Below are 288,358 nucleotides of genomic sequence, written 5' to 3'. Positions count from 1 at the left end.
TATTGGAACATGTCTGCTGCACAACCTGTATTTATACGCTCGTACATCACATGCCATTATTCACTACAGTGACTAGTGGGCAGGAAGGGGTGCTTCACATGGCAATTCGTGGGAACTTGAATGTGAGTTGCGTCAATATGGCGACTTACAGTACTTTCACAAAGTTCACAATTTTGCGCTTAATTCGCAATTTGTCATTTTTTTTCTATGACATCAATGAATTGATTTTGTTACCGAGATTTATTAACTGGTCTGAGAAATTGGGGATGCAGTTGCCCTTTAACTATTCTGGCTTCAGCAGACTCTGTCTGGCCCTGCTTTGTATGCTAATGGGCTGTTGAAAGGAATCGCTGGATTTGGAGCATTTCCTGGGGCAGGAGCCTGGGACACAGCATTGCAAACTAGGCTGTCCTGTTGCTTTCTGTGCTGGAGGGCCCTGCTCAGTGTAACTCCCCCTTACTGGCTAGTCTCAGCCATTTTAAATTTACTGCATGTGTGGATGTTTAATTCATTAAGAGCACGAAGTCTACTGCATTGGGTGTTTCTTCTCTTTAGAAAACACAGAGTTCATGTTTATTCCCATATTTGTGATTGGGGAGAGAGGCACTGGATCCATTCTCCTCTTAGGGCACTGAAGTAATAAGAATGGGATACAAATGGGTGACTTCTCAATAATAGTGCCATATGAAATATAATCCATTGTCAGTCTGCAAGGTATGTTTTCGGCTGCTTTGTTTTTGTCACAAGTCCTTCCTTTGCTTTGCGATGGATTGGTTAATCTCACACTTCACTCTTCCTCCCAGTGTCTCACAATGCATGGATTGTGATTTCACTGTGCTTTACTACACTTCACTGTGCCTTTACCAAGGTACCTTTGGTGCTTCTCTACCACCCCAACACACTTTCTATCCCCAGGACTATTAACAACAACTTTTCCATCCTACAGGAGGATCCCTCCTTTGGGCCCCTCTTTTCTGATCACCCCATCATCTCATATCGCCAACCCCCTAATCTGTGTAACCTTCTTGTTCACAGCTCCCTTGACCGCCCTCAATCATCATCCACACCAGGTACTTTCCCTTGCAACAGAGTTCGCTGCATCAGCTGCAAGTACACATCTAACACCACATCATTTTCAAGGCCCCTCAGAACAATTACAGATAACCCAGATGGCATCTTGTACCTCCAGCAACCTTATTTACTGTAGCTCTTGCAGTAAATGCCCAGCCATCTACATTGGAGAAACAGGAAGGAGACTCGGGAGACCGCTTCAGAGAACATGTTAGGGCTGTGAAGATTAAAGATTTCTCCAAGCCAGATGTTTCTCATTTCACCTCTGATGGCCATGACCACTCTAATCTCTCCATCTGTGTTCTCAAAAACGGTTTTCCAAACTCATACATCAGAAAGACTACAGAAACCACAATTATCCTGCAGCTAGGATCACACCTTCCCCCTTCTCTTAACGACAGACTACTTTTCTTCTAAATTCTCTCTATTCATTGTAGGTTTCATTTCACACCTCTCTTCACCTATCCTGACTTCACACCTCCTGATTGGCCTCTCTTTCTATCCCCTGCTATCACCTCTTGCTCCTCTTCTCTCCCAGCTTTTGTTCTCCTGCTACATTACCTTTGCTTACTGCCCTGTCTTTCTCACACCTGAAGAAGGCTCCACGGCCGAAACGTTGTGTTTTCATTCTTCTCTTTTCAGCATGAAATAAACCTATTACTTGTTCCTTTGCAACTAATTGAGTAGTAATTTCCTTACAAAGAATAAGAAATTACCTTCTTTCTTCTTCATTAGGTAGGTGGTGGCAGATGATGAGGTGCTTGAATAAAACGTAAATGGAATCTGCCACAGGAACCTCAAAGCAAAGGTGAAAAATAAATTACGATTTAGAAGGAAAATAAAGAATCCGAGTGTGGTCTCTGACCGCAGCTGACTGTAGAGGAGATTCTTCAGGTATAAATGCCCAGCAGGATGAGCACGGCTGGGACCGGGTGAGTTTGTGTTGATCACAGTGAATGAGGACTGCAGCAGCACCTCAGAGATGACTAACAAGTAGTGACTATAAACAGGGGACTTCCACGCACAGTAATTAGTGATTACTGAATCAAATAATCAAAGAAATGAAAATCATAGTGGAGAGGAGAAGGGGAGGAGACATGGACAGTTCAGACAGGGACAGACACAATGTGGAAAGGAGAAGAAAGTGAAATGGAGACACAGAGTTTTTTTTCACCCTTACCCTGTTCCATTCTGGGGATATAGAGTGAAAATATCCTGCTGCAGTTTCACTTTCTGTCCGGAGACTTGCACAGACACCACAGGGTAGCCTTTTTGTTTCGTCCAGGTATCCATTATAGCTTTTACATCCACTCTCCTGTTGTGCTCCAGAGCGCTCTGAAAAAAGACTTCCCTGCGTTTGACTGCTGTTCTAGACACAATCTGCTAGCCCTGGTGTGTGAATACCTGCCCAGGACTTGTTTCAACTACTGTATAGTATAGCAGATCTGACCAAAGTGAACAGAAATGTGTTCCACCAAAATGAACATATTAACAGAATGATCTAATAATTACTACTTATGATCTGTGACAGGTAACGGCCTATACTAAGTATATGTTTTTTTTCATTGCATTTTCAGAAAAAAGATCCTACTGCAATATTCCACAAAGATAGAAGGAAAAGTGAGAGTGAAAAGATGCAACCATGAAGGCATCTACTGTATGTCAGTGAACATTTGCTGAACTGGTACCCGGTACACTACTGGATTAGTAGTCTGTAATTTACGGGTACAGTTATTGTGCCATTAAGAGTGGTAGAGCTGGAGCACGCCTGCAGTGAAGGATTACCAGAATGATTAGAAAGTACCAGGTTTCGCCTCCCCAGCCCATGTAGAGGGCTGTCTATACCTTTGTCAGTGCGCTCCAGAGGTCATCCTGCTGTGCATTGCTGTAACTGTGCTGCTTCAAATAGGCTCGAATCCCAGCAGTAAATACCGTCTCATTCAGATAGCTCTGGATCATTCTCAAAATACTGGCACCCTGCAGAGACAGTAGAGAGGGTGTTTACTCTAGTGAGATATACACAATGCAGGAAATACAAGAAGATGCACTGTATCACACTGGGCAGGTGGCACTGTACAGTATGTAGTAGGCTAGATGATGCAGTGGTCAGAGATAAGGACTGTTACTGGGACATTCCCAATTTAAAATGGGCTCCAACATTGATTCACACAGTATCACTACCATGTATGAGTTATTTAACTCTCTTGTGCTCTGGATGTTAAAGTTTTGTAGGTATTGTTTGTGATTCTACAGTAGAACCGATGAGGTATAAGTCTCTGTAGGTTAGTCTGGATAATTAAATATATGTTGCATGATTTTCACAAAGATATGATTATTGCCAGTTTTAGACTGCATATTTAAGCGTTAGCTGTGCTATATTCATTGTCAGTAAATTTACTATGAATAAATACAATTAGAGGAATTACATTAATATCAGATTTCAGGTTTCAGAGAACCAAAGAGCAACAAAGAACAACAAGAATATACTGCAGGAATCCAGGGACCCTTCTTTCAGGTAACCACAGCAGTGATTAGTATACACATGTAAGAAATGTTTCTAGAAATGTTCCATTTTTTTATCACATCAAATTTGTTCTCATTTCTCCTAACCTTGCAGTAGGAGACAATATCAAACATCTGCCTAATCTGCTGGGAGTTCTTCACTGGCAGAGAGATGGGGTGAGAGGAGCTAAAGGAGTCCCTCTCCAGAGCTCTGTAGACGTTCACAATGAGCAGCTGGTCTTCCTGAAACACACAGCACACATTTGGATCTGGCAAATATCACAGAACTATATTTTCATCTCGGTGTTACCACCATTAAGTGGAGATATGCTCAGATTAAAGAGCACGACAACATCCCATCTAAAATAAATAGGATTCTGTCTTAACCCAAATGTATAGGTAGTTTAACCAATAATGTCACAAGATATCAAACATAATAATGTACTGTAGGTTAAGAAATAGTTTGCTTAGAAACATGAACACAGCTGGAAGTAAAGGGGTTATGTTGTGTATGTACAAGGCATGTATCTATTTCATAGTCCTTTGTAAAAAATCAACAGGATGCAAAAAAAATGATTACTGTAGTATTTATTTATTGCAAGTATTCAATATTGCAAACTCCATGCATGGATTCTTTTTTCATGGAAAGCAGAAACAGAAGAATACTTTTTGAGCCACCAATTCTCAAGATGTTCCTCACTCACCACACACCAGCTTGGCTCCAGTTTGTCTGCAGCGATGAACTGCATATAATTTCCAAAACCTTCATTCAGCCACAAGTCATTCCACCACTGCATGGTGACCAGATTTCCAAACCACTGGAAACAAGTGTTTTAACAAAATCAGCTCTCAGTTAATAGCAGGAGCCACGATGCATCTGCATGGTTTTCTACTGAAACAGTTTCTCAAAAGTGATTAAGACATCCAGACAAAACAGAACCAATGGCGTCTTATTTTTCTTTTGCAGTGGTACTTAAGTAAATTTAGTTCATTCCGGTTCTTTCAAGATCCACCATAAATTCCAGACAATTGCTGAGATCCAACACATAATGGCAATATTACCAAACGAATCTGGTGTTCTCAGTTCATCATGCTAGAGATGACTACTGATGGTTCATCTGAGGACTACTCAAGATGACTGCTAGAGATGACTACTGATGCTTCGTCTGAGGACTACTAAAGATGACTACTGATGCTTCATCTGAGGACTACTCAAGATGACTGCTAGAGATGACTACTGATGGTAGGCAGCTGCGTCAGCATGCATAGGCTGCAAAGGAGACCAGGTAAAGGATCATTCCATAATAATAATAATAATGTTTCTTTATTAGCCCTATACAATTTCTTGCATTAGGAATGCGTCTTTTCGCATACCCCAGCTTTTCTCCAGGGAGACACAGACACACAGACAGAGAGAGAGAAGCTGGGGGTCAGAGCGCAGGGTCAGCCATTGTACGGCGCCCCTGGAGCAGTTGGGGTTAAGGGCCTTGCTCAGGGGCCCAACGGAGTAGGATTCCTCTGCCGGCCGCGGGATTTGAACCGGCAACCTTCCGGTCACAGGCGCAGATCCTTAGCCACAGAGCCACCGCTCCGCCCCAATGCTGTGGTACCATGCTGTGGTAAAGAAAAGAAACACTAGGTTTCAGCACTGTGACACTTCAAGAAGGCTTCACAGCCGAAATAGCATGGAGTGAGACTTTACTTGCTGCTTTTCACTTCGTGTCGTGTGTGGAAAGAGAGACGCGAGACACCTGCCTGGTGAGCGAACTCGTGGGCCGTGACCAGCATGATCCACAGCCTGTTCTTCTCGCTGGAGGTCATGGGGTCATACAGCAGGCTGGTCTCGCGGAAGGTGACCAGACCCCAGTTCTCCATGGCTCCAGATTCAAATTCAGGAATGGCCACCAAGTCTGAACACAGGGAAGAGCAAGGAACAGAGTAAAACATCTTTCCATTTAACATGACAGAGACAGATTTCCACAGGGGTGAGAGAAGCAATCCACAAATTAATCTGAACAAATCAGGTATTCCTTTGTGTATCTGTTTTTTTTTGAGAATGCTAAGTAACTCCATACCAATTTTGGGAAGAGGGTATCGAATCTGGAAGTATTCTTCAAAAAATTCCAGGATCTTCACCGCAACATCGAGAGCATAGGAGGTCTGGTCAATCTGATTGGGGGGGGCGTAGACGGACACCTGGCAAACACAGCACAGCTAAACATCGGCCCTGAGCATCATCGGTTAACACCGACACTCTGCAGCAAGCACAGCGTGTGGTATCCAAACTTGATTGTACATGATTTTACATGAGTAAAAACTTCCATGCTTGCCAGTTTTCAACAAAACAATGTCACATTTGCCCTTTTGAAACATGGTAAAATTATAGAATTACCATCAGATTTATGGGACACAAGGAATTAGTGTTGCAAATATTTGTGAGGTTCGGATCAGGTATGAAGCCAAGACCACGTCATTCTCCACCTTTCCCCATCACCGAAGGTCTGTTTTTCTCCACTATCTTATAAGTGGATGTCCTAAGCACCAGTTTAAGGTGGCTCCTGGTTTTACAGGGCATCTTAAGCACTGATACTGGTTTTCCAATGACATTGATTCAATATGTTAAACTGAATTGTCCAACACCTCCAAATTCATAGAGCACTTAAAGAAAAGAAAGAAAAAGTTCAGCTTCAGTTGCTTTGTGCAGCTGGTTACAGACAACCACTGCCCATGTTACACATCTGGAAATATTTGATTAGACGCATTTTTATATGTTAAATAGTAATTTGATTGAAGAATTTACCCTAGTGCCATATTTTGATTTTGTGCTGTTGGATGTAAAGTCACTGATGACGAAGGCGACCAAATAGCTGCTCATCCTCACACTGTGGAGGAAATGATCTTCAAGCAGTCCATCAGCCCTCGGCTTTGTCTTCACCTAAATAAACATAAACCATATATAAAAATGAATTGAATTGAAGCTAAAATGGTTTAGTTAGCTATTTTTTCTCATATAAATTGTTTAAATCTGCTATCGCGTCTCACAGATATAGTACAGTACGTGCTTTCACAAATGGCACTTTCCCTTTTCATCTGCCAGTTTGAGCGACCGGAGAAAGGCCCTGGCTTCTCCTGTATGGGTCTGTCATCTAGAGTTCATGAGAAATATGACATTTGTTTTAGAAATCAAGTTTTGTTTTTGATTGCCCTCCTCACTTGCCATTGCCAGCTGCTCATGAGCTGGGCTTACCTGCAACTCACGGGCAGAAGGAGGCCCTGTGTGCTGTCCTTCTTTCAGTGCCATCCATCACTAGAACACCACTTGGAGATGAAGTGCGTCTTTTACTGTGTCTCTCAAGTGCAAGCTGCCTGGCAACTTTGAGGATGGCTCAGAACCAGCCAATCCTGGTGGAACTCAGAGTCCAAGCTGGCTAAGGGCGTTACCTTGCCACGGACGGACTATGGAACTCTGAGCACGGAGCCAGGACTTTTACTGGGACCAAAAAAGTGTATTTTACCAAACGCAAACCAAATAATTTCAGGAAAGGCAGGAGAACCCATGAAATGGAACCACTAAAGTCTCATAATCACAGATATGTGGACAATGAATCAGGAGACCTTCCTTACCTTGGGCATGTTGGAGATGGCCTTGTTATTATAGTCCCGCACAACGACAATCGAAAACACAGCCTTCATGCTGGGGTCATCAAAGCAGGGGAAAGCCTTCCGGGCAGAGGTGGGCTCAAATTGAGTGGCAGCTAAAATCCTAACGATAAAACACACAACTGCAGTACTTCACTAGGCTTCTCTGTGATGGATATTCCTTTAGGCTCCTTTTCCAGGAACTGCAGAATTGTTCATATCTACCACTGCTGCTACTGTTGTAACTGAACTGATACTACACACATGCAAATAAAGAAAAAACGATGCATTGCTAATCCCACACCTAAGGAGCACCTACCTTGGGATTGTGTTGTCCGTCCAGTAGGAGGCTTTGTAGAGCCCAGAGAAGCCGGTGGAGATTGTGGTGTTGTATGCGATAGACAGCTGGTATTTCCTCCCTGCTGCCAGGGGTATCTCGGAGATAAACGCCAGCTGCTCATTGGGGACAGACTCCAGCACGCGGACTGAGATGCTTTCCTGGCCGTGGTGTGGGGTCAGCTCTTTCAGAAAGGCCTCCGTTATGGACAGATTTTTGCCATTCAGCACAACAGAGCTCGTGCTATTCAAAGCCGTCATCAGGATATGCACCCGACCAGTGACGGTGTTCGTATTGAGGTCTGGGTGGATGTAGATGTAGTACTGCTCAGGTACCAGGGTGCGTGGAAGACGGTACTGATGCCATGGAAACGAGGCCCCCTGCTCCTGACTGCTGCCGACGGCCGTAGCAGCAGCACTCATCTCCAGAGCTTCCCAAATTCCAGCCACCCACAAGACCAAGACAACACAAGCTGAAGCCATGGATGTTGTCTGCCTTCAGCGGGTTTATTCTATATTATAGTCTTTCCTATATTGCTCTTCTCAACCCCTGCTTTTACCAATCTCAGAGGAATCCTAAAATACAAAAGAAAGGAGTGATGTAAAAATATTGTGTAAGCCACATCATTGATCTGTCCATATTCAGAGTACCAAGATATTAGTCTCTTTTTGTGTTTACCCATGTTCAATATTTCAGGAACAATATCTATGTAACGCCAGAGAGGGACAGATGGCGTTCAATGCGGTTTCTGTTTTGAGATTTTACAGATGTTTTCCTTCCTATTTAACTGGAATACCTGCTATCAAGAGTCCAGGTGCCATAAAAAACCTCTCAATATGTACATTGACACAGTGTCTTCAGTACAATTTCTGTTAACACTAAAGAAGAAAAGTTGATTTTTAGATTCAAAGGATCATAAAGCATCCAGTCTTTCACTTTTTATAAAAAGAGCTAGAAATTGCTAGAAATGCTACAAGAAGTAACTCATTATTAAACATATCATTTTTATAATCACATCAAATATCTCAATGGATGATCAGCTTTAATACTACACTGGAGTTTCTGTTCAATATGTTTTTAAAGCTTTGATATCAGAAAGGTAGAAAATAATTGTCAACAACCTCTTGCCAATCAAGAATTCAAATAATAATAGTGGACATGGAAAAGGAGAATATCTTACCAATGGAAATTTACATGAAAAAATATTTTGCAGACTTTCAATTACAAAATGTATCCAACACTTTCAAGAATGGGAAAATATGTTTTAGCAAACTGTCCCAGAAATCCAAGCAAGAGAGTTTTGCCAGTAGGCTTGTAGCTTTCTAAAGAGACTTAAAAGAAAGTGGATCTTCCCAAGACAGAAATGAACTGAACACTTCTGTGCAACTCATTGTAAAATCTAGTGTCAAACTAGGCTTTAACAACAACACTGACAAAAAGGTTGCACACATTATACTAGAACCAGTTTATGTTGATAATTAATAAAAGTCACTTTGTGTAAAGCATTTCTTAAACTGTTTAAATTACCTGCAGTTTCCAGTAATGTCCTTCTGAGGTGTGTCCACTGCCTACTGTTCTGAGGTCCACAGACACGAATGCTGTCAGCTCACTGTTTGCATATCTATTGATATCACACACCCAATCAATAACGATGTAGAACAGCCTTCCAGTTCTCTTGAATAAGGAGATATGCATCATATGCATCATAGATACCAGGGAGAGTAAGAGCTTGTATGCTGTGAGTTTGTATGCTGTCTGCTTGTTTGGAACTCTGCTAATTGCTTTTTCTGTTTGGACCTTCAGTTTGGACTCCTTTCTCAATCAATCAAGTTAGCTTGTTTTACTAGAGGGGAGTGAGATAGACTTGACTGACTGCAGAATACAATATAAAAGTGAGCCTTATAGACCATTATTAAAATCACCCCAGAGACCTTTAAGGTTTGCTTTAAAATTATACTGTATAGCTAGATGCGTCTATTCACTCGGGGTTTATAATCCTTTTCTCTTTTTTAAATAAGAATTCAAAAACACTGGCCACTTTATTCCTTTACTGTTCCAGGCAAATGAGTGATTTGCATAGCAAATGTGGATCAATTCAATTTCATCATGACTTTCTGGAGATAGCGGCCTCTGGCATTCTGGGATATTCTAGCAGACCGAGTTCAGGAATATTCCTGGTTCAGAGTGTATGATTACACAGTCAGGCCTTTGTCTAAAATTACATTGCAAATCCCACTCAACAGGAATCACCACTTTAAAATTTAGTTTTCTTACCACTACCGGTAGGGAAAACAAATATTGTGACAAAAGAATAGAACTAACATAACAGCTTCCAAACAGTTTCTTTCATTTTTTATTACAAAAATTAAAATAAAGTGCATTTATCTATTTACAATATGCCAATAACTTTAACAATAATAGTTAGCAACGGTAATATAAAAAAACATACATAATTCACAATGTGTTTGTACAGCACAGGCCACTTTACAAAAACAGCTGGACATAGTGGCTTTGTGGCAAGACAGCTGAAGTTCTTAACAGTGGATCCAGGAAGCGTGCTGCATTGGGGTGACGAGGCGGCTCTGCTGGAGTGCTTTCCTGTTAAAAACCCCCATTGGTTTGTAACTAGAGTCCTGCCTGCAGACCCACTTCGTTCTGATACTCCAGACCCCTTTGCCCACCAGGACCAAGTGGTCAGGGGACAGAGAACAGCAGGTCACTCCCCATTGCCTTTGAGGAACGCAGGTCAGGCAAGAGTCTGAAGGTGCTGCCCTTTCACGCACTGTAAAAGTATAACCGTGGGTATTTCTTTGCTTGAAAGCCAGACCCTGGTCCTGCTTGGGTGGACCACTCTATGTAGCATCAAAAAAGCCTGATGCCGTCTTCTGAATTTCCTCTTCTTTAATGAGGTTTTGTTTTTGAAAAATAAAATAGAAATGTTGTGTGGGTTTTTTTTAATCATGTGCCCATCCCACTTTGAATGACCAATTGTGTTATTACAATAAACTGGTCATTACCCAGTGAAGGCCGCTGTTCCCACTAGGCGAGTCCCCCCTTAGACATGCTACAAGCTACATACAGCAGGGTCAGCAGGAACTGAAGGAGAGGCCTCCGTAAGTCCGCAGTCACCTGAGAAGTCACAGGTTGCCTGTTTACCAAGGGAGCCCTGGCTTACAATTCCCATCTGATGGTGCTGAACCAGCTCTGAGCTGCTGCTTGGCGAATGAAGGTCACAGCTGGCTATGAACCACTCATGAAGCAGGACTATAGAGCTCAGCCTGCACACCGAGTCAGTGCCTCTACTGTCCGAGCCATGTGGGGGTCCCCTCTGTTAAGGTTCAACTGCTGCCTCCTCAGAGCCAGTATTCTGGAAGGCTTTCAGCAGATACCAATGCATCAGGTCTTGGCTGACATAACAGTCAACCAATTCATAATCTGCACACATATATATAAAATCTTTCATTTATTTTGTGCTCAGTGGTTCAAAGGTTTTACAAAGAAGGACATTGAGAATTCTAATTTTTACAAATAAATGCAGTCCTTTTTTGGTATGTCATAATGCAACTCCATTTGTCTGGTATTTAGGTTCAGGGTATCACATGCAGAGCTCCAGCTGTGTTCTTGTTTGTTCATTTCTTAGATCAACCAGTAGCACTTTTGCAGTAATAAGTTAATAAAAAGTCACAAGTTGAGTTACAGAGATAAGGAGGTGAACAACTATAGAGCCAATTACAACAAGACCTCTATTTTATTTCTTTATTTCTGGGACGGAGTATGAAGTCAGTGACAAAGCTGGGAGTTAAACTAGGAACCAGATGCTAACAGTCCTTTTCTTAACTGGACCATCTTGGTCTCTGGGTTATATATTACAAGATTACCACCACCTCAGTACACAAGAATATCACTTGATCTTTACCCCTTCTTATGGAACTATAAGACTTAGAAAGAACAAACAATTTAGTTTCCCACTATGGGCCCCCACTGTTGCCCCTTGGAGGACAGCAGGGATTGAAATGCCAAAGTGCTATTTAACTTCCTGGTTAGAGAGTTCGTGACAAGTGCTACTGGTTGCTTCTGACTTGTTCCAGCTTTGCTGATGTGCCTGTGAATTCACTCTTCTCTGAAGCTCCAGATAATTTAAGAAAGACTTTAGGCTGGAAGCAAATAATTGACTTTCTCAGCAACACGACACTGATTAACAACATATTTCTTACAGGCATTTCACAAAGTATTGTCCAGAACATCTTACAGAATCTACAACAAACACCCCCACTCCAAACTAAGGCTTGTACAGTATATTGTGCAAAAATAAAGTGTTGTGAAAAAAAGCAGCAATGTGTAGTTTCTAGTTCCACAAGTTTCTACAACAACACATTTTGCATCGGTTCTCTCAAATACAATACAAATGTACATATATACATGTGACCGCTCTTAATTGTTAGTAATGCAGTATGCTCATTGCTCAGCTACTGTACTTTGTCATCGTTCTTGAAATTAACACCCTTCAGTAAATTTCTAGATGGAAAGGTATTACGTACAATACGAATAGTATTGGTGTACTTTGGAGTAATTACATTTCACAACATATGCTTGTCTCAAAATCTGTGAGATGTAGTGGAGGAGCCTCACACTGCATTACACACGAAAGACAAATTGGTGGGAAACACGTTTCAAATTGCAATAACAATACAATGTCAGGGATTAGTGGTTCTGCAACATACCCAAGTCATTTACTGATCAAAAATGCATTGTCATGACCATAGTCAAAAACCAGCAATCTATCAAATATATCATAGCAGTCCCACTCTCTTTTAATTTCTCTGCTCTTCTTGTTGTCTTTTTCTGCTTTCAATTTCCAGGAATGTGCAACAAGCACCTACCATATGCTGAAAACACCTAGCTTTTTATTGAGTAGGTCTAAAGGACTGTTTAGTTGAAAATCTTAAGTGTCCAAAGTATTTCAATGGTTTCCTTTGAACCCATCTCTCACCAAGTTAGTGCTCTAAAGAGAGTTTTGTAACTCTGGCTGTTTGAAAGTCAATTACATGAGCTCTTTTGTTGTCACATCTTCACAAATCTAGTCCAAGGCAGTGTTGAACATCTCTGAGACAACTCCAAAGAAAATGGAGAAAGAGATGAGGGCTTTCACATTCTTAAAAGCAGCTACATTGTGAACTTGAAATACCTGTTGCGTATAAAGTACATTTCATAGTTGTCATTCAATGATAGTTAAGTTACACAAAAGAAAGGCAGATCAGATCAGCTGCGCTGATGGTGAGAAATGTCAGAATTCACAAAAACAACAAAATGTAAAAAAAAAAAACAACAACACGCAAGTCATTTTTTGGCACAGCGTACAATAATTTTGGTTGTGTTACAAACATTAAGATGATGTTATTTTCCATTTTGCTGCCTGGGTTTGTCACAATCCAAGTGAACACTGCCACCGTGCTGAGACTTCCCTTCCCAACCCTAAGTCCTTTTCCATTGTGATGGGAGAGAACACTCCCATTAGGGTCACTTGGCATTTCTGCTAGGAATCCTGTGCTTTTTCCAAGCTCACTTAACGCTCAAGCTTGACACCGGTGTGTAATAATGTGGTCCAAAGATATTAAGTAAGATTATTATCTGTGCTTCTTTAATTCCAAAATGACTAAAGCTTAATTGCATACATTGTTTTGTTTCTCATGAATGTCTCTGGGGATTAATACTTAGAGAGCATAATGAAGCCCAGTAAGGTAGCCCATTCAACACCTGGATCCTATGCTAGATGCTCTTTCAATTCCATAGATATAACCCTTGTATTTCCTCACAGGTAAGAAACCGCTTTTTTGCATAGTGTGCATTTAATGCTCTGTTGGTTCTGTCTTTTGAGAAGATGGCGGCAGGCTTCTGTGTTTGGTCTGGGTTTGTGGTCAAAACACGCTGCACACCCTCCCCGTCCTTGGCTGTTCTACTCTTACTCCTCCCTCTTGTGTTTGTGCTGGATAACGTCAGCAGGCTTCGAGAGAGAAGGTGTTAGCACCTCCGCTGAGAATACTGAGTTTCTCGGAAAAAACACTCTTCGTTTTTCTCCATTTGGAAGTAGGCACAACTTTTGTTTTTTCCCCATCTTGCCACAATCTCAGCTTCACCCTCCCCGAGCTCAGAGGGATGCAGGAGAGTCTTAAGCGGAGATGGACTCCCTTTTTGTTGGTTGGGGAAAAGGATGAAAGACATGCTAATTCTGCTGCGCAAATTCTATATCATTTGGAAGTTTAGAAACCACTGAAGTTGAACTTGTTCTCAGTTTTGCAGTATCCTACCAGAATGGGGTGATCTGTTCAAGCAAAAGGTGTAGTTCAAGTGTGGCTCATTGCGGCCAGGTCTGGAAGTGATTTTTTGTTGCGGTGATATGTTGAGAACATGGGGACGGAGCAATTAGTCTAAAAAGACCTTAATGCTTACAGAGCAGTCAGAGACTGATTGATTCCACAGTGGATGGAGCAAAATGGCTGCTGCAGGTACAGTCTCTGTTTGCCTAACAACATCGCACCACACTGTCACAAAGATAAAAAGTAAAGGAATTTGCTCCCCTTTGTCGCTTCACTTGGAAGATTGCTTTCTGTAAAAGTTCTTGAGGAGATTTTACCTTTTCTTCTGTCGGCCAAGCCAGACATGCTCTCGCTTCTTGCAAAACAAGTCATTGTCATCTGGGTGACGTTTAGTTCAGAAAAAGAAATGAGCCTCAGACTTCACCCCCCATGGAAACCAAGATGGAATCAGTGAAAATAAAAGGCCGGGGCAAGAGGACTGACAAATGAAAGGCCCCGTTTGTGATGTGGTGCCAGCGCTCCCCTTGTTGGACTGTGGATTGGAAGGAGGACAATGCTAAGCACAAGTCCTGTCCCATTCACAGATGCCTCACACGATGGAGTCTTTGATTTCAGACCCCAGCCGGACTCTGGGGCGGGGGCAGGTGGGTGAGATCTCCACGTGGCTCTCCTTGAAGTCCAGCGGCCGTTTCTCCGACTCCGTGAAGCCCTTGCCGTGGTCGGGGGACTCGTGCGTGGGCGTGCTGCAGATGTAGTTGTCATTGAGGGTCTGGTAGCCCTTGTGGTCAGACGTGGACGCCGGCACGGCGCTCCCGTTGAGCGGGAGGCTCTCCGCCGGCTTCCCCCCCATCCTGGGCTTCTTCTGCTGCATGTTGGGACACTCGCCCTGCTTCAGCACGGACTTCATGTGATCCCGGTTGCGGTAGACCACGAACAGGGAGAAGACGAGGAAGGAGAAGCCCAGGAGGGCGCAGACAATGAGCAGCTCATTCCAGTAGGTCTTAGGGCTGAGCTGGGGAGACCGGCTCTCCCCAGGGAGGATAAGGGACCCATCCACCTGGACCCGGGGCGTCCTGGACCGGGCAGTAGAGGCGGTGGTGGTGGTTGTATCCGGGAGCTTCTCTGCTCTCACGCAATAGTTAGCCACCAGCTGCCGGAAGCCCTCCTCCAATGACCAGCACTCGTACGTCTCCGGCATGTCTGCCTGCGCCACCACCACCAGGCCCCCGTCCGGACTGGCGTACACGAACTGGCTGGCACTGTCACTGTACACCCAGCGCCGCTGGGCCAGGTTCGAATGCAGCTTGCAGGGGAGGACTTTGAAGGTGTTGGCCGGTAAAACGAAAGCCTGGCACTCAAACCCACCTGCTAGCCAGAGTGAAAGGAAAAATTAGTTCATGATTCTTACATTGTTTTAGTTAACGCGTAGATTGGTGCTTTCATTTTGTTTAACATCATGTGAAACGCGTGTGTGCTGTAAGGGCGATAGGAGGCTCTTACTCTTGCCTGATGGATTGAAAGACCGCGGGCCAGGCAGTGCAATGCTACAGGCGGCCGAAGTGTTGGCTTCCTCAACGTCCTGCTTCCACAATCTGAAAACGCAACAGGGTGGCAAAGGTTAGTCTCTCAGAGAACTGAGCAGAAGCCACAGCACTGACTCCTCACTCATGTTGTGCTGCTCAGTGTGGAGGGGTAGTTAGGGTTCTGGGCTCTGGACTACAAGGTCCATTGTTCTTGTGACTTATGTTTGCCACTTTCTACTCAGCGCTGGTCCTCACGAGCCCAAAAGGAAAATGCCCCCTGCCTCCATATACCCCCCTATATAGAAAAGGTTTGTCTTCTTTGGGCAGATTTTAAATCTACTGTTTGTCATGTGTCAATACAAGGTGAAGATGTAGAAGTGAAATACGTGATAAGGCACAGGAAAGGACAACTATATTCTGCTATCTGTGAAGTTTGGTGGACACTTCATGAAGATCAACCACAATTACAGTGCCTGATGCAGCACAATGTTTCCTCACCAAGCAGATGTTTCCTCACCAACGGTCTTATTTTCATCGGCGCTTGGTACAAAACCCTGGCATAGTGAAATAAGCTCTGCAACTTGCTGTGGTGCACTTGCCCATGGCTGATCACCGCCCAACTGGGACGGGCAGCACCACTCATCAGGTGTCTTGCAGGTTTTAGTGTCTTAGATTACCAACTCTTTAAACACCTGAAAAGGGGCGGAAGTGACTTCTGACCCACATAACTGTTTCAATTAAATACTTTAGAGGTTTGAGGAAAACCAGCACTGACAGCAAGTCTTGAAGTTGCCTCTCTGTGGCTCAGTACGCTCAGAGAGTTTGACTGCAGTGCTGGACCCAGCTGATTTGACTCACCGGTCTGGTGAAGCCTGCCTGACATCTCGGCAATGCCTCCCGCTCCAGGCGCAGTACGGATCTCTGGACAGGATGCACTCTCCACAGCTCTGGTAGTTACTGCAGTTTGCTACAGGGACCTCCACCAGCCCCGAGTGAGAGGACACAAACAGGACGCCCTGAGGGGACAACAGGCCCAGGCAACCTTAGACTCTACTGTTAAGACCGCAGTAACTCCAGCACAGATCTCCCCTCACATGTGTAGTACATGGTACTTCTTTTTTCCCATACTTATCTTACATATCTATTATGCCTTGAAATGTCTTATAAAGCATTCTGTCTTGCTGCATATCTGTAGGCTTATCTACTATTTACTGCTGCTTCTCTTGACCATAAGCAAACTACAGGAAACTAGAATTGCCTGTATAATAACCATGGTGGGATGCATATGTAAAGTATAGATTCTGAGTAACTTTATGGTTCCTAATCATCTAATTGAGACTATTCTCAAATTAAAGTTCAACATTATATAAAAATGATAAATGTTATAGTGGAACAAAGTTCGGATTCTGCGCAGAACAAAATAGAATATAAAGAGGTATTTAAGTTCTACCTGACGGCAAATCTGGAAAGTAGATAATCTGGAATATTCCAACAATCTAGGGTCCAAATAATCCCATACCTGGAAAAACATTCCTTCTGGTTCCCTCTCAAAGGGATTTGTCTCAACTGATTTGAATTCCAAGTGACACAATCTGCACTACAAATATCTTGCTTTAAGCTATGAATTTAAAAGCTCCCCTACCTTTTCTAAGTCCAGAATGATGTTTTGCACAGGCTGGGGCTCAGCAAAGAGAGAGATCTCTTCAATGATGTACATCCTGTGGTCAGTGTTAATTGCTTTGTGAAGTTTTCCATCATCTGTCAAGGACAAAGGAAATTACAGTCATTTCTTTGGATTTTGGGGTCTCTTTTTCACTTTTTCTAAATGTTTGAAATCGCCAATTACTGTTCGGTGCATTTCCATCCAACTTTCAAATGATTGTTGTTTAAGACTCTGCTTTATTTTTGTCACACCATTTGCTTTGCCCGGGGACAACAGATAAGGAACCAGCTGCCAATACAAAGCACATTCCACAGCTCCTTACAGGAGAGAAAGCGCTGATTGGACGAGCAGCACTGATGTCACCGCAAGCTTGCAGTCACCGAAACCAATCATTGGCATCTAATCTTCTTTGAAATCTGTGAAGACCTTGACTGACTAATGATGACCTTACTGCAGTGACCACTTGTACACCACCGGTTACAGCTGGATAGTGACAAGGTGAAAGTCTTTAACTGAAATAACAGATCTTTTACTTGGATGTTATTTCTGTTTAACGACAAGCACATACCTGTACCCATGAAGAGGACATCGTAGGTTCTGGAAATGGCCTGAACTCTGTGCACGGCAATCTGAGTGTATCTCACATTGCGCTTCAGGAGAATAGGCTGACTGCGGATCACACTGTCCATCAGGAAATGATCCTTCACAAAGTTCAGAACCTTGTCAGGCATGTGAAGTGAGGAATGTATGTTCATCTGCCTCGCTGCATTCGTGATGCACTGTTGAAGACAGACAGGATGTGTTTAAAAACACAGTGTACTACATAAAAAGCAGGGCAATGTATTGCTTTAGTCTGTTTTGAATTTTTTAGAACACAGTGATAAGACTTTGTTTTCTTAGAAGTTCCTGATAATCATCACTTCTTCTGGGAAATAGACTGAATAATCATTAAGCCAATGGTGTTGAGTGCAATCTGCTAGTATAGGTATCTACAGACATTGGGAGGGATGTTCATACGTGACGGGGAAAGTTGTGGTCAATCCTTGTGAAAAAAACAGTAATACTGTCGGTTCAGCAGGACTTAGTACAAATATTTTAAGATTATCTTCTCTGTTCATTTTTGCAGTTAAATGAATTAGATCAACTACTTTTTATTTTTTAGCTCAATTCTTCCACTACTAAGTAAAACATTTTAACAGGTTGCTTCTATGAAAAAGATGGAAAATAATTAAACATAGTCTTTTTTAGGAACTAAATGTAAGCAGTGCTTCGTTGTTTAGGTTTCAGCTGACCTGCCAGTAGGGGGCGTTAAGGCCTCTATATTTTGTGCACAGGTTCACACGTAGTGAATTAACGGATTAATAAGTGAGCTGAGAGCCCCATTCTGGCAGGACAGTAATTTAGACTAGCGGGTGTATAAAGGGACACAGTGGTGCTGGGGTTGAGTTGTTTCAGATTAGGTCTGTGTGTTGGATATAAAGTACAATCTCCCTGTGTGGGATCTCCGCGTCCATCATGATTTCCCATGTGCTGGGTAATAAATGCGTTTGGCCAAGCCCTGGCGGGACCGGTACAGCACTCACCGCTCCAGGTCGCGGCTCGGGCACAGGGTGGTTGTAGGTGTACCACTGCTGGGTCTCCCGGTTCACCTCACGGTAGCGCCCGTTGAAGGCGCGCTCCACCTGTTCCATGGAGAAGGCGCACACCGCCGAGCTCCCCGATGCACCTCTGTACCTGCGGGAGCAGCACACACGGGGCTCATGCCACAGCTCTGAGCACACCGGGCCCCGGGGGAGGCCTGCGGCCGACCGCATCCAGACGGCGCGGCCACAATCCGCACACACCAGTACCACATCTGTGGCAAGACTGGTTTCACACAGGTCACTCCATATGCTTGTGATTCTACTTGCTCTTTAGTTAGGATGGTATCGGTTATACCCTGAGGAGTTGTGACGGAATTACCAGTATGCACACTCTAAACAAAAATCATGTCGAATGGGAGAAGCTGGACAACATGCTCTTTGGAAAGATATGGGGGTCAGTGTTACAGACAACTCATCAGGGTGCAAGCAGGCTCAAATCAGTTGGCAAAGCATTCAAAAACTAGAGCACAGCACATCAAGGTTGCTAATAGCTTTGGGATTGCATTCAGAATAGTCTAATCTAAACATTTTACTATGCAAATTATTGAAGTGTGTTCCCCCCAAAATTTTAAGATGTTCAGTAATAATTGTGTACCACATTAACATCAAGCATACAAGACTAATACTCAACTTTCAGTGTGCATTTTTTGGTTCAGAGATAAAGGTAGCCGAATACATCCGGGATGCACAGTACATAGTTCAGAAATAATGTGAATAATGTAAACGAATAATCTTACTAATTTCTAATTAGTTTACATTATTTAAATGCTTAAAAGTTTAGAAAGATTTATATGAAAAAATCTGTCCAGTTTCTTTTCCATCCACTTTGTTTTCCTTGTCTTCTTAAGAGCAGCGAACTGGAGATCACAGTGAGCAAAATGGCTGGCTGCCACTGCTCCTGTCCAAACCCTACCCCGTGTGGCTGAGAATTCCTGTGCACTCGGAGCTGGTAAATAACACTGCCCCCATTCTGAGAATGCATGCAAGATGAATGACAGGTATCGACTTGCTATCCCTCACCACCGAACGACAAGATGCAAATCACCTGCGGCTTTCACGGAAAAGTGCACAGGCAAATCCTTTCAGCCGCCAGCCCCTGAAACCACACTTCAGCGCGCTGCTTGCACAAACACTCCTTCATTCAAGGTGATGAGAATGATAAGTTACCTCCTGTGTGGCGTTTTCATGCATCTTAATGTGATTCACTGCAACGGCACCTTATTAAGGCAGAACCGCACACAGTGGGGACTTGGCAGGATGGGGTAGCGTTAATGTTCTGTTATAGACTGGCAGTAAAGCGTTCAGTCTGAAATGCCTGTGTTTGTGTGCAGCCCTGCAGGCTAGTTATGTAGGAGGTCCTCACAAGGTGGGCTTCTGCTTCAAGGAATGGCTGGATGAGATCCAGGGTTCAACGGCTTCCTGTCTGTCTTGCCATCTCTCGGATGTTAACTAATGGTGCTTTTGTTTCTAAAACAAATTATTGAACTCTAGATGTTCCAAAGCTGCGTTTTAGGTCTGCTCTCACCCCGTGTCCAGTCTCATTTCGGTGGAGTTCAGCACAGAAGACAGCAACAGTATGAGAGCGAGAGGGGAGTCCTCACAGGCGCAGTGAGCAATGATTACTATCTACGTGAGAACACGATCTGAACACACAGTAACTCCCGATCAGTGATGTACAGTAGTTAGGTCAGCATGACGTAAACAACTGCCTTTTTTGTAATAAAGCAAATGGCACCTTTTCTTTAAATCAAAGAGTTCCAAAAACCTTTATTTGAGTTCAATAACCTCCCCGCCAAGTGGATTTTTGAACAGTAAATAAAAATTTCAATGTAAAGATCCCCCAGACACGGAAAAACAAAGAAGCGCGTGTCTGCTTCAAGGCAGGCAGGAAAGCCCATCAATAAACAATTTCCTCGTCTGTGGCTGCATATATGCCTTTCAGCATTTTGGTTGCAGTTGGTGATTTTAGTCCTTTTAGAGTGAATCCTTTGGTTTCCTGAGATGAATGACAAAAGCTCTGATAGTAACACCAGAAAGGTAGTTATCAAGAAGAGGACACTCAGCCCTTCCAGGCTGTTTGGTAGTTAGTAGCTAACGGAGCGAGGATCTCCTCCAGCTGCTTCTTGAAAGAAACCAGGGCATCACCCTCAACCATATGGCAGGGTAGTTTGTTCCAGACCTCCATAAAGAAGTGCCTCCTGTTCTCAGTTTTAAATGTATTTCCCTTTGGGTCGTGGATCAACACTTATTGCAGTCAAGTGACTTCACTGAATAAAGTGGCGCCTCTGTCTACAGAAATCTACAGAAAGCTCTACAGAAACCCACCCTCCGACGGCCCTGCTCACCACTGCGAGGTGAAGAGGCCGTAGAAGGTGGTGTTCTTCCAGTGCTGCCGGCCCGGCGTCAGGACAAACATGTCCTGGATGACGTTGAAAGGGAAGCCATCGTCCGGGAGGGAGCACAGGAGGTGCGCCTTGAGGAACGTGGTCCATTTCTTCTGCAGCACACGCTCCCCTCCCATGTCCCCCTGAGGAGAGACCGAGAGCGAAAGTGAGTAACAGACTGAGGAGGTCAGGAACACACAGTTATTGCACACAAATAACAGCAGGGGGCGCTGTCGTGCCACAGAAAAACCAGGAGTGATGCCCTTGAGCTACATTTACATTTGATTAATTGCTTTTGTTTGCCCTTTTCATCCCAAAGGTTACAAAGGTGCTTTGCATTATTGGAGGGGACCCACTTCAAGTGCCACTGCAGTGCAGACCCATGTGGGTGACAAACAGCAGTGATTCTGTGCCAGCTGCCTCAGTGCATGAAGAAGTGCTTCACTAGCTCATTTATGGTGGACCTTAGGTGAGACTGTGCAAGCTATGAGTGGACCAGAACACTGTGGTCAGCACCCCTGCTACTACTAACATACTTATGGGATTTTTAATGATTAAAAAAAATCAGGACCTTGGTTTAACATCTCCTCAAACAGATGGCACCTCCCACAGCATAATGTCCCCAATCGTGGGGCACTGGTTTACAAATTCTGGTCCAGAGGGAAGAACATCACTCGTCCGCCAACACCTCTTACAACAGCCACCTACCTAGCTGGCTTTAAGGTCTCCATCCCTGTACTGACCAGACACAGCCTTGCTTAGCTTTTGAGATCTGATAAGATCAGGCTACAAGATGGAAATGTTACTTAACAAAGGGAAAATAAAAAGAGAGAGTAGCAAAAGCTAATCTAATGTCTAATGTCTAATGTCTAATGTCTAATGTCTAATGTCTAATGTCTAATGTCTAATCTGGAAAGCCCAGACCTGCTCAATAACCCCCCTCCATAAAGTAATAAGCAAACCCTAACACGTATTAGTCATCCTCACCCCGTCTCCAGGCCGAGAAATTCAATGAATCAGAAATCTAAGTACGAACTTTGCAGTGTAAATCTAACTCTTAAGAGAACTCTGAAGGGAGTTAGGACCGGTGTAGAAACACAAACTTCAAAAAACAGTGAGGAGGCACAGCAATAATAGATAAAAAGGAAAGGTTCAGCATTTCTTTTTCTGTTTATGTCAAAGGGAAAATGAATTCTAGATTGACATGACCTATGCAGACATCAAAAGTATATGCGCTCTCCTAAATCAAAAACCCTCCCAGAATAAAAATAATAAAAAAACACCAACAGTAAGGCAAAAACGAACAAAGAACACTTTTTTTTTCTCTTTGCTATCGTAATACAAAAAAAAAAGTTCTAAGAAAACAAGAGCCTAAGAAAATTTACAAAAAAGAAGGCCACTTGACACATCTAGACCGTTTGGTAAGAAGTAGCTAATTGATCCTAGGATCTCGTTCAGCGTTTTTTTTTTCCAGAGAAGTCAGGGTTCTGAAACATAGTTGGTAGCTTGTTCCAGACTCCTGTAACCTGTTGGAGGGTAAATTAGTGCCTCCATCACAGTACCGACAGACCTGTGTGCACCTGTGTTAACTGCTTCTTTCCTCTGAGAAGAAACGCGTACCTGTGTCTGAAAACCCCCGCTTTGTGTGTAATACATTTAAGTCACAACCACAACAAATGGTATGAAAGCGAAATAAAAAATTGTATTAAAAAAGACTGCGTTCACTATTTCAATGATCAAACTCACATGGTGACCTACTATGAGTCTGGAAAGGCCTCTCTCTCAGATAATGGAGCACTTATGATTAGACCCATAACGCAGAGGCTCCAGGTCGGCTTTGATGCACTCTCCAGTGCAATTACTTAAATTCCTCATCCAGGCACTGATCTGAAAACCTTCAACAGCCTACAATATTTCATATGTCATCTTCCTCCAAGAGCCAAACGATGCAAAAGAAACCACAAACAGCATCTTCTCCTGAAAAATAGCATCTGCAGCCCACAGCTATTAAACCTGTCGCTTCATCAGCAGGCAAGGAGGTAACTCATTAATCATACACAACAAGCTGGAATGAAAAGTGAAGCGACACATGATGAATGCAGAAACTCTGAAGCAATTATTTACTGCAGTTGCCCATTGGCTAACAAACCACATTTGTTCCAGCCTCCACATTTTCACTTTTCTTCTGATGCCCATGCCTGTCTCTGCATGGTATCTGAAAGGCCAGCAGTCACATGGAAGGCACTGCCGAAATCTACCCCTTCAGATCTGGTGTGGTTTCTGGCTTGTATGTTCAGACAGGTCTGGCCCAGGAAGGGACAGACCCTGAGGGAGACTACTCTGCAACTGCAGCTGGGCCTGAAAAACTTTCTTCTTTTGAAATCCATCATACATCCAGTTTTGTTAAAAAAAATCTATTTTTGCTGAATTTCAAAGGCATTTCTAAAAACAGATGCAAGTAGGAGGAAGCAGTTGAAAGCAGGTGAGAGAATCTTTATCCTCTCATCTCCTCTGGGCTGTTGTAGGAGCTGGTTCCTTATCATCCTGAATTCACAAAGGCCATTTCTTTACCAAAGTAAGACTAATGGTTATTTAAAAAAAAAAGACTATGAAGTTGAAATTAAAAACTCTTCTGTTTCTGAGAACCTCACCCTCCATCCACTCTTTTCTGTTATGCAAATGCTATAAGCAAAACAGAAATCAAACAATTCCAACCTGAATAACATGTCTCCATTACCCTCTCTCTCTATACAGACACAGAAAGTCAAATTTGCTTCATTATAGCCACAGAGGAAAACAGGAACTAAGCTTGGCCCAAAAATCAGTTGTTTCTTGTTTTCAGAGCCCTGGATATTCTTTTATAACAGGACTAGTGGCTGTGGACCAAACCTCAAACTGGGCACCTGAATAAACAGTGACTAAAGAGATAGCAGGAGAAAGACATTAATAACACTGATGGGTGTACTGTATGTAGGAGGAATATGGGTGTGTTATTAAAGCACCATGCAAGTGAAGCAATATTTTGCTAACTGGGTACATTTTGTGACTCTGTGTTTGTAATGTTGTAATGTATTTTAACCCCGCCTAGACAGGTTACAACATTAAACTTCTGAAAGCCAGTATGAATTATTTGATGTGTAGAAATGGTCTGTTTTGCAGTTTTTGCAATACAAATGCACCTCTGAAACACTAAGAATGTGTGTTTTGAAGTAATCAGCTTGCCTGATACACTCATTGTGCACTGCAGTCTCAATGGACAGCAAGACATGAAGAACGTGGATAATGAAGTATTCATTATCATCAGTGGTCTTGCAGTCCAATTCAGATCGGTGCCCTGGAGTGATTCCCAACCCTGGTCCTGGTGGAACACTGCATCTTCACGTTTTTGCTCCAGCCAAGTTCTTAATTACAGACTCATTGACTTAAGCTTTCTATTTGGGGCAGCTTTGTTCATTTGCTTTCAGCTCTTAAAAGATAAAATGGGATTTGTTGGTGGTATCAGCCCTTCAAAAATACATTCTTTCAGGTGAGCAGCCTGAAATGCAACCAAGTGGACCTCGGCTGAAGGAAAGTTCTTGTGACGGGCGTGTCCTGCACAGTACCACCCCCACTGTGGGCGTGTCCTGCACAGTACCACCCCCACTGTGGGCGTGTCCTGCACAGTGTCATTCTCCCCTGTATCTGTCCATCAACTGCACCAACTGATCAGTAATTAATTAGTAAGAGTTGTCTGAACAGAATGGAGGAGAGCCTGTGTACAATTCTGTGTGCTGAAGTTGCCGGGAACAGTACTCAGGACTGACCGAAGAAATGAGCTGGTGGGTTAAGCCATCGATCGGCACTGGAGCTGTAGAGCCCAGCTGGAATTATAACCAGCAGATAGTGTTTCTCCAGGACCAGGGCTGGATCCACTGCCTTAGGGCAGAGTTTCCCACTATCTATCCTGGAGTACCTCTGGCCCTTTTAGTGTTCATTCCAGATGGACTGTGTTGGTTTGGCTCATCAAGCAATATTTCAGCTATTGAAACTTATTCAGGTGTATTAAGTCTCAATATTTCTGTTCTATTTTCCTGCGTGGAATTCATATTCACATGTTCCTTTGCAGCCAACGCACTCAAATCTCTTGGATTTGACTTGCAACCAAAAGAATTACCCATGTACTTTTTGTATTTATATTGCAAACATTATTAAATTGCAACAAAACCAGAGCAGCAAAAAAATAAATAACAGCCAGCAAACTCCATTCTCCCAGTGACCAAAATCAATTGGCCTTGGTCTGCAAAATATATTATAACACAAAGTCTAGCATTATAAGTTGCACGAAAGCAAGTTTTTGTGCAAACTATGCTGAGCTGAGGTACATTTTAGGTTAGCAATGTACACTGTGTTGGTGTAGGAGCTGTATACTATAGTGTGATTGAGTACCTTGTTTTATTTCTTTATATTCTACACACCTTTATGTCTTGATTGACAAGTTAAATGTCTATTAGTGTATGAAGGAAAAAAGGAATGTGATCTCTACACAACATACTGGCACTACTCTGTATCTTTAGGATAGATTTTTGTGTATTTACATGTTCATGCTAATCTGTGCCAACCATGAGCATCAAACAGCAGCAGGGTACTCCAAGGATCTGCAACAAACAAATGAAAAGGATTTGGGGTGCCTAGAAGCTGCATTGCCTGCAAACAAGGTGATCCAAAGCTCTTAACACTATATACTTTGCAAAGCTGTGATGCAATTCCTAAGAGCAAAATACAGCTAAACTAGAATTCAATCAAAGCAGAACAAGCACCTCGGACTGAAGAATTGTAGCTAATGAAAGATCTCATACGCATGCACTTACTGCTATTCATGAACACCCCACTTACCTTGATTACTGAATGAAGCCTAATGAGACAATTGAAAATGGCTTGTAAGCTTGTGCCATGAATAGATCTATTTCAAGTCCCATCGAAGCTAATATTTTTTAATTAGCCAAATAATGGGCTTTGGGGGAGTTATTACATTTGTTTGCTCACTGCAGTAGATATGAAATCTGCAGCAGCCTCATTTTTGTGAGGCTTTCATTTTTCCCCCTGCATTGCTATTCCCCCTTCAAGTCTGGCATGGCTGCGGAGAATTATTTCCATATATAGCATAAAAAGCAGCCAATTTACTGGGAAGTGTCACTGCTCAGTGTGCCAAGATAAAAACTCTGAGGTAGTCTGTATTAAGCTGTCACTCAACATTACATGCTGTCCTAAAGATTATTCTCATTGCCAGCACTGTAAACAAGAGACTGTCTCATTTTGAGCAGCCTTTGCATTTCTGAGACTTCATCTTATTGCCTTTCCTTAAATCTGCATGACGCTTGTGAGAAAGGCAGCCAAACGCAGCTTAAAATGAGACAACTGTTTTGGCAGCGTTACTCTGAACCCTGTGTAACAGCACCATGTACTGTAACTGCATGGGGGTGTGGATGATGGGATGGAAAAGGCGTCAGCGAAGCCAGACAGCTCAAAGCTCTGCACCACCTAAGCGTTTGAACATCCTTTCTTTATCAAAACACTCTGCGGTTCCACTGCCACGTATAGTTTTTTTTTAGGCCTTCTTCCTTATCCAGCTAAGGTACTGCCTGCCTGGAAAAAAAAACTTCACCAAACGGGAACAAACCGCCCCATGTGACAGGGAAGATGGGCTGAAATGGGGTGGCTGTCAGAGAGAGCAGGAGAGCTGGAAAGGAAGACAGGGGAAAGTCTATAATGTGAGCACTGCTCTGAAGCCCTCAACTTCTTTCAAACTCAAGTACCCCCATCACTGCCCCCGTTGTCGGCTTTGAGAGCTCAACACGCACAATGAGTTCAGCCCTGTGCTCGGAGAGCACGGCTTCCCTTTCCTCTGCCCGCTTTCTCACCTTACAAACACGGGCGATCCTCGACACAATGGTGTTGTCAAAGAAATCAAACTCCTTTCCCGCTTCACTGAAGAAGAAGTAGATTTTATCGTCGTCGCCGACTGAATTGCCTCTTGGTAGACTCTCTTGGATATAGGCTGACCCCACGAATGCTGGGTCTAATGGAAAAAAGAATTGAGAGTAAAAAAAAGACCGCAAGTGAGAATTGATACGCAAAGGATCTTCAGATACTTCTTTTAAAATGTGGTCTTTGCTATAAGACCAGAACAGGTTTAATTGTATTTATTAAGGAGAATAAACTCATTGGGGAGAATTTGCTATAAAGTCCGGAAATCTTTTCATTCGATTTCAAAATCTTTTTAGACTCATATCCAGATCCAAGTTTACCAATATTAAACGTGTATCTATGTTGATGAGGGTTACTGTAAATGTCCAAAACTCCCATCTGTTTGCTTAAAAGCCCTGAGTGAAGATACAGCCTGTGTTTCCCTGACAGAAAAAAAAGGGTTATGTGTAAATTCAGGGACAGATTATCCTAATGAGTCTTGCAATAACAGCAAAAAAGCCCAGAAGAGCCTCCAGTAGAAGTTTATTTTTGTAGTCGTGTTCAGTTATTAGCACAGGCATATTACATACATCAGGCAGGCTCTAATGGGATCAAAAAACAGGAGTTTTTCATTTAATTGTATGCGAAATGCAGCATGTTTTTACAAAACTGCAGAGAGCGGCTTGTCTGTTTGATCTACATGTGTTATAACTGATAGCCCTGGCCATTCCAGTTTTCTTTTATCCCTTTGGGCTTCTCTCTCCCCTCCCTCTCCTGGGATATTGAGAGTTAAACAGAACATTTTGCAAAGACCAGAGTGCTGTGTTTACCTTGAAGCCAGTTCAGGGAGTTCTCGGTTTTTAAGGGGGTCCCCTGACCGAGGCTCTTGTAAATGATCGGTTCATTTCCCTGGAAGTTACTGACCGTGCCAGCATACAGTTCACCGTCTAATGCAGAAGAGGAGAAAGAAAAAAAGTGAAACAGATCTCAATTAAGAAAAAGAAAGACAAATCAGCCAGTATCAAACAGACCAACACTGAAGTATTGAACAAAAGTTCATGAGATGTTCATGAACAGGACGCACCAACCATGATGGCAGTGGATTTATATTCGGGATCAAACGGGCATCGGCTTCGACCGTCCTCGGTAACAATGTCCCCCTTTTCACTCTTCACCAACGAAAAGTCTGAGATGCGCTGGAAAACAAAGTACATGCCCGCACTGAGAAATCCGCTAAAATGTTAAAGAAGGAGGAACACATACACGTCCAGGTCCGACTCAGCATGACACTTGTGGCCTCTGTTAAAAGACCTCTGTTATTTGTATCTACAGACTCCAAACCATAAATGTTCAATTCATTTTGTAGCATTTGTGGTTAATAGAGAAATAATTAATGATTAACTGAAGAAACGATGGACAGCATACAGAATTAAACATCTGCTTGACATTCAGAATGGACTCATTTTATGTTATTCTGTATAAATCGGGAGGGCTAGGTCAACTGAAGTGATGAGAAACAAAAACACCAATTATACGTTTGGAGGCCTGCTGAGCTGTTGAATATAGCCCAAGGGGGCAGTTTCGAAATGTTCCTAAGTACTGAGATCGTCTTAAGTCTGACATCGGTGCTGCTGGATACAGAAAGAAACCTCAATACAACAATATCCTAAATTTAATAAAGACAACAAGGTTTACAAGGATGTATTTCAGTGCCCAAGCACTAACAGGGGCTCTTAACAGGGTAAAACAAAACAAAAAAATAACATTGAAGAGACAAAGAAATAAAGATAGTGGTAAAAATGCTAAAAAAGGAGAAAAGGAAAACACTTATTAAAAGCCTAACTAAACAAACAAGTTTTTGTGCTCTTCTTTTAAGGTAGTTTAAACGAAATCTCTGCTCACGCAGAAACACTGCCCTACAAAATTAAATAAAATCTTACAAGTCTAGAATGAATGCAGGGATAGGAAGGAAAATATTTATTTGATAACATTAAATGGATAAGTACAGTAGGCTCCCCAAAACAAAGAAGGGTTGGATTCTTAATCTAAGCACTGAAGGAATTAAATGAAACTTACTATATATGCACAGATGGGGCTGAAGGCATATGTTCCACATACATAGAGATGTGTGCTGTTCAGCCGGAGCAAGATCTTGATGTAATTGAAGCAATCAGTCTAAACCAAAAGAGAACACAACTGAAAACAAAACAGTAATGTATTTCAATGTCAGATACAATCTTCCACATTTCATTAGTGTCTTTTCTCTGCCACATCTAGACGCTAATCGAACTGACACGCAAAACACAGGCTCAGGCTGAAACTGGCTCAAAAAGCTAATTTCCACTGAGGTACGCCCACTTTAAGTTTGAAAGAGATATTCCGTTTGCCAGGGATGCTGTTTCAGCTCTCGTCCCAACAGTCTCCATATGCAGATCTGGTTGAAAACGTCATAAATTTCAAAGCGGAGCCGTGCTGTCAAGTCAATGAATATCAGGCCATGTCAGACCAAATGGAATTGATGATGTTAGCAGAAACATTTGTAATTGAAAAATATGCTTCAGGATCAGTCTATTTCAGCTTAAGCCTCTGTGGAAAAGCACCATGCACACACTGGCACGTAGTACTTCTGCCAGACCAATATCTGTGGCGTCTCAGTTTCCAATGTCTGGAATTGTCATGTCAGGGTGTCCCTTTTCAAAAGCACACTATCCCAGCCCTGGTGCTGGAGGTGTCTACACATTTTCACTCCCACTGTGATCTGCATCTCTACTGATAATCCATTAATTTAATTGATCTGATCGCTCGTTTAGACTTTTAACGCGTTTCCTCAGTCAGTCCTGATTTTCAAAAATACCAGATTTCAAAGGGCACTGTTCCCAACATCTTCAGCGAAAAGAACTTTGCGCAGACTCTGCTCAATGTGCTTGCCATTACTTCTGATTAAACAGCTCTCACTAATTGATCAGCTGAGGAGTTGAAACCAATTACAAATACCATTTGAACTAATTTGCTGAAAGCAAATTTACAGACATGCTTCAAATGGAAAACTGAAATCAATGAGCCTGTGATTAAGAACTCAGTTGGAGAAAAATAAAATTAGTGGTGGGAAGCACTGCACCAAACTATAAGAAATCTTTCAATTGCCAAATAAAATGGAAAGGTGCGGTATCCTGTGCTGAAGTGGGAATACCTCAGTTGCTTTCAGTAATCGGTAGTTATTTTCAGAAAATGTAACACTGTCATTAGCCTAACCAGACAGCCTCTCACTGTTTGACTTTCACATTGGGCACCCAAATTTAATTTCTGAGAAGATCTGTAAAATAAAAGGTAGGCAGAGACATTTCTTACTTGCAGGTTCTTCCCTTTAAAACTGCATTCGTGTCTCTTCTTTTCCGGAGTGCTCCACGTCAGCTGCAAAGCAGGAGTCAAAATCCGATTAACAAAAACTCTCAATACGTGCGCTATACTAAAAAAGGATTGCAAAACACATCTACCCTGAAGGCCATGGGCAACTTATTGAAAATAGCACACCTTGTTACTAGCTTGCCTGCATAAAAAATGTTAATAGGAAAATTACAAGAAGTGAATATTAAAAACGTACTGAAAATGATCCTAACCCAGATGCTCTCAAGCAGTGAGACACACCAGCCAGCATGGGGGAGTGTCATGTGTCCTGGGGAGGGGATGGTGGTTTGCCAGAAACATAAGGGGAAAAATGTTTGTTTCTCTCACTGCTGTACTTATTCCACAGCAATGAATATGTTAAAACAGATTAAGAGCTCATATGACTCATGAGCCTTATGAGCCCCTCTTATAAGCCCCTAGTGCTCATAAGATACATTCATAAGATTCACACCTGATGAAGGCTCCAAAACCTAAATGTTGTGTCTCTTTTCTTTTCCTTTCAGCATGGAAAGGAAACCAGGCCAAATAGCGGAAAAAGGATGCAATGTACAATCAAACTGTGGATAATTTGGTTCCCAACATTAAGTGCTCAGTTCTCACGCCAGAGTTCCTGAAACGTCACTGACATGATAAAAGGAGGGTGACCGGGTCCTGCCTCTGTGTTTAATCAGCTCAGTGACAATCGCTGCTGTACAACTAGCAAGCGCAATACTGGCCGGTTAAACAACACTGAGAACTAACAGAAAACGGGTCAGTCTGTAGCCATTAAATCCCTTCTAATTGTACTGCAGGGAAGGGTATATTGGAAGACCAGTAGGTGGTGCTCTTTCTCTTTCAATCACAATGGCCCAGTGTCATGACCGGGCTACGCATGTGTTATAAAAATATAACAAAGCTCTCTGCATTCCCCTTCCCTCTGAAAGGAAGGTACCAGGTACTGAAAGGAAGACTAATCTGAACACCTATTCCACTATCTTCTGAATGAAGAAAGGACAGGCACTGATTCCCGTACAGTACCCTTAAAAAAAGAAATGTATATATACATACAAGACCTATTATTTTGTTTAAAATGAGTTCAAGTTCCTGTAAGTTTGATAATTCAGTAGTTAGTAGTTTGAAAAAGAGGAAAGGTTGAAAAAGACTTGTTGTATGTCCTTCAACCAGCATGTGAAAGGTACTGTATGTGTGGATTAGAGTGCTGGGCAGTGACAGAAATCTGTGAGGCCAGCGTCACTCAGGTGATGGGCGGCCTGACTGCGCGGCAACCACAGATAAATCCCAAGCAGATCTGGGACCCCTCACGTTCTTGTGGAGCTTTCCGTTGCTGATGTCGGAGAGGTTGAGGGCGAAGAGCGCCTCCCTGCCGCCCACGAAGAGAACGTCCTCCTCGCTGCTCAAGAGGAGGGAGCTATAATTGAACACCCCTTCGGCCGAGAACCTCCTGGCTGGCCTTTCCTTCGCATCTGGAAGAAATAAACCAAGAGAAAAATCCTGATTAGAGGCGGAAAGCTCATCCTGTGCAACCTTCTTCTGCAAAACCACCTTTCGCCATGCTTTCAGCACAAACACAAGCATGTTTTAAAGAGCCAGGAATCTCATGTTCAGCTTTATTTCTTTCCAAACAGTATGCCTGATCCTACATTTATTTCCTATACCGTTCATGCAAAATACTATCCTGTATAGGGTGCTTAATACTCTCCGTTTATTTTTTTTCTCAGGTTTAACTTTCTCATTTCAATTTTTCACATTTTGTGAAACTGCAGTGAAAAATGCTGAGCGTGTGAAAGATTCCTGATCCTGAGAAATCACATCGGACCTCAGCCCACACTGCCTGTGCCCCACTATAAGGGCAGAGCTGCTACACATCCAGGTACTTTGTACGTCATTATCCCTTCAGCAGTTTCCAAAACCATCCATGTTTTCTCCACACATTGCACCAGAGGAGGTGATTCATCATGCTAACTTATTTGTTGTCTAAACCCTGCTTTAGTTGACAAGTTAAACTGATAGGATGAACCTATCTTTTATTACACAGTTTAATGCGGCTTAACCAGGAGAGCTGTATTCACTGTAAATATGAGCAGTGGAACCAGAATATTCCATTCAAACACATGGGTGTATATTTTTAACTATGGTTCACATCAAATTTGCCCATCAAAGGCTGGGCTAAATGGAGTGGAATGCACAGAGAATTTAAACATCTTTTTTCTGCACAACATAAGGCCCAGGAAGACCTATACCAGAAACGTTAAAACAAGTACAGGCTGGACACAGCTGGTCCGACCTGCAAGGAAAATCTTTGGCTCTTAGTCCGTACAGACAGCTAGCACAGACATTCTCAGATGTTGGCACTCCAAAAAACAAAAGTCAAAAACAAGAACCTACAAGTAATGTAAGACATGCATACCTTTTTCATACCATTAGATCAAAAACCACAAGAGATTTGGCTTACACTGATAGTATGTTTATCAGTGCATTGACCCTCTTGTGGTGTTAGAAAGTCATAAAGATTCAGAAACCATGCCAACATGTACCATTACACCAGAGGTACTCTAAACAAACAAGGGTGAGTGAAGAGACTAGGGAGTCCTGACATCTCCTATCATCGCTTTGGGGGTGAGGTCAAAGGCTGCAGTAATGCCAAGTCAGACCTTAAATCTCTGGTTCCATTTTGCTGCCTTTTCCACGTGCTAAAGCAGTGAGGTTTCTTAGCCCTGTCCTCTGTGTTCACTCCCAGACTCGGAAAGTCACCAGTGTAGCTAGAGGAGTGGAGGCAATGCCCTGTGTCTCACCATTGCTGAGCTATGAGCAGAGCCCATCTAGATAGATCCACCAATAAGCCACCAGTGGAAGGAGAGCATGTACCATACAGACATATTTTGAGAAAAGTCAATGACAGGGCTTGGAACAAAACAGTGGGTGTTTTTGCCTCAATAATGCCCATGAAAGCTGACTGCCCATTTACTGCTTCTGTCTACCATGCTTTCCTATGGTTGTAATACACCCTCATTTTGCTTGACTACACTTGGCCATGGGAATATTGATTATTTCGCTCAGGGCCCAGTGTTGTAAAACCCAGTGCAGGCATATTATAAGCACAGCAAAAGTGATGCAAAAGTGAGGCAAAACATCAAAAATAGAACTATGTATGACAAGTACCACATACAAACAACCTCTCATAACACATATTCAGTGGTGAATTCTGTGAAATACAGCTGAGCAGATCATCCTTTATTGCACATAGTACATCAGGCACATACTGTATATATTTCGGATATGAGTGCAGGATGGATAGAAAAAACAAATTATTTACACGAATTGACCCCTTTAAACAGGTATGTCTATTTAACAAAGACAAAACAAAACACTAAAGTGGGATAAAAAAAAACATTAAATAAATTTTCAGAACAGCAATCACAGTGTTTTGTGTTTTAAAAGAAATGATCAGGCACTGTCCTGCAGCTCCTGTAGATACCACAGGTCTGGCACCAGTGGGAGCTGTACAAATGTGATTTAGTGATGAAGGGCACAGAGAAATCTCCAAGCCAGCAATCTCACATCTAAAAGATCAAGGGGCAGTAGGTTTGTGGAACAAGTTTCTAGCCACAGGGGAGGCCGGAATAATAATAACAGGGAATCATCTGAGCAGCTGGAGACTTTATTACTATGAAATCTGCTTCCAAAACTGGAAGACTGTACTTTAACTCACAACGCACAGCTGAGCTGAATCTATGGTTTAAATAACAATGAAAAGACACATGTGATAAAAGGAATCTTTTCCAGATAAAACCATGAGGTAAAGGAAGATGCTGCTATCTTACATTTGGAGTTGCTGGGAAACCATGCTTTTCCATACAGAACAAGAACAGTGATGACTGCTCTGATGACCTTTTCCCCTGCTCTTCCCCACCTGTGAGCCTCCAGCTTCTCTGGCATTTTTGAAACTAAAAAAAGTTTGACAGCACACACATCTAGAACAACAAGGCATATGACAGAGTCATAAGCGCGGAACTATGGCAGGAGACATGAAACCACTGTTTCAAGAATCAAGTGTGATCCACGTACCAGGTTTTGCTCCAATACTGACATGAGAAACACTTGCAGGGGCTAATTCACCACGACCGCCAAATTAACACACTCAGGCTGTTTGCTCAGCTGCCCTCAAAGAAATTTCTCTGGCTCATATCTGCAGTTATTAACAAGAGCGTGTGTCTGAGCAGAAAATGTTCATCAGCCTTGACATAAAAACACATAATAATGCTTGGAGCTTCTAGTCATGTTGCTACAAACAGTTTTGAAGATGCCCACCCACTTCAAACACAATTCTTTCTACTTTACTGCTTGGGTTGAATAGAACTCATAAACTTCTATTATTGTTTATCATCACACATTTAAGTTCATCGGTGCGTCTTGAGGGAAAAAAAAGAACTTGTGGCTTTTGGCAGCTGGGGTATTTTACTGAGAAAACTGAGCGCAGCTGTGTGGCAAGCTGCATCTTGTCCAGCATCTCCCGAAACGTTACAGAACACGGTGCTCCCTCTAAAGAACCACTCTTCCATGTGGAGTCAATGACAGAAACAGAGGAAGAAAAAAGAGACGCGCACAAATTCCAAACGTGTCTCAGAGTAATAATTACTGGATTATTTTGAATGAACGTGGATCTTTAAGCAGAGAAAGGGAGTACATTTTATAGCACCCGAAAACGGATTCTAACCCCTAATCTTAAAGAGTCAGTCAGTCTGTGATACAAAGGCACCGGATTACATGTAACGCTTTGTGAATGTTTTTATGTAAAGAAAAGAACATGGCCCAGAGGAAACCCAGAAGGTCCCAGCAGTGAGTTTCCCATCATTAAGAAACAAATGAGTCTACTTTTCTTAATGTATCAAACAAAAAAAACAACAACAACAACAGTAAATGAATTTCTTTGTTTATTTCAAGAAATTAAGCAATGCCATTCACACCCCCTCCCACTGCCATCACAGCATACAGTAGCAACCTTAGTAAAAACCTATGGATTTATTGGGGAGGAATCAGTTTAACTCTGCAATAACAGAATTTATTGACAGTGGATTCTTGTCCCATGGACACAACTGCGAATCTTATTTTAGATTCTGTGGTGTGCTGGGTCTCGGGTCAGCTCCCTGGAGCAATCCTGAGATGTCTGCAGCTGTCCTAGCCCTTAAAAAGGTGTGACCTGTTGTGGGAAGGCTCTGTGTGAAAGCCTGTAAAGGGCCAAAGAAGGAGGGGAGTTCACTGAAAAGCCTGGTGCTTCCTCCCTGGAATCTCTCACTCCCAGGCCACACCGCAGAGAACCTGCTTCCCAGATTCTGTTGCTATCAGCGGAGAGAACGGAAGTGAACAGCTATAGAGGGCACGTTCAAATACGTGATCTTACACACGCAGTGCAACACGCAACTCTATAGCCTGCGGCAGGCCTGTGAAAGTACGAGCTCCTTCTAGAAAGGCAATTGCCCCCTGTCACAATTGGGAGGAAAAAAGCTATTTCATTTTAGTAGACAGAATTCAAGCTCGGTCCTGAGAAGAGTTGGAACTTTCAGAACTGGTCTGTCCCTTTAAGGCAACACACATTGAAACACACGCACCAGCAGCGCCAACTCTAACTTGTCTTTTGCACCACAGCATGACACAGCACAGGCACCTTTTTGAAATGGATTCATTGTTTTAATATTGGCATAAGACAGCAGAAACTCTATCGAAGTGCTTTTAAGATGTCGTAGGTGCATGACCCAATTTAAATGGCGTGTGATCTCTGTTCTGGAATCCTGGCAGGATTTTTTCCCTTTTCGAATTAGTATCTTGCTCTACAAAATCACAGCAATGTGAAATAATCACACGCCTTCAATTGCTGCCTCAATGTACAGTGAAATATCAGTTGCTTTTTTTCTTCATAGGTACGACAGAGAAATTAACTGAATTCATGTGAATACTGTACTAAGAAATTATCGGTGAGCTTTCCTATTCCTTTTCCCCAGACTGTGCAGTTTAGAAGAGTACCTGTGGTTGAGTGCAAGACAATCAATGAGGCTTTTAACCATTACAGCGGAGGGCTTTCACTTTGCACCGAGGCCAACAGCTACAGCGTCGAGCAGTCGTGCTCCTGTTTAATCAGGCGGCTGTCCTCAAGCAGAACAGTGAACTGCTGCTGGCTCTTGTCTCACCTATGCTTTTGGTCCTGGGCAGCTTTCACGGCCAGGATACAGGACACCCCCATCTCGATTCAGGATAAACAGAGAGGCGCCCCATAGGCTTCAGTGTTTCCTGCACAAGACCCCTGCCTTTATGGCCATACAGTGTGGATGAGTGCCGGCCACACACAGCATGTAATTCACATAGCATGCACTGAAACATGATTCTTATGGTGAAGTTAGTAAGTAAACCGTTGTATCTGCGCAGCACTGCTCACTAATCCATTTAGGGAAAATTAATTTTCTTGCCTCAGGGGAAAAGTGTTGATTTTGCTGCTCCGCTGTTCCACTAAGAGCTGAGTCTAATGTTACAGCAGGATGGGATCAAAGACCCTTCTGTAGAGCACTCTTCAGCAATCTGGGCTTTAAAGCAGATCACAGAAGCAATGCGCAGTCTGTGCCGGTTCTGTAGATACCAACACACACCTTGTTTGAGTAAGTAGCTTTTCTTCCCCATCAAAAACTGTGCAACAGCTTGTTTGTCAATGAAACCTGCGTGTTCACATGGGATTAATTAAATGTATTGGAAACCTGAGAATGCAAGAGTTTGAGAGTTACTTCTCTTCTCCTACACACGCATTCCCATTGTAAACTTACATCATATAGACCCTGGATTAAAGAGAGAGGATAATAAATTATACAGAGCTTTCTGATCACATTCCTCTTGGTTGCTTCTGAATAGTACTCTTCTGGAGAGTGGAAAAACAGCTTTCATGGTTGCATGTAAATTTTGCAATCTTTAAAATCTTGGGCGTGTTTCCTTAAGCCCCCACGCTAAAACTGATATCACACGCTACAGAACGTCAAATAAACTTCTGTTCTTTTTCTTTGCTGGGGAATAAAATTTAGCTGTGTCTGTTAATGCAGCTCTTAATCCAATTTCTTTTTGCAGAAAGAGAAGAAACCTAATGGTGAGCCTGGGTCCTCAGCAGGCTGTTTTCAGAGAAGGCCACGATCCCCTCCACCCCCCTTGATTACATCTGAGAAGTCGAGGTTTCAGACAGCAAGAGGCCGCCTTTCACCAACAGCCTGGCAGGAGAAGGGGGAGGAACTGGCTAACTGTCTTAAAAACAGCAGCAGTGTAGGAGTTCAAGTGAGCTGAGTACAGCCTTGTACAGCAATGCCTCATTTCTCACTGGACTCTGTGCTTATCTGCCAACACAACCAACTCACATTTATCTTTAAAACTAACAGCGTACATTCACACACCCCTTACCTCAAAACCAGGTGGGGCCAGGTCGTTAAACATAATCTCTTTACACTATCCCATCCCCTTTTCAATTGATTACTCCAGGTCTTATGGTTTCTCTTTTATTTGCAGAGGTCAAAGGTCTGAATGCAGTGTTGACGTCAGTTTGGGTGGCAGTTCTTTAGTTTATTAACTCTGCTAGCAGTTCTGGAAGCCCCTAAGGCAGCAGTTGCCAATCCAGGAGGCCCTGCTTGTTTTTGTTCCAGCTGAGCCTTCACTTACCCAGTCGAATCCTTAACTGACCTAATAACAGAATTCATTTAAACTACTTAATTCTCTTAAACATGTTGGAAACTGCTCGCCTAAGTGACTTCAAGTCTCTGAAGTTTGAATGGAAACAAACCTGCACAGGACTGAATCAAGAACAGTCAGTGCAGTTAGGGAAGTTTCCAGACAATCAGGCATCAGGTTTAAGGGTTCCCAGGATAATGCCAGGGCAGGTCAAGCCCTTCAGACCCTGTCACGTTACAATGAACACCTCACCAACATTGAGGAGTCCAGACTGCAGATTGTCCACACCACTGTTGTAACTTTTTGTCTAAGCGTCTGCATCAGGCCACTCATTCCTCACAAGGCCAAGCTAACAGCTGCTCTGCTTGTGTCGCATTTTTCAGTGGCGAATGTCATCTCAAACCCATGTTGGCGACTTGGCAGAAATGTCTGTTTTAATGTGGCAGTGCCACGCGCTCATTGCTAAACACACACGACGCTAGGGAGAAAAATCCGGAACAAAATCAGCAAAACTGAATACTGCTGCATAAGACTTCAACTGGAGTCCATAAAGTGCTCAGCGCCAGCCAAGATCAGCAGCTTTTTGTCCATGCAGTCTTTCACACTGACCGTGGCTCAGGGAAATGAGCAGAGCAGATACAGCTCAGCAGCACTGAACAGTTCTAAGTCCATTTAAAAGACATTTAAAAGCCAAGTGCATCAAGAAATGCCTACACTTCAATTCCACATGAAACTAGAATTGCAGCTACAAGTACGGAACATACAGTGGTGTGAAAAAGTGTTTGCCCCCTTCCGGATTTCTTATTTTTTTGCATGTTTGTCACACTGAAATGTTTCAGATCAAACAAATTGAAATATTAGACAAAGATAATACAAGTAAACACAAAATGCAGTTTTTAAATGAAGGTTTTTATTATTAAGGCAAAAAAAAAATCCAAACCTACATGGCCCTGTGTGAAAAAGTGATTGTCCCCTAAACCTAATAACTGGTCGGGCCACCCTTAGCAGCAACAACTGCAATCAAGCGGTTGCGATAACTGGCAATGAGTCTTTTACAGCGTTGTGGAGGATTTTTGGCCCACTCATCTTTGCAGAATTGTTGTAATTCAGCCACATTGGAGGGTTTTCGAACCTTAACCGTTTTTCTAAGGTCATGCCACAACATCTCAATTGGATTCAGGTTAGGACTTTGACTAGGCCACTCCAAAGTATTCATTTTGTTTTTAAGCCATTCAGAGGTGGACTTGCTGGTGTTTTGGATCATTGTCCTGCTGCAGAACCCAAGTGTGCTTCAGCTTGAGGTCACGAACAGATGGCCGGACATTCTCCTTCAGGATTTTTTGGTAGACAGCAGAATTCATGGTTCCATTTACCACAGCAAGTCTTCCAGGTCCTGAAGCACCAAAACAGCCCCAGACCATCACACTACCACCACCATATTTTACTGTTGGTATGATGTTCCTTTTCTGAAATGCTGTGTTACTTTTACGCCAGATGTAATGGGACATACACCTTCCAAAAAGTTCAACTTTTGTCTCTTCAGTCCACAGAGTATTTTCCCAAAAGTCTTGGGGATCATCAAGATATTTTCTGGCAAAATTGAGACGAGCCTTTATGTTCTTTTTGCTCAGCAGTGGTTTTCGTCTTGGAACTCTGCCATGCAGGCCATTTTTGCCCAGTCTCTTTCTTATGGTGGAGTCATGAACACTGACCTTAACTGAGGCAAGTGAAGCCTGCAGTTCTTTGGATGTTGTTGTGGGGTTTTTTGTGACCTCTCGGATGAGTCGTCGCTGCGCTCTTGGGGTAATTTTGGTCGGCCGGCCACTCCTGGGAAGGTTCACCACTGTTCCATGTTTTCGCCATTTGTGGATAATGGCTCTCACTGTGGTTCGCTGGAGTCCCAAAGCTTTAGAAATGGCTTTATAACCTTTTCCAGACTGATAAATCTCAATTACTCTGTTTCTCATTTGTTCCTGAATTTCTATGGATCGCAGCATGATGTGTAGCTTTTGAGGATCTTTTGGTCTACTTCACTTTGTCAGGCAGGTCCTATTTAAGTGATTTCTTGATTGAGAACAGGTGTGGCAGTAATAAGGCCTGGGTGTGGCTAGTTAAATTGAACTCAGCTTTCCAAAGATGCGATAAACCACATTGATTGATTTATGTTTTACCAGGGGGGGCAATCACTTTTTCACACAGGGGCATGTAGGTTTGGATTTTTTTTCCCTTAATAATAAAAACCTTCATTTAAAAACTGCATTTTGTGTTTACTTGTGTTATCTTTGTCTAATATTTCAATTTGTTTGATGATCTGAAACATTTCAGTGTGACAAACATGCAAAAAAATAAGAAATCAGGAAGGGGACAAACACTCTTTCACACCACTGTACATTACTATAGAAAACGAATGAGTCAAGGTGGTGGTGGAGGGTGGAGTCCCCATTACCTGTAAAGCGCTTTGAGTTGAGTGTCCAGAAAAGCGCTATATAAGTGTAAGCAATTATTATTATAAGGTGGATTAAGTCAGTAACTGTAATTCTTTTAGCTAGAAAAGGTAGTTACTAATTTAGTAATTCAACACATTTCCCAAAAGAGGAGTTGAATTTCTGAACACTGTGTGCATGAGCAGCACACTGACTTTAAACATTGGCACGCGTTACATCCATTAGGAATAGCAGTGATGTTAACCATAACTTATGAGATTTGGGACGACACCCTGATAAGTGCTTTCGATCAGCTGCCATCAAATGACAGAAGCACAGATATATCCCTAAATGCCCACCGGGATAGAGGAAACAAAAGAAATTAAGGACTGTTGGGTCATTAGTGAGGCTGCCAGCCCGCAAGTGCAAGAGCAGGCAGGCTGGTTGCGTGGGAGGTAGAGGAAGCTTAAAACCAGAGAGGAGAGAGGCGAGGAAAGAGTGACTATCATTACAGATCAGGTGCTGTTTGACGCTGGGATATCATGGTCTTTCCACCTGCGCTGTGAGGTCAGTCCCAGATGGGTTCTCTCTTCTCTCCCCTCAGGGAGGCCGCCTGATGCACATCTGCAACCAGATGTTAGTTGGAAACAAGGTTATTGCCCAGACACAAGCAGATAGGAGTGATGAATATACACACAATTCCCAAATGTTTTCTTCTTCAAAAACTAAACATTTGCCAAGTTCCCCATTGTGTCCTGGAAGTGGATAAAACAAAAAGAAAATTGCCTTTGACCTTTTTATTGGCCATTCTGCGGTTTGATGTCTTTCAGGCGCCATGTTCCGTACAGAAGCTAACCCTGAGCTGCGCAGCACCCTCCCTTATTCAGAAATGCAGAGCCAAACCTGGGCGGTGGCAGCACAGCGATGAGAAGACATACCAAACAGCAGCAGCAGAGAAGCAACTGCTTTGCCTCTCGGGGACCTGCAGTAGCTCAACTGCTTTATCTTTATAGAGTAAACTCCCAAACAACAGGGGCGAGATGTCAGCCAGGTCAGATCACTGCCCATCCATAGCGTAATGGAAAAGAGAGAAGGAAAGCAAAAGCAATTATCAGATGAGCCGTTTGCACATGCTCCCATACACCCTCCAGAAAAATGAATTATACAGACGGTTATTATCCTCCTACGGACCGGTTCTGTGACTGCTGTAGCCCTCAAGATGTAAAATGATTGAGTGCTGGATAACAAACGCGCCCTGCAAAAGGAGGGCCGGGCTCAGGCAGCCCAGCCCAGGAGAAAGCAGAGTACTGGGCATCTGGGTTGTGTTATGACATCAAGGCTAGAGGACTGAAAAAGGAGATTCTTTAAACTGTTAGGGCTTCTTCTAGATTGCCAGATGCTCGAGAATCTGCTTGGAGGTCTCCTGGAATGTAATGGAATACAGATGACCACGTGCAGTTTCACTTAACATATGGCCGCAGAGTCAGTAAAACCAACTCTGTCTCTGGCAGCACTGGAGAGTGGGAGAATGAATATCAAAAAGTTATAAAAAAGGTACTCATAGAGTTAGAACCGCAAAAGGTATAAGAGCACTCATTACTCTAGCATTGCTATCAGAAGGATTATAGTTAATATGGAGCCACGACAATCAGCTAAGCCAAGAGCTTTTGAAAAAAATAATTAAAAATGAGAACAATGAACTCCAAGGCGAAAGCATTTCCAAATATTTCAGGTTCGGAAAAACTGAAAATTGCAGCTGTAATTATATTACATAATTTCCATCTAAGACAAATTTGACAGTGGCATGATCGGTTCTTGGCAGAGGTTCTTTAATCATTGGAAATACATTTAAAACCTAGAGTAGGAGGCGCTTCCTGATGCAAAGGATTGTGTAAGTCTGAAACTACCTACCCAGACACGTTGCTGAAATCGATACCCTGGCTGCTGTCATGAAACAGCTGTATGAGATCAACTTTAGCAAGTACCAAAGATGGGCTGAACAGCCTCTTCTCGTTTGTGACATTTGATATGATCTTATATTCAAGATGAGCAAGGCTTTTTATTAGCCATCTAAAGATGCCTGTACATTAAAAGCCAGATAAACTCACTTACTTCAGTAATTTTATTTCCCATCTATCCTCTTCTGCTCTCAAGTGTTGGGCTGTCTTCCTTGATGTCCACTTCTTACAACATTAAAAAGCTGCAGTTTAACAAAACAGAACCCATTCCACAAATTTCAGCATGAACTCATCCAAATGATTGGAAAAGGCTTTTTTTATAAGCATTGGTTCAATGATGGAACCTGTATATGATGAAGGTCAGTAAATAAGGCCTATCATAAATGACCATTTGTTTGGGCAGCGGGAAGTGGGTCACTTCTCAGACAGTTGCAGGTCACATGAAAACCAGGATATGCGCAATTTAAGCCGTGCTTTCATCACACTAGAAAAAACGTGCAGCCACAAATTAAAACAACATACAACTCCTGCTGTCCTACTGCCAAGTGGTGTGTCACTCCTATAAACTCTGTCTGAACATGAACTACTACTGAGAAGCTGCTGCGTGAGTGCAAGGGAATAAACAGGTTCATTTCATGCCAGAAAGCACAAAGAAAGAAGAAAAAACAGAACAGCTGAAGGCTCCACAGGCAAGGTATCTTCTTCTTTTAGTGCTCTTATTTAGCCTCTGCTTGTTTTTTTACTGCTAAGAAAACTGAACAAATATATAATTACTATTATGGAAACTGCATAACTACAGAATATGAGAACTATACTAATTCTATAACAGTTTATACTTCTGAAAAACACTGAAATACATATTACTCTATATTAAAGTCAGTCTATAGAATACTTTGTGGCTCTTTTAGTGTCTTTTTAGAGAAATTAGAAATAGAAAACCTAACAAATTAATACAAAAGAAGAGCTTAATTCAGTGTAAAGCAGTCCGTTTCCTTTCTTGGTGTCTCTGGCTTGTCTTATACACCTTTTTTCATGCAAGTTTCCTTACGATACATGTAATATTGAATGCAATACCCTTGTTTTAAAGGGTCTACAATTTCTTAGACTTTGCGCAGGTTCAGCACAATTGGAAAGAAAAGTTTCCAAAGCTTTTTAGGAAGTATATTCTACTCTATGATACTTTTCTACACTTTGTCTAAGGGGGCCTGGCAGGTTTTCAAAGGCAGCACGCGTGCTGTCCCAAGTTCTTTGACAGGCAACAGTGCGTGTCTAAACCTCTGTCATGACCCAGTGCTCCATGCCGACAGGAGTGTTAGAGGGTCAGGGCATAGAGAATACACACTGACACTTCATTTAAGACTATTGTTTTCCATTAACTTCCATTTTTGATTATATAATCCACTGTTACACAGATAGATCATGATTCTATATGTTAAGCATAAAACTGAAACTCATTGATAGCAGGTGCATTATGAGTGAAATAATCACTTCATTTCTTTAGGGTTTCAAACCATAGGACCCCAAGTACGCCCCATACAGGAGGGGACTCCCTTCTTTCCCCACTGAGGTGCAGCAACAGCCTGGGTGACACACAGCAGCCGCTCTGCACCAGTAGCCTCACTGCACAGACGATCAATGAGACATGCTCCACCAATTGAATTTAGGGGAAACATTAGGGTAGGCTTCAGGTGCACAAGCACATTAAGGCAGGATAATGGGCTTAACACCCCTACTCTTTTGAAAAATGCCTTTGGATCTTTAATAATCATGTAGCCATGACTTAAATATCTGAGGATCTGAAAGACAATACTTCCTACAGCCCAGTGTTCCCTGGTACCATACTGGAGCACTGATGTGGAGATTCTGGTCCAAAGCGGAAAGGGATGCCTACTGGTCCACCGGTACCATTAGCAATAGGAACCTGTTTTTTCTTGGAGGGCTCTAGCCCCAGTACTGACATGGCCCAACCTTGCTTAACTCCTGATGTCTGATTTTATCTGATACCTCTGTTTAAATAATAATAGCAAAAAGCAGAATGTAGAAAGAAGAAAAAGAATTGGTGGTATTGACTATAGAATCAGTAGCATTGTCATTTGAACTGCACTTTAAATTAAAGTATTTGTTTTCATCTATTAAAAACCCTTTAAATGGCCCATTAAAAGGTTAAATACGCAGACAGGTCAAAGGGCAGAAGGATAAAAACTGCCATCAGTGTGTGGACAGTGTGAAGTCCCTTGAGTCTCATCTGATAGGCACATCAATATAACCCCTCTAAATCTCCATTAATTATACAAGAAAGATTAGCTCTTTCATTGGGAGCGGGAGTCCTCACAAGGAAGGTGATATTGCTTCCTATAGAGGCTCACCAATACTGCTCTTTCAGGTGATCAGGAGCAGCAGGACACGCGACCTGATAACACAGTGTCTTCCTCACTTCCACATGTGGCCTGTCCATAGTCCTGGTGCTGGGGTAAATCAGAGAGGGTGGGAAACACGTTTTAGTTGTTTCATAGCACGAAAGTGATCTGCTGAATTACTGGGGCCCTGGGGTCCTGGGGTCCTGTCCCCCAGGACCAGCAAGTGATTGGCTGCATGTTGTACCTTCAGAATAAAGGGCATGCTCGCTGAAAAGTCTAGGCTGTGCTACAATAAACACTGTGTTAGCAAGTCACATTTTTGTCATTCACCCTGCAAACCCCACCTTCTGCCCATCTTGTCATTCTGACAGCCTCATCACATCCCCTGCCATGTCTTGCTGTGCAGCATATCCGCAGTGCCACAGTGAGATTCACGCTGCAGTTGAGGATTACAGAACTAATCTCAGGCTGGTTAGAATAAATATGTTTTCTGAAGAAACATCACAAAAATAAACAGAGTTGACATCTTATCTCTGATTGATCCTATTTTAAGGTACCTGCCGATATGTATTTCTGTATTGATGTTAGCAGTTCCATTCTGCTTTGCATTAATTTCATGTAGAAGAAGATGTACTGTAGGCCCCAGCCTAATGCAAATATTTATGTCAGCCATTTAATGTAGACACAAAGTTCAGGCTTATGGGTCTTCTTGTAATGGACGGCTTGTATTTTCTCTGAAGTGCTTAATCAAGACGGTGTTGTAGGCTCCTTGTGTAGGCTGGCAGGTGAGTGAGATTGTGATTAAGAAACATCTTCAAGGAGGACGCAATCATGCTCAGACAGGCTGTGCTACCTGAAATGCGGTGACGGGTTTAAAATCTTGCAGGCTCAGAAAGAAAGAAATGATCACCACACATTGAGCTCACTCCACTCCGCAGCTCCTTTAGCAGGTCAGACACAGCACATGTGGTTCTATATTTGCTGAGCTTTGAGATTTACATGGTTACTGCAAATCTACAAGCAAAATCAGCAACAGCCCTGAAGAATGGACAACCTTTTTCATGAAGAAGAATTACCTTGACAACGTACACACACACTTGCTGAATGATTTAATTATCGCAAATTAGCCGTAATTTACAGCCATACGTCACTACCTGTCTCCAATTACATGAGTATCAAGTCCCACAATGCATCTACAGTATCAATTAACAGGACTTTCAAATGCTGTAACTGTGCTTCCATATAATGGAAAATGCTGTGTTGACACCTCTGTGAACTTTCTGCATATGATAATACTGATGATAATAAGTCACGCGTGTTTCAGAATGACAGTCAAAGTGAACTATAGATGGTGGTGGAGGGAGATATCAGGCCTTTTTTAGTCTTTTTTAAAAGATTACATTAGTCGATCTAGAGAGAAAAGATTCCACATAATTTAAAACCCTGTAAACACAACGCCGGCAGTCAGAGACATAACATGGTGTTCTTGTGCAAGACCGACCGATGTTTACAATTACTGCTCCCCATTGTTTTCAATTACTCAGAAAACAATTCTCCTAATACCTTTGGCATTAACAACCACCCGTTAAAACCTGAAAACAAACCACATCTGTCAGCCAGCCAAGAAAAACAGAGGTTCTCTTGGCTCAGCACCAAGTGTTGTTCTACACCAAGGTAACACACCTAAATGGAAAGAGTGAGTTATAAATAAATAAAACAAGATTTTTCACTTTACTCAAGCTGGCATGAACCCGGTCTTGGGAATCGATTTGACAGTGCTGGGAGGTGATTTAATAGAGCATATGTGCCAGTATCCCAACATAGCACTGCTGTTTTTAAATGGTTGCTGCACATCCCAAAACACCTGCCTGGCTGCGCCCATTTGCGTGGGTGAAACCAGTGACACAAGCAACCTGTTAACACATGGTGACACGCTGTCACGCACATGGAAAACCCAAAGAGATTAAAAAAAGAGCACCAACTGCACTGGTGACACCGACTGAGGGTTATAAATAACTTACTCAAGACAAAACTGGATGTGTCTTAATGCAGCACTAGTTTCTACTTGTAGCAGCTTTCACTTATTTCCTGATGATCAACTGAAAAGGAAGCCATAGGACCCTGAGCTGTGACAGGGACCTGTGGTGTTTTTAGAAGGTCAAATTTAATTCAATTTATTTCCAGTTTAATAAGCATCGCAGATTAATCACTGGATAAAAGAATCTAGGACTTCAAGTTAAGACACAGCCACGAGTCCAACTACTGAAAAACCAGAAACAACTTTCTCCTGGGGCTTTCCTGCTACAGCCCAAGGATCGTTTTACCGTTTATCAACACCCAGCAAGCGGTAGGGCTTTGGAAAATCACTGAGCCTTGTATAAGCCTCAGGCAAGACGAGAGCTTCCATCACCTCAGACAGCTAGGGTCAACTCAAGCTGCTTTTATTTGTAGATCAAAAAACAAAAGAAAACAGCCAAACCAAGTGGCATTATGGAGCGTCCAGTAAATTGATAACCAGCACGCCAAGGTCAGCAGCAACTGCAGACTCTAAAAGACAACAAAGATGTTCTTGTGGTTCCTTGTGTACATTTCTAAAGTTATTTCTCCCTTTCCTGCACACACGCAATTGCAGGCGACTGCTGTGTTTCTGATTTATATTATAACATTCACCCCAGCTGGCAGGCCTCTGGGGCTATTAAGAGTCTTTCCATGTAAACAAAGTTGCAGAAAGTGGCATCAAAAAAATAAATAAATGGTAGAGTAGAGGTTCCAACTCATAGAATCCTTACAGCACGTGGTGTGCTCTGATCAGGAAAGCAGGGCTCTCTCCGCCTCGTTAGGGTACAAGTGGGACTTTTACTTACTGTACAGAAAGCTGATGCGAGGGGTGATGTCCAGATCTGTTGCAGCAGCTGCATGGACGACTGCAAATAGTGCTGTGGCACACAGAATGAACGGATGGGCACCGATAATCCGCATGGCTACTCAAGAGCAGAGCTGCAGATGTGTCAATCTCCCCAGATATGGGAGCTCGTTCCCAGAAATAATTAAATCTCGGTACTGCTCAGCACTGGGCTTGGATCCCCAAGCGGCACTTTGTTCTGAGGCAAAAGGGTCTTCACGGGCTTCTTTTAACACAAACACGCATGGCAGGCTTCTGGGCTTCCTCTCCTTCAATCACATCTGTGGAGACAAGACAGAAATCACGATCATTCACTTTGTGGCAAAAACGGCGTCGCTAAAAATGAAACAAAAAGAAAACTAATTTACTAAGAAAGTTTTGCTTTGTCTGACTGATTGTGCTTTCATTGCTGTTGCCCGATTCCACCCCCCAGGCAATGACAATAAAAGCGACTATAGCAAAGCAAAAATTTAAAAGGTTAAATTCAAACCCATGAGATCCACAACACAAGCCAGACTAAATTCTAAATGATCAATAGATCCTGCCTGCATTTACAATCATGTGGCAAAGTCTCTTGCAGGCACATTGTTTCACAGGATCTGCTTTCTGAAGAAAGACATCAGATCTACCTGACAGCACAGGAAGAAGAAAGAGTTATTGGCATCATAATCCATCTTTCTGTTCTGTTTGCCATTCGCTGTCCTTCACTAGCCTTCTCAGGAGAAGTTAAACCACACCACTGCTTCGTGCCAGCAATATGCAATGATCAGAGAGTTTTGCGATGAGATTATGCTGATTACAATGGAAACCACTGAGAATTCCACAGAAACAATAAATGAGAACTGTTTCAGTGGAGTGCAAAGTGTGATCAATACCTTGAGCAGTGTTAAAGTCTGTGCTGTTTTCACAGAAGTATTAACCTACTCAAAGCCCCAAAGACACACAATTAATCATTTTGTTCTCTTATTTTGTTACAATATATAATAATGTAGCAGATATAAACAATCTTGATGTAAATCACATATGTTTGGTTCATACAAAAACCATTATTTTGCATTGTAAAAAACACGCATTGCTGAGCCTGAGCAGAAATGAAGATCAGACACTGAAGGGGGAATGTTGATTCCCAAATTAGTGGGCACTGTTTAATGTTTAGGAGGAACATCAGGAGAACTCATGCAAACAAAAGGTAACTTGGAGGTCAAGCATACTAATAGTGTTCTTTTACCAAAAACCTCATGTCTGTCTTCAATTACTATCCTATTCCTTTCCCTTTATCGTAAGTACCAGGAATTGCCAGAAACAAAAGCAAAAGACAGCAGCCCACACTTTCGAGGATGAAAAATAATTAACTCTTAACTTCCTGTGCAGATATACTAACAAACTTGTGACTCAAAAAGAAACTGAGACAACAAAGAACTTTCGTTCTCTCTCCTGCTAGCTCTTAATGCTGATGCCAAAATGAACCTGCAGGGCTTTTCAGTGAACAACACAAACAAGCCTGCCATTCCTTTTAGTCCTGGTGAGAAGCTGCTCTACCAACTTTGTGGGGTGCCTGTATATGAAGGAAGGAAGACAAGGGAGTCTTTTCTGGGAAACCCTAAATGTCAGTTGCTTATGCTCACTCCTATCCTCAGACAAGACACGTTAAATTAGGGCAGCAGATGCATCAGGTGCATCTGAGATTGGCATGAGTGACCAACCACCTGTCCCAAGCTCAAACTTCTTCACTAACACTTTGGCTCAGCCTGCATGCAAATTGGATGATACATGAAAGACAAGGTGACTGTTTTACATGACCAAGGATCGCAGGTCTGTGTGAATGGATAGGCAATATATACCGACTACAGCAGTTATTGTACACATTTCTTCAGGTAACAGGTTTATTCCGTGCTGAAAAGAAAAGAAGGGAAACACGTTTCGGCTGTGGAGCCTTCCTTTTTAATGCTTGTACCATGTGCTGCGATTTGCATTGCATTTGCTCACTGATCTACCACTTTCCTAACACCCGTAACAGACCAGAGCCACTTATCTTAATTTGTCATGCATGTCCTGAGGTTTAATGGCTTTCTGGTAAAAGACTTCATTTTCAACACCCAGAACCTGTTTTGAATTAGACTCTTAATAAGCCACACGCTACTTTGGAGGTAGCCAAAATTATCCGATGTCAGGAAGGAGCCGTGCTTTCGTTTTGTGGCAATGTACAAAGAAAACTGACAGAGCCAAATACACATTGGACAATCCAAGGTAATGAAACCTACAGAAGAAACATTGCTGCTTAATATCTTTATAATATGGTATTTTAGTAAATTACCCCAATATAACAAAATAAATGCAGAAAATGTTTTCCATACTTGGAGACTGTTTACAGTAGATCTGCACACAGAAACTCTTTATCTGCTTTAATTTTCCTTGTAAGTAAACATACAGAATCACTGGTAATCTGTGGGATCCAAAGCTCATAGGTTGACAGACTGATAATCTTTTTAAAGTCTCTTCGGAGACTAATTCTAAGGGAGCAGAATCACACCACCACAAATTAACCAAATACCCGATTCACCTGCTGTAGATAAAAATCACTCAGATAAACTTAAAACAAAGTCAAGCCACCTCATGCTGAGGAGTCACACTTCTCAGAGTAAATGGAAAATGGTTTGACCCTCACATTCCACGGGTACAGTAATCTGGCCAGATGAAAACCTACTGACTAAAACACTGGATTTATGCACCCTGCATGCATCGAGACTTTTTTTCTAACCGGATTCCCAAGATTATCCTCAATAAGAGTTTCCCTTTGCTCAGTTGAAAAACACAAAATTTCTTTGAAACCACAAATAAGTATGCGATGAGTCTGGTGAGCAACTGGAAAAATGTGAAAATCCAACACAATATCAGGCCAAAGTAGATCTGGGTTAACTGAAAGGAATCTGACTAGCATGTCCATCAGTTCATATCTTTTGTACATAGTACACATAAGTGGTTTTCCATTGAATTGCATTTGCAGAGTGAGATTTAAATACACTCATTAGGGAATCTGTTCCCTTAATGGTTTTTAAATCACTATTAAAAAGTCAATGATGTAATTGTGTATTCTTATACCCAGGTATCAGACAAAGCCTCCCTGTCTCTCACAGATCAATCACATTATTTATTCTGAAAACAGCAATTTCCAACTTAGTTTGCTATATCAAGCAAATTGGAAAAGAGAAAACATAATTGTAAAAACATCTGTAACATGTAAACATTACACGGTTTTCAAGGACATTTTTAAATTCTACATTTTTAATCTAAACCACGCTTTAAGATATTGGATGAGAGCTTCTGCAACAGAAACCAAAAATCGACATTAGGACCAAGAAAAAAAAGTAGGGCCATCAAGACTGACCTTACAAATCTGAAGTGAAGCAGAGCATTAACAAAGATAATATTTCCCCTTTTTTATAGTCTATAAAACATAACAAATAACAAGATTGATTTTTTGTCCTCTCTAATTCAACAGAGGAAGCCTCATTGTACCTTGTAACATCCAAAAACTTTGGTGTTATTAGTGGGATTGGAGATTTGTTACTCATACAGTGTTTCACTGCTCAACTTCTGCCCTGTAATCATTCTGCCACAAGCAAAACCCTTCTCTCAGACTTTCAACAGCATTACTGCACAAGTCATTGACCTGGCTTCCTGTATCAAGAGCGACATAAGTGCAAATGTATTGATGCATTTGATAGTTTTAACATTTTTCTTAAGCACATTCTATCTCAGTGTCTGAGAGATATGTTCAGGTAACCTACATGACCCCTAAGACTGGAATAATGAAACGCAGGAAAGGTCTCTAATTAGTACAGCATCCTGATCTTTCCGAGGTCATCTTGCATGTATCTTAAAAAGGACTCCATACAGCTTTCCCTCACCAACCACAGAACTCATTCTTACATGGTTTATATGTCCAGTCATCGCGGTCTTGGACAAACCCTCTCTCACACATGGTTTCCATATTAAGGTCTTCCAGACCATGGGACAACCCTTGCTCATGCATTGTTTCCTTATTGAGGTCCAGTCTTCCCAACCATGGGAAAGCCTTTGCACTTACCTGGTTCTGCCCACTGAAACGTCTGAAAAGCATGCGTCTCCACCCTCTCGTGACCCTGTGTTACTTTCTTGCCTTACTCATGCACCGGCGACCCTCCACCCAGCTAGGGGCTCACCTGTGCACCTCTCTGTGTTCTCTTAAGCATGTTTATTCCCTTTGCTATTTTCAATCATTTGTCCTTAAATAATTCAATTACAACATATTACTTTCATAATAATGTATCTGTCATTTTCTCTTGAGAAATCTGTGTGTTACGTTAGTCTTTGATGCAAGTAACGTGGACTGTGGGAACCTAACCCTTATTTCCCATATACTCAAGTATTTACCAGCTGAGGTTTTGCCAACTGCATGAGAGATGTGGTTGACGATGGACAGCTGTACTTTATTATAAATTCTCCTACCCTTCTATCTGCAGTCAGTAGTTTTTTCTGTACTTTTGTGTAAGCCACCCTCAGGAACTAGATCACCTTGACAGACTGAGCTCATTCAATAATGACAAGAAATAAGGAAGTAAGCTTCTCCATCTGCCCCATGACAGATTTTCAGACGCCCGTGGATAATTAATTCTTTAACTATAAAACTTCACAAAGTGCAAAGTCTAGTCCTTCGGAAAATAGCACTTGCCAAGGGATATTGAGTTAACTAATGCCTTCAGAAATAAAAGTGATCTCCAGAACGTCTGTTGAAATTGGTACGTGTTTTCCTGCAAGGGATCCTGATATTTGGATTCTCTGCGTCAAAAACCTCTTGTCGTTTTATGAGACACGGAAAGGGCAAATGACTCATTATAATGATAGATGTAGTATTAAGCAATAGCATCTGCAATGCTTTGAAACGTTATACAGAGAACTGATGATTAACACTGAAAATGTGATGAATGGGAAATGATACAATATAAAAAAAGCTGAGTCATAAAGCACAAGACTTAAAATCCAGTATGGGGTAACACAACCCATGTGTTAATAAAGCACAGTGAGAAGATCAGAAAAAGGGCCATCTATATCATTTGTTTGCTAGTGGCTATTTTCACAAAGAAGGCAGGGTTTCAGCTTTGATGACAAGACTGCGTTGCCTGCCCGAGACAACTATAACTGTCTGTGTAAAATACGTGTTGCCTGTTCTTAAGGCTTATATGAGGCATACCAGTCCTATACATCCATGCTAGTGCTATACAAATCATGGGTTCTGTGCATTTCGCTTGCACTTATGACACAAGAAAGCAAGGATGCTACACTCTCACTTAAAGATATTGCTGGCAGAACATATACTGTAATAAATGGCATTAGTCAGCTTCTCCATTTACCATTGCTTGGTATTGAATTATTTATTGGAATAGGTCGCACATTCACGGCAAGCTCTTTTTTGTGTGACAAAATTCCTAGGATGGAAAAAAAAAAGAGAATTCTGCTGCTTTTGGACAGGCTCTCCTCCTAATGCCCATCTGTTCAATACAGAATTTGTCATGCTCTGCCAAAGGTCCTACACCACGCCACACTGCCTCAGGGAAGAACGATAAGCATCATTAGTCAGTTTTGCCATGAGCAAATTGGAGTCTTCTCCCTCAGCTCCAGATGTAATCAGCTGATAAACTACTTTGCTGGAACGTTTTCTCCTGCTGCTACAGGACAACAAGGCAGAGAGATGGACAGGTTAAAACAAACTTTCAAGTGCAAGCAGTTCATTTGATTAATAAGACAGCACTGCCTGACAATGACAAAGAGATTTATTTGCTAATAAGGCTCTTCATATACCTCATATTGGAGGAAATTAATAGTATGGCTATGAGTCAACCTGTTAAGAGTATTGCTCCACTTCAGCATCTATGAGGACAACACATACTGCACCCCTTCTAAAATTTCGTAACGCCCTTTTTACTGAAAAAACAGAAAATTAAAGATTTCATAACAGATTGAATTACGTTCTCAGAGTCCTGTTTTCTTTGCTTTTTGAGCAGGGAGGTTTGGATCTTTGGATCTGTCCAGATGTTCGAGTTCCTTTGCAGCCTGCGTTTCAGAACAATGTGCGTGCTTTTGGCCGCCAACGTCAGGCTTATCTCTGAATCTAGTGAGTGTTTGCTTTCTTTTCGGTGTTGCGTTACATCTCTGGAGGGCCTCCCTGGGGACTTTTGCCGTAGTCAAAATTATAAGATCAAGTGTAAAAAAAAAGATCAGTTTTATGTTCTTATTAGACAGGACATAAAGGAAGTAAGGAAGACGGTACTTACTCGAGAATCTTCTCAGGCTGAAACCAAAACAACCAGCTCTGACGTCTGTCTGCTTTAATAAAGCATGGTTCCATTAACTAAGTTAAGTTTTTATCTTGATTTTTAGATTAAGTGCTATGACATATGGATAAAAGCCAAGCGACATTTTTTTGACCAAAGAACAGTGTCCTCAGAAACTCAACCCCCTGAAGGAAGCAGAGCTCTAAGTTTATTTTGTCATGATGCGATTTCACGGAAAGGCATTTCTTAGAAGCCGGTGCTCCAGAGTTTATCCCAAACGCATGAGAGGCTCTCTAAAACTAACAAATCATGTTCAGGAGTCAGCCCTGACAGAGCCGATTTCCACCGAGCCAGCATAGCTCAGCCACTCGCTCACACAGTCATCTGAAGAATCGCGCTGCACAGCCCAGCCAGGAGAAGAGAACGGCAGGCATGTAAAGCTTGCTGAATGATTCAACCCTGGGACAAAAATAAACTGGGTACCACAATATGTTCGCAGGAGCCTAGGCGCAGAGCTGAAACAGCTGAAACATGGCTAATGTGTTTCTGAGGGTCATGATTTTCATTTCAGGCTCATCAGTGCAAGGCCATTAAATGATCGCCTGGAAAAGCACACTGTAAATCAGCCAAGAAACTAAGAGTTTGGAATTAATGCGTTTCTGTCCTGCAAAGCAAAGAAACACTAACAGCCTGTAAATGGTTTTACGAGATCAGAAGAAAACCAAAGAAACAGAACAAGTGAGAGGGGAGGGCCAGCCACAGCAATTCTGCAAAGGACTGAAATTCTTCGGGAGCTCTGAGATACGCTGTAGTGAATCCACCTTCAGAAACACATTTACCATTCTACAGGCTGCAGTGTTAGCAGTCACATGCCCCAGTGAGCCCTCAATGCTTTACGGTTATTAAATTTTAACTGTATGAGCATTTGCATCTTTTCAGTGTATTTGACCACGTTATGGAGCATCAAAGTGGTATGATCGCCCTTTAATAGTAGGAAGAAGCTGTTTTAAACGCATAATGAAAATGGAGTTCATTTAGAAAATGCCTTTCTGTACACACTGACCTACAGTTTACATTGGATTATGTCTCTTGAGGAGGCTTACCTCCTTCAATTTTCACAGCAAGTGCTGGAAATGGCCGTTTTCAAAAATGCACCATGGCTTTTGCTTCTTTATCATGTTTTCTGCACCCTCGTAGGAGGGGTAGTATTACAGTGTACCCTGGGTTTTAGTTAGCACACAAATAAATTCCCTCCCTTTATTAGATTACAATGGCAAAAATACCCTTGGGAAGAAAGGAACAAATACGATTCTTAATAGCACATTCCTAATTCATGGCTCAGTTGTGTGTTCTTGTATCACAGTAAGTCTTCCACACCCTAATTGCTGCAAAGGCCATACTATATTTTATGTAAATAAATACACTCTGGCTCCTGTATTCTAAGAGTTTGTACGTCATCCACCCCCTATAAAATCTCTTCCCATCTTCTCATAATAATTCCTGGGATTTGTACTGTAACCTCTTTGTTCTAACCTAGTATTAAGAGAATAGTTCCTCAGCTGTTGGACATGACACGACAAACATGCTATTAAATTCCTTGTAAAACACAGATGAGAGTGTGGGGAGACACACTGCGAGTCCTTATCACTGTTGTGTTAATACCAGCCTGATGCGCTCTGAGTCACCAGATTTCTCACACCACACTGGCCAACATGTCAGGAACTCCCAGTCAGAAGAATCCACGCCAGGGACAAGCAATGCGTGTTTGGCGCCAAAAGCACGAGATGAGACTTCTGTCAGGTTTTTAATGGCCACAAAAATCCTCGAAATTTAAATCCTACTAACGAAGGGGGGAAATGTGCACTCCAGTCCCACGTACAACCATCTTCATTACAAACTCCTCCAGTGATCCAGAACAACGGGCTAAGATTGGGATGCAGATATCCCAGAGCCCTTGGCAATACAAACATGCCCTATTCAAGCGGTTCTTTCAGCCTTCAAAGGTCCAGCAGGTGATTTGTGGGGGATTCAAATATATGGGCTAGTGAGAGATTGCGCTTGTTTCCTGAGACTCAACGCCTCGGCCTCTAACTGCTCACACAGTCAGGTGACCAAGGTATCTCTCATACAAGAGAGCCTTCTAAAGAATTCCTTTCTTTGGACGCCATTAGATGAAACTCAAAACAAGTGGCATGAAAACAGCAGTGATAACCTTGTACAAAACATATCTCGGTAATCAGCACTTGAACCACCTGAGAATTGCGTCATAAAGGTAATCAGTACCATCCCATATACAGTACTTAAGCGGGAAGACAATTCATAGTTAGTCAGAAATCTGCAGGAGATAAGATATCATTTGTGTTTTATTCCCCTACTCTGTGTGCTTCCTCAACAAAATAATCAGTTAACCCAGCAATGTTTCCTAAAAAAAAGAGCAAAGGGCACACTTTTATCGAGTTTCTATCCTAGCAATGCAGCATTTCACAGCACACGTATCAAACGATCTGTTTCCTTATGTAAAAGTCCAGTTGGCCATACTACTTCACAAAGTCACACACTTTTTCTCTGTTCATTTAATTAGTTAATGGGACACTGGAAAACAACAAAAAATCTCAGGACCCCCCCACCCCACACCCCCACCCACAACAGCTCCATGAGAAACTCCAAAATGACAGAGTGTACTGGTTTACTATAATTAATGACGTTTCTTTTCAAGCAAATTCCTTGGTGAGCAGTTTTGCTGTGATTGCTTCCATATGCCACTTCAGAGATCATTTGCTTTACAAATTAAAGCTGGGGATCTCAAGTGACAGTGCTGAGTGTTGCTGTTAAAACTACAGCATCTTATTCAGGACAAGAAGATTTATTCAGCCAATGAAGCTGTATCATAAGAGGTGTAATGAGATGCCCTGTTTACTGAAATCACTGCTTCCTGTTTGACAGAAAAGGGTTTTGGTATGACACATACAGTACCAGTCTTTGAGATCTAAATTCCAGGTTCTGTTTACAAGTGCCTTACTATCAAAGACTACTTGTAGTATGGAAGCTATGTCCACATGCGAGCTGAAAAAGAGTAAGCAGAGGTTCATTCACACTGAAAAGTAGAAAAAGATAAAGCCACAGCACAATGTGTAGACAAATGAAGAAAGCTACAGAGTCATAATGTACACACAAGAATGTTTTTCACTTTTCAGCGTGGAATTAACCTCTTCTTACTCCTTATTACCATCAACGCTTTCAACTTAGGTATACACCTTCAGATCACAGCTGGAATCAAAGTGTTCTGTGAATGGTACCAAAAATCCCGACTGAGTGGGAATCTCAGTTATTAGGAGCTGCATGTGTCCACAGCAGAACTTTTATAGATGGAATTAACCTCCAAACCTTTCCCACAAAGTAGTATAAAAATACTTTGCTGTATAAGCTGTGCACAGAGAAAAGGAGAATACGATAATAGTATCCTTGGGCCAAAAGCCACATTCTAGTTTCATTCAGACAACAGTCTAGTAAAGAATGAGACAACAGAGTGCAATGCAGGACATTAAGAGGAGTCAAATCATGCACTGCACGACATACTTCATGGTCAGTAAGATGCACCAGAAACCTTCACTTTTCCCAATGCTCTGAGTATGCCAAGCCCTGGAGAATTATGGCTGCAAGTACGCACAGGTATAATACAGTTAATATTCTTATTGTTATCCACCAACACATTCTCACCAGCTACCTGGCCACCTTTCAGATAGGAAAACCAATATTTAAAGTCACATTAAATAAGGTGTGGGACATGGAACAGAGCAGTTAACCGCACTGTTTATCAGCTTCACCTTGGTAACACTGTTTAGAAAACCTTGCATCTCTGTGACACTATCAAGAAAAGAAATCAGACCTATGTTTCAGACAAAAGCTACTAATAGTATAGCAGACAGTGTCTTACATATCTATACATTCAAAATAAAAGTTGAAGGTACTCAGGACTTTTTAACATTTAAGCACGGTTTTCCCAGGCAAGCAGTAAATTACTTTTTATTACATTAAGCTTGGTCCCACTGAGAAAGCACCACATTCTGTGTGCGAAACAGCCACACGTGGGCGTTAATGTTGTTTGGAGGCCATGGGTACTGAAAAATGAGGTTGTATCACATGGCAGGTGTACAGTGACAAGCCCAAGTGATTCATCACGCGAGTCGGTCAGGATCCAGAAGCCACATCACCGGAATGGTGACACCAGGATGATGCCAGAAGCAATGACACCAGGATCACGTAATCTGGTCTTGTGATCTACATGGTTTCACCCTGCTGGCTGCAATTACACATTTTCCCTGACCTCACTGCAAATTTACATGATCAAAATACTGTAGATCGTGGAGGGTATAAATTATGACTTTTTTCAGGAACATAACTTCATAATAAAGTGCAACAAAGCAAGAAAAAGAGCATATGTTCCTTGGAAGAGATGAGTGCTTCTGCCACTTACTCTAACTTTTTGCTACTTGATCTAACTTGGAGAGGCTTTCCACTGTTTTGCAGTAAGCAAACAGATTTCCCTTGCTTTACAGCCAGTATTGACTCCAAACCTGCTGTCTACGGATAAAGACCAGGAAAGATTTAAATCTATGCAAATTGTGACTTCCACAACAGATGTAATTTTTGAAAGAGAGTCTAGATGACAGTTATCACGAATGACTTCTATTTAAATTTCACACTCCACAAAATAGTGCATTCCTGAGATTAAAACTTGTTGTCTGGTCTTATAGAAGGACAGGTTTTCTCATTTCCAGGCACTGAATTTAACCAGAAAAGTATTTATAATAAGACATTCACATCTGAAAAATATACTGTACAGTATAGCTTGTATATATATATATTTACACTGATATTGGCATTTAAGCAGGTAATGTAAGTCAAGAAGTCTTATTTTTTGCAAAAATCCCAAGGGGCTGGTAAATACGGCCAACATTTTGACATTTTGGAACATACAGAAGAACTTCAATACACAAGATTTACGAATAAGAAATCTGCACCTTAACAATGTTTCAGCAATTCTTTTTTTAAAGCTTGCATAACAACCCTGCATACAGCTTCTCTTACCATTAAGCAATTGTGTAATTCATGCTGGCATCCACTTTGATATCTCATACTGTAAGAACTGAATTCAGTTATACTTTATAACACAATGTGAGTAGCTCCTGGAAGAGGGAATCAGAAAAGAGTCACACGCTGAAAGTTCTGGCACAGCTAGCAATACTACTGACAAACTCAGATGTCTTTCAGCTCTGCTGTTAATACAATGGATCTCCCACTGGCTTAACATTCCGGCTGTGCTACTGGGAAATTCACATCAGTGCAAGACCTTAGCCTTTCACCTGTTATATAACACTTAAAGACTATTATATGATAGAGGTGATACAACAATTTTGGGTTAAACTACAGCCATACACTAAACATCTTAAATACAGAGCTAAATTCTCAACAGAGTGTTTCTTTACTGAATGAAATACTTTCCTACTAGAAGCTACTGCATTTTATTTTTAATAACGTCCTATGACACCCGTCTAGTATTGAGCAAGACAATGGAGTGGAAGCTCATTCTCACATTTAACCAGGAACAAAAGAACGCCTCATTCGACACATGACATTTTTCTAGGAAATGAAGTCTAACTAGATATCCTTAACCGATAACCTGTGTTTTTTAAAACGTCATAAACCAACGAGAACCAAACCACTGTTCCTGTTGTCTGACAGCTTCCTCATTCTCTTCATCACAAAACAGTACTGATGCCAGAAACGACATGGATAGAAAAGCCTGCCTGAGTACGGGGCATAACAATAATAATTGTAAATGGATGATATTTTTAAAAACAGCTTTTTAAGAGTTACAATCGCCTAGGGAACATAGATACAACAACGCACAGCCTGCAAAAATAAGGTGTGGAAGAATAAATAATATACAGTAGCCCAACAGCCAACACAAAATATTTTTTTCAAGTGCATGCATAAGACTTGCTGTAAGTCAAGTTACTGTACAAGTCAAGCACAACTCCAGTTTAGAATTCCAAGCCACTGCCTTCGGAGCATCATTCAGGAGTCCTCCGTTTCCAGGACACTTCTGCTGTCAGTATTGATTCTGTGCTCAAAAGAATGAGGATACTGTCAGAGAACAGGTATAGCCACTGGGTTCTTGTCGTCTTTGATATCTGAGACATAATCAGATGGACTTTTGCTCATGAAACGTTCGAAAACATGGATAATCAGTCAAGACTCACTGCAAAGACTGGGATGTAAATGAAAACAGTACTTCTCTATGGAGTATGACAAGCAGCAGAGAAGCAGGTCTGACACGATGCGAAGAAAACTGAAGCCCCATGTATAATTGATGAATGTGTACTTTTTTGTTCTGGAGATTTAAAATTAAATCGAGATTAAATAGTGATCATGACATGCTGTAGTACCTCGTCAAATCGCACGCGAGTTAAGTTCATCTCTGCCTCTGTTTTCATCAGGATTTGCAGGAATCAACCTCTGTAAATATTCATCGCAAGTCTTGTTGCCCTTTTTTAAATAGACCGGTGATCTCCTTTTATTGTGAATCACCTCATTCTCAATGAACATTTAAATGTATGCTGCGTCATCATTGACCGAACAGATTAGTGACCTCCCTGACTTCAGCTTGCACAAGACTTCTTTAATATGAGGTCTGGGCAATGTCATCTAAACCTTCAATGCAGCATTGACGTTAAGAGGTAAGTGCCTCTTGAAAAGTTTGCTATCTAAGGAAAAATTTCAAGCCTAATTAAGCACAGTGGGAGACCGTGTCTAAGCAATTATGAATTGGCTGGCCAATGGAACAATGTATGGCATCTTCTGTTTAACTCCAGGGTTGTATCTTTTGTGCCACCTAACTCAAGAAATCTTAAATAAAGGTGAAGTAATAAACTCTGATGAGGTAGGACAAGCAACAACTAAAGAAAAATTAAATAAAACACGAATTTAATTGATTTGCTTCTGTTCAATATCTGAACAAATCGTGAAGCTGGTAATTCATTTTATTCTAAAAAAAATACTGAAAAAAATTGGCATGAAGTCTAGTTGTCTTGCAAAAAAAACCCATGAGATCAGCATCCCAGTTAAAAAAATAAAATAATTAATTTAATTAATTTCCAGAATTCTATAGCTCAAGGTCCTTGCAACACTTGGCATGTGTCACCTATCTACAGGGCCAGCTTACCACCTGACAAATCCAGGGAATTCAGCTTTCAGTTATTATAACATTACTCTTTAAGATATCCATTAAGCTTTACAAAGTTTTTTTTAGTATTTCATGAACTTGTTTGAGAATATGACACATCTCCATTGAGAAGCGCTTTCTATTGTCTGTCTGTTCATGAAAACACTGCCTGAAGAGATTTTTGAGTCCTGGTTGCTGTAATTGAGCATTTTCAATTGTTGGAAAATGTGCTGCCACAGTTGCACGTTTACAGCAGTGATCTGATTAGTCCTTAAATGGTAACAAAGCTGGATATGTTCTGTGAAAGCCAAGAGTGTTTTCGGGTTGCAGCTGTACTTATTAGTTTAAGTGCAGGATGTGCTGTTCTGCACTAAATTGCTCATCTGCCAAAGGCAAGTCCCCCATTCCTGAAGGCCTGCCTCCTCATTCAACCTGTGCTGCTACAGGATGCCCACTTCAGTTAATTAAGATTTCAGGTCCCCTGGAATGGCAGGAGAGCTAAGTCACACACTGGGGCTGACAGGCCCTGAGCTCTCAGACAGTCCTACTCTCTCAAAGATGAGCCGACAGTTTGTTTATAAAAGCAGAGACTTTTTGCTTATCTTGTTTTCTTCCTCTCTGTCATTGCTGCTCACAGACAGGCAGCCAGTACTGGACACATCCGTCGACAGAATCCAGGCATCTGCGCGGAGGCCTTCTCCGGCGGATATTGGAAATAGAATTTCATTAACCCTGGAGGCATTGTTCAGTCATCTCCAGACTCATAGATCTACAGCCCAAATCAAACACAAGCTCCTATTAGAAAACTGGAGAGAATGGAGTGTGCTTTCAGAATAGGATAAAACCATGAAACCACCGCTCCCCAAGAGAAACACATTTGTGAAGAAGAAAATACATGTTTACATAGGCGGGGAGTTCTTTTCTTAAGCTCTTAAAATAATAAGCTCTTAAAATAAAAGGAATAATTACAAGAGGCTGAATGGTCTCTGAGCATTACTATCCCCTTCTTATGACAGCAGATTTTGAATTTGATTGTTTTCCAGTGACTAAGAATGCAAAATTGCATTCCTTAATACGAGACCCACAAGACAAATGCAGGGAGTACCTTGGAGCCTGCTGAGGACATCCATCACTGCTGCAGGCTGAAGATAGAGGAGTACAACACGGCTGTTTGTCTTTCTCAACCAAAAGAACTAAGGTTCAGATGTACTGCGCCAGAAGCAAAGGCATTATCTTCTCTTCTTCCAAGATTAGTAGTCCGATGGCGTAAAAATAACTAAGTTTGTAGAAAAAAAAGTATGTCCCTGAATCAAATGGAGAACTTGCAGAAAAGCCTTAAAACCTAAAAACTAACAAAGCACTGGGATGAAAAGAAATAGGCTCAGCTAAGTAACGCTGCTTATAATTAAGACTATTGTTGTAATTAAGAAATGTGTCTAAATGTAACCAAAGTTTTAATATACACATTGATCATGGAGGGAACATTCATATGCTATATCATCTCCTTCTTTGGCTAGAACTTTAATTGACCTTAATGTATATAACCTTTCTGTACTGTGCCTGCAGCTCAGAAATCCCACCACCTACACAAAGTACAATGCTTTGGATCCAATTTGAAACAAGTTCTATTACTGTACAGTGTCACTCTTAAGGAAATGACATACTCAACCATCTAAGTTCAAAGTTCTCCAATCACCAACTTTTATGAAGTAATAAAAACAGCAACAAAGGTGGATTCTTTTAGACCGATAGCATTCACAAACCTTACTTTGAAACATTAGAAACATGCACACAAAGGGTTGAGATTAAAGCTTTAAAAAGAGAACAAACACAATGACAGCTTTGTAAGGATAATCACTCTTTAACTAAGATTTCATGCGATTATGTTATTTTCAATTAACAACCTTAATTGGTTACGGCAGCATCAGCATTTACAGCTTACCATGTAATTTAGGACTAAATCACAATTGCTTTCAAAACAGGCTGCTTCTCACAGAGATTAATCTGTACTTTGTTTTTTTTATACAAGTACAGTACACAGCAAAGCACAGATAGTAAGTTTTCAAAAGGCCTTAAAACACCAGAGGCCTTTATTACAAGAGACATGGCTTTTCAAGTTACTCATCTGCTTTGCGTCCAATCTCTTACAATGGGGGAAAAACACTGATGATTTCTGGAGCCAATGTTGGAGCAGACTGAAGAATTAACTCTGCTTCCGCAGCTCAGCAGCATGGTGACAGGCCTCTATCGCAGGGCTAAAGATATACTGCAACGTTTGGCAAGCATTTAAAAGATAAAATAAAATTACACTTCATCATCAGCTTGTAGCCATGGGATCATTTCATATTACTAACAAAGCAATTTTTATATGCAATGTTATGCAAAATGCAGTTCTCTGAACTGAAACGTCAACAAATGCTTTTTTTCTCTCTAATCTAGCCTGAAAAAAAAACATCTGATTACGTCAATGTTTTCCCTTGCAAAGCTTAAAGAGAACCGTCTCTGGACTCTCTTCCAACAGTTGCTCATCTCTTTTCAAAACAGGAAGAAATAAACGAGATGTCATTATCGTTAGCAACGCACACTGTATTGTATCATCCTGGCACTACAGCACATGATAGGAGACTGGCCATGTGGCAGGCTAGATCAAACAAGAGAGATGGATGCATAATCAGATGAAGATGCCAAACCCTTGGCACTATGACTACAAAAACCACTGATTACCTTGATCTCTTTGATGCTTTTTAACCAATGGCTTTGTTCCCATGAAGATGTACAGAAATGGTGTTTATTACTCTCTGCTAAATCTCAGCAGTCAATAATTCGCCATTTAAGTAAGTCACAGAATGGATTCTTGCCTTGAGATAGAGAGATTTTTTAGAAATTGTAAGTGACAGCACCCTAGATATGTCCTGCCAAACATACTCCATTGCCTGAACTCCACTGAGGGTTTTAGGCCAAAAATTCAACAATGAAAGTCCTGAAAGTCTATCCATGCAGTCCATGCCACACTGAGTCTTTTATGAAAGTTAGTCTACACCTTTCAACCCAGTGCCAGCGATGTCACGTATAAATCACTGTTCAAGGCTGTGAATAAAAGCAGGGATCAAATTTTGCCATAAAATAAAAAGGTTTGGACTTCCAATGGCTTGATTTCAATAGCTTAAATACAATGTCTACGATATCAGATGACAATTTTGCGGAGCAAGCGTAGAAGAAAAATGCAGGCTTGTTTCTATCTTGTTAGAATCGTTCAGTTAACAAGTTGCTTTGTTAAGAGTATTTGTGGTGCTTGCTGTTCAAAAGATCAGCTTTAATCGCTGAAAACCATTTCTCTCTCAAAACTGGCAACTGGGCCTATGAGCCTGACTGAGCGAAATTACTTGGTCTAGAATGAAATCCACTTTAGCAAAAGCAGCATAGGTTTGTTTTCTGCCTTACTTTACCTCCACCGCACAGCCCGCCGGTCACAGCGGTGTCGTCACACGGTAAGGCACGCACACTTCAAAGGGCGCCTGACATGCCTGAACCCTCTGTTTACTTTTGAGAGTGCCGTGCGTTTTGTCGGCGGAGGCCATCAGTACAGCCGAACAAGCCGAAACAAGACTTCTTAAAGAGCCGTGAGCTCTACATGCAGGTAAGTGCTGACGTGAACGCGAGACAATGTGAAATTATCTGTTGCAGGAGTGCTCAGCTTTCCAGCGTGACAGTATGGCCGATATTAATTTGCAGCGTCCTTCAGTTGCCCCCGATTTCACAACCGTGTGTTATCTGTAATCAGATCCGACCCTCAGCCCTCACCTTCTCGGCATCTCACGAACAGGACGCGCCACGCTGAGGCCAGCTCTCTTGAAAACAAATCGCCAATCCAGAGGAGGGGGTGGAATTTTTTTTTTTAACAATCCCACTGTGGTGTTTCATACATAATCAAGAAGTAGTTGTAACACGGCTCATACCGCCAACACCTGCAAAGATTGATGTAATCAAAGTGTTCTTCACTGTCCCCAAAACTTATACGTGCTTACTAGAGCCCATCCTTCCTTTGTGCGAGAGCAGAGAATAGTCATGCAAGCTGGCCATGTCTGAGGAGATGTTTCATCCTGTTTTGTGGCAGTAGGCCTTCATGTTATTCTGCCCGTTTTGTATCTGGAAGGTTAAAATGTCAAGTGGATTAGGCTACTGGTTCACCTGGCGATGATTACATGGTGGCAAGGCCATTATCAGGTTTTACAAGGGCTCAGAGGCGCTGCTAGACTGAAGACACGCCTGAGGTGAGGTTTGACATTATTGTTAGGCCCTTTCTTTCAGAGATCCAAGCGGAGACAACAGTACTTAGCTGTGAAAAGGGCAGCGCCCTTCTGCAGTAGGATGACAAAGGTTTCCAATTTAATATAAACCATGAACCTGGATATCTAGATTTTCCATCTACCGCACCCTCATCCTCAAGCTCCCCGTGGTTCAGTCAGTGATAAAGCACCCTAAAGACAGGTAGCAGAAAGTACAGTTGTAAGTGCTGCAGTCTTGCCTCATAAAGTGTTTCAACAAATCTATTATTTTCTTGCTGAAAGGCATTTTTCTTCCCTGCTCTCTGCCCCTAACATAAATCAACACCAGACATTCAGGACCTTATACACAACATGACAACAGAGATGCGTTTGTGCAAAAACACGGTCACTCTCAAGCGTTCCTGTGTGCTGAAGGAACAGGAGCTGCAAAGTTCTAGTTGCGCGACTAAAGATTGTCTCTCTTGCACAACAAATTTCACACTTAATCATTCAGAGAATAAATCACACCAGTTAATTACATGGCTTTTGAAATCCCTCAATGTGGTTTTGGGTCTTGTTCATTCATCCTGTCTAAAAGCTCAAGTGATGCACTCAGTCTGTGTCTCACATGCTGTAGTTACGCAAAAGTGGCCAGAGCTCATTTCATGTGTCAGTTTTGTGGGACACTTTATTTCACACTTCCTTAGAATTCTGGAAAGTTCCCACAGCTTGCAGACATATTTTGCAATATAGGTGAACCAATTTATTTTTCATTTAACCTAAAGCTTTTGGATGCCTGAAAGATTAAAAGAACTGGGGTTCAGGCCTGAAGAAATTATTGGACACGTATTGAAAAAGTGTTTTATTAACTCTGATCTTTTCGTCTTGATATATGACAACTGTCAATGCTTATAAAAGAAGTGTTTTTCTGAGCACAACAGATGAGATGTACTTCAGCCCTACCAAAAAAACCATTAAATGTCAGCCTGCACTTTCAACAAGACTCTTTCATTGACGTAAGAAATTAAAACATAAAGAACTGTGTGAGTGCAGCTTCCACTATGAAATAATGGTACACAGATGGTAATGGCTCGTTTCCAGACGGATCTGAGGAACCTTCTTTTACATTTTCATGAAAAAACTCAGAAGCCAGCAGAGAGCATTCCAACAGAGTATCACAACCGTTAGTCACAAGCACCTCATGATGGGGAGACACTGCTTACATGCAAAACAACGTTCCTAGTCTTCACGTGTCAAACCAAAGTTAACCAAAGCTAACCGTTGTCGTCACTCCCTCTGTAAAAGAATCCCAAACTAGCTCTCTTCTCCAGCTGAATCACCCAAATTGCAAGGCACCAAACTATCTACTATATATTTGTTCAGTAAGATGGACTTTGTAGAACTGTAACTTTGTCAAACGCTAATTAAATGGGATAACACTACTTTTAACCATGTTCCTATATATATACCTAAATACACCTCAGCTCATCTCTCCTGATATCATACTCATTTTCATGCCCTGAAATGAATTTTTACTTCAAAAGGTTTCATGTGGCATTTTCAGCAAACTTAGCCGATCTCGCCAAGTTCTGGTTCAATGAAAATTATTTTAAAATGGGAACCACACATTGCTCGTTAAGAAAAAATAACAAGCCACTGAGTGGAGCAAGCTAAAGGCAAGAATGTTTAAAAGATTTGGATGGTGTCAGAAGATTTTAGAGGGTGAAAGCAAACTTGCATTTAGTAGTTTTAAGTTGGGAGCCCGTATTTTTAAAGTTGTATTAAATTTATACATGAAGAATAGCACAAAAACAAATCTTTCCCATGCTAAAGAAAACTCTGGGCGAGCAAAGGTTTGGGGAAGTGTAAGAATTTGCCTTCCCAGCTGCGGAAACTGCCCATGGGATAAGCAAGGCAAGGAGTTCATGTGGAGCCATCTCAGCTCAGGCTCTGTCTGAAGAGAAGCCGTGCTGAGGCCAGAGAGTGAACATGCTCATATTTTGGGAATTCCAGTCCTGCGGGAAGAAAACAGTTTGTTCTCCCAACACAATCCAGCCCTCCCTGTCTTCATCTCCACAGCATGTCTCCCCATCTCTGTTATACAGAAGCAGGGGCCGTAAAAAACAAGTTGTTCTTTCCTGGCCACAAATCACACTGAGGCTTGACATTCAAACACTGGCCAGAAAAACTCAAGGGTTCGCAGTCCAGGAACACGTATTGCATGAGATAAGGACCCAACAGGCTGTTAATTAACATTGCGAATATATTATGTACTAGTATCTTCTAGGATCTGGGTTGCATTCATCCTCATCTACAGATAGATGCAAAAAAAAAGTATTCTTTTCGCCTAGAGTTTTCTTTTGCATAGACTTTACAGAGATATTAAATTCAGACTTGTGAAGAAGCATCTTATTTTCAAAGGTACTGTAAAAAGAGCTCAGCAAAGTGTCAGGAGTGATTTTTAGATATATGCAGTTCTGTAATGTCTTCAGGGGCTTGGGAGAAAAAAAATTAAATTAAAAAAAGAGAACACAAACAGGTCTGTCACCAATGGCTTTCTAAGGAATGCCTAGGAGGGTCAATAGTGCTCCATTAGCTCAGCAAAGGGCGAAAACTGGAATGTCCTCACGTGTTAGGACTCACTGGCCACATGAGGGAGGTTCAAAGTGTGCCTGGACATCCTAATCCCTCAGCAAAAGTATTTTCAAATTAATATCAGTGCAGCATAAGGATGTGCTACAGTTTGCAGAAATCTCACATGCGATGTAAAATACCAAAAGCAACTAACTGGAGCTGATAAAAAAAAATCTATAACTGTGTTTGACAACACTCTCTTTAAAGCGCTGGCAGTTGAATGCTGGACTTTGCTGCACATTCCTGTGCGCCATTTTGTACAAACAACTCTGCTGTGATAATAATCTTATAAAGAAGGAAGTCAGATTAACCAAGAGTTAATCATACAGTTAAGCTGTTGTTCAAGCCAGAATTGTGTTATGGTATAGACTGGAATGAGCAGCAACTGCCACCACTTACTTTAGCAAATCATCTTTAAAAAAAAACAACACAAGTCATAAGACAAGATAAGATCACTTTTTTGGCCATATTTCTTGCATTAGGAATTTGTCTTTTCACATACCCCAGCTTGCTCTCCACGAGACACACAGACAGGGAGAGAAGCTGGGGGTCAGAGCGCAGAGTCAGCCATTTATACAGCGCCCCTGGAGCAGCTGGGGTTAAGGGCCTTGCTCAGGGGCCCAACGGAGTAGGATTCCTCTGCTGGCGGAGGATTTGAAGCAGCAACCTTCCAGCCACAGGGGCAGATCCTTAGCTCATTGGGACAAGAACACTCATATTACTTATCATAATATGCTACGTCATATTACTATTGATTTATTATATTAGACACTTATTTAAACAATATAATATTACAGATTTCAGAAAATATAGGGCTGAACATATATAGTAAATACACACAACAAAGCATGCAATGTGAGCTGCAATGGTCGAAATATCTGTGTCAATTCAGATTTGTACAGGGTTTCGATGTCAGAGCCGAAGGTCCCTTTCAAACTGTTACCAGTCAAAGACAAAAAAAAAATCTGGCCAGCATCCAGGGCAAAAGCCATTTCCCACACCATGGCATTGCGGTGGACTGGGAATATGAAGGAGGCTGCACTTTTTACAAAAGGATGTGCTTGCAAAGTTCCCATCAGCAAGTATACAGTAAGTTTCTCCCCCAGGGTCCCTACTTAACCTTTGAGGTTACAAGTGACACACTGTGTCAGTGCATGTGTGTAGGGGGTCTTTCTCATCAATCCCCTTTCCATCGCCCCATCATAACACGAGTCTTCTCGTGAAGAACTGCACGTTTGCCATGTCCCAGCGAGGACGACACGACGCTGTAACAGTATGCCAATCTCATCTCTTTTCAGAAGGGAAAAAAAAGTTTGCAGCTCTCGCAGGTCAGAGGACCAGGATCAGATAGCAGAGGTAAAGTCTTCAAGGAAAACAAAACCCTGGATCTGTTGAATCTCAGGAGCTGATAAGCTACACCTGGCTTGTGCTGGAGAAGCACAGATAGGGATCTAACGTACAGCCCGGGGTCTAGTCTGCATGTGTGCCGTGATCTGGGCAACTGTGCGATCAAATCTTAGGTTCTTCACGCATTTCGTACTTTACCAGCAGACAGACACCCCATTGACATGTCTTTTTTGGTGCAAATGCAATGCTTAAATTGAGGAATGGCAAAAACATGAAAAAATCCCCTGAGGAACGCTTGAATAACACCTCAAGGACCAGATGATTGTGATAGAAAACATGTGGTTGTAAAAAAAAAAGATAAAAGCACCTGATGCCATGTGAGATATCACCCAGCAATGTTCTTTATTTTCTCTAAATCAGGAACAGGTTGCACAATTAATTTGCTTTTCAAACCTGGACTCCACAGTAGCCCTGTTTTCTTACTGCACTCCAGAAGAACAGCTGTATAGCACGCACGGTTTTACTTAGCACCTCCAAGCTCCGTAAATCACAAAGTGGCAGTAAAAGTACAAGCATAGAGGTAAACCATTTCCCACAAACACAAACCATCACCTGAAACACTGTGGCAGCTACGCTGTTTTACAAGGGATGATCCCCCTCACAGACACTTTTGGAACAACAAGCCAAGCATTTTCAGACTGTGTCAACAGCTCATTGTCAAGGCTGCTGTACACAGGCGTCTGCAGCCAGCTGTTGCCTTAAAGGGACCAGACTGAAAGAAACACAAAGCAAGTCTATCAGCAGGCTTTTCTCCAACCACAACCTTGACATCAGCCAAGGCACATGCATGTAATCTGTTACGTGTTCCTGTTACAGAATGAACTGTTACAGATTATTAAGATTACGGCTGCTGTGTGCAAGTGATTTACAATGCAATGGATATATTCGGTCCATCTGTTTGTCAATTGTGTACTTTACAGTTGTAAAATTGTTATACAACTTACAGTGTATCCTCAGCCAGCTGCCCCGTTCAAGATTACTACACCGGTATGCCCGAGCTGCCTGTTGACTTTGATGCTGACTAACAAACAAAGCAGAACCCCCCAAAAAAAACCTTTCACTTCTCACAAAACTCCAAGTCAAAACCACCCTTAAGAAAATTCACCGCGGCAAATGTGTATGATGTTCTACATGCCACACGACTTTACCGTATTTACCCAAATCTGAGAACCCAAACACATCTTCGCACTCGCACTCGCACTCGATCTCATCACCGTTCTACAGCCTTCAGTGTGCAAAGCAGCGACACTGCTGTTTCCTACGCCTGGAGCCGAGCAAAAGCGCTTTTTTCCCCCAACAGCGCTCTCCAGTCTCTCCTGCTCTCGCACGGCGCACCAATCCACACTCCGCAGGCTGGCGGTTCGTGACCTCGCCTCGCCACAGCGTGAGACCTGGACTGCTGACCCGCTTGTAAACACGGCTGCACCTGCTTCGCTCAGGGGAAGCCCCGGGTCGTTCAGAAACCGCCCACAAATTCGTGGTGAAGCCCGCTAGTGCGCAAGGGGAGGAGGTAGACTAAATTTAAAGAGCTAACTTAAGACTTTATTCAGCACTGTTAAACTAGATATAACCTCCCTGGGCTGTATTACTAACACTGTACAGTACTTCGCAAGTCTAACCACTCTCCAGTCACCCGGACTCTCGCCCAGGGACAGAGCTAAGGTGTGAGGAATTATTTTGATACTGCACTACGTGCATTTCAGTTCCACGTTTAAATACAAATACAGTTGCAGCTAAATAACCCAACACCCTAACTCTAATTCAGGAAAGTGGCCAAAGTGTGCCAAAGTTCACAATTGTGCAAGGTTGCACAGCTTACAATGAAGCTCTCTTAATTCCTCTCCTTTAAAAACACGCACACACCACAAGAGTTGAAGGTCGTAAATAATTGCCAAGCACACATCATAACTCAGTACATTATGTACTGTATACTAGGCTCATTCACTCTTATCTCGCTATCGGGGTCACGGTTAAGAGTTAAGAGGTTCACGTCGTTGCTCAGTCCGGCTCAACACAAAGTCTGCAACTCTCCAGTCAGAAAGCTGCTAATGTGCTCCTGGCTTTCCAATGATCCCTCTTTCCCTAGCTACCACTGACAGATAAGACTGGGGAACTGCCGAGTGTCAGCATACACGTTCACTCCTTTTCCACACAACGACAACAACAAAGCCAAAAACACCGAGGACACGCTATAAATAAGAAGCAGGACGAGGCAGGCAGTGAATGGAGAGAGCCAGGGCTGCAGAAACGGACTCCAAAAACGCTCAAAGTGTCGTCGCTAAGCTCAGGCAAGCAAAACCCCCCAGAGGCTAACAGCAATGGTTAACCGAGGCAGCGTGCAGTTACACACAGTTAATGGACACATGCAGAATCGCCTTCTCCAGCTCCGCACTTACGTTCAAACAGCAGACCACCTCCTTAAGGACGAGACCGCGTCCCCTGGCACGACACACAACAGAGGAAAACGTCCTTAACGAACGAGGAATATCCAGAGATCAACACCGCCTGAGACACCCCGGCGATACGAGTAGCGATCGGTGCAGTTGGGATCCGCCAGCTGCGCTTCGCCTCTTACTCTGTGCTCCGTCCTCCTCGCCACGCCTCCGAGCGAGTGATAACTCGGATTGCTGATACACGAACTCCCGATATAAGCAGCTTCCCTTTAAATATCGCGTAAAGGAATTTCGGGTGAAATCGCTTCCATTTTGTACCCTTTTCACAGGGTTCAGTCTTCAGACCCACAGCAATTTGTTTTCTCACGGGGTACGCTGTGGGGTTTTGCCACGCAGTTTGTGGTTTTCAGATAAATTAAAACGCGAATTTGCATTAGAAAGAGGGGTTTTACTCAGTACTTCATTTTTTTAGCTAAATCAACTACCCAAAGGATATATAGTTTTCAAAAGCAGGTTCTAATTAAAACGTTTTTTTCTTCGTATTGATCTTTGATTTGTATTTAGGATTATACAAAAATTATCTTAAACATTTCAATTCAATACTGAATTGGAGTATGGAGCCATTTAATTTTTTTTTTCGAATCCTTGTCACTCTGGATTTGTTTACAAATTTCTTTCCTTTAATCAGTTTGTTCTGTAAGAAAGACTTTAGGGAATTCATTAGATAAATAGCTACTGTATAAAATGTTATTTTAATATAGGTTCCTGATATACACAATACACAATCATGTCTAATATTTATTAAACAAAAAGTTTAATGTTTTTTAATAGTGACAAATCACTCTTCATCACTCTTTAGTCAGCATGCCCATGTCTGTATATCTGTCTTGACATCAATGCAACACTTCCTCCTGTATTCTTAAAGGAAGCCGTCTTTCAAATCGCCTAAAAACGAAAATGAAGTTGCCAAACTGAAGAATAAGTGTTCTTTCATTGCACCTTGGTCTCTCCTGTTCTTCAGGTTGCTCCAGACAGTGTAATTGAGTAAAAACAAAACTATAACAAAACGACTAGAGCAAGCTTGTCAACCTGAAAATGCAAGTGCTATAGAAGAAGCATGAATAACAATAAATGCCTTCAGTAGCTGAATGAGTGTAAAATCCAATTACCCCTTCCAACAGCACACAATCACTGGCCACACTATTCTCCTTCAACACGCAGCATTTGAATTGTTTTAGGAATTTTTTTCACTCAGTCCTTTTAATAGATTTGTTGTATATTTGTGAATACCAGACTGTCTCTTTGTGTTTCTATACGATAAAATGGTGTCCTATCCAGGGTGTGCCCTGCCTTGCACCTGTTGCTTGCTGTGATAGGCTCTGGCTCCGCCACAACCCTGTAATGGATAAATGGATCTCTCTTTGGGTATTATTCCAAATGTCAAATTTCCATACGTGCACTCTCATGTACAAGAACCTTCCAAAGCCGTTTAATCTTTGGAAAGGGTCATAGGAGTGGAAATAGGTGAGATACATAAAGCAGATATTCTCTCAGGCAGGCAGTAACCACAGTGATGTATAGTAACTGAAACTGATCAAGCAGAATTAATTACAGAATAAATAATGGAATCATTTTAATAGACAATTTAAATTATGTTAAAAGCGCTAGTTTGGTGATTGACCATACAAGACTTTGACTATAACCTGCACATACAATAAGAACACAGAGATTATTATCATTTAGTTTTATATTTTTTGCATTCTTTAGCCATTTTATCTGGTAATTCTGTGTTCTTGGCCAGAATCCCAAATATTGACAAATCTATATTAATGATAGACTTTACCAGAGCACTGTTGTGTGCAGGTTAGTTTAAAAAAAAATCAGGCACACTTTTCCAGTATACAGATTTCCTGTCAAATCTGATTTCCCTTTAAAAGAAATTCTTTCTGTTGAAAGAGCAGAAAATCTGGTTTGAAAGAAACAAAAAGCACAATGCATTTCAGAGATGATAATTGCTTCTTCCACGATTCTTCCTTGTCAGAAAACAAAATCAGCAATCAATAACAACAGAAACGCATATCAGAAACTTTAATCACTTCTTTTACATACAGGTTTAATCTTATTTCAGAACCTTGAGGTGTGTCAAATTGTTTCAGTTCATTCACCACTCTTTCATAAATACAGTGGTGCTTTGTACTATATACTGTATCTCCTTGCCATTTAATAGTTAATTTACAGAACAAAACCATTTAGTAAGCACAGTGTGTATAATCCACATTCATTCATATTTCAGTTAATCAGATTCACTTTTAAGCCTGTTTTTATAGCTGTTTGCAACTAAAAAGAGCAGGGAAATCTATATACTGTATTCAGATACAATAGGTCATACTTTTTATAACAACCTCTAAATTTCTTGCATTAGGTTAATGTTGGAAGGCTTGTACCAAATATTTTGATTGGATTGGAATGACCTCATAAAGAAAGAGTTACTCTCTCATGCTTCACAGACCTCTGGTTGGATTCTTCCACCCGAGACTTAAAAGTGTAAAAAAGAAGCTGAAAAAAATTCATTGCGTTTAAGGGACACATGTTGGAAAAGCATGTTGGACATCCTTTGGAAAAAAACGTCTGAATATAGAAAGGACAGTTTTAGGCAAGCAGAAGGAAGGCTAGGTTAAGGAATGTCTGTAATAAGGATGCCATTCTGATAGTTCACATTGCTTTGGGTCAGGACTCACACAGGTCAGAGCAGGGACAGCCAGCACACATCTCACTTCCTGACCCCCGTGACATGGCGCCCTGCAGCCCATCACAGGCCTGTATCTGCAGGTTACAGTGATACACCCATCCCGTCCTGTGGGCTGAGCTCAGTCGTTAACCAGCCAAAGAACTGCGAACAAAGGAAAGCTCAAGCACAAAGGGTGTCAAGCAGGATTACAAGCCACGCAGTAGTTAATTGAGACATTGAACGTTCAAGTCTCATGTAATCTTCTTTTAAACTTTCAGCTCATTGTACCCTAAAACAGACAGACTTGCGAAGCTGCTGCAGAGACTGGGCAGGAATGGAATAACCAAAAACTGCACATTAACAAGCAATAAGTTTATTCCATGCTGAAAAGAGAAGAGAGAAAACACAAACACCCGTTTCAGTTGTGAGGCCTTCTTCAGCCTTCTTCAACCAAAAACTGAATTACACCAACAAGACCAGTTGCAATACTGTAAATGCCTGACAAAGATCCTTGCAAGAAGCATTAGAAAATGAATCTGGAGATATCTCAGGACAAATGTTCATAATTCCTTTCATTGGAACCTGGAAGAAAGAAGTTTGCTAAAAGAAGTGGAATCCCACCATAAAAGAAGATATTCTAAAGTTTATAATCTTGCAGTTCAAAGCGTTTGAATGTATACTTTTGACCTATACTTGTATTTTATGTCACTTTCTCCAGCAACGCCAGTACAACCTGGTAATTAAGGACTACGGTCCTGCTTCAGACATCTGAATCTCCAGATTCTGGACAGTCAAACATCAGCTGATACAATCTAGACACTCTACTTGTGCCGATGGGAATCCTCACCTTTAAAAACACATTCTTATGTTGTCAGATAATCAGTGTTAAAAAGAATGCTAATGTTAAAATAGAATCTTAGATGGTTTATTAATGGCACTGTTCTCAGGAGAAACCCAGCCTTATGAAGCAATTCTTTTCACCTGGCCAAGCTCTATGTGTCTTTTATCATTTTAGGAAAGTTATTTAATAATGTCTTGAGAATAAGGTCTCTTTTTCTCTGGTGAACACCATACAGGAGCAGAAAAAGTGAATAACTGCAAAATATTCAGAAGAGATTCTGAAAGATTCTGAGTCTCAAACCATTTTAAACAAAAGGCTCAGTCCTGTTCTTCTCTACTGAAACACGAAAAATTGCTGGTCCTTAGAAAGCTATCGCACATATTGTGGGAAAGTAACTTTTCAAGGCTAATGTATTCCAGTTACAACTGACTTGTGCTAGAGGATGTTTTAAATGAAAAAAAAGGTTTCAGGTGAAGATTAAAAAGCAAGCCTTTATATTCATCTCTACAGTGTGTATAAAGTGACAAAAAGACAAATGCAATTTAAATAACCTATCAGTAATTAAAAACGAACAACCTCATACCTAATTTAATATCATGATGCACTGCTTTACCCAACATTATCACAATCCTTCTTTCATCCTCAGACCTATTCCACTGAACTTCATCTGAAACCCAAAAGTATGCTATACTATTTTTACCTTCCACTCTCCTGGCTTTATGATGATGTACAGTAGAATCACTCTTTTATAGATGGGTTGACAGAAGACATTATACTTTTTCGGTGTCGATCTGTTATTTGGAAGGGTTAAACAAGGGGGAGATTTAATGCACACAGACTTCTCTAGAGGACACCTCAGATAAAAGCTTTTATCTGCTAGTGCCCATAATCCCTTAAACTTCAGAAATGTATTAATTCTGCCCAGATTAGATTCAAATCCACCTCTCAAAAGTTAGACCTGCATACAGTACCTGACAGGCTCGTGATAGGTTTTCTATAACAAGGCAATTTCACAGGAATAAATGAAGGTCAAAATCATGGAAACACCTCAGTTTTCTGTACTTTCTTCCTTGCCTTATTCTTTTGAACTTTACTCTGTTTCAGCTGTTTACAAAACACAGATAATACCAATTACGTAAGAACTCTGAAAACATACTACTTATTATCTGCGGCATCAAAGATGAAAGATATGATGTCTTGACTGGATTAAAGGGATGGTCTGTAAAGTTTAGACTCTCTCAGATCTCACTGAAAGAGTTAAGTATCACCTTATAAATGTTTGCCGTTACTAATGTTACTAAATATGCGTCATTCTTTCAAAAATCCTCATCTTACACCAAATATATCGGTACACTTTACATTATAATTTATATGTCATTTTGGAATAAAGTGGGCATATCAAAATTTGGTTCACAGCTGTGGGGCTTTTAGAGCACTACAGTAATTTTTACTGTAGAACATTAGGCTGTTATTGTGCCATTCTGTTGTTCCTACAGCTGCTACCCAAGAGTATTTAAATCAGTTAACTCTAACAGCTTTCTAAAAGATCGACATCTTTCACCAATCCATCTAAAGGGTTAGTCCAGTGGATTATTTATTCATAATCTATTAAAATGCAAATTGAGTCACAACAGAAACAATTCTCCAATGAGTTGTTAATTAGCTACATGGTGTTAATGGGGGATACTTTTTGAATACATTTCTTTCTTTTCTCTTTTAATTGTTTTAATTGAGATGGATTGCAAATTGAAAACATGTATAAATTTAAAAGGGAAGCATACTTGTAAACGAGAAATTCCTAAAACTTTGCCATTCATTAGAACTTTGGATATGGACATGTTAAAGGTTCTTTCCTTGGTCTTAAGAAGTTGGAGAGTTAAAAAGATGTAAAAAAACCTTCTGGAATGACCCCCTTAAGGACTAGATCTCTACTCCCTTGGTATACAAAAAGCTGATTTATAATAAGCTTTATGGTTTTACTGTATCTTGAAGAGCAGAAGGATGCCTTGTTGGTGTGTGTAATGGATTTAGTGGCATCTGCAGAAAAACGTAATCTGATAGAATAACGCAGTGCACATTTTTGAAAATAAGGATTCGTTAATCACCTTGTCCAAGCATAGACCTGATTTCCAGAGCAAAGACATTACAGCTGTCAGATTGCCGGTTTTATTATTCATACTAGATAAACATAAATCCACAGTATCAGTCCGCATGCCGAATTACGAGTGAAAGTACTCACTTGTAATTTACAGTACTTGTATTACAGGTTTTGTCTCAGGGGAAAAAAAATTGCACATCAAACAGCATACAGTACAGCCAAGAACATGACACAAAAAGAGAAAAGAACACAAAGGCAACACCCCTTTGTACTTTTGTTATATAGAACAAATACTGATTTTTGTATTCACTGAATTATATTTCAAGGTCAGGAAGTGAAATTCATGTCTCCCTACAATGTTATAGCACTTTATGGCAATTGGCAATAAGTTTAGAAGAAAGTACATTGAAATACAAACTGCTAAAACTGCTGCTTTATATAAAAGAGCACAGGCAGCACCAGTGTATATAATGTTTTCTACCTATTCTTCTTATATACCTTGAATGCCATGGGATCTGATTTTTTTTTTCTGATTTGTTTGTGTAGTGTGATGTCCTACGACCATAGCAGAACTGCAGGAATAAGCTAGGAGGAGTTGCCACGTTCTAATTAATTTGCGATTTTCTCCAAAGACCCCGTGGCTCTGAGGGGTATAAACTAAAATAAATTTTAGTCTATATGTGGAATTATGTTGTGCATGGAAACCTTACTACGCATTATTGATTGATGCTCTGTTTTTCTTAGATTAGTATTTCATATAGACAAATAAGGTACTGCATCTCTATTACTGAATCTGTATCACATCCTCCTGTCCATTATAGATGGCAGGCAGAGTGACTAACTGCATTCAAAAGGCCAGGCAGATGCTGTGCCTCTCTTACTGTATGTGCAATAATGATGAAATAATCCCAGAGAGCAAGACCAAAGCAGTAACCCTCCAGCCACTACAGCACTTATCATATAATTGTTTTCATTTGAGCACAATATCCTTTGACAGGTATGAACCTGAAGTATCCCACCCTATAACTTCAGTGGAAGGATTTGTTCCTTAAAATGCTTGTGACTCATTTCCCAACCTAGGAACATGTAACGGTTAATTTCACACCGAAAAGTGGAAACAAGAAACACACAAAAAAATATTAAACATGAAATTAGCCTTTACTTGTTCCTTTGCAGCCAACGCATGCTGACGCAGCTCTCTGCTTGAACTTCATTCCCACTCTATGCCTCTCTGGCTTTATTACATAGTTACAAAAGAGCCAGCTTCCCCATCAACCCTTGTCTCTACAGAATCACCCTAGGTGGCTTTTAAGACAAAGCAGAAGTTGCTATGCATTATGGGTTACATGAATATGAGTTAGACATGACCATTTCACGACATTGTAAAGCAGAGCCATTTAAATTGACTTCGAATTCTCCTAGGAATATTTCTTCAAACAGCCACTCCTTACGAGAGCTCATAAGAAAGGTGTGGCTGTACTTTGGCCAGTGATACAGTCTTGATATACAAATTGTAAGAAACACCCTCAAGATTTATACATTTTTAAGAGCAAGCAGATGTTACTATGAATTGTGGAATAAATTAACATAAATTAGCTGTGAACCTTTTCACAGTGTTCATACACCAACTCTGTACAGTACTGTGTGCATTCTATAGAACTGTAAATATAATTTACTGATATTTACTTTTGTCTTTTGACAGTTTACTTGTTTATTTCTTTAAAAGGGAAACATTTAAAAAGAACTGCAAAGAGTAATCTTAACTACACACTAGTACAGTAGAATTATTTCACTTCCAACCGACATTTGAAAAGACTCAAGCCCAGCAATTCTGATGAACCTTTAACCAGCCGTGGTTGGAACAGGCTTGTTCAGCAGGAAGTCAGGGTAGTAGAAAAGAAGGCACAGACAGTAGACACAGTGCTAACAAACCACATACAGTACCACACAGTCCTATTCACCAGAAAGGTGACTTAAAATGACTGTGGGGGTCTATGGATTTTGTGCTGCATGTGTTTAAATATTTATGAGTGCATTTCATACTTACACAGCATGCTGAGAGGTAGATAATTAGGCTTCTGCTCCACGGATGACACTTAATGTCCATTTCAAAGCTAACGGATGCTGCCTTTTGTATCTCTCCTTTCACACTCCCCAGACGGCATGCAACAGATTGCTCGTTTCTTGCTACAGCGAAAATAATTAAGCAGACAATACAGTTGTCAACCCAAATTTTCTTTTTCACAGCAGAGGATGACAAACATCACAGGATTTAGTGTAATTAATGTTCCCTGTCTCCAGTCATAAAGCAAACACAGTAAATCCTTTACCATTTGTTCATTGCTGGAATTAACTGCAATTATAAGTAGTATTGCTTTTAAAATATATACAGTGCCTTGCGAAAGTATTCGGCCCCCATGAACTTTTCAACCTTTTGCCACATTTCAGGCTTCAAACATAAAGATATAATTTTTTTATTTTATGTGAAGAATCACCAACAAGTGGGACACAATTGTGAAGTGGAACGAAATCTATTGGATTTTTGAAACTTTTTTAACTAATAAAAAAATGAAAAGTGGGGCGTGCAAAATTATTCGGCCCCTTTACTTTCAGTGCAGCAAACTCACTCCAGAAGTTCAGCGAGGATCTCTGAATGATCCAATGTTGTCCTAAATGACTGATGGTGATAAATAGAATCCACCTGTGTGTAATCAAGTCTCTGTATAAATGCACCTGCTCTGTGATAGTCTCAAGGTTCTGTTGAAAGCGCAGAGAGCATCATGAAGACCAAGGAACACACCAGGCAGGTCCGTAATACTGTTGTGGAGAAGTTTAAAGCCGGATTTGGATACAAAAAGATTTCCCAAGCTTCAAACATCCCAAGGAGCACTGTGCAAGCGATCATCTTGAAATGGAAGGAGTATCAGACCACTGCAAATCGACCAAGACCTGGCCGTCCCTCTAAACTTTCAGCTCAGACAAGGAGAAGACTGATCAGAGATGCAGCCAAGAGGCCCATGATCACTCTGGATGAACTGCAGAGAACTACAGCTGAGGTGGGAGAGTCTGTCCATAGGACAACAATCAGTCTTACACTGCACAAATCTGGCCTTTATGGAAGAGTGGCAAGATATCCATAAAAAGTCTCGTCTAAAGTTTGCCACAAGCCACCTGGGAGACACCCCAAACATGTGGAAGAAGGTGCTCTGGTCAGATGAAACCAAAATCAAACTTTTTGGCCACAATGCAAAACGATATGTTTGGCGTAAAAGCAACACAGCTCATCACCCTCAACACACCATCCCCACTGTCAAACATGGTGGTGGCAGCATCATGGTTTGGGCCTGCTTTTCTTCAGCAGGGACAGGGAAGATGGTTAAAATTGAGGGGAAGATGGATGCAGCCAAATACAGGACCATTCTGGATGAAAACCTGTTGGAGTCTGCAAAAGACCTGAAACTGGGACGGAGATTTATCTTCCAACAAGACAATGATCCCAAACATACAGCAAAATCTACAAAGGAATGGTTCACAAATAAACGTATCCAGGTGTTTGAATGGCCAAGTCAAAGTCCAGACCTGAATCCAATCGAGAATCTGTGGAAAGAGCTGAAAACTGCTGTTCACAAACGCTCTCCATCCAACCTCACTGAGCTCGAGCTGTTTTGCAAGGAAGAATGGGCAAGAATTTCAGTCTCTCGATGTGCAAAACTGATAGAGACATACCCCAAGCGACTTGCAGCTGTAATCGCAGCAAAAGGTGGCTCTACAAAGTATTAACGCAAGGGGGCCGAATAATTTTGCACGCCCCACTTTTCATTTTTTTATTAGTTAAAAAAGTTTCAAAAATCCAATAGATTTCGTTCCACTTCACAATTGTGTCCCACTTGTTGGTGATTCTTCACATAAAATAAAAAATTTATATCTTTATGTTTGAAGCCTGAAATGTGGCAAAAGGTTGAAAAGTTCAAGGGGGCCGAATACTTTCGCAAGGCACTGTATATATATATGATGTGGAGGCACATGTTAATTTCTTTCTTTCATTAAAGTTTATGGTGCGATGCAGAATCACAACAGAACACAATTCTGGGTCCAATGATCCTTTTTCTTTCTTCTTTTATGAAGTACTTAAACTGTTGAGTTTAACAAACAAGAAATGCATTAGACTACTGAAATGAGAAGGGTCAGTAAAGGAAAGCCCATGTGTATTTGCAGTTGTACACAGAGCAACAGAGCAATCTGACATTATTTAATACAACAAAGCCCTCCCAGAAATAAATTACTATTCACTTCCTTTTTACTACACTGAGCTCTTTTGAATTATTTAGAAGGTCAAAGGCAGCATAATGGATAACCAAACTTTCAAAACAAATATGGGAAGATCTGCAAGACAATAACTTCTCATAGGAAAACATGGTGAAACACAAAATGAACTGCAATGGTGGGAGATTATTGTTGTGAAACTCCTCTTTTTAACTTATCTATTTCTCCTTTTTCTCCTTTTGAAAGACTGAGAAATGCTGAGCTTTCTGTATGCAATCACCCACAAATAGTAAATTCACACCAACCACTAATCCAGCCACAGTAAAAAAGCACACGCAAGCATGCATAAACGTAGATAATGCAAGAAATTGCCAGAGATAGGCACGAATACAGGACTGTGTCTGAGTTTTTAAGAACAATTTAAAGATCTGGGGATTTAAACATTGTGCGTTTGCTCGTTTTAAAGAAGACAATTTAAATAAGAAGAAATCAGGGATCTTGGACTGGCACTAGAACTTTCATGTTCCCAGAGAGAGGTGGACAATCACCACCACCTTGATGCCCATGGATGCCAGGGAATTTGCGCTGACACAGACAGAGAAATCTGTGAGATGCTCTGACACAAAATGCTGGTCCTTCAACATTTTAACCACTGAGAGTAAAAAGCTAAATCATTTAAGATGTCAAGTAGTCTTAAGGCCAGAAGCCTCCTCCAGGCTTGGCTCATGCAAAATCAAGTCTCAGACCTCCTTCACTTCCTTATTCCACAGAAAACTGTGTGTTCTAAAAGTGACCGATTGTTCACGGAAAACGTCTTCATATCAGCTTTCTTCATATTACCAGTCTTCAATAATTCCAATTCCAAACTCACACAGATACACTGACTCCTAATTTTCTCTTGCAAGAAGCTGTTACCCTATATCACTATGACTGCACTGCAGTGATTCTGAATGTGGCCGCTTGTGCTGGTGCTGTCTCTGCAGTCACATATAGCACGTACAGCACTGAGGTGCAGCCCCACATGGGTGACATGTGGCAGCTATTCTGCACCTGCAGCCCCACTATACAGCAGGTCAGGTGAAGTAAGAAATTCACCAGCTCAGTTAAAGGGTGTCACGATTAGAATGAAAGATGTTAGAACCTCTTTTTAGCATTTCATCTAAAAGAACAGCACCTCCTGTAGCAGGGTCACTGGTCACTACACTATGGCCACTATGGCATTAATTCTGGTCCAGAGGGAAGACGGCCACCTACTGGTCCACCAAATTCTGTTTACAACAGTACCAGAATTTCTGAACCCTATTCCGACTAAGGCCAGCCTTGTTAAACTTCTTAGATCTGATAAGATCAGACTCTAATCAGACTGCTACTACATTCAAAATCTTGATGATCCTTTATACGGGCAGTGTCAGTAGCATTTATTCTCAATTGGATTTTGGTGACAAAGCACTTTCATAATAAGGGTAGCATCTACAGTATAGCTGCTAACTCCTACCATGTGCTACAAGAGGGAAAAGTCCTTCACTCTTTCTCTCTCAGAGGCAAAGCCTGGCAGGAGCCTGGCTTGCTCTCTGCCACAGCCCAGCAAGCTCAGATCTTAGCTCTTAAAATAAGTTTTTATTCGGGATCAAACCAGCTGCCTGCTTAGTAAGTGTTATACGAACGTGCAAATCATACGAGATGCCCGCGCAGGCTTCTCCGTATTGATCTACGCAGTTAGGGGTTTCCTTGGCGAGTATAACATCTCTGATAAGTCTGGATAAACAAAGAGTGATTTAACTAACAACAGGGACGACAGTTCTGATTCCACACTGCTCCATTCCACAGATCTGAAGAATTTTACATTTACCTTTAGAAGAATTACAGTAGGAAGTGTCTGCAACAGTGAGTTTAACAAAGAAAGAGGTGGGAAGGGTAGGGGGGATAGAGAGAATCACATCATTTGGCCCAGTGCTTTAATTTTTCTATAAGCTATTGATTTGATCTGAGATCCAGGGGCAACCTGGATTTAATTCCCCATGGCTGCTCTTGCAGTCGGGGTGCTGTTTGGGAGAGCAAGGTCATGCCTTTGATTGGTCGCTCAAAATCAAGTGGCACAGCAAAGGTCACCGTGGGGTCATTGTGAGCTAACAGCACCAGGGCTTTGTCTGGGGGAGAGAAATCACCATTTAGTTTTTTTGGTCTGGCTTCTTTCTGAACCAGTTACATTAAATCATTTCGGTGCAAACCACTGTCAATAAACACTACCAAAAAAGATATAAAAATCTAAGGCGAGAGCTGTTTTGTTGCCCCTGATCACTGAGAGAAATGAATGTCATCTCTTTCGCCGTATTGCAGTCGCCCCTGGAGATGGTACAGTGCAATTTCTCATTCCACACCTTCATGAACAACAGCAAAGTGTTAAACATACGTGTTGTAACAGCAAGGTTTTTATGCAAGGCTCTTCTTGGAAATGAGTAACACTGAATTCAAATGTCTTTTGAAAAAAAAAACCAAGTGTCATACCAGAGCTTGATTCCAATTAAAAATATAACAAGGCAAGACTTGCTTGCCTGTCATAGTGGAATTCCCAGCTTAAAGTGTAAAAGAAGGATGGATGTAAAGAGAAAACAGGCTAAACTAGCTGGTTAAGCTAGTTCAGTCTCAAATGATGTCAGACAGATGTTGCAAAATTATTACAAGCACAGTACTACTGGTATAGCCAAATGATTTCCAGAATAGACATTATCTTACAAATTGAGTGTGTAGTCAAGGTTTTATGGCATTAAGGAATAAGTAAATCATGCATACATTTCCCTTTTAACCTACTGTTTTACTTGATAAGTGTTTAAAATGAATAAATTCCTAAAAAAAGCAAATAATTCCTACTGTATGTCCATACATAGTATAATACGTATGCTGATGTTGGGCTCCAGACATAGAAAAAAAATATTTAAATCCCCTAAAATAAATTATCGGAATTTTAAAAATCATGTTAAAAATACATCACAGATATTGAGATTTCTTATAATATTCCCATCATTAAAAGATATGTGTAATTGTTCACTGGTACTATATTACTATGTACTGAACTATTTTTAAATGTATATATTGCTATTTCAATTTTTATATAACACTGATACATCTTTTAGACAGGCTTGCTATAAATTATAACATCAAGACAGAAAGTACTGACTTACCACAACTAACCACACAGACTCTCTCTTGTTGCAAAATATCCAAATGGTAATCAATATTATTAGCAATTGCATAAATCATTGAGGATTAAATACTCTAGTCTCAGTATTTTTTTCCTACTGCATAAAAAAAGAAAATGTTACTAAATAAATTAGTCATGACATCCACATGTGGAGTAGACAAGACATAAAATATTTACAGTTTAACAGACTAACTAAAAAAAGAGGTTAGGCAGAGATACAGCTAGAAATTCACATAAATCTTTCAATTAAGCAACCTTGTAAGGAAATATTCATCAGTAATAAAATAAACATGTTGGAAGTGCATAAAAAAATGACGCTTGCTTTACAGTAAACCTGTGAAAACAGCTGCCTAAACAAATCTGCCTAAAATGTTAGAAGGTTAAACACTGTGAAATATCATGAAGAACACATTCAATAGGTCAGTGGCATTCAAGCATAAAACACACAAAGCCCACTGCTGCCTCTCCCCCCATTCACACACCCTGTTCCTATAAATCAGAACAATACCTGTGCCAAAAACTCACAAAGAAATCTGCTGCCTGTCTAACTAGGTTTCAATTAGCAACACCACTATTAAAAACATCAACGGAAAAAAAAACCCATGCTTTGAACTTCATTTCCAGGAGATGAATGTTTTTTTTATTAGCATAAATTAATCGAACCTGCTTACAGCAGTCTCTTTTTACTGAATCAATAAAACTTTAAAAACGAATTACGAATATTGTCAAAAAGGGAATTATGAATATATTGTAAAAAACCTATTTGCTCTGGGCAGGGGGATCACCTCATGAAAAGACAGCAGTCCAAGTGTGACACCCCAATCAATCAGGGAGCCAGTGCAGGAATCCATCCCTGCCTCACCATGGTTACCGACACCTTACTACAAGCAGAGGGATAGAGAGACAGTGGCCGCCACGGCAACAGAATTCAATCTATTGCCATGGCACCCAGCGCTGGAGCAAGAAGAATCCCAACCTGAGAAAGCCCTCAGGCAAGCAGACCTTTTCATCTCCTCAGATCGGAGCCGCAACCCCAGATCCTTTTGTTTTACCTTAAGATTTGTTTTTTACTGGTGAATAATTCCAGTTATATGAAGAGAAAGAGATCTTACCGAAGCGTTCCAGCAGTTCCAAGTACAGTAAGTACCGAGCTGAAGCAGCACACAGCAGCACTGGAGGAATCCCCAGAGGAAGCCCGGCTTTCGCTCAAGAAACACCTGCAGCAGACAGCGCAAGGAAGGCAAAAGAAAATCCAAAAGCAGCAGAAGGCTGGTTTTCTGAGGCAGGGCACATTACATCATGGGCTGCTCCTGCTAAATGGCTGATGAGTGGTGGGCTGGGGAGAGGAGGGGGTCTTCAGAGTGAAGCCTGCGATTGCACGCTTTGACACAAGTGGGCTCTCCCATGCGTGCTGCTGGAGTTGTAATAGCAGGCAGCCTGTATAGCCTCTCCAGCACGTTAGCCAAGAGCTACTGTATGTGTGGCCGCGCTGTCCATTCATTTACATGTGTACGTGCGCCTGCAAAGTCATTGAGTCGTGCAGTTCTATGGATGTATGCTAATTAGTACAGCGCACTGTTAGCGGTTACTAGGAGCAGCTACCAAATCATGTGTCAGTCTTCGTTCCTAAGAAAAAAGAAGCCCGTTTAGAAAACCAAGCCTCTGAGTCTGAAAAGGTTTCTGGAAGAAAGTCCAATTTGCCCATCTGATTGCTGACTCACTTCCACTACAGTTAAGACTCTGCCCTGCTCCAGCGTCTCACTCTCGGAGCAGACACATGGTAGCTGCTGACCCAGAAGGCCAGAGTCAGCTACGGTATATCCAGCACGGCAGTCAGCATGGGGTATTGTATAATAGCTCACATCTCTCTTATACAAGCCACCGTATCGGGGAAGCCATGCTCCTTAAAAACACTCTGGGTCTCTTCACACAGCGCGGGCTCGACAGCTCTGACATCACCACTGTTAGCGCCAGACACTTAGACATCCCTCTGAGACAGCGGTAATGGTTTTTGCTTGGAGGGTGGGGGAGCCATTGTTTTCTTAAAAAATGGCAAAAAAAAAACCCCACAAAATGCCATGAGAAGGGAATGACGCAAAAACCCAGCGGATAACAGCCTGCACCCCTGTCCTGCTCGCGGCGAGCTCAGTTCTTCTAGAGAGCAGCCCACCAAGCTCTAACCACATCTGCTTCTTGAGATTTTTTTTTTTAACTCAGCACCCTTGTGGAAAGGTGTGATCCTGACTGCAGATTGCCCCAGAGACTGAGCCACGGGTTTTATGAGAATGAGCGTTTCTGTCTCGTCCCTGAGCGCAGGAACATTCAAGTGGCACTGTCAGCATGGACATCTTCATCCTTTTCCCCCCTCAGAGGTGCAGGGGACGGAGGCCAGTGCTCAAAACAGGCCACAACAGTGTCCTTCTTTCCAAACGGCGGAAAGTCTTAGTATTTCTTTCACATCTCAAAAGGCCTGTGTTCTATTACAAGAACACACTGGTGCTCCAAACACCCCTGTTATTATCGGTAAAATTGCAGAAGAACATCTGACACGACATATCTTTCTCAGTTTTTCTTCTATACCGTATCGATTGGGACCTACCGCTATGTTTTCAGATGAAATCAATAGCGTTTTTTTAAAAAAGGGAAGGAAGAATGGGAACAGATCCCTTTCTCTTCCTCATTAATTTTCAACCGGGAGAAGTAAGTAGCTTTCTGCCTCCCAGCAGGACCACTTTTATCAGGTCGGCGTATTAGCTCTTATCACACGGCTTAGTGCTAAAATCAGGCATTGTCGGTTCAGAAGGAGATTTCTAATGAGAATGTGACTCTCTTGCAACGCCAAAGAAAAGCAGGTGCCTTCTGAATGGGCTCTAGCGGGTTTAAAGTATACGCATGATTACGATACATTATCTGCCTCATTTTTAATTATCTTTCTAATACAATTACAGCAAGAAGCATGGAGCGGTGAATAACAGTGAATTACTGTGCTAACCTATTAATGGCCATGCTTCACTGCTGTTGGAAGACTTTAACCCTTTGGGTTCTGCTACTGTTCTCATGTCTATGCAAGCATTTCCACAGAGGGCAAATTCTTACTGAGTCAACGGCCTTTTTTAAGAACTGTACTTCTAACAGTGCTCACTGTCTTAGACAATGCAACATTCAGGTCCTTTAGTCTTCCATTCGGGAGCCTAAACCAAATATCAGTCTTTGTCTAGAATATGCTGACCTCATCAGAGATCATTCCAGCATTCCTTATCCATCTTCCCCTTGGGCTGGGGCTGTGGGATCTTCCTTCTGTGAGTGACGGCACAACTCTGTATGGCGGCTGTCAGCAAAGCTCCTCGGTATGTGATAATGATCATGGGAGAGCAGAGGAAGAACAATGAGGCTCACAGCCTAGGTACAGTAGTCCACATTCGGCTTCCAGACGTCTGTCCTTCTTGACAATCCCTCTTTCATGGCAAACTCTGGGCTGATTGAACTCCCAGCACCTCTTCAGAAACCAAGAGTGACGGACTGCCGGGCCGCCCATCATTGCAGATCAGCAGTAAAGCTCGTAAAGTAAAGCATTTGAAAGCATCTGTATTCACACTCAAAGTAAACAAGACTTGCACTTAAAGACTCTCAAAGTGTGTCTTAATTACATAGCAAGAAAAGAATGATAAGATGAGCTTAAAGCGAGGTTATTTATATGTATGCCGTTACTATAGGATACTCCTAACTATTGGGAAAAAAATAACTTAGCTTGGATTTTGAAAAAAAAGTTAATGAAAAGGTTATAAATTATTAAAGAAAAAGTGCTGTTTAAGGTATGTTATCTTGCAAATGTATCATGCTTTTCCTACTATAGCTGCTCGTGTAATAAAATGTGTCACTTTCTCGAACCATCCCCATATAAAACGGTACAAAACAAAAGGTCCTTGTGCAGTATGTATGAGATATCACGAAATATGACAGAAAAGGGGCTGAAAAATCATGATCAGTTTCTGGATTGAAAAATATTCTGAAGAGCACTTATGGCCCACTTTACCTCCTGTGTACTGAAGGACATGCTGATACAGAACTGGTGACGTTGAAAGCTGCTCTTAATAAAATAGCTTGAGATATGAAGAAGGGGAATAAGGAAAGAGTAAAGCATAAAAGAAGGGGCGGCAAAGCACTGAGAAAGCTGGACTCTTGAGCGTCAAGTGACTTTGCCACTGCACTGACATCAGCTCATGGCTTGGTATTTATCATTTCCCTGTGCTGATATTTTCCTAAAAGGCATGGGTGACAGTGATGTCATATAGGGACTCCATTGTCAAAAGGAGAGGGGAAATCTTTAGTGACAGAAAAGTGCGTGGGCAGTTAATGGACAGAACTTTACTGCTACAGCTTTAAATCACCAAAATTCTTTCAAGAGATTTATTATTCCTCTTTCATTTAGAGAATACAAATCACCGTAAAATATGATTCCCCGGAAAGCTGCTAATAATGTGAAAAGCAGCTGGATCCATGCTGTATGTAACACTGACTATACAGTAGATTGTGTTATAATCTAGTGATTAATAATCTCTGAGCTGATTTGCACATGACTTTCTAGGTATTTTCAGATTTTATTGTTACTCTATAATTATATTATTACCTTATTTTTTTTCAAATTCCAGTCTTGCATAACCAGTGGCATCTTACCATTTTCAGAGCATCACACGAATGACTTTAGTCTCATCTGCCCTGATGATAACACTGCTGGGTATTATATATACCTCTGCTCCTGCTCAGACGCTGCTGTTTCCTTAAGCAAAGCCATTAAAATGAATTATTAACAAGCTCTAAAAGGAATACATTGGATTCCCTCAACTTAAACAATTTAAGTGGATGCCATGGCAACAGAGCCAACGCTTTAGTCACATGACACCCAGGTGCCGGCTGTTACTCTGGGAATCGTTGTCTCTCTTGCTACACACCCCACCCCAACACTTTTGCAAAGGGGCCGAACGCCCTTCCAGCAACTCACAGGAGCACAACATGGACCATTTTGTACATTGGCTCAGTTGTTTGCCAGACAAAAAGACAGACAGTGACGCTGGCATTTTCAGATCCTGTTTTCTTCACATGTGGTGTCTGAGGTTATGGAGGCTTTTCGCGTTGGTGTGTGACCAGGTGCAGCACAGGAAAAGCTACCCCGGCAGAGGGGACATGAGCACTAGCAATTATCATTCCCACATTACAGAGCTGCCTTGCAGACGGTCAGTCCCCTGGACAGAACGATTAATAAGGGAGATGGTTTTGCTGTACTCTCCCCGAATGCATCTTGTAATTCAGTCAACTGAAATTGCATCAAGCTTCTTTCTAAATGTTGATCTGTTTCGTGCAGCTGCAGTAATTACTGAGGAGCATGCTAGCTCAAAACAAACACAATGAAAACAGATTAGACTTAAAACACGGTAGCAATTACCAGCCTTGGCACATCTATAACTCTAAAAATATCTGCCTCTGCACTTTCAGCAAGTTATTATGGAAAAAAGCTGAAAGCAAAGGGGTTTGATTGGAAAAAGCTCTACTGTTGTCCATGAATTGCTGGACTTTAACTTGGGGAAGTGATGAGTCAGAGAGCTGGGATAGGGTTAAAAATGATGAAAAGAACCAGGATTTGCCAGGGGCGTAATCCTATTTCATTCAGAGGTGTTTTTTGAAACAAGGATAAGATTATTTCTGTCACTTTTTTCAAATTCTCCAGTGAACTAAGAATTTAATAAAAACAAAGCAGTTTTTGCTACTTATGGTTACAAAATAACTGTTTCTAATCTTCTTAATCTTTCTTTTCCTAAACTCACACATGGGATCTTAGAACTTTCATTTCTTCCAGCAGTAGTCTTGACAAGGGTCTTGCTGTGTAAAATAACATCACAAAAGCCTTAGCAAGAGCAGAATCATGTATATTTCAATGGGAAATAGCAGATCCTTAGTCAACACAAACTTCAGTTCCCAGGTCCCAAAAAACATAAAGCAATTAATAGTGTATATGAATAACAGAAACAGATTGATGACAAAAAGAGATTATTGTACAAACAGCAGACAGCAATAAGTACATTGAGTTGTCAATCACTAAGAAGACAATTTGACAGGTCAAAATAAAACAAGACAAATTAAACCTCTGGTGCTCTTCAGGACTGATTCCAACCGCTGACTTTAATGACAGAGTAATAAAGAATTGATTAAATCATGTTTTCTCAAAGATGTGTGCATTTGGAATGGCCAATGTATGAGTCCGTATTTATAAACCTTGATGCTGCAGGCCCTTACATTTTTAAAGACACGTGAACTAATCTTGTTTTCCGGCGATTACTGTAGGGTGCTCTCAAAATGATGAGAGTGTCGACTTGGCTGTGCTGTCAGAATGTTCCGCAATAACTCCCTGTGATTTGAAAGAAAGAGCAAGAAGACACAAAAAGAGAAATTCTCCCAAACATGGAACGCCTGAATAAGAACATCCTTTTCCAGTCCAGTCATCTAGCTTCAATCCAGGGAAGTAAGAGTCCTGACACTCAAAGAGGAATATCGGGTCTGGGAAAATGAGTATGCATGAGGCTCACTGCCATGCCTAGCTGTGCATATTTAATAATCCGAATAAACACAAGGGTAGGACATTCAAGTATTTCAGCTTGTTTTCTCAGTGTGCTAACAGACCTGGGTGCAGTTGCCACTACCACAGAAGGGCAGCGGTCAAAGGCTTTGAATGGGGCTAAAGCTGGGCTGACTCCCAGACACAGGGAGCAGCTGTCAGGACCACACCTCTTGTGCCATGTTCAATAAACCCGCGCCAGTGCCCCGCTCAGAGCGGGAGCAAGTGTTGAGAGCCAGTAGCGTCTGGGAGGGGCTGTGCATGTTCCTGCTCCCTGAGAGGAGGCGTCACATTCCTGAACTTCATCAGAGCGGCGACCCTCATGCACAACACCGTCTGGGCCCGTCCGGTCTCCTCCCTGGCACAGTCTCACAGTCAGCACTGCCACGCACTGTACGGAGACCCCCTGGGCAGCTATCTTCTTTTAAAATAGCCAGAATTCCTGATAGATCACAGTCATTCTGGCGCACACTTTAGACACTCATAGGAGCTGCAGAGTTGAGCCCAGCCCCACACTCACAAACAGCTCGCAGTACACAGTCTGTGCCAGGTTTAATGTGCTGCATACCAGAAAGAAATCCGCCTATTTTTGTCAGTGGGAAAATTAAACCTGTTCAAGCCACAATATGCATGCAGGGTTAATTATATGCAGAAGCTGAGATAATGCATTGATATAAAGTTTTTAATTGTTTGTTCTTGGTTTTGAGAATAAAGGTTTTTATTTCCTTTTCAAGACTGTAATTTTCTCTGAATATCTTCACAATGTAAGATGGGGCACATTAGCCATCTTTAATAATGTTGTTGCTTGCAAAATGCTTTCTGTTTCAGTTATATCACATTAGTGCTAAAGTGTTTTATGCAACTATTATTAACTAATTATTGTATTTTTATTGTGCTTATCAACCCAAACGGCCCCAAAGCACTTTACACATCGAAGGGGACATGACTTTATCCACCACTGAAATGCATCACCTGAGTGAGACACAGCAATCGATTTGCAGCCCTAATGCACAGCAGATCAGACAGAAAAGTGACAAACCCTGTTGAATTAAGGAGGAATTTTAGGGAGATTAGATTGTGCAAGACCAGAGTGCAATTTAGTCAGGACACCAAGGCTAACACCCCTCTTCTTTTAAAGGTGCCATGGGAGCTTTCATGACCAAAAGTGAGGACCTACAATATCCACGGTCACAATACTGGAGATTTGGTTTGGAAATTCAGAGAGAAGAGCGCCACTTACTGGTAAGCTAACATCACAACATCACATTAAGCTCCAGACTGATTTTTCTTAGAGGTCTCCTGTTCCAGTAATGTCCAGGCACAACCTCATTTAGCTTCTGAGATCTGATGAAACCAGGCTACAAGGTGCTAGTGCTGCTGTCGATTTGGTTATTTTGCCCATAGGTCTTGCGAGATTCAAGAATGATGAATTGAAGGTTCTGCATTCATTGCGTTTAAGCACTTGCACTGTGTTTGTATAATTAAATGGCACACCTTTACATGACCTCTTGGTGCCATAAAACTTTCATAGAAAGTTCTCCGCCTCTGTTAGCTCTCTTATTTCAATGCCACCAGAACCAAACAGTTGGCTTCCTTACTTGAAGTTTATGCAAAATTCCATTTCGCAGTTGATGCAATTCTCGGCTGACTTACCAAAAAGAAATGTTTGTATATTTACTTGGAATCAATATTTATTTAGGCCTTATAATCAATATTTCAACAGAGAATGAAAATTGTCGCAACAAATCTCCCACATTCCACACATACATCAACAATTATGGAAACAAGAAGCTGAAAGGCAGAATCAAGCAGCTGGACAAAGTCTCAGTATTCCAGCATTTCACCTCTGGAAGAAATGAATCGCAGAACCAGAGGGCATCAAGCAACAGGTGGATTTTTATTTGCCTCTCAGAGCTTTTCAAGCCCTATAGAGGGAAGATATGGCTTTTTATCTCTAGCCTTTGAAAAAGATAACGAAAGTGACCTCTCTCGAGATACAATGGGCTATACTTTAAGTGGAAGAGGTGCCCAACGTGCTCTCCTTCCATTACCCATCTGACCTTTCACCTTTCACAGCAGTATAATATTCCACGTTACCTTAGCAACCCTTGACATTGTTCTTCTCCGAATTCACTCCATATTTAATCTCACCCCAGAGCAGGGCCGCACCTCTCGATACTCAGACTACTATAAAAAAAAGGGAGCCCGCATGTCTTTCTTTAACACACCTGTTGTGCCACAGCACGCGATTACCCGTGCTTAAGTTTCAGCCGAACATGAAACTCATTGTCCGTTACGGTTCAAAACCAGAGCGCAGCCTTCTTCAAGGAGATTATTTTACATAGCGGGGATTTTTTTTCTCGCTCCACTCTGTCTCATAAATGATTCCATTCTGCTTCACGTTATTGTGCATTATGCCCCTGGCTCCAAAAGAGTAACAGAAAGCATCTCTTTCCTTGAGTCTTTAATGCCCATTTTCCTATGCATGATTTATCATACTGCTCTGGTAACTAAATCAATGGAGTATCAATGGAGTGCAGTGAAGACAATATTTTTGTCCTGTACTATGTATTAGCCATCATCTTAGAAAAGGATCTAAGCTAGTCTCATCAATCTTACAGTCTCCTAGGGATTAATTATACAAAATTAAAATAGGATCCTGTCTGATCCAGAGACCCCAGAGGAATAATGGCACTGTTCTGGAGACAGATCTAAAGATCATCAACACAAATGTGCTCACTGTTTTCTGCCTCCTGCCTCACCCTATAATGTAATCAAGATGCTACATCATAAAGAAACTTCTCAATCTTTGAAACAGAGCAGCACAACATGATTTGTCAGTTATTTTTCACTTTGGTTTTTTGGGAAAGAGGAACAGAATAATGCTGAGTGACGTGGATCATGGTTAAGAGATGGGCATTAATAACATTTACTCTATTATTAAGGAACCAGCACCTTTTGGAAAGAAACTATTTTCACTTGGAAGAGGAGGAAAGGCATTAATCAAGAATACTTGTGTTCTCAGGTTTCATTAGGTGGTTCTCAACCGTTATTTGATTTCAAATAAATTAATTGTTTCTAATTTTAATAGACAATTGGAGAAACGTGAAAATGCTAAATATCAAACATCAGCCATCAAATGTCCCTGTGTGGCTAAGCTTCAAATTCATTGTGTACAAGTGTGAATAATTTGAGTCAGTGCTTCATCTTGTTTCATCTGTCCTTCCTCATAAGTGTGTGTCAATGTGTTTGGTTGTGCGCTGGTGCTTCTGTGGGGAACAGGAGTCATTTGGGACTGTTATGGTGACGTAATCACCCAAGAACCTGGCTCCTGCCGAATACTCCGGCGGCACTGACTGAGATGAGGTTGTGAGAGCTGAGATGTTCCAAAGAACTGTGATTGAATCCCAGCAGGGGCAGAGTTACACACATTAAATACAGACAGTAGTGATGTCCAAGATGAAATGTTCCCAATTTACCAGTTGTAACCTCACAGTTCTCCACTTCAGAGATTAACAAGCAGAAGTTCACTCACTGTTTTTTGGCTGCCACACGAGAGGTAATGCATTTATAATTTCTGAACAACACCACTTTTGTCCTCAATAGTTTCACCCAATAACGTACACTTACACAAACTCTTGGTACAATAAATACAATTTTTCTTAACCATTTCTTAATGTTTGGTATCTTTGGGTCTTTTATTTATAGAGCCACCAGTAATCAGAGTCTCCAGTTGACTCATACATTTTTCTGCAATGCTCAAATGGCACACAGCCCTTACATTTATTCACCTGGTTTAAATGCCCAGCTGTTTATTTAGCATTGTAATCAATACATCAGCACAGAGACAAAAATGCACACCGCGATAAAATAGTTCTTTTTGCCACAAATTATCAACATTCCATAATTCAGTGAACAATAAAATAAATAAAAAATCCAAACAAAGAGTCACCCGATTCAAAATTCCAGGATTTAACCTCGTGTCTGAATTAAATATTTTCCAACATGACACATTTGCGGTCTACATTCCCCGGCCTGCTCAAAGGATTCCAAGGTAAATTGTGCAGAGATGAAGATCTGGTTACAGAGAATCTAGAGGAGGGTACTATAAAGGGGCACCACCTCAGACTGGACTGAGGTTATTAGTGGGGTACCACAGGGGTTAGTTTCAGGACAGCAGCTGTTCCTAATTTCAAATGATTGAGGCACAGGTACAGTCGTTTAATCTATCAAATCCTTAGGTGATATCACAAGAGGTGGGATTGTAGATAGTGTATCAGAGGTGCAAGGAATACAAAAGGGGCTTAAACAAAAATTAAGATGCAGGCAAATACGTGATAAATTAAATGTCTTGTGGAATATAATATTATGCAAGGTACAAAAGTTGAAATGTGAAAAAGTTGTTTTGTAGATAGCACCTAGAAGAATCAATGGGTGATAAAGACTTAGGTCTATATGTTGACTCATCACTTTCTTCATTATGGCACTGTGGAATAGATAAATAACAAAATGCTAGGTCTTAAATAATCTTAATAATTACAATCTGTATATAATTTAAAAATATTTATATTTCTATATTTATATAATCATCTTATAATCTATTTTGATAATCATAACCTTCTACAATGCACAGATAAAACTTCAGTTCAAGTTTTGTTTTGGTCAACACGCTACAAGATCAATATTGTTGTTCTTGAAATGACAGAAAAGAGAACAACTAGTCCAGCTCCTGGTCTGACAGCCCTCATCCTCAGGCTGATTAAGGCAGCTGAATCTTTTTAACTTGGAACAGAGACCTGACCCTTATATTCATATATACTGTATGCGGTGGAAGTCTTTGGTCAATTCACCTCAGGGATCTTTATCAAAATTGGAAACAATACAAGGGCCTGAGGCTGCCGTTCTCAGTCCTAGTCCTGGGACTACCTATCTTTTTTGGTTTTTGCTCCAGTTAAGCCTTACTTTCAAATTTGCTCTCATCTCTGAAATAGCGAATTGAGGAAAGACTGCATGAAGATGTGCATGCTGACGCTGTTGGAAATAATTCACTTTAGTTACAGAATCAAGTGTGGCAAAACAGCCTATAGCACCTAAGCAAGCAGTCTAATTACAGGTACTCATTAGCAGCAGGGATTTAGATATGAGTTGGAAGGGCTCAGACCAGAGTGGAGAACCAATGACCTAAAGGATAAAAGTAGAAAATACAACTTAGGAACATTCAGGACATAGGAGGCACATCTCGACACAGAGTGTGATAGAAATTCAGGACCAACTCCCCATACATGTACATTTTGTTGACGCAAAGTGTGGGATCTTTCATGAGAATCTTGGGCTCTTGAAGTATTTAGCTACTGGCAGTCAAATAAGAACAAGACTGGCAAAATGGATTATAACCATTCACCAGGTAACCAGGGTCACCACTGCAGATTTGAATGAGAATGATCTTGGCAGAGGCACTTTGAGACTTTATGGGATTTATGGGATTGGGCTCAACTCGGGGGAAAAAAAAGTGTTTCAGAGAAGTCAGCAGTATGTACTGTGTCATTTTGTTGTTTTTTTACTGTCTGCCAGCTGATCACAGGTTGTACACAATGTGGGAGAACAAATTAGCTATCATTTGCTGATTACAGAGTGTGTGGAATAACTGTACATGGGATTCTTGTGACTGGTGTACTGAATATATGCAACTTTGCTAACTGTGACAGCCTCATTGGAATGTAGGATGCAGATTTTTGCTGTATCAGATCTTTCAGAAGAGCAACACTGTTACTCTTATTTTAAAGCCACATGATCTCTCCGTCTTCCCACGGATCTGCAATCAATGTTTTTGTATTTGTTACACACGTTTTCACATTTTACTGGAAAGGAGTGCCCATCCCAGTAAAGATGTGGAAATCAGAGAGTAATTTCATTCACAAGTCCGTTCTTTATCCATGCCGCATGGTCAGACAAGGCTGAGCTGCCATAGCAGGTATAAACCATGCTGAGTTTCTCATATCTAAAGTATGTCCATTATTCGACTTTTTAGCATCTGCATCTGAACTATGCAAACACAGTGCATGATTCTTTACTGCTCTTTGTGGATAGGGTGGCTCAGGTATACAGAACTCCTGCCAGAGTCTGAGGCTTAGCCTCAGTCTGGTCCCTTGTTGTCTCTTCTCATACGTATGTATGTGCTCAAGAGCAGAGGTCATCTCCCCAGTAACCAAGTAGTACACTGCTGCAGAAACAACAGTTTGTGCTAAAAAGGAAGTTTTATAGAGAACACCCATTTGCATAATACGCTAAAAACCTCCCCTCTGTCCCTTCCTTTTCCAGTCATTTTAGAAGCGAATTATATTGGAAAGGCTAGCTAGCAAGATGAACAATACAGGTATAGATATACAAGAGATATACACATAATAGAAATGAAGACCAAATTGTACTCAATAGAATTTACAAGACAGACAGAAATCATTGAAAAAAGTAAAGTGCAAATTCTCTCTAGAAATGTGCAATAAATCCCATACTGAAAAATAAGTAATAATCATAGAAAGAGCATTATCTAACAGCAAGATATTAAAATGCAATAAAAAAGCCACGGTGACCCTGAATTTGATAAATGGCCCCTTCTAATGGTTTTTGTGGCTTTGTCAGATGCATTGGGCATCCACTGTAACAACTCCCAAATTCCTTTCTTCAAACAAAATGAGAATTTCAAAAGGGAAAGTCCTGTATCCCTGCATAAAGTGGTTTGGACAAATTGCCCTGTCAAGAGCAAGCGATCAGCTTGGGGTCCCGTGAACTGGCAAAGTCCGTGACAGTCCCACTCATTATAACAGCCGCTGTTGCGGGTTCAGTTTGACACCCAGCCTAAAACGCACAGCTACTCATTCGCTTGTCAAGCCCGGTGAAAAGTATGAGGTGGGGGAGAGCAGATATATAGGTATGCAACATTCCAAGGGAAACAGAAGAGGGAACATGAGTTGAAAATTCCTAATCCAACTTAACTGTTGGACATAGTTCCATGAGGCCACTAGTTTGGCTGTGGTAGACCACAGGTGCCCACCGGCAGTCCCTCTGTGTTCTGTTTATTTCTCTTCCAATGGATACTCTTTGGAAAAGGGCAGGATGGTCACCAGCATCAAGCACTACTTGCCCATCTTTAATGCATCAAGGATGTTGCCAGGGTGGCATCCAGCTGCACACAGCAAGCAGGAGTGTCCAGAACACCACACTGTTTGCTGGGATCTGAGGGCTTTAATAGACTCACACAGCCCAAGCTTGCAAGACAGTCTCATACTTCTGTTAGTCATGGTCAAACCAAAAGTGGAGTCTTGCTCTCCCACTGGACTAAATCAATTATCAGACACAGGAGCCAAACCTGCCCACAATATCTGAAATGCTCTGTAATTACCGGAGGTTTTCAATTGTTTTCGGAAGAAGGGGGGGATGCAGATTGGGGAGACTCCTGGAGGTTTCAAAAGATCGGGGCTGTCTGCAAATGTTTTTCACAAGCTTCTGATTTTTTAAAATGCTTTTATTCGGTGACCTCTGGGAAGGCTACACCCACTCCATGTCTGCATTAGCTTGAGTTGGAAGTGAAAAAACATCGAAACCTCCAGAAAACACATTTTAGTAGCATGCTGGGGGAACTGTGCACAAGTCATAGTAAAAAAAGCCCTCCCATGCAGACTGAGTAGGAGCGATGTTCACAAAAAGCATACTGTATTCCTTTATTACCTCCACTTAACTGCAGTGTGGATAATGCACTCTGTATTCTGTCCTCTCTGCACTTCAGGTGGGACTCTTTGACAACTTCACTCACCTGAATTTCATTAAACAGTTTCCACTCTCTTTCAGAGAATCCAGCTCTGTGTTCAAGTCACCAGCCCATCCCAAGCAACTGTATTCATGTGTTCCATTTCACTTTCTGTGTGCATTTGATTAGAAATTAGAATGTCCAGACAAAGTTTAAACTACTGACCCAGGCTTCAGGTGCAAATAACTAATCCAGAATGTGATGGTGACTTTGCAATGTGTAGCAGTGAAAAATCTCAGGCGAACAAAAACCTGTCATCAAACACCAGTTTTGCAATTTACAACTGACAAGTGAGTTGAGGTTTTGAGTTAAACTGGGCCTAAGGTAAATGGCAAATGTCGATAAGGAGGCTCTCATTAAACAGCACTGTCACCCTAGTCACTCTATACAATTTATTATTTCCTCTCATGGTTCAGCAGTCCTTTATTTTGATTGATTGTGCAGTCTAGGCAGTGAGCTTAGCTTTAATGAGGATTCACTCTCTAGCGCAAAGGATCTGTTTTTGGAACTAACATCTATTATTCCTTCCTGAGCTACGGGCACTCCCAGATTTGATTATGAGATATTCTCACTATGCTTCACTCAGCACAGCTGAAAAAGTGTGATTTCCCATCAATAGACTCCTGACAGCATTGCACCACACTGGCCAGGTAGAGCACAGCATACCTCCAATATACTGTATATAATTACAAGCAACAAGGCATGTTCATTTTATTTTTCCAGCCTTGAGGTCAAAGCAGAAGCTTGTTCAGCCACAGATGTGATGATGCATCAGCAAAGATGATGCATCAGTGGCTGGAATTGAGATCTCCAATGCTGAATAACTTTTTTTTAACGTTTTACAATTTCGGTGTCTTTTGCTTAAGTCACCCCACACCTCAAAGTCATGGCGATGTATCAGTAAGAGCATCATCTCCATTAAGGAGTTTCATCATCTCCCTCAGTACCTATCAGCAGTGCAGGAGACATCCAGAAGAGAAACAGATGTGTCTTTAATGCCCCAGGAGCACAGACTGTTCCCCTGTCATTAGACACAATTTCGCAACCATCAGCAGGCAACACAAATGTTGACTTTTTTGTGTTGAAAAGCCATGAAAAGCCACCCCAGTTCTTCCCTTTCTTTTATCACAGGGATATTTCCAACTGCTGTGCACAAGTCACTATATATACATTGATCTACTAAAAAGGAAAAGGAAAACAAAAATATTTTTTCCTGAAGTAGTCTCAGCAGCCAAAACTGTGTGTTCACTTTTAAGCATGGAATTAACCCCTGCTTGTTCCTTTGCAACATGCACACTCTTGGACTGACACAGTTGCACAGTAGAATTGCAATAAAGTTGTCTCTTTTTATTTCCTCCATAGTAAGAACTCTACAGTAGACATTTACGTTCTCAAGGTTCTGGGTTCACGGACAATTTACTATTTCATCAGCTGTGTCATTGCGTTACCAGCTGGTGATTAACTACTGTGTCATTTCCTTACTAAGTCAAGGGGTGTATTTGCAAATGAGAGACTAACTGCTTCTTGCAGGAACCTGAATATCAGACTCAGAAATTACTTTTCTGTTGTTGTTATTTCTTTCCATTTAAATCAAATTAATATAACATTAAGTATACGATACAAAAAAATTGCAGAATTGTGTAACAAATAAACTTAATTCATTCACTCTTATTTCTAAACAGAATTTTAAAAATAACATAAGCCTTGTACAGTAAGTATTAATACTTTGTTTTAACTGACACATCAAATACTCTTCTTTAATGATCTAACCACCCAGTACCCAGAATAGCAAACCAATGGTGAAACAAATCTCTTTGCCTCATTTGTCAGCTGTAATCTGAGTCAAAGTGAAAATCCCAGTCCTAAAGTCCTTCTGAGGGGAAAAAAGGGGCAATGGTAAAACAGGAGAATATTTTAATCTGCTGTGGTCTACGTTAGAAGAAACGCTTTGCCTAGACATTGCACACAATAAGAGATGCTTTTAACCCTGGTACTGTAAGTCCTAAATGAACCAGAATTTACCCTTTTGATATCCCCTTTGTAAAAAAAAATACACCCTGGCAATTCATGTGCCTCCTCCTGAAATATTTTCAGGGCATTCTACACTTACTGCATCTAAACTTAGAGCTCAAAGTTCAGCCAAAAGCCACGAGGAACCAGAGGATCTCTGCTTTGCGGTGAGGCACATGGACAGCTTTCAAAGAACACAAGCGAAGAGACAACTGCTTGTGTTCAGAGGTCAAACCATGGACAGTTGTCTCTCTCTTTCTGTGTTGCTTCAATGTTGTTAACTGCTGTGGGTCTATTTGGATTTTAACATTAATAAGAATCCAAAACCTGAGGGAAGTTTGACTGAAATCTGAACTGCTCACCAATCTCAATTTCCAAATAAGCTGCTTGGTAGATAGTTTCTATTTGTCAAAGGTTTGTCAAACTGAAACAATACCACTGAACTTAAATACCACCTGTACTGTATGTATATTATCTGCTATTCATGGGTGTGTAGTTTTTTTTTCATAAAGTGATTTGAGTAGTCAGTATTTACAGTGTAAAACATTCCAAACATTACGAAGCAATTCCCGCAAGATCTTTAAAACACGTTTCATGTTTTTCTGTCTTTACCTCCTCTGGTTCAATGCTCACAATTCACATAGTGCTCTTAAAACTGTAATATCATCCTGAAAGATGTTCTTTGGAAGACATATGCAGAGTGTACAGGTTAGGGTATAGCTATGCCCTGCTGATGAACTGTGACAAGTGTAAAACCTCTATCCATGGCTGCTAATTTTGTATTTATAATCCTAGATTTATCATTTCTAATCTTGGATGGTTCTGCTTTTCAGGATTATGAAATGAAGAGAGATGGTTTATTGTCATAATTCATAACAGCTTTAATTTCTGTAATTCATTTAGGGAAATACCATAGACCTGAAAGTTGCTTAATGTAGGATACATATGTATAACTGATTTTAAGAAAACAACATTGCCCTTTAACACCTAATATGTACAATCAACTCTCATCTTTGAGGAAATAAACACAAACTATTTTCTTTGTAAAAAATAAAGCTAAAGCACAGATTTTTATAACATCAAATCAAACATTATGATATTGTTATGCCCAGTATTATCTTTCTCCAAAAAAGGGTATCAGCATGTAAATTAGGGTAACACTAATATTTGTTTTACTGTACACTTACCAGATTGCTACTGACTGCAAATTTTGAGCCACGACTGATTACTTACAGTATTTACTGTTTAACCGTACCAGTGGTAAAGCTGTCTCGGTAAAACTTATCTCTAAATGAATTTACGGAAATATGCAGTATCACTACAATGGGCTGAAAGCTCTATTGAAATAAAAACACACGACTCTACGTGCCTTCAGGGGATTTCTAGAGCAAAGTCTAAAACTAAGCCCTGAGCATTATTCAGTTCAGTTGCTCCAGCCCCCAGCCAGACTCCACTCTTTTCAGGTTCAACAGATGAAGAGATTACAGTTTATCAGCTCCACCGCATGTACTCTGCTAACATCTTTGAAGAACAGTCATCTGACAGTCACCTGGAACAAGAATACCTAAAAAAGATTTGGGGTTAAATGCCAGCTAGGACTTATCACACCCCGATATCTCTAATGGATGTGAAGAGATAGCATTGTGCTGAATTTAAGAGGACTTAAACATTCTGATGAGACTGAATGTTTTTCCTGAGGGAAAGCCAAATAAGCATCTGAGGAGACTGCATTTGAGCAATTCACTCCACAAGAGGAGTTTCACAAGGACTAACCCTTGAAGAATGTGGCGCTCTGCATTATCGAGCCATTGGACGTCTTAAATTTTTTTTTAATACTAAAAAGAGACCTATATACTGCCCCCATGTAATGGGGTCAGCGACGCTTAGCCCCTGATGGATCAGCCCCTTTCCCAGAGTCACCCAGCCTCACTCCCCAGTCAGTGGAGAACTCCAAGGTGTCTAAAGATCAGGTCTTCTGCTGCTGGACAAGTCATCACTTTTGACCCTTTTCAAGGGGGTGATATCATTTTCTGTAACATGCTTAGTGCCGCTGAGACTTGTGACACATACTTCAAGGAAATCTATACTGTAGTAAAGGTGTCTTACTTTTACTATGCAGGTAGACTAATAGACTCGGTAAAAATTATCTCCTTTTATTTTTGCTTTTGTTCTGTCCCCTGCAACTACCTTTACAAGCAATACACCTCCATAACTGATATTTGGTTAAAGTATATGGGACAGAAGGCTTTAAAAACAGGTGCTACAACAAAAAAGATGAGACAGAAAATTTGTCTGAAATCAGTCTGTCACGAAGCGTTTTCCAGGACCCTATGCAGACGGCAGAATCCGGAGGGGAGTGAGACAAACACGGGGAAAAAGACTAGGATCAGGGCTGGAAGAAGTACAGGGGGTGTGTCCAAGGTGCACTGGTGTTCGGGGGGGCGTGGTCCAGGCAAACAAGTCCGACGGGAGTCCACGAGAATATCCTGAAAAAGCCAATGTCTAAAGCCAGGTGATCCATCCTGACAGACAAGACAAGAGTTAAAAGCCGGAGCGGGATCTGGCGAAGGGTCGGGGGAATTAAAGAGGTGACGGGGGCAGGCGCTCCCACCCCCGGACCCAGATGGTCACGACGCTGTTGAGAAGCCTATGCCGTCGAGCCCCTCCTAGACTCACTGGTAGGCGGCCTTCTGGGCGTCCATCTTCCAAAGCTGAGCCAGGATTGGTGGGAGCGTCTGGCTTTTGTAGGAAATTGGCTGGAGCCGGAGGCAGGTGCAGGAAATCAGGTAAACAATAATAATAATTGCTTACACTTATATAGCGCTTTTCTGGACACTCCACTCAAAGCACTTTACAGGTAATGGGGATCCCCTCCACCACTACCAATGTGCAGCCCCACCTGGATGATGCGATGGCAGTCTTAGTGTGCCAGAACACTCACCACACATCAGCTATCAGTGGGGTAGGAGAACAGAGTGATGAAGCCGGTTCATAGAGGGGGATTATTAGGAGGCCATGATTGATAAGGGCCAATGGGAAATTTGAGAGAGTCAGGACCTCGCTTTTACGTCTCATCTGATGGACGGCGCCTGTTTACAGTATAGTGTCCCTGTCACTATACTGGGGCATTAGGACCCACATGGACTGCAGGGTATGGAGGAAGGGCTGGAGCGTCCTTAAGAGGAGGGGCTTACGATCGTGACACAGTCCACCTGTCAGATCTGCAGAAATATTTATATGAGCTGCTTAGAAGCTGAACTGTATGTTATCACTGCAAGGCAGGCCCTAGTTATCCTTTGTGCCCATTACTGTGAGGCTGGAAACTGACGTTTTTGTATGCATTAAGCGATCTGCACACTTCTTAAAAAGAACAGAAAATAACATCACCACAGATCCGAAAATTAAATTTACTGTTATTTTAAATGCCAAGTGCCACAACCACCAGAGTTACACTGAGCATAACTGACAAGGATTTAGATATCTATTGAAGCCGCATGTGGTTTATTAAAGTGATGTGGGTGACCTTTTCCTTTAAGATACAGTGCAGGAAAAGAGTCTTTCATGTACTACTCTCTTTCAACAATCAAAAGCCATTAGATGGCAGATTATTGTTTTTATAAGTAATGTATAATGCCTACACACGCACCTTAATCACTGACCAGTCAGAATTGCTTCATAGAGGCTGGTTCCTAGAAAGCTTCTTGACAGGACTTGAACAGCTAATCTCGAATACAAAGTCCAACACCAGCACAGGACCATTCAGTAACTAGCATGCAGTGTGGCCTTGCATGATCTTTAACACTCAGAATACCCTAGGGAAAACGTGGAAATATGACAGACAAAATTCCATGATTTCTACTGTTTGTCTCTCACATATCCATACAGTAAGAAATTATTCCAGTTTGTGACTGATGGAAACCAGTGATAAATATTCAACAGAGTGGGTTCAAAAGCAATAGTGTTAAACACCCAGCTTGCTGTTGCAGACGTTGAAGTGATTCTGGCATTTCTCTTTACAGTGTTCATATCCTGACAATTTTTTAAAATTTCTTAATCACACAGGATACCAAACTCACTTTAACCAGACATACGTTTCCATTTCCTGCACAAGGGGTTGTGTTCACAAGACTGCCTGACATAATCAACTCCTACTACTCACTGTACATACTATACTCAAAACTTTGGTTCTTATTAATCTATTTTGGCAATGTTTTGCTTAAAAACACATTTATGCCCATTACTAAAGTTTTCTGAAGCAATCTGAGCGAAGTACCCTGCTAACATTAGCTATCCAGATGTTTTGTTGAAACCCATGTCTTGGTCTCTTGCAGCCAGCATAAAAATGGGCTAATAATAATAATAATAATAATAATAATAATAATAATAATAATAATAATAATAATAATTAAGAATTCCTAACACTCATATAGCTCTTTCCTGACTCCACTCAAAACGCTTTACAAGTAAGGGGGACTCCCCTGCACACCTGGATGATGCGACAGCAGCCAGAGTGCACCAGTATGCACACCACACACACCAGCTCTCAGTGGGGAGGAGAACACAGTGATGAAGACAATACATAGATGAGGTTTATTAGGAGGCCATGATTGGTAAATCCTAATGGGAAATTTGGCCAGGATGTCAGGGTAACACACCTACTCTTTTCAAGATACAACCCGGGATTTTTAATGACCATAAAGAGTCAGGACCTTGGTTTTACATCTCAGCCAAAGGACGGCGCACCATTTTACAGTAGCGTGTCTCAGTCACTATAATGGGGCATTAGCACCCACATAGACTGCAGGGATAGATGGGCCCTCTCCTTGTTTATAACCTTCCTATGTTAACTGTGCAATAGCAGTTCCCCGCCTACTACTGGAACCCACATTTGAGTGCCTGTAGCTCTTTATCCAGATCCACTACTCCACACTGCCACCCTAGAGGAAGTTACCACACCACTGGGGCAATTGACATTGGTGACCCCGGCAACCCAACAGAATGGAAGATGAGCACACTGCTTTTTAGAGCTTAGAAATTAAGTTTACATACTTGCCAGGACAATGAACAGAATTCATGACAGGAAAGTCACTGTGAGAACATGGGACCTTGCCTCCCTAGATTTTTTCAGAACTCCATCAATTATTCTCAGGTGCTATCCTCTGTGTCTCTTCATGCTCACTTTCCAAAGGTGACCCCTCCTGTGCCCGAATTCTCCTAAATGGAGATTTGAAGGACACAGCACCCTGCATACACAGCACCTCTGTCAACAGAAATGGAGCAGGTTCTCCTTCATTGAAAGCCATAGTGAAAAATTGTGAGCAATTGATTTCTGCATTTTAATTAATGTTGATTTGAATGGTGCCTAAGGCATGGTTTTTTTGAGAGCGTCGATGGTGCTCTGTGTACTACAGTATGCCTTCTGTGTGGCTGGAAAAGCATCCTCTTAGTGTCCTTTCACAGGATCTAAGCAGCACATTACAACCCAAAGGAAATCCGTGCAAACCACTGCCTTTGATGTAGTTTGCTCTGGTCCTCTGACGGAGAGCACAGCCTAATGAAAAGTCCTTCTGCGTCATCGTGGACATCTACCAGGAATTATATGGTACAGAGGTGGTAGGGAAAGATGAAACTCTGTTTGAGATAATAATGGCGGAGCTAGTGCTGGTGATTAAACAACCTCATCACCGGCTGAGGTTATTCTTCAGCAGAAATAATTATTACACAAAGGCTCCTGTATCCTAATAATCCTAACGTGAAATCCTGATGCTGTGCTTTGCAGTGGGGAGGGAAGTTAGATAATCTGCTGGCCTGTGACGGCCTGCTTTGACTGTGATTTTCCGGATCTGCAAAGAAAGTTTAAGCAGGCTGCCGTCTATTTACTCTGTCTGCGAGCTCCCCCGTTCAGAGCTGCACGGCGGCGCCCAGACTGCAGCAACAGGTCAGCCTGCGAGGACGCGTCCTGTCCCCCCGTGTTCGCACCGGCAGCCCGCTCTTCCTGGTAAACTCCGTTTTCGTGCCTGAACAAAACCGTCTGGAGAAAAGAAAAAAAAGGTAGACAGCGGTAAGGACCTTCACGTACAGAAAGCAAGCAGGGTCGTGACAGGAGAACTGAATGTGTTGGGAAAGCACAACTCCCCTGGGGAGGAGGGGGCTCTTATTTACTGTACATAACCAAGGCAAAAGGACCGTGCATCATGACTTTGACTTTGAATTTCTTGACATAATTCCACATGAATCAGGGATATCCGGGACACAACATCAGATCTCCTGCTGTGTCTTACACTGATATACTGAAGGTAGTAATAAATATGTTTGGCTAAACTGTGCTTATTTAACTGTAGTCCCTGGTTGCACTGAGCACTCATTTATTCAACCAACAAGTGGTTACTCCAGAAATGAATGGTGCAACTTAATGTGAGTTTGTATTTCCACATAGCGTGAGAGATCGTATCTTCTTCTATCAATATTTATAACAATTAGCAAATCACTGATTATTTTGGGACATCCAGTGTGCCAATAGCTATACCTGTGACTGTATCTAGTCAATGTTTATGGAGTTTCAAGGCTTATTAAAAAGGTGTTCTTAAAAACTCATAATTATGCAGATTCAAGCAAGAGCCATGCTTGAATCTGCAAGAGCTCTTGAAGTACTTCCACACAGGCAGGAGAGATACTGTACAGAAAACTAGAGGTGAAGGAAACAGCTGTCCGTTTTGCACATTGGGTACAGAGAAAAAGATATGACCATGTCTTATCGCCTGTTAGAAGCAGGCACCTATGTTTTGTTATCAGTTTAGTTGAAATAAGGCTGTGGTGCATGAACTGACATAATGGAACAGGATGCTGTGGAGTACTACACTGGAGAAAACGGGTAACAGAGATAAAATGATAGGGAGAGACTGGGAAGAAAAAGAAGAATGCAAGGAAGTATGATTCCCAGTGTTCTTCCAAAACAAGCACAGCAAAGGAAACTAAGAGGTCTCCCTCGCTGAGCAATCAAGTTTGAAGATTAGTGAGACTGAAATATCTGCAGAAAAAATACAAGCAACTTTCCTTCATACAAATACACAGAAGTGATCTCGACTTTCACTCACCTCCGAACTCCCGTTTAACTTCTGTACATTTTTCACTGTGCTTGCCAACCATCACAAGAGTCCTCCTTGAATAACACACTGAGGTGACCTCAAAACAGCTGAGGCCCATTGAGGCCTGGCTGACCGTGAGACTGGCGACAGTGCCTATCCACTGTTAGCACTACAGCCCTGTCTCAGCATCGCCCACAGACCTCAGCCCTGCTGGGGTTCAGATGACTCTAGTTTTCACCCGCTGTCTGTAGGCAATGACATCATTGACACGCGTTAAGTGCAAGTTTGATCAACTGGCCCATTGACTTACAGTATTACAGCACTGGCTAGCATGACAACAGCAAGTTACAAGCTGAGCTAGATGACAGATTTAGTCTCGATAAACCCCACCACAACAGCCTGCATTTCTCTTTTTTTACTGATGCCACAGAATTTGCTTTCTTTTTTCATAAAACAGAAGACCAATTTGTATCATCAGAGATGTGTCCTCAAAGAAAATTTGTTTGTCTAACAACATGCAGAAAAACAGTGGGCTTGTAAATAAATTACCATACCTTCTTTCAGCTTCTCTTTCTAATGTATGCGGCAACTGAACCTAACCTCTTTTTGAAGTTGAGGCTTAATGATGTCTCGTTAGAGACAGAGGTTACCATGCAACAGAAGAGGTTGATCACAGAACTGGATGGGCCTGATTGGTAAGCAAATGAATAGAAGCTCGTTTCACTCAGGCAGGGACTCAAACCCACAAAAACATTCTAAACCCGGAGCACAGCGCAGGGCTGGAAACACTCTTCAAAAAAACATATTAAAATTCTTCAACGGTGCCATGATGATTTCTACAGGAACACGGTGCAAATATCTCACAAGACATTTTAAAAAAATACTCTGGAATACCCTGAAACTCAGTGGCCTTTTTTATACACATATTTTATATTTTATACACACTGCCTTGTAGAAGTTTTAGACATTTTGAATTGTTCTCCTATTTTCTCTTAGCGTTTTTTCTTCTATATATTATAATTATATGTATAATTCTTCCAGTGAAATTGTATTGTTTTTAAGTAACAGTTAATTCTGATAATAAATCTGGATTTCGGATCGCAGAGGTATTTTTTTAGCTATATAAATGTGTGGAGTGAACAAATCATGCTGATGATGAGGAACATTTAACAATGGGATTTGAATGGGAAATGTGATGGGGCATCTACAGTACAACACTGCATACTGTATTGTGTGCTCAGGAATAGGTAACCTTGATCTGTTGTGATCACATTTTTGAAGACTCGTGACGACTGATTGATGTGGATTCATGATTTATAAGTGACACGCTTTGAATCTTCTCACCCACAATTAAAATTGTTATAACAGTACAATTAACAAGTGCAGACTTTGAGCAAATCGGTGATGCTCATACTATACAGTACATATGCAGACCATAATAAATTTGTTATCATACACTAGCCAGCTAAAGATGGTCTGTAATAGGTTGCATTAAGCATGAAGACTCTTAATTTATTACAAAAGAAAGATAAGATTTTGACAAAGGGTGAAAGAAATCAGTCAAAACCCAGCTTCCACCAGTTTGTTTGAGGTTGATCTGTTTTGACGATGCCATACCTGATCTGCACTAATCATTTCTGATACTCCTGACAAGAACCTTGCCTTGATCATTCCTGAACGGCCCCTGCCACAGTATTTCCACAGCCAGCTCGAAATTCTTTTACCTCTCCAGGCTCTACAATTCCACTGCTCACTGTAATTACCCTTTCATGCCTAATTACCTTTGCCAGCCCTATTTCAAATCCTTATTGTATCCCAGTTCTGGGAACCACTGCTCTCATGTTTCTGTCACCTTGTTCTTTCAGTTCCTTACAAGGAGTCTTAAATTAGAAAGAACTGCATCCCACACAGGCAAACAGAAAAGCCATTGATTGCTAATAAAACAGCAATATCCGAGGAGTGTTTCAGATGTCTTAATTAACAATCAGGGGGCAAGGAAGTCCGGCAGGGAAAATAAGTGTCTTATTACTAAGAGTTTCCACACTTCATGCTCTGGCTCAGATGCTGACTCACTGTGAGTTACCTTAAGCAAATACGGTGTGGTGTTATTTAGATGCGGTGTCCTTCAGATCTAAAAGGGAGAGCCTATTGTGAGTGGTTCCGCAGCAGCATGTCGGTGTACTCTACAGCTCTTCCACTAGTCTCTGAAAGTCACCTTTAATAAAAGCACCAGCTAAATGACAAATTGTTAGTTGGATTACATAGAGCAGGAATAATGTGACCAACAGATTGACAGTGTTCAGGGGTGTTGATGCCGTATTTCTCATAGTCAAGCATATCAGAAGTACTTTGCACAACATATACTTTTTTAGTTACAAAGCAATGCAGGAGTCGGTCTCTCAACTCAACCGTCAGTGATAACAAACCTTTAAAGATCGACACTGGCTGAGAAATTACACAGAAGCACAGCTCTGTACACATTTCTTTACACTGTGCAATGTGTTGACTGTGTTAAGCTGCTGTTGCACTGCAATTTCCCTCACGGGATCAATAAAGATCTATCTCATTCGTATTTTCTGTTTGCGTAGTAACCTGTTTTTGCAGCTGCTTCTACATTCTGAACAGAAGAATTGAAACCGCTGGCAGCAATGCAGTATTTCTTAGTATGTGAAGGGGGAATGGGTCCCCTGCTGTAGGAAGCAGTACAGCCATTGCATCATCACGCTCTGTACAGAACAACCAAATGAACACACAGGAAAACAAGTCGACTCATCCCCTCACATCTGGGCAAACACGCCAGCTGCTTCATCCCGCCTAGTCCCTGCAGATGCATCCCAGTGTCCCACCCGATCCCCTGGGACGAATGTTCTTGGAAAACAGTAAAACAACAAAGCGAAGGAGGAAAAATAAATGAAAGAAACGCACGCGCCGGCAGCTCGTTCGTTACACATTTGAAGGCGAGAGCTGATAAATGACTTCAGCTTAACTTTTGCAATGCCTCCTTCCAGCCACAAGATTGTCCAACTGCGCATTTCCCAAACAAAGGTGCCAGGCATGTCCATGTCTGCTGCTGAGGAAAGAGGACTGGTGGGATTCACTTTTAAAACCTTTCCATTAACTGCGTAATTGCCTGGTGCGTTTTATTTTTGTTACAGTTTCAGGTGGGTAACCGGAAAAGGAAGGCAGGTCAAATTTTTAATGTCTCCGCATAGACATTCAAACAGCAGACATTAAGAACTAGACCACTGCAGAGACACTGCTTAGTGACAAAAAGAAGATGATTCAGAAGTTAAAGGTTAAAAAGTGCGGTCCAGTAAGAAAACTTTCAACACTAGACCTTTGAGAGACCAGGAAGTATAGTGAGACATGAGCATGAGTCACTCTCTGTGTCCTCTCCCCACCCAGTGTTGGTAGTTAGATCTAAATATCCCAGCAGGTACAGTGTGGGTGTCTCTAGGGAATGACCAAGCATTCAGGACAAGTTATTGTGAGTTATCGACAATGGGGTTCATCCCCACGAGAATACAGTGATCTCTTTGAAATTATCCAAGAAATGATTCAGAGCCCTTTGAAAAGATTCACAAAGAGCTCCCTCCCTCTTGGCTGAAGCACACCTGGATGACTCAAGGCCAAGAACTGCTGCAGAGGGGCGAAACTGAGAAGAGGTGTGATCCGTCCCCGCACAAACAACTGCTCCAGTAAACCCAATACCTGAAGAAAGTCATACATCACTGTTCAAAGAACACTGTACAGTTCAAGCTTGTCAAAAGATATGCAAAACAAGAAGAAAGAAGAGCTTGATTGAGGACGGCCTGGTTTGCTTATGTTACTAGTTAACTTCTGCAGCAATTCCCACTAGAGCAGTGTCCAGGTCACCTGGGGCAGTGCATCTCAAATAAGGCTTTTCTGGTGCCACTTCAAGAGCTGAGGCTCCTCTGATGTTGTTGCACCCACACAATGGAGCAGACTGAAAGTCACACAAAAAACACAAAGTGAACGGAGCAGTTACCTTCAGCCACGCCAAGAAATTGTTTCATGGTTCTGCAGGGGTCACTTCAGTCAACAGCTCTGATTCGCACACACTCAAACAAGTTCCACTCCCTTTATTCTCAGGTATCCTTATAGCCCATGACTTTCAGATCAGTATAAGAACTAAGCTGAAAGACACTCTTCAGTTTACTGAAAGTAACACGCCGCCTTCAGAACATCAATGCCTAACCCTCTCAACACACACACAAGACAACCCTCGGTTCTTGAATTGGCCCTTAGGAAACTGACCTAAATTCATGGGAATTCAACCTGCAGCACTTGGCATGGTGTATCCTTTTTAACAGCATGTAAATGAATGGGTGCTCTATCTGTATACAACCGTACACACAGTCATGCATGACACCTTTGGGCAAGTCAAATGCAATTCACAAGTACTGTACACTGTCACTCACCCTAAACTGCTGAGGCTACACAAAGGACAGATTTGGCCAGACCGCCACAGATCCAGCACTTCAGCAGAGAAAAAGGAACTCTCACGCAGCCTAGCTCAGCTATGCAAAGCCACTTGCTGACCAGTGGGAAGTGGATCATTAGCTTTGTCAGCTCGGCTCTGGATTTCTCCACCCAAAATGCAAAGCTTCTCAAATCTGCCTCAGACAGAAAGACGGAATGGTTTACTCATATTCGTAAGTAGTGCTGATCAACACTCTCCAAAGGAAAACAGGCCAGGGGCGGTCGATTACTGTGAGCTCACAGACAGCGCTGCACTTTGGGTTACTGATGTATAATTTGCAATAACAATGGGGCTCTTACAGGCACTGTGAGTCATTCTAGCGAACTAAGTATTTCAGTAGGGCAGTCAAGCCTAAGCCTAGTCTCTCTCTATGGAAAAAGATTGTGGAGCCTTGTTACTGTGGATAATAAGGCTGCATGATTTTGTTTTCTTTTTCCACAATTTGTTAGGAGTAACCCCTCATTGGACAAAAAAGATTGTGAGGGGGCTTGATATAAGTATTTAAATCCTCGAGGGAATTTCAGAAAGTTATCACAGTGGACGCCTTCAGAATCTACAGTGTGAAACATGAGCCAGAGGATACAGTTGCAAAGTATGTGAAGGTGCACTTTAAAAGAAGGATTGTTGAAAAAGCTACCCAGAGATGCCCCGGCTTCTTTCAACAAATAGCTGAATGAGTACCTTGGATCAATGAGAAAAAAGGCTAAAAAGGCCGTATGTGCTGAATGGCCTCTTTTCATTTGTAACTGTTCCTACAGTACAGTATGTTCTCATTGGTTGTTATAGCATCGATCAAGTTATGGTCTCTTCTGCACTAGTCTGTTGGTGTGTTTTCCAAATATTTCCATGTCTTTACCACACCAGGGAGCCAAGCCTTTTCGGAGGCTGTTTTTCTTTCACTGGCCCAGCACGTTTCCCCACTATAGTTAACAACATTGTGCTGTCGCTGGAAATAAAAACAGGTTTTTGTGCGTTAAAGCAGTGGCGGGAAGCAGAGGGGAGGGAAGGCCTCAAATTGGAATCAGCTGATCTGCTTGGTATTCCAATTCTTGGAATGTTTTGATAGCAAGTGCAGCTGTTGAAGATTAAAACGGGAGTTGACGCACTTTTCAACTGGAACTCAGATCCCTCTGGACAAGAAATAGTCCAGGCTCACAGTGAGGTTTGATCCCAAATCATTAGATATGGGCCCGGGCTTTTGTGTTTTGAGCCATGACAATTCTGTACAGCGTGTCTGCATTCTAATACAGACTCTGCAGCATCAGAAATTTTCTGAAAATGTCAACATTTATCTACTTCTGAGCATGGATAGTGGGCACTTTGATTCAGTGCCAGAAAGGTTTCTGAATAACACATCCCTCTGGTCCAAGGCATGCTGCACGCCCTTTGAAAGTCTTGCATAATATTTTAACAACCCTTAAATGAGCTTACATAGGAAAGTGCTGATAGTTTTATAATGGAAACCTAAAAAATTACCACTCCTCTTCTATGTTTTCAGACTGAGTGCCTTCAGGGGCCTGCTTCAGTATCTCAAGTTTTATATCTTTTTAAAAATAGGTTCCTCTGAAGCAAATTAGGTAAAGTTGACAAACCTGTAAAATTTTATATCCTCCAATGATAACAAAGCTTCATCACAGGAGCATTACAGCTAAATTCAGCTTATATGCATTTTAATTTCTTTTACAAGTATCTGTAAAATACATGCATTTTGCAATTATTGCTTTAAAGAATCTTCACATGTGTCACTATCACAGAAAGAAAGCTACCACCTACTGTAGCTATCATAAACTGGTTTGTTTAAAAGGTGAAATTGTTAGCTTCAGAACTATTAAAGGATACTGTGTAGTTTAGTTCTGTTCACAGTTAACAGAGTCACACGCTGCACAAATACCATCAGTTTAATGAAAAGAAGTCGACTAAATGCACACTCACACTAAAACCCCAAATCTCTTTTCCATGCGCCTGCTGGGAGCATAATCTGCCTCCATTACAACAGACAAAAAGAACTTCGCTGTGGGTTTCACAAAATCAGCTCGCACTTTGGCTGCTTTAGGCTGTAATGAAGAATATAATCATGGCTGAATATAATGGCAACAGATTACTGAAAAACAAAAAAGACACAGCTCATTAATACAATTTGAATCACCTCTCATTAGCAATAATGGGATCCTGCATAACTCCTGGTGCTATACAACAATTTAATAATTGTTAGTCCATTGTTCTGGGCTTCAGTTCCTCTGCTGCATCACAATAGCAGCAGGACAGAACAATAAGTCTTTCCTCCTCACCTGTCCTGTGTGTCCTCTAACCACAGCCGGGCTTGCACTAACGATTCTTTACCACTCTTTTCTTGTGTCAGTGGAGTGAGGGCAGAGAAGGTAAAGACACAACCCCAACACACTGGACTGGGACAGTGTAGTCCACAGTTATGTGACAAGCTGAAAGAAATGAGACTCAGAATTGCTGACACTAATAGTTGTTATCAGGCAATAAAAGAAAATAATAAAATAAATCAGACTTTATAAAGAGTAAATGAACAAACAACAAGAAGTTTTAAGCACATGAGGTTAACTTTAATTGCAGGTAACTTAATGTACATTTTAGACAATCTCTTTAATGTTAATCTTTTTTCGGGAGGGAAGGCACTATAGATTACTGTTAATGTGTCAGTTGAAAAGGAGTGATCAGAACTGAATTAATTTGCTTCAACTACCCCACTTACAATTGAACCTTTCAGGGAAACATTAATACAAATGAATCAGTAAATGGCTGGTAAACACAGCTGTGTTCAAAAGCATGGAACCACAGAATTAAACGTTCACAGGCATTTAACATCCTTAGGACTTTGGCTTAGAACAATGGTTGGATTGCTCTGTAAGATCAGAGTGAGATCAGAGTTGTATCACCGTCACCAGTAGGATCATCTTACCCAACAGAATATCAGTGGCCAAAAACCAAAAGTTGAAAAGCAAAGATCTCTGTGTCTTTAAAATATAACTGACTGAAACAAGTTGTTGTCCGAGGTTGTTGGCCACCTATAACAGAGTGAGTCACTGTCTCTCTAAAGGGGCTCCAGTTCCTGTTTTAAAACAGTGTGGTATTTCCAGTTGGAAGAGATCTAAAAGTGACAGATCCCACACAACGCAGAAGAGCTGTTTACACCTGGCAGGCGTGCACTCTTATATCAGAAGGAGAATAGCACTGTTCCAGAAGACCCCCTCCCCCCTGCCCCCAACAGTCTCCACAGTGTCTTCAAAAGGCATTACGGAAACATGAGATGCCATTGGAGGAGAATGGATGAAGTGCTGTTATTGTTCTAATAACAATAATTCCCCTTGTGCAACACATGCCTGGATTTTTCCATTCCTCTCCCCAGCACACCAGGTGTGTCTGGAAGGCCAGGCCTGCACCTGACCTGGCAAAGCATGACTGTATCTTCAAGCCTCACAGCACACCTTCAGCCTATCAGGTAACAGATACAAACAACTCCAGCATTTCCACTACATCTTGAGCACTGTGAAGGAAAGTGTCCTCAGCTACATTTCAGACAGACAGTGAAGGGATAGAGTGAGTCATGCAAACCTTGCAAGAATTCTAATGTAATGACCCGTGCCTGATGCAGTGTGGATGAAGAGTCTAATAAATGTTCAGTTTTGTGATCCATTACAAGGGCCTCTGCTTCTCTCTGTGCCATGTTGAGAGCACATTGTTTTTTGTACTTCCATTGGGTCCAAGTTTCTCTTCAAATGGCATTAGCTGATAGTCACGAGTAACTGAGCATACAAAATGCAGTAAGCTGTAAGAATGGCGGAGTGGTGGCTCAGTGGCTAAGGATCTGCGCCTGTAGCTGGAAGGTTGCCGGTTCAAATCCTGCAGTCGGCAGAGGAATCCTACTCCGTTGGGCTCCTGAGCAAGGCCCTTAACCCCAGCTGCTCCAGGGGTGCTGTACAATGACAGACCCTGCGCTCTGACCCCAGGCTCTCTCCCTGTCTGTGTGTCTTGTGGAGAGCAAGCTTGGGTCTGTGAAAAGACAATTCCTAATACAAGAAATTATAGAAATTCATTGGTTTAGCTCTGTGACACTGGATCTGGCCTGACGCTGAGTGATTTCATTTGAAATGTATTTATGACGCCTATTTGAGTCACAGATGCTAACTGTGAAGTGTGTGCCACGTGTATGTGTCACGTATGTCAGTTACTCCGTCACACTCACAGAGGAAGAGTGCAGCTCCACACAGGTACACAGAGAAGGGCATCCGCTTCCTCTGCCACTGAACTGCAGCACCCACCCGGGTGACACATGGCACTCGTTCTGTACCAGCAGCCTCACAGCATACAGCATGGTGCAGGAGGTGCTGTAGTCAGTTGCTGACGTTGCTTAGAGGTCTCCTGACCCAGAACTGAGTAGACACAGCTCTGCCTAGCACCTGAGATCTGATAAGATCAGGACAAGTCACACAACATGGTAACACCACTGTTGAGAAACCCCGCCATCAATCACTGATAATTAAAGCCCATTTAGGACTTCCAGACATCAATTTTAACCTTTAAAAGATAAAGACAGAAATTCAGCCGTTAAACAAGTAAACCTGCCGTGCCTGTTGTACTAATTTGTTCTGGCTCTTATTTGAATACTGCAAAAAGCTTGATGCGTACGATCTCCAGACCTGGTCTGGCAAATTAAAATAAAGGTGTCACTTCCTTTGTTGGCTTGGGTCTGTGCCTTTCTTACCTGTCAGAAGAAAAACGACTGAACACACTGATGCAAGATGGAAATTCAAACAATTCTTTCATCTCGTGCCAGTTCTATTAATTTATCTGTCAAGAGTTCAATTAGGTTCGTTGTGGGGCTGGAACAAAAGAACATTGTAGAAAGAAAATCAATTTACTTTTTTAAGTCATAGCTAAGCACTGCGTGCCAAGTTTCTCATCACCTACAAAAACTATATAGGACTTTTTCCAGCAATCTCTCGACAAATTGACTACAAATTCACCTGCTAAAAAAGTAGCCTGCGTTATAGTTTTTATTGACTAAGGAGGTAAGATGTCTTCTTGATACACACACAGTCTATCCGTGCTATTCTTTCCAGCGCCGTTAGCAAACAATTAATATAGTTGCACTTCAGAGATTGGATGTGACAATGGAGATTGAATTATTTTAATTTACATTATCATGCCTTGTCACAGTGCTCTGTGTGAATCCTCCTCCCTGTGCAGAGCCAGACAGCAACTCCATGGCTTTCAGGATGCATGGCGCAGTTATAAAAATTCAGCCAGAGGCAGACACAGTGCTCGGCCCACCTTCTGGACATGACCTTGCATTATCTAATGACAGAGTGCCTAATCCTAGCTGAAGAGTGGAGACGACTAGACTTGCTTGAAATTCAAAACATGGAAAAAACACGCAAGCAAAACAACCTCTTAAGTCATGAGGCTGATTCCCTAAAAAAGAACCATCCATGTTCTTACGTTAACCTGGGAGTAGTTAGCCACAGTGATTTAATCTATTCTGGAGTTTGCTTTTGTAGCAGTTATCTCTGGATCCACTAATGTAGGTGGGGAGGGGTGGTTTAAGCCCCCAAGGCTAATGGCAGAATTACCCCTTACATCTATATAGTTGGCTGTACAACAGACAGTTCATAAGACGCTGCACTTTGTTTTTCTCTCTAAAATTCTGTGCTTTAGAAGGGTCACAACCTTGCAGCCGGCTTCTTCAGAAGACTAGTTCCCTTCCGCAGGGCAAAGTCCCACAGCAGTAAAATGTAATGACTCTATAGGAGATTAGAGCAGAATCTCTCAATTTGATCGAAGCCACTATAAAAGCACAAGGATGACAATCAAACCCAGCAGCAGCGCATGGCTGACAGCAAAATGAAAATTGACCTTTCATCATTTAGAGATAGTTTAGGGGTTCTATTTGGAGTGAGAAAATGCCAGACAATTATTGCACTGGAGCAAAGTACTTTGAACGTTCCCTAAGTTAGTGTGGCTCCGCACTGAACAAGCTTTTTAAAACCAATTAAAAATATACTTGAATTCTCATGTAATTACTGATAAATGATTATGTGTTTCAGTGAGCTCTTTTAAACTCTTAATTCTGAACTTAAATAAACCCTAGCAATTAAATATGGCTCTCAGTGTACCAGCTATGACTAAGTCAGTGACTTGCTAAGACATAAAAGAAAGTCCTCTTGATATCAGGCACTTAATTCCACAACAAATTTAAATTCGAACAAGGACACGAGTAAGTGTTTTGTTTTCTTCTTTGTGAAAGAAATTAAGTGATCTGAGTTATAAGTGACATCTCCTGCGGTGCACAAATTAACTTAAACACAGGTTTTCTCTTTGCTTCATGGGGGAATGACGCCTTGGTAATTGTGGACTGCTCTGGATGCTGTCTGTGTAGGACTGTACACAGAGCAGCCTAAATACACTTATCAGGGAGGAAGATTGAAGTGCAGCAGAAACAGAGACAACAGGGGGTGACATCACCCCAAACCGCAAAGGAACACTGATTCATCTTCCATTAAAATGTTTATATACTGATTCACAAAACAAATGCAACACTGAGGTCTAATAGGTTAAATTAAATTGTACATTGATAACACGAGAAATCAGAGAAAATGTGAACAAAAATGCAGACCTGAGATTTATGACAAGTTTTCATTAGGAAATAGGACACACTGGGGTAAACAGCTACAAACTCAGTAACAGGTATAACCTCCCTCCACAGTCTCTCTGGCCAGACTGATGCACAGACTCGATCAGCCTTGGGATAGACTGCTGTGGGAGGCTCTGCCACTTTTCTTGTGCTTCTGCAGCCAGCAAGTGGAGATGTGCCAATCTCAGATTCTCCTGTCAATGACATGAAGGTAATTCTAGAGATATTCTGTTGGACGCAGATTAGGTTAGAAATCTGGCTATGGGAAGACCTCAAAACTGTCTTCATGAAATTGTGTCATTGTAATCCTAGCATCATGTGATTTTGCATTGTCATGCTAGAAACTCACCACTTTCAGGACCGGATAAATAATAATAATAATTGCTTACACTTATATAGTGCTTTTATGGACACTCCATTCAAAGCGCTTTACAAGTAATGGGGACTCCCCTCCACTACCACCAATATACAACATCCACCTGGATGATGCGACGGCGCCAGAACGCTCACCACACATCAGCTATCAGTGGGGAGGAGAGCAGAGAGTAATGAAGCCAATTTATAGATGGTAATTATTAGAAGGCCATGATTGGTAAGGGCCAATGGTAAATTTGCCCAAAATGCCAGGGTTGCACCCCTACTCTTTACGAGAAATGCCTTGGGATTTTTAATGACCACAGAGAGTCAGGACCTCGATTTTATGGCTCATCCTGAAGGATAGTGCCTGTTTACAGTATAGTGTCCCCGTCACTATACTGGGGCATTAGGACCCACATGGACCGCAGGGTGAGCACCCCCTGCTGGCCCCACTAACACCTCTTCCAGCAGCAACCGTAGTTTTTCCCAGGAGGTCTCCCATCCAGGTACTGGCCAGGCTCACACCTGCTTAGCTTCAGTGAGTTATCAGTTGTGAGTTGCAGAGTGTAGCGGCAAGGCTTATTAATAAGAAAGAATTAAGTGTTCTGAGCTTCCCAAATGAGGCCCCAATTCTCTGTTCATCTCTGTGGTGCAGCCACAGAGAAACTATTCATGCAGGCTGATTTAAGGTTTCCTTTGATAAGGTTTCCTAGGACAGCTCCCAAAGGGGGATGCACTTAGCTAAGCCTGGCTATCATGATCAATGGTCATCCATTGGCGCCTATCTGTCTAGGAAGTGCCAGATGGACATCTGGACTGCATTCCTAAGTGTCAGGAGTAAGTGACTCATATCTCACCTTGATCAACCAATCAGGGACTGGTAGGGCCGAGTAACCCACGTGGGACTCTGATGTCCATGGAACTTTCAGCCAATGAATGAGCTGAAGTTCCTCCAGGTAAAAACAGGCAACACAGAGAGCCTGGAGATTCAGTAGATTCAGAGGGAATTCTGAGACTTTTCTAAAGGGAATTCAAAGGAGAATTCCAGGGCAGAACGGCCCAGGAGCAGAAGGCTCCCAAGGGCAGGACATTCTCGCAGCGCGCCTCCTGACCATCCTGAGACTCAGCCCGGACAACCACGGAACGGCCAGTGTGTCCGAGTGCCAGAACTTTCCTTTGTTCTAAGAGTCTAGAGCGGAGGTTGCCAGAGAGTAACCAGAGGATCCACCCGAGGTTAGCACCAGCAGCAAGCCTCGTGAACAGGTCAGAACTGTGGACAGCTGAATCACTATTCAGAACTAGCGCTTCATCAGGAACGAACCGGTCCTCTTCCTGACTTGCTGGGACCCACAGTCATCTTTTCTCCTGTGCACAAACTTTGCTAGTTAAAGCCAACACTAACTAGCTGGTCAGTGAGCATCTGCAGTGCACCGTCGCAAGCCGCACAGCACAGCCTGGCACCGAGCCAGAGAGCGCGGATTGGACAGCAACAGCCTGCAACTGTTTCTTTGTGCCCGCAGGAGATCTGAATCCCCAAAGATTGGATGAGTATTCAACTTCACTGCATTACTGCTCGAGAATTCAATTGTTATCCCAACCAGTTGATATCAATTTAATTCCTAAGAGTTATGTACTTGTTTTGAGTATCTAATGTAGAAGTTATAACGAAACGGTCTAAATGAATGATATACTGAACGTATGTCCTCTTGATATGTGTAACACTTTGTAACTGATTGAATATATACCTTTTGTATTCCGATAACCCTCTCGATAAGATCTGTTAGTTTTATATGCATATTCTATGTATTAATAAATGTATCCTCGTGTATTAGTACCTGTGTGTGTACGTTGTTTGAGTTATGTCGCATGGTTGGATTCTAAAGCCATCAAAAGAATCAATTTTGTGATTTACTGCTACAATTAATAATTGTCCCAGTAAATGCCCAAACCCTACAGAACTGGTACCTTCAGAGAGCCACTACATTTACATTTTGGCTATGGCAACGTTACAAGAGTGATATGGCTGCTGGCTAAACTAATATAGATAAAGTGTTGACTCTGTCAATGTATCTCTGAGTAGGAGGCTTGTTCACAGTCTGCACCAAAGAGATTCTTGTGTTACAGGATATCCAGCCCCACACTGCATTGCATTTTCCCTTTTCCACCAGCTAGCTTGCACAACACAACAGTCACCATGACACTCACCATCTCCACTTATGTTGTCTTTCACTGGGTCTGTCAAGGTCAAACATCATAAATCGCTGAATAAAACCCTTCATCACTCTTCCACCACCTCAGTTATTCTCTGATGGGCCTTATAGAGTCATCAGGACCACTGTAACCATTACCCCTGGACTGCCTCTGAATAAGCTTTTTAATGGAGACAATGAGCTACAGTTATTCTGCTCATGCGGGGGTTATTTCTTCCAAAAACGTATTGTATTGTAGCCACTGCATTCTTACAACACTCAAGCAATATACCTCTCTTATGTAAATGTAATTAACATCATGTACAGTACGTGTGCAATGAGATACTGTTGTAAAACCTAGACGCTTACATTTTCATTGTGCACTGCCAAAGGAGAATAAAACATTATTTTCAGAGCACATTCGTGAAGCTGTTAATTCTAAATAACAGATGCTTATATAAAGTCTGTCTGTGCGGTGATCAAACCGATGGCACAATCGCAGCTGGTGGGGTCCAAGTGAACAGTGACCCAATTCAAGTACCTAGGCTCATGTGTCAACTCTAACTGCACTACCCTCCAAGACGCCAAGATGCAAATCAGCGCCGCTTGGATGAAATGGCGGCAGGTCAGTGGAGTACTGTGCAACAAGAAGATCCCTTTGCACCAAAAATCCAAAGTCTACCGCTCAGTGGTCAGACCAGTGGCCCTATACGGAACTGAATGCTGGCCAACGACAAAGAAACATGAACAGGCAATCCATACGACGGAAATGAAGATGCTGCGATGGACCCTCGGCTTGACAAGACTAGACCATGTCATGAATGAAGAGGTGCGAAAAACAGTCAAAGTCGCCCCAATCACTGAGAAAATGAGGGAATTGTGCCTGCGATGGTATGGACACGTGCTCCGCAGCAATGACACATCAATGGCAAAGACCGCCCTCGAATTGAATGAGGAAGGCCGCCGGCCCCGTGGACGACCATTTACGCGCTGACTGGACCGGCTGAAAGACGACATGAGCCTCCCGAAAGTCACCTGCCGAGACGCCGCAGACCGTACAAAGTGGAAAAATCGGTGCAAACAAGCAGACCCCACATAAGTGGGAAAATGCAAAGAAGAAGAAGATATAAAGTCTGTCTGTCAGTGAACCACAAATCACAGGCAATCCTACTAGTTCAGCATTTTAATCCTTCAATGCACTGACACAGAACGCAGCACACTGGAAACTCAGGTGCTGCAGCTATTCACTATAACAAACCTTAAATAAAAATTTAAATTATTTTCAGTCCCAATATACTATCTTTACAAACCAGCAAAACAGGTCTGCTTGGTCAATGAAGTTCAACAAGCATATTGCTCACATGCTAGCCTGTAAGGTTAGTACTTTTTCAGCTACCATTTCAGAGTAGAATATTCCATTAAACGTGGACACTTGTTGAATTAATAACACTGCAGATAATTCCTGGTGCAGGGAATGTTTGGTGGATTAAAAAAAGTCTTTACACAGTTCCGACGGTCCTTTTGGTTTCATGATGACATTACTCAACGACCACATTGTCTACATTGCAAACAACAGCAAAACAAATTGTACTTTAAATCACAGTTGTGGATGTCAATGAGCTTTAGAAGATTGTCCCAGCTGATTCAATTATCTTTAATCAAATAATAATAATAATATCATCAAAAGGCGTTTCTGTCAAAAATACACATGGCACCCCAATCACAAATCTTAAGTCCTGCTTTACAGATAAGTATGAATACTGGAAGATGGAATTCTCTGGACCCCCTGTTGCTGTAACATGATGATATACAGTACATTGTTCCATTTATAACCCATATTGGCCAGTTTTCCTTTCAGTAATTGCTTTGACTCCTGTTACCCCTGGACCCTGTGGTTAAATGCCTCATATACAAGCACAACATACAGCACAGACTGCACAAACTACTCTCCCTCAAAACAAAAAATGTTGTTCGCATTGCAGTCTGGCTTGATTTCAGCACAGTGTGACGGACGCCTCTTGATCTGAAGCAGGATTATTGTTACCCAGCTGTCTGTTGGTTAGGATCTGGCTGGGAGCCAGGAAAGGTGTTCACGACATGATCTGCTTCTGTGCAGCACGTATCGAATTCTGAAATACATGCGTGCTGCACGAACAGTTACCCTTTTCAGGGAAATTGTGGGTGCACCTTTCCTGTAAATTTCAGCAATGTGGGAGTTTTCTTCACCTACAGTACCCTCTGAGCCATGTGCCGGCAGGAAAAAAGGGCGCTCATGGAACTGAACCTGTGTTTGCCTGACTGCATCCAAAACCCGCCCGATGAGGTCTGCCAGTTGCTTTTGTGTTCTCATCGCAGTTCCCGGAACATTTTAAATAAAACAAGGGCGTAGGCATCACAATGAGAAATCAGAGATGTGGTATTAGATGGCAAGGATACAATATCAGCAGCAGGGTGACAGCTTCCTCTGTAGTGCCAGTGTGTTTGTAGATGGAGTGCCTCCACTCTACCAGCTTTACCCACCTGGGCAACATAAGTTTATGCTGTGCTTTCTGCCACCTACTGGTCAGGTTAGATCATTGCTACTGTATGGAGTGGTGTATAGTACCACAGTTCTGTATTGCTGTATTATACTTTGTAATTAACACTGTTCAACAAACTCAAAACACTTTCAATATACATATTACTCAATGGATACTAAAAACAATGAGGAAACAAATCTCAACAAATTGGCGTTGCAAAAAACGAGAAGTAAAATGAAATTAGACGTTAAAAGACTTGGTGAAAAGACAGGTCTTTAGTGATTTAAAAATGTCACCATTAGTAGAGTGTGCAATGGACTTGGGCTCCCACGGGTTCTAGGAGATTCAGATTTCCCACAGATTCGGTCAGCCACTGCATCGAGCCTGGCCTTCGGCAGAGAGAGAAGGCTTTAAACAGATTGCCGATTAACATCTCAATAACACTTATGCAACACCTCCTTTAAAAACATTACTGCTCAACAATGTTCTCAGCTAAGAGATCTGAATGATACTTTTTGACTTTGCAAACAGGTAGTTCCAAAACCTGTGGAATAATTCAGAAAAGGTGGTTATTTTTTATCATAGTGTTGCTTGAAGTATATACCGCTGGGCAAAAGTTCTAGACATCCTGCACTGTTCTGCTCTTCTTACTCAGTGTTTTTTTTTTCTTTACGCAGTAACATGATTCTATGGTTATTTACTGAGATTTTTAAGCCATTTTCTTCTAATGTAATATTAAAAGACCAGTATTTTGTAGTATCATAAATAGCCTTTTAGCTTTATATATTTATGTAGACAGGAAGGCTTGATGTTAATGGTGATTAACACTCGACAAGGAGTCAGTTAAGTGCATACTGGCAGCAATTATACTGTATTTGTTTTTTATTACCATCAAACATTTTCCATAAGCTGCTCAACTATGGTTTACCTTGAGTTGTTGCATCCACGTTTTAAAGATTCAGATCTGTTTGAATTAAAGGTTTCCTAAATGACAAGTTTGTTTTTCCCCACACAAACAAAGCTGTATTAATAACAGGCAAAGCTGTGATATAAGTACAAATCAATAGTGGAGGCTTTAAGTAAATTGTTGATGCTCATAATATACAGCACAGATATTGCAAATTTCAGTTTTGGATGTGATTGTGTCACTTTTACACACAGTATACACAGTATTTGTCACTGATTTAATCACGTTTTCTGGCTGCCCTCTCAGTTTCATATTTCAGAGACAGGCCTCTTATCCATAATATCTGCACAGCCACCCAATGCATGAGAATGCTGGTCAGTGTTCAAGAATTGCCCCTCCCAGTCCTGCTTTGTCTCTGCAGGCTCTGTTGTAGTGCTATTCTTGAACATTCCTGCAAGTCTGAAACACACCAAGAGCTTGGTAGATAACTTTGAATGAGTGAGCTGCTCTACTGAACACACTTGTTCTGTCCATCACACAGGCACAGGATAAGAATGCTTCCCTGAGTCCTATATTTAGGACAATCATTTAGGACAAGAGTGCCATTCTGTTTTTGGCAGCTATTTGTTTGCGTAAGGTGCAAATTGAGCTGCCTGCTGGTAAAAATGTAAGAAGGGCTACAAAAATGTGGAGACCTGTAGCGATACGTGATGCAGGACCCTATGCAGACGATAGAATCCGGAAGTAAGTGAAACGTTCACGGGGAGGAGACGACGAGGAACTGGGCAGGTTGACAAAGTGGGGGGCGTGACGACAGTGAACTGGTGCTCGGAGGTTTGTGGCCATGGCGAACAAGTCCAGAGGTGTCCAGGGGGTAATCCAGGGAGAAGTCCAAAAGTCCAGTACCGGGTGATCCATCCAAGACAAAACAAGATGAGGTTAAAAACCGAAACGGCACCCAGTGCAGGGACGGGGAATAAAAAACCGGGATTAAGGGGCCAGGCGCTCTGAACCCCGGACTGAGCTGGGTCAGGACGCCTATAGGAGGCCTATGCCCTCGAGCCGCGGACATAGGGCGACTTGATGGTAGGTGGGCCTCCGGGCCTCCATCTTCCAATGCAGAGCCACGAGTTGCGAGAGTGCCCGGCTCAAATAAGGAGGGGCTGGATAGGAGGCAGGTGCACACAATCAACTTAAATGTGGAAGAGCCGGAGCGCCCTTAAAAGGAGGGATTACGATCAAGACAGAGACCATTTAGCTCAATCTACTTGTTTGATTGCTCACTGCGAAAATCTCAACCAGCTACTTCTTGAGGGTTCCTACAGTATGGGCTTCAGCACACTTGATGGAAATCTGTTCCAGACCCCACAGCTCCTTGTTGAAAGAGGCACCTCCTTGTTTCAGGTCTCAAAGCATTACGTGTGAAGAAGAAACTGCCATCAGGGTTTCTGTCTTGACATCCATGCAGATTTTAGATAGATGGTACAATATAATGTTTCCTTGGTCAAGGGCTTCTGCTAAGCAAATAACAATAATCATAGTAAACATAATTAGGCAAGGCCACGGCGGTAATAGAGTGGAGATGGGGTCATGAATTATGCTGAGATAAAAGCATTAGATACATTCCTTTTTATTTCCCTTTTCTTTATAAACATATTCTGCCCATGGAGGGCTGCCATGACCTGGTTTTGCATTGCACTGTGGAATCTTAATGATTTTAATTGAATGGATCTTTTGCTTAATTAGTCTTTATTACCACCGTTTCCAGGTCTTTTACTCATTTAGGTCTATAAGCTCATAAATCCTGGTGGACTGCAGTCCTTCAGGGCCAGGAGTGGATATCATTGGCTTAGACAGTGAAGATCATATCACTGACTGTGAGCAGGACACGGGTCTCAGGTCTCAAGTGTTATTGTTACCTTACATGAACTATGAGCTCTGTGGTCTTCAGTGCTACTGCAACTTATTTGTTCCACCATCGGGGTTTATTATGTCCCTGTACTTCAACATAGTTGGTAAAAGAAATACAATAACAATCCAAAAAATGTGCTTCCTCTAACCAGACTGTCAGTATCATAACTGTACTGTGCAAACTGGATGCCCTGGAACAGTGGAATTTGGTCCAAACAAGACCAATGAGGAAGATGTTCCAATGGAAAATGACAGAACAATTGAGAGTGTAATTGATCTGGTGACACCTTTGATGTTAAAGCCCTCTGGAGTATATCACCTTTGGCACAGGGATGGGTTTCCAGTGGTACCATTTGTGTGAGCAAACGCTGGACTTTTAATGTGTGCAGTACAATGATGACCTTATTCTCTAGAACTTTCACTGAATCTGTTTTAGCATTCACGGTGGTAACTTGAACACATGCAATAGAAACAGACAGCTTAGTGACGCAGGATAGTGAAGTTAGCCAGCAAAGTTATCAGCCCACCACAGCTACAGTTGGCAGACAGCTATACCAAATAGTGTGGAAGGCCTATAGTATGTAATCTTTGACTGTCATTACCACCCTGTGAGCAGTGCCTGAGTAAGGTATCTTTTATTCCCATGGCTATTAACCTGCTCAATCTGCACAAGTAATTGATTAACAGTTATATTTTATTTTCATCAAACAGTATATGTATCTTAGCTATCTATTGCACTCACTGACAACCCAACGTTTTATTTATTTTGGATGGTGAAGATTATTTAAAGCCTTTGACTTCTTTTCAGTTTTTTAAGATGTTTGTTTTTGATTTGCCAATAGATTCATGTTGTGTTGTGTTAAATGTGTTGTGTTAAATGTATTATGTGTTGTGTATGTCTTAAAATTTATCATCTGTGACAAGAAAGAAAACAAATACACAGTAAGAAAGCAAGCGAATTACTGAATTTCAAAACTTCCTGTATGGAGTTTAAGGTGGCATGCAGAACTACGATACACAAGTCCATAACAACAGCACGTTTGCAACTTCAAGTCATGTCATAATTAATGCTAGTTGTTTACAGATATTCACCTTTCTGTCCATAGAAGATGCAATGAAGCTGCAAGCTCTGAACACAACAGGCTGATTATTAATCAGATGGTTTTAAGTAAATTAACGGTCATGTATTTGTACGGTACAAATCATTTGATAATATTGTGACTAGAAAAACAAACCAGAGCGAGTAGACAGTGAGATCATTAGCAGACAAGACTACATCATCAGGGTCTTGTCAACAAAGTCACTGGGTCACTCCTTGGAGACAATTAAAATTGAAGCAAACAGATTTCTAGTGCATGAACACAAGAAAAATCAAAAACATTTTGAAAATAAATAACTGTACAGTAAAAATCATTATAAATGACAAAAAAGATACACAGTTTGGGATTTTATAGAAAATAATATCAACTAATTAGCTGAGGCCTTCTGTTTTCCTTAAAGATAAACAAAAGCTTATTAGAGTAACTTCATTTGAAATATCTCATTTTTCAAGAACAAAACATTGCAGTCGGGTTGCTTTTCTTTGATTTCTGTTTACAGATTAATAGAGGTCTTTCATGACCACTTTTCAATTTCCCTCACGGGATCAATAAAGTATCTATCTATCTTTTTAATTCCTCTTTTTCAATTTTAATTCACTCTCATGACAAAATCAGTAGTCCACCTATTTGTAAACAATGAATTTGACAGTACAAGAAAGCAACAGGGAGGGTCACAGTGTCGAACAGAAGTTGCAGTGGCATACCGATTCACCACATTGTTAAACATGCTTCAGAAGAATATTTTGAGGATGTTTTTTTGGGGGGGTTTCCAAAACGGTACCAACAATTTACCCTGACTAAATATGATGTAGCTGGCCTTCTAATTTTCCCTCATCCAACTTCAAAACATCACAGAAGAGTGGGCCTCTCCGTCCCAATCTAGACAGCGGTCCTCATGGATTTAGTCCCAGGGCTGAGCTGTTTTGTAGGGATATAAGCAGAGCACAGCAGTCGGCTCAAAGTGCATGTCTTTGTCTGCGACCCCATTCTGAGCACCCGTGAGGCAGCCATCACGCCATGTTGGTAAAGATAAAAAATAAACCGCAGCTTCACACCCATTCTCCCTTCACATGGCCTGCAGACAGACTGTTGGAGTGGAGACATAGGAGCCCCTGCAAGAAAGCCTCATGCTACAGTGTCTGAACCAATGCTCAGACCTCACCTGAGCTGAGGCCCTGGCCTTTGAATGCCTCTTCACCTGATTCCCCAACACCTGCCTGAGCGGTATGAGGGACAAGTCACCGAACTTTAAAATAAGATCACTTTATTGGCCATATACAATTTCTTGCATTAGGAATTTGTCTTTTTGCAGACCCCAGCTTGGTCTCTATGAGACACACAGACAGGGACAGAAGCTTGGGGTCAGAGCGCAGGGTCAGACATTGTACAGTGCCCCTGGAGCAGCTGGGGTTAAGGGCCTTGCTCAGGGGCCCAACAAAGCAGGATTTCTCTGCCAGCTACAGGATTTGAATCGGCAACCTTCTAGCCACAGGCACAGATCCTTGGCCACAGTGCCACCACTCCACCCCCCTTTATTGTCTGACCAGCCTGCTGCTGAAAAACACGGCCTTTTAAATGACCTTAATGCTGAGACGTGTTTGTTTACAACAAACAAATGTACAAAAAGAAACCAATCGGTGACTGATAAAAAACAAACACTGAAATAATGTCTCCTATTTTATTTGAATACTATTTTTTAGTAATGAAGAAATTAAATAAATTAAGGTTGCAGCGATTGCTGTATATGCTCTCCTTTCTTCAATGCAAGCACACGCCTCAACCTGGCCTCGGCAGTCCCACTACCTTACACGCTCTGCAGGGAGCTGAGGAGGAGGTATTCTTGGGATATGTTTATGTATAGTAAATACTATCAGACGTGTCCCAGAATGTATCCTCTTCTTATCTTCTTAGAAATCAAGGTCATGTTGCAGCACAACTGGAATATTTGCTAAACACACTGAGGAAATTCCAAGTGGGTAGCACATCCCAACTAAGAACCTGTCCCAAAAATACTTTTCTTATTATTATACTATGTAACATATATTGTACTATAATAATGCTAATAATATTGTAACTGTACTGTGCAAACTGGATGCCCTGGAACAGTGGAATTTGGACCATAATTGGTCCAGTGGAATATAATAATAATATTAGCATTATTATAGTGCTGTGTCACGTTCGTAAACCCCTCCTCTTAAGGACACTCCAGTCCTTCCCTGTCATCTCCCGCATCTGCTCCCTGTTCTAGCCCCCTTTTCAGTTTCCCTTATAAGCCAGACACCTACTCTGTTCCGGGCTCTGCATTGGTTTCCGTACCAGGCGAGTCTGGGACCTGGAAACATCTGGTCCCGTCAAGCTTTTAAGTTCCTGTTCCTGCCGGTTCCGACCCGGTTCCCGTTTTTATTCTGTTCATCTTGGATGGACCTTCTGGTTTGGGATTTTCACCTTCCCTTGGATTCCCCCTTGGACTTATTTCTGGATTGTTTGCCTCGGCCAGACCTTCCCCGAACACCAGTGCACCATGGACATGCTCCCCGCTTTCATTCCCCACTCCCGCATGCTTTTTCCCCGTGTTTTCCTCACTCAACCCCGGATTGTGTCGTCTGCATAGGGTCCTGAAAGAACGATTCCGTTATATGCTGAATGCTACAAAACTTATTCTCAAATCCTAAAGAAAATATTATTTTTTTTACCACAACATAAACTTGTCTTCCAATTCCGCTTGCATCAGTGCTGTTTTTTTTTTAATTCCTTGTCTCCCAGTGTTTTATCTGATTGAATGAGAGGTTTTAATAAATAGCCAGTTTAGAGATCTGTCTGCCAGCTTGCTGGGATCCATGAGTCACAGTATCAAACCTCTGTCACAATATTGAGAAATCCTGGAACTGTCCTACAATCACGCTTCTGTCACAATATTAAGAAATGCAGGAACTGTCTTACATTCTGCAAGTCACCAAGGTCATCTTGTTAATATTTGAACATCATATATTCTTTTTTTCTTTTTAATATAAGGCACTTGTACAATTCCTTTCTTTTTTAATATCAATTTTCTGAATGACAGGTCCTCTTTGAATCCTCACTGAACCACTGAATGTGTTTGTAGCTTCACAGTTCTGGATTATAAACCCAAGCTATAAAGAGTAAACTTAATTACAAAAATGTCATTCTTCCTTCTGCTCTTTGTCATCAGATATTTACACTGTGCAGTGGAATAGTATCCGCCTATTGTATTTTCCATGATGACTAATTGTTTCTCTTACTGTATGTCATGGTTATTCTTTATTGTCATTTTCCATACTGGGATAGTAACAATGTTTTTCCAATCTAATAGTAAATCATATCAGACTGTATTTTAAAAACAGCCTTCAGTATTATCAGTAATAATTATATGAACAATAATAATGATAATTTAAAAAAGAGACTTAAAAGAGGATTTTTGACAACTGGTTGTTAAATATCATGTAATTATATATAGAAGCTTCTCTTTGCAAATTATTAAAAAGGCTAAGCCATTAAAACAAACTTGGAAGAAAATCCTATTTGAAAGCATATCTGGCTGCTTGCCTGAAATTTCACTGTAATGCTCCTTGGGCATGACTCTGTAAGCTCTGTAAATGTACTTTAAACTGTGTTTCAAAAGCCAGCCATGGATTTAAAAAGGTAATACCTGTAGACCATATTATTTCAGCACATTTTTTTAATTCAGTCATTTGGCTCTTTTTTTCATTCAGTGCATAGCTGTTCATAGTGATGCTGTCAGACTGTTTCCATAATGAGGGTCAGAAAAACTAAGAGTTCTTTGCACACGCTGAAAACCTGGAAAGTGATTTTAACAAAACGTTATTCAACCAAAGCAACGATGAGCCATAAATTGAACCTGGTGTTTATTGCAGACACAGACTGTTGAAACTGGGTATGTAAGGTGGCCTTTCAGAGCTGTCATGGCCGTCACATCTCCATGGAAACAGGCTCAGGAATTCTACCTCCAACATTTTGATTTATGGTCTCCTGTTCTGTTCTGGGTCGCTTTTGAGCCTGAAGTGATGTGTTTTTTTTTCATATTGTTAACCAGAGCATCTCTAAGATGCTGGGTTTTGGTAGGAATCCTGTCTTTCTACATGGCTATAAACAGGGGAGCACTGTCACAAATTATGTTTTTCCATTACCACACAAGTACGATATTTCCTTTCTGTTCACTCAAACCAGATCAGCCATGTGATGGATACCAACCTCAGTCAATTTTGGTTTGATCTTTTTTGTCTCTAGGATTCTAAGTGAGTTACGTATTTTAAACTTGATCGTTTTTAGTAAATGAAAACACTGTGGGAGTCCGTCTATCAGCAATACAGATTAGACAATTGGGTATCTAATGCCGGATGGTGCATGTTTGAACGGAGAGAGGATTAAAACACTACCCTTTGCATCAGACAGTCAGAGAATTCATACTTTTGGAGGCTTTTGGTGAAGAAACAGGTGCAAGATTAGCCGAGAGACAAGTGAGGTAAAATAGCTGTTGGGGGGAGGGGGAAATGGAAAGATTTCTGAGATTTTGTACTTTAGATTAAATCCAGTCCACTCCGGTCGGCAATGCAGCAGCTGCACAGGCTTAAACATCTATAAATTAAATAATATTGTAACCAGCAAGTCCTCAGAAGATTTCCATATTGCTGATAGCACAAAGATTCTTTCATTTAAAGTTTAAAAGAAGATCACACATCTTAATCAGAGCATTCTGTGTGTTTTCTGATATAAGGATTTAGTGTGCCATGAAGCAGATGATATTGTAGAAGAAATGTTTCATTTTCTAGATAAATGACTCTCACTGGAAAAGAAAAGCATGTGGAAGTACTCTAAACATCTTTTAATACATGAATATCAGAGCTGCATGTTACTATCAGATCACCAATTGAGTCTCCATGGATCTGAAAGTTTCCTGGCTCAGGGCCATCTTTAAAGATGTTGCTTCAATTTCCTAATTAAATAAACCGAGATGGCATTGTGAACATGTCTTTGAAGTCTGTTGCACTCAGCTTGACAACATTCTGCGTGAAACCGTGTATTCCCAAGCGGTCAAAACAACTTCTTCAGGTTATCCATGAAGATACAGCTACACTTGGTCCTGAATATAAACTGCTTGTGCTGCTTTCAGGAAAAAGCAACTCAACAGTGTCGGGAGAGCCTTTCAGCTATCACAAGACCGCCTCATCTTAATTTACAGCGCCAATTGCGTAAATACGAAAAGAGCTGAAAGGCAGTTCATCCAAACCGGTGTATTTTTAAGGGCCAGAAAAACAACAGGTACAAATCAGTATAAATCACTGAGGTGTGTTTAGAGTCAGTGTGGGTGGACTTGCCCTTAACTGTTCACACACGCCCGTGACTCACAAGTAAGACGGGGAATGAAAGAGCATCTTAGTGGAATAAGAAGGCAACAAGGTTAAACTTTCTTTAAAAGTGCTATTATGGCCACTATTCAAGTAACTTATGGATTGAAACTTATCTAGTGTAGTGAACCAACATAAGTCACATAATTTTGAACACATTGTTGGGGCCTTTTTTATATGGATGGGGAACTCAACACACACAGAAAAAACTGCAAAAATCCCAATACTTTTGTCTGTGCTGAACAGCTGTTAGTGGATATAAGTCGACAGGAGTTGACAGCAGAATGAAATAAGAGCTCAGATTAAAAAAAGATCTGGTTTAACAGGAGGTTGTAAAGAGATCAGGAAATTAAATGAAATCAGTTTCTGACTGCCCCCTGCATGTTTTATTTGCAAATGGGAGCTCAATCGGAGATTCTGAGAGAGGCATTTAAAGATGCATTTGTCTTTACATTTAACATATAATTGGCCTGTATTAGAATGAGCACTTAAGACAAAGCTATAATTTCTTTCTCCATAATTGTACCTGCTGTTTATTCTCCTTTTACATGAACAGTTAAGTGTCTTTTAGCTTCGTGAAACAAGATTGTTTTTACATGATTGTTTGGTCCATTTAAGTAATTTAAATGGACATTGGCAGCAGCATTTTGTGCAGGGAAATGACCTGGGGGGAGGTTATAATGTATCATTAGTGTGCCTGCTGTCTTCAGCCCAGACCTGGAGAACATTCACCTCTAATCTGCTTCCCCATTCGAAGGATTAGATTAAGAGGGAAATGAATACTTCTAAATGAAACAAAGCAAACAGAAATCTACATCCCGTCCACTTCAAATTCAGCAAAAAATCAGAGAATTTTTGCTTTTTGACATTTATTTATGTTACCAATGCCTCACATCAGCACTTCAAGATGTTTGTAAAATGCAAAACATATTTCCATCTGGCAAACACAACACTCCAGAGGAATAACCCTTCAAGTACAGGAATTGATCAAATAATTGGCTGTGTTTGGTGCTTTTCCCTGGACTGTGCCAAGCTGAAATTGGACTCTGCAGCTGTAGCACAAATGCCATACGGTATGTGGTAGGAGGCCCACTGACAGTGATTAAAACGCATGCAATAACCATCTGATTCCTGAAATATAGAGAAATATCTAAAAATAAACATTGAAAGGCCTGCTCTGATTTGCATGGGGAGTGGGATTTGAAGTTCAGTTTAAAATGGAATCAATACAGGGTGTGATGTGCTGCCCTTATTGTTTCCCTCATTTTTAAATAACCTCCTTCAGCGCAGCTCGTCTGCATGAAAACATAATCGATTTTATTTCAACACCATGGTGGAGTCAAGTGACCATCCAGGCACAAGGGGAATGCATTCACAGCTTGAGGACTGTTGTCCCTGGCTGAAAATCAGCCTACGAGGATAAACAGAACGTGCAAAGGGAATAAGGACTCACAAACTTTTAACTTGAAACCAGCAGGGAAAAGCAGCTGAAAAAGTCAGGTTTGAGGACGGGTGCTGTTCCGTCTAGTTAGTCCTGGTGCTGGTTCTGAAGCTCACGTTTATACTTATGCGGCCCGACTTCTAATTCGTGTCTCACTGCACACTCTCCATGAAGACATGACTCCTTTGTCCTATGAGTCAAGTGGGAGAAAAAGGCAGACCTGCAACTAAAATCGTTCCATTTCTACAGCTTTGATTTCTTCTACACGACTGAGTACTTGGAGATACCAACAGGTATCCTGCTCTGCTACTCTGTCAGTCAATTTTCTCTATTTCGAGTTACCTTTGCCTCTGGGTGAACACACATGCATTTACCTCTATCCACACCGTGAGTGTCTACATGTTAAGAAGTATTTTTTATTGCGTATATTGCATACTAATACTAGAATAATAGCTTCCAGAATAATCATAAATAATTAAGGTATCTGGTTGAGCCGATAAAACTTGAAGGCAAATCAATCTTTCTTCCACAGTGCAAGTTTACAGAGCAGTAAATCCCACAGCGCTTCAGATACACAAACAGCACAGGCACATCTGTACAGGTTATCTTCTGAGCTGCGAGCCCAGACAGCAAACAGCACTTGTTTAGTTTGCCCCAAGGCTCTTTAATACAAGGCTTACTCACAGGTTCATTAACCACTCTGAAAAATTAATACACAGCAAAATAATTATTTATGAAATAAAATGGTTGCGTTAATTGATAACTGATTCTTCAATTATAATAGTAGCACGCCCCCACACACAAATACTCATCTGCAATTACAATAAGTGCTGGGCTTCTTTGACTTTTCTTTTAAAGCTTGCCAGTGTTAGGAAATGTGACTACAAGGTCGGATTAATGCAAAAGTCAAAGGTGGAATAGTGTAATAGTGCACAGTACACACAGAATCTTCAGCTGGAAACTGCACGCTCATACATGATGAAAGCAAACCTGTGCTATTCCACACTAAGCAGAAGAGTTTGGCAAATATTGAAAGGTGAGCTATGGTGTCTCAAAGGGAGCACCTACAGATGATTCCCAGCAGTCCTGCAGCTCCAGCAGTCAGTGTAAACACCCTCCGCTGGCCTGCCAGGGGCAGATAGAGCTCTCAGCACAGTGCTCAGATGCAGCCCTTGCTGAATAGTGCGCGCTGTTAACAGACACTTCTCTCATCCAGCTGTCATGCAGGCTGATGACAGCGCTCTGTCCTCGGCCCAGCAGCGCCTCACCTGTGCCTGGACGGACATGGTTTAAACTCCTGCCAGAGCCTCCGTGCTTACTCATGTGGATTTCATTTCCATCTCTCCCATAAATCCCCACCTCCACTTTGAAGATACAGTCTCACCCAGTGTTATTTCCAAAATGGCAGTCAGATGAAACAGTTCATTACTTTCTTGTGCGCCTTGCCTGTTCAAAAACAAACTGCACACTGTAGGGCTTTGAACTGACAAAAAGACACATTAGGGGAGCACTGACAGATGACCCATTGTATTAACTGTTTGATGTGGCAGGAGCTTTGGCGGAGTAGCTAAAGCATTGGGCTTTAATGTATTGTGTTTCATTTATTTAGACATTCCTGGATTGCAAAGGAGAACAGATGGGTGAGGGTTTTCTCCCTGATAATTTTGCACGCCCCGAGCCGGGAGATCCTTGTCCTCTGATATGTGTAAACAGAAGACACCTTCTCAGTTTTCCTCTTTATGAAATCTTAATTTGGCATAATAGCTTTGTGACAATGTTTGTGCAAAGAGAATTGAGGCATTGCGAACAGTAAATAATTGTTTGTTGTTGCACGGGCTCTGTTTTCTGTAATACAGACCGAATACCTCTGCACTAGTGCCAACCTGCTGATGGAGAAGCTGGTGATGGAGGAGCAATAAACTTTTAGATTTGACTCCACCTGTCACGTCATTGATGGCCTTGAGAGTCAATAAGATAAAGGCAGTTCTGAGCCTGAATAGACTGAGACCCTAACAGTTGACAGAAGGACACTTTTAAAATGTAAAGCTCTTCATTTTGAAAGGGGAGCCAACTAGACGATATTGCTAGGATGATTCCCAGCATCTACAATGCAAGAAAAAGGAAATTAAAGGTAACGTATTATTGATAGTGGGCATGCCTGAATTGAAATAGACATACTGTCAACAGCAATAAACAGTAGAATCAGAAAAGTTCAGAGTTCAGAGATGAGCCTGACCAAGACGAAATTTTAAGGGGTTGAAATTATGGAAATAAATGTCTTGAGTCTTTTATGTTTCCTTTGCTGCCACATAAACAACATGGTAAAGAATCTGAGTGGAATTAGCTGGTTGCAGCTGTGGGTCCATAAAGAATCCTATTACAAATATCAGTAAAAGCAATATCTTCACCGGGCTGAACTGCTGTTGCAAGAGGACTTTACTCTCTCTACTTCAGGCGTGTGTGCTAAAGGCGTGTCAGCTTTCATGACACAACAAAGCTCAGCAGAATGACATCTGCTATTACCAGGTAGCTTACCCCTGTGGTGTAAGGGGTCAAACTTTCTAAACTGACTGGCATACATACAATTTGATGACATTGCCGAATAGGAACATCTTTTTCCTGCAGTAATTTACAGTGGGATCTTCTGCACAGTGAACCCACAGAAGGCAAAGAAGAAATAAACATCTCAAATTAAAGTCACACATACTGTAATAACACTATTATATATCACATTATATACCATCATTAAGCATTAATAATAAACTTATTGAATGTCAGTGAGGCATTCCAACTAAAAATACATTTATTTTGCAGACATGACACTGAAAGTTTCCAAACACCTTATATTTTCATACAGTATATTCGGGGTACTGCATACAGTATGTCCTTTTACCATTTGTTTAGGGAGCTGTTAGCAAGCTTTTAGGTGAAAACCAAAACGAAGTTTTACTGAAGGGCACCCCTGGGAGTGTACTGGTTAATTCATTCAGTCAGACTAAGGGCCCTATTTCTCAGGCCTTAAGCCTTCCCATTTTAATTGTTGTCCTGTAAAATAGACCTCTGTTTTTCATAATAGCCTCTCATTTCAATAACAAGTGAACTTCTCTGTAAGCATTTCCGCACAGAGGAATGAAGGAACAGCCCATTCTGTGCCGATCAGGCTGGGAGATTCGAGTTTTCCTCTTTATTACTTCATGACATCTGCCCAACTCTTCTGTCCTGCGGGTGAAGTTTGAATTCCTCCGAGCTCTCGAAGGGGGCCTGAAAGTCACATGCATGTGGTAAGAGCAAACTGTGCCCCCATCCTCTGAGAAGAAATAATGCTCAATGCTACTGAGCAGAATGGAATTTCCTGCTTGGCACAGTCACGACCATAAACAACAGCTTTCCATCATTTTGTTATGTGACAGCTGAGTGAACAAGTCCACTACAAGTGAAACCCCTGACCTCTAAATCATACTGACAGAGACAAAGATAATTAATGAACCTAAAGACCCTTTTGGAAGTAGCACACCCAACAAAAACTCCTACAAAACCCATTGTTTCAAAAACACTAGTAAACATCATATGACATGGTATTGCACACTATGGCAACATTTTGGTGCTAAGTTAGGGGTTTCTGGGGTGGCTCAATCAGTTAAGGGTTGTGGCTGGAACCTTATGTTCCTATGATGACTGGTTTGAAATTGAGCAACACCACCATCTGACTGTGAGTGGACTCTCCTGTGGGAATGTTTCTGACTGTTTGAGCATGGACAGTGCTGGCTAGGCTTGAAATAAGCAAAACCTGCCCTTCAGCTCACAGGTCTGCAGTGGTCTCTGTGGTCGGCCTGCTATCGATGGGCTCCCAGAAGTTATAATCATACAAGAGCTCCGTCCACAGCCCCAATGCGCTTGTGTGAGGGCTGTGGCAGTAAGCTGATTGGAAAATGATAAATACAGAAACAAAACACAAATAAAGAAAAGATTTTCCGTTCTATTTTATTGAACAAAAATATTCACATGGACTTTTTTAAGCAAAGAGCGTAATTCACTACTTCACGTTTATGCTTCATGTTGGATCCAGAAGAATATGAGCTATTTCTTCTTCATATCAAGAGCCTCTAATATTTGTAAGTATAGACACCACGTGGTTTAGCATACCAAGTGCCTAAGGCTTGAATCGTGGGTGAATTGAGGAATTCGCCCACATTGTAAAATGAGAACCCTTGATCATTAAACCTGCAGATTCCCACTAAACAGAAATGATCAATCAAATATTTTACCATATGTTAATGACTGGATAAATCAGTATCTTTACCTTGTCTTGTTTACTTTGGGATCTGAGATCACAGATTATATGCTTTTATAAATAAATTCCTATAAAATACTGTAAATCCTGGAAGACTCCCAAACAGACAAACAACAACAGGGAAAACTGCCACAATATCCAGCCGCTCTCTGAAATGGCGAATGCCCTGGAGAGGGATCTCCAGTTTAGAAGCTCAAGCCAGAGGTTCCCAGGACACCAACATCATGGGCCATGGAGCTTCGACACCAGACACAACTTGGCAGACATGTTAGTGTAGCAGGGCAGCTGAACTGGGAGTGGAAAAACGGGACAGAGCCGCCACGGGGCGATGGGCGATAACGAGACACTCCCAGGGGCGGAGAATCTTATATTCTCACAAGGAAATCAAGGCACTGGCTGCATCTGTGAACAACTCAATAGATTGCTTCTCTCAATCTATATTGATTTGCCAGCCAATTAATCAAACTTCCACAACAAGCAGCGGAAACAAAGTGGCAGGGAAAGTCAATAGGATTTAGACAATAGTCAATATTGGACAAAAACCAGGCAAGCTACTACTAATTTAGGAATAAGCAAAGGTTTATTCCACGCTGTAAAGAGAAAAGGAAGCACAACGTTTCAGCTGTGTCACACCTGAAGAAGGCTCCACAGCCGAACCACACAGAAAGGTTCCACACCGGAGTGGTGTGACACCTGAAAAAGGTTCCACTGTCCAAACGTTGTGTTTCTTTTCTTCTCTTTTCAGCATGGAATGAACCTTTACTTGATCCTTTGCAGCCTATGTATGCTGACGCAGCTCCCTCCTCAAATAACATTTTCTTTAGTCCAGTACAGTTACAGTAGTAGTGGCAGAAACTAAAGTACAGAACTATCCAAACTACAAAATGTAAGATGGTAAAGGCTAAGCTTGAAACATTTTTTTTTTCATTTGACAACGTTGGGAAGAAGAGAATCTTAGGACACATAATTAAAAGTGTAAAACTTAAAACAAAGATTGTCATATTAAAAGAGTAAATTCACTTGCAAGACCTCATTTTGAATACTGTGTACAATTTTTGGTCTGCTCATTACAAAAATATATTACTGCTTTTAAAACAGTCCAGAGAAGTGTGATCAGATTTAACGTATGTCCTATGATGACAGACTAAAGGAACTGAATGTTTTCAGCTTTGAACATACAAGAATAATTCACTATTGTCAGAAGTATTGTGAAACTCAACCCAATTCACATTTTGAGAACAGTGAAAAATATATTGGTATTAGAAATGGAAACTAAGGGTTAGTGCATTTGAAATTGAATGTTGAGGATATCTGGAGCACTCTACCCATCCATTCTGTTAAAGATGATACCCCAGCATCTTTCAATAAATGATTGAATGAGATCATAGGATCAGTCAGCTACCTACCAACCTGTTTATATGGGCTGAATAGCCTCCAGAAGGTAGGAACAAGCTTGTAATTATCTAAAGAGCCCCAACAATAGGTCTGAGGTCACAGTGATGAGAAAAGCCTGAATCAATTAAATTTAACTAATCTCAGGAGTGAACACAGCTGGAGAGAACAGAACCGTTATCGTCGTCTCCAATCTCTTAACCACGACTCTGATTCAAGGCCAATAATTAAATTAAATAAGAACAAGACACAGATTAATTTCCTCTGCTCTTCTCCTAAACCAGCTTCCACATTATGATTTGGGGAAGGTCTTTGAAAGCAGTCGCCACCTTTGATCATGGGAAAGGAACCAAAGAAAATATCAACACCCTCCCGAGTGGGCTCAGAATTCCAGACTGTTTGATTCTAGATTACCAACCATGTTGCCATTCTTTCAGTTCCCAGAAATCCCTGGGCATTGCAAAGACTCCCGCACCTAGCATTTCAACATGACAGTCCATCATTGCGATACCCCATTCAGTTCCCAAACTCAAATGATCCTTTCCCTCTGCAGTACCTGAATCTGATTCAAGATTCCCATCTGAAGCCTCAATTTCACAACCTTTGCAATTTTGCCTAGCTGCTTTCAAACAGCAGATTCGCTATCCCCATCTGCACTTTACCTTTGTGTGTGCAAGAAACAAAAGCAGCCAGGAATCACGAAAGATAGCAGCTTACAACAACCACCCATGCTGTATATTTACAATTCTGAATATAGTTTTGGGGCTTTTCTGCTTTGTCAGCTGGCCTGCCAAATACTGTGTATTTTATAATGGAAATGTCTGTGCTTCACAAGCTATCATTATAGCAAAACAAAGTTCTATACTAATAAAATGCACAATTTATTGCCCACTGAAACTGCAGTGAAGTGTCCAGAAAGAAATGACTAGAAAGTACAGACATTACACGGTTGGTCTCCAGAAGCAGAGCAATTCTGCAAATTCTCAAAATTGCTCTGGAGAGAGCAGTGCGTTTAGCTCATAATTCCACACAGGTTCTGATAATGTTCTTTGCAATATGAACCAGAAATCAAATGTGGATTTCCAGCGTAGATTCTCTTTCCTTTAGTACAATATGTCATGGTCTCCATTCCTGCTTTGGATCTCAATTCCCAATGTAGAATGAAACACTTTGTTGTGGTGTTAGCACGTTCACCAATGGGCTACAACAGAGAAGCAGAAAAAAGGTTTTCTTTGCATTATTCCAAAGCCCTCTGCATATCCTCGGCTTTTCACTGACTTCGACAATTACAGGATTCCCAATTGTGGCTCTACACACAGGCTCAGTATTGAACATGGGTTTGAAAGATTTTGCACACTGTTCTTGGAACAGTCTTTTCTTCCTGTTGTCTTGAACTCACAAAGAGTGTCCATTGACAGAAGCATTCAGAGCAATGGCTTATGCCACAGTAAGCAGAAAATCTATAAAATAAAACGTTACTGTTAGAGCGAAACTATAACACTGGCAGTGAGCTTCAAGATATTGAGTGGCTAAGGCTGACTGAATAGCAGAGGTGCAGTGAAGAAAGCACTGTGTCAAGGTACAGCGTTAACTCATAAATGTATTAACTGTGTGTAATGCATGGTGACCAACTGTAAACTTCTGAGATTCATTCAGACCCAAAAGCCTTCAGATTTAATACACAGGAAAGCCGTTGCAGGGTCAGTGGAAAACCTCTATGGCTGGTATTTAATACACGGTGCCCAAAATCCTTGTCGTCATGGCAACTGGACTCTCCAATTGCTGCTGATGGCACAGCTTACACTCACTAGGAGCAATTGCTGTAGATGTATATGCATCTGCATGTGCAGAATTCTGACATCTGTTCCTCTGCTTCCTCATTACCTTCTGCCACATACTGTATCTGTATCCCAGGCACTCAAAGACTATTGATAACTCTAATTATGATCTACTCTCCAGGGTTCAGCAGGCTCTTCTAACAGGAAATGTATATCCGGTTAATGGTGAAAACAGCAGCACACACACATACTGTATATATACAAGAACCCCTGCTGATACACAGGGAGAAATGATGTCCTACCATGCAGCACTCCAAGTGCTCGATGCTCCTCTTAGAAACCAAACAGGACCAGACGAGTACAGTACACACCAGAACATGTTATTCTGCTTTGCCAGGATTTTGAGAATAAACAACTTGATTTATCTTTATCTACACACAAAAATAAAACTGAAGGCAGCTAGGGAAGATTTGGCAGTTGTGAAATCACAGACCAGTCTAGAGCTTCGCTTCACATGTTTAACCCCGTATGCCAGCCCTGTAATCAAAATATGAGAACTGGGCTGCGAAGCAAGTGTGTCACTGCCTTCCCTTTTATGAGATCTGCACTAAAGAAAGGATATCACTTGCAAGACTAAGGTTCTTTTAAAAAGTCTTTAGAAATTACACACTTGAAACTACAAAAACCTCTAACATATGTTGCTTGCAGTTAATTATGAGGTTGACTTTAAATGTTATATTCTCACAGCCACTGAGTTCTAAAGTATTCTCCAAACTCCAGAGCTGTGGGACAATAAATAAAGGAAAAACAAGTTTTTGCTTTAAATGCCAAAAGCAAGACTACAGATTGAACCCATTTACCAAATCTGAAAGAGTTTGTTGTTTTTTTTTGCTGCAGAAATTCAATCAAACTTCTGGTGATTGAATTTCTGGAGCTTTGCAATAATCAGCAATCTGCCTTTTCATGGGGGGAGTAAGGGAGGGTCTGTAAGTAAAGCCCACAGTGTCCATGAGCACAGCACAGTGTGCTATTCTGACAGAGACTGAGTGTCTTCAATCTGTTCCCATCAGAACAAGCTGCTCCTCCTCGCTTTAACACAGAGTGACCCCAGATTAAGACCGCTCAACGTGTCTTCTGCTTCCAGTAAAGTGCAAATGAAGCCGAACTTGGAAACAGGATCATTTTTCAGCTGTAGGGCTGCACTGAAATGATGTTTCTTGGCAGCCACACTGTGAGTGCGGGGCTTTGGCAGGGATTTCATCAGTCAGTATTGTGAAAGCTACAAGCACAGCAACTTCTTTGATACAAGGCTCTGGATATACAAAATGAACAGAGCTTGACACTATCCCAGAAGTCAAAACAACACACACAGCAACGTTTTTAACAATCATCTTTTAGTAACAACAATTCCCCTTAATGGATTAATATTCTTACTCTTGTTTTGAGTCCTCTTTAAGGTACTTACTTACCTTAAGATCCCTGACAGTTTCTTTCTGTTGTTGTTGTTGTTTTCTGCATGGTTTTAAGAAAATGAATAAGAAACCATAGTGAAACATACGATTATAACACAGACATAAGACAAAGTCACAAAAAAATAGCAAGAAAAGGCAATACTGTTTACCTTTGGACTGTACAAAAGACAACAAAGCTTATAACACCGCATTCTTCTAAAAAGTCAAAGAATGGGAGGTTACTTCTCTCTCCAATGATCAGTTGAGGATGTTTAAACATACCAATTTTCCTAAGACTTACAAAGGCATAAGACAGGCTTGTGGGCACAGAAGTCAGCAAAACGGTTTCATGCTGCAGCAGAGCTGTGATTAGCCAAGACACGCACATCAAACAACACCACTCCTGCCAACAGCAGTTATCCAGTAGATGTGGACTTTGCCCAGGCCAAGACCTTTGGGTTACAGGTTACGGTCGGGTGAATGGGTACTTCAGCCTTGGTCATGACATTGACCAAACATCTGGAATGGAAACAGAACTGACTGCTCTAGCACAGCCTAGGCAAACTCTCAGTCGCCCTGACAGTAAACAGTCTCGAACCTGGCTCTTCTTGCATGATGGGAGCAATTCCATCTATCCTTTCAACCACCTGTCAGGGAATGTGGGGGCAGGGCACTAGAATGGAGAGCAGGAATTGAACTCTTGGGAAACAAATTTCGCTTTTCACTATTTTTGGCCATGTGTTTTTGGTCACTTCTGTACCATTACAATATCGCAACTGTAATCAACTGTAATTCTTAAGCAAACTGGTTCATTTAAACATCTTCAGCTGGTTGCTTGAAATAGATATTTAACCCCCTTTCTTTAAACTTTAAAAACCTACACCGTTAAATACTTAGTTATCTTTTGTACCACGTTTTGAACAGTCCAACACATGATAAAAAGGCATTTCAGTTCTGGATCTTTTCATGCAATTTTTATCTCACACGTGAACGTGTACACACTCGCTACTGCTACAACGCAATCGCACTTCATACGAACAGAAACACAATGCAAAGCAGAGTCAGTAAGAAGGTGGGAATTTAATGCATAAAGTAATAGATAAAAAGACTTTCTTTAAAGGGCTCAGTACAATTTCTTATTCTAACACAAATACCACATAAAGGTCAAGCTAGAAAAAGGGTGGAATTGAAGAGAAACTTTCAAGCAATAACAACCCTTTTAAGGACCAGAGATTTAATAAGACATTAAAAAACCAAGCTGTTGTCCACAACCATGCCCTAAATATTGTGAAAAGGTCAGTGAGTAGAGAATATGCGCAGGAACAAACTGAGCCATCAATTTTAAATTCAAATCTTTACCAATCCTTGATGGATTAGACATTTTAATAAAATAGTCCACTCTGTTCCTGGAAACGCACTGTTTAGCAAAGCAAAAAAGACTTCCTGAGACGTACTTCCCAGCCACAAGGGGTCTGAAGTGAAGTCTGAAGATCATGGGAGAAGACAAAGAGAAAATGGGCTGTTTCCTGTGGGGGGGTAGCGGTACTGTGACGACTCACATGGAATTTGTTGTTTACGATAAAATGTAAAATAAAATAAAATGTAACTGAAAGCTTTTAGCAGGTAGCCTACAGCAAGTGCACCTTCAATCAATGGTGCTTCTGCACATTTCCAAATGGTGATGTAATAAAATGCCAAATGTCAAGAAAAGCCTGTGGGTCTGAAATCAGAATTTGCATTTGAAACAGGCTCTTTGGCACAAAGACTGTCAAGGCCAACCAAACCACACAGTTAAAAAATAAAGAAATAAACCAACAATTCCTTCTGCTAGATACTCAACATATGGAGCTAAATATGCTGAATAAGAAAGATTCAGATTTGAATGCAATTCCAGTTCCAGCCAGCAATCAGACCCACAAACAAACGTGTGTGTGGGATTTGGGAAAATAGTTTATCCCACACACACATGCCCCCCCCCCCCCCGTCCAGGGAACAGTCAGTCAGTAATGACGAAACGAAATAATATTTATTTGTAACCCTTCTAACAGATGTCCACCGTGTGTTAAAGAAAAGAGAACCATGTGAAACATACCATAACCAGAAAACATACATCTGGCATAAGCAGCCTAATTAAAAAACAAATAAAAAAAAAAGCCCAGCTGATCGAAAACCATTTAAATGGTATTGCTCACATTTGTAAATGAGCTGCACTTTAAAATTAGCATCTAGACTCCATTTTAACCTCCTTTTCCAAAAACAAATGTTGTATTGAACATTTAAAATGAAAGACTACAGTACCGTCCTTTAACAAGCTGTAAATTAGGCCAGTAAGTCAACCTTAACTTTAAATAGGTTCAAATTTGTAATTGTCTAAACTTTTGGTTGCCAAGAACTGAGGTAATTATACCCATTGTGAACTGAATAGGGATAGCTCACCTATTGCTAAGGCAGACTTTAAACACAGTCTAGACAACAGTAGTCTACAGTCCTTGACTGGAGCTGACACACTGACCAGGAATATCAGTGGTCCGCAATTACACACCTACAGGCACTGGACTTGTCTACCATTTATTTTTATTACTGTAGAAAAAGCAGACTGTATTAAGCAGAAAAGCTACTTGAAAAGAGCTCTAACGCTATAAATAACTAACACAGAGTGGAGAAGAAATAGAAAAAGAGGCACATAATTTACTATAATGTCTTAGTTTCTTAGTTTTGTATTTTTTTGTTGGGTGATTTTATTGATCAGTAAACAGAAAACATGCACAATACAAAGCTAAAGTTAAAAAGCTACAGGAAAAATGAAAAACATGGTATGTCACATACTCTTGGCTTCAAATAATACATGCAATTATTTATGAGGAGTTACTGATGAGAAAATAGTGTGTGGCTTATCGATACTGTAATTTAAAAAACAAAAGATATAAGATTTGCCTTGGCTACAGGCTGTTCTTGAGATACTTGCACTGAATATGAGGAGAATGAATCTGGTGAAAAGTTATTCACCTGCACTTAAATAAACCTCCAAAGTTTATTCTGGTAGCAAAATATAATTATTTACAAATTGATTTTATACGTCCAATCTGAAGATTTACTCTGCAAAAACTGCCTTTAAAACTGACACTACTGTGACAAATAAGGACCAACTGGGTAAACCAAAAAAAGCATAAAACTTCCAGGACTTCCATGCAAATCAACCTAAGACTCAGCTCAGTACCCTGAGTGTACATGTTTAAAATTTAACACCTGCTCTTGATCCGCATAAAAATCAAAACCATGCAAGCATAAATCACTGTTTGCCAAAAAGTCTCATGAATATCTGGGCCCAGGCAGTGCAAATGAGCTTTGGTCTTCACATCTGTTTCACTCCAGGAGATAAATGAAGCCTTCCCCTCTGAAACTTCCCTTTGGACTGCCATCGGGATTGCCAATCCAGCGGAAGTAGTGGTTGGTTTGGACTCAGAGCTCACCCATAAAAACAGCAAAGACTCTGCTCCCGATGGAAACTGATTTACAGCCTTCGAAAGTGACTGAGTGTTGTACAAGCCTATCGATTACTCTGAAGAAGCCACAGAGCCAGTCCCTGCAATCACCTAGAAAAAGGAACAAGTCTCTAAACTGTGAAAATCAGGTTTTCTTTGGCAGTGTAAGACTGAACACACACTATGTATTAATAACAAGAAAAGACTAAACTAATGCTGCTCACCAACAAGTTCTGGTAACCTAAAATAAATCTCAAGTCATCTAGAGAGACATTTTAGTCGTTCTTCCAGTACTTCTTCCATGCAGTATACCTATTACTGGTATCAGTAGCACCCCTGTTGCCTTAAGCAAGCACCAGATGCAAGTGCCTCTCTGTGAGGTCATAAACATCAGCATGGTACATTCAAGTAAAAGGCCTGGTCTGCTGCTACCAGACCACAGGACAAAACACATGCTGGATTATTCTCACTACTGTGGACAGGATGAGTCTCTCCTATGGGACATGTGATCCTCTATTATTTTTGGAAGGCACAATAATTAAATAATACAAAAGCTTAATTTTTCCTGACAAACTTTGCAGTTATCAATTAAATACTCCTCCATCATTGTTGACTGCTCTCATTCCAGCAGATGTGACTTTGCCTGCCCCCAGCACTCTCTGTGTTAACTCCTACCTGTGTGTTTGGAGGAGTGGAAGGTCAGCTTCAATAGACTCCCCAGATGCTCCCTTTTCTCCCAGGACAGCAATGTTTATGTGCTGACGTCTCTTCATAATTAATGTTCTCCACAGTCACCCTGACAGCACAGTGACTCCCAAGGGGAACAGACTGTGACCCCATCTCAATTAAAACACAATTCTGCTGAGTAGGCTGTCAATTACTCTTAATTAGTCCTTAAGCTCACTTCAGTGCCTTGATGCTTTTCATGAAGCTATTGATTTTCTGACACCCCTTCCTCTCCCCCACCAGATTCAAGAGATCAGCCTCTTCTTCATGGGGTATGTTGTACTTTCAGTCTGCAGGTAAAAACTGGGAATTTGAGCTTGACGTGAAAAGGCAACACAGTTAAAAACAAAAGCTTGAACTGAGGGCTGGCAAAATAAATTACAACCAAAGATACGCAGTGTGTCTGCGCAGCCTGAATTCCCTTGAAGATATCCCTCTGTCAAAAGGCGCCCCAGGAACTCCGAGCAGCACTTTAAATTCACTGATTTGTGCAGATCTTCAAATATTTCTTACAAAAAATCTGGCTTGCCCTGTCTGGATTAACAATTACAATACCATCTGTGCTTTGCCTGATTAAGGGTAATATGGCCAAAAAAATCAAAAAGAGTGGATGTTCTTCCCCTGCAAGCAGTTTTCGATTGAGCTTCTCAATCTTTGTTTCATTCGCAATCGGTTCACACTGTTTTTAAATCAAGAGGAATCCCATGACTTCAGATATAACAGGAGACGGCTCTCCTACTAGCTATAAAAGTCTCCTCACCTTCATGCTCACACACTAAAAAAGGCACAATCTCTTCTCCTTCCTGCCCCCGGCACCCCGTACACGACCTAATCAACACCCTGACTGGCAGACCGCAGTGTGAGCTCCACTGTGCTAATTGCAAGAAACTCCAATGTGCCAAACCTGTCAGGAGATGAAGTCAGTCCTGATGGAGGGAGATTTTCTACCTGAATGAGGAGGCAAAAAACAGCAGGAAAATGATAGGTACTCAAAGGCAATGAGGCAAGTGCACTAGTAATCCCACTTTCATGAGCCTCCTCAGTCTGTATAAATGTATAATTTGTATAATTTCCAGGATAAAAATAATAACTCATTATTATGGACAATTAACCTCAAATAACCTGGTTGTCACAGAACAGGCTGGATTAGATAGATGAGTTACCTTGTAGTGGTTTGGTTTTTAAAACAGCTCTATGTGAGTAAGAAACTGCAAGACAGGCATACAAAACACATCAAAAGGCTGGTGAGACTTGAAAAGGAACTTCTATAAAGCTGCCACACCTCAGATGACATGGGACTCCTGCTGTATGTGATAACCAGATGTCAGTCAGGCTGATGGCCGCTGCACAGGGCCTTGAGAGAGACCACACACCCCATGACGTGTCAGTGTTTTCATGTTGGCGTGTCCAATCCAGACCTGCTTCTGAAACCATGACCAGGAGCGCCACAGTAAAGGAAACTTCCCACGGTAACGCCGGACAGACAGCACACCAGGGAGGCCCCTTGCTCTGAGCCAGAGAGCCGGGCTGCTGGAGAATTCCTCACATTGCCGCCATACCAGCAGCTCGGCTGGCCGAGGCCACAGGGGCCAACTGCTGACGACAGTCAAGACTTCCTGTCCACAGCTGCCCTTCCCATCAGGCCTGTCCACCCCCTGGCCACAGCGCAGACTACTAACAACCCCAGGAGCCCCTTCCAGGCCGCTGTCAGGGCATTTCAAAGAGCAGGAGCTGGGAACGCAAAGCACTTGAAGGAAGTGAGCATCATCAAAATGAAACCTCAAACTAATTAAAAGGCCATTACTGTGACTGATCATCACTGGAGCAGTAACCTATAAAGTCTACTCTTTGGTCACAAGCAAGCATTTAAGAGAAATGTGTTCGATGCTTTATAAATTTATAGAGCAATAAAAGTAGCTCTGATTGACTTCTACTAATCCTAAATGCTTAGCTTCTCTGGAGATTAGTTAAAATGATTAAAATTATAGAAAGAATGTTGTTCTCCAATGTACTAACTGACACACAGGTAAGACACATTATAATTCATAACACACAAACCATATAAAAGCTGATTTTCAGGCAGAGACAGTTCTTCTGATCCCCAATTCCATGTTGCAAAGCCAAGAGACACCATTTTATCTGTTACAGCAAATCTGGTATTATTTCAGATGCAGTTCAGGAACAATCAAGGGGACTGCATGAGACCACATTTCAGGAAGACAAACCATTGACTTTTCAAAGTCCATTAGAAACTCTTGACAGTCTTTCGGGCATTATTGATCACATCAGATTTAGCACCATGGCTACAAGAGGTGAGAAGACCATGATGTAAGTCACTGAGTCACATAAACCTTCCTTAAAGAATTCTTAATAAAATGTAAGCCTAGAAGCAAGAGATTCAACAGTTGTCTTAGTCAAAGGATTACTAATTAAACAATGATTAAGGCTGAATCAATTCTCTCCAGACTGCTTTCAGGCAATATAAAGGGTCAGGAGTGGCTCAGCATATCATAAGCAGATTCATGGTCTTCTGTCTACACCCTTTGATGCAAAAACAGGGGATTTTATTGTAATGAACTTTTTTTCTCTGATTCTGCCAGCTTCACTGGAAACTTTTTCTTCATCCAGCTTTTCTAATCCATGCTTTACAGTTTTTTCATCATAAACCTTCAATAAGATTTCATATTTCTAAAATAAATAGACAATAGTCCAACAGAATGACAATGAAATGACTCTTCAGTACAGTGTCCATATTAGTGCACTGTTCGCCCTCTTCTATTAAATTGAAACTTCAATTAATCTTCATTATGGTAGTACTACGTAAAAATCACAGAAGTCATGATCTGAAGTGCTGTATTTATTAAACACGTTGGATGCCTGTTTGTTTTTGTCTTACCTGCACTGAACATCCAAACTAAAGCAATATGTTCTCATGTTATGAACACAAATACGTGCAATATGTACAAAAATCATGCTTAAGGATGTGGCTTTGGAAAATGTTTTTTTGTGAAAGTTTCATTGCTACGATCCAGATGTTGAGGTTAAGCTCTGAAGAAGGCCAACAAAAGGTAAGAGCACAATGGTGGTAAAGTGTAAGACTTACAGTATGTCATATTAGAATTACACTGTGTACTTGTAGAACCTCATTCAGAATGCTGACTACAATTTTTGCCAAATTAAACAATTGACTGACAGCAATCAGTCCAAAGAAGGGCAACATGGTTAATTCCATAAGAAAGCCCTTGTACTGACAACAACAAACTGAAGTGGCTGGAGTTTGCCAAACGACATTTGGACTTGGATTGGAACGGGTGGTCAGTTGAGACAAAAATGGAACTCTTTGTCCACTCATACCATCAGTACATGTGGCGTCAGAAGAGGGATGTGTTCAAAGAAAAGAAACTCATACCCGCTGTGAAATATGGCCTAGATCGTTGATGTAGGGCTGTTTTGCTACCCCTGGCTCTGGGGCTCTTGTTGAGATCAATGGCATCATGAACTCTACAAAGTATCGGGATATTCTGTCCAAAAAGCTGTGGCTTGGCAGCAGGTGAATCTTTCAGCATGACAATGATCCTAAACACACCTAAAAATGAGCACAGAAGAGGTCTACTGAAAACAAAATCTATATTTTACAATAGCCATCGCAATTTCCATACTTAAACCCAATTGAAAACCTGTGGTCTGGATTGAAGAGCCCACAAGCGTAGAGTTAAGAACATCAAGGATCTGCAAAAGTTTCTGCATAGACGAATGCTCCAACATTATCCCAGTGTGTTCTCCAACCTTACTAAACTGTACAGGCAAAGGCTTTGTGCTGTTATGCGTCCAAGGGGGGGTTGCACCAAGCACTAGAAACAAGGTATACAAAAATCGTGACACCTATGAGTAATATAGTATTACTCATTTGAAAACATTTGTTTTGGAATAATTGTATGACAACAAAATCCTGTCGTTTTCCCAATCTGGGGGCATTCAGAGGAGCTCATTATCTCATTACCGTTTATTTTATACAGCTTTTTTGTTCATCTTTATCAAGGGTGCCAATAGTTCCTGAGCCCACTGTATATGGAACGTGTTTTATGTCTGTCTTATGAAACAGAACCCCGCTACGTGGTCCAGTTCTCCTGCAGTGTATGCTCGATTACTGGATGGACACGCACCCTTGCAAGTTACCCTTCAGTCCAGCACCCTTCCTTCTCCTGCTTTACATACTGTTCGTCCAGGACAGTCTGCACCACATGCTTTCCTCTGGCCTTCCCAGATGTTTATAAGGCAGGCGTGCTCCTTGTGATGCCGGCCCGCGTGGAAAACCTGTGAGCTCCGGCGTGCACGTGGAGGGGGTAGCTGTGGGGCCCTGGCCAAGAGAGCAGAGAAACAGGAGTTTGCTTATCATCTGGCTTGAGCACAGGGACCCTAACCTTCCATGAGAACAAAAAACGAGCAGCAGATGAAGATCTCTGTCCCTGGCAGCAGAGCAGGGTTACTGTGGACTAGCAAAACGTTTCGTCATCTTATTCCCCCCTAGGTAGTGAAGTCAGTTTCTGCACTAATTTTACACTTCCTTTAGCTCACTGAGTGATTACTGAGCATTGTTCCTCCTCTTCTGCCACAGGATTGGGACTCTTACCCTCTTCGCCCTGTGTCCTCTGTGGAGAAATATGGCAAGCGCTCGGCACACCAGAAACTTTGACTTAAATCACTGCGAACTCCAGGATCTTGGAAACTGCTGCATGACAGGGATACAAACAGCTGCTGAGCAGCCAAATTAAGAAACTGACTCCCCTCACTCTAGGCCAGCTGTCCCCCTCGTTACCTAGCATGAAGGAGACAGCACTGTCCTTTCTATACAGCGCCAAAACTCACCAGGTCTCACTAAGTCTCGCTGCAGAGTCCCTGTTCTATAGAACAGCAGTGAGCTGCTGCTGACAGACAAGCCACTGTGCTCTGAATGCCGAAGGATTGAATAGCTGGGAGGAAAAAAAAGTCCCTCTTTGTGACTCTCTGCACAGCTCTCATTAATTGATTTATTCTTTTTCTCAGTCTGCCTGTTGCCTGTTTCACATCACACATTCCTGAGCGAACTAGAACTGGAAACGGAACTCTAACCGAGCACTGTAATGTCACCGCTGCATAACGAAGTTCATTCAAGCAATCTTCTGCAGCGCAAAGTGTGCTGTGCGATGGGCTCCCTCTGCAGTCCTGCAGAAGCCTCCTTAATTGTGATGATTACTACGTAAACAAGAGTGCTGTAGTTCTCCCATACAAGGTTCAGCCCAACACAGGATCTATAGACTGTTGGAAACACGCCACTCAAGGGGAAAGACCTTTAGACTGAAGACTACGAAAACAAACCATGGGAGTAACAGTAAACATTACAGCACCATCAGCTGCAGTGTAGTGTTCTGCTTACCACCAATGACATGATAAAGCAACATAATGTAGTATTTGTACTGTGTGTGGTGATTAATTCATGGTCCAAGGTATACTATAATAAACTGTAGCAGGGTGATATATATATACCCTGCATCTCACAACTGGGAGCCCACTGAAGCTAAGCAAGTGTGAACCAGTACCTGCAGCAGCCTGTACCTGGATCGGAGGCCTCCTGGGAAAGCTAAGGTTGCTGCCGGGAGAGAAATGTTAAAGTATAAGAATAAGGCATCACACCAGGAGCCTTCATCAACATCAACATCAGAGCTTTGCAAGATAGCCTCTGGCAGAGCTTCAGACAGGCATATACGGGCCGGGCAGGCAATTAACGAATTAGTGTCAGAACTACTCACATGTCTTGGCACCCACTGGAATGCAAGACCCTAGCTGGCAGAATTCTGAATCTGCTTCTCAGATTTTCAGTTAACGAGGGTTTGCGTTTTTAAAGAGGCGATCCATTCTCGGGTGACAATGCAGTCTAACAACTTTCCACGATTCCAGCGCTGTATTGTTCAATCAGGCACAAAAGTCACCGACCCGAATTAAAAAAGACTTCGAGCGCCCCCTGGTGAACAATGCAACCATTGCACAAAGCAAAGTTATTTCATTTCGCCTTCATTTAATATTTTAACAAATTCAACGCATTATTCAACGCATTATTCAGTTATTTTGGTACTACCGGTTGCTGGTACAATGCACGTAGATCCACTTATAGATTTTTTAAATTAAGTTTATTATTTCTATTCATCCCTTATGCAGTTGTCTGCATTTTAAGCGTGGCAGCAATAGACTGTGATTTACTCATTTAAAATTGAGATGTATCTTCTGAAAAACGGATATTTGTAGAACATTTGTAGATGGTATTGACTACAAGCACTTGGAGTAATAACAATAGCTGCATTACTGTTCTAGTTGTGCCACAAGATGTCGCTTAGTATGCTTTAACTAATGTTGGTTGCCGCAATATTTTTTTATTTTGTCCAATATTATCAATAGACGTCACATTGTAGGCTATACATTTCTGCGTTGAAAGCATGTGTTATGCATGAGTAGTGTCATTTCTAATTTTCATTCTCAATTCATGCATAAACAGAAATGATCTCTTAACACATTGCTGATTTTAAATATGTAAAATGCTTTGTTCCCGGAAGAGGTCTCAGTTGCAGTACCAGTCCTGGGCTCTAGAGGGGGTGACACCGTGGGATAAGTGCGACAGGTGACTTCCCGCTCACCGGAAAGAGGTTAAAAAAATCTGATTGGTCTTTTCACTGAAACTGCTTATTCGTGACTTATCAGTTTAAATATTATAATTCCAAACTAAAGGGAGTTGTACTGTAATTCTCTGTCAGTAAGGATTGCAAAAAATATACATGGGTTTCCTCTGGGTGCTCCACAGTCCAAAGACATACTGGGAGGTTAATTGGCTTCTGGGATAACTGGCCCTGGCATAAGTGAGTGTGTGTGATGGACTGGTGTCCCATGCAGGGTATACCCGGCCTTGTGTCCACTGCCTGCTGGGATAGGATCTGGCTCGCCCCTCCAACCCCGTACTGTGGCGAACACATTTAGCCATCCCCCTCGGACCACACCTACACCATCTCCATCTACCTCTTTATGATTTCTTATCTATTGCACATCTCCAGTCATTGTTTACACGTCTGTATTGTTTACATTCAAACTGTCTACATGTTTACTTGCACATTGTCTATTGTTTGTTTGTACATTGTCTTGATGCACTGTTTGCACTTTGTCTTGTTTTGTTTGCACTTTGTCTTTGTCTTGTTTGTACATTGTCTTGATGCACTGTTTGCACTTTGTCTTGTTTTTTACACTTGTTTTACAATCGAGAGACTTTCTGTAAGTAAGAATTCCATTGTACCAGTACCGGTTACATATGGTAATAAAGTTCAAGTTCAAGTTACTGGATAAAGCAGTTAGAAGATGGATGGATGTAGTACTGTATATTATGGTACGTGTTATTTTCCAGCAGTCACTCTCAGCCAGGGATGTCAACAGTCCTGTGTTCACTTCGTATCTTCAATCGAATATAATGTACTGTAAACTGGCCCCTCACACAGGGGCTATTTAAAAGCGGTATATTGGTGGGCAGCAACTTGATCAGAGCTTCCACACTGCTGACATTAAGGGTGTGTTGAGACTAGCTGTTAGAGCTTCCTCTGACCCCGTACATGTTCTGCATGAAGAATACCAGCTGATGCCTTCAAACAGATGTTTCAGCGTCCCTCAATACAGACGCAGCAAAAAGAGGAATTCCTTTATCCCACGATCAACACAACTTCTAAACACAGGAGTTCACGTCAAAGCAGCACTGGTTTCTGGGCAAGTGCAATCAGTGGTTGTGTGCTAAAATGAAGGGGTGTTGTGCAATTATAGGGGCTTAGAGTGACTGTAGGAAAGTATATTTACAGGTTTGGTAACCTGTATGGATTCCCGTAGGAGTGGTGTGTAATGACTTTGTATGGGTGTTATGTTATTTTAATGTAATGTACTTACAGTATGTACTGTTTGTAAGTTTTTGTGTAAAACATAGTAGCTGCTTGGAGGAAGAACATTTCTGAAAAATCAGACAATGAACTATTATTGGATTGTATGGGATTGTATGTTGACTTCAAAGTGATTTTGTTGTTTAGAATCAAGGGTTCTTACTGATAGGTTTAATCACTGAGCCGTACCCCTTAATGAAAGACATAAGCTGGAGCACTGAATGTACCCCCTTACTGTAACAGAGAAACTTGACCTCTGAGTTGTACCCCCTTACTGAGAGAGAAACCTGACCTCTGAGCTGTACCCCCTTACTGAGAGAGAAACCTGACCTCTGAGCTGTACCCCCTTACTGAGAGAGAAGTTCTAAGTGAGGTGGTCTAGCTCTTGGTTTGACAGCAGACCACAAGGTTCCAGCTTCAAGTTCATGTGCCCCCTTTAAAAATAGTGTTTTTTTTATTATAATGTGTTTGCAATGAGCTATGGCATGCAAAACACTATATTGTACAAATGCAATTAAAAGGGAACAGGATCAACCAACAAAGGTTTGGAAATCCATGTTCGGTGGGTAGGGATTGCCAGAAACCCACTGTGATGCATCCTGGCATTAAGGAATTCCAGTCTTTCCTGCAGCCTGTCTGGGGCTGTCTCTCTGTTTTCATTTCTGTACAGTTCACCCCCGGAGACCTCCTGCTTTGTCAAAACACAGGCCCTGTCTACACCTCTCAACTTGTCACAGTCACAGTCAAACGGAGGTCTCCTGAGAGCTCCAGCTAACAGACAAGCATGATGGGTAAAGTGGCCCCTTCTATCACTTGTAACTTCTCTAGTTAACTTGTCCCTTGAATCCCAGTACAGTAAATCTGTGCACCGAGTCACTAGAGATTAACTGTTGCTTACAAGTTCTTGCGTGTCTTAAATTTGTGTGGTAACTATACAGTTCGGCACTGGTTTTGACTTTCATGGACTTACTTCTCTTTCCCACAATTTGTTTCCCATGCTTGCGTATGAAATACGAACGAGTGCCTCGCATATTTTGAGAACACCGGGCGAACACGCCATAATAGTCCAGCCGCCGGGAGGCTCTGGGATGACGTTTGTTTTTGGTCAGAAGTGAAAACAGGTATCGCAAACTGGGTAAATAATGAGGTACAAAGAGAATATAACGAAACGGCCCCCCTGACGGCAGCCTGAGACATTGTGTTTTAACCCACAGATCCCGTTTTTACGCCCGAAGGGTTCCGCCTGGTTGAACAGAAGGACATAGAAGAAGACGGGGACTGATTATTTAAAAGAGTCTACATTCGCAACACAAAGTTGTGTAAGGATTTTTAAATATATATATATTTTACCCGACGCAGCGTTGTCTTCCCCGTGTGTAGAGTTCACCGGTCCGCGGCAATGTGACCCCATGTATCTTGGGGTGCACTTGGGGTGGGAAAGGTAACCGGCCCAGGACAGGAGTGTCCCCGGATTACGTGGACCACACGGCATCTTGAACTTTTCTTATACATAAAACATTTTATCGCATTTGTTCTGTGTTTGTTGACTGAAAGGTAAAAAAACAAACCAACTCAAACCACATCTGTGAAACTTACACAAGTTTACGCAGAGTGTGGTTGAAATTATATATTTGAGAGGGCATGTTGACACGAATGTGCACGTTATTTTGAAGTTTTTTTTCTTTTTGTGAATCATTTTTATTCTAAACTTTTTTTTTGTTCACTTCCCTCCAGCTGTGGGATACCTCCTTATTTCTTCACACAACATTACCTCTGCAAGCACTCTAGCGTGTGGAAAAACTGCTTTCCCTCACCAAGGTGTAACCAGGCAAAAGTCCCCCCACACGGGCATAGGGCATGCCAATAAAGCTGTCTGAATTTGAATTTGATAGGGGTAACATCATAAAATCTCGAAGAAAGTTGTGGGTTGCGATTAAAGAAGTGTCGCTTGACGGGAACTGAGAAGGGCCGGACTGCACACCTGACGCGACGTTTACAACGGGACGAAAAACAAACCCTGACTTGACAGGACGTTTCCTATAAAGCCAGCTTTTCTCTCCGTTCATTTTTTTCCCTGCTGGCGGTGAGGAGGAGCTGTTGTTTACTCGTTCACGTCACCCTCTATCTCGTTCCCTTCTTCCTTCCTGCAACAGACGAGAGAGGGGGGACCCAGCGCTGAAGTACGAACTGTTTTCCCTCCCGCGACCGGCCGCTGAGGGGGGGGAACCTGCCTCACGAACCCCGGGTCTGGGGGAGCGGGGGAGCCCGAGCACCGTGGGCGATTGCCGACTTGCACGGCCAAGAACGACAACAAGAAGATAAAAGATGAACGGACGGAAACAATGAAACGACACAAGCGGGCTGCTCGGATTTATTTTCGGGACGAAACCGCTTCTGATTCCGTTCATCCCTTCTTCTCCTCTCCAGCGTTTTGAAAACAAAAAAGGGGGGAGAGAGCGACCGTTAACGGGCGGCGGAGGTTCCGTCCAGAGTTCGGGGGTCCGTTCGGACTCCGACCTGCGCCTTCCCGTTCCCCTCCACGGCAACGACAAAGACGAAATAGGTTAGTACCTCCGGCCAACATGTCCGTCTCTCTCCCTCTCTTTTCTTTCTTTCTTTCACTTCCACATTCCCTCATGCCACAAACAGATGGCGTCTGAGGTGAGGTGGGGAAGGGGGCGGGGGAATGGAGAGAAACAGCCGCAGAGGCGAGTGCAGCCCCGCAGTCGCCCGGCTCCGGCCACCCGTCAGCGGACTGAGCCCTGAGCCGGTGACCGGTGATCCGAGTCCCCCGGGCATAACAGCTCCAGCCGACTGGGGGGGCTGAGTAGCTCGAAGTTGGCTGCCTCCCCCCCCAAGTTTCGTGCGTGTGCGGCAGGGAAGTACTGAAGAGTCCGGGAGAGTGTGAGACTACAGTAGCAGGAAGTGCGCAAAGTTGGTTGTTGTCTTGACGTGGTAAATGAGATAGCACCCGTCTGAGGAGGTACGGTACGACCTGTGCGTGGCTCTGTGAGCGATATCATGCTGGCAGCGTGGTGGTACGGACCTGGATCCGATGTTGCGCTGGGAGCAATGGTCAGGGTTGAAGTTGTAAAAAATGGCAGATATGGGCTAATCGGACATCAGATATTTCACAGGAACGCGCGGAGTTTCTGCTTGTTTCTGCATGTTTAGAGTGATCTAATGGTTCACGTTTACTGTAGTACTGTACCAGGGGTTGTCAGTTATTACTTGGGAAATTAATAATTTACTTACCCAACACATTATCCATGACTTTCTACTTTAGAAACAATTGCTCATTATTTGGATTCAGTATAATTGCATTGATCTGTCTTGTGGGCACTGAATAGATCCATCATCCTGCCCCTAGCTTAGGCAATCATTGAATTCCCTTTTAAGCATAACTTACCAAGTGTAGAATTAATGAACTCCTTCCTGTTAATAAATAACTACCTTGTCCAGTCTCCCTTACTCCCAGGGTTCCGTTTTTGCGACTGTCCTTGATGTCACTCGATGCAGAATTTTTTTTTCTATAGAATATAATTCAGAAGATGTCAACGCTGCTTCAGTTCTTACTTTATTCACAGTAGCCTGGATTTGATAGACATGATTCATTCCAAAACCTAAGTCAAATAATACAAACAAAAGGGAAAGGGATCAGTTAAGATACTGTATGTCCATCCACCCATTTCCTAAAGCTTAATCCAACACAGGCTTGCGGGGGGGAGCTGGAGCCTATCCCAGCAAGCAAGCAACAGGCATGGAGCAGGATACACCCTGGAAGGGGTGCCAGCCCATAACGGGGCAGCCACAGACACAGACGGACACACACTCGCACCAGGGCGAGCTGTCACAGAAGTCAGTGAACCTGCAAGTATGTCTTTGGGTTGTGGGAGGAAGCCGGAGCACCCAGAGAAAACCCACACAAACGCGTGCAAATGAACTCCACACAGACCCCACTCCTGGCCCGAAACTGCGCTGTGAGGCAGCAGTGCTAACCTGTGTGCCCCTGTGCTGGCCTTGCTTGAGAGGTGTACCTGAGGTAGTTTAAGTCCTACAGTGCTGTGTTGCTTCTTATAGTCCTGAGAGAGAAACACCTTTGGTCTTGACCGTCCAGAAGTCACTCTAGGATGCCTCCCACCACAGAGCGCTTTGAGTTCAATGCTATCCTCTTCAGTGACTGACTGTGCTAATCAAATTGTGCAATGTTTACAGACTTTAAGGTACTGCACTGTTTGCACTATGTGCTGTCTTGGCTGTATTATATCATCATTTGTGCCTATTTTTTCCTCTCTCTAATGTTACTGGGTACAGCTGAACGAGTAAGCATTCCAATACACTTGTTGTATATGGCAAATAAAAAAAAAATGAATCTGAACAGTTGAAGGGATTTTTTTTTATAGGTGTTTGTTGTGAATTCTTGAGGAATTTTAGGCAATGTTTGATCTGACTTTTTAAAAAATAAAATAGTAATTGAAGCTCTTATGGTGTAATGACTGTGATTGAAGTGTTGAGCATCCTGTGTTATTTAGTTTCCTGTTAGGCTCTGGGGGACTTCATCAGTCAGCAGTGTGTGAAACCGCAGGCTTGGTTATGTAGAGGGGTGAAACGGCACAATAAGGGCCCAAGGGTGTATTCCCAGAGCCGGCCCCACTGCACCATACAGAGTAAGCTGGTACCTTTTCCCTGATGCTTAAAGAAATTATACATCTGAAGGTCTGTGAGACTGCGGCGTGTGCATCACTAAGGTTTGAGGTCCAGTGCTCTACATTATATATGAGGTTTGCTATTTCTCAAGTGGTAATGTAAAAAAAAAACAACAAAAGGTTGGAGATGGTGTGCCAAAAAACCACAGTCCTTTGGAACCGACTTGCTGTGTTGACATCCGTGTTGGCCGACAGACTCGCACGACTCTTGCTTCTCACACGCCTACTGTAGTAGGAAGCAGGGGTCGGAGATTTGGGAGCTGCCAGTTTTGGATGCTGCATGAATTTGAGTGCCACAGTGTCATCAGTCTTCCCAGGGAGCCTGGCTGACCGTCCCTGTGCCCCAGCGCTCCGGGGAGGCCTGGCTGAGAGCAGTGGCTCTGACCTACTTCCCTGTGGGTGTTCTGTGGTTTGGAGGCCAGCAGCGATTGAGGTCACTGAGTGGAAGGCAGATCTTTGAGATCAGAACACGTTTACTGATGGCTCCTGCCCTTCGTTGATCTGACACAGTATTGAAGTCAGGATTGATTTGTTCTCCTTAGATGGGGGAGAAAGACGAGGCTGGGAATGATTAATGCACCAAATTAGGAGTTCGGCACAGTACTCTTTACTATTTCAGGGTACAGTGGGAGCTTTTTAAGTCAAATAGGCATGACAAAAATCAGACTGGGACTGGAATCTGATTTTTGATCACTAAAATAAAGATGGGGGTCAGGCAGAGACTAATTTTTGAAGATTACCAGGCATAAGCTGTAAACTGAAGAGGCTGTTCTTGATGTTTCCAGGCTTCGCCTAGTGATTCCAGCAGTTATTTCCATTATGATCTTGGTCACAAGTGGAACAAGTGGCCTATTCCTTATTGCCTTCCTTCTTGTATAGGAAATCCTGATGTTCACCATTGTTTGCAATGACAGGTGCACAGTAGTTCATCTCCAACAGTTGTGACCAGATTCCTTACTGTGATGTAATTTGTGCCAGCGGGTAAAGCTAGCCCTATTGTGACAGAGACAGTTTGTAGTGTTGTTGCTGCTGCTGTTAGAGATCTGGTGGGGAGTGGTTCTTGAGTTTTTTTTATAATGCTCTGTGCACTGTGAGAAAAATCATAACAACCAGCAAACATGCAAAACTTACTGCTCCTCTCAAATGACTTGTTTTGAGCAACAAGTGAAAGTCTGTGAGAAAAGCATAATAAATAAAACTGGTGTGTGTGTGTGTCTGGCACAGGCCATGAGATTTACATCTACACCTTTTCTGGTTTAATTCTAAAAAAATGTTGCTAGCATGGAAAGCCACATCTGCTTGGGCATAGTAGTTTTTACAATCTGAGAACTAAGTTTACATATTTTCTTCCTTACAGTAGGTAAAACAATTCCCACAAAAACAAACTTATTGGGCTTATTCTTGCTTTTTCCTCCTTTTCAGGTATAATGTTCTAAGCTGTCAGCCTCTGGTCTTTAAACACCTCACTATTTCCTTTAAAAGTTATCCTGTAAAAATCTAAAGCATTCAGTTTCTACAGGATCTCAGTCATGCTTATTTTCAGTCTGATTGATGTTACACATCTGTTCTTGACCTCCCTTTTTCACTGCTCTGGCTGGTTTTCTAGATGAGAAATCTCTTTTGTGACCAGAGCTTTATTAAAAATATTTAGATGAGAAAAACTGAATATTTTCATCCCGACTCCCTGGCCAGTGTTGTGGGCTTTAATGCAGTAAGGAAACAGAAGTTTGGAATTTGACGGTGGAGAATGTCTCAGGAACCTTGGTCTAGTTAGGCTAGTTAGCTTTTCTCTAGTGTTCTGCGAGTATAAACTGGCTTTTCTTCATTTTGTTTTGTAAATATGTCTCCCATTCAGAATGCTGTTTTCAAGCTCTGTATTCAAAAGGGGTTCTTTTCAGTGCCCCAGTCTTTCTTAGCTGCTCTTTGCTCTCTGTGTCTCCCTCTCTCCCATCTCTTCTCTCCCTCCTGCATTTTCTCCCTCCTTTCCTTTCTCTTCAGCTGCTTTTCGGTGCCCCTTTCTCATCATTGTTTTTCATTTTTCTCTTGCTCGAGACTCCCATTTTCTCCTCTTCCCCTATTCAGTGTTTTCTTTCTGCTCTCTCCTGAATAATCCCGATACTTCAAGCGCGGAGGTCTGAGGAGGGGGTTGGTTTCAGTCCCAGCTGTGGCAGAAAGTTTCTCTCCTCTTCAAGCAGAGAAACCCCCAGGCATTTCGCCACTGCACCCTTCTCCACACGGAGCTGCTCTTTCACACATACCGATGGTGCTAGGTGCAGGTTGTATTAGGTCTTCTGCTTTATTAAAGTATTGTTAAAGCAAAGCCCGTTATCTAGTGTGACCGGTGCTAGGGGCCCGAGTTTGGCCTCCCGGCTGGGAGCTGTCTTGCAGCAGGATGCCTATTGAGTTTAAAAGAAGGCACAGATTGTACCCAAGTCTGAAAAAGACTTCAAGAACCTTGTGTTCGGAGTTTGTCGATCAGTGGTGCTAACATTGGGCCATTCCAGTCAGCTCTGTGGCACGGTGTTGCTGTAACCATCAGCTTAATCATTCAGTCGAAAATTAGCAGGACCAATATAGCAGTGAAAGAGCTGGTTGCGTCAAAGTAGTGCAGTGCGATTGGGGAAAAGTCACAAGTCCTGTCAGTGCTGGTTGGGTTCGAGTCCAACGACTCTCTGCAGCGGGCTTGTCCTGGAAATGTCTAGAACGCTTCTGGTTCTCTTTTCTGTTCCAGGAACCCAGCCAGCCCTTGAAAGCTTTCACCCTCTCGTTCTCCAGAAGAAGGCTTCTGCTCGCCTGTAGATGGGCTCATCGCAGAAGGCCGTACAATAGTATAGAAAAATGAACAGTGAGATTGCAGTAGTTTCTGGAGTTCGTGGTGGAAATGGGGGGGGAATCGAGCACTTAAAGGGTGAAGGACAAAACTTTTTTTTTTTATTCTCAAGAGCTAGAACCAAAACAATATGATGGAATGGCAGGTTTGAAGGGGAGAGAAAGGTGAAAGGCAGATGAAAGAGAGGAGAGATAAAAGCGGGAGCGAGGGAGGGTGTGGGACAGTGGAGGAGGAAGGGAGGCAGAGATGAAAGAGAACCCAGAAAGATAAGAACGGAGTGAGAGGGAGATGGAAGGAGAGATAGTGTACAGAGCAGAGAGAGATGTAACCATGGAAACAAGAGGCCGGTACAAAGAAGGAGGAGACAAAAGGATTCTGATGAAAAAGAATGAAACTTAGGGGAAAGAAAGAGAATCAGGATGAGTGTAGCTGAAATGTGGATGACTGGAGAAAAAATACAAAGAGGGAGAACACTCTGAAGGGACTCCCTTTGCTTCTGCTGTGCCTGCTCATGAGTCAGTGTGAAGCAGATTGCCACAGTGCTGCAGGGTGTTCAAGCGACCCCTAGTGGCAACAGGCTGTATTACTCAGGAGGTGGGGGTCCTATTTTCAAAAAGTTGCTTCTACCACAGAAATGTAAGGTAACACCTCCTTTGTAAAGAAAAACAGTGTAATAAACCAAAATGAAAATAATTCCGTCTATCTGAGCTCTGGTTTGTAACAGATTTGTATAACCACACCACTCATTCTGTTGTCCTTGTGGCACAGCCACACAACCCCAGTACTTTCATCCTTAGTCATATTTGGAGCTAACTGTACAAATCAGATTAATTACAAGGAAATGCCACTTAGCTATGAGGAAGCTTTAGCTTTGTAAAAACAATTAGTACTTCTGTGTTGTGTGAGAGAGCATGGCACTTACCGAGTGGTGCAGTTAGGTAATGATTTTGCATGCTGGGGGAGGTTAGGAGGATTAGAAACGGTGCTCTCTTGTGGATGCTAGCCTGTCTGTAAATACATGTGTGTGTGTATATATATATATGTGTTGTATGGAAAGAGTGACAGACAAGTATTTTAGATTTTGTGGTTTAAAATCATTTATGGGCCTCTGTCTCTCCCTGCCCCTTACACTCTGTCTTGTTCTTTCTTGCTACCCTCCATCACTCTCTGTCCCCCGTCTCTTCTCGTATTCAAAATTAGCGAGCTTCATTGGCATGAATAATGAATTAGTGTTGCCCAAGCAATTAATAAAAACATTCACACACACTTAGACCAGCAGCATGATATTATTTGAGAGACTCAGTTCTCCATTCCTCAGGCTGTGACAAGAGAGCACAGAGTGGTAGCTCCTGATTTGTTATTTTAGGGAAGATGGTCTAATCCCAGAGTATTTATCACAGTGCAGCAGAAGGTAAAAGCTCTATGCTTCTCCCTATTAGCAGTGGGAGCACAGCCTGTCCTCTCTGGGTTGTCAGGTCTGCGTGAGTCTATGTCCAGGTTTTCCCTCTCCTCTCTTCCCCTCCCTGACTCTTCCCTGCTTTCCTCCCTGACTCTCTCCCTGTCTCTTCTCACTCTTCCCCTCCCAGACTCTCCCTTTCTCTTCTATCTCTCTCTTCCCCTCCCTAAATCTTCCCTGCTTTCCTCCCTGACTCTCCCTGTCTCCTCTCTTCCCTGCTTTCCTCCCTGACTCTTCCCTGCTTTCCTCCCTGACTCTCTCCCTGTCTCTTCTCTCTCTTCCCCTCCCTGACTCTCTCCCTGTCTCTTCTATCTCTCTCTTCCCCTCCCTAAATCTTCCCTGCTTTCCTCCCTGACTCTCCCCGTCTCTTCTCTTCCCCTCCCTGACTCTTCCCTGACTCTCTCCCTGTCTCTTCTCTCTCTTCCCCTCCCTGACTCTCACTGTCTCTTCTCTCTCTCTTCCCGTCTCTTCTCTCTCTCTCTCTCCCCAGTGTCTCTTCTCTCCCCCCCCTTTCCACCCTCCCTCTCTCTCTCTGTTCCTTTTTTCTCCTCTTTGCTGAACGCTCTTCTGCTTTCCTACCTCTTCTGTCTTTATATTCTCTCCCCCCTCTTACTTTGTACACTGCAGGCACTTCTTTCCCCGTTTTCTTTCTGTCAGTTTGGGCTTCCTTTCATCTCTCTCTGTTTGTCTGTAACACAAGTATAAAGAAGTCACATACGTGGTATTTACTGCACAAGACTCCTTTTTTTTTCTCTTGCCCTCACATCTTTGGAAAGTGAATGATTTCTTATTTCAGACCCTTAATTCATCGCATGTCGTTAGTCTGTAGATGACCACTGTGAAGTCTCCTTCATAAGGCTTCTGGCTCCTGCTCACACTGATAGTTAAGCTCTTGCAGTCTTTGTGGACACTGGCTCCTCTCTCACACACACCGACTGTCAGGAGCTGTGTCTCTGAATTCTGATAGAAATGAGAAGTTGCAGTGAGATCTTCCCAAAACCATAAGAAAAGCTCCAGAAGTGCATTTTGGATAGCCCATGTGCTTTTCAGAAACCCCCCCCAAAAAGATATCCCAAGTTGAACATTTTTGCTCTGTGCCGTCTTCAGCCTTCTAATTCAAGCTGTGCGTTTTCATGAGTTAACGACCATTTCCTGTTGTGTTTTTTGTCTTAATTAGTCTTCTTACAGTAGCTAATTATCCTGGAGGCAAATTCACATTTCCATTCTCCAGGTCTGGCCAAGGGGCACCCTTGCTTGTTATTATACACTTAACACTGTCGATGTAAAACGATTGCCTGGCCAGTGAATGGCTCATCTGACAATATTTTGAAATGTCTGATTCAGGTTTGGAGAACTGAAGGAACGCAAATGGGCAATACAAGCAGATTGACTGCATTTTCCAAATGTCAAAAAAAGTCCAAAACTGACCTTGATATCATTATGCAAATTCCTCTGTTTTTTTTTTGCTCTAATATTATAAAGTAGTATATAATTCCATATATATATATACAGTGCCCTCAGAAAGTATTCACCCCCTTGAATTTTCTTTACATTTTGTTCCTGTTACACCTCCAAATTTTAACATTTTGTTCTCCCTTCAATAAAACAAATTCAACACATTTCTGAATCAAAGAATATTTTGTATTCATGAGCATTCATTTCTCCTGAATGAAAGACTTACATTTCTCATTTACAAACGTTAACGTATTTAGTGTGATCTCGCAAGATAATTGAATACTTCACCCAATTTAGGTTGTTAAAACAAAGGGGGTGAATACTTATCAATTTTTTATTTTTAATATAATTCTGAAGACCTCTAAATACTTTTATTTCATTTTAACATTATGGAGAATTACTTCTACAGGAGTGGAAAAAATCCCATTTAAATATGCTTTAATTTGACTTTGCAACACAACAGAATGAAAAATAATCAATGGGGAGTGAATACTTTCTGAAGGCACTGTAAGTACAAGTATATAATTGGTATATAATTTCAAGAGGTGTTATTTTGCCTTAAGAAAAGGTGGTTCTGGGGTGATCTAGTAAATGACTCCGTCCCCCCAGATTATTTGTAGTTTTCTTGAAATGTATATGTCCTGTACCCTTAACATCCATTAACATATTCAGCATAACGTGGAACTTGATACATATATTACTTCCCAACTAATGTGGCAGCAAAATTACCACCTTGTAGCCTGACTTCATCAGATCTCTAGAGTTAAGCAAGTTTGGCCTGGTCATTACTGGGAGACCTCTTAGGAACACCAGGTTATGTGTGGTGTTGGCAGACCAGTAGGTGGCGCTTTTCTGTTTGTGCCACAGTTTCCAAACCAATGCCCAGTATGTTGACCAGTGGACATTGTGCTGGAGGATGTGATCCTTCGGGTGAGATCTTAAACCCAGGTCCAGATAACTTAGCCATTAAATATCCCATAACACTTTCTTAAAGAATCAGGGTTTTACCCTCAGTCCTGGCAGAGTTCCTGTTAACTGGCACAATCTGGCCTCCCTGATGTTTCTCTTTAATCTTGCAGCTGCAGAAAGGCTGCTGTGTGCTGCTCAGATTAGGGCTACATTTCAGTGGTGGACAAGGTGGGTTCCCCTCTTTGTGAAGCCCTTTGGGATCAAAAAGGTAGCTATGTAGGTAGTTACTATAAATTATTTAGAGAATTTGCTATGCACTCATGTGAATTAAGGCAGTTTTCAGCAAACAGCATATACTTTTGTCAACCTACAAAGCAAGGTGACCGTGTGTGATAGGAGAGAAGACACAAGGAGTCTGAGTGGCCTGAGCCTCATTACATCAGTATCTAGGGAGGCTTACTGGGCGAAGGGAGAGATTGTTGTGAAGAAGGGAATGTAAGCACAACTTACTTACAGAAACCACCATTTGGATTAGGAATACACATGCGGGAAATGCTGTTTTTTTTTGTTGCCGTAACGATTACAATCATGTCATCCCATTATCTAAGGATTGACTTTCCTTGCTGTTTCCACATCCGCAGCCCTCTGGCCTGCGGGTGTCCTGGGAGTGGGCACAGACATGCAGGAGTCTGTGGGGTCGGGCAGCTCCCTGCCTCTCCCTGGGTTCCCCACGGGCACCTGCAGGAGCTGCCAAGCTCGCCGGGCCTGAGTGCCAGCTCCTGTCCCTCTTCCCCACTGCTTCTGCCTTCTGAGCGCCATGTCCCACCTTTGAACCTCGGTTTAAAGGGACAGGGTTTGGGCTGGTCGTGCTGTGTGTGGATATCCTGATCTATATGTGTGTATGGGAAGTCTTCCTCTCCTCAGACTTGTTTGTAGGCCATGTTCTCACAGAGGACAGACAGGAGCTCTTTTGGGAGGGTTTTCGGTGTGGAACCTTGCCTGAGTTTGTTTTTTCTTTCCCATTTTCCCAGAGGCAGGTTCTGAGTGTTGTTTTATGTCCATGGCCTTCTCTGTTCTTCCTGTGTTTTTGTGTCTCTTTTATCTTTCTCGGTCTTCCTTCACTCCCTCTCCCAGCTGCCGGCTGTCTTTCTTCACCCTGTGATTTCCTGTACTTTTCCCAAGGTTCTGTTCTCTCTATCACTTCGCTGTTGAATGTTTTCTCCTCAGTGTCTTTGCAATTGCCCTTTTGTGAGGCCGGTCGGGAGTCTATATAAGAGCCTGAACTGGTTCTTCACTGGTGATTACAAATGGCCCATCTGCCTGTGGGCTGGGCGTTTAGGGGTCGTGTTCCTCCCACACAAGCAACTGGCTTCCCAGTGTCGTCCACGCTTCCTCTTGCAGCGACAACATGGGCAAATCAAAACTAGCCAACACAGCTGTTTCACGACTTGGGAGACTTAAGGAAGATTGGAGGTTAAATAGTTAATTCTTCCCTTACTGTTTGCCTTCTCTCTCTCTCCCTCTCTCCCCCTCCTCTTTCTTGCTCATGGACTCCTCTGTTTCTCCCCCCCCCTCTATCCCCCTCTTCCTCTTCCCTCTTTCTCCTCTTTTCTCATTCTCTCTCTCCTCCCTCCCCCTCTGCTCTCTCTCGCCCTCCCTCCCTTCCTTCCATCTCTTCCCATCCCCCTCTCTAGCTCTCTCTCTCGCTCTTTCTATCCCCTCTCTCCCTCCCTCTCTCTCTCTGACCCCCTCCCTGTTTGTGCTCTCTTGCTCTCCCTCCCCCTTCTCTCCCTCCCTCTCTTCCTTCTTTTTTTTTGCTGCATTCTCTCTTCATCCCTCCCCCTCTCCTCTCTCTCTCTCTGTCCTCCTGCTTGGGCTTCTATTTTCCCCCCTCTCTCTCTCCCATGTCTGTCTCACTCCCTTCCTCTTTCCAAACTGCCCTCTCTGCCTCCCCCATTCCTTCTACTGGGTATTACGTGTGGGGCTCTTCTAGTTTTTTCACATCTTTGTAATTTGAGGAAATTCTTCTTCTTTTCCCGCACTTGGAGGCCGAGGTGAGTGTTTTGAGTGTCACATGCTGAGAGGAGGTAGAGTGCGGCTGTAGGTGCCAGACAGTTTGTCCCCCATTCCAAAGCAGGTCAGTCGCCTCACACTTGTGTTGCGCTGTCGGTGTCCCTGTGAGTGCGAGGGGACAGAGTGAGTTTGTCTCTGTGTGCGCAAGAGTTTATTCCCATGTCTGTTCTTTGTGTGTGTGTGTGAGTGGTGGAGAATTGAGTGAGAGAGACTGTGTGCGTGTGTGTGCAGAGGCACAGTCAGCCCTGATAACACCAACAGTAGGAGGAGGATGAACCTCTAGGGCCACCTCCTCTCTCAACAGATATAAATAGGAGCAGGATTTTTTTTCTCCTCATTTGTCTTGAAGGATGAGATCCTTAAAACATCATGCAAGAGACAGTGTGGTAGGTTCCTGTTTTGGCTGTACTGCACAGTATTTACAGTGCTCTTTTGCTGGTAAGATTGGATGGCTACTAATTTTAAAGGGCCAGCACACATGCAGAAATCAGCATGAGGGGCGTAACTGATGAGGACAGCTTCACTCTCGCTCTTCTCCTTCTCCCACCCTGCCTTGTCTTTCACTCCCTCTCTTTCATTTAGCAACTGCTTTCCTCTGTCCCTCATTTTGCTTGTCTTTCATTTTGTCTGCTTCTTTCATTTTGTCGCTGTTTCTCTCTGCCTCTCCCCCGCCCTCTCCCTCTCTCTTTCTCTCTGTCTGTCCCCCCTCCCTCTTCCCCCTGCTCTCTCACTCACTGTCTCTCTCTCCTACTCCTGCTCTCTCCCTCACTGACTGCTGTAAAACCAGTAATTATAAATGACGTGGAGTACCGGGGCATCCAGGTTTCTCGCCTTCCTTTCTCCAGCAGGCTGCTGAGAGGAGACCGAAGCAGGGAAGGTGGCGGAGCTGTCAGTGTGCCATGTTTTTCCATTTTCTGTCCCCTCTGGGCTTGATCAGATAAAACGGGCGGTGGTGTGGCTTGATCACAGGCTTCCCATCCGATTTGGAGCTGGGCAGCGACCTGGAAGCAGCTGAGCACACTACTGACCTGTCGGAGTGAGTGAAGGGAGTCAGAAATGAGGACTTGCACCAAGCTTGAATCCGAAGTTTTCTTATCCTGCAAGGCATTGTCATATTAAAGTTTAGAAACTGGTAATTTTGTAGTTGGAGGTGGGTGTTAATGTGCAGGATTAAGACGAGCAGCTGCGCTGTATCTATGCAAGGGGTCTCGCTCTGGGTCTGGAGTGGTGGTACAGCAGTTAAGTCATGGCATGAATTACTGAGCTGGGCTTCACGATGTATCTCAAACTGTGTGGAAATGTACTGGGATGTTGTGTAGATTATGAATTGGATGAACAGCAACAGTGTTAAACTTAAGGGATAGCCTTCATGTGTATTAAAAGCAAAACCTTGCTAAATGTGTTCCTGCTGGTATAGAGTCTGATACTTGCCCTGTGTGTCACTGTGGTGCTCCCACCTCACCAGTAGAGGTAATCATTGTTTAATGACACGGTAGCGAGGCTGTGTGCCTCGGTCTGGCTTGGCTGCCCCTTGCAGCGCAGGAAACTGTGGATTGCCTGAGGAAGTGGGTTTCCTGGTTGGACTCCAGTCCTGTTTGTATTTTTTATGTCCGTAAAGGAAGGAAGCTTGAGCACTAGCTGGGATCTGCCTTATCTCCTCTATCACATTTTCTCTGTTGGTCTCTGAGCAAGAGGCTGGAGTCTTGCAGACTTTGCAGCCTAAAGCTACTACAGAGCCCTGCTTTATATTGTGGAATCATTTTGATATCTTTGAATTTTGTTTTCTGTGTGCTTTGGACTTTCAGGGTTTTCTCTGAAAGAGTGACTAATTTGAACAAGCCCTCAAGAGGGGCAGGGACGCACGCATCTAATGTCTGAAGAACTGTGAGATGTATAAAAATTGAAAATTGACATTCAGCAGCTCGTGGATATTTAATGACCTGAGACTGTTTTGTTTGACCTGAAACACAGGTGGACAGTATATGAACTTCATAACTCTTTGCATTGCATCTGTCCAGCTCTGATGTCCGTTTGAGATGTCTGTGCAGAATTGCTCCTGCAATAATAGATCTGGTTTTACTTAAGCCACTGCAAAGCTGCTGCTCAAATGTAGCTGTGGGATCTGCTCATTCAGTTTCTTTCTGTGGTTTTCCAGGAGGAGGAGAGTGGCAGACTGATTCGATGTTATTCTAAAGTCATGGAGCAGCTGGTGGACGCTGGAACGCAGACCGACCCCGTTGTGGTTCTGTCGCTGGCCCAGGCGGCCGTGCTGGGCCTCATCTCACAGAACGAGGTGTTCGGGGCCACCATCGCGCCCAATGGCTTCTACACCGGCGAGCCCAAGGACGCCCTTCAGCCTGCGCCCGAGGAGGTGGACTACGAGTACGCCGACCAGCTCATCGGGGCCAACGGGGACTACCTCCACGAGCCCCCGGAGGAGGGAGCGCCCCAGAGCCCCGAGCCGCGGCGGCCCGGCCCGCGGGGCAAGGGGAAAAGAGCCAGGGCGGAGCTGGAGGCAGAGGAGCCCGCCGACGGGACGGCAGAGGCGCAGGTCAGGGGGGAAGCGGGGGCTCTGCCCTTGCCCGCCTGTGCCCACGGGCTGACCTGTCCGGGGGTGAGGCCGGGGGTGCAGCTCGTCGATCCCAGCATGTACCGGGTGACGGGCGTCCAGCGCAAGGAGGAGCACCCCAGCAACTGCTGCCCTGACTGCGAGAGGGAGGTGAAGAGCCAGCAGAGGGAGAAGGAGAAGGCGAACGAAGAGGCAGAGACGGCTCAGAGAGGAGACGAGGGAGGGGAGGGGGAAGAGGAGGACGAGGGGCAGGAAGACGAGGAAGGGGAGAATGGAGAGAACGGGGAGAGCCGGGGCAGGGCTGGTGGGGAGGCAGCGGGAAACAGCCCCGAGCTGAGCCGCTACTTTGAGTCCAGCGAGGTGGGCTACGAGTCGGGGGAGACCGGCGGGCAGGACGGGGTGGACTTCGACGAGAACAGCCAGAACCTCAGCTGGCCCGAACAGGCGGACAGCGAGGGCAGCGGCCAGCAGGGGCGGCGCGTGCAGATCGACCGGCTGGACATCAACGTGCAGATCGACGAGTCCTACTGCGTGGACATGGGCGACGGGCTGAAGCGCTGGAAGTGCCGCATGTGCGAGAAGTCCTACACCTCCAAGTACAATCTGGTGACCCACATCCTGGGCCACAACGGCATCAAGCCCCACGAGTGCCCGCACTGCGGCAAGCTCTTCAAGCAGCCCAGCCACCTGCAGACGCACCTCCTCACCCATCAGGGCACGCGGCCGCACAAGTGCGACGTCTGCAAGAAAGCCTTCACCCAGACCAGCCACCTGAAGAGGCACATGCTGCAGCACACGGACGTCAAGCCCTACAGCTGCCGCTTCTGCGGCCGGGGCTTCGCCTACCCCAGCGAGCTCAAAGCCCACGAGACGAAGCACGAGAACGGGCGCTGCCACGTGTGCGTGGAGTGCGGCCTGGAGTTCCCCGCCCTCGGCCAGCTCAAGAGGCACCTGGCCTCCCACCAGGGCCCCACCACGTACCAGTGCTCCGAGTGCAACAAGTCCTTCCACTACCGCAGCCAGCTGCAGAACCACCTCATGAAGCACCAGAACATCCGGCCCTTTGTGTGCTCCGAGTGCGGCATGGAGTTCGCCCAGATCCACCACCTCAAGCAGCACTCGCTCACACACAAGGTACTGACACAGCAGACCCATGCTCACAAGGTACTGAAACCCCATTGCCCGATATTAAATCGGTACCCCCACACCTTCCCTGAGTGGTGTTTCTTTCTCGTAGATCAGCTAGCATTTCATAGACTCACAACTAAGGAGGCCAGGGCATTAGGCTTCTTTAACAGAGGTACCTCAGTCTACTTGAAAAAGGCTGTGAAGTGCTATATAAAGAGCTCTTCTGCTTCCTCCCTCGCTAGCCAAATAAAGTCAAAACTGTGTCCTGTTGTTTGTATATTGTAGGTTTTGTTTTTCTGTGGCATTTAGAACAGCTCTGTGCACAAACCTGCAACCAGGATGCCCTGTTGCATTCAGTGTTTTGGTTCTGTTTGCAGTTTCTCTCGTCCTGCTGCAGCAGATTCACATCATCTTACAACCTCCCGTTTTAATTATCGAGCCAAAGAAAAGAAATCGTAGAAAACTGTGATAGAAAAAGGGAACAGCTCCACTGGGACTTGTTGTAGAAATGTCTCTCTTGGGAACGCTCGTCTTCTGTGGCTGGTTATTCAGCTTTGCTCCCCCTGGTGTCTTTCAAGCTCAGTGTAGCTGATAAACTCTGCTGGAGCCACACCTGCTGTTGGTCAGCACTGGGGTTTCCCATGCTGTCTAGCTGAAGGGCTGTGAAGTTCATACAGTAAATGATTATGTAGCGGACACTGCTGCTTGTCCTTGTGCTTGCAGCTTGCTAACCATAGACCAGACGTTTTAACGTCTGTGAGAAGAAACAATGACATTGCCCTAAGTTAAGAGGTCCAACAAAAAAATGATTGAAACCACTCTTAACCCTTCATAGCTAAGGCTGCACAAAGTAACGCCTGTTGTGCTTTTGTTTGGTTTCTTGCCGACTTTTTTCTTTGTAGGGAGTGAAAGAATTCAAGTGCGACGTGTGCTCGCGGGAATTCACGCTGTCTGCCAACCTGAAGAGACACATGCTGATCCACGCCAGCATTCGTCCGTACCAGTGCCACGTGTGCTTCAAAACCTTCGTCCAGAAACAGACTCTCAAGACGCACATGATTGTCCACCTGCCCGTCAAGCCCTTCAAGTGCAAGGTGAGCAAGGGGGCGGGGCGCTCCACTTGTGTCGGTGTACGAGCACGCTACGACTACCTGCAATGTTAAAAATCGTTTTAAAGTGTTAAGGCAAAAGAATAAAAGCGGCGGCCAATCCAGTGATTCTGCTCTCAGAAGTCCCTATGTCCGTTGGCGCATTTATGAGCTGCCTGTGTGCTGGATGGTTTAACAGGTGTGTGGGAAGTCTTTCAACCGAATGTACAACCTGCTTGGACACATGCACCTGCACGCGGGGAGCAAGCCCTTCAAGTGCCCTTACTGCTCCAGCAAGTTCAACCTGAAGGGAAACCTGAGCAGACACATGAAGGTCAAGCACGGCATCATGGACGTCTCTCTGGACGGTCAAGGTGAGGACAGCGGTCCCCTGCAGCGGTGCTGAAGAGAGGTGGGGTCTGCACACTGCGTCTGAAGAACAGCGCGTCGAGTTTTTATCATTGATAAAACACAAATTGCAGTTTTACAGAAGTAAAGGTCTCTGAATATGGGTTAATTTCCTGTTTTCCTTTAGGAGTAATTCCACTACCCCTACCCGCTGTCAATCTTTGCATGTTACACAACTAATTCTCCAGAACGTGTTGGCTATATACTGCAATGTGTCGATTTTTAAAACCGAACTTAAAAGTAAAACTTCAGCTACGTCTCTGATAGCGCTCTTACCTTTCTTGCCGTGTCTAGAAATGCTTATTGGGAAAGGGTTGCAGAGTAATGCGGGCATCGGGCGCTGCTGTATCTGTCAGGAATGCAGGGGGCTGAGGAACACCAGAGTGTTGAACGCATGGGGCTAAACGATGCCTTCTGTCCCCCTTCCCTTGTTTAGATGCCCTTCCTGATGTGGAGAGCCAGGAGGACTACGAGGAGGAAAACTTTGACTTCAGTGTCCGAGAAAGCCACGAGAACAGCAACGCCGCTGCGCAGGACGTTGGTAAACTGTCCGACGAGTCCATGGGCTTTTACAGCTTTGGGAAGGAGGCGGACCGCTATCCTTTGGCTTGAATGAGAGAAAAATTGAAACAATGGTGTTTACCACTTTGAAAGCTACAGTGCCCTTTACAGTCATGGGCTGCTACAGCCCCGTCCCAGAGCTGGAGTTCCTCTGTGCTGAAGGATGGCTCTGCTGGAAAAGCTCCCTTTCCTGCTTCTCATACTGGGAGCAGGAAGCCAGTGATTTGGGAAAGCTGACCTTTGACCTATTCCACTCACGTTTGGAAGAAGCTGAATCAAACGCAGATTCTGAAGAGTTCTGTGAATATAGTCAAGAAAAGGCTGGCTCTTTAGATATGTTTAATCTCATTTAATCGCAGTGATGAAATTGACAATTTCCAGTTAGATGTGAAAAGCAAACGCGATAGTGAATCGGGAGGGCAAACCGAATTTACCTGATCCAATCCTGGAATGTTGTAGAAAACACCTGTTGAAGATAACGAGTGGTACAGGTCGTGGTGTACTCCTGTATAGAAGCTCACATTAAACTGATGATGTACTGCTTTCATAGATCATTAGCATTGCGTTAGATAGGACTGCATTGCACTACGAGAGTGCTAATGGTTCCTGACACAAGATGTTCTTAGAGTAGGCAGTGCAGCCCCGGTGTATCAGCATACCAAAGCTGTTGAAGTTTCTCCAGTTTGGACTGATGTTTGAATGTCTGAAATCTAATTGGAAAATGTGATGGCTGGTGATTATATCAGTCATGTCTCAAGCAAGGGGTGGCCAACAATACTGAAAGTATTTAACCTGTCAATGTTTTTTCTATATATATATATTTGTATGGTGCCTAGTTTATATAAAATGTATTTTTTTTAAACAAGTAACAAGTTCAGTTGGAAAAAATGCTGCTTCAAATGGCCAAATTTACTGACAAGTAGGAAATATTGATACTTTTTTCCTGCATTTGAATGTGATTGATAGCTAGCAAAGATGTTTTGCTTTACTAAAGTGGCGATTGTTTATTTAGCAGTGCAGTTTGAAAGCTGTTCTTTCTGTGTGCAATTCCTGATGCACCAAGCATGTGGACAGAACTTTGTAAGGGGCCAGTAATTAAAGCAGGACTCCCCAAAGCTATTTCTCAGAGGTGAAAGGAGTGAAGTACCAGTAACTAAGTGGCACTAGTTCATCACTGTATTTTTTTATTTGCATTTACATGCATTACACAATCTTCATAGAGTGAGGCCGAGAAACCAGTTCGAAGATGTATACAGGAGTCTATGAAAAAATTGTAGATCTTTCTAAAAAAATTAAGAAAATCGTAGTCAACTAGTTCAAAAGGCCCTAAATAGTGTGACACCTGAGAGGGCTCTTTATGCTTCATAATGGAAAAATTGTTCTCTGTGGGTAGTACATACAGTATATCTCACAAGTTCATATTAAAATGGAAGATTAACACTTTGAACTCACTGTAGTTACTGTGTGGTTTTAAGTAGATGTTGCCTCGAGGGAGTAATTCCCAAGGTATCCGGGCAGCGATTCAGCACAGACACTAAGATGTTCTGACAGACCCCACTCTCAGACAAGGTGGTTGCAGGCATCTGAACAGAATGGATCTCAAGAGGACTGGAGAGAAAAGTGCAGGAGCCTTTATAGCAGTTTTTTGTAACGTGGAAAGCACCAGGCTACTATGAAACGCAACCCTGCCTAACGCAGTGAAACCCTTTATATGCTCCAAACATGACTAATATCCATGTGAGAGTGTGGAATCTAACTCCCTCACCTATAATTTAATTACCTAATAAACACCTAATGAGCCTACTTACATCAGAGGCCTTTGGCGGCCTTCAGTTGTAGGGCCATAGCCAGTACAGTCCCTCCAAAGACTGGCCTGCCTGGGTTGTTTCAAAAGTGAGTTCTGGATAGCAGTGATTTAACACTGTACTGTATGTCTGTTATTTGTTCATTTTTTGTTTCCTAGTATACCTCTGTACCCACCCTCAGGGCCTAACTGACTGTATTGCTCTTTCCTGGGGCCTCCATGGACCAAAGAATCCAACTACTACTGAAAAAACCAAAAACCTGTACAAGCTGAAGTTTGAGCACTACTGATGAGAGACATGCTTCCTGAGCCATGTCTTCCCAGGGAGGTTCCAGTCTGTTATTACTCAGCCAACATATTAACGTGTCACTAACTAGCTGTATTGAAAGGGTAGCAGTTATCACAGGGCACTGGCCCTCACTGTCTCACACTTTCTATTTGTTAGCAAAGTCTGAAATTAGTTTAACAAATACCAGTTTAATATCTCCAAACAATACATAACCACTGTAGAATTAAGTAAAGGACCCCCTGGCACCACCTGCTGTATGTTAGTGGGATGATGGGAGCAGAGCAGTGTCTTGTAGTTGTTCTTGAGCTCTGACTGCTGTGCAGTCTGGTCAACTGCAGTCAAGGACTTGGAGATGCTTCCAACCTCAATAGATGCACGTATATGGCATCTCATGCTTTACAGGCAAAACCCTTTGAAAAGATGCTTTTTCTTCAACAACTTTGCTGTCTGGTTCCATTTTGAATACTTCCAAATTCCATGTAATCATTGTAGCTGCATTTTATTTTTTTGGAGGGTTTGAGTTTGAAATGCCCAGAAAATGGACTGACACCAAAGTGTAACAGATTGCCTTCACGTCTGCCCCTCACTCCTGGTGCCAGCAGCATGGCAGCTACATTCTGAGGAGATAGCAGGGCCACAGCTCCCAGTGAACACAGAGACGGGAAGACGATGCACCAATTATTTTACTGCAAAACAGTCTGATCCGCTAATAATTAAGATGATGCACCTGTTTAAATCTTTCATTTACAGATCTGATCTTTTGGCTTTGGGATTTTTATTCTATTTTTAAAATGAAAAAGTATATTAGGTGCTTTGTGAACTCAACCCCTCTCTCTCTTTCCTAGCTGTCACAGCTTTAGTGTGATGGATTAAAACATTGAAATGGAACTGACCTGTGTTCAGGTGTATTGCATTGGTGTGACTATACTGTGGATAGAATATACTACTTGTAAAATGTTGTGTATCTGACAATATTGTAAATAATAAATTTATTTACCTTTAAATAACAGTGCCTCATAAGATGATTTACTTCATTTCATATAGCAACTCTTGATCATGGGTGGGGAAAGTTTTTTGTTCTGTATGAAGACAAACATGGTTCTTGGTTCATCTTCTTTCATGTGTAGAAAAGACAGACCCAGTAAGAACATGGGATCAAATCTTTTTTTCCCCACAGCCAATGAGTCGGAAGGCAAGAAAATAATTCAAGTTTTCCTACAACTGGAAGATGTACACTTTCCTTCCTAATCTTTGATGTCTTTAAAATCAGCTGACATATTTCTGCAAAGCTAGCACTTGGGTTGGTTTATATGGTGCTACAGAGTACCAAAAATATTAAGACACTGAACAATATGATTCAAAACCACAAATTTACAACAAGGAGGTTTTATTAGCGATGTCTATTGCTTAAGATGGCCCTATGTCAAGTTCAGTCGTTCCACGTTATATAAATTAATTACAGTATCTGAAGCGTACTTCACATTACAAAAACAGGCCCTTGGCAGAGGGGAACGAAGAAAACTGACAGCAGCATACTGAGCAGCTGTATGCTGACTATACAGCTTGTAGACACCTCTATATTAAAAACTACTTTTTTCCCTTCGGGCAAAATGTGTATGGCAATATTCTGATATTTTTTAAGTTAAAAATGAGGTAAAAAAAAAACTTCATTGTCCAGCATGTAGTCCTCTTCTTGCTGTTTCTCACTTGCCCAGGGCCTTGTCCAGGTTTTTCTTGATGGCGTCGAGGAAGTCTGTAGTGTTGACGTAGTGCTCGTTCAGCTTGCAGCTAAGGGACAGAGATGAGCTTGGGTCAGAACACCAGGGAGCACTGCAGATATCCTAACCCCCAGGGCAACTCGTCCACGCTGCCACTGCACGACTGCCAGGCAAGGGTTCGATATAGATGCTAACGTCAGACTAGGGCGACGTGAGGAAGGAAACCAGGGAGCGGATGTAGAGAGGAACCTAAACCCTACAGGGCAACTGCAACACTTTTTATATTTTGGGGTTAGAAAGAATCAGCATTTCAAACTACAATGACAGTAAAATGTAAATTGGTGGTTTTACAGATTACCATGTACATCACAAAATAGATTAAATTTCCAGGTATGCACAGCGACATATTCCACGTTTCAGAACAAGGCAGCAGAACGTCCGGTGACGTGTGCGGCCCTACGACATTGTGAACAAGCAGGCTTGTGAATACATCTCTTATCTCCAACAGAAATACTGCTCTCAACTTCGAGACCATTTTGCCCTTTTGCTTTGTGAACAAGCAGGCTGGATCTCTTTTAATCCAATAGAGATATTGTTTTGGATTTCAAGATGGTTTTGCTGACAAATACTACTTACTCGTTACCTCTGATTGCAGATCATGTCGGAACATTCCTGCAGAGAAATGTCTGCTGCACAACCTGTACGTATTCGCTCGTACATCACAGTACATTTAGTCATTACAGTGACTAGTGAGCAGGAAGGGCCACATCACGTCACAATTCATGGGAACTCTCACTCACTCCCGAGGCCAGACCAGGGGTTTGTGACAACACGGCGACTTAAGTCACGATTTTGTGTTTAATTTTGGAATTTGTACAATTTTTCTAGAAAATCACTGAATTTATTTTGTTACTGAGATGTAAAAACCAGTCTGAGAAATTGGGACTGCAGTTCCCCTTTAAAATAAAAACAAAAAGCATTTTTCTTATTGTGCACTTATACCTTCTGCACAACTTCAAGCCACCTCAGAGAGAAAGAGTTCTTATTCTGCAGATGAAAGAATTCTTTCTTTAACAAACTGCACTGGAAAGGTGACATTTTGTACAGCAGTGGGTTAAGACTTCCTTGTAGAGAAACTCACTTTGCAAGGCCATGGATACATCCTGCGAGGTCCTTGGTCATGACTCCGCTCTCCACTGTCTCGACACACACCCTCTCCAGTGTCTGGGAAAACCTGCAAATGGGCCGAGAAACGGAGAGGGCTTAGCACAACACGCCTCCAAGCCCACATGAAGCCACGCTGTGTCCGCAGGACAGACAGAGGGCGTGTGCAAGTTCTTGTCGTGCTAATGAAACCAGTGTTCACAGTTCTATTACTCAAACAAGAATGCATGCCCTTCCATGATAATGGAAATCATCCACGTCTATGACGATATGGCTCCCTAAAAGCAAGTGAGAGGCATAAAACTGCACGTTTTGAAAAAACATTTAATTGATTCAACACGTTTGGCTGCGAATATAAAATTAAAAGCTTTACACCAGAAATGGTAAACTGCATGGCAATAAGCTTGGTGTTACTCACCTTCAATAATCAGATGTAAACTTACAGATTAATAAAGAACTGCAGCATTTTAGTTTATTGTGCCGCTCACTGTGAAAGGATTTCACATTCTAGGACGGTAACAGCACATTCCCAGAAATGTACAAATATTTTCTTTGCTTTGATATTTGTATAAAATTAATTTGAGAGGTTTATGTTGTCTAACTGACACACCAAACTAATTGTCATCTAGGTTGGAGATCTAAAATTATTCTCAGAAAGATGCTAATTAACTTATTTATTTCTCTCATGGGCATCTGAAGCTTCTGACTGGCCATCCGAGCAGTGAAACATCGGTTATCGCCACAAGAGGCTGACTTTGATAGATGATGCTTGACTCTATTAAACAAACCTAACAGTGACATCACATGCTCCGGAACGCAGACATAGCACACCGAAGCTGGTGGCCAGCTTGAACTCCTGCTCTGCCTGGTCAAGAATACATGCTGTCCCTTGACATTTCATCGGGCACAAGTGACTACCAGTTTGTTTAATTGTAAAGCACCTCAGGATAATGTATCGAGAAAAGCACAAAAAAAAAATGATCATTAGTAGTATTAGTTGTAGCGTAAAACATTTGTCCTAGAATTTAGGCTTCAACCTGATACTACCCCTATCCCTGAGCCCTCTCAGGATCGCAGGCACGGACCCTGCCGCTTACCTAATCAGGTCCTGGTTGCCATCGAGCTTGCCGCGGTGTTCCAGCCCCCTGGTCCAGGCGAAGATGCTGGCAATGGGGTTGGTGCTGGTCGGCCGGCCCTTGGGAGGAGAGGAATGGAAGACTGAGCTTCAGAGGAGACAGTGGTCTGGTTCACATCACTTGGCAACTTGCTACTCTTCTCACACCGCGTCATGTCTAGTGTTATTTAACAACGGAAAGATCCTCAACTGCACATTATCAGGTGAAACATTAAATCAGTAGAAACAGTAGAAAGGAAAAGAGTCAAATCTCGCCTATGTTTTTACAAGCATTTTCCATTCAGCTTTTATTGCTACAGATCGTGTTTAATCAGCTGGACGTGTACTGCAACTGCACAACTCCCTCACTAGAGGGCAGTGCTTCCCAACTACTGCTCAGAGGGTTAGTTTACCAGAATGTTACAATACAACTGACGAGAGGGAGTTCTTTTTCCTAATATAAGACAGCTCAGAGAAGCGTGGTGCCCTGGATCCCGATCGGGCAACTTTAGTCTTCAGCAGAGTCCTGCGTCAGCCTCACCTTCTGGTGCTCGCGGTAGTGCCGGGTGACGGTGCCGTGGGCCGCCTCGGCCTCGATGGTCTTGCCGTCGGGACACACCAGCACCGAGGTCATCAGCCCCAGTGAGCCGAATCCTGTGGGAGAGAGTGTGCGGTCAGCAAAGACAGCCTCGTTCCCGAGCCCAACGCCAGGAATCTCCAGTCACACTCGGGCTGTTAAGCGCCCGTTTCTGTTGCGCTGATCTTTTGGGGTGTTACTGCGTCACGGCACTTAGGTGCCCTGGCAGGTTTCTGCCATTCTCCGTCAGTTCTAAGACATGATAAAGCACGATAAAGCGCAGGCGTCTGCAAAACCTTTCCGTCTCAGTCCCTGGTTTTCCGCAGTGTAATGCAGATCTCTCTAAGCCGACTGTCCAAGCCCATTTTTCCTGCATTTTTGCTTGGAGCAGGAGGACGCGGCCGAAGAGCAGCCAGTACGCAGATCCCTCCCGTCTCTCACCCTGCGCCAGGATGTCGGACTGCACGTCCCCGTCGTAGTTCTTGCAGGCCCAGACAAAGCCGCCCGAGGACTTCAGCACCTGGGCCACCATGTCGTCGATGAGCCGGTGCTCGTACCAGATCTTCAGCTTGTCAAACTCCGGCTTGTAGTTCCTGCAGAGTGGAGACACACGGCGCAGCTGAGAGCGCGGCCCGGGCTCGGCGCCTGGAGTGGAACAGCGCTCCGTATCAACCGAGCAAACACGAAATGCTTGGAATGGATCTCGGAAGAACAAAACGAATACATGCTGTACGCCAATTAAAAACTTGTATACACAAGATATAGCCATTCTTGTCTGTTTTTTTTATTTACCTAGCCGATTTTCACTCTTAATAGCTGGGCTCTTCTAAAGCACTGTTTAGATTTCTCTTTTCTCTCATCTTCACAGTTGAGGAATTAACGTCTCATTTTCATGTTTGTGAGTGTTAAGTGCACATAGTACAGGATAGTACTTAATGTTCAAGCTTTCGCTTACAACTGTAACTACTGTACTGTAGTTAGAAGGAGTGTTATTGTTTTCCTCCTGTTGTTTATGCATTAGCTAATGACTTTAAGCACGTTACACCCATAATTAACCAGGAATGTTACTGCTTTCAAACTTAGGTACTGTTCTGTGTTGTATTAAGGTGAGGTTTGGGTGTCTGAGGGAACATCTTTGAGTTGGGGGATTTAATTTCCAGGCCTTTTCACCTCACAAGCAGTTTTCGAAAAACGAACTGAGCTCGTATAGGGAAGGGTTACTGTACACAAAGGCAGACGAGGTGCTGAAGAGCAGAGAGGCAGCCAGCGGGGACTCTTACTTCTCGAAGATGTCCTGGAAGATGTCCTTGAATCTGCCGTCGTACGCCTTCAGGATGGTGTTCTTGGTGCTCATGTACAGGGGCCACTTCTTCTGGATGGCGTACTGGAAGCAGCTGTGGGCGAACCCGGTGATGGACTGCAGGGCGACAGGGGGCACAGGCGGAGCACGAGGTGAGCGCAGGGCGGAGGGGGCTCCTGCCCGACACGCTGCCCTGCGGGTCGAGTCGCAGGCGCAGCCCGGGAGGGCGCGAGCTCAACGGGGAGACTGAACCGAAGCGGCCGCTCGGAGCAGCTCTCTGGCACACTCGAGGTGTTCAGTCCCACCAGTGCTTCCTTCAAAACGGGCCTGCTGCTCGTTTCAAAGGGGAAAAAAAACCTTTCAAAGTGGAGCAAATGGCAGGGGAAAGGGTTAACGCCCCCGCAGCAGAGGACCTGCTCGATTCTTCCCTGTGTTTACACGTGCACTTCCTTTCGTCCAAAGTTCAACAGTGTCGTCATCTCACAAAACCACCCCCGATCACTCCGCCCCACAACCCCTGTGATTGATCTCAATTCAGTTGGCGCCTGTGCTGAAGTCTCAAGGTGTCTGCCGTCATTATCTGTGCCAATTACTACGCCCCAGCGGATGCCAAGATGAGGAGGCGCTTGCATCTGACTGGGAACGAGCTCCTACAGACACCTAGGGATTGTGTGTTACAAGCCCTTAATCTCATTATGCTTCGGAGGCCGGCTACACTTAGATTCTGACACGGTGTGTAAAGTCCATATTCAAGCCTAGAAGCCCATGAGGCCATCAGGGCTGATCTCACTTTCTGGACAGTAAAGAAGACTGAGAGCATGTGGCTCTTCCCCTGGCAGGCTGGCACGCTTCACTACTCCACTGCAGGATTTACTTGTATATGGGTAGCCTAGGTCAGCGTCTCTCAACCCTTCCCATCCCACAGCATACTTACATAAACACAGGCATTTTGCAGGATTCCTCCCTCAAACACATACGTCACTGGCCTGAGCAAATTATCGTTCATAAGTGTTTAATGTGAGCTGGCCTGAAAATGTACAGTCAACCTTATCCTGGCAGGATCCCCGTCTCCAGGGACCACACCAAATGTGCAGTGTGACATCTCAGTAACTCCACAAAACCAGCGCATACAGAACACCTTCCAACTTTTTTTTTTCTCAAATGTGATTTTTCATTAGGCAGCATAATGCCTGAAGGCACACCAGTTGAGAGATGCTTGCCCGGAGCCACTGAGCAAAGTAACTCGCTCCAGTCCAGAGTCCTGGCCACCATACCACACAGCACTGTGCCAATGTTTCAGATCCGGGATCTCCAACCCAGGTCCTGCACAGGCCCAGTCCCGTTAGTGTTACAGGTCACTGTATCAGTGACAGTTTCAGGAATATGTGTCGGTTATTGATCAATTAAGCAAGCAATGTGTTTAAGTAAGGGAGCTGTGCTCCTTGATATCTTCATCGGATATCAAAGGTCAGATCAGGATTTGTTCCAAATGTTATCAGAATGGCTTAACTAAACCAACCCCTGGCTTAAGCAATCAGTTCAGATTACTCCAAATACTCACAAATCGATTTATTGGCGACCTTAATAAAAACTGTAGCCACTTCATCTATTTTTTTTGCTAAAGCTATGAAAGCTTTAAGAAAGGAAGATTCTACCCAAAAAATATTGCTTCTTATTACTAATGTAAGAGACAACATGGTGTGGTCTGTGTGTAGACATATTGGTCTTATAAGGAAGACCTTTCAGGGTAACAGGAATGTGAATACGGATTGCCTCTGGCTGTTTTGCAATGCCAGAAATCAGAAGCATCTAAACAAACTAGTAATTCCACTCTGGCGTCGATGCCAAACCCCCTCCCCGGTGTTCTGGCAGCTCCTGGGCAGCCCTGGCTGAGCAGAGGACATGAGCTCACCTCATCCGTGTTGTACATGCCCATCCCACAGCCCCCGCCAGGGAAGTCGAACACCTCCCACTCCTTGGCTGTGCTCCCATCCGTAGGGGTGAACACCATCTTGAACTTCCCAGGTTTGTCCACCACGAAGTCTGTCGCTTTGTACTGGTCAGAAACACGGAACAGACCCAGCTCAGCACAGAAAACATATATCTTTACGTGTTTTAAAAGTCTAGAGTACCAGAAGTACTAATTTAACTGATGCAGTCTGCCTTGGTTTTACATGTGCAATGGGAGATACACTTTATCCTTTTGGGAAAACTACGTTAAGACTTCAGCAGGGTCTCACACTTCTTTCTTCAGCTGAAAGGTTGAGCTCTTGTGTGAAGCGTGTTTATCAGAAAAACACGCCTTTTCTCTGTTGTTTCCTTTGCCTACTGGGATCAGGCACTGCAGAGCCTACCTGGTCACCGTGGGCATGTCTGCCGATCGTGATGGCCTGTGTCCAACCAGGAACGAGACGGGGAATGTTCTTGCAGATGATTGGCTCACGGAAGACTGTCCCGCCCAAAATGTTCCTGATTGTCCCATTGGGGCTCTTCCACATCTTCTTCAGATTGAACTCTGGAAAGGAATGAACGGCAAACCCCGTCAGGAAAGCCGCAGATGGGGGAGACCCCTCAGGCTCATCACGGACATCTGACTGTTAAGAGTCTTCACAGCACAGTAACAGCAGCTATCTACAGGTGAGTGGGCTACATGCATTGGACTGTGGTTACATGTGAACAAATAGTTACATGTGGTTACAGGTAGATTTGACATTTAATGTAAAAAGCCTAGAGAAGAGATTAATAAAGAGTGTGTGGTATAGCCTAGGGTGCTTAGACCACTTTAATTCTGAAGCTCAATTCAGTTGTTAAGGAAGGAGAAAGGGGAGAAACCAAGCCTCTTTTTCACGTGGCTCTGGATTCTTACCACACACAGATTGCTGATCTCCAATCGCTATCAATAAAGGGTCTTGATGAAGGGATCAGCAGCTCAAAGAAACACATCTGGGGGACTTACAAACCAATCAAAAAGAGCAGCAAGAGAAGTGGAGACATCCTGCTCCACCCCCACCTGACTAGTCATGCATCTGGAGCTCCTGCTTGACTGCTACCAGGGCTGGTCTGATCGGGGCCCCTCTGTCTCCCCCCCACCCCCCCACCCCCTGCAGGATCCCACCAGAGCCCACCTTCTACGCGGGCCTCATCGGGAGTGATGGTGGCACACTTCACAGCGACACTGTACTTCTTGGTGGCGAGCGCGGAGTCGATGGTGACCTGGTCGTTGGTCTGGTCCCGGTACGGGAGACCCAGGTCGAAATACTTCAGCTCCACATCCACGTTGGTCAGAATGAGCTTTTGAGATGAAAGCAAAAGGAGAGGATCAGCGAGTTTAACCCGCAGCACAGTCGCTGGTTTAATGCGCAGCCTTCTCCAGGAACAACCCAGTGCAAGTGAGACTGGGACTGGGTGTCTACAAATATGACATTGACATTTATTTGGCAGACGCTTTTATCCAATGCAACTGATATTGACACCCAATTTATACAGCTGGGTATTTTCCTGGAGCCATGTGGGTGAAGCACAGCAGCTGTGTCCCACCTGGGACTTGATCCCATGATCCTCCATTATCCCACTGCTACAACCAACAGGTAGTGAACCCACTTCTGGTTGCGTTTTCTACTGGGAAACTTCAGGAGAGCTGCACACAAATGCCAGATGACTGTAAATGTTAGCTTGTAGTGCCCTTTGCCTATATTGGGAACAAGAACAGTTACGGACGTGACTCTCCTTTCGTTTCATTCAGTTGGCACCTGTCTCTTGGCAACCTGAACAGCAGCCTTGATGATACTTAACCCACAAACCCACAGGCACTAGAAGACATTCAGTAACTCTAGAAGTGCCTTTACAGAAATGTATTTTATCAAGCAATACAATAATCAGAGAGGGGGGAAAAGCTTCTGCTTACCAATGTCAAACAGTAATTATACTTCAGACCTGACAAACGTAATTGTGTAGTGACGTTTGTTTTAGAGTTAGGCTCTAGGACTCCTGCAGTGGTTGATAAGGTTGCCAAGAAACAGTCTCCAGCTCTACCAGACATAGGGGTGGCTATGGAGCTAATCCTATTCACTCCTGTGAAACTGAATTCATTTCTGCACACCTCCCCCCTCTGGCTATATGTTCATTTAGCTTGTTCCCACTTCACTTGTTACCCGGGGGCAGATTACACCTGACCCAACCATGAGAACTGTAGCTGCCATTAGCGCACTCAGGATCCAAGGGCCCAGCACTTTGGGGCAGTATTGCTAACCACTGCACCAACGTGCCACTAGAATCCCATACTTAAACCTGCTAAACACCCAAATAAAGTTTCTTCAAAGGAAAGGGTTACTCCTGCTGTGTAGCTCCTTCTCCACAGGTTAGCACCAAGAAGCACACTGACCTGTTAATCTTTCCTGTCCTATATCATAAAGTCTGACTCTTGCCTCTCCCGAAAGGTCAGTTTGTTTCAAATAGCTTGTGTTGTGCATCCCCAGCAGAGATACTCATCAGTCACCAGTCCATACCTGCCAGACAGCTTCTGTCAGCCAGGAAGATGTAATTAGGTAAACTGTGCTCGAGTCCAAGACCACACACACAATGGTTTAGAAAACCTCGTGCATAAAAAGAGAAAAGCACTTAAGAGGCTGCACTGCAATCTCGTTAAATTGGTTTTATTTTCCGAGTTACTGGGCTTAAGGCAATCAGTTCTAAGGGGCTCAATTCCCCCGTGTTTCTCCCGTCCAAATGTAATTCTGCAAAATAGATAGATTATACAACAGAGGACAATCAACTGCTTGGCAAGACTTGCCGGATTTTAAATGCAGAGTAACTACCTCTTAAGAATTTGAATAATAGGAGATGGGGCTGTTCGCACTAACTATAGTTGGGTTTCCCTTATATTGCCAGCTCTTGTCCTGGAGAGTCTGGCTAGCCTTACAGGGTACCCAACCTACCTATTACTTAAGACTGGGATCACCCGTAGGTTACAGATCACGTCAGCTAGCAATTTCCTAATGAAGCAATACCTTCTCCTTGATGAACTCCCAGATGATTCGGGTCATTTCGTCACCGTCCATCTCCACCACGGGCTGGGACACCTTGATACGCTTGTCGGCATCTGCGCGAGAAAGACCAAGCGCAAAGTGGTCAGCTCCAGGCTGCCCCAACACTGCCCAGGGCCCAGTTCAGAATGGGTCAGAACACAGCAAGGCTGTGGCTCCCTTTGCCCTCGGAATGCCCCCCAGCAGGACACCTGGCAGGCAGTAAACTGAAAAGCTCTCTCTCTCCTCAAATGAACTACGTGCAGTGATCGGGATGAGAAAATGTGAAACACGATGGGCAGTGATATCGAGTGTTATCCCATCAGTGAATTGGCCTCATCACTCTGTTCTCCTCCCCACTGATCGCCGATGTGTGAAAGGGTACTGGCTGCTGTTGCATCACGCAGGTGGGGAGGGGATCCCCATTACCTGTAAAGCCCTTTGAAAGGAGTGTCCAGAAAGGCACTATATAAATATAGGTGATTGAAAAACAAACATTTGCATTGTATGACCAACTTTAAAAGTGGGTCATTCATCTAATGCAAAAGCATTGTCTGAACTAAAGGCAGTGAATTAAGACGGCTCTTTCGCTTGATTTCTGTTGAATGTCGAAAAGGAAATTTAGGTCGGGCACCATGTTGCCAGCAAAGACAGAGGCATTTAAAAGGAACTTAAGAAATCAACTTCACAGCACGCATATGTAATTAACTTTCAACAATGCTGAGCCAAGTCAGCTGATTTTAATTTGTGTTTCACTGTCTAAAACAAAACTGCTGTTAAAGCGAAGTGTAGAAGGAGAGGCACAGCTCTTGATGCTTATGCTGGGCTTCACAGCGATAATACGGGATAAAACCTGTAAGAAAATCTCTCCGTTTTAAAAAATGCACAGGGATGTACAGCTCCACAACACTGAATGGAGGAACCAGATCAAGTTGCAGTGAGGACTGCATGCGGTCTGTCCTGGAACAGCAGACAAGCTGAATGAACAGATAGTGAGAGGGTGGGATAGGAGGCCTCCCCTATCATCCCCATCTCTAACTGTAAACCACAACACAGTGATGTCTCTACTCTGTATCTGGTTACAGATTCGGCAGACTCTATGTTATTAGTGTATGAACGTGTGCACATGGGGGAGAGGAGGCTGGGTCTGGCTGAAAAGGTGCACTCTGTGTTATTTGCAAGGCTCCTTTAAGTCAGGCCCCCTTATCCACATACTGCAGCAGCCCAAGGAACTGTGAAGGCTGCAGGGGTCAGAGGGATGATGCACTCTTATGCAGGGCTGAATCTATGCACACTTGTGCAGTCACCACCTCTGCCTGCAAAGCACTCAACAACCACAGCTTCCGCTACGTAGCTTCAGCTACGACATCACAGTCAGCACTCGTCTTCGAGTATCTGGTTTCCTTTTCCGTCATTGAAACAAAGTTTGTTTCTGCCTTGTTCCCCCCTCACCCAAGTCAACTGTTGACAGATTCCACACTAAACACTAAAGTGCCTTTCTTCTAAACCTGTTCCAATTCTACCAACCTGTTTACCGACAAGTATCAGGTAACAACAAAACGGGACACTGACAACATCCTCCGTGCACTGAAAGGTTCTGTTGTGTCCTGGTCAATTGGAACTCCAGCGATCATTTCTTGCTCAGCAGACGTGACTTCTTCATAAGGGAAGTTCATTATCTTTACCAGACTTCGGTAGAGTCTGTGAAATATCCACTTCTGCCTAGACTGGAGCCTCGTGACACAGAGAGTGGATATGCATTCTGAGAGCAGTCAGCTCACATGGCAGCCCTCCAATAAAACTCCCTCTCTCCCTCGACTCTCTGGCCGTCCAAGGTGCCCTCTTTCCCTCTCTCAGCAGGGAAGGGAAGGAGGGGGAGGGGAGGAAGAGAGTCCAGGGACTTGGACACCTGCTTGCTTAGGAGGCTAAATGAAACTCTGTATGTCAGCTGCTGCAGAAAACGGAAAGAACTTTTGAAGATCCGAAACACACTGGCACAACGATCCATTTCACAATGCAAACCTCCCGGAGGACCATGCCTTAAGGTTAAGCGGCTGACAAAACAACAAAGAGGTCAATTAAAGATCCATTTGTTCTTCACACAAAATCAGCCTGAGCTCTAAGTGGGAAACCTTAAAGGAAGGAGAAAAGTTCCAATTGTACACTCAAAGTCCTCGGCGCTGTCCTTCCTCTAAAATAAAAAAAATATGTAAAAGGGACTTTTCAGCTTCTCCTGCCCTGTGATGCAATCTGATTTTACAACCTCTTCAATCTTCACCCATAAAGCTAATCACACAAAACAACCTGCCCAGACTCATTTGAAAGGGAAGTCAGCCTGTTTAAAATGTCTATTGTAGATAACCCACAGTGGGAAAAGAAAAAGATCATAATTTTCAGAACTTATCTGCCAGCTGATTTCTTAATTATTAAGAACACTCTAACACTCTCTCAGCTGAGCCGGCTGCACGTTAGCCAAGACCCTTCTCTGGGTGTGCCTGTGAGAGGCAAGAGGCGATGAGCCCGTACGTTTGGAGTGCATCTATATAAAAATAGAAACAATATGACTCAACCCCGCATAAGCCCCTTGTGCAATAGTTTTCAGGCCTAGCCCTGATCAGCCAGAGCGAACCTCCGCCACACAGCGTCATGGGGAGCGTCCTGCCCCAGCTCAGCCCCACGTACGTCCAGCAGGACAGTCTCAACTTGAAAAGTATTCATCCATCTACACATTCATCAGCAGAAACCTGTGGCAAGCCAGAACACAAGCCCTGAGAGCACAGGGCTCCAGACGGGACAGAGGGCAGGCCACCGCTGCCTCTCTTGTTATGCCAGGGGGTGGAAGAGATCCTTTAGAATGGACAACCAAGACCACCAATACATTCTGGGTAACTGGCACACATCCACAATAAGCACAGGCAGAACAAGCTAATGCAAACATCAGGCCGCTAAGCCTGGAAGTGAACTCAGGACCCTGGAGCCTGGTGCTACTATCAGGGAGCCAGGCACCCTGGGAAGGCTCCCACTATCACAGTCACAGCCAAGGGCACCCTGTGAAGGCTCCCACTATCACAGTCACAGCCAAGGGCACCCTGTGAAGGCTCCCACTATCACAGTCACAGCCAAGGGCACCCTGGGAAGGCATTCCCAAAACATTTTAAACAAAGTAGAAAATATACACTATTATGTTCACTTTTAAAAGGTATTACATATTTACTAATTTTATTAGACAATATACTCATATATGCCCAAAATCTACGTATATAACAATGATAATAGCGATACACATACACACCTATATCACAACATAGTTACATGTGTTTAGCAAACATTGAACAGTATCTTAAATATAAACAGAGTATATAATTGACATTCTTGTCTAAAATACAAAGATATGGTATTTAATATATTTCTCCTATGACAAAAAAAAGGCCAATTTCACAATATTTAAAATAATTCAATATCATGCGGTATACACAATACAAACATGTTTTATCCATCTCAAATACTAAACTTTAAATAACATTAGGCTGCCACACAGGAAACATCAATAAGTAAGGCTGTGAAACATTGTATATGTGCACACAAATGTGCACACAAATGTATGCGTCTGTCTGGGCTATTTTAAGTGCACACTCAATCTGAAACAGTCTGTGGGACTATTTTTTTAAAGATCAGCACCTGAATCAGGAAGTGTGAAGCACTTACCGTGCACGTATACACTGTACACACTCACATTTGTCAGCCCAGGCTTGCTCTCTGCCCACGAAGGGCAGTGCCATCCCAGTTAAACCCACTGCAGAGTAAGAAGCAGACAAGCGCCAGTAGGATTGTGCTGTGTGCGGCTGCTAGCAATGATCAGACAGCACTGCAGACACGGAAGATTTGCATGAACTCTCCTTGAGTCCCTCCTGTTCAAACGAGCCCTGCCGCTGGAATAACGTGTTGGTCTGCCAACTTTACAGCCTCCTCCCCACAGCACATGTAGTTCGGGAATAATTACCTGAAGTGGGAGGCTCTTTCTGCATTCACATAAACCTACTACCCAAAGAGGCTCACCTCATGTTTTATAAACTAAATTAAGTCAATTAACTTCATTTTTCAATGTTTGATAATGCATAATTGGGGACTCCCCCCCCCCCCCATCTCATTACAGCTGCTCACAACAGCATTGTTAAAGCAGTGAGCAATCTGTCACTGAACATTCACACACAGAAACACCACATTGACATGGGCCTGTAAGAAGAGAAGCACTAGAAATAAAGCCGAGCCACAGCCATTAAAATCAAAGATGAGGCGAAAGATTAACAAAATGAAATGACCCTCAAGACTAACAATTCACTCTTACAATAGGTGCCTCAGATTTTTCCTTGTCTTGTCTTGTCTTTCTGAGAAAGTTAACAGAATGACAAGTTAAAATACAGTAAAGGATTTACAAAAATCCATTATTTACCCATTCCAAAAATCTTAAGTATAAGGAACAAACCTGGTTGCCACTAGGACGGTTTTCTGGGAAGCTGTGCTGGTGTAATCTTTCCAATGTCAGCAGCTATATCACCCTGCAACTCACAACTGGCAGCCCACTCAGCAGGCGTGAGCCTGGTCAGTACCTGGATGGGAGACCTCCTGGGAAAAACTAAGGTTGCTGCTGGAAGAGGTGTTAGTGGGGCCAGCAGGGGGTGCTCAGCCTGCGGTCTATTTGGGTTCTAATGCCTCAGTATAGTGACAGGGACACTATACCGTAAAAAGGCCTCTGGATGAGACGTAAAGATTCATATTCTAGGTTGAATCTAGGATGAATTGAATCTCAGTTGAATCTCATCCTCTGGATTCATCAATGGATGAATCTATGGATGGATTAATCTATGAATTGGCTTCATCACTCTGCTCTCCTCCCCACTGATAGCTGATGTGTGGGGAGTGTTCTGGCGCACTATGGCTGCCGTCGCATCATCCAGGTGGGGCTGCACATTGGTGGTGGTGGAGGGGAGTCCCCATTACCTGTAAAGCACTTTGAGTGGAGTGTCCAGAAAAGCGCAATATAAGTGTAAGCAATTATTATTATTAATTTTGGTCATCAAATCAAAATGCACTTTGATGCAGGGCTCCTCCTTGTCATGACACAGTAAACTGGAGTCACCGGGCTCTGAGAACTTGTTCCCTGTGGCTACAGGCTTAACAGGTAGGCAGCATTTTAAGGTATTGTGCTGTGATGTATAAAAAACATTACATTTTTAAGGAGTTTAGAAAACAGAATGATTTAAAGTGCCCTTTTATTAAGGTACAATTCAACAGCAACCAAGAGAAATTTGTCCTAAGCGACCACAATGGAATAAACTGACAAACACTAATCCTTTCAATACAGTCATTCAATAATTAGTGTTTTGGTCACAAAGAGCTACAATCACTACTGGAAAAGGTATGTGCTGAACATATTCTTCACTTTCTCAAGTTAGGATTCTCAGTGGCAGCCTGTAGTAAACTTACTATTAATCTGAGGAAGAAAAAAAAAAGGCAAGCAAGAACGCAAAACACAAAAGAATTACGTTTAACAATAAGATACAGTACAATGGGCTTGTGCTACAGTGTAATCATGGTCACGGGACAGCTGATTCCTCTGAAGCTGTCAAGGGCAAAACGAGCTAAAGGAGCAGTTTTCCTTTCAAGGTCAACTGTTAAATAACAGCAGCTGGGGAACTTGCTGGTGTTACAGTAAGTCTTACAACATCCAGCCTGACAGCGTTTTGGAACATCTTAGACTCGGAATGCTGTTCCCTTCCTCATTCAGGCAAAACAAGACGATGAAATACACAGAGAGCTTTCGCACAAGCATGAACAAACCCCAACAGCAACAGGTGTTTCAGAAAAGCAGCTGAAGTGCGAAATGGGCAGATTTAATTAAGGCCGACATTAACCGGACACGTCTCTGTGCTTAATCTGCCAACTAATATATTACCAGGTTGAGGTTCCAGTGAAGTTCTTCCAACATTCATGAATGCAAAACCTAACATATGGCCAATCATTAAACTTCACAAAGCCAACGCTTCATTTACTGATGTTTCGGGAAAATAACATGTACAATCTTTGAAGCAAAAAAGAACTCAGCAATTGTACTTTTAAACTACAACGATAAGCGGCAGGGATAACTTTAAATTTTCTCTTTAACACAAACATCGAGGGCTAGTACTTACAACATAATGACCACTACTACATGGCAACATGATTCATTGAGAAGTAGCAGACGAGCAGCTCTGTTACAGTTGTGTACAATCATTTTAAACCAAGCAGCCATCATCCAATCTGAAGGTAAATTTAAATACTAAGTGGGCACAACGTAATGTTGGAACTCTGTGATACAGAAAACACAATTGCAAGAATTTCACTCACCATTTTAACCGTGTAGAAATCCTGAAAGCATCTGGTGATTCACTCTAAAGTTGGCCAGCACTATATTCAAATGCTGCAGGGGAAACTTGCACATATCTTAAAACATTAAACTACTACAACAGGCACAGATCTCAACATTTTCAGGGCCTGAGTTGTATTTGAAGTTAAAGGGGCCATACAAAATTGTCAGCAGTAACAGCTTCTCCCTTGTGACTGTAAGAAGACAGAAACTGTGTTCTTCGGTGAAACAGTGTCAGCAGACTGTTTCATAGGACTAAAGCTGTATCTCTGTGCAAAAAAAACCTGTAAACAGCACTTAGAACTGCCTTTTCTTTCTCTGACAGTAGTCAAAATCTCTTCTTAGAGCTGGACAAGAATTCAAATCAAAGGTAAACACAGTCACACCTACAGGCCATTCTTATGCAAGAAAGTCTTTTAAGAAAAGGCAGACATGAAATATTAGTGTCTCTTGTGCAATTCAGAGAGAAACAGCTCATTAGGGCCTTGATAAGATTACACTGTTCTAGAGTAAACTGTGGACTGGAAATGAAGATATTTCTTGTTCTAAGGTTATGAAAAGCAGATGGGGGTGAAGGAACTGTCCATAAATGACTACACTTACATGCACTTTCATGCGGAACGGGCTTGTTCTCCACTGCCCTGAGCTGAAACCACTTTCCTTCAACCTGCTGCTTCTGGCCTCAGTCAGCCAAGCATCTCCCACCCTCTCCCTTCTCCTCGTGCCCTTCGGCTTTGCCCTAGTGATCCTTTCCACCCCTTCTCTAAAAATGGCAGCCAGCATGACCAGACCCTCACGCCTCACTGAGTTAAGGCCTGTCTAAGCCACTCCGAGCTTTTAATCCTCACAAAGCACAGTGCTGAAGGGAGCCTTCACCCAGGACCCAGGGCACAACACGACACCCTGCGGCAGGCCCACGCCACCCCTCACAGCGCCCTTTAATCCAAGCTAGCACAGCCTGCCCCTTGCTTTCAGCCAGAAAGCACGACGAATGAGCTTCAGACGGAGAAATTACGTAACAGCGGCCGAGAGGGGGGGGAAGACCCTTCTTCTCTAGCAAGTCCTTCATCTGACCTCCTTACTCACGCACCGATCCAGAAAGCACACACAGGAATACCGTTTGAGCTGGCCTGTCGCTACATCACATGTCTGAGGCCAGATACGATTTCCACAACACAAACGCACAGGCCTTTAAATCTGGGGCAAGTGTCTCCCGGCCAAGAAAACTGTTTGACCTTGAAGGAGGAAACATGGGGGATTTTGTATAATCAGACAGGCAAAGGAACAAAGGCAGATACCACACTTTAAAAAGTAAAAACTTTAAATCAATAAGAGTGCCTCACAAGAGACAGTACGAAATTTCCCCATTGATTAGACATTGGTTACAGGTTGGTGGGGTTTAAAATAGATTTTGCGGTTTGGGATTTTGCATACAGTGAAAAAAAAAACCCCACAAATTTGACCACTACCTAATCCTGCCTTAAAAACCCCAAACAACAGCACTCATATCTGTGCAGTACGGCTTTTCGGGCCTCGCTGGCGACGCTCAGCTGACGAAAACGTTTCTATATGAATCGCACATGACTTGGCACAGCAAGCCGAGACGGTGCTCAACAGCAACCAAAAAAAAACACCAGCAGATGTCAGACCGAAAAAGTTTGGGTTTATATACTCTTGTTGTTCTACACTGCTAGCGATATTAAATAAAATGTAGAAGTGCTAGGAGTTGCAAAAAGGCAAAGACGGCGTCAGTGCGTTCATGCAAACTCCTTGAAGACCTAGTCCTTCTTATGAAGCGTCTGACCTTGACCGTATATAGGCGGAAATAACGGAAACTGAAACCCACACGCTTGTTTACATTTCTGTCAGATTTCAAGGTGACAGAAGACACTCCTCGGTTAACTATCTACATCTGTCAAACACGACCGGAGGCCAGGTGAAATACCTGCTACGGGGTAAGACTTGGGGGGGAAAAGCAGCACAAAACCCTCGACATTTCTTAAATTACTCAACTGCCGCAAAACGATACGAACATCTAGGTGCACTATATGGATTTTTTTAATGCAAGATTTTAAACACTGCACACGATGCACAAGCCCGAGAACTTTTTTTTTAATTCACCTGCAACCACCCAACACTTGATTAGAGATGAGAAGGCTGAAACTGGGCTAGCAGAGGCAAAATTGCAAAACTTAAGTATTGGGACGGGGCCGGCATCAGCTGAGCTGCCTTAGTCGTCCTCTGCCCACGTCAGAGCTGAAATGTGAGCCCCCCCCCCCCACCTCCAGCGTGAGGGTCTGACTAAACGACCGGTTAAAAAGTAAACGCCTAAACTTCTCCACGGTCGAAAACTAAAGTCTGGCGTCCGTAACAAAGGTCACGTCGCCTCGACCCGCTTTTGCAGCGCCTGTAAGTAACAGCAGGCTGCCCTGAGGCGATGTCCTCCTCTCATTCATACCGGAGCTCATTCAGCGCGGCGCCGTTCGCCGGCTTTTCAGCAAGATGGTCGCCGGCACCGCGCCGGAGGAGCGTTTCTGCTTTAGCCCTTGACCGCTCTGCCCTGCCGTTTTTCTTGCTCGGCTCAATAACTTGTTTTTTGTTGCTGTTAAAGAACAAAGCAAACAATAACAACAACAACGGCTGTTGAAGAATAATGCCTCAGCGTTTAGTTTCATTTTCAACCCGGGTCCTTTCAAATCAAAAACGAACCGCGAAAGTCAACGAACGGGACAACAAAGGATGTGCTGATCTGAAAGAAAATAAAATAACCCAGTCTCCTTCTCGCCGGGTTTGTTTGTTTGTGTTTTAGGTCAGCTACCTGGCTTGCTTGCTTGCTTAAATCAATGAACGGACAGATCCCCGTCCAGAAAAAAAGGCTTACATTTCCGAAACCCTACTCGGTTGTTTCTATTAATTAACACGATTGGTACCGATCAACGTGATTTGCAGTTAAACGGCGGAACACTTGGCTCGGTTTTAATAAAATAAACCACTGTGTGTGTGTGGGGGGTAGGGGGGGCAAAATAAAAAACCCGGCAAGTTAAAACATGTATCAATCTTGAAATGCACACGTCTGCAGTCGGCTAGATGGCCCGGGCTAACGCATCTTCGCTATAAATAGCCGGGCGCCGCTGCTCGCCGCTGCCCGGGGACGGAGCGGGTCCCGCCGGTCAGACTCACAGTTGCGCTGCTGGAGGTGCTGGCAGGCGGCGGGGGCCAGCGCGGCGGGGCTCCGGGACACCGCGGCGGCGGACCTGGAGAGGGAGCTGAGCACCTTCAGGTATCCTGCCATGTTTCGGCTGGTTGCTCTGTGACGGCAGCTGCTGTTGAGGGGTTGCACTCCGGGCGAAGAAAAGGCCGGGTGGGAAAGGAGCGCAGTACAATATACCGGGGCAGAGCGCCTCCCCAAGCCTGCGATCCCACACGTACAGCCCCACGTCAGCGGCTGTCATGAGGACGGGGGTGGGGGCCCTGGCGGTGGGCAGCGATGCCGCCGTGCGGTGGGTTGCGGTACTGCAACCTGTTCGTGGTGCTGCCGGCCGTGTCGACCAGGAAAGCACAGAGAAAAGCTCATTTTCTACGCTCCACGGGACTGGGAAACTGTCCTTTTAAGTTTGTGTTACCTTTTTGTCAGTTTACGCAATATTCCTGTCTGATTGTTTTGGCACCAAGCGTTTTGGGAGCTCATACCGCGCTCTCAGTTTCACTCCATATGACTCTCCGGTTTACAATGATTTCACTGTGCTCCCACAGTTATTATTAAATTAAGTAATAATACTTTATTGTAGGTAGCGCCTAACATCTTATCGAAACGCATTATAGGAAAAGTAAAAAATAAGTTAAAACAAGCGAAAACAGTAATAAGGACTAAATCCAGTAAAATTGATTAAATTTCCACAAAGAAACACAAGGGATTAGAACTGTAGGAGAAAAAGCAAGGAGCAGACGCAGTTCTCTACCCCTTCCTCTCCAATTCACACAATGCCACATTCGCAAGTGAATTAGTCCCCACCCCCTTCCAAAATCAGGCTTTTCTCAGTGGTGTGACGATGCTTTAAAATAGGTTTGTTGACTTGCATGTGAACCTATTGTGAGCTGACCCACTTTCAGGGTGAAAACGTACTTCTATGCTAACAGTGCTGTTTTGGGTCTTTCTGGTGAAACTGAGGAACAGAGATTGACTTCAGTCACAGTAGTGGATTTATTACCAACATATGCTGGTGTTTGCCAGCATAGGTTACTTTACTGAAAAAATCAGCAGTGTTTACTTTGAACCCCTCTATCTGTACCTTATTTGTATCATCTACAGCCTTAGTGCATTCATTAACAGATTAGGGTGTATTTGTTGAAACAAGTTCTCAGAGTGCTGCAGTGCCTGTGTAACCCGGTGACTCCAGTTTTCTGTCATGACAAGGAGGAGCCCTGCATCAAAGTGCATTTTAATTTGATGACCAAAATTAAAAATAATAACTGCTTATATAGCACTTTTCTGTACACTCCACTCAAAGCGCTTTACAGGTAATGCAGCCCCACCTGGATGATGCGCCGGCAGCCATAGTGCACCAGAACACTCCCCACACATCAGCTATCAGTGGGGAGGAGAGCAGAGTGATGAAGCCAGTTCAGAGATGGGGATTATTAGGACGCCCTGATTAGTAAGGTCCAATAGGAAATTTGACCAGGATTTTTAATGACCACAGAGAGTCAGGAACTCGGTTTCACATCTCGTCCAAAGGACAGCACCATTTTACAGTATAGTGTCCCTGTCATTATACTGGGGCATTATTCCACATAGACTGCAGGGTGAGCACCCCCTGCTGGCCCCACTAACACTTCTTCCAGCAGCAACCTTCATTTTTCCCAGGCCGTCTCCCATCCAGGTACTGACCAGGCTCACACCTGCTGAGCTTCAGTGGTTTGCTACTTGTGAGTTGCAGGGTGATAAGGCTGCTGCTGAGCTTAAAAAAAAACTTCTTAGCAGGAAAAAAAAACTAATGCTGTGTTGCAGCGCAGTATTTCCTATGTTGCTATACAGGTGCTCTATTCCCAGTACAGTAAGAGAATACTAGGATCTTTATTTTTTCCAGAGGCCCTAGCCTACCACGCTAATACCCTGAATCTTCAACAGTTTATGCGTTTGCATTTAAATGTTTGATCCACTTTTCTCCCCAGCACCTCTGTATAAATAATACAGTCCAGGGGCTCTGTAGCAGTAAGAGACTAGGTGACTTCAAATGGCCACAGTGTTCCCTGTAGAATCCAGGGTTATTTAGTTTTTTCTCAGTTTTTTCTGGTGACTGGTGGAAACACTCCAGCTTTCTCTAAACAGACACTAGGGTGGAATTCTATTTTGAGTTCCAGATCTGTTTTTGTTACTGTGTGGGAGTCAGCCTTGCACAGAATGAGAAGTGAAAGTAATGGTTGAATTTAATTGGACAATTCCAAGTATACCTTTTTGGACTGTAATGGCCTTCTTGTTTAAAGTTAAAGCAACAAGACATGAGATCGTTTATTAGTTATGAGCTGTGGTATTTTTTTTTCCAAATCCCCTGTGCATAGTACTTTACATAGTTGGACTTTTTACAAAGGACATTCGATGATCTTAATTATTAATGCACACTGAACTAGTGTTCCTCTGGAACTGACTTTTATGGTAAAAAAACTGACAAAAGGTCTTGATAGGAGATATTTCTGAATGTGGTGATATACAATAACTAAGTTAAACATAATTGAGTTACTGCTGTACTGATCAAACCTCCTTTGTAAATGTTTATCACACTAGCTACATGTTCCATGCTCTTAATACTGTAAGTAGAAAGGAGTCAACTGTTATACAGTAATATTTGGAAAATTGTATCATACTATACTTTGTAGAAAACTGGATGTTTGAGGTTGCTGGTTTTTAATTTATCAGTAAAGGGTGTGTGCAGACTGAGCAAATTTAACAGATCTTAAGATCTATGACACTGCCTGTGAACGACTCATAAGCTGACACTCATTTAGAAAATCATTAACCAGATTTCTTCCAAATAAACCTTCTGTTATTTTTTTTTCTACTCGTCCCTTTTTGTTGTTTTTAACAGTGGTGTAATATTTGGTTGCCAGGCTACCCACCCTGCGATTGATTTTTATGATTATAATATGCAGGCCCTCCGAGAGCTCAGATGAAGTCCAGGTCATTTCACACTGTGAGGCCCCCTCATTGTCTGGGAAGAGGGGTAAAAAATATTTTAATGTCAAGAATGGCATGATGGGAAGATTAAGGTGGGCATCTTGAAACTCCTAAAAATGGTAGATCCAGCACTGAAAGGGCGGTGTTTTTTCTTAGCCGTGGACTTGTCGAGAATCACAGTATATTGTTCCACATTTGAATCGAGTCGAGAGACACAGCCAAAGGGTTAAAGGGGAGGACCATGCACCCTGGACTGAGGTGAGGTCCCCCTGTGTGGTGAGGCTTTGGCCAAATGCCCCTACTGCCACTCCCCCGCTCGTAGGGCCTGATAATATGTAACATCATCAGACAAGTACACTGGAGTTCAATGGGATTTGTCCCGTTTTGGAAGTGATGGAAAAAATGCACCTGAACAAATGCACCTAACAATATTGTTATGTAATTGTTACCTTGTCTAAACTTAATGAGATGTGTTCATATATACTGTTTTAAGTATATATATATTAATGTAAAACTTTCTGTTTTGTGATTATCTGTATTTATTTGTGAAAATTCTTAAAAATTGAAATCGCATTGGAGTTCAATCTGCTGAACTGGGGGAGAAGCACAGTTTGCTCGCTTTCATCGGCCTCATGTAAAGTGTCGAGGCCATCGCGGCCTGTAGCCACGGTCGGACCAGGCTTTGCGAAAGGCACACAGGACCTAGTGAAGGGAGCTCAAGGGCAGCTTTCCAGTCCCTGAAATAATCCCGTCACATTCTGTCCTGCCTGGAGCTGCGCAGGGTTCTAATTTTAGCTGCTGGTGGTGGCCATACTGGGAGAAGGAATTGGAAGTGTTCAGTCATGTGGATCTGTGCTATCTTGGAGGGACGCCAGTAAGAAACTCCTGGCGATTGCCTCCCATCCAGTTACCACACAGCTGGGGTACAGCATGGGTATAGAGGTTCAGGACAGGCAAGGTCAATGCAGAAGGGATTTTTAATTAAGGGCAGCCTGCAATCCAGTATATTGTCATGGCTTCATATTGCTCAAGCATGGCACTGCTATTGTGTTCTGTCTTGTTTTCTGAGTTCTGCTGGTTTTTAGACCTTGGAGTGTATCTGAATGCTGTTCTCTGGAGTGATTCTAGAGCAGTAGTTTTTTTTTTATAATTTGGTGACCCAAAGTGAACGTAGTATTGTAAGGTCTCACTAGTGTGTTGTATGATTTTATTATTTTAATCTGCAAAGCTGCTGCCTGTTAGTTAGTTATCCTCCTGGTTCTGTGTGAGACAAATGTTTGTAGCTGGTAGGTGTATTCTTTATTCATGGCATAATATCATTGGACCGATGTAGCACCCAGGTACCTTTTGACTACATACACACAGGAACAAATGATACTGCATATTACTGGCAGAATCGGAAGGGATTGTTTCGATAGCAGAAGTAGTTCAAGTAGGGAGCTGCATCAGCATATGTTGGCTGCAAAGGAGCAAGTAAAGATTACTTTACACTCGAAGAGCATGGAAAAAAACTTTTTACTTGTTAATTTAAAGCGTGCTTCGGGAAGATATTGCCAAAACAAAACCAAAATGAAATGGGTTGCTTTTCAAAGACCTAATATTAATATGATTTTTAATGAGCAGCATTGAGCGTATTGATGTGCAGTCTTACTTTCCTGCGGAAATCTGATTTTACTTCAGTACAAGATTCTTTGGCCTCTCCATTTGGGCAGATCTCAGTTGACATGCCGGATCTCGGTTCAGATGATGCAGATAACTGTCTCTGTTCAAGAAAAGCAGCACCTTTTCTCTTCTTGGCTTCTGAATTATTTTTAAAACAATGATACAGTAGACCAGGTCTAGTACAAGTGTTCACATTACTCCTATCCTGGAGTCCTTGCACTGGCTTCCGGTCAAATTCCGCGTAGACTTTAAAATCCTCATGCTCACCTACAAGGCTTTACATGGCTTGGCACCTCAATACCTGTCTGAACTTTTATCGCCCTACTCCCCACCTCGCAACCTCCGCTCTTCAAATTCTGCCCTCCTTACTGTCCCCCAAGCCCGTCTACATTGTATGGGCGACAGGGCCTTCTCCTGCTATGCCCCCAAGCTCTGGAACTCTTTGCCCAAGGATATTAGAGAGTCACCTTCTCTAAACTCCTTCAAATCCAGACTCAAAACCTTCTTCTTCAGAAAAGCCTTTACTTAACTGGTTCCATTCTTCACCCCTCTGCTCTTCTTAATACCATCTTCCACGGTCTCCTCTATTGTTATTGTTGTATTGTTGTAATTATAATTGTGTCCTGTCTTGTAAAATTTTCTTATTTATTGTTGTAGTCTTCTTATTTATTGTTATTGTCATCCTGTAAAGCGCTTTGAGAAGCCACCTTTAAAGGCGCTATATAAAATAAAGTTTATTATTATTATTATTATTATTATTATTATTATTATTATTATAGTAGTGACAGTTTTAGCGGTGTAATAGTGTGACATCAGAGGAATTTTGTACACAACTGCAATGAAATGCTTTATGTACTAATAAAACATTGAATTTTACATCCATGTCTTACTAACAGGTGCATAATTAAGATGTTGCAGCAATCTAAATATATAAGCAGCCCTTCAAAACTCTTGTTCAGCACCAGGAGATATCTGTGAAAAGGATCCCTCTCATGGTGAACAAGTGAACTGCACCTTTAATAATGCAGAGACAGCAGATAACTAAATCTCCCATCAGGGAGATTCAGCACTTTCTCAATAACATATAATGTACTGTTTAAGACATTAAAAAAACAGTTGGTTACAGTATAGAACCAAATAATAAAATCTATTGCATAAGTAATTAACACAATGCAAGCAGAAGTGATGGCATGCTTAATTTATTTTTTGCCATAAAAAAGAATGGAAAAATGAATACACAGAACATTAAAAATATATTTTGTATATATATTTTTTTAAATCTCTCTTCACCCTTGAGCCAAACGTGCATGTACAAGGCAGTGGAAATCAGGCAGGTAATGGCAACACCCTGGTACAATAGGTCATTTGTTCTTTGAAAGATGTTAATCCTTCCTGGGGATTAAAACTGTCTGAAAGCTGCCCTGCAACTCCCCAACAGAACAGAAAGATGAGCCTGCACTGCAACAAACAGGCACAAATGCAGACAAAATAACCTGAAAGTACAGACAGGACTTTTTAACAGAGGAATTCTCCTAGTTCCTTAGATTTAAGGTCACTCAATGGCAAACAGAAGGAAACCGGTTACATCTCAACCTAAGTGAATTCATTTTGCTTGTTTGACGTTTGGATTGTGCTGTATAAACTAACAGCAGACAGATGGTGGCGGTTTTTCCACTAGAAGTACCCAAGCATGAAATACACCACCTGTCTTTTATGGTGGAGCACTAAAACAACCTTCTTTTCCAGTTTTATCTGGTACTCTGATCAGTGCAATTCACCTAGGATTCCATGCACGTAATGGGAACACTTTGTTTTCATATTAGTCGGGAAACAATCCTTAACAAATCCAGAATTTGACAGCATTAAGCTATAGTTAATCTAACTGTTTTTCCCTCTTATGATTCTAGAAAAAGCTATTCAATTAATTGTTACAAACAAGCAAATCCAGGAACATCTGTGTGAGAGGGCATATTGTAAAAGCTTCCAAAGGTTAGGAACAATAGTCCACTCAGCTGTAGGCTTTTAGATTTTGTCACAGAAGAGAGGTTCTGGGGAGGCCAGTGGTATAATACTGTCTGAAGGGCACATCCATAACTAGCTAAGTCTCAGCTAAAAGGTGCGTTTTTAAAATGCACAAATGTCTTGTAATGCAAAACTGCAGAGTTCAACTTTAATTCAGTGTTTGCTGTTTTTGTAACATTTTTCTCCACATATGTCAAGTTTGTGATTTGTAAACATACTGTACCATATAAACTAATGTGGAAACCTTTTTTTTCTTTCTGAGCTGAATAACCAGTGGCGTAAAAGAGGTTCTTACCCACCATTCTCCTGCCCAGTCATGATGAGATGCTCTGTTTAAGATGTGCATTGACACGTTTCATCTTTCAGATCGCCAAATTTCACAAGACACATCGGCTACCACAAAAAAGATAAGGAAAGAGAGAAAGCCCGACTCAGTGCATTAATTGAGTAATGTAAGGGCGCAGGACTTACTTGTGGTGTGTAAAAAACCGCTTTTCACAAAACTGCAAAGGAACAGTTGTACAAACGACATGAGAGATCACTTTTAAAGTTGGGAGGAATTGGGAGATAAAACCAGTTTATTTGCATGACCTGAGGAGTGAAAAGAAAATAGAAACCTATAATTCTAGCAGTGTAAGAAAAAGCTGAGGGCAGCCAAGCTTGACCCAACTCTTCTCAAGGAGAACTAAAAAGAGATAAGAAACAGGACACTTGTTACAGCAAGTGAAAGCTATAATTACACAAGATTGCCTATTACCTACAATATCAAATCTGCTCACCATCTGGGAGAAGAGGAGACATCACCTACTTACACTGCAGGGATAGGCAAACATATTTTTAAAGAATACTAAACAGAAGGAAGTTGCACTTGTCACTTTTCTGTTGAGCTGGGACAAGCTCCAGCTGTAATATTATAACTATTTTAACATTTAAATACTAAAGCTCACAAGGTGTGTTTGTAATTTTACTTATATAATTAATGTAGCCACCATTTGTAAGATTTTTGTCTAGATTTAATACTTTTTGCTCTATTAAGTTTCTTTCCAGAAGTCAGACTGTTATACTCTGAGAAAAGATGTTAACCCAGTGATTTCTTATAAAAGTGGTGAAAGCCTTCATGAGAGACTTTAAAAGTGTGCATCGAATGTCTTCAGTAAAAAAAAAAAAATGCATGAAGATGGAGTGGGATTACACGTACAGAGTAAAAATAAAACTCACTTTTTATGCAACACATCAGAGAGAGACTTTTTTTTTTTACTGGTACATATTCACTATGTAATGACACAGGATAAACTATTTATGTAGCTGTACAGCTGAAGGGGTGCCCTGTGAGAAAAAAATAAATATTAAAAAAAACAAACAAAAGCAAAAATCCCCTTAAAAAGGAATGCAATCTTCAGGTAAGTTACAGTTTCATTTTAACGATGATGCATCGTTCCAATCTTAAAATGCCTGATGGGCTCATAAACTTCATTTTGGTGGTACAGAACTCCAGTCACTCAGGGCCTCAGTGCTGTCTTCACTTAGTACAGAAAGGAACTAGCATCAGTCAGACTTGGACTGTGAGCTCTCAGGGGGTCTTGGTGTTTAGGTAGTGCCAACTGTGCGCGTCTTGTCAGCTAAGCAGCAGGTCTACTCAGACTCATTGCTCGTCTGCTGGGCTGCTCCTTACAAAGCAAACTGAGCAGCCGCTTGGAAATATTTTTACTCAGTCGTCAGGCCGTTCATTATTATATTATTCTTCATCTGCTGGGCTATTCATTACAATCGAAACTGGCCAGCTGATGAAATATTAACAGGCAGGACTGGGGCCCAGGGTGATGGGAGGGAGTAGAGTACCACCTGCTTTCCCCCGTTTCTCGAAACCTTCCCCTCCCGCCAGGACTCCAAGGCGGCCGAGAGGGCCGGCCCTCTCGGAGCTGCAGCTATGTGCTGGCCGCCACGCCGCTTTTCTTGTCCGTGAAGAAGCTCTTGAGCATGGCCACCTGGCCGATGCTGACCACGAAGAGGATGAAGGTCTCGCCGATGGACCAGTAGGTCACGCGGTCGTGGATCTCCTCCGCCCGGATCCGGTCCTGGGCCTCCCTCAGCCGGTACCAGGTCTGCGAGTCGGTCACCGTCTTCAGGATCTCGTGCAGCGAAAGGCAGGCCGACTCCATCTGAAAGGAAGAGGTCCTCGGTGAGGGACGCCGACAGAGCGGGGGTCTGCCCAGACTCTAATCCTGCGCATCTGCTGGGTCAACTTGCAGAAGAAAACAAGGATAAAAGATGCACAGACATCCTTCAGGGAAAGCCCAATGATTATACCGCAAGGGAGGACCTTTTGTTATATCCCATTTAAAAAAGGAAAGTTTTACTTTTTCATCTTTTATTCCCTTTTAAATGTGAACCACACTGACAGGCTGGAGGCTTTGTTTTGACCCTCTGCCTGCTTCTCTTATGCAGCTGTTCTGAAGAGGATCCATTCCCTGCTGAGATACGCCTGAACTGTTTAGGACACTTTTTTTAACTCACAATGATTTGTCCTCATTATATTTATTTCTGAAAAGGTTAAGGAAACCAAGAAGTGCAGCAGTGAACGTGCCTGAAAACATTAAAACAACAACCATTTCCACTGTCAGTACACATTCTCTGAAAGAGGAAATCAGCAAAACAGCCTTTTTTCTTCTACCTCAGGACTTCTGTACTGAGGTTTTTTTGTTAACTGGTGAACCAAAGAATCTCTCAGCTGTGTAGGGCCTTAGGAATGTTATACACGGGTTCGACAGAACAGTGTTGCCTGGCCTTGCAGTGTTTAGGATCCTGGACTCCAGACCAGAGAGTTGCAAGTACAGACCCTAGTAGAGTACGGGACAAAATTACTTTAGTACATACCTTGCTCTAGAAACTGATATTCAACACTGCAAATTACACCTTTTTTCTTTACTTATTTACTTATCTGTTTAAAGAAATATTTTTGAAAAATGAAGCCCAAGCTGCTTCTCAGTGGGTTAAGCTTCAGGTTCAGTGTACACTGATCCTTTAGGCGTTACTTTTAAGAAGCTGAACAGACAAATGTTTTGTGCTTCTGTTCTTTTAGGAGTAAAGATAACAGGGAGACAGACCTGAGTGAGTGCAGTGGCCCTGCTCATTTCAGGAATGAGAGGCTTCTCTTCCCCAGCTCGGAAATCAAGGTAGATGGTTTTGTGAGAGAAGGTGGAGAATTCATTGCTGAAACAGACTTTGTAAACACCTTTCTCTTCTGTGGTGTGTGAGAAGCTGTTGTACTGCTTCTTTTTCTCCTGATACAAGACTTTGTCCAGTGGATCAGCTACAAAGCAGTCAACATCATAATTCCCGCCAGCAATGACCTGTTTTTTAGAGAGGAGAAAATAGTTTGGTGCCAAAACAGAAGGGACATAAACACACAAGACAAATATGCAAACATTGTGCAGGGAGATGAAAATCCAGTCGATCAGGTTTAAGAATTAAAATAGCATCGCAGTTGTTTCAAACCGCCTGGATAAGGGCTTGTTCAAGCAGCCGCCGGTATTACTGGGCTCAGATAAATTGTAGAAGTCTTGCACTTCTCGTGCATATAATGGACTACACTGTCAGCTGCAGGTGGCTAGCGGTATTACCACATCGACGGTACAGTAACACCTGAAACACTCCGCACTCGCCTGGCGTTTGTGCGATCTGAAAATAATTCTTTAAATATCTACAAAACACGGTAGCCTCACTAAAATCGTATCTTCATAATGTTTGTTTCAGGACTAATTTCACTAAAACAAGTTTATCATCTGAGGGCTAAGTGTGAGTCAACAAATATTATCCGTGTAAGAGGCAGAATAACTAAAGCGGTTATTTGGTTTAATTAATGAAGGGTTTAATTAACTTGGTAATTGGTTACACAACGTACGCTAAACGAATAAAAACGAATTTCGCTCAGTTGAAGGAACATACCAAACATATGGATTTGACTTCACAGTGATCACAATACACACTGAGCATTAAACCACTGAGTTTACAGTATATGATGCATTTACCTATGCAGGATATAATCACTTTAGGCAGATCATTCTATTTTACAAGTTGACATTTCAGTTCAGTGGAATTTCAAAATATATTGGAACCAGTGCTATACCCTGTATACAAAACACGACAAGACACGATTCTGCTGCGCTTAAAACTGGCTATTTGAATCTGCCTACATGCACTACATGTTCAAATATCTAGCAGTGATATTTTTTAAATGCTGATTTGCAAAAAAAAAAACGAAATAGAAAAAATATTTGCATGAGTGAACTTACTTGATAATCTATATCAAACTTAACTCCTTTTTCAAGTTCCTCGTAGAAGCACTGTTTGTCGTTATCTGGTAATTCAAACGTCAGCTCAGTACTGGAAACGAGAACAGCGTTCACCATCAGGTAGAACAGCAAAATAAATCGCATGTTTGCGCAGTAAAAAAAAAGTTTGTAAATACTGAAAACTGTAAAGAAACAAAAGATAAGGCTTACAACCTCTATCGGTGCAGTAAAGATTGCTCTCTGCTAGCAGTTTTATCACCGTGCCTACTTGCAGTAAGACTTGTCTGTAAACTGATGACGACGTTTTGTGCCGGCGAATCCCTTTTTGCAAAACGTGACGTGGCAGGACAGAATAGCGCTTCCGGAGTGGAGGACTGTGGGAAGAGAGGCGAAGTGTTCGTGTAGCATCTTCTGCCGTCGAAAAATGTGAGGGAATCGCTCCGCGATTGGCAGTGTTTTTTTCTTTCATCGGTAAACGTTACAATGCGCCATGCGGTACATGTACATTTAAATTCAACAGGCAGTATTTACAAAAGAAAAAAAGTCCCAGGCCGTGTACCAGGACGCTCCACTCCTTTATTGCTGCGCTGATCTCTGCAGAGCTGCAGCTGCATGACGTCAAGGACAGCCCTGCAAAACCCGTCTGCTCTTCTGTCTTCACAGCTACCGATGCAGATGTTGTGCAAAAGTGGTTTTATCCACACCTCAAATGATGCAGAAACTCCTATGTAAAATATGATCTTGATATGTTAGCGGCTGGATCTCGCAAAGATAAAATAAGCGTGTTTAACAAGTCCCCAGAAATGAACAGAAGAGCTTCCGCGGGTTAATTCCACCCTGAAAAGTAGTATTGAGGGGGAAAAAAACAACATTTCGCCTGTTAATGCTTTGTTTTTTTCCCTCTTTCTACAGTTCAATGTGTAATACAACTGTCGGAGCTCCTTTAATAGCGTCGAGAGACGAAGTGTGGTGTATTAAGGTGTACAGCATGTTTTAAACAATATTGCACATGGAACTGATTTATTCTTTTCGGTCCCCTTCCTCCTGCGGGAGTGCTGGTGTAGGGCGTTCAACTGCATAATAAAACTTTTGCATACACGAAACAAAGGAACGTCCATATAGGGATGTCTGTATAATTTCTGTAGAGGCGTTTACAATACATCCAGCATTTTCACTATAAATATACAGAAACGCTCGGCTGCTTTTGCCTGAACAGGATGCAGCCGACAGGGGGCACAGACACCGCAAAGTTCCCTCAATGTTACGCAAGCTAGGAGGAAGTACTGTCCTGTAATTGTTACTGTACGCACTACGATACAGTCATCCTCGAGGTTAGACTGGAGGCGAATTTATAGACCTGTACACTGCTGTGGCCCAGTGATCTGGTCAGACAGGCGCCATGGAGCTCTCTGGGTGCGCTAAAGGAATAAGGGACTTTGTGCAAGAGCACTCATCCGGCATCACTGTTGCTGTAGTCGCAGGTACTTGTTTACAGTGTTACAGGATATACTGAATTATTAAATATCGCGGAAAAATCAAAATATACATTTGCCGCGAGCACTACATCGCCCTATATCAAGACCACTTGTTTTGCACTTTTAGATCGGAAATCAAAGATTAAAATTTTAAAACGTAAAAACACATGACACACATAAACTTTGTTTTTGCAAGTATCGGTTGCTTGTAAACAACAGTTTCGCGTAATAGTATTTGGGCAAAACGGGGTAAAGGGAACATTCTGGTAATTAATATGAAGTCTGGAGAACAGGGAACGGAGATGGGATGGGAAGGCATTGTTACGCTTCGAAGAGCATTGAATTATTTTTATGTCAAGTTTATGTTTCAGGTAGAATTTGTCAGCTCCGCCGTTCTGGGCTTTTTCTTTGGTGAAAAGTCACAGCTCTTGTTTCCTGCCCGAGGTGTGGGGCTTGTGGTTCTCCGGAGATGGTTCGCCGGGGGCAAGTGCAAGAGCCGAGCTCGCCTGGATGGGAAAACTGTCCTCATCACCGGAGCCAACACCGGTATCGGCAAAGCCACAGCCGAAGAGCTAGCTTGCAGGGGTGAGCGCCGAAACCCGCTCTTCGTCACCGTTACCGTCTGCATGATATTTTCTTACAAAAAAAAACACTCTTTAGTCTTAAGTGCTTTTAACCAGAGTTTGGACCTACGACGTGCCCGTTGTGGAGAAGCACAGCAGTAAAGCCTTTTCAGCCAGATATATCATCAGACAGAAATACGCTTCGAGTACAAGAACATCCGATTTGAAAAGTGACAAAACACAGATCTGAGGTCAGTTATTCACACAGAGTCAGATCTTTAAAGCTGTGACCATAAGTAGAGGGTGCTGGCGGCCGTGTCTTCAGATTTTCATATACGCAGTTTAACTAATCAAAGTGATTAGCTGCTGATAAGAAATCGTTAAAGGCTGCAGGATTTCAGCCCCACCCGCAGAGCCGGGTTTTGGCTGTTCCACCCTGTTTAAAGAAGAGCGGTGATATTGTCACGGATAGGTACCTCCTAAAACGAAGTCATATTCTTGTTTGGTGCATGACTGCGCCACCTAGAAATTATAACGGGTGCAAGGCCCCTCATTAATTTTCCACAGGTTCTTTTAATCTCCCAGAATCCCCTGTGCATCCCTATACTACACAATTATCATGTATAATATCCCATTTATCATTCTACCCAGGAATGGGAATGGTAATCCTCACTGTCTCTTAGGCAGCTTCTCCAGTCCTGGTCGTCCTGGGTAATCCTCACTCAAGACCTCCCACCTTGATTTCTCCCCAGTTGTCAGGTAGTGGGGGAGGAAGGTGATGACGGAGCCTTCCTCAGCTGCTCCCTGTAGAGTCCATGGCACCCTCATCCTCTCCTGAGTCCAACTGCCCACGAGCAGTCCCACAAAACCCTTCTTCCAAGCGATCCTCTTTCTGTCCTTGGCGTTTCCTCCAGGGAAGAGGCTGCCCAAATAAGGCCGAGTGTGCCAGTGCTCCTGTTCCCAAGCCTCACTCTCAATCACAGGCCAGTCAAACCAGTTTGGCAGCCCCACACATTGCCTACTGCATGGTGTGGTCATTTTCTGGTGTCTGTGTCAAGAGGGCCTTTGAATGAGGCAGGAACTCCAGGAGCAGGGCATCAAACTGAATCAACACCACGGTGCCACTAGCCCAGCAAATCCAGCCTGTGCCAAAAGGTTCTCTTGTGGTGCTGTATAGTTGACTGGAGAACGCTTTTAACTCAGGCTTACATTTCACCAGAGAAGTCGTGTTAAACCCCCATCACACCGCTCGATACGAACACAACATTGTGTGTACTCTACGACTGACGACTCCTTCGTTTTGAAAGCAGGGGGTGCGTTCTCTCAGCTTCAGTTAAATTTGTGCTGAACGCACTGCCGCCGTGTTTCACAGTTCGTGTCCGAAGGTGTTCAGGTGGACAGCTAAGGGCCACGTTTGTTCGCAGGGGCGAGGGTCATCTTGGCGTGCAGGGACTTGACCAGAGCCAACAAGGCCGTGGAGGAGATCCGCCAGAACAGTGGCAATGGAAACGTGGTGGTGAAGCAGCTGGACCTTGCCTCGCTGCAGTCGGTGCGCCAGCTGGCTAAGGACATCCTGGAGAGCGAGGACAGACTGGACATCCTCATTAACAATGCAGGTCCGGGCACTTGTCCAGACGGGTCCGGGCTGCCCGTCTGGGTTGGCATGGGCTGTCATTCCGGTACAAGCTTGGCTCCAGAAAAAATGGACGTTTAAGAGGTGATCCAAATGCTGACTAGTGGAATCCCTATAACATGCTGAGGCTGTGGGCAGGCATATCATACAGCTTAGTTTATCCTCGTCACGTGGTTCGTTTAACACAGACTTAAGACCTGTGTGTTCTAGGGGTTAGACAACTATATATAGAAAAATAAATGGTTGGGTAGACAGACCCCTTTCTAAGAAATAATTTCGGGAGTGGAGCCCCTGATAAGAACAGGTAATGCAATGGGGTGGATGGATGGAATATCTTAAAGATGGCTGAATGATTTCAGGCATCATGATGTGCCCTCAGTGGAAGACAAGGGACGGGTTTGAAATGCAGCTGGCTGTGAACCACCTGGGCCACTTTCTGCTCACAAACAGCCTGCTGGACCTGCTCAAGAAGTCTTCCCCGAGCCGCATCATCAACGTCTCCAGCCTCGCTCATGAGAAAGGTAAGGCGGAAAGTATCTTCCTTCGCCACGTAAGACCTTTGAGACAGTCCCGGTAGCTTTTTCTAAATCAGTGTCATTTTTCTCTTTGGAAGCAGCTCTGTGAATTTTCTGTTGCAGGATGGTGTGCCAGACATATTTAAGAAGGAGACAGGAGTTGCAATCTCGGTTTTCGTTGTTGCCAAATGTTAACATTATGTCTGGGTTTACCTGAATGAAGCATGAGCAAGCTTTTCTCGTGCTGGCAGATTTCCTTTCTGCATGTACAGGGGTATCCTTTCCTGAGGAAAGGTGGAGCAACATGGGTCTCAGAAACATCAGATGCTGCATTTGCATTCCTCCATCTTTGTGGTGTATTCAGAAACGCATGTTAAGGACTCGCAAACCAGTATCGTAAAAGGTTCCTTGCGTCTTTATTCCCAAAGTTGCAGGGGTTTGATTTAAAGCGTGTCCGACGCATCTGAGCAAACCCACAGCTTCCTGCGTTCCTGCTGCAGGTCAGATCAACTTTGACGACATCAACCTGGAAGCAAGCTACGATCCCGTGACGAGCTACAGACAGAGCAAGCTGGCCAACGTTCTGTTCACACGGGAGCTGGCCACGCGCCTGAAAGGTGAGGGGTCGAATCCCATGAGGGGTGATGGGGGGAGGCCCTGAAGGTGGTGCCTGAAAGAGGGTACCAGGGTGGTAGGAGTCTGGAGCAAGCCATGTGGTTGAAGAAGATTTCTTTCCAGAAACAGCTAGATGAGATCCTTAGAACATTGGTGGGCTGAACGGCCTCCTCTTTTGTAACCTTTTTTCGGTTCTTAGGGCTTTGACCTTTCGGTGTATCTGGTACACTGTCGCCTGGGATTGATCAGTGACTCTTTTCTGTAGGTACGGGAGTGACGGCAAACTGCCTGCACCCTGGAGTCATCCGCACCGAACTGGGGCGGCACTTGATGCCCACTATTCCAGTGTGGAAGAAGGTTGTCTTCTTCCCATTTCTTCTCCTGGTCTTCAAGACTCCAGGACAGGGAGCTCAGACCACCATCCACTGCGCGGTGGACGAGGATCTGGAGAGCGTCACCGGTGTCTATTTCGCGTAAGAGGCACTAGAAAGACTCCCCACAGTTTAAGGCTTGGCTCACTTGGCATTTTGTGTTCCCATAGGGACGCACAGCGGCACATTGCTGCCTGGTAGCACTGGGCCCCTGGGTTCAATTCTCATCCTGGGGTGCTGTCTGTGTGGAGTTTGCATGTTCTCTTCTGGTTAATGTGGGTTTCCTCCGGGTGGTCTGGATTGCTCCCACAGTCCAAAACCATACTGGGAGGTTAGTTGGCCTCTGGGAAGACTGGTCCTGGTTTGAATGTGTGCATGTTTGTGCCTCTGTCTGAGTGTGCCTGGCGATGGACTAGCGTCCTGTCTGGGCTGTAACCTTTCTCGTGCGTGTTACTTGCAAGGACAGTCTCTGGCTCCCCCGAGACCCTGAATAGGAAGAGGTGGTAAGAAAATGGATGGATCTATTCTCCTATTCAAGTGCCAATTTAAGTTGTTGAGAGTACTGTTTGTATAATTACTGTGTTATTAATATACAGTAAATGCCCTAAAATGAACTTCTATTACAAAAATTATAAAATGAAGACAAGTTTAGTTTCTTAGTTTAGGTTGGTGAAATAAACATTAAAAGAATGCAATTCTATTAGAGGATGGAAATGTTATTAATTATTATGAAAATAACACTCTCATTTATGTTCTATTCGTCGGTACTGAGTGCTGAATATTTCATGCTTGTCATCCAGGCTTCAGTAAACTTGTGTAGACAGCCAAGCTGAGCCCAGATTGGAAAAGACACATTTCCTTTCCTTCTTAATGAATAGAATTTGTACAAGAGCCTGTTCTGAGTTTGCGAGCCCTGAGCTGGATGCAAACGAATCTGTCTCATCTTCGTCCCTGGGATTACAGACTGGGCCATGTGTATGACAAGCCAGTTTGTTCATTTCCCCCTGCAAGTGAATTGGGGATTCCTGTTTGCAGCACCTAACTGTGTGGTATGTTGTGCCAAGTGGAGGGACTGTGTTCTCGTTTCAGTGACTGCGCTCCTAAGGAAACGGCTCCCCAGGGCCAGGATGATGAGGCTGCCAAGAGACTATGGGATCTCAGTGCCCAGATGGTTGGTCTTTCCTGATGGAGCCCTGATGTACTCACTCCCCAAATCTGTTTGTTAAAAGCGTGGTAGTAAGTAGTCCTCTGCTGTATTTCAGGAGGATCTGCAAGTATTTTACACATTTTCTCCTCATATTCTGTTCAGCAGTTCTGCATGTTGCCTTTGCCTTTAAGGTCCTGATTAAACCGTTGATTTAATTGACGACCAGTAAAATAGGTGCAGCCCAGGGAGTTTAGAACATACAGTATAGCACCACCAGCTTCTTCTCCAGCAGGACAGATCAGAACTCCTCCATGCACAGCTGGACTTTATATTCTTCATGCTGAGAACAAGCTTTGAGTGTCTAGATGTTTCCCAATGTGCATTTGGTGTATACTGTAGCTGTTCTCTGATTGGCTGGCTGGAAAACTGGATTATGCGGAAACAAGAATGGGATAGGAAACTTTATGGCCACATCGAACATACAATCTTGTGTTGTGTCATCTGGTGTGCCTTGTGCCTGGGAAATATACATAGACATTGTAGCCGAATAATTGTACTTATCTAATATTTGTAGCTCAATTAATGAGCTTTGATTGCCTCTTTTTCAACTTTGATGAAACCTTCTATCTCTTCTCTGTATCTCTTTCTGACTTTTAGATGTGTGTGCCAGTGAACACTAATGGGATGTGTAAATTCAAACTTGAATAAATTTTTCCAGAATCCAAGTGTCAAGGCTTTACTTTGGTTTATGTGTGCTAAGGTTGATGTCTTCAAGGTTATGAAAATTTTATTTTAGCCTTGACTGTGTGGGGCAAACTGCCAGTTCTGGAAGACTGTTTTGCTCTAGCTGTGAGAAGGTGACAGGGTTAGTCAATTATTTGTAGAAGAGCCTAGCTGAGTATGTTTCTGAAAGCAGTAATGGATAGCCACAGTCCTCAAGGGACTAGGTTTCTGCAGGTTTAACAGGTGCTTTTGGCATTCTGGCACAGATGTTTGAATGGGGGTACCTTCTCAAGAACTTAAACATGCAGAGATCTGTTGTGAAACAAAATCTACGAGCCTACGATCCTCAAGTCCACGTAGACAGGATTGTACCTGCTTTATTAAAACAAAGAGATGTACCAAGCAAGCTGTGAGAGCAGATGCAGTCTACGAGAGGGATGATTTTTTACACTGCTGTACTAGACTTGAGGGGAAAGTGTACCTCTTGTTTTGGGAGTGCCCTGGACAGCATCTGGGGTTAAACATCACAAAAATATAGTTTTGGATTGTTTTGTTTTTTTGTCTTCTGCTTACACACAAATTCCTTTTCTCACTGGCTCTCCTTACTTTAATTCTTTAATTTTTTATACGTTACCTGGCTTAAATCACAGATTTAAAACCGAGAAGTGTGCATTTTTAATCAAAAGCTGTCCAGCTCATTTTAAAGTACACCCTCTTATTAGATTATGACAAATCACAACATACTATAAATAATTAGTGGTTAGCTGGTAATAATTAACTGGTATTGTAATTAATCTACAATAAAACTAAGCACCTTGCTTTCCAATGCAGTGATTGTTAGCTGACACCTCACACAAAGTTTTATAGAACATTTATTCAAAATATACAGTATAATATATGAAGAAAGAGTACACCAAACTCTCTAAGGGTTTACCTTAAAGCACTGAATGGGTGTCTTACAGATACAGTATGTCTCACAGAAGCAGTAAAAGTGCGTATATTTACACCAGTGATCTAACTGATTCCAGTGTGTTTTTGTAAAGAAAAGTAGGAGAGATATAGTGCAACAGTTCTATGCATGAATATTATGCAATATTGAATAAGTAACAATACTGTATGATCTTTTGACTAGTAACAATAGTGAAGCCTAGATTTCACTCTAGATTTCTTTTTTTTGTTCAGAACATATACCTGTCTAATAGGTACTCTAAATTTTCTCCTTCTGGAAAGTCTGGAGTTCTACTAGACCTTTCTAACACTGTTTAAAGTTGGGGATCACAATTATAAGCCCTACATAGATAGATAGATGCTGTATATAGATAAGTAATATACAGAACCCTGTTGGTTTCATACATTTTGTTTTCTTCTGTTTTAACTACCTCAGCTTATCATTTAATCTAGCATTTGAATAAAAAGCTTACTAACGCCCAATATTGTCATCACAGAAATAGAACAAAATTGTAAAAGCCACTGTGATTTGAAAGTGAAAAGTCTGCTTTGTTGCATATTTTTAAGAACTGAAACAAAAAATTAAAAAGACAACAGCTTCATCAGTTCCAGTATATTTGTTTTACCAGAAGGCACTACATACACATTGGTAACAAAGGCTTCAGGTCTTGTTTTCAACAGAGCTACAGTGTTAAAGAAGATCAAACAAGAATATTTGCTTCCAACTAGTTTCTTTAAGTTTTGCAAACTACACAAAACACCATGGGAATTTGTTAGCCACACAAAAAACTAATTGGATTTTCTAGAATTGTCCTACAATGATACATTTCTGTGCTGTTTTGAATGAATTATTGCAAATCTAAGTAGCCTTTTTTGGGTAAATGTGAAATAAAGTAATACTGTATTACAAAAAAGGCAGTACAATGCTGTAAGAGGACTGGCTATGTGGGTTTCGTACCCACAGTGACTTCTCTTTTACTGCCCTGGTAACATCCCTGCATATCACAAGGAAGACAAGACAGTGGGTAACAAAATGACCTCATGAGCGGCCATATTTCTTAGGTGAGCAACAGAAAAACTTGAAAACTAAAAGGAAATGTCAGTGAAGTAAAACAAATTCTTTCAATCTTTTTGTTGATATACATTAAATACAGTTACAGCTTCATCGTTGATACCCAGGACTGGAAGATAAAAATATTCCTACATACCTTTAAAAAAATTAAAGACTAAAAACAACATTTCTGGCCTCGCCACTTTTACCCAGTTCAAAACTGACCTGATTTTACATCTTTTCAAACAGAAGGCATGTGTGTTTGTGAGGAAGTTAAAGCTTTAAATATTAACAAATTTTTCTTCAGATTTTTCTTCAGAAAAATCAGACAGAAAGAGAAATCCATTCATTTATGATGTCTGGGTGAATATGAAACAAATACCTCAGTGATCTGGTGCCTTTGTGTCATTTTCTTTTGCAATGAATTCACTCCTTTTGTTTACTCTAATTTTGTTGTCAGTACAAAGAAACAATCTGTATTATCCACACTGTTGGGCATGGAACTAGTCAAAGCAAGCTAGGGTGTAATTTTTAAGTACTACAACACTTCAACAGCAACTAGGAATGACCACTTTATCAATCCTAATGACACGATGAAACAAGTGAAAACATCTCAAACTCAATGCACTCTTATACATTTAAAAACTGTCATATTCCAGTTCACGATCAATATTTGGAGATTTTTTAAATTACCCTTTGTAGGTCATAACCTCTGTGAAACAGCTTGCCTCCTTAGGGTTCGCATTAGATTTCTTAATTACCAAATATTACCAGAACTGGTTCATCTGTCTTATTTATTTTACATTTCTTAGTTTCCTTTGGATGAAGCCAATTTCTCCCCACATTAAGCTTCACAGCACATGAAGGCTTGCTTCTTGCTGATGTTTTTCCGTATCTGGGACCTGAGTCTGTTAGCTTCAACCACTGGCTGTATGATGTACAGGACCCAGTTGGTAATACACAGTCCTGCTCTGGTAGTTGTCGATAGAGTTTGCATTGATTCAGACTGATGGACCATTGGGTTTCGTCAAACAAGGCCTCAAATGATCATTCAGATTTCCCCCATCCATCTGGCCTTCCATATATGTTTTAAAACAGAATGATAAAGCTCAGTACTTCAAAGAGTGTGTTCTACACACTTCTGAGAGTTCCCAGGTGAGCACTGTACTCAAGGGTCCTTCTGTCACCTCACAAATCCACCATTACATTCAGAAACATTTTCTAATATTTGATAAGGCTTGGGGTTTAATACTGGGCACAAGAACACATCACTAAGGAGTGAATCCTGCTCCCTTGACACACTGTCTTTATTCCTTCCAGTTGTTTGGGCCAGGCTGCTCTTGAAGCACAGGGCTCGATGGAAAGAACATGATCTGAAAGGACAAAGTAGCAGGTGGGAGGTTTCACACCAGGCAGATGTGCTTTTCATGTGTCCAAAACAATGAGAACGAAGAACCGTGGCGTCCCTTCATTGATTGGCTACTTCTTCGAAATCGGAAAGCTGTTTCATTTGCTCAACTTGCATAGAATGCCTTCTTATGAGCTTCTTTTTGGCCTTCAGATCGTTTCTCTTTGGTGAGCTAGGTGCTACAGGAACCATTGACCTGACGCAGGTGGCGAGAGGCGAGGAGGGCTTGCTGCTCGCCCCAATGTCAGGGATGGGGGGGTTGGGGTTGACGTTCAGAGGTGGTAGGTACCCCGGGCGGGTGTGGGATATGTGGTCCATCAGCAAAGTCCCGGATCCTCGTCTCTCCAGGAGTGCCGGGGCCCTGCGGCGGGCCGTGCTCGGAGACGTGCTGGGAATGCTGTCCAGGGACTCCCGGGAGCTCGTCAGCAGCGTTAGCGGAGATGTATTGTGTTTACGCCTCTCTGGGGGAACCTTGGCTGAATCGAGTGAGCCAGAGGCTGAATCTGAGTACAGCTGGGAGTCTGAGTCATAATGGTCATTGCCCAGGCGTCTCCTGTACACGGTATCCCTCAAGCTTGGTGGGCCGCTGGCGGGACCGCCGTTGTCTGGATCTGTGGGCACAGTGCTACGCCGTGCCAAGGGCTGATGCTTCTCGTAAGAGGTCTTCCGAGAGGCCGGCGCCGATGAGGTGGACGTCATCTTCGCGGGCTGCTCCGCCACCGAGGGAAAAGCCGGGGCCCCCTCTTTGCTCTCCACGCTGCTGTGCCGTGACAGGGGCGCCCTCTTCGGAAGAGACAGCCCGTTCATGGCCGCAACGACGTCCTCGTCGGAGGCGGCCCGCCTGGCGTCCTCGTACGCCGCGGCGGCCAGGACGGAGGGGGCGATCAGCCCCCAGGGCTCGGACTGCAGCCGCTTCAGCTGGGGCAGCCGCGCGCGCTTGGGGTTACAGGGCTTCTTCGTAGGGGAGAGGGGCTCGGCGGGCAGCTTGGCGGCGGCCGCGGAGCCCGCAGTCCCGCCCCCCGGCGACCTTTTCGCCTGGAAGCTGAAGACAGTTTCGTGCGGCTTCTCGCTGCCGGGGGCCGGTGACGTTTTGAGGTCGATATCGGAGGGGGAGGCGCACAGGGCCGGGGAGTAGCGCTCCTCCAGTTCCGGGGACGGGGGCACGTTCAGATACTGCTTGGTGGTTTTGGTCCCGGACGGTGACTTGTCGGTGGTTATAATGATGACCTCCTTGCCCTTGGCCTTGCAGGCGTCCAGAAGGAGCCTGAGCGTCTCTTTGTCATCAGCGTTGATGCCGTAGACCAGCGCCGAGGCTCCAGAGCGGTCCTCCAGGCTGGGGTCGGCGCCGTTCGCCAGCAGTAGGGCCACGACCTCGTGGCCCGCCCTCTCGCTGCAGGCGTGCATCAGGGCCGTCTTCCCTGTCTTGTCCTGGATGTTGGGGTCGGCCTTGTTCTCCAGCAGGTACTTGACCATCTTGGCCTTGCTGACGCTCTGCTGGTCCGCGTGTCTGGACATGCAGGCGATCATCAGCGGGGTCTCCCCCCGCTCGTTGCTCTCGTTGATGTAGGCGCCTCCCTCCAGCAGCAGGCGGGTCAGCCTCAGCCTGCGGAGCCACACAGCCTTCAGCAGCGAGTTCCCGTCCGTCCGCACCTCCATCACGTCCTCCATGGTGCAGGCGAGCGCTGAGCGCTCCTCTTCAGCCCGAGGAGGAAATCGCAGACCTGCAGACAGTAAAACACAGCGTGGATTGGAAAACAGTGCCACGGACGGGAAAAAAAAGCCATCATTTAAAAATAGTACATGAATGTACAGATGTGCATTGAATTTTCTTACTTCCTTGCTTGTTTCTATGCTTTGTGATCCTTGTGCATCTGTGTCTAACTCCATTGAAATGAACTCCAGCAGCCATATCACCCTGCAACTCACAACTGGCAGCCCACTGGAGCTCAGCAGGTGTGAGCCTGGTCAGTACCTGGATGGGAGACCTCCTGGGAAAAACTAAGGTTGCTGCTGGAAGAGGTGTTAGTGGGGCCAACAGGGGGCGCACACCCTGTGGTCTGTGTGAGTCCTAATGCCCCAGTATAATGACAGGGACACTATACTGTAAAAAGGCTCTGTTCTTCAGATGAGACATAAAACCGAGGCTCTGAATCTCTGTTGTGTCTCTTGAAAGGGGTAGGGGTGTAACCCCGGTGTCTTGGCCAAATTTCCCATTGGCCTTTACCAATCATGGTCTCCTAATAATTCCCAGACATGTATTGGATCATCACTCTGTTCTCATCTCTAGCTGGTGTGTGGTGAGAGTACTGTGTGCACTATGGCTGCCTTCACATCATCCAGGTGGGGCTACACATTGCTAGTGGTGGAGGGGATCTCCATTACCTGTAAAGCGCTTTGAGGGGAGTGTCCAGAAAAGAGCCATATAAGTGTTTTATTATTTATTTTTCTGTTCCAGTCTCAGAACTTGAACACAGGACATGTTTGTATTTGATTATCCCCACCAGAGGGCGCTACATGTACGGAAGACAATCGGTAAAACTCCGAGTGACAGAAGAAATTGCAATTTTTTTCTACACATTCAAATTCTGTGCTTGGCTATTCCTGCCAAGCCAAACTTTTTCCACAGATTACGGAAAGAATAATGTATACAGTGTCGCCGGGAAAAAGACGAGTGTTGTCGGGATTATCGATTTTGAAGCCAAGAGCCACCGTCTCTCGCCGGTGCCTCATTTTAAAGACCTTTTCTTGTTTGTCTATTTGTAGAAAAAAGGTTTATTATCACGGTTTCCCCAGAAATGTGCATGAAGGTTCGTTTTAGCCGTTTGATTTAAATCTATGATTATATACATTGCTTAATAGTGTTCTGTAATTTTTTTTAAGTGTAGAGAGGAGAGATTGAATTTTGTCGGCTCCTGCATTTTGGACATGTAATGTGTGCATTTTAGGACATTAAACCCAACGTTTCCAAACATTATTTAAGTATAATACTACCTTAGGTTTTTTAAATAATTGGGGTAACATTATTAATGCATCGATGCAACGGTCATGTGCCACCTACGCGTTTCCAAGTCTAATTGCTCTTAACTAATACTAATTGCGGTTATCGAAAAATCTGGTTGATTAAAATAAAAGAAAAGCATTTTAGTTCGCCACGATAGAAATGTAAACTTTTTAAAATCATCTTTCTTGGCAACCCACCATTAGACCGTGTGTCGAAGACACACCTGTTGACTTCGTGTTTCTGTATCTTTTATTGAAATCAGCAGAATAAAATTAACATCTCAGATGCACATTTTAAACTGCGCGTCTCTTGCGACACCATTAGAAACGACACAGCACCAGACACAGCACCATTTTAAAGTTAAGTTTCCTAAATCAATTAAAGCAAATATTTTTTAGAGCAGTGCTTGATTGATTACGATGTGAAATTTGAAATATTAACCTAACCCGCTCTTTCAAAAAAATGCTCATCGCTTACATATGCTTACATTTTCGAAGCCCGGCTGAATATCACAATGTACCTATTTATAGGTGTGAGAGCTGCTTTGCCGCTCAGCTTTCTTGAAGAGAGAGGCTCCGCTGTCCATGGTTCTCAAGTGCAATCGTCTACGTTTTCGCAGAGAATGTGACGGTGTTCGGTCCTACAGCACAACTTAATTCATGCACACCTGCTTATTTCCTTCAAGGTTCAATATATATTCATCCTCTACCGTAAACTATTGTTTACTATGAAAAATAATACTATGGAGATACATTTGCTCGATTCTATTTAATTACATTTGAGATATAGATTGTTCGATCCTTACAATACCTGATGTGGTTCTTTTTCATCTATTACTTTCACGTATGGATACTCACGTTTAAAACTTTCTAAATACGCCTAAATTTGAAAACAATGTTTATCAGACCTAGTTCTTACGAACGACACTATAGGTCTTGGGTTTAAGACATTCTGTAGCACGTAAATTCTAAAGCCAAAGACGAGACAGGCAAATCACATGTAGCCGATATCAAGAAAATGGCATACGTCCTAATTATAATTTTGGAAGTCCTCTATTTCTGTATATTTAACATATCTATTACCATCATCCTACACTGGAGCACATTCCCTAAATTTATTAAGTGTGTAAATTACAAGAGAAGAATACAGGGTAACTGATATTAAGAAAAGGAGAACAAAACGGCTTAATGTGAATGAACCATCAGATAATCAATTCTTCGAACTTTGCTACAGTGATTAGCCGATAAGCCAGAATCCAAAGGCTGACATACGGGCTAGTTAAATGTATATTCAATACATCACTCGGGAACTTGCGGTCATTTAAACTCGATCGCGTCCAGCACGATCTTACCTTTCAGAAATCAGTGTTCTGAAAGTCCAGGTGCCCATGAAGACCAACATCGTTCCATGCTGGACGAAGACAGTGTGATCTGCTCAAGGTGCAAGACGATTGTTTGAAAAGAAAAAAAGCCTCCAATGCAAGTCGGTGCCATTTAATTCCTTTCTGAGTTTCTTCTTCAACAGACTGGCGCCAATAAAAAACCCGAGAAATCCTATTTTTGGTAAAACTCTAATGTGCTGGCACTTTGAGCGCTTAAGACCAGCAGCTTCGCTTTCGTTATGGCAACGCAATTGATCAAGCCAATAGCTGCATTCCCTTTTACACACACTGGAAATAACACACACACACATAACCCCAAGATGCCGGGTTTATAAATAACATTTTAACTTGGTGAATGAAACGTGCATGTCATTGACGTCACTATTTTTAAAAATAACCTCTATGTCCGGTATTTTTTCATTATTTGCCATGAACGGAAAACAGAGGAACACAATTTCAACTTGTCATTCCTATAGCCCAGAGATGGCCAACCCAGGTCCCTGAGAGACGTATTTCAGCACGTAAATGTATACAGTGCCTTTTGATATCATTTGCATGTTAACTGGTTCGATAATGTCTGGAATGGCCAGCTGTGGTTTCTCGAGAGTTGTGGTTCAAATGATCTCTGATCTCCTTAATTGTACAAGTCACCTTCCCCAGTAGTCTTAAGAAATTGATGATTTAAGGGTTACGAAGTGAACTGTAAATCCTGGCGGATTGTAGATCTTCAGGACCACGGACAGCAAACTCTGTTGGAAAGATAAACTGTAGATAATGATTTTACAAACGAACTGCAAAATTGAAGACTTCATACAACGTAAAAAATATAAAACGGATGGAGCATATATATTAATGTGATCATACAGGACCTTACAGAAGACGCATTTGAGTCTGACAGTTGATTTTATTGTATTATTATATGATGATATAAAGGCAAATGAGACACTCACCACCATTTTATTTATTTATTTGTATGACTTCTACAACTTACATCATATTACTGAAGTCAATTGCAATTCAGTTAGGGAGATATTTTTATTTGTAGGGAAATTTCAACAATTACTACACCCGAGGGAAAAAAAATATCCTGCGCAATTTTATGCCCTAATAACAACCTGCATCTTACGTCTTTATATTTCATAGTCTGTGCGTGTGTATGGTAACAATCAAAAATTAATTAAATACATAACGTTACCGGCACCATCAACTACAAACTTGAAAACATCTTAGAGTGAACTAGAGCAGAACAGCAAAAAGAGCATAATCTTCTGTAGTGAAATGGCAATCATTTCTGTTGTCCTACTTGACTGCCTTACTTGCCTTTCATTGGGCCTGAACTGTACGTTTTAGCTCCTGCGTGTCTAATAATTCTAAACTCACAGCCGTTGAGGAGCAATGGTTTGCGTCACAGGAGGTAAGGTAAGAAACACGAGCTTCTGACGTCATGTTTCCGCTAGCTTGGCGCGGTCTCGGGGAGATGACGTATTGCGTGACGCCTTTAGGTTTCTTAGTAGGTACTTCTTATTGCTTATGCTTTAAATGGCTGAATTATCCTAGATTCAATTCTGGCAGGATCGCATTGTCTCATTTGTCCGAGGAGTTTCTATGCAGTTTCTTGGCTCGGAATTACCGAATTAAAAGTATTTGAATAATTTAACTAATGACATCAACCTCAGTCTAGGACTAGTTTTCAACACCTTTCATCTCCCTCACCTGTCATCTGTTTTTTTGGGTTAAGAAACCGCAGTTTTACACATTGAAACTTGTAGCGGACCATTTGGTGTCGCGCGTCCACGTGAACCATCATATCCTACAGAGTGAGCGGAGACACTAAACCAAGGTCCTGACTGCTATCTCATTAAAGATCCCAAGGTGCTTTTCGAAAGTGTAACAATATTACTTCATTAGAGTGTGTTGACTCTGGCCTCTAAAACCCTTCCTTAAGTGATATAGCAGTTTCTCAATAACACACTCGAGCTGAAGGGGGCTGCCGGCTCAGAATGGTTGGTGCGCTTTTGGGAACTTCTGGGATGCAAATTGCATGTCTGCAGAGCAGCATTTTATGATTGTAGTTACAGTGTCTTGATGCAAGTGACATCAACTTCTTTGTTTTTTTCCCCACGGTTTACAGTACATTCATAGTATCTTGTAGCGTGTGAAATGCTTCCTTGTCGTAGTTTTAAAAACACTTGGAGTTTTAGAACCCAAAACACGCAGTCGTCTCCGCTGAAGACTTAATAAGATTCAGTTGTTTTCACCGGACTTATGTGACGAGAAAATTAGAACCCACTGAAATTCGTTGTGTTGCTTCCAGAGAAATTAATCGTTTTTACCACCATGAACCACTATGAATTACTGTAAAAGTTAAATGAGAACGACTCTCTGCTTTTACCACCTTTTAATAAAGAGTCAATAATTATCACCTCGAGGCGCCATGGCAACCATGTCAACACATTGGGCTGTCTTTTTTGAATATTTATTAGCGTCGAGCTGTCAAAAATTAAGCTATGGCTAGCTTCTTAACATTTATATTGAAAAATGCAAGTATAACCTATCAATAAAATACATATTTTCAGTATAAAACCCATTATTCTAATGGTGGAAATCATTAGTGCTTTTCACCTAGTAAGTCTGAGTCTCGATTTATCTGGAATTTTGTTTTTTTATTCCAGTGATTTCCTTTTCTCTTATTTTGTCAAGTTAACAGAACCTTAAGTAGATACCTTCAGAAATGTAATTTCTCATTTACTTTGCTTCTGTTTTGTCAAAAAAATTGATGGGTCACAGAAACATTGCAAATATAGCTCACCCAGGTGTCTTATACGAAGGAAATCTATTTTCTGTCATTCTGGAAAATAAAGCTAGTTCGCAGACTGTAGTTATTTTCAAGGGGTTCAAATATATGGTCATTTTTGACTGGGAAAAAGCTGTAATAGTGCATATGATTAAGATATCAAAATATATTTAACCAGATACGACAGTTGAGATCAAACTTTCATTTCCAGCTATGAAACCATTATTGCACTGAAAACAGGACAGTGAAAGAAATAATCAATACAATGTACATAAAATAATAGGATGAGGCATTATTCACCACTTACTCTGATGGGAGAACTTTATGTATTAATACACGTTATGTATTAATTATAAGAAAAATCTTGTGAATAAGTTATATGGAAGCCTATTTATCCATTCTTCTGTTTCTTTCCTGTGGCTGTCTTACTGTCACTTGGTTATCGTACGTTTTGCTAAATGGTTATCAAATTTATATACAAGGATCATCACATTTTTCTTCCCACTCAAACATCAAATCAAGTTTTGTACATGGAAAAACTATCCGTGCTCATCCAGCATGGAGCATAAACACGCAAACCGCATGTGATGGATGCATGTTTCTTCCCTTTAATAATGGCGTCTTGATTTATCGCTTTCTGCTTCGGCAATTTTCAAAAATGTCATTCCTTTGTGCGTTATGGGTCCCGACGGCTGACTAAGAGTGCCCTGATGTGCTATATCAATCGCAGAGGGAATGTGCAGAATAATCTCGCCACATGGGGATTGCTACATGAGTCACACTCTGTAAAATGATTTGCCATGCACAGAACTCATGCTGCATCTCCTGTGGAAAGTAACTTGTGAGTAATATGGTGAGGAAGCTTTCTATCTCCCATATCTTTTTTGTGTTTTCTTCCTTTTCAGGGCAAAGCTACAGAACAGACTACAGTCTGCTCCACCTTTGTCAGAAATCCAGCCTCCATCATCAGGTATGAATACAGCATGTGGTTATCAGCATCAGATGGAAGGAATTCTAGTGTGTTTACAGTTTCCAGTTTTGCTCTTGAGCAGAGAATTAGGCGCATATTAAATACAAATTGAGGCCTGCCAAACAACATGTAAATTCACAGTTCTGCTGCTTGATGGCAGGTTACCATTAAGAAGGAGTAAGAGGCTTCTAAAAGTCTGCCATCAATGACTAGATTTGTAAGTTCCGGTTATCTGACGAGTCAAAACTTTGATTTCAGTCGTGCTTTAGTGAGTAAGTGCCAATTAGGGTTTTATCAGGAACATCTTCTCAAAGCAAAGAGTCAACAAAATCATTACCAAAATCTTTCTGACTGTTTTAGAGGTAGGATGTGGATTTCTGCACCCAGTTTCAGCCTACCTTTATCTGTGTCCCTGTATATGTGAACTAAGAAATGTACTGTAGGTACTACAGTCCAAACTGTAACATAGCATTTTCACAGATCTCTGGGCGATACTGTGTATACAAGGATTCTGCATGATATGTCACAAAGGAATATTGTAGCCCCCCCTTCAGGGGAAATGTACTGTGCCAGCCTGGTGAATCTGCCAAGACAAAGCATACAGTACAGTACCACATTCCCTCTGGATATTTAAAGGGAATGAACTGAACAGTGCAAGAGATATGCATGTAATGTCTTTCACCAGTTTCTAACATAGTGTTCTTTTAGGATGACATGGTTGTCTGCTTTAACAAGTCATTCTTGAAATTCTTATGTGTCCAAGAGAAAATATTGCAGGTGATCCCGGGGGTTGCCAAAATAAAATTATAACTGTAGAAAACAAAGAGCCAATCTGACAACTATGGTGATTCATTATATAGCCCGTAAATTCTGAAGCACCAATCTATAGACGTACCTTACATCTAAAAGTGCTGGAGATTAGACATGGCTGCCAAGGTCCTTTAGTACTGTATTTTTATTTATTAGATTGATTTTCTGAGGATGATCTCTCCACTTTAATAGATCAACAACATTTTATAGATTTCGGGGAATCAAAGATTTCCGCATAGCAAATTAATCTCTCTCATTTCTCTTTCCATCAATGAGCTATTGTACAAATTCTGCTAATCACAATTAGCAAATAATATATGTTTTGTACTGCTTGATGTTTAAGAACACCTAAAGATATAATAAATCCATGAGAGCAGGCAGATTGAGAAACCTTAAAAAAGATCCAACGTGCAGTACAGCTGTTGAGAGAAAAGATGAGGATTTATAATTATTGAGAATATTATTATCAACTTCTGTTCACATTGTTGGAATTGTGGCTGTTGTGCAAAAGGCACCGGGAAACATCAGGCAAAATAGACTTCAAGAAAGAGTAATAGAGAAACTAGGGGTCTTAGTGTTAGATCTTAACACTCAGTCTGTGTTTTTGTTTTTTCAGGGGAAAAGGGTCTGGGATACTTTTTTTGCAATGCATATTTGCATTAATCAATGCCAACCTTTTCTTATCGCTTATTGCATTGTGTATATTTATGCTGAGATGCAATTAGACCCAAGTATATAGGTGTAAAGATGTTCCTTGCACTGTTTTGACTAGAAATGCTTATCTTCATTTGTCGTTCAAAATGTCCTAGCCTTCCAAAAATTGGAAATCTGTCTTTTCAACACAAAAGAAAAGAACGTCTTCTTGGCATAATAGCAACAGAGACTAAAAAGAACTGAACCATGGCACTTTCTTATTTTTAGGTTGCTATGGAACAGCAGTGAAGAAAGCACTGACAGTAACAGAAGAGCTCTAGGTTTTGTGAAGTACAGGTAATTAAAACCCTATCCTAGCCTTTTTGAAATTTCCTCACAGGTCAAATGCACAGATTCTACTGGGTCATGAACGTGAGCAGAGGTTCAATACTGTGTCCACGTAACAGCATTGTAAATTTGTCCGTCTCTATTATTCCAGGGCCACATTCCTTTAAGTACCTGCTGTTGTAATTAGATGACAGGATTATTGTTTTCAAACAGCCTTGAGCAGAGCCTGTCTCATCTGTGCCAGGCAGCTTTGGCATTTGGAGCAGGTAGATATCTCCTGTATTGAAAATCCAAGAGTATAATCAGCCTCTGTTTACATACAGCAAGTGGGTTGAGCTGCAGATTAATATTGCAAGCCATGCTTGTTTCGCTATGCGGAAGAATGTAAGATGTCCTTCTGTGATGCTCGCACATCTTGGGAGAAATTAAACACGGGAGCAAAGATACCCTTGTGAAACGACAGTGGTCAGTAGACTTGTGAGAAATGGCTCTTGAGGATGAACCAAACAATGGTGGATGTGTTGTAATCTACCCAAACTACTAAGTAGTTGCATAAAGAACTGACGTGCAGAGCTTTAGTGCACGTAAAGCAGAAAAGGATAGGGAAGGCAGAATAGCAAATGACAAAGTATGATAAAACTGGCATTACAGAGAAAATATCCCATTGGCAAAAACAGAAATTAATACATTTAATGAAATCAGAGTCAATGCCAAACTCAAAGAAGGTAAAGACAAGGATGACTGAAAAATAACAAATCTGACTTACTTCAGTTCATGAGGGAGTCTAGCTCAGATTGGTACCTGATGACCCAGGATCAAGTGAATTGTAATCTTGCGGTTTGCTCAAGGCCTTTGCCAGGTCTTATTCCACCTGCCTTATCGTCTGTGTCCTGTGCTTATTTTCATTTCCTGCCGTGCTCCAGCTCCGTGCCTGGCTGTGGGTGAGGGAGGACAGCAGCAAGGAGGAAAATGTGAGGACATCTGTGTGCATAGTTCGTGATTGTCAGGGTGTTTTTAGGTTCTGAGTTCTGAATTTATTTTACCAGCCCCGTACCTTCATTAGTGAGAGGTATTCATCGAGCAGACCCTTTGTTTGTACCAAAGTTAGTCAAAGGTAAAGTTGTAAAGTTAAAGGTCAAATCAAGTTAGTTTAGACCAAACTACTTTATTTCAGAGTACTGACAAAAGACGTGCATTTGTCAAGAGGAAGGGGGTAGGCAGTGGCCATTACACAGTGTCTGATGCTGTGAGTGTGTATCTTGTGTATTTTTATAACACTAGTTAAGATTCAGGCCAGTTCACAGGAACAATTGCTACAGATTGTCCGACGGACTGTATTGTGAAAAGCAGTGCTGTGTTTTTGCATAATTTTGGGAGAGTAGTGTACTGTTAAACCAAAAGAGATGCAGCTAACTCACAAAGCAAGACCAACGTGTTTCTATCAATCTGCAAGCAATACAATTATATTAAGGGATATCTTACTGTTTGCACAATGCACATATCTTACACAGTTGTCAGAGCATTGGTGTAGTAGGATGTTCTATTACATGGTGTCACCTGTTTCTTTCTTAGAGGGACAGCCTTGGGCAATTATAAAATTAGCTCTTGAATATGGACATGATGCCAGATTCATATTACATTAGTAATGTGCCAAGATGGCTATTACTGAAACAGGCCATACAATAGTAGCATTACCAGATACTTTATGTGTGTCTGGCTTAAAAAAAAATTCAAGCAATTAATTTGTACTTAATTATCATTCTCTAACTGACATGAGGTCTTGAGCTTTAAAATTATCTTCCGGTGATAATGCCTATAATTTTATGTGCTGTGCTGCGGTTTTTTTTGTCCCTGGTGTCAATGCTCGTCTGTTGCATAATTGGAAAGGGAGCTTGCAATTCATATGGATAAAATAGGCTTTGGCTTCATTAGTATGGAGGGTCATTCATTTGGTGCATTAATTTCACTCCGGTGCAACGGGTGGTGAAGATGCTTTTGTATCGATGTTTAGAAGAAAATGTCCTTATAAAATCCTTCAAAGGGGTGCTTCTGAGGATAGTACAGAGATCAGGTTACACAAGGTTTCTCTTTCGTTGGAATGAGACTTTCTGGCCTTCTTTAAAAGCAGGGCAGACTGAGATATTGTAGAGCAGACTGTGCACTTATTACTTGACAGACTGCAAGTAGTTGATTTGTCTTCTTTCATTGGTGCTGCTTGTTTTCCAGAGACTTTAAAGAAAAAAATGCAAAGAAAAGTTTCAGCAAAACAGAACAAAAGTACACAGGACTTTTCTATAATTTTCAGGAATAAACATCTTTACATATATATATCTTTACATCCAGGTCCTGCGAGCAATCAGTTTCCGCATGTACTCTGCTGTGTAAAAGTATTACACACAGTCAGGAATGGCAATCTATGTACAGTACTTTATGAGTATCATTAATTTACTTAAAGCCTCTACTAGTGTTTTCTGCTAATACATCAGTTTGACTGTTATTAATACAGCCTAGTTTAAGTGAAAATAAACCAATCTTGTCATTTAGCAATTCTTCATTCTCATTGATTAAAACACCTCAAGGTAACCGATCCAAGAAGAGCCAATATGAAGTGTTGCAGTTGCTAATCCATCATTTACCAATCAAATCTCATTGACTCAGTGTCAGACGGTCCATATCATTAACATCATTTGTTTCTCTCTATACATTCATAATGCATCCTTCTTTTTGTGCTGCAAAGTACAGATCTTTACTACCAATAGTTATTGTCAACATACAACTAAAATAGCTAAAACTTCAGTATTAAATCAAATAATTATTTCTGCATAAAAAGGGAAAACTGAGTAAGAAAAGTAGAACAATACAGAATGTCTAAAGCAGTGTAGATACAGTATATACAGTACATAGCGCTATTTAAATGAGCATCTCCCAGAACAGTAAAAATAGAGGTAACGGACAGTTTCCCCACAATAATTTTAAGTCCTGTGCTATTGTTATTTTTCTGCTATATGATCCTTTTGCAATACGTCCTGACTGAACTACAAAGCTGGAAAATGTACATAATATGTTTTATATTTGGTGCTTTGTGGCATTGGTATTGTTGATTGTAAGGCATACACAATCACAGTTAAGAGGCAGGTCTATTAAAAGTGGATTATAAGTGATGGACATTGAGTAAGAACACGAGACAGAATTAATGGGCGAAGAGAAAATTAAAATGATGTTTGGTGTTTGTTTTGAATCACTGTCTAAATATGAGAATTGGCCCTTTTGGAAATCAACACTGACCCCACGTGATGTATGAGTGACACCGTCCTGGTAATGTCATAGGTAGGATTTCAGACTGCAGTTCATAAAAGAGACTCACCAGAGCTGCAGAGCCCTGCTTCTATAACACTCAACAACAGACACATTCATTAGCAGAACTCCAAAACAGCTTTGGCTGTGTGGCAGCTTTGCATAATAATACTGTCATCTGCAGTGCATAAATACATCCGAAAAATAAGCTTTCTCACTCTTGGGAACTGTTTCCCATATTTTCATTTTCTGAAATCTTTTATTGCACCTGCTGTACTTCTTATTTCTAAATATAACCTTTTCCTCCTCACCTCTGACAAATTCGGTGTGAGTTTTCTTGATGGACTGAAGTGAAATGTCGCTATAATTAGATATTTTTCAAAGCAGTGGCAAAACAATTTTTTATAATTCAAAAGGCTTCCTTTGAATTTGTTTTTTCCCCGAAGAGGACAACACTCTTACCATGACACAAAGCATGAGCCTGAAGTTCCCCAGTTACTAAAATGTGCAGACAAGTCCAATTAAATGTGAATAGTTTCTGATTGCAACATTTGTAGAAAAGGTGTTTGATGTTGAACATTTATTTTAGTGAGGATGAATATATGAATATCAGGGCTTGATATTCACTCCTGGGTGGGTCACAGAGGTGTTCATTTATGGAGAAATGTTCTTGTCCCCAAGTTCTGGTTAGGGTCTTTGAATCCATTGAAATACAGCTGTGTTCTTATTTAGCTCAGTTTATTTAATCTACTTCCACAAGTGAGAAAGGATGTTAAATTTGAATAAATCTTGCAGTAGCTTGCGGGTCATGGAAGGGTTGTGATGACTGTCACCGCCAATGTGGAAATAAGCTTGGGAGGCCAGCCAGTATGTACAAGAAAAGGTACTGCATGCCGGTCGTGGGATAGAAGATGTCCTGGAGGTTCGATGCAAAGTGTTTGAAAGAGATGTCCTTTGCAATCGAGGGTGAATATCGTTCATGAGCTGGGATCCACACACACTCTGGCAGGAAGTGCCGGTGTTGTCTCAGGAGATACCTGTCCATGCACTGCGTACTACGATCGTGGATGTCACGATCATCATCCCACCTCTAGAGGGCGCTCTGACCCTTTTTTGTATTTTAGTTTCATTATCACTTTCACCTGCTCCTTGTCCCGTGTGTATTATTTAAACCTGTGCCTCTGGAGCTCTACCGTCAGTATTGGAAGATGGACGCCACAAGGTCTGCCTATTCCCTGGGCTCGCGTGTAGCCCGAGGGCAGGTCTTATTCCCCGGCGACCTGACCATCTGGGTCCGGTGCTCGGAGCACCCGGCTCCATTATGTTTTTAACTTCCTAGTTCCTGATTGCTCGTCCCCCATTCCTGTCTTTGTTTGGATGGATTTCCCCTTTCAGATTGTTTTGGACTTGTTCGCCTGCTATGCCCCCAGAGCACCAGAACACTGCCGTCACGCCCCCCAGTCAGTCACCCCATCCTGATCCTGCCTTGTTTCCCTGTTACCCTTCTCCAGTCTCTTACCGTCTGTATACGGTCCTAAATACGCACTACACGGGAGTGTGAACTGTCTCCCGTTACAATGGTGAGCTCTTTTCAGCTCTCTCACTTTGCTTCCTCATTCTTTGATTTTATGGATTAAAGCGTTGTGCTTCTTTCCGTTCAGTTGAAGAGTTCAGGAGCCATCATGTTCCAGTGGCTGCTCTTATGGCTTCCTCTGGTCTGCTTGCCTAGGCCAAGCTGGACGAAGAGCATGGCCACCCAGCTTGTTGTGCTGCTTGAGAAAGAACATGATCCTTTGCAGTCAACAGTACTTAAAGAGGAACTGTAGACCCAGTTTCTCAGACCGGTAATTAAATCTCGGTAACAAAATAAATTCGTTAAATTTTATAGAACAAAATGTACAAATTTAGAATTAAGCACAAAATTGTGAGCTTTGTGAAAGTACTGTGAGTTGCCATGTTGCCACAAACGTGCACTTCAGACCCCATGAATTGGGAAATTATGAGGCCCTTCCTGCTCACTTAGTAATTGACTATGTATTTGACTATGTGATGTACGAGCGTATAAATACAGGCTGTGCAGCAGACATTTCTCCACAGAAATGTTCCAACATCATTTGCAAGCAGAGTTAACAAGTAAGTAGTATTTGTCGGCAAAACCATCTTGAAATCCAAAGCAATATCTCTATTGGATTAAAAGAGATGTGTTCACAAGCCTGCTTGTTCACAATGTCATAGGGCTGCATATGTCACCAGATGTTTTTTTGCCTCATTCTGAATCGCAGAACATGGTGCTGTGCACACCTGGAAATTTTGTTTATTTTGTGGTGTAAATTGGAGGTTTTACAAGTAACTGTGTACATTTTGCTTTCATTGTGGTGTGAAATGCACTCATCAATGCTGATTCTTTCTAACCCTCAAATATAAAAATGGTGTTGCAGCTCCCCTTTAATAGCTAGTCTTTAGAGGTTGTGGAGAGTTTTAAATATCTGCAAACACATATTGACCAGAGGCTGAGTTACACTGAGAATATAGACAATATTTTTAAGAAAGCAAATCAGAGGCTGTTTTTAATTCAAAGACTCAAGAACTTTAATGTTAGTTAAAATGATCTAGAGATGGTATTGTAGTGCTCTCGGGTTCACGTGGGTATGCACCCTCGCCACTGGGGACTCAAACCCAGGCCTCCGGCGTCACTCAACAGGGACCCAGCCAGTTGAGTTAAAGGGAAATCTCCCATCAGCCCAACGGCTGTGGTCCCTGCTATTCACAGAGAAGGGCGGTGATGTCACCGCGCTGGTAAGCCGGCTCGCACAACCTGCAGTAGTGGCCGTATGCGTTACACTATATAAAAGCCTTGTTGAGCATCCTGGGAATTTAATAATGACAGTTTGGTATGGAAACTGGGGTTGAAAAGTAAAAGCAAACTGTCCAGGATTGTAAAATGGCAGTAAAAAAAAATGGGGAAACAGCAGCCCCAGCTGAGCTCAGATCTCCATGTATATAAAATACAAATATACTGTATATATAAACATTATTTCATGTACTGCTTTTAAACTTGGCTTCTCAAAGCCTTTTACAGTAAGAAAAAAGGACACAATGAGAGGAGACATCTGAATTACACAATTACAATAAGGGTTTGGATAGGAATGCATAACAAACAAATGAAAGACCTTCAAAAGAAGAAAGTTTTAAGTGTTGATTTGAAAGTGCTCAGGGAAGGTGACTGTTTGATATCCTTGGGGACAGAGTTCCAGAGCTCTGGGGCATAACAAGATAAGTCCTGTCTCCCATAGAATGTAAACCAGCTTGGAGGACAATCAGGAGACCACAGTTGGCAAAATGAAGGTTGTGAAATGGAGAGTAGGGAGAATATAAGTCAGACAGATACTGAGAAGTCAAGTGATATAGAACCTTATAGGTGATCTTGAGGACTTTGATGTCTGCACGGAACCTGATAGGAAGCCAGTGTAAGAACTCCAGGACAGGAGTAATGCGGTCTCTTGCACATGATCTCATGAGGATTCTGGCTGCAGAATTCTCGACCTGCTGAAGTTTTAGTGTGGATTTTGATACCATGGTGACTAGGGCATTACATCAATTCGAGAGTAGACAAAAGTGTTAACCAGTTTTCATCAATAGAGATAACATAGGACATAGTCTAGAGATATTTCTGAGGTGGAAAAAAGATGTTTTACAATATGTTGCACATATGTGTCACACGTCAATCCTGGATCAAAAATCAACCCCAAGTTCTTCAATTTAGATTAAAATTCAAGTACTGTGTCATCCATAGATAGGGTAACAGCTGGCTTCTCAAAGTTGATGGGAGGTGCCAAGAAGTATGACTTTAGTTTTGGCCCAGTTTGAATGAAGGACATTTTGAGTCATTCATGTTTTTACATCAGAGACGCAATTGGAGAGAGTATCGGGTTTAGTATAAATGTAGATCTGAGTATCATCAGTTTAAAAATGATCATTTAGCCCTTGTGATCTTAATAACTGATCAAATGGGAACATGTAAATGCTGAATAGTATGGGTACCAGTATTGTACCCTGAGGAACACCAGACTTAAGAGTCCCACTTCAGTATTTTTGACACTCCAAGATAGACAAAGTGTCAGTAATCCGTAAGGTAATACTTGAACCATTTAAGAGCAGTGTCAGAAACACCAAAACAGCTTCAAGATTTGACAAGTGTGATGTCAATTGTTAACAGTGTCAAAAACAACACTGAGGTCATGGAGAATAAAGAGAACCAGAATCAGAAGTCAGGGCTGTTTATATGCAGTAAATAGTTCAAATAGTTTATTTTGAATGAGATGTTATTTAACTGAATTATCATAGAAAGGGAAGTTTGCATGTAGGGTGAGAATTATTTAGGTTGTCCAAGGCCAAATTTATTTATTTTTTGGCAAAGGGATAACTGTAGGTGTTTTAAAAGCCACTGGTACCATACCAGTGCTCAAGGACTCATTTATAATTTTGAGGACAACAGGGCAGAGAGTAGAGAAACAGGATTGAAATAAAGCAGTGGGAATGAGATATAATTAAAGGTGGTGGATCTCATATGAAATACCAGTTTACTAAGGCATGTTGCATCAAGTAGAGAGAGGCGAGAGAGAAGGGAACCAGCTAAACTAGGTATGTAGAGAGGAGGTGTGGTGATAATAGACATTGTGGAGAGAATTAATGTCAAGATTGTCCTTGTATATTACCATCCAATTGGTAAATCAGCTACGGTCCAGCATGGATCTGTTATCATTTAAGCATAGCACTCAGAAATACTGAACGTAGAGTAAGGGTGATGGCATACTCCTTTTTCTGCTGTTGGGACCTCAAAGGTTTTCTGTAATTGATCGATTAGTGAAGATTACCGCATGTCCTCGTCATCATGAAGCAGGAGAAAGATGCTGATGAAGTTTGGAGTACATCCTAGAGGATCTTCCAGGAGCTTACACATAGATGAATGATAATTAATCCTTAATTAGGTTCCCATGTCACTGAATCACTTATCTGCCTGTAAGAACAGCTGGTCTTCCTGTTTGGTTTGCTCTGATCCTGTTGCTTATCAGTGTATTGCTCTCTTCACTCTTTAAGACCACTCTTTTAACTGGGGAATTCTCCTCTGTCCTCCACTGCATCTTCCAATTGCTGTTAGGCTGATTCAAGGAAGTTTTCCTTCCTCTGCCTATTTTGTTTGCTTTGTCTTATCATAACTGAGAGATTCAGAATACAGAAATCAAAGACCTTTTTCCCTCCTTTTTTAAAATATGTCTATATGCATCTACGCTCTTATACAGTCTGATCAGCTAAATTGGGATGCAGATGTGTTACTGGTGAAAACCTTAGATTACACTTAGATTTTGCATAAATGTGCTTGACTTGCATGTTTTCAGGGCATGACCTACACTTGAACCCACACCACATGGATCATAAAGGTCGACCTGTGCTCAGTGAGCACCATTAGCAACTGAGGCATTTGGGATCCCCTTTAATAAGAATGCAAAATGAAGGAAAAATGCATTGTATCCATTACAGTACCCAGTGCTCACTGGAGAAAAGTTGGTGTGATGCCTTTCTCACGTAATTAGTTGTGTGTCATTAGGGCAGGACACTTTACAGTTCTGAAATACATTTTTACACCATGCTTCAAACTGAATGAATGGACTTCTCTGCTTCAATCTCTTACTAGTCAAATGCTTGCAGCACTTTAAATAGCTATTATTATTAAAGAAAAAATGTGTCAGTTTAATCCTTGTTGCCTTTTAACATTGTAGTGTATATTATTACTTTATGTCAATAAATGAAAGAATTGGAAATGTACTATTTTATGAAACATGTGGAAGCTGTTGTCAAAAGCACCAGCATTTAATATTTTCATTGGCAGTACCATCAACATGGGCAGGAAACAAGCTATTGGCCTGAACAAAGGTATTGTAAATAATGGACAAAAATTACTGTGTTTAAACAACTTTTTATCACGGCAACACAAAGCTAAAATAATGTGGGCTTACAAGAAAAGATCACAAAAGGTCAAAAGTTTTTAAGTGTCATTCCATGGTTTCTATGTATTAATACAAACAGCTGTATTCCTAAAGAATTTAAAATCAGATATATTTTGAGGCACAATTTATCTTGTTTTAGGAATTATACCTAAATTATACTAAAACAGTGCAACAGAATCATAACAAACCAATCTCAAACAATGATACATTACAGATAAATTCTACTATATTTACAAATAAAAGATTTACTGTTTTATAATTTTTAATTTTGAATGTTGTTATTGTAAAATGTAATGTGTCTCATCCATAAATATACATACAGCAATATTTGTTACTTCTATTTCAGATCAGCTTATCAACTTTGCCTCTAATCCTGTGCTTTGTTGTCTATAATATAACTGAACTGCCTTGGCCCAGAGTACAAGACATACTGTTCAGATGTCATAAGAAATTAAATGAAGCAGGAGTTTGGTCTTTTAAACCAAAGATGATCTTGAATGGGGTCTAGGTCTATAAATAGCAATAGAAGTCATTCTGACTTCCGGAGTTGGGGGGTGGTGGTGCGAAATTTGATGTAGGATTTACAGTGGCTGACAAACGTCGTTAAAAATAATGAAAATCAATTGTTCGGCTATGGCAAAAATAATTACACTCACTATATCACGCATACAACTGTAGTTTTATTAAGCCTTTATGGGGATTTCCCACAAAGAACAATACAGAAAGGGGGCTTTTTTAATTACAAACAGATGCAATTTGATCTGAAAATGATTAATTAACATATTAGATTTATGCATGAAATAAGAGTCACCTTAATTAGTAATTTTTGCAGTGCCTAGCTGGTAAAGAAACACATAGGGATGCTTCAGGAATTAAGGCAACATAAACTCCCATGAGATTTCAGGCATGGTTACGTGTGTAACCCATTACTTAGGTATATGTCCCACTGTGACATCGGCTCAACAATATCGCGAGATTTAGCTGTCTGCAGCACTTTGGCGTTTGCTACAAATCATCTTCTGGGGGGGTGCTTCTGAAGAAACTTTCCCATATGGAAAAATCTGCATTGTTTGTTACAAGATGCTTAAATGTATGGAGGTGAATTCTGACCGTGATCTGGTGTTATACGACATAGTTAATTTCCTTCAACAATTTCCAGAAATTGCCCCCTTTCTGTATTGCCCTGAGAATCTGAAGTCTCCCACCTGCTACAGTACTCCGATTCTGAAGGCCCATGATTCAGAAGTTATCAGCAAATGTTTAATACATTAACTGCATACAATAAAATAGTTAATAGTATTTACAAATACAAAGACATATGATAATATGGTAGTATTAAATGCCACTAAAAACCTTATGGATCAACATTTTCCCAGCAGTTAAAACACAATTTTTCTTAGATCAGATCTTGGGGTGTATTTGTGAGCCCAGTATCTTTAATAAATGAGGCCAATAACTCTAGTAGTATAAATGCATCACAGCAGTTTTCTTTAATCAGCGATCAATTACAACAGTCTTTTTTTTAAAAAGACAGAAGCAGCAGTGAAACAGTGTCAGCTCAGTGTGTGGGCTGTAACAAAAACGAACTTGTATGAACCCGATCGCTCTTCAGAATATAACAGCTGCTTCACACAGGGATTTGTAAAGGTCCGTAGTATGTTTTAACATGGATATGTGACAGTTTTCATTTTTCGATATACCTTTGTGATGTGTTTATGTTTTTAATATGTTTCTTTGGGAACAGCCAAACAAAAGATGTAAATGCATTCAATGGGTCATTACAAAAATTGGATCTCTAACCTCCTGCTTAATTGGCTGGTCTGATCAGTCAGGCAAACACTGTGTTTTGCTGTTTTTATTGAAGGTTCTGAGAGATCATGATTCCTTGCAGGTTTGTGTAGGTATTGATATCACCCTAAAAAGGCTGTGGTGTCTCATTTTATTCTGCTCATGCTGTTCAGATCCCAGAAGCAAAGACCCACACCTGCTCCACTCCCAGGGATGTGTAATTGTCTTTTTGCAAGGCTTTCATATTAAATACAGCAATCTATGCTGGGATTACTGTATGTAGCTGCTGTATCCTAGGAGATAGGTGAATATCTAATAAGGAACTGATAGCTCATTTTGCAGTGTAGGTGCTTTGATGTCTTTTCCATGGCAGATTTGCAAAGTTGCTTCAATTTCCACCCTAATGAAGCAGCAAGCCTGGAGGCTCAGTGCAGTTTTCTACAGACAATAAACACTCTTACTGCAGACCCTTATTAGGTGTTCTGCACATCTTAATTGAACACTTAAATTGGGCACTGTCTCCAACATCGCTGCCCTCTAAGTCACTGACAGCACTGCTGCAGAATCTTATTTTTGCAACGTGCTTTGTACAAACACCCCTGACAGCCCTTTCACATTTTCCCCTCTCTTTCACAGTACAGGCTTAGACTGGCACCTATCAAATCAGATAAGACTCCCATTGTACAGCAATTTGATTCATTTGAGGTTTAATGTGCTACAGGCTCTTATATATCCCCACTAGGTATTTCAGGCTTGTACATTGCAATTTTTAGTAAATCTGCAGCATTTAGATGGTGGCAGTTCTTTATGATAACGGTTATGGGAATAAGGACAAAGCTACTTAGCTTTGTTGATGAAGCCAAAACCCTGGTTTATTTCAAGAAACGGCTGGATAAATCCTCAGATCAATTAACTACTAACTACCAAACAAGCTAGGCCAAATGGCCTCTTCTCATTTGTAAGTGTTCTGATGAGAAGCTATTCCCTTTTTGCATTAGTTTTTGAGAAGCAGCATATAAAAATTGATATGTTGCTACACACCCTTATTTTAATTTTGATGTGGCTGCTCATATGTTCTTGATTTTTTTTTCCTTTTTAAGCTACACTGTAGAGTTATGTGCTTTTTGAATTGCAATACTCTCATAGTTGTGTGCTTTTCCCGTTGTACACGAAAGCAACTTTCAGTTCAGCTCTTCCAGATTTTCTTTTATATTTATTGCTCCATTATTTCTTAGGTAAACATGCAGAATTGTAGACCCTGTGTGAACTCTTCCCAAAATTTCTTGCAGATGTCATTATTCTCTGCTTACTCCGTCGAGGGGTTTGCAATTGTCAGATCCAGATCTTAAAAAGACCACGTCGGTCAGAATTAACAAGAGGGAAGGGAAATAATCGCTTGATGTATCCAAAGTGAAAAAAGAACCCTAAGTATTAATAATGCTTATTATGCTTTATGTCATGAATTATGTACAGTACCTCTATAAAATATATTTACTGCTCAGTTAGATTTAATTCCTTGATGTTCAAAAGACAAACCACTTGATACAACTCTAGATCTGTATGTAGCTGACGAGGGCTCCTATAGATTGTTTGAGAGCTGGATAATCATTTTGTGGACTTTGCATTCTGTGTTAAGGTTTAAATATATTAATGCCAAGTATGTTATTTTCCTAACATATATGCTAACACCGAAGGCTGTGCATGCTGTGTCTAAGGTATAAAAAGGACTTTGAACGTAGTATAGTATAAAAAGGACTATGCTTAAGAATGGAGGAATGATGGTGTCTCTCTGCTCGTCTCTCTGCAGGGTCTTTCATAATAAACTTATTTCAAAATAACATTAATCTGTATGGTGACTTCTTGCAACCCACATCTCAGAAAAAGAAAAATAGAAAACTATAGTGCAACTTGAGAATAAGAAGAGGCAGTGGGTGTTGGAGCACATACAGTAACAATCTGAGGTACTTTATTAAACTTGAGAAAGTGTGAAGCTAATTGGAATGGCATACTTAAAGTTGATCAGAATTTTGTAAATATCTTTCTGTTAAAACTGAAAACGCTTCTGTAAATATCTTTCTGTTATAGCATTGGACACAGGAGAAACCTTGAAGTTCTTATTTACCATAGATAACACTTCCATAGACTCAGAGAGCGCACAGGCTCAGCTCTTCCTTTAGAAGAATAGTTCTGGGGCATAATGAATTAACCAGAAACTGTTTGTCAATCGCAGGTGTCAGGAGGAACATGTTTCTCTGACAGCCCAGTACAAGGAAGACAACCTTCCTGTGGTTATGTGGTGCTGCAATGGCTACTTTTGTGAGAGGTTATGGAACACAGCTGGAAAAATACATTCTGTTGTAGTAAAATGAGATCTCATGTCACCACAGGCAGGTCATTTCACTTATCACAAAGACGTGTGTGTGAGACGTGGCCAAAATTCAAAACTTTTCTTCTGGACAGAGGATTTCAGTTTGTTTTCTGGTTGAAATATTTAAAGCAAGGACACCTAGTTTCAACTCAAAATCAGAATGGATGATTACTGTAAATGAAACACTGCATAGAAGATTAAATATTAATCAGGTCAAAGGCTATGACAATTCTTAAATGAAAGAGAACTAACCACTGCAGATTTTTGTTTTAATACACAAAACTAGTCTCGGCTTGAAAAAAACGATATTTGTTTCTGGTGACCACTGGCACAAATTCTTTTTACAAAGAACTATAGGATCTGAAGCAAATAATCCAGCTTCATAAATGAGACAGATACCCCGGGGATCCTTCAAGAAACAGACAGGTGAAATCTTTGGATCCATTATTGTATTTTCAGATTGGTTTTCCTGGGTTACCTGAAAAATCTTAATGTTTCACTGCCCTTTATCATTCAGTTTTAGACAGCCATTATCGAGAGCATTCTCACAGATTGTATAACTGTTTGGTTTCGCGATATGTCCACCCATTCTAGAGGCAAATGGCAATGCATTGTCCACTGTGCATAGAGTCATTGGCTGCCATATGCCACCTATTGAAGACTGGCATATACCAAGACTAAAGGTACAAGCAGAAAAGATCAGCGATGACTCTTCTCATCCATTACATGATCTGTTCCGAACTGTTTTGATCAAAACCAAAACCGCCCAGCATCTGAGCTCCATGGCCATCACCCTGCTTAACCAGAACACATGAAGTCGGGATGCATGTGTATATAATTGTGGACTGATGCATGTTCTTTGTGTGAAGTGCACGTATTATTGATTGTTTTTGATCAAATTGTTACTATTGATCGAATAACTTGTACATGTAAAGCACTTGGCACATAAAATGATCCTGATTGTGATGCCAGTAACCACACGGTCCTCTTGCACTTGTGACCTTCTTGTATTATGATGCGTATTGTTAGAGCCTCCAAGGGTAATAGGACTCCTGGATGAAAACTGCTGCTCAAGAATAAGTCTTTTGTTTTAACCACCAGAGAGGCCAGCTATACTTGGACTGCATTTCCACATGGAAAACCTATTACAGTATATGAAATTAAAAGTGATATAATATTCCTTTGTACTATCTAGAAAGCAGGCGTTAAAATTCAGTGTGCATTTGAATACTGAACTCACCTGAGTGAAAAGTAAAAAGGATACAAGTAAACCAAATGACTTAATCCTGAGTAAACTGTTGAGTAATAACTCCAATGTATCCCCCACCTTTAAATGTAAGCTTCTTCTGATGCAACGTGTTATATCTCAGGATTTCTATGCGAAGTGTTTCTAATTATATGTAATACTTCAGCATGGGTGATTCTGAGTTTGCAAAATTCTGTATGATTGTGATCCGAACACTTGAGGAGAAGATTGGGAAGGGTAAACTTATGCACAGCGCAGACATTGCAAGACAGCTGTGGTGATGATGGGACTAGGGGGTGGCAGGAAGCACCAGAGAATAAAAAGGCTATAATTATTGCACTGCAGTCTACTAGACATCCCTGGAGCAAGGTAATAAAAGAGCCATCACTTCTCACCGTTCCCACTGCAGTGTTCAACACTTTCTCATCAAACAAGAAAGACTAAGAACAGGAGAGTGAAGTCGGAAGAAATGAGAGCTTGAAGACCACCTTTTGGTTTTCTGCTGGGGTGCCTGTACATGATTATTAATCTGAGCAGGTCTTAAATTACATTAAAAAGAAACTCCCCCACCAACCTGAAGTGGTTTGTGGTGTCTCCTTCAGTAGTATAAAATGGTCCATTTTCCACAGTCTGTTTTTCTAATCAGATCATATGTGTTTTGCTATGTTAGCCATGGTATGTGATATCATCTGTTGTGCAGATATGGTGGACATTATGTAAACGTTCCTCTTTAAATAAGATGATGTTTCAGCCTTTTGCAATGAAATGTAGACACAGTAAGAGCACGAGAATGACCTAATTTTGTAGCACCATAGAGCTCTGCTGTTGCACTTATAATAATTGTTGTAGTCTCCAGATAATCCCCGGAGCTAGAATCAAATGAGGATACAGCTCTTTCTCACTTGTGAGTTGTTACAATGGGCAAAGTCGATTTGTTTGGTTTAGTAGTGGCCAGCAGTCTGGTGTTGGGAACCACCAGGGCATAGAGGGTAGAGAAGGAGAATCACCAGCACTCTTCAGACTCATTTTCCAGCACTGGTATTCTATGCAAAATGAAAGTGGGTTTGTTTGCAACCAAGCAAAGCAGGCATTGCATTGCATGTAGCTCTGACTGAAATATCGAGTCTTTTGTCCATACATACCTTCTTATTGGAAATATTTTTTAGGATTTGGTATGTTCAGAAAAGCAGGGCACGTTTAAAACCAGAGACTGAAACTGATGCTTTGTGTTGCCAGCTTTACTTAGTTAAAGAAAATGGGGAACCAAAACATTCATAACAAATTCATAACAATACAAGGCATTGCTCACGCTTGTACTAGTTAAAGGAAAGAACACAAGAGAAAATGACAGGCCAATGCCAAGCAAAGGTCAGGCTCTGTTTTTCTTCTGGCCTTTTTTCTGTCATTGCCAATGATGCATAAAAAAACAAAAATCAAGCATAAACTCTTCCTCACTGCAACCCAGAAAGTATTAGATGGTTTTGCAATCACAGTGTGTACCAAACATCTCCATAATGCCGGACTGCTGATCAGTTTTCTCAGTGCCACCTCTGGAGACAAGAAAAGATGCCCATGCAAAAACATGTGTACTGACAGTGCCTGTGGATGAAGGAAAGGATCACCGTTGAAGCCTCGATTAGTCTGTGAACGATAAATATTCATAAATCTCCGTGGTCATAAAACTCTGCTTTTGGCCCTCCAAAACTCAGCGTTGACTTGATATTGGTATGATACTACAGTATGTGTTGAGCCAATATTATGCCAATGAGCAAAATTATCTTGGCCCACCAAAGCTACTAATGTTTGGGCAATGTTGGCCCAGTGCTTGCTGGTTACCTGTTTTGTGTGTTTTTGAATGTATAACCATGATGCTTAGCAGCCCCCCACAGTAAAACCTGAATTGGCATGTGTAGCTATTTTGCCTGGAGCACCAAGCCCTTATCGGAGTAATTTCTCAACACTCCTGATCTCCTGTGTGGTGGAGCTCCTGGTGCACAGTTGCTGCTATTTGCCATCTTTTTATTGCCTGGGAAGAAGAGCGCCATACAATGTCAAGGCATTATAATTGCAGACTGATATAGATAAGAACAATTTTGAGGTGTCCTGTGTAGCAAGAGAAATTACTTGGCACAAATTGTTTTAAAAAAAATCAGCTTCAGTACAGGTCAGCACCAGCATGATCGAGTGACTGTTCATCAAGCTGTGACCTGCAAGGAGCATGTAGGGTAGCAATATTATTTGTGCTCATGAAATTGTTCTGTATTGCTGTTTAAACTTCCTGTATTTCTTCTGAGGGGACAGAGCAGCCGTTGGGGATAAAAAATGCCAAAGCACAGAGTAATGCATGACAAACAATTTTTATATCCTATTATTGTGATTGTTTTAATACTGAAGCTGCAAATAAATTGACTTGGTTCTGCAAAGAAAGGGAAAAAAGAAAGCTTTTATGTTGCAGCAGTTTAATAGCACTGTTGTGCGCAAGCTTTTTTACTCATGTTTAGCCAGCAAGCTCACATTCTGATTAATTTAGGAAACAGCTAAATGGCAGCATGACTCACTCCCTGCGGTAAGGAACTGCTAAGCTGAGGATCTGTATTTGGAGATAAGAGCTGGAGATCCTCGCGGTGACCTGAATCCCAAAGGGTTTCAGTCTGTGTGAGAGCAGGGGAATGCAGACATGGGTACAGGGGGAGGGAGGAGGGGAAACAGCAAGAGGCACAAGGTAGCAAAAAATAGGAGGACTTACAACAGGGCTTCTCAAATCCTGTCCTCAAGCGTCTCCATCCAGCAGGTTCTGCAGGGTTTATAGGCAAGGAATAAAACTGTCAGTCAAGTCTTAGAGTTGATTTATCCCCCTGCTTGTAGTACTGCTATGTAGGCCTTTCGGATTGTTGCCCTTGAGGAGAAGATTTGGGGAGTCCTTCTCTAGGAAGTGGCAAAATTGAGCAGGTGATCTAGGTGGTCCATTCTGAGGAAAAGTGTAAAACATGGAATGTTGGGAAGGGAAAAGTGGGGAATTCTGGGAAGTTAAAAACAAAATGTTGCTCTAGTGCTGGGAAGTAGGCAAGAGGGTGGGTGGTAGGGAGGAGAGGAATGAAATGCAGAGGTAGAGGATGACATAGTAGAGGGGACAGAGTGATAAACAGTAAAAGTAGAAGTTGGAGAGATGTAGTTTGAGGGGAAGGGATGGGTGGAGAAGCATTGAATGAAGTCTAAGAGCTGATGTGGTGCAGGCATAGGGATAAAGTTCGCAATCTATTTAGTATTTCCTCCTCATCCTTTCTGGAGCTGTTTTAATACTTGGTGGAGTGCAGGAGCTCTGAAGGAGATATGTGTGTGTGAAGCAGTGAAAAGGAAGTAGTTGTCATCTATGCTCCCAGTGAAGGAGCAACAAGCATCACCACACGCTCCCCCCAGCTCACACCAGCTGCGAATGCAATCACAGAGCCACTTGCTCTGCCACACCTCATGAGCACATGATGGGATGCTGCCTCAAAAGTATAGTGGCAAGCAATTGAAAGGGTGCTTGTTGAACCTCATCAGTGAGAAGAACTTTTATGAAATTATATTTCTCTATAATGAAATGTACTACATGATTTGATCATATATCCAACTCAATTACTACCTGGCAACCTGTTGAGAAATATATGGGTATCGGATATAAATGGTTTTGTAACTGTCTGCCATCCAATCTACCATCTTTTATTTCTTTTTCACTTGATCAGTCGCTGGCTTTTTAGATGAACATGGGCTAGTTGGGTTCTAGAAGCTAAACTTTACCAGGATTCTTTTATTTCTTAAATATAAGATTATAATCTGGTTTCTGTGCATGCTAAGCACCATGAGACCATATCTCCACTACACATCCTTGGAAAAAGTGCCTCGCAGATATTGTTTTCTCAAATATTTGATATCTCCCATTTATAATTGCATATGTTGAAAATCTTACAAGATGGTGGACTCAGCATCAGCTTATACTATAAGTGTATTTGTACACTGTATTGTACACAAACACACACACTGATATGTATAAAGTGTTTTCTTTCTGGAAGCAAGTTGCTATCAGACTTTAAGGACACTCAGCTGGAATCTACCTGGGAGCCCTCTTTATTTATTCCCAATAATGACTCTTCAATTAAATTGGACTTATCAAAGATACGTTTTGTTGCCCGGGCTCCATTCTTCCTCGGTATTCTGCACTGGAAGCTAAAATAAGGATATGATTGTGATAGAGCTCTCAGGTTCCAGAGATAACCACTCCACTGCTTCTGTACACAGATCACGAGAGGAAAAGGAATAGGAATGAAGGAATGTTGGTGATACGAAGGGCTGTTCTTTTTAGTTCAATCATGTTGCTTTGCATTAACACTTAAATAACATTAATTAATATATTGTGAGTACTGTATGCCCTGCACTGAACTGGCATCCCATCCAGGGTGTATCCTGCCTTGCATCCGCTGCTTGCTGGGATAGGCTCCAGGTCCCTCATGACCCTGAATTGGATGAAGCAGTTGAAAGATGGATGGATGGATACTGTAAGTGGTGTACGTTCATCTTTTAGCCTATAAAATTAGGACTTCTGCATTTTCCTTAGGAAAAGGAAAGAGTTTGTATTTCTGTAAGAACGTTGAAAGCTGAAAACATTACTTAAAGCTTCTCTAATTCACAAGTTTGGATTTTGCTAATACTAATAATATTTTCTATACATTTTCCATTAGAAATGGATGAAAATTTATTTTTATTAGCACTAAGAAATGTGTGCATCTTTTCACAAGGTAGGGTGTGTAAATTATCTTTAAATTTAGTAATGCTCATGATCCCACAGAAATTCCCCCTTTCATTTGACTTAGCAAAACAGCTGTATTCTGAACATTGTTCCAAACACAGCACTGTGTTTTTAGGCTGAAAGATGACAAGTTCCTCTATCTGATAACCTCTCTTCACTTCTTTTCAAACCAAACAGGGCTTCATTTTCCAGGACTGTTCCTGGTGGGTCTGCGCTGTTTTGTGGTTTCCTGCTGAACACCACCTTTTAATACATTATACAGTTTTGTGTGCAGTTCTCATTGCTAATGAAATGCTTCTGAAGAAATAAAAGAGGCTGAATAAATATAGTATAGGAAGAGTTAGTGTGGCACAATCGTGTCAGCCAGACAAAGAACTGACTCATCAACACTGTCATCCCTTGTGCTTCTTCAGCTAAATATGGGCTTTGAAATGATTTTTTTATCCCAAGCCTTTCAGATTCATATTGCAGTCTTTTTTGTGGATTACAGGGTTGGCTTTGACATAGAACTGGGAGGAATAAATAGCATGGAAATGATCCTCTTGAAAATTGATTATATTAATGCTAATTCATGGGAGACAATAAAATAAGGATTTCTTACAAGCAATACATTTTCACAGTGTGTTTGTATATGCCAAATGCACAGTGATGTAAAGTTTGTGACATAGTATGTTAACATAGATTGAATAGATTATTTATTTAAAATGAGCAAGTCTAATTTCTGCTTATTAAGGCACAAAAGAGAATGTTTCGAATTTTGGAAAAGAATATGAGCTTCTAGTGAAGCATCAAGGCTGGTAAATATTAAATACTGGCTGATAGGAAATCAACCGAAATCTACGTATTCTTGTAGTACTTCTAACAGTTCGTCATTTTACTTCTTCCTCTGAAGATTTCTCCCGCATCCTGTTGGTTGTTTCAAAAAAGTAATGGGGCAAACTGTGGTAGTTTCATTTCAGCCTCGTATGTATCGATCTTCCTGTCTGTCTCTCCCTCCGTTTATCTATACCTCTTCATGTCTGCTTCCAGAGCAGGAATGACCCAATCACTTGTGCTCCTGTCAAAGTACAACTGCAGACACAGAGACAGGAGAAGAGAAAAGAAAAGCATTGTACAACATCAGGATAATGCTAGTGGTTGCGACTGCTTGTTGTGTTTGCAGTTTTTGGCGGCAAGAGTGTAGTGAGTTACTGGTTGCAGATCATTATCCTGCTCGAGTCCCTTTGGAAGGCATTTTCTGTTTCTTATCTGTTTTTCCTTCTTCTCTTAAGCCAAGCCTGCAAGTGACAGCAGTTGTTTCTGTAAGGCGTACCGCGACTATCTAATGCCCAGGCGACACCCTCTAACTTCCACTGCATCTCCATTGCTTACCATGGAGATGGGGGGCTTGATAAATATTCATGCTTCTCAGATGAAAGCATAATTACTCCATGTGAAAGGTTTTCCACATTTGAAAGGTTTTAATTGTAAGTACCCGTGCTTACAGTTTTTCCTTTTACTTTCCTTTTTCCTTTTACTCATGCTTACAGTTATCATGCTTCGAGTTTTTCCTTTCATGGAGGATTTTCATTGTTGTGTTTGCCAAGGTTTTAGTTCTGGGTAAAACCAATAAGATCCTCTCTCTTGCAGGTGTGATAGAGTGGCAGTAAGGTTGTGAACAGTATCTACAGACCTGATTTCTCCAGAGCAGCAGTGCTCTTTTATCTATGGGAAGCCATGCTCCTGAGACAAGTGGGTGACCACCTTCTAAGATATCACTTTTGATCTTTTCATCTAGTATCTTACAAGTAAAGCATAGCTAGACCTGGTCACTGCTGGGGACTGGCGATCTCTGAGGAAAAGTAGGCTGCTTCTGTAGTGGTTTTGGTGAACCCTTAGGTGGCAAGCTTTCCTCTGGATCAGAATTTCTGATCTCTGACCAAGGGTATCTGTGCTGTAGGTGTCATGGTTGTCATCCCTCCTCTAGAGGGCACTCCTACCTTTTTTCGTTGTGTTCCCAGGTTTATTTGTCCCAGCCATGTCTTATTCCCTTTTCCCTGTTCAAGCCCGGCGTCTCCGTAGTTCTGGGCTCAGCTTTGGAAGACGGATGTCTGAAGGCCTGCCTATCCACCGGGCTCAGGAGCAGTCCGAGGGCAGGGCCCTTTCCCCAGACGTCCTGACCTACTGAGTCCGGGGCTCGGAGTGCCTTGTCCTGTCAAGGTTTTAACTATTCCTATTCCTAGTTCCCTGTTCCCTTTGTTCGTCTCGGACGGATCTCCCGGCACCTGGACCTTGGACCGCGCCCTGATTCCCCCCACTGGACTTCCTGTTGGACTCGTTGGCCTGCACTCCCCCCATCCACCAGGTCACCGTCGTCGCCACCCCCTGTGTTTCTACCCAACCTGATCCTGCTGTGTCTTCCCTGATGTCCTCCTCCAGTCACTTCCGGATTATACCGTCTCACATAAGTTCTTTAACAATGCATTTCACAGGAGTCTGACCCGGCTGCTGTGACAGTAGGATGCTCCATAAAATAAAATGACAATAAAAGGAGGCCGTAATGAATTGATCATGAAACATCAAAAGAACCTTTTGTAAGAACAGATGTGTTAATCCTGATGCCCTGGCCAATTTCCACTCCAATGGATTTGTATTATCTTGTTATCTTGCCTTCTGAATATTGCCCCTTAATTCAATTGGAGAAACAGGTTCTCAGTTCTTCTCTGATCTGCTGTGCAGTGTGAATGCTGGTGTTAAACTAATCCTGTCAGTCACCCAGGTAGGTGTTGCACTTCTGTGGTGGATGGAGAGGGTCCTCCCAAAATATGAAAGAGGTTGTTTCGGGAAAGTGCTACAGAAGGTGAATTATAGTAATGATTATCACCACTTAAAGCAAAGCAATTTGTGACTTTGACCCTATAGGATTTGGAAATACCTTGGTGTATCACAGAATTTAATTTTGGTACACTCATTTGTAGTTGGAGTAATCAGTAAAGAAACAAGTGGTGCTCCCCATTTATGTGTATTACAAAGAAAAAGGCCGTACATCCTGCGGAAAAGAAATATAACTACATCCACAGTTATTCTCATCTGTGCAGCGTGCCATGATTGAATCTAGCTCATTCAGTGCCCCTATTAACATGCTCTGGCTATTTTTCTAGGTGTCAAACCTGATCAACAATTAGTTATAATGGTGTGCTGCAGTTCATACCATTACATACGCATTACACCACAGATGCATTATATATGTGAGATTTAGGCTGTGGTTGTAATGAGCAGTACAGTACAGTATGTATATAAGATCAGGTATGAACTGTGTCTCAGTGGTGTCCTTTGCTGCAGCTCCAGTTGGAAGAGAGGTTACTTGAATTAATAATTGAATCCTCGTTGGGTTCCTGACCTCCCTGCTGTTTTTACTGATGCTGGGTATTAAAGTGCTTTTTCAAGTTCAGATTTCTCCAGGAAAAAAATCGCCTCAAATTCCATTTTTGCCAGGGAATAAAAGTGTCAGCCGAGCACATTGTCAACGACACCTGTGGACTGTTGAGGACCCCATTTCTAGCTGTTTCAGAGGTCAGAGAGGAAGAAGGCTCCATGGCCGAAACGTTGTGTTTTCTATAGATTTTATCCATGTGAATATGATATGTAAGGATAGGGGCAAATGTCTGTAAAACCTCTGAAATACTGTATGGGGATATGCATCTGTACCAAATAATATGATTCCCACTCAAACATTTGTGTGGATTTAAAGGAAAATATTTTCAAGGAATGAAAATCAACAAACTTGCCATGATAGGCAACCTTGTAGTAGATGAAGCAGTTAGAAAATGGATGTGTGGAAAATCAACAAAATGATTTGCAGATTTAAAAATTACAAACATGGATTGTTGATTGGTATTTGAAGTCTATGCATGTACTGTATGTAAAGGGTCATATACAGTATATACTGTTCCAGTTCTCCTATATTTTTCATGAAGTACTTTAATAATAATAATACTTATTATTTTTAAATATTCCACATTTTTCTACTTAGTACAGTATGTATTGCTTTTCTACTTTTATGCATTGTTATTGGACTGACATTTGATCACACTTTCGGCACAGCCAGAAAAGGCAATGCAAGACAATGTGAGTCTGGAAAAACACCTTCACAATTGTGTGGGTTTGCTGACAAACCTTTGTGAGAATACCTAATCAAAAGTCTTCCTTCAGTCAGAATTGTGATCTTAGCAACCCGTGCTGGTTCTCTGGTTCCTGAACCATGGTTCTCTGCCTTTTTTATATAAATTTTATAGGTTAACATGACTAAATCATAAGTTGTTGTGCACAGTACATCTCTCAGATGTTTTTGATAATTCTGTGAAAAGTTTTTTTTATGCTAGTTGTGCTAGTTGGATTGTAATTTATTGATGTTTTCCGTTTTCTTTAAGAAAGTGTTTTTTCTGGCTCTGTCAAACTATTTCTAATGCAAAGGAGTCAAGTTTATGTGAATTTCATTTTGAGAAATTTTCCATTTTCTTTTGAAAACTTTGACAAGGCAATTAAGCAGAATTATGAATTCCATGGGAAAGTATTAGAAAAAGCTGTGTATGGAGCACTGTAATTTGTTTGAGGTTACTGTGGCTGGTTTGGCAGAGGCACTCCTGTGGTGTTTATAGATAGGGATGCTATCAGTGAGACAATCCTGCAGAGATGCACAGTGGCTGTGCACTACTAATCAAGATTTCTGTGTTTGGAAAGTTTCTGTTAATTTTTATAAAAAATCAGCCTGTCAGTCAGGTGCCACTTTTTCACCGAATGAATATTACTCTTTGACTGGATTTTCGAATGGATAATGGTTTCAACTGACGTCTTTGGATCAGTTTGGATTCCAAAAGCCTCTGTCTTGCACTTGCAGCGTGTAACAGTGGCTTGAATTTGCAGAAGACTAGAGAAAGCCTGAACACAGAGAGCCCTGGGTTTATTTTCAAGAATGTGGAGGAGGTACACATTAAAACAATGATACTGTTGCAGGATAAAAAAGCATCTTAATAATTGAGTGGAAGGTTACAATTATAAAGTGAGAAATATCTCTCAAATCAATAACACATCAGGTCCTGATACCACCTTGTATAACAGGGTTCAGGGTACTGAGCATGTTACATGTTACAATTTGGGAGTCTAGGGAGTAGATAATAAGATATAACTTTATTATCCATCCAACGGGGTGCTAACTTGTCATTGGCATCACCATACAACATTACAAAACACTAATAACTCACAACATAACATAAATCCACATTAAAAACAAACAATAGTCCTAGAAATGCAACAATACATGTACTGTATGCACATCTCTCTCTGCCCATATTACACTACCATTACACTACACATACTGTACGTACGGACATACAGTATGCAAGTAAAATACAAAAAGTAACAATTACACATTTGTGTCTTGTCAGGTAATACAGAGCGTCACACTTCTCTGGCACAGCGTGGTAAAAAAAGTGATAACCAGGTGGCAATCTTAGAAACATTAAGAGCAGGTGACAAAAACACAGCACACATCATCTACTGCTACAATGTACAGATATTTTTCAACCTGTTAAAAGTAGTCCTGACCTTTGCAGGCCAAAAAAGAATATGATTTACTCTTTAATTGAGACAAAAATAATAAAAAGGAAACAGAGGGAACCTGTGTATTTTCCAATTAAAGTTCCCATTGAGAATAAAAGTACTTCCTAAACAGATAGGCACCTTTTCCCTTTCCCAAATAGTACATCACTAAACAAAATAAGAAATTATATTTTAGTGTGGTAGATAGCTCAAGTATCAAATGTGTATTTCCACAAATATAAATCAACAGTCCCATACTTAGGGCCGAGGTATTGGCATTTTAGTGCTCAAATTGCTTACAGTACATTGTACAGTACATGTTCTGCTGTGTGAGAATGACAAATGTGATAACTCTTAGTCTTCTTCTCACTATAATTGTGCAGTTGCCACTGAATTAAATTTTGAAATGTTCATATGAATCATGAATAGACAAGTCCCTGTTGTTCATCTGTAAAATGCAGCAATGTACAGTATATTATTAAAGTGTAAAGCAGTTTTTGTTGTGTGGCAATATTTAACGAATGCTGCAAAGAAAATACAAATAAAACCTGGAAGCCTCTCATTATTGGAAACAGTGCTGATTTATGTTTGACAGGAGAAATGATGATAGTTCACTTTTTTTGGTTTAAAAATGGTTTAAACCTGATTGGCAAAGGTACTTTGAGCTTTTAAACCTGCCCTTGAATGCCCTTGAAGATTATTTTCCGAACTGAGGTAGCCTGAGCCCCACACATGCAAGGAAGATGTCATTTTTAAACAGATTGAATAAAGAAGGTACAAGATGTGATCCCCCTGAGATGCCACTGCAGGAGGAGGCAATAATACGTTTATCGGGAGTAGAAACTAATCAAGGCCTGTCAGTCAGGCAGGAGGTGGATGTGTTAGTGGACGGTGGTCTAATGTTTTTAAAGGGACAAAGAAATCAGATCATGCAAAACTGTAGGAAATCCAGTCTGTATTTATAGCCTGTTAATTTCAGTAAGAAAAACTGGAACAGAAGAGACATACAATTGAGCCTCTTTTCAGAAATGTTGTGCGATTTTGATCTGTGATTTGAAAATCGACCACACAATTAATGGATTTTTCCCTTTCTTCTCTTGAGCCCAATGAAAAAGCTCTGCCCTCAAGTCCGGGAGACATCTGAAGGAACATCATCACAGATATCTTCCTGTAACACTTGGTAATATGGGTATATCTCCACACATCAATAGGCAGTTGTACAAAGGAAGCTCTCAGACACAGTTCTGGGATCTCAGATAAACTTTTATCTGCTTTAACACTTTCTTAAAAACCCATTTCTGACAATCAGTTTCACAAAGTAGTCTGGGTGATGGTTAAAACATGAATATCCTTGTGCTCATATTCCACTTTTATTTGTGATTTAGTGTTGAATGCTACTCAAGATATTACCATGTTTCTCTAATGAAAATAAAAGATTGGGTTATGACACTCTACTTCAGACCCCACAATAGGTGGGGTCTCAGCAGCCATATGAGCATTGACAATTGACTTTCATTTTCAGGTGTGGTCTTTTGGGACTTTATAAGACCCCACCACAAAAATGATGTGAATAGATCCACTATAGATCCAGAGTTGCTTCTATCCAGGAGGTGTTCAGGGAGAAACATGTAAAGGGTTTTGAACGAGACCCTTGAGATAACAGTGACACGGAGGAAGATGATAAGGATGCAGTGTAAAAGCAGTGGTAAGGTAAGTATGGATTCCAAATACAATATGTCGCACAGACTAAGCATAAAATGATTTATTAGAATTGTCTTAAGATTGTATTGACCTTCCTAACAAAAAATACACCTACTTAAGTTAATGTCCTTAAGTATTAATCTTACATTGGAAGCTTAAAAAGACTCCTGTCTTGTGCAAGTTAGGTTTTCTTGTCCAAAGGAAGCTCACAATGTTCACAAGGTTGACCCTTGTATGGATCAGTGTCCTCTCTGGCTTGTCGCTGTCAACATCGCTATCAAAAGCGCTATCTCTGGGACTCTGGATGGGCTGCTTGTGAGCAGAATGTACAGTTATTTTTTATGTAAACGCACGTTTATGTTGGTGTGGCTTTTTGAAGTGTCGATGCCTTGCTATTTTCCCTCCATCTGCATTGAATGCCAGCAGTGTTGCCAGGAGACCGTGACTTCTTGTGTTCCCTGCATGCATTGCCCAGATGTGAACACAGTATAGTGGGTATCCCAGTGTGGTGAGAGTGAGTGCTGTGTGATTTTCAGAGCAGTAGAATCTTTGCAATGCTCCGCACATTTTGAAAACAATCGTCCAGCTAGTTGGGACAGTTAATTTTATTGTAAATGCTGCACAAATCAAAGAGGAGGAATCCAGATTAATTTCATTAAAAAGCATGAGCTATATTTTGTACAGAAAATTGAATCCAGCATAAAGTGTAAATATGTATTGTTGCATAGATTACATGCTTATCAACAACATTATGCTGATGAAAGTATGGCATTTAGCAGAATAGACAGTACTCTTAACCTGTTGGAGCATCAGACCCAATTAACCATAAATGATTAATTATAGACAAAGACATGTGCAGTAAAAAAAAAAATATTATGTTGCTGTTTGTACAGACATCAGCACATTTAACATAAAGCAAACATTGATCCTTTGTATTTTGGTGTTGCTCTGATCTTGTCTTCCTCAACACAACAGAAATCTGGAGAAGCCTTATTGGAAAAATGACTCTGTGAGGATGCAGTTTGACATTTAGTCAATATGTGTTTGTGTGTGGAGAGCTGATGGTTTTCTCTTCTTTCCTAAGACATATCGATTACATACTGTGCCCACCAAACATGGAATAAACTCTGGTGAAGTGGTGTTTCGTATGTATTGGCTGATAGTTTGGTAAAGCACAAAATGGCGGTGACTTAATTTACTCATTGTTTGAACTCTTTTATCATTAATTAACAAGATCAGCCACAGCTGTAACACAAAGGTAAGCCTCTCTCCTTCCTTGTTTTTAAAACCAGAAATATTGGTCTAGCAGAAATGACATTTAGATTTTTTTTAAATAAATGGGATGTTTAATTGCTTTTCCATCATTCTGAGGTGGTGTGAGCTATAGGTGACCCATGTGTGAACACTACTTTAATCCAATAATTAATTTAAATATTCTTCAGACTTATATAAAATTACCTCATATCTTCTTAATGTGGTTAGACAAAATATTTGTCTATACAATAGTGCTCTAAAAATAAATCCTTATGTAACGATTCAGTAAACAATCTTGCTTTTACAGAGCTGGGCATCTTTAAACGTGCTGTCCCCAGTCTCTGAAGACAGAGTATTTGATTAAAGTGGTAAATGTTAGAACCTAATAGTAAATGCCTTTTGGGGAAGAAGCATTAAAAACAGACTTTGGCACACTAATAAGAATAACAAAGTCAATGAAATCTTAATGTATTCAAAGTAAGGGAACATTTAGATTGAAATTACAAGGGAATTTCTTTTATAGTTCAACATGTGGGAGTTGCCTGCACAACAAGAACAAATGATGCAGGAGTTTTTCAAAGAGCAATGGGTGGGTCTCCCTGCCATAGAACAGAGTATCTTCTCTTGTAAACTATTGCTTCAAAAGCCTTGGTAGGTTCCAGCGTTCTTGTGCCTTGCTGCTCGTGACCATTAACGTCAAAGACTGTAGTTTATATCTAGAAATAAGACTTAAAGGTTTATCGAGTAGTGTGTTTTAAATTGATATTTTTAAGCCTATACTTTTGCACCTGCCACACTCAGTGTAAGGTACTTAAAAGAGCATTAGACAAAGGTAACTTCTGTACCTGAGCACAATGGATCATTAGGCCACAGCCCATCCTCTGGTTGCTGTAGTAATAAGTGGACTGAGAACATGTGACCACCCCCTGACAGAAACACTGGTCTGCCACAGGGGTGACCCCAATGATGTTGGTTCCCACTAATACAGCTGGGTGAACTGAAGCAACTGGAGTGAAGAACCTTTCTCAAGGTACAACAGCAGTGTCTGCAGCAGGGACTCAAATTCACAGCCTGTCTGCTATGCTAAGTGGAAACTAGGCAAAGTTCAAGGATCTGAAGAATATATTTCAGCTGGGGTGTTTGTCCATACAAAGTTGAACCAGGAGTGAAACACTTAATATTTTTTAATACATAAGCATTTATTCTTCACAACCTGCTATATCCAATCTGGGGTGTTGTTAGAATTTAAAGTAAGCTAAATATAAATCGCAGTGTTATGTATTTGTGGCTGTGTATGCGTTTAACTTCCTTCTTAATGGTGCTTAAGAGGCACAGAAAATAATTAGTGCAAGACTGCAACAGAAAGCAGAAATAGAAAGGTCATGAACAAGGACGTTAATCATCGGATTATTAATTACTGAGAAAGTAACCATCCCTGTACTCCTAAATTACACTAACCAAGTGAAGGAGAGAAAATTCTAGTTTTCCCTTCATACATGAAAGAATAGAGCTGTTGACTGGGATTTATTATATCCAAGCTTCTTGCCTGGTGTTCTGTCCAGCATCAAACTCTGCTGGGTACCTGTCCTATCAGATTCATTTTCTCTTGTCGGTCTGTCACAGAGTTGGTCTGTTACATCTGGGCCCGTGCATGTTGTGTCTGATGAGTGGTGTGTGCTGTTGCTGCTTGTGTTTCCTGCACAAGCAGGGGTTAATTATCTCGCACTTGAGAGGAGGGCAGGTTCAAGAAGACAGCCAGTAATTGCCACTTTTGCTTTTCCTGCTCCAAGTGTCAAAGGAGCACACTCTTCTGTGCCTGCACTGATTCAGCACAGTGTGATGGGGAAGGAGTGCATTTCAGTACAGACATAGACTCTTGTCAGCCATGTTTCCACTGAGCAAGTTGGGCATGCAGCTCTAACTTTCAATCACTGCCGTTACTCTCTCTCTAGGTTATGTTTAGCACCGGAGAGCAATGTTAACTGTAACATGAGGGCTGGGTAAAGAGAAAAAAAAGAAGAAAATGCTATTTACAGTGCCTTGCAAAAGTATGCAGGCCCTTTTCACAGTGTTCAGATTTTATTGCTTTAAAGCCTGTGGCCGTGCCACTTTGGGAAAGCAAATAATACCTATACAGTAGGTAAGAATGGGCAAAAGTTGCACAAAGTCGGTGGGCAATGTTCGTAGAGACTTGCCAAAATTCTTGTGATTGTAATTGCTGCAAAAGAAGCTTTCTCCAAATATTGAGTTCAGGGGTCTACAACATATGCAATCAACAGATTTCAATTTTTTTCACTTTAGGTTTTGCTTAAATTTACTGTTACTTGTCTTACCCTCAGAAGCCTTCTGTCTGAGCATTCAGCTTTAGAATGTAATACCAAGTTTAAGGAAATGCAGATGCATCATTTTGTAATTTCACAAAATGGGATAATAGAAGAATAGATCTGAAAAGATTTGCAAGGAACTGTATTTCCCAACTTTCATATCTTTATAACTTTTTCTTATAAACATGCTATATTGGGCAGATAGTGGCTCGCTGCACACAGATGAATTTTGATAACACGTAATTTTTTTCTGGTTCATTTCATTTAGAGAAAAAAGATTCTGCCCCAGTTCATGATGGACTGAACTTGGGGTTTTATGCCTTCCTCTGGTGTGTGTGGCTAAGGTTATTTATTTCAGGGTAAGACACGTGTGTGAACTGACCCACGTTCTCTGAAATGATTGTAGCAAGACACCATTCACTGTCATTTCTTCCAGCCTTGCTGGTTGCTTTCACCCAAGCTAGAGAGGCTCCTGTACTGTACCTCATGCAGACAAAATAAAACAATACCATGGTGCCCAGGCATCATATAACAGGGCCAGTGCAACTTTCTGAAGTTTAGACAAGCACAGCAACAACTAAAGTGGAGGCTTCATAGCTTAGGGGTTAGCGTACAGGTTGTATTAACCAAGGGATGTGAGGTCAGGTCTCACTGGAGCATGATTGTCATGGTGAAAACACAGGTGAAGATCTCTAGTTTTTTGCTCCACGGTAGGATTCTGAAGATGTAACTGGAAGGTTTGGGGTTCATATTCCAGGTAAGACTCTGCTGTTATACCCTTGAGCAAGGTACTTCTCTCAGATTGCTCCACTAGAATACCCCACTGTATAAATGGGAGCAAATATAAGTTGCTGTGGATAAAAGTGTCAACCAGACAAATTAATAGTAATAGTGCAGTGCCTCCAAATGCCATCTTATGTGGTTGCTCTTCTGTATGGTGATTTGAGGGCTTTAACAGTTAAGTGTAAGGTCTGTAAGACTTCTTAGGGGTAGCGTGAGTATAGTACTTATATCTTGTCCAGGAGTGATTGACTCTTCTTACAAAGTTCTGAGCCTCTGTAAAGAAGGGTGGTCAGTTGCAGACTTCTGTTACCTCCTTTTCCTGTGATAACCTACAGTATCATTTTGTCAGATGTCACTCTGCATTTTAAATCCAAGAATGCAGCTGTTTCCCGCATTGAACATTCATGAGGGTGGTCGTGCACAGCCCTTATAAGGATTTACAAGCATCCGAATCCTTATTAACCAATGTATTAGTTGAAGATCAGTTTGAAAGCACGGCAAAAAACCTAGAGATCTTCAGTGAAAGGAAGGACAGTGGGTTAAGAGGAAAGCCACTGAGGCAGTGCTAAACTACTATGAATATACAGCAGGGCATTTTTTTGGGAGAGCTGAGCCTGAGTGAATAAAAAAACGAGCGAGGAAAAGGGTTAAGTTAGCTGCAGTCTTAGTAAAGCGTAGAAGGAGTTGCAGCCTGCAGTGATCTCCTTGTGATCAGGCGTCACACAGGAACAGATGGCTGGGGGCAGTGCTGGCTCCCGTGGGAGGTCTGTCATTAGCGAGTGTGTGTAGATACCAGGTGTCCTCACCTACTCAGTTTGAAGTGCATTTAAACCTGCACTGGTGCAACTCTGGGAAGGCGTCAAATATTCATGAATGGTAAATATCAATCTGTAAATCCAGGGCCCCAAATCCCTGGTGCTATAGCTATCGGTCCCTGGATTAGAAAATTGTTAATAAGTAATGACTTAGTTATTAAAAATAAATTTGCTTGATCAATATTCAGCAAGGCTGACAGCCACAGGCAGTGTGTTTACCCTAGTATGTGAGGGACTTGGGTGTCATTGAGAATGTTAATGTCCTGCAACAAGGGCGATACTTTGCCATCATGGCAGCGCAAAGTGAGGAGCTGGTGCTTGTGAACTAGTGACAGTGCATGGACAGGGTGGTGAAGCTTGACTTTTAACAGACACCAATGCACACGTTTCTTTTACACGAATACAGCATTTAGTATGGAGTCATCAAGGCTCTTAAACTAATGCAGCGTCCTAGACTGCAGAAATCTTTGATCGTTCATTGCAGAAGTTGAGACCTTTGCATTTATTTTATCCTTGGTTAGAAGTTAAACTACTTTATAATCAAGCCCATTAGTAAGAAGAAATGAAGGTTCATTTTAAAAGAGAACGAACTCTTTATTTCTTAAAATACAGTTAGAATCAGTAACCTGCTTTGCTTTAAGATTTTGTTTAGCATTTTGTTGTCATGGTGACCGCTTTCTGCACTTGTGTCTTTAATTAAGTGTGTGTTGGACAGCCCAGCCCAGCAGGACACCCCCCCTGCACCCCCCCCCCCCACACACACACACCACGGGAAGGATCCCATCAGCCCCTGGGAGTGTGTCTCTCGGTCAGCTGCTTGTTTAGAAAGAACATAAAATATCGTGCATCAAAGGCATCAATTTGATAAACCATTTGTTAGTGTTTGTTGTTAAAAAATAAAGGAGTATGCACTGCAAATGGGATGAGACTATTATTTTCTCACACTAGACCTCTTTATAGTGTATATTAGTCTTTTCCATAGGGACATGCAAGGATTATTAGAAAAAGGTTCTGATTTTATCTGTGCTCCTTAGATAACAATGGTGTTACATTAGCATCAGTTGCTTAGTGTGCCATTTAGATTAATTTATTAAAGAGAGAAAAACCTTATAGCAGATAGAAAAAATTCAAATGTACACCCAATATAAGTCATAATAACAATCTACATCATTGCCATCATCTTTGATATTAAGGGAAAATTAGATTCAATAAGAAGTGAAAGCATGACTACCATATTTATCAGTTAATCAGTCATATAACTGATTTTTCAGCCAAAACTGGACTGGTCTGGGACGAGCACACAGAACTGAAATTGAGCCGTCTCTCTTGTTGCAGAATCTGCAAACACTACTATTTCTGCTACATACTATAACACACACACACTCTTGTGCGAGTAACACAGATGGAGGAACTGGTTTGCAATGTGAGGCAGGCCAAAACTAAAACTTAACAATTACAAGACAGTTGCTTGGTAATATAGTTTCTATGGTAACTGGGTGCAAGGAAAAGTTGCAGGATTTGATAGCTTCCAATTTAGGCCTGCTTATTTCACAGCCTCTCACGTCTTTGTGTCTGTAGAAAGTGTTCCAAAAAAAGACGAGGAGAGAAAAACCGGCACAGAAACTGGCCAGACAGGAAATGAAGGAGTTGTTGCACAATGTTTTCATGGGATTACTGTGACCCTAACCAGGAAAAGCAGCTTGGACGGATGAACCAGCTGTATCTAGATTTTTTACCAGCTGAAACTGAAACAATGACCACATACCAGGAGGCGTTTGAATTTCCGACATAATTTGCCTGCTATAGTTATAAAATAAAAATAGTTATAAAAATCTGAGATCACCCTCCACAGATGACTTAAAGCAGATTTGCGCGTATAAAAACAATATTCTGCTCTTCTGCCTGAGACTGGCCCCTGAGGAGAAGCACCTCGACGAAACAGAAGAAAAGTTGCAGTGCAGAAGGCTGTGTGCTTGCTCAGTGATCCTTAGCGAAACTGATGGATTTTGAGAAATTGCTAGCCAATAGCAGCAGGATGAGCAAGATGAGCCCAATTGCCTCTCCTCCTTCGCAACCTTGTTATGGTCTTGTAAAGAGTTCTTACAAGACCTGCCGGTGCAACATCATGCTGGCAGTTAGTTCTATGCTCTCACCACCACCCTGCATTCAGATCTGAATCTGAGCGCACTTCATTTCCGTTGATGAGTGTGTGGTTTCTAGAGAGCTGGAGCAATGCTAGCCTAAATAATCGGTCGCCCCTGAACTGCTCTGATGGCCTCCATTCGACCCTACAAGGATCATAAAGCATGAACCTGTAGCATGCTCTGTAATCTAGAACTAAAGGAATTATTAACGAGTAATATAACAAAAAATAAATATGCCAATTAATGAGTAAACTGCTGACAAAAGAGATGAAACGGTATGTGAATGTTTGCTGGTCAAAATATACAGGTTACAGGCACATGTAAACATTCTCCTTAAAAATAATTGCAATCAGTCTGTTGCCTCTGCAGCTTTTGCATCTTATAAGAAGAAATTAACACAAGTGGCAGCGATATTATTTTATCTGTGTAATCTTGCAATGGCATAAAACTAGACTCTTCATAAGGCGGGTCGGGTGGCACACTTGTTGCAGAAAATGTCCAGAGCTTATTAAGTTCTTCCTACAGAAGAATTGTGTTCAGGGGTGGAGGGTGGAAAACACTAAACACTTGGTCCGCTTGGTGACCTTCTGCACCGTTACACTAAAATCACAACCGCTAGGTTTTGATATCTTGTTTCAGCTTCAGTTATGCCTCGTCAGCATCGTAAACTATTTCATTTAAAAACAGAAAAAGGTATATTAGGTCATAGACACACAGTTCCAATGCACCCTCGTTGAGTGAAGTGTGAATGCTGTTAATTCCAGTGCAGATGCAGGTTTCTTGTTTGTCACAATGTTCTTCAGAATTGGTGAGTTTGACATACAGTACGAGCAGATTTTCGTTCTCCTAGGCTCGGTATTGCTGACTAGGTGCTATGTACCGTGGAAAGGAACTACAGCTCGCCAGTCGCCTGCAAGGTGCGATGCCGCCCTCTGGTGGACGAAAATAGTATGCGCCTAGAGGGAGCTTTGCAAACTAGAGCACGGCGCAAGGGTTATTATTTTATGCCAAGCGTGCTCACCCAACTGCTTATTTCATGTGTGCAGCTGTATTCTGTTTTTTTTTGTGTAAAAAGAAGTGGCCTTCATCTGCAATAAGCTGCAGCTTCCTATCTGCTAAAACATCCCCTGCCTCCATATTATATCAGAAATCGTTTCGCTATAGTGACAGAAGGTGACAGGCATTGTTTGGGTAAAGCCAGAAAAAGAGAACACACTGTAATGCGTTTTTTCTACATTGCAGAACTCCCATGCTGCCGAAGTATGGTCCTCATCAGAGAGAGAAGATGTGACTGATGCTCTGGACCTCATACAGTTTTTTTTTAAAGCCACAATCGGAGCTCAGTTTGTGCCGTAACTGGGTCATTTTTAGAGTTTTACACCCTCTACAATCCCAATCACAGGAGTATTCAAACTGAGATTTTGGATTGGACTACTTTCTGCAGGGATCACAATTACTGTATCAAGCTGAGAAACGGAAACACACCCCACTTCCTTTGTCCCCATTCCTAACTGCAACCCCAGTGTTGGTTTTCAAAGACAGCGTCCATTTCTGTGTCTCTGGAAGTTGTCAGCTGAGGCAGTAGAAGAGATGGGGTCTGACGATGCTGTGATCAAGTCTCTACCTGCAGACTGAAAAGTTCCTGTACCCTGGAGCGCTGGAGCTGTACAGAGCAGAATGCCTTTCTCGGCAATAATAACAGCGGTCTGCCCAGCCAATGGCCAGCCTTGATTTGAGAAGGAGTAAGTCATGTGTGAAACACGTAGATCCAATATTAAAAGTCTTGGGTACTGATGGCAGCAAAAACGGCCTTTAAACAAGCACATAAAATGTTGGGTAAGACAAATTACATTTTTATTTACTACTTTGGTGATGGTTTACTTAGAAAACGGTTTCATCCAATTCATTTTTTTAGTTCTAGTAATAATAAAATAAGTAAATGCAGTTGTAAAAGTTACTCACAACAGCTGGAGAATGAATCCTACTGTTTTTTCCAAAGGTAGATTCTATCGATATCACTGCGTGCAGAATGATTGGTTACAGTGATAGATGACACTGGTACCTGTCTTACAACAGCTGCATGCCCACCTCTGCACACACCTGCCCTTTCTCTGGTCTTGCTGGAGCTGAAGAAGCAATGGGCCACTTGGAGTAATATTCCATTTCTGAGCTAGACTGCTGTTCATAAAGCGGGCAATTAAAGACCAAAGTACATGACCCCCAGCATAAACTACATAAGAAATAGTAAAGGGTTATGGAAAGTGGCAACAATTGAAAAACATTCTTACCATATGGTAAATACTAAATAAACTAGTGAAAGGGAACACATGTTAAAACATTTTTGTGGGGCATTTCCTAAAACATGAATCGGTGATTTTGATCTGTCTTACATTGTGTGGATAGTGCAGAATCGCAGGTGGGTTGGTCTTCAGGGTCCGGCCATGTATTAATATAACTTGACATGAAGATTTGTGACCTTGAAGAATTTGACGAGGCAGAATCTTCTCTCTGCCCCAATATCCACCTGCTGCACCATCTCCTGTCTGGCTAATGTACAGTATACAGTACGCTGATTTTTCAGGTATAAAGGAAACATGGAGGCAGTATTAAATAATTGTAGTTATGAGATTTGAGAAAGAAAACTGGGAACACGGTGAGAAATGCTCTATCTCACAATTCTGTGCCATGAACTACGGGGAAACTTTTCTTTGCAATAGAATCGTTTTAAAATCCCCCTGACTGAACCTGGCACAGTGTTGTGCCACTAACCAGAAAACTCATATCTTAAATATATTCCTCCTCGCAATTTCATCATGAAATGTCCCAGATCTGGAAACCAGGCATGCTATATCTTGCATGGTGATTAACACAACATTGTCTGTTTTTATCCAGAGAATTATGTAACGTGATTAATCTCCCAAAGAGATGTACAGTATTGGTTATACAGTGCCTACTGTATCTGTAGTGTTTTCATTCACAATGTGTCCAGAATACCAAGGGTACATTGCAAAAACTTTGTCCCATTGCATTTAAGAGTCTTACCTGGTTTATGTTAAACTACCAAGAATTCTTATCTTAATTGAAATTGATCCCTGTACACATGCAGTTTTCTTCAGCAAGTGTTGAGTGCTGAAAAGCAGTGCTGTCAAATAAGATATGCAGAGTCTCAGGAAAGATGCCCGAAAGAAACTCTTTATTCCTAAGTCTATGAAGTTCATTCTATGAACTTGCACAGATTCTGCAACAACAAAAAAAGATGATTCCATAAAACTTACATCCTGTTTTTTAATTAATTGAAAACTGTAATTGTGAATGCTGATCTCTTTCCAACCTTTTTTTGCTTTGTATAAAAAGATTAAAACATTCTGAGAGCATTTATTCACTTATAAACATGAAGGTACTAAAACTGATTTGTCTTTTATTAGTAGTATTCCTTCTCTTGACATTTTGGGACACACACTTTTCGAGGAAAGCACCAAAGTTATATATTCATAAGTTAAGGTGAGAGAATTATTTTAAGTTTGCATTCATCACAGATTAATTCTAAAGTAAACAAAGAAATTTCAGAATGCATCTGTCAAACTCTATCAAATCTATCAACTCTTGGATATGCTTTTGAACAACTTGAAAAAGTCTGTTCTATACAGTATCTCCTATTTAGAAAATAATTGGAGACAGGCAAAAGCTATTCTTTTTAGCAATGGACAACAGGATGTAATCACTGATTTTATTTTTTATGTTTTCATTTTCAATTTCTTTTGTAATTTGTCTTGTTCTAGATTAATTTTGAGTATTTTACCTCTTTTGTAATAATAAGGAAAAAATGGACTTTGCAATGACAGTGCTACTAAATGTTATTAAACTGTTTTATAGTAAAATAATAGCCATCCCCTGTCTTGATATCTTTACACACTCGAGTCACAGCACATAAAGCATATAAACCGAAAAATGACAGCAAGAGGAATAAGGACCATAGGGGAAACATACTGCAGAAGTCCTAGCATGACATTGGATTTAAAGCAACAATTTAAAGAAGATCACTCCTAAACAGGCAAATTCAGGAGAAACACATATTCAAATAAAATGCAGAGAGTAATCAACAATACCTTGGCAACACAAATTTCTTCATTAAACCTTAACTCATAAGGATCACAGAGGCTGTACAGTTTCTAACAGCGAAATAGATCTCAAAACATCTGAAGTCATGTGTCCAGCAAATCCTGTCTTAGGTCATGACATGTTAAAAGGAATCTAGTGCAATCACCGATCAAGTCTGAATCTCTTCTTTAGGCTGCAAATGTCATTCACATGCCCTTATCAGTTCTCCGTCCAACGGATTCAGAATAGATAGCTGGGCTGGAAAAGTGATAAGGAGATGTGAGCAACTGTGGATGCCAGCAGGTTGTCATTAAAAAAGCAAAACCCATCATACTCCAACCTGCACAGGAGTGGTCAGTAGACACCTCCTCATGGGTCTGTCAAGGGCAGCGGCAGGCAGATTCATGAGAGAGAGAGACAAAGAACAAATTCAGCCTAATTAGACAAGTCATCCAGGGTAGCGATCTTCTTGAGCTGACTCCAAATATAAACACGAAAACAGCACGACAACCGCAACAAAGGAACTGCTGAATGATTTGTAACAAGAGTTTTACCATCTACCGTCTTCAGACGGCTGGAGGCTCTTCCAGTCGTAGTAGTAAAGATCTGAGGAGGCTCCTGCAGTGGTATTGACTGGCGTTGAGACAGTCACAAACTAACCCTTCCCTCTGGACTGCCGACCAACTTTGTAGACACACCCCATTGATGAGTTTTATTACGCAACCACCCCACCTCATCTTCCTTCCCATTGGGTGATGCACAAGACTTCATCCTTGTCAGTCACTTGCTGAGTGTCCAATCGCAGCAGAGGGGCGGGTCTGGGAGGCACAGCGATCACAGGGAGGAAGGTTGACTCACGCAGGTGTGGCCGAGAGGCACATTCCAAGAAGCACATACCTGTCATCTCCGCTCTCCCTCCTTCTCCTGAAAGAGGAAGTGCTGGAGACTTATTGTCTTTGTTTTTCCGCTGAAGAGGTTCAACGAAAAAAAAAGGAAAGGCAGTTATATAAATGTTACCCAATGATATCTTGTTAGAACCTCTGGTAACCAGGTGTAATAGATTATATCTAAGTATTTTGGCATGAACCTAACCCCTAGTCCTGAGCAACCTAAGTGTTTATTCATATTTAAACATTCTTGGTTAAATGGCAGTAGATTGCATAGCTGAGTTTGCATCACCAGTCAGTCTATATAGAGGAGATACTGTCCCTCTACTGCTACTATCCTCAAGAGATTGTGCAACCTCAGTGCGGGAGGTTGGGTTAATCTCACCTCTCAACCCCTTAGGCATCATCCCTTCACTGACTGTTAGACCTCCACTGCTTTCAGGAATCAGCCTTATGTCACAAAGCCATCTCATGTTCTAGAAGATTACTAGGCTTGAACATTTTTTAAAATCGCTGTTATTCCTAAACAATTCTGAACAACTCGAGCAGTTGGTTTGGCAATAAAGTTGACTTTACCCTTTGACCTGTGAGGACAAAGGCTGTATATGTATACTGTACATATAATACATACATACATACATGTGCCTACTGAGGCTCCAGTGTGCAGTATTAGCACCACCACCAGAAAACTCTGCCTTCTATGCTGTCCTTTTCTTATTCTTCATTTAGAGGGACGATGCATGTAGTGTCCAGCTGTGTGACAGAACGGTAGCTTTCAAGTAGAGTACAGATGTGTGTGACAAAACACTGCATTCCAAATGGAGTAAACACAAAAACAGCAGCAGCTGGTCAACTGTGAGAAGTACAAGGCATGACAAGGATGCTTAAATATATAATCATAGATGAGTAATTATAATAATACGGTATAGAACCTATAGTAAGATAGGTGTTAAAGATGAGTGATGTGGTAAAACGTAATATTTCCTCTGATTGTCTGGGGGTGTAGCAACAAGTATAGCATTAAATAATGGTACAATACAGTATATGTTTCGTTGTAACCAGAATTACAGAATAGTGATACCATCAGACCAACACAAGGAAATGTTAAAAAAATGGCAGAAATGTGAGAAGAGGGAAACTACCACAGACTGCAAAACTCACATTTATTCTAGGAAGACAAAAAAATCATGTTTCAGTCAGGGACCTTCCTTCAGACAAAACAATAGAGTTTCTTTTAGATTCCAAAAAAAGCCAAGAGTTTTAGAAAAAAAAGGAAAAAAAAGTTTCAAGTCCACTTCACCCCGTGGGGCTGAATTCTCAGAGGTGACACTGTTCTTGAAAATGACTGCCAGAATGTGCCTTTTATTTTTACTATAGTAATTTTCCCTAGGTTCTTGTACACAGCATTCCCCTGGGATCTTCTTAAATAATTGCATAACAGTTCCTCAAATTCTGTCTTACCTGGTTCCATATTGGTCCAGCTCTTCTCTTCTTCATGTCAGCAAATTCTGCATGTAGTCTGGTTTTCACTATCCTATGACTCTCATCAGTTTCTCCTCTTTCTCTATCAGCTGCAAAATAACTGAAATGTCTCCTATCACAATATTCCAGCAACAGAAAATGCCCTGATTATTATGCCCTGTTTGTTGTTACTGGGTGGAAACGTGTTTGCAAGCCGAAACAGAAATATGAACTTAAAGCAGCTTGATTGAAACCAGGAATTCTAAAATCTCAGGTAAGGTTATTATTAAACTTTCATAGTAAGGTATAAGGAATCCTGGAACCTACAACCTATATAGCAGAAGCGAGTACTAAATGCAATTGAACGTGTATGGACTTACATTTACATAGCACTTTTCATCAGCCCTGGGATCCCAAAATGTTTCAAACTCATGCAACAGCCAAGCCTATGATCGTCCTGTACATCCAAGTGCAGACGCATGCAACCAGCCCTGCATGTTTTCTGGCATAAATAGCACCAGCCAGCGGGACAGGTTTGGGCAAAGAAATGCACAGTGCAAATTATTTTAAAGTCGACTGATTCCTATAAACCTTACTTTCCCGGGACGTCTCACGCAGGCTGGGTATTCAAGGTGTCTCCCTGACAGGCGATGCACACTGAGTGCTCTCTGTGGGTCGCGGACCTGTACGATGCCGGTCTGCCTCAGGCAGGTGTGAGAATGCAGGTTTACAGCATTCCAGAGCCTCGACAGCCTGCTCGCAGACAGCACGTGTGCAAGACCAGACACGCAGGAGGCCGATTCACAGCAGCACCACTGACTGATCTGTCGGCAGCACTTCGCAGCCTGCACAGCAGTTCTGCATGTGAATACTAGCTCGGACGTTGTGTCTCAGGGGACCTGCACTATATAATTAAAGAAAACGTTGAAAGGTGTTCTGCAGGAGACAGCACAGGAGCTGTGATTCTCAGGAGCCTTGAAATCAATTATGAGCATCACAGTCTGACCTTTTGCAGACACTGGGATGGCAGAACAAGAGTGCTAGATGAAGTAGCAGAGGTTATTTTATTTATTTTGGGAAGGTTTAAGAACCAAGTCCCCAATTTTAGTTTTGGAGTTGAAAGTCCTACCTATGATCAAAGCCTTCGCTTTTGACACAATGTGCAAACTAAACCCTTTAAGAAAACAGGACTCCACACAGGAATTTTCCATTGCTGATTCAGGCAGTCTTGTGCTGCTGTTCCAATGAAACTGAAGCAGTGACAACAGTCAAAGGTAAGTCTTGCACAAGGGGGTGTGAACCAATTGTTTCAGAATGAAACTGAGAGTCTGCTAATGGGTATTTGGTGGAGAAGAATTCATACTGTCAAAGCCAGTGTTGAAGTGGAAAGGTGCCCCAGGCAGCCATCAAGTCTCAGGCCCTGCGGTCCTGGCGTTCCTGGCAAGCTCTGATGAGGAATCCTTTTTATTCCCACTGATTTTTACCTTCTCTGTTCTTCTCTCACGCTCGACTTGCACCTCTCCGAGACAGCTACTTAGGAGAGCCTAGGACAATTTTTGTCTGAGTGCCAGGGTTTCGTCGGGTGTGAAGAATAAAAACTGGCCGTGGGGTGTGAAACATCAAGGGGAGTAAGGGCAAGGCTGAGTGAGCACGCTCGCGTGGGGAAGGGGATGAGCTGACTCAGCGGCTGGGCACGCTCAGTGCCAGCTCTCAGATCGGCCTTCCTCTCTTAAAGCAGCGGCTCCTGACCTGTTGTCTGGTTACTCTTCAATAAACCAGTCTAAAGTGTCTTCGAATGACCTGTCTGCTTTTCTTATTTCGAACACACCTTGCTTAACACCACAGGGCATCCTGTAGGAGGAAGCAATGGTTTCCCCTTGAATTCAACCACAGAATGAGGGTTCATTTTCGAAACAGAAGCTTGTTTAAAAAAGGGGGAAAGGAGATGAGTGTTCAGTAGGGAGACATCACTGGAATTAGTTAAGATTTGAAAATGTTCTATAAGTATGACATGTGGCTCCATTCTTTTCCTCTTTTGTTCTTTCCAATTCTTATTTTTGGGTTTGAGCCTTAATCAATCTCTCTTTGCCCTTGTTTGTGATACTTTTTCTCTTGTCCTTTTAGAAACACATCGCAAAGCACAATGCAAACTTTCAGGATGGCTAAACCAGTTTTCCCTTTGTGAGCTTGGAGATTTAAATCACGACCAGAAAAGATTTTTCATCTCACAGTGCTTCCTACAGTATGTGTGTATGTTGTCTCTACTGTAGTTTTGTATCATTGTCGTACCTATGGATTGTTAAATAAAAAATGTAATTTTCCACTCGAGTGCTAACAAAATAAAGAAAGCAGAATATGCAAGGCCTGTAATCTTTTCTTTTCAGCCAGAAGAGAACAGATGAAACAGACAGTTCTGTGTCAGCAAAATCACAACTAAACCTGAGACCCTAGACCACTCTTTGATGACTTGCACAATATCTTTCTGCCTGGCTTGACATTTCGGGCTTTATTCATTGTGATGTCTTAACATGCCATTGTTGCAGAAAGGACAGCTGCCTCCACATGCTTTGTTGTCAATTATTTAGTTGATTTCCTCTCGATGTGAAAGTTCGGGGCAAAGCAAACATGGCTCGAGAAATTCCGGACTTCCTCCCCACATCAGACACTGGCCTGGCTTGTGCAGATTAAGAGATCTGTTGAAACATCTTTTCTGTCACTTTGAGCTTTTTGCAATTGGATTCACTTTGGGCACAGTGTAATTATTGTCGTCACTCATTCTTGATTTAAAACAACATGCAATGAAGTACACATTATTTCCATTAAGAAAGCTTTGAATGTCCTACAACACTCTCCCCTGATGTTCAGGGGAGAAAAGGTCAGATTAGTTTCTGTTTTCTAAAAGGAGTCATGTATCTGCTTCCTTAGTGTCAATAAAGTCCCTAAATCCTCACACTCCTAACCCACATATTCTATTCTAATATGTGGATGCAAGTGCATGCATACTTTCTGAAATTTACTGTACTTTAGATCTTAGATTGTAAGTATTGCAAGAAAATGAATTGCTGAAAAGACCTTAGAACTGAAGTGTAACATCGATTATTATGCATATTTACAGTAACAAGCTCACCAGATTGAGAATTAACAGAGAAAGACACGAGTCAAAAACTACTTCATTTGCAGCTTTTCTTATATTAAAAAATATCAATATGACATACAGTATAAGCTTGTTTTTTTTAAGGAAAGATGCACAGTGACATCCTAAGACTACTGCTGTTGCAATCTCTAGTAGCTACTATCATCAGGATTTATATTAGTGAGGAGTCCTCCGCAGTGTTTTAATGACCGTAAAATATATAAAATGCATTTATGGATATATTATGTATTAATATATATGCTCAATTTACAAATATAATGCAGAATAAAGTGTATAAGAATAGAAGTCTGTTTTAAATGAAGTGGTGCATTAATATATTTTACAAGGATGCACCTACACAACATCAGCTATCTGAATCTGTTTCATGTTAAGAAAACACCATAATGGGTACTATTACTATCATTGCTAATACCATCATTACCACCCTGGGATTACAGAGTTGAAAGCTATTACAAGGCTTGAACCTCAGTTCCAGTATCACATCCTTTTGACACTCTTCTCTTCAGGGTGGAGCGGTGGCTCTGTGGCTAAGGATCTGCGCCTGTGGTTGGAAGGTTGCTGGTTCAAATCCTGTGGAGAAATCCTACTCCGTTGGGCCCTTGAGCAAGGCCCTTAATCCCAACTGCTCCAGGGGGTTATAAATGGTGCCTTATAAATAGCTGACCCTGCGCTCTGACCCCAAGCTTCTCTCTCCCTGTCTGTGTGTTTCATGGAGAGCAGGTTGGGGTATGCCAAAAGACAAATTACTAACGCAAGAAATTGTATGGGGCCAATAAAGATCTTATCTTGAGGCAGACAGGAGTGGGGTACCAGCCAGGGCAGATTAGGGGACTGGTACATATCAGGCAGGGAAGTCAGTGGGTGGGAAGCAGGAGGTCTGCCAGCTCAGCGTTAAATTGAGCTTCACACAGTCAGCACGTTCACCAGGACATGCTGGACTGAGGCCATCCTTCCAGCTATTCATATAATTGAATATTCCATCTGCGGAGAAGCCCTGCTTAGGCCACTGTTGAGCTAACGCAGGGAGAATTTTCTGCTGTTAATGAAAAAAAATGTAATGCCTCTCACAGTAAAATCTCAGAACAACAGTTTAAGAAGGACATTTTTTCAGACACAAAATGTGTCTGTAACATATCTGTTAAAGGATGTGTTAAAGGATAAGCACACAGTTTGTGATTTTACTTACACACACAGTCAATGATATACAGTGTTGAACAGCAGAATACATGGGTCTAAAATTAAAAGAAACCTGGTGCTCAATGATTCCTTCAAATACACCGTAGCCAAAGGCTAAACATTTCAATTTCAATTTTAAAGCCGTGAGGTTTGAGAAAGATGACTTGCAAGGTCAGTTCTCTGATAAATCTTATTAACTTACTACTAAGCTCAAAAAGAGAACAGGAGAGTATAGGAGATAAAGACAACCTTTTCACCTTTATTAACAGATTTAGCCTTAAAAGGTTAGAATCTGGATTCTGAGAGAGCAGGTCACAAAAAGTTCTATAGCTATGAACTTTATTAAACAACTGTCCACTTAAGAGATCTTAAAAATATTTAATAAGAATAGTGTAATGCTGTGTATGTACATTAGAGGGAGCTCTGAGACAGATTTCTGATCTTGAAGGTTTGTGGAACATTTTTAAAACCAGAGCATTTGAAGGGAGTAAATAAGCCTTTCTCATCCTGCTGTGCTTTGTAGGGCCATACATTTGATATGCACAAGACACAGGTCTTGGTAAGGGAACAGAATACAGGATGCAATAATAAATGTTTTCTTTAGAGAATCAACCAAGTGCTGAACTGAAAACCCAGCCTATGTTTATTTCTGAATGATGATCCGAGTTGTTTGTTCTGAATATTAATTGAAAGAATCTGTTTTTCCATTTTCCCCTGTTTTCCCTTTTTTACAGTTGCTCAAAACAGTATATTATTACAATGTTGTACTGTTTAGTAGAGTTCAGCCGGTAAGGCTCTTGTTCAGAGTGCATGATGTTAATTAACCAATTATTTGCATTTGTATAGCCCCTTTCATGCCAAATGATCCCTAAGCACTTCAGACATAGAACGGGACCCACATCAGGACACCAGGACACCAGGATTAATGCTTCGGCTCTTACAAACAGTGCTATAGGATCTTAAACAATCAGTAGTTCCCCTGTACTTCAAAGTGGCAGTGGCAGTGCAAAACAGAGAAGCATGGAATTGCATGATGAGGAAGATAATGTTTATTTAGTGCACATTTAAACCATTAAAAGTAATACTTATATTAATAAACCTTTGGTATGCATACCAATGGAGTATACCAGACACAATATCAAAGGTTATTCTGCAGAAGATTAATAAAAGAGCCTCCTATTTCTAAAAAGCAGGATATTTGAGGTAAAATTAGATCTTATAATTAGTGAAAAATAAGTTTGTTGAATTTTTATTTTCTCTGCTTTTTAATGCAAGTTACAGTATGTTCTTAGGTGCTGTGTTTGGGGTTGTGTTTGACAATACCAACTCTGAAGATTTAGTGGGAAGGCTACACTTCTCTGGAAACGGATATATTTGTTTGTGCAGTGTGTCTATGCATGTTCCTAAAGTAGACACCCCTATCAAGGTTGCCTGCCAGACCACAAGACCCATCAGTAATCAGAATAAGCTGATCTTCACGATGAATGCAAGAGTCCAAACCCCTGCTTAACTGCCTGGCTACTCTCCCTTTACCTCAAGATGAAGATGTGAAAATGAGAAAATGGAGCTTGACAGGAGTAAGGACAGTCCTCAGTGACTGACCACCATGTGACAGAGTGATTCATTACCGAACATGAAAAAAAAGGAAAATACTTTAAAAGTAGTACCACAGAAGCATTAACTCATGTTAAACTTCGCCATTTAACTCCACTGATATTCTGGCATGGATCTCCATGTCCTGTGCCAGGAGTAAATCAAGTAATTTAAAGGACCCGCTTTCCTTCTTTATCAAGAATACGCAAACAGAGAGTCATCTGAGAGCCTTTTTTAGAGCATCAGGGTGTTATCACTGGTGTGTTACTGCCTATCTATGGTTTTGCAGAAGAATAAGAATTGAGCGAACAGGTCAGAGGTCAGTGAGCAAGCGAGCAGGGTATTTCTGGAAAGCCTGCAAGCAACAATTCTTCACATTCCAGCGCACACTGCCTCACAGGAGCGTCTAACATTTCAACCCAGCCACCGCTACAGTGGCTGTGAGCGACAGGGGGAGAGAGAAGAAACGTTTTTTTTTTTCCAATGGTTTATTTTCCTTCACTGCGCTGACAGGTGTGTCAGTGTGGTTTGCTCACAGATTCTTTGAACTGAGCTCTCGTTTCACTCCTCTGCTGTCAGATCCCCAGGAGCTGCGTCCTCTGGTGGAGAGAGGACTGGAAAGGCCCTGTACCAGAGAGAGCAAATCGCAAAAGATGCAGATAACTAGCAGGCTGCGCATCAGTGTTGGTGATCTCTCTTGTAGCTGATCATCCTAGCTTTTACTCAGTGTCAGGCCATGATAGCTTTGATTGGACAGACAAGCCTGACTGCTGTTTTATTCCCCAAAAGCCCTGCTTCATTTCTTCTACTGAAAGTGATCAATGTTTTTGGAAAATGGTGCTCATTGCTGTCAGTTGGGTTTGGGCTGGCTGGGCCATGGTTTCATCAGAATTATTAGTCTCTGGTCTCCTCACTCTTACAATCACATCACAAGCCTGTGTGCTCTGACCGATTCATTTCTTTTACAGTTTTTACTTTTTATAATTCACCACGATCTTTCCATGGTTCTTTGGGCTGCCTGTTATTTCTATAACTTGTTTGCATTCAGGGTTCAGGAATCATCTCTGTATGTGAATACATAGCGTATGTGCACACAATATATACAGGAAAATGTATCTACAGTCTCCAGGTGTTCCCTTGGTAGAGCATTTCTTGGCTAATATAAAGGTATGGGACTCAGTGCTCCAACCCTGACCTGCATGGTTGTTGTTTTGGAAAGTTCATCCTTTATTTAGGATTTAATGTGGCCTGCCATTTTAATATGAAAAACGTTGTGCAAAAGTCTTAGACATTAGATCACAATCATTACTATATATCTGTTACAAACATCAACAATTTATTCAACAACAACACGTACGTTTTCCACTGTTACAACACCTATGACTTTTATTATTACAAGTTAGCTTGGGTGAGGAGAAACCAAGCTTGTCACTTGGCAATCTTTCATCACAGCGATCACATCTCAAGGAAAACTATAAATGAGCAGCATAACAGTAAATTTAAATTGACCAATTTAAAGTAGAAACTGCAAAAAGATTTAAAATCTAAAATCAGGAAGCACTTTTTTACATGAGAAGTTTTGAGAGTGTGGAACAAGCCACACAGCCAAGTTGCCTTCTTTCAAGAAACAACGGGGTGAGACTCAATTAACTAGATGGGCGGAATGGCCTTTTCTCATTTGTAACTTTTCTTATTGTACAGTATGTTCTCATAGCAAGTCATTTTTAAAACAGTTTGGTCTTAACCTAGCTGTTAGGCTTGAAAAAAGCACCACTGAGCTGAATGGTCTTTTGGTGGTGATTACCTTTCTCTCCATTATTATCATCGTGTTACATATCAAGGGCTGTGATGTAAGAAGATGTCCAGTATGCACAGATGCCCAGAGGTCTCCAGAGATCCAAACCCAGCGAACAGCAGAGTGCGCTGTAGTGTGAAATCCATCTTCCCTCGGAGTCTGCAGTCACTAATTGTCAAATGATGAAAGGCAATTGTGTGGGAGAGACACTGGGGACTTTGAATTTCCAATCTCCTCTTGTCTTTAAAGGTAGTGGGAACAGGCAGTCAGTCACTGGAGGCTTGATTAGAAAATCTTGGGAGTGCAGGTAATTCTCTGTAATGAACTCTTGCAGAGAGCTGGGGACTGTGATGGGCTGAAGCTGGGAAGAGAGGAAATGGGGTCATGCTGCGATAATATTTGTCCCCACTGTCAAAAGCAATGTGGCCTATGATTTGGCTTATATATAGTTGATGGTGAAATTGGCAAACATATCCATCAGAAACTTTTGCCCTTCTGATTTTTCATGCTCAGAATGTAGTAAGATATCCTGTGCTTTATTCTCTGCAGTTACTGTATTCTAAAGTATGATGATTATATAATGGGGACACATCCTGCATTAATTACTAATTTACGTGGCTGGTGCTTTCATCCAATGTGACTCATTTACACAGCTGGATGTTTTATTGCAACAGCTCAGAAACACCTTGTTCAAGGGTACAACAGCAGTGTCTTATCTGGAATTTGAACCCACAACCTAAGTTGTCAGTCCAAAACCCAGGCTGCTGCTAAAATGTTGACAAAATACGAACTTTCATACCTGGTGATTTCAGTAAACTTAAGGATCAGCAAAAGAGAGATACTTCTTATTTATGTTGACTGCACACCTACCGCGATCACATTTTCTAAGTGAAATGTGAGAATTTTTTTTTTTAACTTGGGTCATGTGTAACCTGAAACGTTGGTGCAAGTTGTTGTCACCACAGAATTCAGAAAGATGGAAAATGGTTGCTTAGTTCAGAAATAATTCAGAAATCCCGAGGAACTTGCATTCTCTTCATCTTGCTGTTGTAAGCATGGAGAAATACCTTCCAGCAGAGAGCGCCCCTCTCAGATTCAAACAATAGCTATCTTTCTAAGAGAAAAATGCTTTTTTTTAGAAGGTCTTGATCTCTTTTCAAAGGAAAGTACTTGTGTTTAAAAGCAGTGCAAAGGACTTCAGATGTGTTTTATAGAACATGTTTCTGGATGGCTGCTGTTTAAGGAATGGGAATGGTCCTCTATTCCCATTCAAGAAGAAATTCATGATGTTCAGAAAGAGAGTCATTTACAGTCATAGCAAATTATAATGTGGCAGAATTCTTGTGTGATCATCGAAGTGGAAAATCACAAAAATGTTTTGAAATGATCATGGAAACCATCATTTAATTCTATAGTCTATAGTTCAGCATGGTCATTTAATAAGATTTTTTATTTATATTATCATTTAGAGATGCTGTGAAACCTCCTTCACTGTGAATCTCATGTTCTGGCTTCTGTCTAGTCTTTTTGCCTTCTGTCAGCATATTGCAGGAAGCACCATACAGTACCTCTAACAAACTTATCTGAATGCACTTTCAGACTTTTCTCCAATCCATTTTTGGCAGCGCTGAGCTGCACTCAGTTGCTATGGACACAGATCATGTGGATTTTTGAAAAATGTGTCCATGACAACAAACTGTGGCTATCACAGAACAACTACAGTGTTCTGCATTTTTTTTGGAAGGGAGGAGGGATAACGAAGAATGTAATTTAGTTTCATTGCCTTTTCTACTATGATATGTAAAATACATAACATATAAGGTTCCTGGCATAGTAAAGTGTTATCATGCCTGTGCATTCCTAGAAGTTAAGAAAACAAGAAGAAAAAGGACAGCGAAACTCACAGTGGTTAATTAACTAATGTTTCTCACTCAGCATATGCACTACAAAACAAGCCAAGGGGAATAGGAGATATGATTTTGACTGAACCCCTCTGACCCACATCAGTATACTGTACCTGTACGTCGAACCATTTCTTTCTGAAGGAGCAATTCTGATGTAGCAGATTGGTACAAATGACAGGATGGCGTATTGCTTTAGAGCTGACATAAAGGATTTTGTTGAGATTTTTTTTTATTCTCCATATTACTGTGAGCCCCCATGGATAAAGAAATTAACCCAGTAGATTAAAATATACTCATGCAGTGGTAACATGCATAAGAGGTGCTGTGTCACCTACTTAAAACTTCCAGGATTCTGTGAGAAATGATGGAACGCTGTTGGTAATGCCTGATTGTGTGAAGAACTGTTATTTTGGTTAGCCCCGGGAGCATGGGGCAGTATGTCTTGACCAGCAGCAGGAAAATACAGAGACAGAGGAATCTAAGGTTTGATGTGGGAGGTGCTGGATGAGTGGATATTAACCCTGTCCCCTTAGGCTCTAGCTGTAATTGAATTGGCTCAATTACAGCCTGCTTCAGTGACTGAGGGAAGACACATTCTCCAGGTAAAAATCTGCCACTGTGATTAGTCATGATTTGGTGCTTTTAAGGTGAGGTTAAAAGACAGGGGTGGGAGTGGGGAGTGGAGTGAAGTAACTAAGGATCTGATGCTAAAAGAATCAGACATGTTTCAAAGGTGTGGCAGAAGCTTGCAGTAGCAATCCATTTGAATATTTCACCCAATTTAAACAAAGCAAGGAAAACAAAGTATGGTAAACCAAGCTTTACAGGCTAGAAAACCTAGATGGGACATTAAGATTGAAACAGCTAAACATTTGTAATTGACAGCTCTCTCGATCTTTTCAGTGGTGACCTGGAGTTTTTATTGCTTTGCATATGTCAAAATGCCCCAGCCAAACCATTGATATCTAATCAACATCTCGCTGTCTGTATGTGGTTTTGCTTGAATCCCGAAACATGGAATTGTCAACTACCATTGACATCAAATTCATGCACAGTAGAACCAAAGACAGTTCACTGACCAAAATATGTGCATTTACTTTCATTTAGTTCAGCAGGCAGTCGGAAGCCGACAAAAATGAGTTCCCTTTCCCACTGGGAGTCAGCTGAAACTGACTCAGTGTATGTGAGTGACTGCATGGCTCTTGATTTCTGGACCTTTCAAGTGACCATCAAAATGGCTGAGAGGCTAGTTTGTCACAGAGCAATGCTATGAAAGGGTAGTGTATTCCTTCACCCGTCCTGTTTTAGCAAAGCTTGTGCAAATCGCGATGGCATGATCTTTTTTTATGTCATCACCTCATCACAGAAACATTTTCAGATTACCCATATCAGTGCACAGCTTCAGTTGGACCTTAATAATCTGATCCTTTTTAAGACTGATATATTTCTTTAAATGTTGCCAACTAGAAGGTGTCGACTTGTTTCGTTGCCGCTGGGTGAGAGGGGTTGAGTCAGGACTGGGGATGGGGAGCGGAGGAGGACATGGGAACGAAGGGGCAGCGTTTTAACGGGACCAGCGAAGGATGAAATGTGAGCACAGAGGGCTGCCAGCGTACATCAGGAGCTTTGTCTGACATGGCGACTCAGTCGAGTGAGAAATGAACCAGGGTTTCTCCAGAGCACACGACAAATAATCATCGGCACCATGATCTTCCACTGCTCTGGGGGCATGCTCACTATTATTAGACTGGGAACTGCTGTAGATTTCTTCTCATTTTTTTATCAGGAGGTGGATCATGGTTACTCAAGTTAAAATCTTTAGGTTTATTTGAGGGAGGTAGGAAGGCGTTTGATATCTTCTATTTTATTGTGTGCGTGTGTCATGTCCATCCATCCATTTCTAACCACTGCCTACATTATGTAACTGTTAATTGTGGTTCTCACTCAACACCTGTAAGATACGGTGTTATTGTCCTCATTTTCCTTTATTTTTCTTCCCAAGGAACTGCTCGCCATCTCTGGGCACGTGGTGAAATTGTATGGAAACACGAATATGCCACCGTGACCCAAAAATAGGATGTGTGGGTTATGCAATAAGGGGGGAACTGTAATGCAACTGAGCTGGGGGATGATGTCACTTTCTCTGAGCTGGGGGATGTGCAGACGTGCGTGCAGAAATGGACAAAAATAGAAAGGCAAATAAACTAAGACTGGCCTAAGAGGAGATGTGGGATGTCTTTACATTACTACTTACAAGCCAGTAGTCTCGCATTGTTACTTTCTGCATTCTGCTACTTGCTAGAAACTTGAGGCTGAAGAAGGTAATATGCAGTCTAATCAAAATACCTGTAAAACACTGTGTGCTGTAATTTCACCTCTGTTACAGAACCTCAGCTGTATATTTATGCTATCCTGGAAAATCAAAACTTCAAAACATACTGTAATCAGACAATTACTTCAACATGAACTAGACATTACACATCATCTTCAGGAGTTCCAGTTTAAACGCATGCTTCAGGGTGAGATTTGTACATAACTGGTGCAGTACTGTAGAATTCCTGATTTCACAGGGAAGAGTTCAGAACAACACTCTTCAACTACAAATGGGAGGAGCAGAAGAAGGCTTCGTCCTCCACAGATCATAGTACTGTGTGGCAGGGAGTGTCATTTATAAAGAGATCATTAATGCAAAGAGGAAAGATTGCCTTCAGAGCTCAAAGGCCAAGAGGAATATCTGGAAGTGTCTACGAAAACCAGGAATTACAAGACAAGGGTTATAACGTTGCCAGAACACAGCCAAACTTTATCTGCCGAGCTTTCACACTGTAGTTCTTGAAACATGTACTTAAGATTTGTTGATTCCTTTCAGACTTTTGAATTCTTGTGTCAGATTCTATTCAGTCTATTCAAGACTAAAAAGATCAGATGCCGTCCTGGTCTTCTCTATTCAAGACTAAAAAGGTTCAGTTCCTTTACCTTGTCAGTGTTGGACATCCCTTTCAGCCTCAGAAACTATATGGACTAATTCAGATATCAGCAATATCATAATGTGGTAACCAAAAGTTTTACACAATATTCCAAATGAGGCCTTACTAATGAGTTATATAATTTTATTATAACATCCCTTGATTTAAATTATACTTACATGGTCTACAAGATGTAAATGATGTGTCAACAGAAATACCTCAGTCTTTCTCAGAAGTAGCCTCTTCAAGCTCAGCATTTACCATTTTGTCTTCATAATCTGTTTATGTACCACCTGCCTACAATAGAAGCTACCTACTTGCAATACCCTGTTGCTTTCCTCAAACCTTTTTGAAATTAATTTGCTGCTTCTACAGCAAAAAGGGTTTGCGAATTGTTGGCATCATCTGAAACTTGACTAGTTGGCTGAGTATTTTGGAATCTAGATCATTGAGATCAATTAGGAAGAGCAGTGGTCTTAGTACACTTCCTTGTGGTACTCCACTAAATGCTTCACTCCGATTTCAGTATTCACTCTTTATCTGGACCTTCTGTTTTCTAATTACTAATCAAATCTCTATTCAAACACTAATGTTTCCTTGAAATTTATCAAAAGCCTTCTGAAAATCTAAATACACCTATTGTAGATAGATACTTTATTGATCCCATGAGGGAAATTGCAGTGCAACAGCAGCTTAACACAGACAACACAGCAACAGTGTAACGAATGATACAATAATAATAATACAATACATACATACAGTACAGTGAGAAGTGCACTAAGAAGAGTATGGTGTAAGATTTAACACTTCTAAAACCATGCTGACTATTTTCTAGAACATTACTTCCATAATGTGAGTCTCTTTTTTGGGAACAATGTTTTAACTTTAGACACCTGAAGAAGGCTCCACACATGAAGAAGGCTCTACAGCCCAAACATTGTGTCTCTTTTCTTTTCCTTTCACCACGGACTAAACCTTTACCTGTTCCTTTCCAGCCTACACATGCTGACACAGTTCCCTACTTGAACACCCTCTAATTTAGTTCTTATATTCATTCCATTACCATACATGTAAGTCTTATTTATACTGCAGGTCTACAGTATATGATAACACCTAATGATGTCACTTCCATTTTTATACACATACTGCAGTTTCCGATGATGTCAGTGGTGATGTCATTTCTGTTTTGCTGTACACATTGCTGATGATGTCCTGTCCAGTGGTCCCAAAACTTCCTGCTGTGAGCTTGGACCCATGCTGATGTCATTGGCCATCAGGAAGGAAAATACCAAGGCTGTAAACAATGCACTCATTTTCCATGCCACTGAGCCCACAACAGGATTTAATTCTCAACCATTCCACCCTGACTAGTTTGTCTGAAGCCAGCAGTGTGCTAATCAATGCCGACAGTGGAATGCAAGCAGAAAACATTACGAACCCATCATTAGAATGCTGACATATTGATGTGGCACCTGCACAAGCCTGTAGGGAACTCCTGGAAAAAGAAAAAAACTTCATGACTGCACTTGACAGATTGGTCTTTTCTCCCCCTTATTCCTTCTTACTTCTCCTCACGCTCACAGCTGGCAGATTCACAACCAGACCAAGGAAGGGCCGAACAAGCCTTTTGGGCCATCCTTATAAAACAAATGTTTGCCAAGCTTAACTGCCCGGAAGCTGGAGGACTTTTTCTTCCAAACGATCAAATCAAGGGAAGATAAAAAATTGAGCCCACTGTGCCTTTGCCTACTCTTTTCTTCAAGGTCAAAGGACTATTAAACTGCCACGTTTCACTCCAGGTGGCATCACTGCAAAACAAGATCTTTACACAACGGGATGAGGGTTTTTTTTTTAGCTGACCATTTCTCTGCAGTGTCCACTTCACTGAAGTGTCACTTGAAGCATAAGATTCAGCACATGGTGAAATCGTAGGAGTCAGTAGCTGCAGCTCCTGGGAAATTCATGTGGTTAGAATACCCTGCTGCCATAAATTCATAATATGTTGATGCTAGTTGATCTTTTCTATTGTTTTTTTTAACACAACTAGCAGCAGTTTAAAGAACAATCAATTTTATCCTTAATCAAGAGCTTTATATACTGTAGGTTTTGTACAGACAAAACATTATTGACCTCATCAATGGGGTGCAATTTTCTTAGACTCACTTTGTGGTCCATATCCTTAATCTCAGTTTAGTACATTGTTCTGACTTTAAACTTTTGCTAAAGCATGTACAGTTTTTTCTATGTAAAGTACATTTTTCATAGACCACAATAATGATCAGAATAGTGTTTTTAGTTCATTCAGATCCCTTTTTTTATACAACCACACTGTATTGGTGGGGGTGGCCATTTAACGGGTCCAACCGCATTTGCTTGTGTGACTGCGTTAACCTCTCCTGTATCCAACAGATGGCGCTAGCACTTAAACCATCACAAAAAGACTATCTGCAGAACAGTCGAACAGCCTTATTATGAAAGGACATGGAACTGCATCTCTGTTAAAATGCAGAAAACTGGATAAGCTGGCAAGAAACTGTATGTCAGTAGGTGTTTTTACAGCTGGTATTTTCTTCTTGAGGTATGAAACCTTTAAGATCCCAATTAATGAGGTTCATTTTAAAATTAAAAATGTTTAACAGTGATCTGTGGGTCTGTCTAAATCCTGAAGTACTGTATGCAAGAACAGATCTTTCACTGCAGTTTGTTTCATGTATCTAATTTAAGCATGCGCATGGCAATGTAGATCTCTCTCTCACACACATACAGTATATGTACGAAAACACACTCGGATGACTAAAGTATGATATCTAGTTCTAGAAGAAAGGGTCCCGTTCATTATGAATGCTTTTACTGCCGAGCTTACGTGCAGATTTCTTTTCAAATCATTGGTGATGAAAGAATGTGATGTATGGAAAGAACAGAGATGAAAAAGACCTACTAGCATACATTATAGGACAACAGTTATTCTGATAATGTCACATTTAATTTTCAGTTAAATGAAGCATGTATTTTTTGCATGTGCATGTCTTCACAATGGTTCCCCTCTTTATGTGTCCAGCACACAACACAGCTATGCAGAAGTTAAATGATCCCCAGTCATTAAAATGCAGGCTCTGTCAACGCAGTAAAAATTCAATATAGGCAGGGAAATATCAATATGCTGTGGCTGGTGGTCTCAGAGCAAACCATGCAGTTTTCTTGATTTTGAGCCAGAAACTGAAATTCTTTGCATTGAAACACTGCACATTACATTTGTAATTATACAGCATTTTCTGAGTGACCCCATGTTCAATTGTTGTTTTGGTATATGATATCATGCAGTGTAGTTATATAAGAAACTTCATGTCATTCAGGTTTAATTAATAAACTTCACAATAATATTATAGTAAATTAGTGCACCTAAATTAGAAAGCTATGTTGAGCTTAACATGTACAGTACTTTCTGATCATGCAACAAAGGACGGTATATTTAAGACCATCACCTCCACCACCTAACCTTGCCAAATTGATGTTCACACATTTTTAAGCTGCTCTTTTAATTTCCTCTGCAGTGGAAATAAGCTGATATCATTCACCAGTGTTCATGTTTATAGTACTTTTATCATTTTAAATCAGCTATAGCAGGCAGCAGTGACCAACTACTGCATATGTGCATGACCCTAATGTACTCAGTGGCATGGAAACAGCCCCTCAGAGGTTGGTGGAAGTTGGTGTCCTCAGGAAACTATTGCTGCCTCTTTCTCTTCCCAAACAACACATTTCAGGATTTCCAAAATGCAATGAGAAAGACATTGAGGATCTCTGAGCGCTCTCCCAGTCAAAGGTTTCGATAATGTTAATATGCATTTGGAAAAATCAATGAAATTGCTTAACTGGACTCTCTTGAAGACATTCCCTTCACACGCTGGGTGCTTAAAGCTTTGAACTTCCGCGGCTTTGGACTCATTAATTAAAGCAGCTTACTGGCAGAATACCAAAGTAGTGGCAGTGGCTGGAGTGCATGCTATGAGCTAAAAAAACACGTAAAGAACTTTTTTAGATATTTTGTAGATAAGTGATAGACCACAGTGCTTATTAACGAACAAATAAAAAAAATTGTAGCAAATGTTTGAAGATTTCATAGATTGTTTTTGAAATTCTAGGCATCCTGTATTGTTATATTCACAAGTTTGCTTTTGCGTCACAAACCAATATTCATAAAAAAAGTCTATAATACATGTTCAGAGCTTCCTCATTTGAAATTCTGTTATTGAAATCATTTTTGTCTGGCCCCCTGCCCCCCGCCCTTCCTGGATTTATGGATACTGTAGCTGAATGACATGGAGATTAGACATTGCTATCAGAGACTAATTGACATGATAGTCCTTTTTTTTCTGTGGCAGTCTACCCTAGGAGTAGTCTTTTTGCTGATCGCTGACATTTGAGGCTTTGTTGGTACATCTGTGCTTCAGCGGACCTTGCTGAGTTAATTCCCAGATCTAGCAGGTGTGCCATGTGCAGCTGGCAGTGAGCGGTCAGCCATTCACAGAGTGACTGAGCTTCTTCACCAGAACACAAAGCTGGTGTCGGCACATCACCCCAACACAGTACTGCTATCAGCCTCCTTTGGCTGTTGGCTGTAATACATCCAGCTTGTTTGCTCGGGAACAGCAATATGAAAAAAGTAGAAAATCAGGCTGATGGACCACTGAACAACTTTCACTTCAAGCCTGTGGGAATGTATTGTGTTGAAGCCCAAGTTGGAAAGTGCTGGTGAAATTGTAGAAAATATGTTTCTCTTTATCATTTGTAGAAACAGAACCAGCTCCATTTTTAGAAGAGTTTTCCAGTTGTGTTGTGAGCAATTAACACAAATTTGGAGCTCAGAGGGGATGAAAAATGGACACTGTAGGCCCTGGACAATGGAAATTGACACCAGCTGACCTAGAATAAAAATAAAAGTTATTTCGTTTTGTTTCCTTCAGGAACCTTAGAGAACACTGTATTTTATATACACTGAGGACACCTGCTGGCCATGTAGGTGTACTGCAACTTAGTTTCCGAAATAAGTTCCATCCTGACCAAACCATGGATTGCAATATGAATGGGACACTATGTTGTCATGTGGAGGAGTGAAATAATGATGTGCATTTTAAGTCTGTCTTTATTTTTTAAGATGCATTGTGATTTTCTTGTCTCCACCCTTTCAAGATGGGTCTAGGGTTTTTCAAACACCGGAATTGATGATCTGTAAAGGAAAAACTGCAAACGCAGAGATAATTAATTAATTATTTTCTAATGCTGACAGCATGTATCACACCCAGTATCTTACTACAGTCTCACTTCTCCTGTACTCTTTTCTTCCCTAATTACCGTTAGTCATCTCAAGACAGGGAAGTTAGGGAAAGGAATACAAACGCATTTTCAAGTGCTACTGCAGTGAAAGAGGAGGGAGGAAAAGTGGTGTTGGTGTTGGGGGGGGGCGGGGGAGGTGTTTAAGATC

The 288,358-nt window shown here is 41.9% G+C and overlaps 7 protein-coding genes and 3 long non-coding RNA genes across 22 annotated transcripts in view; 4 read left to right on the top strand and 6 right to left on the bottom strand.

The window, feature by feature from the left end:
- The window catches only part of LOC148659270 (endoplasmic reticulum aminopeptidase 1-like), a 17,525-nt gene extending 8,328 nt beyond the window's left edge, over positions 1–9,197 (bottom strand). Inside the window, exons 1-11 of one of the 2 annotated variants that reach the window (XM_088641339.1) lie at positions 9,077–9,197; positions 7,532–8,124; positions 7,198–7,336; positions 6,374–6,508; positions 5,649–5,769; positions 5,329–5,483; positions 4,278–4,391; positions 3,682–3,816; positions 2,917–3,048; positions 2,252–2,406; positions 1,788–1,867 (exon numbers count right to left, since the gene is read on the bottom strand). In XM_088641339.1, the coding sequence (XP_088497465.1) occupies positions 1,788–1,867; positions 2,252–2,406; positions 2,917–3,048; positions 3,682–3,816; positions 4,278–4,391; positions 5,329–5,483; positions 5,649–5,769; positions 6,374–6,508; positions 7,198–7,336; positions 7,532–8,031 (1,666 nt within the window). In that variant the 5' untranslated portion in view covers positions 8,032–8,124; positions 9,077–9,197. Of the gene's footprint in view, positions 1–1,787; positions 1,868–2,251; positions 2,407–2,916; positions 3,049–3,681; positions 3,817–4,277; positions 4,392–5,328; positions 5,770–6,373; positions 6,509–7,197; positions 7,337–7,531; positions 8,125–9,076 lie in introns of both variants that reach the window. The other variant, XM_088641338.1, reaches the window with a different exon arrangement.
- Positions 9,198–9,884: 687 nt separating this feature from the next.
- Positions 9,885–86,353, bottom strand: LOC148659269 (semaphorin-4B-like). 5 transcript variants are annotated; one of them, XM_088641335.1, is made up of 15 exons: positions 86,230–86,353; positions 47,716–48,034; positions 31,727–31,887; positions 30,368–30,430; positions 29,096–29,194; positions 28,104–28,215; positions 27,850–27,966; positions 26,974–27,131; positions 21,038–21,219; positions 18,633–18,783; positions 17,618–17,828; positions 17,029–17,144; positions 16,245–16,402; positions 15,364–15,455; positions 9,885–15,231 (listed from the first exon to the last, which is right to left on the bottom strand). In XM_088641335.1, the coding sequence occupies exons 2-15, from the start codon at positions 47,828–47,830 to the stop codon at positions 14,453–14,455; spliced, it is 2,514 nt and encodes an 837-aa protein (XP_088497461.1). In that variant the 5' UTR covers positions 47,831–48,034; positions 86,230–86,353; the 3' UTR covers positions 9,885–14,452. The 5 variants fall into 5 exon arrangements, with proteins under 5 accessions (XP_088497461.1, XP_088497459.1, XP_088497463.1 ...); XM_088641333.1 differs by lacking the exon at positions 86,230–86,353 and adding an exon at positions 71,992–72,207; XM_088641337.1 differs by lacking the exon at positions 86,230–86,353 and adding an exon at positions 71,992–72,207 and having other exon boundaries at positions 9,885–15,228.
- A 53,201-nt stretch (positions 86,354–139,554) lies between these two features.
- LOC148659268 (uncharacterized) lies at positions 139,555–144,907 on the bottom strand. The gene is made up of 2 exons (XR_015940388.1): positions 144,524–144,907; positions 139,555–142,477 (listed from the first exon to the last, which is right to left on the bottom strand). It is a non-coding gene; the product is annotated as an uncharacterized LOC148659268 (long non-coding RNA).
- A 13,611-nt stretch (positions 144,908–158,518) lies between these two features.
- On the top strand, positions 158,519–178,933 carry znf710a (zinc finger protein 710a). 8 transcript variants are annotated; one of them, XM_088641322.1, is made up of 5 exons: positions 158,519–159,213; positions 172,235–173,812; positions 174,679–174,870; positions 175,064–175,238; positions 175,709–178,933. In XM_088641322.1, the coding sequence occupies exons 2-5, from the start codon at positions 172,277–172,279 to the stop codon at positions 175,882–175,884; spliced, it is 2,079 nt and encodes a 692-aa protein (XP_088497448.1). In that variant the 5' UTR covers positions 158,519–159,213; positions 172,235–172,276; the 3' UTR covers positions 175,885–178,933. The 8 variants fall into 8 exon arrangements, with proteins under 8 accessions (XP_088497448.1, XP_088497451.1, XP_088497452.1 ...); XM_088641325.1 differs by lacking the exon at positions 158,519–159,213 and adding an exon at positions 159,260–159,633; XM_088641326.1 differs by lacking the exon at positions 158,519–159,213 and adding an exon at positions 169,882–170,060.
- A 363-nt stretch (positions 178,934–179,296) lies between these two features.
- Positions 179,297–198,597, bottom strand: idh2 (isocitrate dehydrogenase (NADP(+)) 2). The gene is made up of 11 exons (XM_088641329.1): positions 198,404–198,597; positions 188,806–188,897; positions 186,925–187,090; positions 186,154–186,314; positions 185,712–185,855; positions 183,780–183,916; positions 182,941–183,092; positions 182,464–182,576; positions 181,906–182,003; positions 180,786–180,878; positions 179,297–179,714 (listed from the first exon to the last, which is right to left on the bottom strand). Exons 1-11 carry the CDS (start codon positions 198,513–198,515, stop codon positions 179,630–179,632), a joined length of 1,353 nt encoding a protein of 450 aa, XP_088497455.1. The 5' UTR covers positions 198,516–198,597; the 3' UTR covers positions 179,297–179,629.
- A 100-nt stretch (positions 198,598–198,697) lies between these two features.
- LOC148659265 (uncharacterized) lies at positions 198,698–204,330 on the top strand. The gene is made up of 2 exons (XR_015940387.1): positions 198,698–203,236; positions 203,852–204,330. It is a non-coding gene; the product is annotated as an uncharacterized LOC148659265 (long non-coding RNA).
- Positions 204,331–206,281: 1,951 nt separating this feature from the next.
- Positions 206,282–209,946, bottom strand: tmed3 (transmembrane p24 trafficking protein 3). Its single transcript, XM_088641331.1, has 3 exons — positions 209,372–209,946; positions 208,184–208,429; positions 206,282–207,238 (listed from the first exon to the last, which is right to left on the bottom strand). Exons 1-3 carry the CDS (start codon positions 209,513–209,515, stop codon positions 207,005–207,007), a joined length of 624 nt encoding a protein of 207 aa, XP_088497457.1. The 5' UTR covers positions 209,516–209,946; the 3' UTR covers positions 206,282–207,004.
- A 300-nt stretch (positions 209,947–210,246) lies between these two features.
- On the top strand, positions 210,247–216,415 carry LOC148659263 (retinol dehydrogenase 13). The gene is made up of 7 exons (XM_088641330.1): positions 210,247–210,852; positions 211,291–211,431; positions 212,834–213,025; positions 213,402–213,563; positions 214,058–214,174; positions 214,438–214,645; positions 215,633–216,415. Exons 1-7 carry the CDS (start codon positions 210,771–210,773, stop codon positions 215,727–215,729), a joined length of 999 nt encoding a protein of 332 aa, XP_088497456.1. The 5' UTR covers positions 210,247–210,770; the 3' UTR covers positions 215,730–216,415.
- An 857-nt stretch (positions 216,416–217,272) lies between these two features.
- On the bottom strand, positions 217,273–224,944 carry ankrd34c (ankyrin repeat domain 34C). Its single transcript, XM_088641328.1, has 2 exons — positions 224,173–224,944; positions 217,273–221,541 (listed from the first exon to the last, which is right to left on the bottom strand). Exon 2 carries the CDS (start codon positions 221,486–221,488, stop codon positions 219,881–219,883), a length of 1,608 nt encoding a protein of 535 aa, XP_088497454.1. The 5' UTR covers positions 221,489–221,541; positions 224,173–224,944; the 3' UTR covers positions 217,273–219,880.
- A 2,886-nt stretch (positions 224,945–227,830) lies between these two features.
- On the top strand, positions 227,831–267,421 carry LOC148659261 (uncharacterized). The gene is made up of 3 exons (XR_015940385.1): positions 227,831–227,966; positions 229,698–229,766; positions 265,085–267,421. It is a non-coding gene; the product is annotated as an uncharacterized LOC148659261 (long non-coding RNA).
- Positions 267,422–288,358: the final 20,937 nt, after the last annotated feature.

Source organism: Lepisosteus platostomus, chromosome 7 (genome assembly GCF_059453375.1).
Source record: "Lepisosteus platostomus isolate fLepPlt1 chromosome 7, fLepPlt1.hap1, whole genome shotgun sequence".
Taxonomy (NCBI): Eukaryota; Metazoa; Chordata; class Actinopteri; order Semionotiformes; family Lepisosteidae; genus Lepisosteus; species Lepisosteus platostomus.
Note: the sequence above shows the minus strand (reverse complement) of the source record. Positions and strands in the feature narration are given on the sequence as shown.

Excerpts from the sequence above, each read along its gene's own strand:
- tmed3 (XM_088641331.1), bottom strand. The coding sequence starts at position 209,515 with ATGCGATTTATTTTGCTGTTCTACCTGATGGTGAACGCTGTTCTCGTT. Across the intron at positions 208,430-209,371 it reads AGTTTGATATAGATTATCAA|GTCATTGCTGGCGGGAATTA; the intron begins GTAAGTTCACTC and ends TCTAAAAAACAG. Across the intron at positions 207,239-208,183 it reads GGGCCACTGCACTCACTCAG|ATGGAGTCGGCCTGCCTTTC; the intron begins GTCTGTCTCCCT and ends TCTTCCTTTCAG.
- ankrd34c (XM_088641328.1), bottom strand. The coding sequence starts at position 221,488 with ATGGAGGACGTGATGGAGGTGCGGACGGACGGGAACTCGCTGCTGAAG.
- LOC148659269 (XM_088641335.1), bottom strand. The coding sequence starts at position 47,830 with ATGCGGATTATCGGTGCCCATCCGTTCATTCTGTGTGCCACAGCACTA. Across the intron at positions 27,132-27,849 it reads CTCCCTGAACTGGCTTCAAG|ACCCAGCATTCGTGGGGTCA; the intron begins GTAAACACAGCA and ends TTTTTCCATTAG. Across the intron at positions 16,403-17,028 it reads TCATTCTGGACTTAGAAAAG|GGCGTCCTGTTTGTGTCCTC; the intron begins GTAGGGGAGCTT and ends TTGTCCCCTCAG.
- znf710a (XM_088641320.1), top strand. The coding sequence starts at position 170,430 with ATGAGATCCTTAAAACATCATGCAAGAGACAGTGTG. Across the intron at positions 173,813-174,678 it reads AGCAGACCCATGCTCACAAG|GGAGTGAAAGAATTCAAGTG; the intron begins GTACTGAAACCC and ends TTTTCTTTGTAG. Across the intron at positions 174,871-175,063 it reads TCAAGCCCTTCAAGTGCAAG|GTGTGTGGGAAGTCTTTCAA; the intron begins GTGAGCAAGGGG and ends ATGGTTTAACAG.
- idh2 (XM_088641329.1), bottom strand. The coding sequence starts at position 198,515 with ATGGCAGGATACCTGAAGGTGCTCAGCTCCCTCTCCAGGTCCGCCGCC. Across the intron at positions 188,898-198,403 it reads GCACCTCCAGCAGCGCAACT|ATGCCGACAAGCGTATCAAG; the intron begins GTGAGTCTGACC and ends TTTCTCGCGCAG. Across the intron at positions 183,917-185,711 it reads GCATGTACAACACGGATGAG|TCCATCACCGGGTTCGCCCA; the intron begins GTGAGCTCATGT and ends GTCGCCCTGCAG.
- LOC148659263 (XM_088641330.1), top strand. The coding sequence starts at position 210,771 with ATGGAGCTCTCTGGGTGCGCTAAAGGAATAAGGGACTTTGTGCAAGAG. Across the intron at positions 211,432-212,833 it reads CGAAGAGCTAGCTTGCAGGG|GGGCGAGGGTCATCTTGGCG; the intron begins GTGAGCGCCGAA and ends GTTTGTTCGCAG. Across the intron at positions 214,646-215,632 it reads GTCACCGGTGTCTATTTCGC|TGACTGCGCTCCTAAGGAAA; the intron begins GTAAGAGGCACT and ends TTCTCGTTTCAG.